Source organism: Acanthaster planci, linkage group LG13, assembly GCF_054643075.1.
Source record: "Acanthaster planci isolate LZ-2023a linkage group LG13, COTS_SCS, whole genome shotgun sequence".
Classification (NCBI taxonomy): Eukaryota; Metazoa; Echinodermata; class Asteroidea; order Valvatida; family Acanthasteridae; genus Acanthaster; species Acanthaster planci.
In genome coordinates this window covers 9,609,789-9,898,146 of record NC_141789.1, presented here as the reverse complement: position 1 = coordinate 9,898,146, position 288,358 = coordinate 9,609,789, and the positions used below count along the sequence as shown (strand labels likewise).

At 42.4% G+C, this 288,358-nt stretch overlaps 13 protein-coding genes and 1 long non-coding RNA gene across 23 annotated transcripts; 9 read left to right on the top strand and 5 right to left on the bottom strand.

Moving 5' to 3' along the window:
• Positions 1–47,736: 47,736 nt before the first annotated feature.
• On the top strand, positions 47,737–51,919 carry LOC147796985 (CD320 antigen-like). The gene is made up of 3 exons (XM_087145040.1): positions 47,737–48,094; positions 49,183–49,329; positions 50,772–51,919. Exons 1-3 carry the CDS (start codon positions 48,025–48,027, stop codon positions 50,951–50,953), a joined length of 399 nt encoding a protein of 132 aa, XP_087001166.1. The 5' UTR covers positions 47,737–48,024; the 3' UTR covers positions 50,954–51,919.
• A 1,621-nt stretch (positions 51,920–53,540) lies between these two features.
• LOC110985095 (CD320 antigen-like) lies at positions 53,541–59,300 on the top strand. The gene is made up of 4 exons (XM_022245850.2): positions 53,541–53,698; positions 55,811–55,901; positions 56,742–56,915; positions 57,566–59,300. The coding sequence occupies exons 2-4, from the start codon at positions 55,817–55,819 to the stop codon at positions 57,751–57,753; spliced, it is 447 nt and encodes a 148-aa protein (XP_022101542.1). The 5' UTR covers positions 53,541–53,698; positions 55,811–55,816; the 3' UTR covers positions 57,754–59,300.
• A 15,323-nt stretch (positions 59,301–74,623) lies between these two features.
• On the top strand, positions 74,624–77,614 carry LOC110985107 (trace amine-associated receptor 1-like). The gene has a single exon (XM_087144996.1). It carries the CDS (start codon positions 74,701–74,703, stop codon positions 75,718–75,720), a length of 1,020 nt encoding a protein of 339 aa, XP_087001122.1. The 5' UTR covers positions 74,624–74,700; the 3' UTR covers positions 75,721–77,614.
• A 2,302-nt stretch (positions 77,615–79,916) lies between these two features.
• LOC110985086 (uncharacterized) lies at positions 79,917–96,098 on the top strand. The gene is made up of 2 exons (XM_022245836.2): positions 79,917–82,126; positions 90,750–96,098. Exon 1 carries the CDS (start codon positions 80,327–80,329, stop codon positions 82,115–82,117), a length of 1,791 nt encoding a protein of 596 aa, XP_022101528.2. The 5' UTR covers positions 79,917–80,326; the 3' UTR covers positions 82,118–82,126; positions 90,750–96,098.
• A 1,927-nt stretch (positions 96,099–98,025) lies between these two features.
• Positions 98,026–133,987, bottom strand: LOC110985085 (uncharacterized). Of its 2 annotated transcripts, none has more exons than XM_087145090.1 (29): positions 133,733–133,987; positions 130,823–130,969; positions 129,950–130,108; positions 128,581–128,703; positions 127,645–127,824; positions 126,710–126,886; positions 125,943–126,089; positions 124,754–124,984; positions 123,243–123,372; positions 122,037–122,246; positions 119,766–119,963; positions 117,852–118,055; positions 116,294–116,467; positions 115,686–115,863; positions 114,598–114,841; positions 113,837–114,041; positions 111,474–111,699; positions 110,438–110,624; positions 109,330–109,429; positions 108,977–109,177; positions 108,189–108,308; positions 107,130–107,276; positions 105,315–105,396; positions 104,244–104,276; positions 103,194–103,317; positions 101,172–101,306; positions 100,012–100,112; positions 98,998–99,187; positions 98,026–98,271 (listed from the first exon to the last, which is right to left on the bottom strand). In XM_087145090.1, the coding sequence occupies exons 1-29, from the start codon at positions 133,817–133,819 to the stop codon at positions 98,080–98,082; spliced, it is 4,632 nt and encodes a 1,543-aa protein (XP_087001216.1). In that variant the 5' UTR covers positions 133,820–133,987; the 3' UTR covers positions 98,026–98,079. The 2 variants fall into 2 exon arrangements, with proteins under 2 accessions (XP_087001216.1, XP_087001215.1); XM_087145089.1 differs by having other exon boundaries at positions 105,315–105,549; positions 133,733–133,986.
• A 61-nt stretch (positions 133,988–134,048) lies between these two features.
• On the top strand, positions 134,049–148,882 carry LOC110987883 (cytosol aminopeptidase-like). 2 transcript variants are annotated; one of them, XM_022251017.2, is made up of 12 exons: positions 134,049–134,191; positions 135,573–135,694; positions 136,159–136,213; positions 137,751–137,925; positions 138,679–138,784; positions 140,318–140,479; positions 141,240–141,395; positions 142,558–142,771; positions 144,634–144,739; positions 144,948–145,140; positions 145,628–145,758; positions 146,635–148,882. In XM_022251017.2, exons 1-12 carry the CDS (start codon positions 134,102–134,104, stop codon positions 146,688–146,690), a joined length of 1,566 nt encoding a protein of 521 aa, XP_022106709.2. In that variant the 5' UTR covers positions 134,049–134,101; the 3' UTR covers positions 146,691–148,882. The 2 variants fall into 2 exon arrangements, with proteins under 2 accessions (XP_022106709.2, XP_087001218.1); XM_087145092.1 differs by having other exon boundaries at positions 134,069–134,191; positions 135,567–135,694.
• On the bottom strand, positions 147,935–155,604 carry LOC110987884 (mediator of RNA polymerase II transcription subunit 28-like). The gene is made up of 4 exons (XM_022251018.2): positions 155,449–155,604; positions 152,976–153,042; positions 151,686–151,798; positions 147,935–151,059 (listed from the first exon to the last, which is right to left on the bottom strand). The coding sequence occupies exons 1-4, from the start codon at positions 155,503–155,505 to the stop codon at positions 150,769–150,771; spliced, it is 528 nt and encodes a 175-aa protein (XP_022106710.1). The 5' UTR covers positions 155,506–155,604; the 3' UTR covers positions 147,935–150,768.
• Positions 155,605–155,702: 98 nt separating this feature from the next.
• Positions 155,703–165,487, top strand: LOC110987889 (succinate--CoA ligase [ADP/GDP-forming] subunit alpha, mitochondrial-like). Its single transcript, XM_022251033.2, has 8 exons — positions 155,703–155,807; positions 156,569–156,675; positions 157,882–157,998; positions 160,194–160,406; positions 161,276–161,417; positions 162,123–162,274; positions 162,420–162,608; positions 162,750–165,487. Exons 1-8 carry the CDS (start codon positions 155,771–155,773, stop codon positions 162,774–162,776), a joined length of 984 nt encoding a protein of 327 aa, XP_022106725.1. The 5' UTR covers positions 155,703–155,770; the 3' UTR covers positions 162,777–165,487.
• Positions 165,488–166,321: 834 nt separating this feature from the next.
• On the bottom strand, positions 166,322–174,416 carry LOC110987890 (uncharacterized). Its single transcript, XM_022251035.2, has 7 exons — positions 174,207–174,416; positions 172,927–173,096; positions 171,890–172,095; positions 170,355–170,472; positions 169,677–169,819; positions 168,828–168,950; positions 166,322–168,363 (listed from the first exon to the last, which is right to left on the bottom strand). The coding sequence occupies exons 1-7, from the start codon at positions 174,293–174,295 to the stop codon at positions 168,166–168,168; spliced, it is 1,047 nt and encodes a 348-aa protein (XP_022106727.2). The 5' UTR covers positions 174,296–174,416; the 3' UTR covers positions 166,322–168,165.
• A 1,343-nt stretch (positions 174,417–175,759) lies between these two features.
• On the top strand, positions 175,760–182,105 carry LOC110987898 (uncharacterized). Of its 6 annotated transcripts, none has more exons than XR_002599344.2 (3): positions 175,760–175,888; positions 178,443–178,576; positions 179,328–182,105. It is a non-coding gene; the product is annotated as an uncharacterized LOC110987898 (long non-coding RNA). The 6 variants fall into 6 exon arrangements; XR_015427536.1 differs by having other exon boundaries at positions 175,778–175,882; positions 178,448–178,576; XR_015427533.1 differs by having other exon boundaries at positions 175,778–175,882.
• Positions 182,106–183,240: 1,135 nt separating this feature from the next.
• Positions 183,241–248,709, top strand: rrp12 (ribosomal RNA processing 12 homolog). Its single transcript, XM_022251001.2, has 27 exons — positions 183,241–183,550; positions 185,521–185,714; positions 187,801–187,884; positions 188,238–188,314; positions 189,175–189,397; positions 190,485–190,623; positions 191,469–191,596; positions 193,218–193,408; positions 193,718–193,829; positions 194,166–194,336; positions 196,385–196,563; positions 196,920–197,041; positions 197,766–197,993; positions 198,727–198,875; positions 199,019–199,171; positions 200,431–200,589; positions 201,688–201,883; positions 206,453–206,560; positions 235,709–235,866; positions 236,929–237,020; positions 238,966–239,154; positions 239,421–239,620; positions 241,701–241,918; positions 242,756–242,828; positions 244,920–244,999; positions 246,941–247,023; positions 247,701–248,709. The coding sequence occupies exons 1-27, from the start codon at positions 183,361–183,363 to the stop codon at positions 247,789–247,791; spliced, it is 3,987 nt and encodes a 1,328-aa protein (XP_022106693.2). The 5' UTR covers positions 183,241–183,360; the 3' UTR covers positions 247,792–248,709.
• Positions 209,911–229,157, bottom strand: LOC110987877 (uncharacterized). Of its 3 annotated transcripts, none has more exons than XM_022251004.2 (2): positions 228,828–229,157; positions 209,911–215,340 (listed from the first exon to the last, which is right to left on the bottom strand). In XM_022251004.2, the coding sequence occupies exons 1-2, from the start codon at positions 228,932–228,934 to the stop codon at positions 213,684–213,686; spliced, it is 1,764 nt and encodes a 587-aa protein (XP_022106696.2). In that variant the 5' UTR covers positions 228,935–229,157; the 3' UTR covers positions 209,911–213,683. The 3 variants fall into 3 exon arrangements, with proteins under 3 accessions (XP_022106696.2, XP_022106697.2, XP_022106694.2); XM_022251005.2 differs by lacking the exon at positions 228,828–229,157 and adding an exon at positions 228,675–228,819; XM_022251002.2 differs by lacking the exon at positions 228,828–229,157 and adding an exon at positions 221,748–222,524.
• A 4,208-nt stretch (positions 248,710–252,917) lies between the features above and the next one.
• On the bottom strand, positions 252,918–266,977 carry LOC110987903 (metabotropic glutamate receptor 2-like). Its single transcript, XM_087145086.1, has 2 exons — positions 264,796–266,977; positions 252,918–256,732 (listed from the first exon to the last, which is right to left on the bottom strand). Exons 1-2 carry the CDS (start codon positions 266,818–266,820, stop codon positions 256,223–256,225), a joined length of 2,535 nt encoding a protein of 844 aa, XP_087001212.1. The 5' UTR covers positions 266,821–266,977; the 3' UTR covers positions 252,918–256,222.
• Positions 260,349–263,807, top strand: LOC147796984 (uncharacterized). The gene is made up of 2 exons (XM_087145087.1): positions 260,349–262,983; positions 263,495–263,807. The coding sequence occupies exon 1, from the start codon at positions 261,653–261,655 to the stop codon at positions 262,502–262,504; it is 852 nt and encodes a 283-aa protein (XP_087001213.1). The 5' UTR covers positions 260,349–261,652; the 3' UTR covers positions 262,505–262,983; positions 263,495–263,807.
• Positions 266,978–288,358: the final 21,381 nt, after the last annotated feature.

Here is a 288,358-nt window from a genome sequence, read left to right as displayed (position 1 = left end):
GTGTATGTCTCCATTTTGTGGGAGGATAAAAAGAATGAAACAATAAAGGTGAATTTAACCATGTGACTCGACCATCACATGTGATTCAGCATCTGATCAGATGATTAATTCCTTATTTGACTCGAAAAAACAGCAGTGGGCACACTAAATTTGACTTGTTTGGCTCAGTTGAACACGAGGGACCAAGACCTTAACATCTTCCCAGCAGCGTGTATGTAGGATTTGAATGACAGGGTATGAAATCGTAATCATAAACAGTGGACGATTCCGTTTTCGGTGTTGGCGAAATGTACCGTTTCCATTTAACAAACTGCTCATAAATCCTAGAGTTTTTTTTTACATTTACCAACACCGAGTGACATATATTGTGGCACTTATTTCCTCTGTAAACAGGAAGCTAGTGAAGCTACGCTCAGGTGTTTTGCCCAGATAACAACCAGCCCTGCCGCCAATGCGACGGCTGGGTCGTGACCATTCAATGATGCATCGGGGAGCGCTCGAACCAATTTGGTCCGAATGCCAAACACACATCAGGGGCAGAACTGCAAGCCGCCGTACTCGAGAGACCTTTGAGATTTGCCGCCATGTTATCAAAAGTTATTTCTGTCAACAATGTGGTTGAGACTGTCTCGCATTAATTTAAACCAAGGGGACGCGTTCTGACGTGTCAGACTGCGGCCCACCACTGCATGCATCGGTGTCGCCCCAAAAACAGTGAAATCAAATTAACCTCTTAAGATTAACTAAAAAAACATGCAACTGCCGGTCTTGCCGGCTTCCTTTAATACCAGAGCTATGTCGATGGAATTTAATTTCCAGGTCAGGCACACTGTGTATCCTCCATGTTTCGCCGTGTTGACGTAAGCTCTCCACTTGATACATACCTCAGGTAAAGAGCCAATCTTATTGTAAGTGAAAAATCCATCCCATTACTCAATCAAGCCAAGTTCTGAAGTCGGAGAGGGGCTACACTCGATAACATTTCGCCCGTCGCCCGCTGCTTTCGAAGGGGAAAAATCAATCCCTTATTATAAAGAGTGCTAATTGGAACGCCGTTAAAGAAGAATAAACATTTGCCACGGAGGCGTAAGGGGGGGCATGTTGGTATATTTCTCGGGTACACCCAAAGCAACATGCACCGCGGCCTATGTGTAACTGTAAGCTGTGTTCATTGCGTAGCCCCAGCCCAGATGTGGTTTGCATCTGGGCTGTCCCACATCGCTGCATGCACTGCCCCTCCCTGTGTGAACTGGACTAAATCAGGTATTGATTGTCATATCTGTTGCGGACACAATCATCCCTTGCACTCGCACTCGGTCAACGAAGGCAGAAAGGCGACTCCGGCACATTTCCGACTGAGTGTTGTGTGTCGTGTGGAGAGGTTTCGGGCCCCCTGACTACTAAGCACCTAATGGAAACATCGAAAATCTTTACACCCACGGTCTTATTTCAGTGCCCAACACATGCTGTAGACCAGGAACACAGACTTGTTTCAGACCGGTCACGTGCGATATCTGGGATAGGAAATCTGCACTTAACTTGTCGACGGAAAAACAGAAAATATGGAAAACTTAAAATAAAATTATCATAATAAAACTAGGAAGCCCCTCCCCCTGGTTAGCTCAATGAGACAATTTTCTCTGAAAAGGTACATGTATATCCCTGTGTAAGCAATGCTATGAGATGATTTAACGGGAGGAATGTATTTCCAGTCTTTCTGCCTACCCCCACTTCGATTCAAATCGAAGCCTGCCCACACAAGAACGGGTCCAGAACAATACTTTTTGGAGGAGGGGCGAAAGGTGTTTTTGGGGGGTGCAAAAACAATTCTATTTTGTTATGTGACCTTGTAAGGCCTTATTGAGGGGTGAGGCTGCAGTTCGGGGCTTTCTTAGATGCTTTTGGGTGTAGGGAAATGAAATAGACAAAAACTCGTCTTTCTCTCATCATACAGGCCATTGTTTTAGAGTTATTTTTTAGATTCACGTCACCGCCCCTAGCCGATTTTTTATTTATGATTCATATAAAGTTTTTTCTCCAACATTTGTAATTCCTAGACGAATTACTCTCCAAATCAGCTAGCACAGTCGCTTTGACTTTACACAAACAGCCAAAAGACCTTTATTAGCAGAACTTAAGTCTGGCCATACACTGACGCGTGATGCATGCTAGCGTCGCGTTCAAGCTGTCGTGCTTCCCGACTTACTGATCATGCTGATGCCATATGCCGTCGTATAGTCAGGAGCCATGACGGATTGATGTGGTAGCGATATAACAGTGCCCTATTCACCATATGCCCTATTCACCAGTATCATACAGTTAAGTGTGTCAAAAGTTTCATTTCTCCAAAATAAATTCAACGGTCGGTTCAGTACTCAGACTACTGAAGTGCTGAGTGCTATATACCAAAAATCGGCTTTATTTTGCGGTAAACAGCACTTATGACACACTTGGCTTTGGGAGGACGAAATGTTTGTTCATGTTTAATGCCCACTATAGGTCACTTGACTCAGCGGGCGCAATCGGTCGAACAGATGTGGCCCGTCTCAGCTGTTGTGCCCAAAACCGTCAGGTCCGTTTCCAGCTGGCGCAGCCAGGCGTTGCGTGGTCGGTCTCCCAATATCCCTCATGAGATATTTGCTGTACAAACCTATGCAATTGTCCAATGTCCAATACCGAACTGACTTTGCTGTCACATGAGTACATGTTTCTCATACTCTTATTTCCTAGAACGGCTAAGCACAGACATTCCATCACAACGCACTCAGCAAAAGCACCAAGCCAACCCTATAGACTGTACCTTACTTTTCTGAATGGTTTAAGCTTATGTTTGCTCAGCACGTTAGATTTAAAATTGGGCCCCCGAGTCTTAACGCTGAATTGAATGCTGTAAAAACGAGGATGTAATGCAGAGAGAAAAGAAATCTATAGGAGCGGCACTAGGGCCAGGGGCTCGAAACGTGACACAAAATCCAATACGAAATCAATGGATAACACGTGTTCGCAGCGCATGCCAGGTGTGATCGCCGCTGACTCCGCTGGCTCCGGACGATCGATGTTGCGGTCCTCATCAAACGGAGACTCCTCGCCGGCTGTCCGCAAACAAAAAAAATTCAATGCAGATCCGCATGTTCGTCGTTCCCTGTACCTTCCCCGCTCAAAACACGGTCAAGTTGCCTCACGGCCAGCTGTGGGCTACATTATATGTCAATGGCAATGAGCACCACTCTGTAAGTAAATGTATAACAAAAGGGAGTCTCTCTTCCCGTGCTCATCTTGTTTAATAGCAGATGAATTGAAAATGCGCAATACCAGAGCCCATGGTTTCACGGAGGCTTAGAGCATGGAGCTCAATGTTAACAGGGAAAATTCGTTAGATTTGTTTTGAGGACATAATTATCAAGACACGACCGAAAATGTGGATGTGTCATGTGATCTGAGAATTCCTCATACAAGAAAAATTAAAACTTAATTGCAAAGTAGATGGAGGAACGCGACGTTTAAAGTGAACTTCTAACAATCTGGCCACTATTAATATTTGACAAAGCAGCAATTTTTGTGACTCTAGTCGAGTCACTGTAATGTTGCGACTAGAATAGAGTAGGGCGAAAAGTCAAGTCGTGTCAAGTATTTAGCTCGAGTCCACTCGGGTCACAAATATTTGAACGCAACACGATCGGTAAAAGGAAGTAACTGTAAATTTTGCGCAACGACGTTTACTTTTATATTTGGGACTCGAGTCTAACGAACTCTCACTCCAGTCACGTCTTTTGATGAGGTATCTTGACTTGAGTCATTTACCCGTCGAGACTCGAATTTAATTGAGTCGCCAAAATTGTGACCCGAATCGGAGTCGAGTCATTGACTCGATTATTACAACTCTGATATTTGAATGTTTTCGGAGGTTCCATCACAATAAACGATTTCTCTGGATTTCAGCACGTATCACGTCATAACATACAACTCCAATCCACGTTTTCCATATTCCCGTAAATGGTGAACGCGTTTTGGTTTTGCGTTTAGAAATTTCTACCTGCCTGTCGGCTTTCACTCTCAGGTTCTCCACGAATTTACAATGTCTTAAAATTTCGTTGCCTTTGGTGTGTCAGAAATGGAAATTTGCTTGAATGTATCCAGAACGTAAATAAAATAGGCCTGCCTACCCTTGTTGGATAAGCCACTTCTTCGAAAATGCGAACCATTTTCTTATTTTCACATTCGGAGTGAATGTAAATGGACAAAACTGGAGCCTGCTGCCCCGCTTCGCACAATATTTACTTTGAACACATTGACATCTGCTCTCTGGAGCCTGACACCGTGCTGGAGGTGGGCTCAGGCTTGTCAAACCGTGACTATTTCAACGTACAACTAGTCAACTGTTATTTTAAGGTGCTGCATTCGATTATTATCCTCGTGCCTATATTCTCGCGTGCGTGGCTGCACTCCAATTTAATAGGTTCTATTTTCAGATCTCTTGTCCCACTGGCAAAACAAGTGTGCCTGACTTTTGTGAGCATTGGCCAAATCGTCTAAAATTATTCAAAACAAGATTTTGACAGCGCTTGGAATGTCTCAACATTCTGTGATTGCCAAGTAACAGCTCATACAAAAATCAGCAAGGATCGTACATATCTTTCTCAGCTGAAGCATAAAACTGACAGAAGTAGTTGTCCAATTAATATTATAAAAGTTCAAGATTTGCAACGACACAGAAATTTTAGAAATTGTCTCATGATTTCAAAACTCTTTTCCCGAACAAAATATGAGGCATTTTTGTATTTCAAGCGGAAGTTTAATCCATGCTTGACTTCTGGTGTTCACCACTTACAACTTTTTTTACCAGTTTTGCTTCTTTTTGTTGTTAATTCAATTTTAAGTGAATAAAAATTATAATATTTCTGGGCAGAGTTTGAGGTCCCCAAGGATATTGTTGACTCAGGCGGCTGGTTGACCATGAGTGAGAGCTTGTGCCTCCCGCAGCAAAAAATATTTGAGGATGTATGGCCTCATGGTAATTACAGCCGCTTGCTAATTAACGACATCTCAAAAACTGTCCTCCCCCGAGCCTCAGTCTGTTATTATTGGAGGTGCACCAGCTTTGACCCCGAGATGGCATGTCCGATAATGGCCGGCATAGGAGACACGCGGCTGCGGCTTGAGTTTAATTACTTTCGCCGGCCTCCATGCCGCCCGTTTCCCGCCTAGAAAATGGACGCACGATGGCCAAAAAGCCGCCCTCAAGGGTCGCCGGACTGGAAGTGGTCAACGGGCTGACGAGTGCACGCTTCAATTCAGATGGCCGCCATTGTATATACGAGCAGTAAGTCGTAGTGCCTCCCCTTGGCCGGATCCGCGTGCATGGAGGGGGTTCATTGGGTCAATTTTGGAATACTCTGATCCTACTCAAACTGACACAGGTTTATACTTACCTCGTCTGCCAGGCCGCACCTGTCTGCACAGAATCGCACAGAATGTGCATCCCACTGGTGGTCTTCCAGTCGACCCCCCGCCCCCATCAAAACAGGGACGGGGAAAAGAAGTTCAACCGGACCTGATGATGATGTTTGCATGCCGAGACTACGGGTGGCCTTGGAACTCGAATAGTGCAGAGACTGAGTGGTTTTTGATTCAATAATTGCCCTTGCATTCCCTCCTTCTTCCTGGATCGTGTTTACTGTACAGGAACTGACGATCACGGCAGAATCAGCGTGAATGCCAGCCAAACATAACATCAAGCTCTCACTCCATTTTCAACTTTCAATGAAAGCACTCAGATGATATTACTTCTCTGCAAAATGTTAGAAAGGGACTTTTCAAAATGCACCCTTCACTTCTCATAAAACTTAGAAGCTATAATTGTATGCAGCGCAGCGTGAAAATTCATTACCACTGTAAGAACTAACTTCACTGATAACGCAGAAAATCCCTGAATTCTGCCTTTACATGCACTCATACCCTCTTCATAAGGTAATGAAGCCATTTAAGGTCAGTTACTTCGCCACAACTGACCCGAGACAGAGCTATTTCATTCAGTTTCCATAACGCTCTTCCTTAAAATTGATCGAATCAAGTTACATGTTCAACCTTTAAAATGGATTTATTTTCCGAATTATTGAATTTCCACGGCTGGTGACACTTTTAGGTGTAATTTGGTAAAATTTGATTTCACAGTATGTTAGCAGTAACTATCAATTTAAAAAAATGACCTGGCGGCGAAACAAGTTACGGTTGTCAATCATATGGCGTGCTCTATATTGACAGTCCTACAAATCATTTCGTCATGATTCCGAAGACACGATGCAGCTGGATTGTGTTCTCTCAGGTTTATATAGAACTGTGCTTTTCTGGTTCATCTCGGGTTGATACAGAATTGTGCTTTTCGGCTTCAGGTTTAATGCAAAGTAATGTTTACAATCACCGGAGAGTTTAATGTCAGAGGCACCAATTACGTTCGCCGTTTGCAGCCTGCGTTTTGATCAGAGCAGACGTAATTACTGTCTCCACACTATGAACCCACAGAGTGCTGAGCCCCAGATGTTAATCATGCATACGACTTTTTCTGTTCACTCATAACGGTGCAGTCATATGTCATATTGTGTCTCATTACTCTCCCTTGATCCTAACACATGTGGATTGAAAAGGCGAGTTGTAATAGTGCACGTTGCTTTGGTAACATTTGGCATTAGCGAAGACTGTTCTAGCCGTTTGGAGCCCCCAGAAATGTCAAAATGGCTCGCTGCGTGCGCGCCCGTGAAACGATTTCTGCAGCCGGGCTTCGTGGGAAATGTGATCTATCACCCTGTTTACGCGACAGGGGAGTGGGGGTAAATTTGAAACGCAAGAATAAGAGATACCAGGGAAATGAAGGTACGTTAGGCTACGGGCACTGCCGAATGGATTTAAAGGAATTTTAAGAACTACTGGAGGAACGCGTTTGATATGAAGGGACATTTTTCATATTAAGCTGACGCACAGGGGGCTTTTGGTGGAATCTAATATCTGTATTTGAAGGCCTTTTGGGCCCCGCGAATTTATGGCTCGATGAAGGCTAATCTCCCGCCGAGAGAAACATAATTGTGCTTTCGAAGTTTTGGAGAGAACGGGGTATATATCGGGGTCAGAACGATAAAAGTGTCAATAAACTTCAAAAACGGGCAGCCAAAGCAAGTTCGGTATTATTTTATCAATGGATAATTGCACATGTGCTTTTCTGCAGGTTAATGCCAAGCCCCTGAGAAAACTACAAAACAGTGTCTTGTTTTTGTTGCGTCAAGATATGCACAGTCGTGGCTTAAACCATATATATGCATGACACAAATGTTTTTTTTCAATTCTGGTTCAGGCATAAATCACGTCTCCAATATAGAAGACAGTCGTGTCTAAATTTCATTTTCCCCTTACATGTAATAATTCCTCAGTGGATTCATCGCTTCGTGTTATTCCTTCTACCCGGGCCTTGCGACGGGATCCTGGGAAACGGCACGTTGCCCAATATTCCTCTCAGCTTGCAGTTTCGTGGCAATCGAGGTAATTCAATTTGCCCTAAGCGCGTGTGGCGTTACACCGAAGGCGTGTTTTACCCGAGTTGACTCCACTTTCATGTGTTGTAGCTATTTTCTAACATGTTCAGGAAAAGTTAAGGTTCTCGGGGGCTTATGTGGCTAAACCAAAATTACACACCAAAATAAGCCGAAAGGACGAAAATGCGACTTGTACAAAAGGACCAAAAATCATTTACGGTTAGTAACGAATCACAGCAATGTCAGAACCAGACGGAGCAGAATTGGCTGTTTGTGTCCTTTTGGCCTCAATACATTCAAGTCACACTTTGGAAATGCTTCAGGATACTGTCAACCGTTCCTGAACAGAGGCATCAGCTCTGCGCACACGGGGAAGAAACCGCGTGTATATGGACCTGGAGACCTAGTGTAATGTTAAGATTTATGCAGGGAACAAAATGAAATTCAGTCTCCCGTTCATCCACACAGAGACCCGTCTGTTTCAAGCATTTGGAATACAGATAAGCTTCGCCGAATCTGCGCTGTTATATAGCATCTACTCCCAAATTCAGCACTGCTCGCCAAATTAAGGCACCTCACGTCCGAGACTATATAGTTTTTAGCCGGAGTGGCTGATAAAATGACCAATCCTGTAAGGACTTAAGGCTATAGTTTTATAATGAACGCATGACATTTCCTTTCATTTCCTTACATTTCCTACGTTCCGAAGTATAGTGAGAAATTGTTTTCGAAATTGTCGTCATAATGTGGACGTAGAAAAGGAAGGAAATGTTTAATTTTTTTAATGGAATGTACATCCTTAAGGGTAAAGCCCAACACTCTCAATGAGGAGAACACCACCGTGTATTAGTGTATACTTTTGCATAGTTTTTTGTACAAAAACTACATTGTATGTGTATATAAATTTACAAAGGTGCTAGTGAAGGTGACCTTTGGTCTCCTGTGCTTTGCCAAATCTTTACAAAGAATTTGCCATGGAATGAGTATCAATTGGGCAACAAATCAGGCCAGAAAGCAAAGACAAGGAACGTTCAAGATGGCAGCAACGACAGATACTGAATCATTCAAAGAGAATTTCTTTATGAATATACTGTCCGTTTCAGCCGATTTATGATTTGTTTGTATGAACAATGACAACAATGTAAGACATGGGAACGAAGAATCACTGTTGATAAAAGGTGACTTAGTGAATTCTGTGTTTGGTTACCGCCAAAACCCGGGTTGGCTTTGGATTTTGTATGATTGGGAGTACCGTAGGAAGTGTAGGAATTAGTCAATTACGAGAGCTGCACGTGACGACTGCTGTCTTCGTGGGCGTAGGATCTTTTCGCAGCCAGTGAAATCTGGCCTGCTGGCCAGCTGTCCTGATTAACTCAGTTTCTCTCGTGCGAACTGCCAAATCTTTGTGACGGTCGGACAGTGTCCTTGCCACACCCCCCCCCGAATGAAGTCAATATCTAGAAGAGGCCCTCAACTTCTCGAAGTTCCGGAAAGGGGCAAATGAAACCAAATCTGAAGGGGATATGAAACAGAATACACGCACGACCACGTCTTAGACGAAGGCACAAAAACGGACCTTGGAAAAGCACCTGCCAGTCAGAGGCGAGAAAAAAGGGTCAAATAAATCGTTGAGAGCGATCATCAGCAAAAGGCGAAGAGCGCCCTAAAAGCTGGATCTAACCCACGGTTTCCAGTGACTTTTAAAAGCACAGATATGTTCCGCTGAATAACAACGGTATTTTCCTTCACTTTCAGAACTTCAGTTCCTTGGAAACCCAATACGTATGCTGCCTTTTTAGCTTTCCCCATATCCTTCTTTCTGTAATCGGATTTTCAGGAGCAACTGATTGTGACTTAAAGTGTTTCTGAGTGCATGGGCGATGAACGCAGGCAATCTTGTCCATACCCGTGGGTAAAGACATTGCCCGCCGATGCCTGTCACTGCGGTGCTGTGAGTGCGCCACGCGGTAATGACTGATGCATGATGAATTGGGCTGCCACGTTGGGCCCGTCTTACAATTTACTGCTGATGGAATTGGACAGTGCAATTCTTTTGAGTGTCCAAGTGCCAACTGCAGAGTCCAACGTCAAAGGCGTATATTCTAAACCCTGCACGCGAACAGGGTTCCCTGTGCATGATAACCAACACGCGAGCGTTGTTCGCGAGCGTAGTTCTCACTCACCACTTCCTGTGGATTGCAGTGCAAGAACAGACTTGGCGGACTTCGGTATATACCGTACTTTAACTTTGTTTTATTTCCTTAAAAACTGAGAGCAATAATTCAGTGTACCAGTGGAGGAGCAAAACCATTAGCCTGCATGGTCATGGAGAGAATTCATCCACGCCTTTCTGTATTTACGAATAGCTAGTTAGGGCTTTAAGCTTTATGGTAAGATAATTGATATCCCTTCTTTTTATTTGATGCCTTAATACGGCAAATGCCATGTTGAAGTCTTCTCCCAGTGGGCGTCCGTAATCACCGGAACAAACAAACTATACGCAAGTCATGCGAGTACTCAGTTTCGAATGCGTCCCAGGCTTGCTTGCTTGCTTGCTTCGTGGACGCTGTGCAATGAATGTCTGTTGTTTTCAGGATGACACTATCCTGAAAAATGCACTATATGCATAAAAGGAGTTAGACATTAGCAAATCAGCCCTCACCGTACTAGGTCCATGCCGCAAGACGTATCTAGACGGAAAGGCTTGCGGTAGCACCATGCCAAAGAATATATATATCTTATGAGTATGTACGGTTCTGAAAAGAACCGAGAGTATGCTCAACGTCTAGGACTCGTCAGGACTGAGCACGCAGTCCAAAACGTTGGGTATACTCCTGGTTCTTTTCAGAACCACACTTACTCATAAGAGACATATTTCTTCGCATGGTGCTACCGAAAGCGTTTACACCTATTGCTGTCTTTCACCATGAATAGCCTGAAATTCCATCCAAGATGTATCTATCGCATATAGTTAACCTGAGAGGATTGTTTGGTGATTTTGTTTTCATTAAAAAAACCTGTCGTAGCAATCCTACATATCAGTGGCATTTGTGCATGCCTTGTTTTTTCCTGAAATAAATATTCATCAATGAAAAAATATCTCAATAGTAGGCATACTCCATGTCAGACAGTAAGTTATGAATTGTAAGCAATGTCAATGTTACATCATTTATGTGGCTTAGTGTGATTGCAGTTTGATTAAAATCAGTTATCCTGGAGCTCCTCAGGGCACATACTCTGACCTATCATTTTCCTGCCGATGATCAATGATGTGTACTCATACCTACACGCATTAGGACAAATTGGTTTAAATTTTGAGGAGCCAACCAACCGTCCAATTTGAAACTCGCAAAAACGTGGTCTTACTGGGTGGTCTGACAGCACTAAAATAAGATTAATTGTTCAAATGGACTTTTCCATTATGCAAAAATCCTTTGATTCAATCCAACGGCGCTGTTGACAGCCAAACTCTTGACACTCTGACTGTTGCTAATAATTTCGGGCGTCTACATAAAGTCGAAAACCTTCGAAGTGGGATACATATGTAAATTTTGAACAATGGACTCATGTCTTCTGTTGTCCTTCAATGTTTTCATGTTACGGTAATTTTCCCAGCAATGCGGCCCTGTGCCGCTAGAGGTGGATTTTTTTTAATGAACAGTCATTGAAGTTGACAAAAAATCAAACCTTACTCCAAGTCTTGCCTATTGAGGAGTCTCTTCGTCTATAATCTTAATTATTTAGACGGATCCATCACTGTACCATGTTTACCTCCTGCTGGACACTGAAGACCTGTGTGACATTAATTCCACAGATTAAGCCACAGGGTGAACACCTGCTTTAATTTCACCATTGATAATTTTACTTGCTTTTTACCTCAAGGTTCTGCAAAAGATTGGCGCTTGACGTGCAAGTAGGCGACGTGATGTCGCGACATGTCCCGCCGGGACACCTCTTCCAAGGTGTCTCAATCCTTAATTGGCAACGATGGCGATGTTCTGGGTGCGTTTGGGTTCTCTATGGCCTATGGTCCAAATTCACGGGGGTTGCCTGGATATACTCAAATAGGAAAGCTTGACATTGTTTAATTGCTGAGAATAATGTTACAGGATTTGGAAGTATTTGGCGGCGAACATGGAGGCATTTTGGAGGCAGCAACAGACAAAAATTTAACCCTAAAAGAGCTAGGCTATTGTGGCCTATCTCACAGCTGGGGGACGGATCCCCCCAAGAACTTGGCTTTGCCCTATTTCAATTTTGTTAAACTTGGAATGCATGTCAAAATAGTCCCTATCATTACAAAGCTGAAGTTAAAACCCAAATAAATGTATGGTTTTGATGTTACGGTCTTTTGAAGTTCAAGCCTTCAAGGTTGCATGCGTGCCAGCCCGCTTGTATGGTCACCGTAGTAAAAAAAGTATACATTTTGGGCTGACCTGTCTCGGAAAAATGCGCACTGCGCTCGGACGGTATGTTTGATATTCACAAAATTATGGTGTCAAAATGATTGCAAAGAGTAACTCTCAAAATTCCTAAAGGCTCAACATCTGGAAAGATGCTCCACGGCGCTATTGGAAAAAAGTCAAGGGGGCGTGGCGGATTCCGCCGCCCCCGGCTCTTTTAGGGTTAAAGGCATGTTGATGTCCTTAAAAAATATATATTCATTACTGAAAGTACGAAGGGGCATGAGGGACACCAGCCCCTAAACCGGAGTCCCTGGCCATGTGCCGCTTACTCTGGGCTACCCCTCAGACAATAGTTTCGCTTTAGATCTCATATCAAATTATGATTTGTCTACAAGCACCATCTCTCGTCATACATGTAATGGCCTACTGATGCAATGAAGTCTGTGTAATTGTTCATCTTAAAAGCACAGACGATGGGGCCCGTATTTTTTTCCCCGCAGAATCACGCCGGCGGCGTCTGAGTGTACCATCGAACGCCGTTGAGCGTGCAATGCCCAACCACTGCAGGCTTCCAATCTGGCAAGGGGAAGTTGAGTTTCCTCAACCGGTGGAAAGTATCGCTTACGTGGATGGAGAGATTCTGTTGATTCTCCATTTTTCTCTGAGAGTTGGCGTCAATTAAACCCAACCGAGTCCAGAAACTGAACCACAAGTACATGTATCGTGTTTTAAAAGCTTTTAAGTAACGAGATTTAAGCAAACTCATGGGCATTCGGACATTTGTCTGACGCGTGGCGACACTTAGAGATTCAAGTCGGGAAATTCCGAGAACTTACGAAAGGTATTACCATAGGGGTTAAGAAGTTGTCTCTATTGGATTGAAAGGTTTCAAAATTTACATGTAAAATAGGATTGAAATATTGTCAGGTCGAGTTGAAAGAGCCGAAATTGCCGAGACTGGTGAATCAACGGCGGACATTTCCCACGTGAACCTAGTCTGCGGCATTTCAGATAAAAGGTCAAAGACACCTGTCAAGGGAAGTTTGATCGATACTTAACGACGAAGGAAAACATGCGTGTATGCAGTGCCCAAGGAACCATTCGATAAACGTGTTTCTTCTTCGGCTTTTTTCGCACACTAATAGCTTTGTCTTGTTTTAAAGCACGTGAGCATAATGGACCTTCGCAGTCTGCACGAAGACGAAGCCATCAGAAATTTCACGTGAAATCGATTTTCCCCGGAGCACGGACCGACGACGTAGTCTTTGTGTTTTAACTTCCGAAGCTGACAGGTCTACCCTGCCAAGCACCGCTGTACCCGCCCTTTCCATCCCAACTTGAGCGTCAGTGACTTACTCAGTACTCTTGCAACACCCGGAGCCAATATCTCTAATGACTTACGTCGCCTTCTCGTCACGCCCCTCGCCATCCCCCCCTCTACACCCAGGGTGAACGTGGTACAACTTTCTAGGACGAGGAAGAGGGATTCACATGTTCGGCCGTCCGTTGATAGCTCTGTAAATTGCTCTGTGCGATTTGATGAGGTTTTTGCAGTTCCAATATCCCATGCCTATTTTGTTACTCACGCACGACTTGGCGTAGAATTCGTGACGCGCCCTTGCCGAAGCTAAACGTCGTGATTCATTGCCGGCACACTCAATTAACGCACTTACTGGCAAATATCACCGGGGTCCCACGTTTTGGGATATGTGTTGGAACAGCTGTTTAGTAGCAACAGAATCTGAGGATGGATGCTTGATTGTGTGACATGAGTTGCCGTAAAAGATAGAAGTGTGAATGTTAAAAGGGCACATTGTGACTTGTTCGATATCGCCGGACTATGGGTCGTCCTGCATTTTGTCCCTGGATCTTTCAAAAATACGAATGTGATAAAGCAAGTTTGGTAGTTCTTCCTATTCCATGTTTGTGGCTATATTGAATTGTTCAAAATATGTGCTTGCACTGATATCAGATCCCGCTCTTAGAAATCTTTGTTACTGCATTTTCCCGATTTATTAGTGCCCTCATGTGCATTTTATGTGCATGTTGTGATTCAAACTGTCACAAAACGTTTACCTTGTGTGGAATAGAAAGGCAAACAGCCTTTGACAGACTCTATAGAGCGTGGTTAAATTTTCATTACAAGGCAGCGCGTGCGTGTTTTTCGACTGCCGCATTCATTTGCAAGCCTGCAGTCTTCACAGGCAGAGGGTGGAAAATTTTCTCCTGTAGTTTCGCACTGGAGTCATTTTCACACCATTTTTATCCACCTTTGTCATGAATGCATCGACCAACACGTGCACAGGATTGGCGCCTAAACAGAATTAATACACGTACTCATCATTATGGAATTCCATATCTGCCGTCGCCTGTCGTGCGTTGCCCGTCGTGCGTCGCCCGTCGTGCGTCACCCGTCGTCCGTGGGTTTTTTTGTCACAATTGCTCAGTGGTATTTTAACTTTGACCCTTGATCGTTTAACATACTTATTCGATCGATCTACCATGCCTGACTCTCATTTTAGCAGTAGAACTAGAAGATGTATTCGTTTTTGCAGTTGCTCCACTTGAAAGGAGAAATAATATCCTGACATCGGTAAAGTGATGTGTATATGAAATAATACCATTTTTGTTACATAAATAAATTAACAAAATAGACTTTTGTTTGGGTGGATTGTTTTTCTGTCTGTCCCTGCATGACATCCCACAGAACTGAATGTAAATAATGAATTATTTACAATGTTTGATTCCTTAATAGTTTTCATAAGAGACGAACTGATTCAACATTATTTTGAGGGCGGGTATACCTATGATTAATCTGCTGTATACTCCAAATTAGACATGACTTGAGTTGCAGGTAGGCTCACAGAAGTCTTTACGTTACTTGTTAGTAACGTTGCTTGTTAGCCCCATAAATAATGCTGATATGCTGGACAACCTGTTCTCATTGGTCTATCCACCATAGCATACACACCCACAAAAACCAACACTTCACATTTTCTGAAACTTAAACCAAGTGGTAATTGCCCCCCCCCCCAACAATACATTTAATAAACAGTTTGTTATACACAGCGCTGTTTAGTATTTCTGGAGTTCAAGGTGAAATTGAGAGGACAAAATGGAATATCTGTATCAGTTGGCAGATTTCTTTCTAGAATTTGATGAAAACAAGTCGGCACATTTTTACAGTATGCAAATTAGAATTAGACTGTGGATAAGTTGGCCTGAACATTTTTGCTGAAAATGTTTTTCCCCAAAAAACACTTGGTTGAATTCTCAGAAAGGCGACATTTTCTTGTCAAGGGGCAGGGGTAGTCTAGCATTATTGGAATTAATTATGTGACTAGTATATGCTTTGCAGGTGGGATTTGTACTTGCCTTATTGGGAAAAGATCCTTAGAAGTGAATGGAATCATCACATTGTCATTGGTTAAACCCCGGCTTTTGCAGGTCCTATGCAACCCATTTGATGGGCGACGCACGACGGGCGACGGAAAATGGCATGTTTGGAACTGGTAAAGGGCAGAATTGGGACACAACAAAAAGCAAAAGGCGACGGACGACGGGCGACGGCAGATATGGAATTCCATACATCAAGGATGTTCGTACGCACATTATACCAAGTCTTAATACGATTGGGTATTGGACAGATCTTGGGGGCGAACCCCACCCTACCTAATTTTGCAGCATCTAACTTGGCAGCACATTATGTGCCCTTTGATGTCAACTAAAGCATTCTCAACAGCACAGCCAGCACTGCCTGACAAAACTTTTCTCCAATATATCCCCCAAAGTGTTGATTTATTTTAATATATTCTAACCACAGAAAAAGAAGAATACTTGAATATTTAACATGTTGATCCTCAGCCCTGTTAAATAGCCGCAACGATGGTTGTATCCGTGGCTCATAGAACTCGGGTTCGCTTCACATACACCTAACACATCCCATCCTGATCTTGATGTCCTGCTCCCAAATTTCTCTCCTTTTCCCTAACACCTATGAAACTCGACAGATCACGACCGATGTCTCATATCGACACTGCATTTCATTTCAACCTGCGCGTCTGTCATTTTTATTAAGACCAGCAGCGGAATGAGATACGCTGCTTCGAGGCGCTTCCACAATGGCCCAGGGCCGGGCTCAGTCGCTTGAGGGCCGTATAAGTATGGCTCGAGTGCGTCGTTCTGGCGGTGTCGATTCCTCGGCCAAATATCGACGAAACGGGAAACCGGGTGGTTCTTCTCCTGAAATCATGTCGTAGGGAGGGGGGTCGTAAACACCTCAGAAGCATCCGATACGTGAGGAGCATCTGGCATTTTGAAAAGGGGGTCTTGCCCGCACCTCTTTCCCCTTCCTCTTTTCTCTCTTTTTCTCTCTCTCTTGTTGTGCATGCATTATAGTTTAGCTACGTGTAACTGAGACGAATCCAATATCGCTCTCACAAACACACTCGGGCCATCTTTCTATGTCACCGGATATGCTGACTGGAACGATAGACATGTTTGTATTTTCCCACCGAAATTATCTAACTTTAGTTGCTCGGGGCTGTTTTTAGTAGGAAGCCTTACTCACTCTTGAGGTGGTGCTGCTGTGTCAGGCTTCCTATACTGGTCAGTTGGTACAGAAAGTGCATGTTGAAATAGAATACCTCCCTGAATATCCGAGAAAACTTTTTTGAAGGGGAAAAGAGTTTTCGACAAAAAGACTGGGATCACGTTCAGCTGACGCGGTATGATCATTTTGCTATCATGGGTCTGCCAGAGGTACAGGTGTATTAAAGGGATCAGTTGCCTTTAATACGTTCCCATTGGAAATTGCTAAATACACATATGTTGTGAATTAAAATGCTTCCCTCCTCTTTCCGGACTGCAGCAATCTCCACGATGGGACATTCAAGCTGCAGGCTACCTTTGCACGAGGCCCTGTAAGTGAGGTGTTCCTTAATGTCGTTGGTCACCACAGTTTGAGGGGCCGTGTATTCGAAACCATTTGTAACCGCGCCTTAGAATGAGGTGCTGCACGATAAATTAACTGTATAATGAATGCTTCAGTGGTTAGAAAGAATTGCTTCTAAATTGACAAGCACGTCTTGAGCTACAATCCTCAACAAATAAAGTTAAGTAAGCTTACTTCGAGTGACGCTAAGAGGCTCCTCTGTTTGACACCGTACGCCGCTTGAAAAGCCAAACGCCGGCCGGGTCCCGCGGATGGCACGGCGAGCAGATAAATCACCGGCAATAAACATACTCAAGCGTTCAGAATTTTCTCTAACCGGTGTGGTAGGCCCTTGATTGCGCGGCTGCCAAGATACGCCGTTGCCCTTTCCCCTCAACTAGCTCGCCCAACCTCTCCCGGGCCCTGTCGAGCCAGCAACCCGACTAAAAGTTAATAACCTATCGACCCTTTGATGTCGCCGAAGATCTCTGCGAGGCTGTTGCTGGGATCTGGCATCGCCCGTCGGGACACTTGTTTTTCGGTTTGCCCCCATCCTCTGACCCTGGTACGGCGTACGCCGTCGGCAAGGGTGATAAGCGAGGCATAGAGCATAGGAGCTTAGCAACCCACCGATGTGACGCGGAGCAAATTGAAAGCGATGGTTATAAATTAAGTCATCGCGCCACCGCCGCTCAGGTAAAGTGGAAGGTACAGTAACCATGCGGTGGTGAAGATTTACAAGCTCGCCATCTCTGGGATGCACCAGAGGCGATAATGAAAGGAGAAAAAAAAAACGTCGAGATGTACGTGAAAAGCACCGCTATTACATGCTCAGATTTGCTTGAATGGCTTAGGCGTGAACATATTGACAGATTGCTTTGGCTAAGCTGTAATTGAAAAATTACAGAAAGGAGGGAGGTTTGCTCAAAGGCCTTCCTGGAGAGACAAACAACTTGAGGGCAGTTGAGAGCTGCCTATTCAATGACAAGCTTAAAGCGTGGGGGTGAGAAGTGATACATACTTTCTATCTTTTCAAGTTTCCTCTATTTTCTCTTATTAGGCCTATATTACATTGTATTTATGGCTCGTATTCATTTTACGTGTATCCTTGATTTGTATTTTAATGAATGTATGGAAATAAATATTGTTTTCGAATTTGAATTTGGAATATTTTTCAGTTCTTTTACAAACAAACCAACACATATCTACTTTGTTTCGGGGCTTCTAGATTCAATTTAATATTGAGGAGTTACTGTCCAGTAGTTCTTGTTTTTCACAAAATGGCATCGTTTTCTCCAAAGCTTCGGCTGAAAAAACGGCTACCTCTCCCACCTGACCAAAAAAAAAAAACAGTTTGAAATACAAACATGCATGCAGCTGTTGTGTGCAAATACCATGCTTACACAAATTTGCTTCCCGTACCATGCAAAATATTAGTAACCCAACACGCTGTCTCATGCAGCACCACATTAAAGCCTTCGCAGAAACAGCAAGACGAAATTTTGGTCTTTTGATGCTAAGATTACAATAAAAATACCGGTCATCATTAATAATTCCGCCGTCGAATGACACCATGGAATTAAATTGGGCGCGCTATTATGGAAATGTTGAGAGGAGTCGATATCGACCAGGTCTTGCGGGGGGAAAAAAGCTGTTAAAATGGTCAAAAGACGACATAGATTTGCATTATAGGAAGAGGCAACTGCTCATGAAAATTATGGAAGCATGTAGTCAAGCAAGCATCCATACAATTGTTTGGATAATAAAATCCAAGAACCGGTCGATATCTAATGATTGTGTGCACTCCACGGGAACAGGCACGTGTTGCGATTATCCATAATGTTTTTCTATACAGAATAGTAAGTGTGGAACTGAAATCGGATCCAAGAGTGGTTTTATGCAAAACGTAGTTGACCGTGATAAAAAGCCCTTGCATTAGGATTTCGAATTATAATTTTACAAGAACAGAAGCTTATTTTTTACGAAAAAACTCTGAAAAGTGCATACATCTGTGAATGTAAACATTACCGAATTAAACTTTCACCGATCCTTTGTTTTAATTTTAGCTTCGCTTAACCATCATCACTCTAGAAATTGACAGGTCATAAAATACAGTTATTAACAAAAACAATGAAGGTTTTGGAAATCTATTCAAAACTGTTTCAGAGGTAGACAGATTTAAATAAAAAAATAAATGAATTTCATTCAAAGTACAAAGAAAGATTTAAAATTTTAAAGTATTATGATAGAAACATGAAAACATGTTTGAGTGATCAATTGCCCATCTTCCAAAATCCAATTGACAAGTTGGCTGATTAATAAATTTTGATTTTCCAACTTCCAACCCCCACCCTTCCTTCTTTTAGAAAAGTTTCAAACACTGTTTTCAGTAAACATGCATACAGTCTGATGTTCTGTTGCTATAATCATGTTACAAGCTAAAATTTGTGATGGCACTTTTGCACGGATAAAAGTGACACTTTCACGTATCATCTGGCCACTTCTACTTCGACGACTGCTCCCCGCCATGGTGAGCCGTAGGGTCTGTGTTTCAACGGCAGAGGGCGTAGTCTTACCCTCATTGTGGTGTCGGGCCTGGTCAAGATCAAGGCTAATTCGCAATGTTACAGCATGCTGTTGAACATGTTAGGATATGTTATTTTTCATGTTGGAGCAGCACCAAATCACCAGTCCAGTCGAACACGTAGAGCTTGCATGGAAGAGTTCACCCATCAGTGTCATTTACAAGTATCTCATTTGTTCTATTCACTAGCGAAACAACAATGGACCATTTCTCTCTATTTAATAGGCAGTGACAAAAATACTCAAGACAGGGTTGTTTCCTGACACATTAAGCCAGACTTCTAGACCGACTGTTTTCTCATGCATGTACTATAATGTACATATTTGCACGAGTGCAAGCGTGTATGGAACTGCGGTGACGCAGACCGCTCTTGCAAACGATTACATTGTAGTACGTTTGGAAAACCACCCCGAGTCTATCAAGCAGGGGCGAAGGAGTGGATCTTCCTGAAGACGTACCTATCTAGGAATTGAACAGGGCCAACATATTACAAACGGCACTTCCACCTTCCCGTGTGTGATTCTTTACAGGGTGAAAATAAATGTGACACGTGTCCGAAAATAAAATCTCCAGTTTCCCTTCAAACCTGGATACGTTACCGTGTCTAGACGACTGCGGATTCCGCCATTACAGATTACGACGCAAGTCCAATTAAAATCAAGTCTACAACCCTGAGGGCCGAGTTGATGCATTTTTCTTTTAGACCCCATTGTAACCTTTGAGGGGCCTATCGAATTGCAAAACAATAACGCCAGAAGTATGGTTACTTCGAAGGTGTGCTTACAATTGCCTGAGGGATTTATTTTAATGAATAGACTTCGGCGAAAAAGATCCCCCGTCGATTGGGACATTGCTTTTTGGAAAAGTGTAATTTGACAAAAATGTGAGTTAATTTATCACCGTCACGACCAACGACCAAATGAGGCATTTTGGGGTCAACCATGCAAAAAATCTATCCACCGCATTCTCGAGCCATCTTTTGTCGGCTCTGACGCAACTCAGTGCTAAACAATGCATTTTAAATCACAACACTGTGGTCAAGAAGTTGCCTCTTTCGAAGGGAGAAAAGCGAGAGAGGGGGGAGAGAGAGAGGGGCGGGGGGGTAGTGCAAGTGGAATATTAAGACTGAGTGGGTCGGTGAGGTTGGATTCTCCTTCGTGCAACGGAGTGGAGGGGTGGAGCGACCGTGGCGAGACAGTGCACGGTGAACCTACAAATGTCTAATCACTGTTTCTCGGCCACTGGACTGCACGCTCTACTGCTAACAAACAAGAGGCAGTCCAGCGCGTCTGAGACTCGCTTGACCTAATCACTTCCCAGAAATTAATCGCCTCCCTCGTCGACAGACTTTAAAACTGCTAGACGTGTGTCGTCTATCACGCTGCCGTCCCTCTGCCTACTTAATGCATCGCCATGCCCCGCGTTTGCGTGTCAGAGGTTTCGCGCACAGGACAAAAAAGGGAAAAAAAAAACAAATCGTTCCGAATTTCCTCATTTGCCAAGCATCAGGCAATTTATTTGTGGGAAGCAGCAGTGATTCCAGCGTAGCAGAAATGCAGACAATTTATTTCGGGCAGCCAACTCCAGGGTCTGCGCGTAGTTTACGCCTGAAATGCAGTCGCCGCGTTTTCCACCTCAATCAACGTCTCCTACTCTCCGTCCGCGCTGCACCCTAGTCCGCGCTATAAATCAACACCTGATCTCATTATCACACTCAGTAAGAACCCAACAAAGAGAAAAGAACTCTGCATTTGCTTTTTTTTCTGAACAAGTCGGTGCGGAAGAGAGAAGATTTAACTGGTTTTGGCATCTGGCTTTCGCGACCTTAATTCTGAACAATCACGAAACGCGCCGCGGAATGACAACACGGGGGTCCAAATTGGTTTCACACCCCGGCCGTGAGTTCCTCGTGAAAAACACATGCCACGCTAGAATAGGGCCTCATTTCCATAGATTACGCGCTAACGATCGAAAATAGGAACTTGACCTGGGACAAGGAGCTCCTCGAAAACACCCACCGGCTTCCTCTGCTGCTCTAGAGATGGATGTCGCGGCCGCGACATGCCACAGGGAGTATGGCGGCCGGACGCTGCAGAGACGGATCGCTGTTGGTGGTTTAATTAAAGAGATTCCTTCTTTCAGGCTCTCCGGCGGCCAGATGGCTCGTCGGTGTCGAAGAATGCCGAGAACGGGCAAAATGTTGCAACGCGGCATTTTCGTTTGATGAGCATTACGCTTACAAAGATATCACAGGTACTCCGGATTATCAGCCTTTTGCCAAGGTGATGTTTCATAATTAGAAGGTCACAGTCGATTAGAATGTACAATGCTTACTTCAGGAATTAGCCAATTACTTTTTTACCCCTTGTCGTTTTGACACAGGCCATTCCAGTTGTTTCGTAAATGTCCACAACAGAAAACAACTCTAGGCTTACTTTGATAAACGATTCGTACCGATTCAGAGCCTGACTGGTACGCTGAAAAAGCAAAACAAAACGCAATCCTTCCCCTCGTTTATAGTGATTGAGGACTTTTTTCAACGCTTTCTTGCCGTCAGTTGTAAACTTTAAATACCACACACATTCAGAATATTGATGGATATGATTCAACGGTCAAACATTACCTTTTTGGAATTAGACACGTAATGTTTAGAGCAAAAACATGTATACACTCGAATAGTGCGATTGTTTTAATTAAACACGGTGTGAGAGTGTACCCTCTGGGATGATAAATCTACACTGTCTACCAGAGCATGGAGGTAGAATCAATGAATCCATGACCAGAGCCACCACTGTTAGCCTTTTTGTACTTTGTACTGACTTTCAGCTCCGAGATAGTGAGCAGTACTCGAAAACGTGAATATTCCCGCGTTCAGATCGTTGTAAGCCCGATATCATCCGCGAGAGGACGCTGTAGTACTTATTTGGACAGAACTATATGTCTAGATGCTCATTTCGCAACTTTTTCCGTAAACAGCTTTCCGTTTGGACAACGGTGGTATGCGAAGCCGTGCCCCAACGGTACGGAGCCCCTAAGGGGACAGGCACAATGAGATTTTTTTTCGTTACCTCGACTAATTGTTTCGTTATTATTTCTCTCGAAATATTGAGAGAGAACGAAATGATTTTGAGGGAACAAAATGATATTTCAAGGGCACGAAATGTTACTGCGAGGGATCAAAATGATATTCCGAGGGAACGAAATAATATTTCGAGGGAACGAAATAATATTTGGAGGGAACGAAGTAATACTTTGAGGGAACGAAATATAAAAAAAATTCCCATTGTGCCTGTCCCCTTAGGGGCTCCGTACAAAAAAAGATGAAAAGGCGGGAGGGGGCTTGGTCGACCAGAAATTATGTTTGGTATAGAAAAGGGTTCAAAATAAGAGCTCAGTCTGTGGTTTGAATCTCATATGATAAAATTGGAACCTGAATTACTTAACTGCTTCTGCATGATTAGCCTACGTGGGTGGGGGCAAGAAAGAAGGAAAAAGCAAAGTTCGTTCGAGCTGGCTTGGTTAGTGTGGTAGAGAACGATGAGGTTTATTATTGTAGGTATCCGCTGATGAATCACAGAGGGCACTGTTTTCTTAGTTTTGTTTTTCCCCAAGGCTATTTCCTGGAGGGAAAGATAAACTTTGAAAGGTTATTTTATGTACTGCCCAAATCTGTAAGCTTATTGACAGCTCTATTTGACGCGTAATCGACTCTCAAGCCTGACTTGTTAGCATGGGACCCATATCACAGAATTCCCTCGTTTGGAAACAGCGGTGGGCAGACAGATCGGGTTCAATTTCTCACTTTCTTATGTTTATCTCAGATTGTTTTCTGTTGGAAGAAAATCAGACGTTGCTTAATTTCTTTCTTTGTTTCGTTAAAAGGGAAAACACACTTCCTCCAACACGTACCATCGAAATTGATAAGCCCTGCTTATAAGCATGGCACAAATATCGCCACTTAAAAAAAAAGAAAAGTGTAAAAGTTTCATTTATTAGTTTTGGTAAGAAGCTGGGTCGGTTCTTGCAATTTTTCGACCAGATATGACAACAAAAATTATAATACCCTGCTGGCATAATGTTCGAATTTCACCTTTACTCCGCCCGCTTTTGTGAATGTTCGAGCTGCCGCCGTTGTTTCATCGTGTAAACGTGGTATTTCTTTTATCATTTTCCGATTCATGTCCTTACTCTTCGCGCACGATTCAAATCAACCAATGAAATTGGCAATTTAGCACTCGCAGACCCTTCACAAAGCACGTCCCTAAACGACTGAATCGCTAGTCTCTAAAACTTTTCGGTGGGTTGTTTTGGATACTTGGTCTGAGAATTCTGACGACAACTGAAACCACCTGCGGCTTGTCTGCTTTGGCCAAGGGGTTATTGTCTCTGCTGCCTTGATCCCCAAAGACCTTTTGTAAACAACTCTCATTGTAGCTATTATAACGCATCTGTATCTGCTGTTTCTTTTTAATTAACTTGGACTGGGCGGTTTCACCCTAATCCACCTCAATTTACTCTGCCCTATATTTCGGTACAGACACTTTCTTTCCCTGAAATGCTCCCCGTTTTGTATTTCGCTAGACGCCTCGCGTCTTGTCCGATTTCATTAGCAAGACGTTTACACGTGATGATTCGAAATTGTTTTTATCTAGGTCGCCAATTTTGAGCATACCCTCTGTGACCGCTCATCACATGCGAATCGCTTTTGTTTTTCTTGGGGGGGGGTCGATGTCTGTGATTTTACTTTTGTGTGTAGTTGCAAATAGTCAGCCATGCACGTGTTCAGTGGGCGTGCAGGATCGTGAAATAAATGACCACCATGTTGATATCGAAGTTTTCGAACGTTTATTTTGGAGGCAGAAATGCTGAGGGAAGCGCAGAACAAGGGTTTGATCACGGTTATAATTCTTCCTTCTTTCTGGAAGTATTATTATTATTGAGTCATTCTGGTTTTAATGAAAACAAAGATTCCTCACAAGTTCCCTAGGCACAGTAGCTCGCAAAGCCTGTAGAGAGAAGACAATGATAAGCAGTTACAGTTTTAGAGGTGGGAAGAAACCCCAGAAGAATATTCTGGGTGAAACACACGAAATCAGGTAGGGACTGAAACCCAATCCACATGTGGACTGAGCTGGGAATTGAACCCAGACCGCAGAGATGGAAGGCGAGGAAAGAAACAATAGGTCAACCTGACTCCCAATCAAACAACAAAGATAGAGTGTTCAAAAAAGAAGGCTGCGCAGGCAAAACAAAGTATTAAACAGGGAAGGCCAACATCAGATAGATTATTAGTATGGGACTTAAAATAGCAAAAAAAGGGGGGGTTGAAATTTAATCTTGTAAGCCTACAAAGTAATAGTACCCTGTAGCGTCTTTTGAGTGAACGGACGCGTGCCTTAATTTGGTACCCATCGAGGCGTAAAACGCATCATGACGCGTACAAAACCAGTTACTTTTTCCCGTGCACGCGGGCAGGGCATCGATCGTTATCTCTGTACAATTTTCGGTTCAACGAAGCTGTTTGTTCACATCGCCGATCAGCGACTACAAGATGAGAAGCTTCAGGGATCTCGTCAGTTTACAGATACCATCTTAGGAATTAGAAAAACACTCCAAACGTTCCGAGGAAGAAGGAAAGGCACCCAGCCACGCTTTTACTTATTTGTCGCTACTATCGGCACGTACATACATAAGCCACTGATGGACTGTTTTGATGATGGACGCTGATAGTAATTGTTCCTGTTAGACGTGAAGGTTTGAGTGCAACGGTGAAGCTTAGAACATCGTTTTCAACAACAAATTTTTTAAGCACGCTCTGGGCCTGTGCGAACCTCTTATAAGATATCGATAGTGAATGGTAGCGATGTCTTTCCATCTCTTCACTAAGAGTTTGAATAAATATGTAGATTTAAAACGTTGACTTTAGTTTTAACTGAAATCAGTAAATATCTAGCGCCCGACAAGACCTCAGGACCTCTTTGGTTTTTGTACTTTAAAGCGAAGAACCAACAGAGAATCTTCAGGATTCAGAGCTAGCACGATATGCGTGGTAGCAGGTCATTAAGCCTCAGATTGCCCACGCCGGCAAAACCACTGTTCGCTTCCTTACTAATTCTCTGATACATGTATTAGAGTGCTTTGCGACCCATAAATAATTATAGAGGGTTCCAAAAAAGAAAAACAAGAAGTGAAACTATTAGCAGGGCTATCTGCAGCTTGCACCCGTGAGAAATTAGGCTGAAATTTTGCCATAAAGATGCTCCATTTTGCTAGGGAGTGTATCAATTTTCAGAATGGCTACGGGCTTTCACGACTCTACTCTTAGAGGTAATAATCTTTTATGCAGGGAAACTTCCCCTAAAAGTCATCATTGATAAACCACTGAAAATTAAAGGGATAGTAAAATGGGCCGAATTTGCTGCGTGTCTCAGACACATGGGAAATTGTATCTTTCTCCATTTTCTGAGACCATATATCATTATTCTCTGAAGAGTATCGAGTGTAGTGCGCCTCCAAGGGTTTGTAACGCGTTGGCTAATCACACTGGGCGAAATCTGTCGATCCAGTAAGCATTTTGGAAAGGGTCGACAGATTTTGTGCGTTGTGATTGGCCAAAGCGTTGCAAACTCTTGGAGGCTTACTATTGTGAATCACCTGTATATTACGCATGACGTCTTCAATTTACCTCACCCCCTAATTGAGGGGTAGGGGTTACACTCTCTCCTTGTATGCCTACAGTAAAAAAAAATACACGGGCAACGACGTTTGGCAACCAGCAAAGTGCAAGTACTGCCCACATGTTAATTATATATAACAGGTTTTGCCCTCATGTGTTGGCACAGAACAAAGACGCAGTACACTGCCCTCTGTCGTTCGTGTATGGCGTCAACATTTACCGATTTGCGAATAAGTCAAAGAACGCCTTTAAGGTATAACTTTTAAGTAGAGTGTTGAGTGTTTCTTTAATATTTGTTTCAACAGACTAAAGAAAGAGTCGAAATACAATTTAAAAAGAAAAATCGTCCACACTAAAGAGGAGAAATGCGCGCAATCACTTCCACAGTTGTCCCAATTCGCTGATGTCACTGGACGTGTTGAATCGTTCACGGCGCAGATGAGGTAATTTGAAGGATTGAAGAGAAAAGGTCAGCACGTGGGAGAGACTACTTGGCCACTGTTATTGCCCCTGCGCATTGATGGAGGCACTGGCACTGGATGATAGAGGGCCGTGCGTCAGATCATTAGGCTGAGTCACCGGTGACGGTTGCTCGACAATGAGGACACGGCCCGGTAATCTTCTTTGGGGTGATGCTGCGAGTGAGTCGTGTTTGTACTTCATCGGCGGTGGCATATGGTAAAGTTCTGTTCAATCTGTCAGTCTCCCAATGTCGCTTCCGTTTTCAAAGCCGTCTGTCAGTCTTCCTGTAAGTGTGAAATTAGCGATAAATGGAAGTGACCACTTTCTGAGAGACAGTTGAAAGACCTGTTATCCCAACGTTTGATCTGTGTCCTTTGGTCAGCAAAGTTAAGAACGTAAGCGACAGGCCAAATTTGATTTTTTTAAATGTTTTTTTCCCTCTCGTTACTCAAACCGTAGTATGCAATAAGACTTACATCCTCGCAAATGTGACGGTCATTGTTACCGGGGCAGCATCGAGGCGCGGTTATTCCGCACGTCATCAAGTTTTTTTTTTTCAGTTTTTAGGGACGTTCAGTCTTACGAAAAGGGAAATTAGATTTTTTCTTCAATCTATTAAGTACAGATTACATTTGCTTAGAAACTATACATTTCCTAAGGTTAAGCCACGAGTGGTGTATCGAATACATGTTCACCTTATCGGTGCACCGCCCGGGGCGCGGTATTTTGACGAAGAAAACATCAAGTCATCAAGCGTACAGGCTGACAAACCTTCGGGCTTCAGACGTCTGTTATCACAGAATACGTTAAATTAGATTTTCAGTTTTTTAATCGAATTGATATTTTATAGGCACCTCCATGCACGAGTCCCACCATAAGCATTGCCGTTGGTCATTCTTATATGTCGCTGTTGCCTTCAAGAGTTTGGAAAATACTTCTTTTTACATATGGCTTAACTTATCTGTAGACTCAGCACAAGTCGGTACTGAGGTACTCTACTGTACGCCGTCTGATGTTCATGTCATTGTTTCCGAGTGGCTTCATTATGCCGTCATGATACGTTATCGCTATTCTTGTAACCGGCCAAATGCATACTTCTCCAAAGAGTGTGTATAGATCCCGCTTTAAGTTAGTGTTTCATTCCAGCTAAGAGAAGGGGACCACTTATTAATGAGTTGGCCGAAGAGTCACGGCAGACAAAAAAACCTGTATACCAACCGGCGACCACACCCTGAAGACCAACCACTCCGTGGGGAGTAGGTCCACTGCGTCGACAGGGCCAGCAAGCAACATGCCGCCCGCCGTATGCGTCCTAATGTGGAAGCCTAACTTATTTAAAAATAAAACAAAATCCCCTCCCAGGACCCACTGCCTACAGGCTCTCGTTATATCACCCCCCGTTGCGCTTTAATTATCACCGATCTCTTGCATCGCACGTAGGGGAAGAATCCTTTTGGTTCACCTTCAGGCTGATCATTGTTATTTTCTCAGCTCTTGCTGAATTTTTCATCCGTTCCGGACATGCCTCACGCCGTTGTCAGCACCCTGGAGATGCAAACTCAATTTTGGAGAGTGTCCGGTCAACGACAGTGATGTCCCAAAGGGTTCATAGACCTATTCAACGCTTAAAGGGATTTTTTCCTCAATTTGCTCTATTTTCTTCTTTTTGCAAGTTTTTCTAATGGTTTCGCTGAGAAGGTGGTGAAGGATTCGGTCACAGAGAGCCGATGGCGCCTCATCTTCAGGCCATGCTGCCTTGTGAAGGACTGAATAGGCCTGAAGAATTTTCAGTTGTCAAATATTTTGTCCCTGCATTACCAAATCTGTCCCACTGTCTGGTTCCCTGAGAGCCAGCAGATAAAATCAAGAATAAATGCCATCACCCTTGTAATATGATACGAAACCGTCAGCTTTTCCCCTAAGGAACGAAATGTACCAAAGGGGTTCTAACGGCATTAGATTTTATTCAACAATTAATTAAAAAGTATCGCACAGTTTTTAGTATGGGGGGTTATTATTTCGCAGGGAGACATTGGACCTGTTAAATGGAGACATGTCAATTCACCCGAAAGAGGCCCGTTTTTCAACTCTGTGGAGGTTTGATAGGGGTCATGCAAGAAGATTTGCCAAGTTAAGTTTGGTTAGGTTCTTAATTGTCTTTTTTTATCAAGGCTGTCCAAGTTTGTTAACTTTTATTAAAGGTAGTTATTATCAGCATTATGAGCCCCAATTTGGACCCATAGAGGGCACAATTTTCCTAGCAACGGCGGATCCTTCGGTCTGGGAACTGCACTTTACTGGTTCACAACTTAATGACTGTGAAATGCACGTGTTGCAGGCGCGTCGTTACCTGCCAACGGTACAATCCCAACTAACATGGCTCTTTTAAACCGATGAGGGGTGCTTCTGCTCAAGAGGGATCGCTACCTTGCACTCTCGTGGTAAAGCAACTCTTTTATTAAAACAATTGTAAACCCTCTGACGCTTACCTGCAAATGTTATAACCGTTGTGACTGACAGTTGACAACATTCTCTTTGTTTATAGTCTCTATATCAGTTGAAAGAAGTCTCTTAAACAATTTGGGCAATTTATATTGGACAAGCAACTCCTCAGGCTTGAGGGCTTCAAGCATTACCTTTGTGTTCATACCAGAGATCCCTAACAGGATATAGATTCCGGACTTTGAGAGGTCCGCTCAAGGAACCTGGTATTTCGTTGTCCTTTCACAAACTTTTGAGTCAACTCGGAAGAACCCAAGAATAAGATCACTGTCATGCTGGAAGGCACAGTGATACCCCGGACGCAGTCTCTCAGCGGATTCCGTCCTAGTGCCCTTCTCAAGTCCTGTAGGCCTACAGTGTACTTGCATCATAAGGATCCTGTAAACTCGTATGAACTGGTTTGGCATTCCCTCACCCTTCCCTCAGCACTCGCTCGAATGTCACTGCCTTGGCTAACCGCCACCTTCTTTCTCCCATCCAAACGGACCTCTTTGGCTTTTCCCGGGGCAAAAGTACGACTTCAGGGACGTCAATCTTTACCAGGCCATTTATACCCTTTACACTGTAAAAACAAAAACACGTTTATCGGGAGGTAGCATTTTCTGAAACACGTTTATTTCCAAAAAGGCGTTTAATTTTAAACGGTTACATGTTTTGATGAGCGTTGGTTTTTACAGTATTGGAATATCCAGAGAAATTTATGGGTGTTTTTTTTTCATTTCTGAGAAATTTCTTGTGAATTAGAGAATAGCCCAGGAATATTCCTTTAGTTTCACGAACATGAAAACGCAAGAAAACTTTATTCCAGTCTCAATGCTCTGAAGTTTACAAAGCATTTCAACGAGAAAACTGTTGTTGAGAAAGAACCACGGCGCTTAACATCAGTGCAGACCACGCCATGGCAAACTTGCTTTCCTGGCCACTTTCAGTTTCTTTTGGGTAGGTATTATGGGAAACATATTATTTCTGACCTCAACTCTATACGTCTACAGGGCGTAAAAAATTGTCCTTTTATCGGTCTGTCTTATCAAAAGTGCTCATGAGATTGTGTCCCCGTTATCAATCCATTCTAGATCCAGTTGGGCCCGCGGACAGTTTTCAGCGCAACACTCTTAGGAGTACTGTTTCGGGGTAGTCACCCGTAAGAAATGTAAAATGAAACACTTGCGTCACTGAAGGCATGAAAGAGGTTTAAGAATAGCAGAATAAGTATGAACAGTCTGTATGCCATGCTAGGCTGCAGTCGCCGTTTAATGAAAACACGAAGTGGTTCTATGATATACTTGCTTACACATTCTGGGAGTAAAGACTCGGAATTTATGGGCGGTTTACACAAGCTGACCGCGACTCGAATGCCCATACACCACCGTACTCAAAATAAGAGGTAAACTCTCCGGCGTGATGTGAAGGGCTCTCCGTAAACTCGAGCGGCCGAATCCAGCCAATCGGTGGGGTTGTTCAGGGGCTCTTGGGCGCCCACGAATCTCGCATCAAGTGCGTCGCCTTTATTAAATTTCTCGAGTGATGCCGCAAAAGCGGCCGGGAGGACGGAGTTTATTTTGGATAATTTCTTTAATTTCTTGGCTACTCCAAAGTGTCACTCTGAACTCAGCACCACTCAGTCACCAAAAAAAAACAAAAAAAAAAACGAAAAGACGGGGGGGGGGAACTAGGTGAACAACTTTTAAATCCATCAAGGAAGGGGTTAGAATTACTTCGGATTGTGTGCGTGCGCATGTACGAGAGGATATGACAGGGGTCTGTTCCTGTCGACTGCTGCATGGATATAAATTGGCTTTCATCTCGCAGGAGAGAGTCGCAAGACCTCTTTTCAGGTGTTTTCTTCGGGACGAAATACGATTAATCTTGGCTACAATTAATCATCGTCTCTTGCTCGTTTCATGGTTGACACAAATTCAAGGTTATGAAGAACAACGCCTGGCAACAGTGCTGCGATGGTGTATTTATCTGCCAAGGTGGAGAGAGATTTCTCGTTCGGTAATTGGAGTATTCCTCGTGTTTAACTGGAAAGTACGTTGCATTTGTCCAATGACCGAAGCGTAAATTGCTTGCGACTTGTGTATTTAGACTTGACAAAGTGGACGAGGATTGAGGAGCATCTGTTAATGTGGGCCAATTTTTTTCAGTGGGCAGTCTTTTTATGCAGACGTTTTTTCTTCAGAGGAGACATTGGTTAACATCAGGTTAAAGTGGAGCTGCAATGAATTTTTCTTGGACACAACTTTTCTGCATCTTGGTATTCTTTTTCATTGTATGAAAACTCTATCACATTCTTAATTGGTTAAATGAAATGCATTGAAAAGTGCACTTTTTTAACACTTAAATGATTATATATGCTTTCCTGGATAACGGAGGGCGCTGTTGCTTTGATGTCACCCAGAGAAGACATGGTTCGGTGGATAGGTTTTACAGTTCAAATTGTTAATCCAGAATTTACTTAATGAAATTATTTCTGAGAAAGGGATTGATGCTTGCTTACTACTATGTATGTTAACAACCATGTATCGGCAAAAAAAGAAAAAACACTATTTCAGTAAAATATACAAAAATGCAGGATATTTTTTTGTGCACTAACAATGTACATTGAGGCTGTCTCCCTGAGATAACTTCATATTTTTGCTCATTAATATGGAAATTGCCATTAGCATAAAAACCAAAAAGGTAGTAAACTAACCCTTGGAATACTGAAACAAAAGTTGGAAAAATAAGGTTAACTGAGACACAAAGACAGATAATGACAGTTTGCATTTAAGAAAATGATTGCAGCTACCCTTTAAGCGATACGCTGCAGATTGGTGAATTCAACACATCTACCAAGTTCACAACTGTGTAGATTATAAGAGTAATAAAGTAACACCAAATTAGAACCACAATTTGTGCAGATATCGGATTTGAAAATCGAAAAGATTAAAACAATATCTTAAGAGGAAACAGGTTTTGTGCATTTTGGTTTGTTAAATTCTTGTTAACGATTCATGTCTTTCAGCTAGTGCCGCACCCCGAATTCTTTATTACTTCATTAAAGGGGTTCCGTTGGCACAATACCCTGTGATGAATTCTTTCAGTGCAACATCCAGCGTCCGCTCGGGCTATACGTTTTGTCGGTGATATCATCAGGGCTAATATCCACGACACTGGCCTTCTATATGTTGAGACACTCGAGATTAGTTGACATAGGTACATGGACGCTCGAAATCTTTGCTTTCGGCAAATCTATCAATAAGCACGAAGAGAGGCCCCTGAGCCACCCAGGATGCACCACGACTACCTCAGTTCATTTGAATAACTGAATCAATCTAATGGTCGGAAATCTCTAAAAAAAAAAAAAAAAAAAAAAAAAAGCACTGTCGTCTTATTATAGTCTGGTTGCCAGCCGACATCGTCGATTTTTAGATATTGTCCTTAATGTTGAGATTTGTCTACAATGCATAAATTGGCTTTCTTTTCCGCTTTATGTGCCACACGGTTCTGATAATTGAAATGTGAAATCCGGGAACCAGGCTACTGTATTTAATTGCGTAAATATACGAGCTTATACAACCAAATATTATCGAGATACTTAGGGCCTAATCCTTATAGGTTACGTTTGATTCCTTTTTCTACTGTGGCATCCGTCATTTGGAATTGTAAAGTCAAATTTCTATGTAAAGAAAACATTCGTAAAAGCATGGTGTAAGTAAGGCGCTCAAGTTTACACAAGGACGCATCTTGAGGTAAACCTTAAAGCCCCAAGGCCAACAGGCTTTGCAGAAAATCGTAATAACGTCTTCAAAGCGTTTCCCCTTAATTGCTAGGATATCATGTTCCTTCATGACCCTCAGGGAAGACATGGAAGTAGATCGAACATGCGATACGTGTTGTTCGATGATTGAGGCGTATTTAGAATGCCTCTCATGCAGTAATTGCCGTGCGGGGTGCAATCGTGAGGGGCGGACGGCAATAGTGGACGGCCGGCAGATCCAGCCTAGCTGATCACCGAGTCAACGGGCTGCAACCAGCGGTTGACTGCATGCATGCACCGCAATTAAAGCACTTACGGCCCCATCCAGAAAACTCATTAGTTTCTAGTCTTGCTACGAGGCTCTGTGGTCACGGATAACGTCTTGGCTACCTTCGGACGTGCCTTGCTGACCAATTTACACACTGCTGAGGTATTTATTATATGCGAAAGTAAGACAGATTGCAAGCTTACGTTCTGGTAGTGATAAACTACCAATCCAAAATTAGCCGAGTGTTTATGGAAAAAATACCTCAAAAGAGACCCCAAAATAGCCGTGTGAGTCCTGAGATGCAATTTTCCTAGCAACGGAGGCGCCTTTGGTCGGAACTGCACTTCGCTGGTTCACAAACGACTATGAAATGCACGCATTACGTACAACCGCGTCGCTACCAGCAAAATGAACACTCCCGACTAACGTGGCTCTTTTCAACTGATGAGGGGGTGCTTCTGCTCAAAGCGGACTAGTAGCTATAGATTTTCTTTTGTCACGTCGAAATCTCTTCTTCCAGACATGGGGAGCTTAGACAGTCACAGTATTTAAGTTCAGTATTAAAGTGTGTGTCTTTCTATCGATGGCATTCTTTGCCTGAGGAAACTCTGGAACTGCTCTTCGACTTATCAGGATACTGTCTTATTTTGTATCTTAGGGTGACGAAATCTTACAAGCAACATGTCGACAACCTAAGGGGACTGATAATGGGATGATGACTTTGGGAAAGTGGATATGGACTGTGCGATGATTTCTCACACAATGGAGATACCTTGAAAGTAACTTCTAATTACCTCAGAAAGTCGACACACCAGTCTCATGAAACCGTCATCAAAATGTTGCCATCTTGAGATAACATATTAAGGTGAAGTCCAGAGCTCTGTATTTGGCAAACCTAGTATAATAAAACAATTTCAATTCAACCTCAATGCACACTGAGAAATGAAACTCTTGTCATCGGATGAAGTTTTAGCAGACAATTTGCAAACTTCATACTGAATGTGCGTTGTGTTGGGGCTGGCTTTTTTTTTTTTTAGGAAACTCACTGTTACCAGTGAAAGAACTAGATACACCAAAACAATCGTTGATACACGTCAGAGGCTGTATACCCGTTTCTTTGGCTTGGCGTCTTGAGCCGAGTCTAATCAGTTCCAGTCGTCTGAGTGCTTCCTCGTGTTCCGTATCGTCAGCATGCAATTCGCCGTAAAATCATCGCAGCGCGAAGTCGAGAATGTCGTTATTGCAAGCTGCGCAGCGGGGATTAAAAAACAGCAGCCTTGAGCGCGGAGACCGAATGTGTAAATGAAATCACGGGCTCGCCATCAAAATAAGAACCCCGTCGATCTTTACCCGAAGAGATAACATTCCCGTAATACCCTGTGATAGGAAATGAATCTGCTACCCAGCCGAGGAAACCAAATCCGTCTCGTTAATGACACTTTCCCTATACAAGAATTGTAATCACGAACTGGTTGAGATGGTTTTACGTTACTCTAAGAACAAATGCAAGGGGTGCAGGTGGCCAAATAGTTGAGGTTTGTGGCTCCTGATAGCAGGATCAGGGGGTTCGAATCAAGCTGCTGGCCATGAGTTGTGGCAAGCCATTAACCCCTGTTTGCCTTTTTCTAAAATGGTAGCGGCATATTATTCAGGGACCAACCCGGCATACTCCATTTAGGGAGGAATAGCCGAGGAAACCGGAGATAAGGAATGGCCTCATGAGCCTGATGGCATGGAGCAGACTTGCTTAATTCACTCTTCGGAGGGTTAATTGTAGAACACTCCCATCTAAAATCCATTAGCAGTGATGTGTGCTGTTTGGAGGGGGAAATGCACCTCCGTGACGCCGAAAGAAGACAACAGCAAAAACAATGGAAAAAAGGCCCAAAACTGCTTCCAAAGCCAGTTGCACACCGTTGATGTCGCTACCTCACGTCTGTGTAATCTTGGGGTTTAATTACTGTTAAATTAATTATTTCCCTGCAGTAACTCAAGCTGTCTGACATACATCTGAGGACGAAAAGTGGCCAGTGCTTTTCTGCCTTTCAAGGGCCATGAACGGGGTCGTGAACTTCAGGTTACCACCAATTCCTTTCTGGGGGATTGAAGACGTATAAACCAATAATTAGAGTCCACCCTATCTATTGTAATGAAAGATTCACGTGTTTTCTGTGGTCCAAGCAAGTGTGTGTGTATATTGAATAATAGCTGTAAAACTGTATTTCCTTTGAAATGCTGCTTTCTAAACCTCAAAGGGACACTGATACTGCCGTATGGGATTGGTCCGCAGAAAGCTTGGTTAAGTATTGGTTTCTGTGTCTTCACTCCCCAGAACGGAAATGGTCGTAGCCTACAGATTCATACCCCATTCACTGCCCATTGAGGCCGGAAAAGCAGCTGGCCAGTTTTCGGCCACCTGTGCAAAATCTGCTTCTCCGTTATCTCAAAAGCATAAAAGTTGAATTCACGTTCACGTTCAATTTATGTGCATTTTACTTTCCTGCTTTTTGACAGGTAAGAAGCAGATGGCCACTTTGTGGCCGCCAGCAAAACGAGGACAAGCAAAGCTGCCTTTGTAGTAGCGGAGGAGTAGAAAATACATTAAAATAAAATGTTCATTTTGCTTTTAAGGTATCAGAATAGTAGAAAAGTCGAATATTGCATATTCATACATATTCATAAAAACATAAAATCCAGCTTTTCTTCTATTCTGGTAAAAGCAGAAAAGCAGATGGCCACTTCCATAGACCTTGGCCTTGTAACCTTTGCGTGATGGCCCGGAAGGCATGAACATATAGGGCGCATGACTCCGTGCACAACTATAGGGACATGGGTGGTCGGGAGTCCATATATCAACCCCAAAAAACCGGATATCATGTTGCAGTTGTACACAATTGTGTAACACTGTGTGGCTTTACAGAGTAACTCATATCTAGGCAATACGCCATACTATTGCCGTGCCAAACTTAGTTCACTAGTGTGGCAATGAGAATGGAAGGCTCACACTTCTTAGCAATGGAGGCTCCTATGGCCGAAACTGAACTTTCGCTGGTTCACGAACGACTTTGAAATGAACGCGTCACGTTTGCCTCGCTACCAACATGCCTCTTTTCAACCGAAGAAGCGGTGCTTCTGCTCTAGGCGGATAGCATGACAGCAGTAGCGCGGTGGTTGCGCCAAACGCCAAACTTAATAGAGCAGAGTCGCTCCACTGACTTTCCGGAACACCGATAGCGCGGCACGACCTGTCGAGATAAAATTGGCTGCCCGTTCCACATGCAATTTTGACGAGCCGAATAGGCGACAAAAGCTGTGCTGTTGCCGTGCAGAAGCACCCCCTCATTGGTTGATTTAAGAACCACTAGTCGGGAGTGCTTATTTTGTTGGTAGCGATGCGACCGTAAGGCGTGCATTTCATAGTCGTTTGTGAACCGGCGGAGTCCGGTTCCGACCTGAGAAGCCTCCGTTACCTAGAAAATTGAGCCTTCTTTTGGTCCAGCTCGAGACACATAGCACAGCGTGTAGCCTTGGCCTCAACAAAATGGTACTATGCTACGCTGTGTCACGCTTAAAAGAGGCGTGCTTATACCCAAAGCAACGCATAATTGGACTCTCGCTGCTCGCTTAACTTCACTACCCGCCTTGAGCAGAAGCACCCCGGCCCTCATCGATTGAAAAGAGGCATGTTGGTGGGGAGTGTTCACTTTGTTGGTAGCGATGCGACCGTTTGTGAACCAGCGAAATGCAGTTTCCACCAAAGGAGCCACCGTTGCTAGGAGAATTGCGTCAGGCTGTTGGTCATGCTCGAGACTCACTGCAGTTGCGATGTCTTTCTGTCTCTCCTTTTTTTCAGAGAGAACTGGGTAAATTTTTGTGAAATAAGCCTATCTCACTTTGACATATCAGTGAAGTTCATTTTTACTTCATTCGTTAAAATTAAACTGTTGTTTTTTTTTTCACTTAACCTTGTGTTGCATCTCCAACGGCCACTGGATTGGCCGTTGCAAGGTGTAAATTAAAGAGGAATGGGAGACTGTAAAGATGAAAACAAATAGACACTAGTTGATGAGTTTGGTGTGGTGGTCAATGTTCAGTCATCAAAAGCTTGGATCAGAATCACCCATACAAAAATACCAATCAGTATTACAAATATAACAAGCTGGACTGAAAACCATTTCACTCCGGTTAACTGGATCAATTGATCAGATGAATGTGCCTAATCTCTGTTCACTAAAGCGTATACACATTTAACGCCCTAAAGTCCATCTTGCCTTAGGTTAAAGACTCCAACTACACAAGACTCGAAAATCGATTCTGGTATTGATAAAATTATCGATTATTACCTTATAGTGTATTACCTTATAGTTTCTAAATATAAATAACGGCATTCTTCATAAACTTGTGGAACAATATCCAAAAGTCAAACAGTACTGTCCAAACTAGTGTCCAGGAATCTAGCATAAACATATGCATATTGCCAGAAACAAAGTTGGTATCTAGAGAAAATCAGGACTGGCTCTGGGTGGGCAGTATGGCCGACAACGTATCGCACTACAAAATACTGATAGTCAGGGCAACTAAACGCAGTACCAGTCCAGTGAAAAAGTTCTTGTCCTGTGTCAAAGTAGTTAAGAATGTGGTAATAATTATTACATGTACTTATATTTACATGATGAATTAAGTAACATTTCCAACTGGCAAAGTTCAGTAAAATCTAGGGGAACAAAGGAACAAAGTCCTTATAATCTGACACGCTCGAGCCATGTGCTTCCCTTAAGACAGAGGATAAACTTACAAGACTTTAACATCACTTTTAAATATCTTTACATTCTAGTTAAAAGTAGCACATGTTCCCTGTCTCCAATTCCATGATCTTTCATTGAGATATCTTAATTGGTAAAAGCAAACACAAAATGGACACTAGTTGAGTTTGGTGTGGTGGTCAGTGTTTATTCCTCCGTGATTCAGTCATTAAAGACTTGGATCAGAATGACTTAGAGAACAAAGGCCACCACACAACCCTCAAGTGTCCCACGGGAAGTTGCATCATTTCCTACACATGTACCCAAGAGCTGTTTCATGTTCAGGTAGGATACCTTGCGTGAAACAGCAGTAGACGCTGTATGCCAGAATAAACATGTGCAAATGGCAGGAGGTACGTATACCTTAAAAAAATTAAAGGGGATCCCAATATTACAACACTTGTTTAAATGTTTGTTTTTGTATTTTGGAGCCTTCTTTGCTTTATGCTAATGCCATTTTCCATATTCATGAGGAAAACTGTGATGTCACTCTAGTCATAATACCTCAGTCTTGCAGTGGCTTGTAGACGATAATGCAGAAACATTTGATATTGCATTTTCCTACATTCCTGTTCCTTTTGTGATTTGTGTTGTAAGTACTTGGCAATTTTTTCATAAGTAATGTTACTAGAAAAAAATATAAAGTGAAAGGTTTCTGCCTAATTGACATTAAGGCAACGTTGCCCTCAGTTGCCCATAAAAATGAGGATGATTTTAATATTAATTTTAATTCTCTCCACAGAGGAAGTAACATTGTTTACACTTACTGAAAAAGAGTGTCGAAATGCATCTAAATTGTGTCTAAGAAAGATCGTAACAGGAACCCCCTTTAACCTGTGGATAGACCGATCCATTCACAAGAATCATACCCGATCCTTCAACAAACCAAAAGGATAACGACAAGAGTGTCATTTCCACCTTTGGTAGATGCTAACACACAAATATGCTCTTGATGTAATGCAAAGTCGGATGAAATTACCTTCCCCCAGCTCTTACCTAAGCAAGTCGATGCACATTCGCGATCCGATTTGCAACACGGCGCAATCTCGGAGCCTGTGAAGGGGTCCATTTTTTACGCGACAGCATGATCAATGCCTGTACCATAGAACCGGCTCCTATCCTGTAATAAAACATTTTTAGTGGTTCCAAAATAAAACAATTAACCTTTCCAGTGGATATGAACAAACTGTGCAACGGCTGGAATAGTCGAAAAAAGAGCCAGAAACGTAATAATAGGCCTACGGAAATCAATATTTAATGTCTACCACAATAGTCAAACTCTGCCCGGCTGTCATTTTCTTCCACACTTAGCTGGCCATGCATATTCCCAGGGACACTTTTGTTTTTTAATTGAGAAACCATGCGCAGATGACTTTTCATCTCGAAAACACTCCACTCTCTTAATTAAACCAAAGTCGAAAAATAGAGTATTTTCTCCGGCTCGTTGAAGTTGGAGGTCAACATCATCGCTGCACTAAAGGCTGAATTTGAACTTTGATGGATTTGGAGACGTGGCAGCCTGGGAAGGAAAAAAAAAACAGAATTTGAGTACACTGGCCACTTGCTCAGGCGGGAAATAAGTTATTGCTGCATTTGATACGACTAAAGAAAGGCATCAACATTTTTGAGGGGAGGGAGGCTCGAGCCTCTGCATCCTCCCTATAATCACCAGAGGGCGCTGTTATTGCTGACCGGCGTGGTCCAAGTAATATTTTCTTTACAAGACCAGCACCAATGTAAGTTAGTTCCACTGCTGTCATGATTCTGGAAATAAAAAAGTTTCAGTGGACTGTAAGGGACTTGAAGATCTCTCTCATCATGGAGAGTGAATACAAGGCACAAGCAAATAAAATGAGACACGTACGGAAATGGATTTGGTTGCACATCATCTTCACTTCGCGAACAGCCCCTGGGGGTGGGGTGGCGACAAGTCGGTAGACCGCCATCAGAATGCATTACCAGGCTCGATTCCCCTGAACGATCAAACTTTTTGAACTCTGGAATGCGTTAGTACTGGGTGATATTTCTCTGGACGGTCGGGTCCAATATTAATCGATTCTCAGCAAATTAAAGACGTTGGCATACGGTGAGCTCCCGTGGGAAACATTCTCTTCTCTTCAGCAGAGGCATATTCAACAAATATTCCACTGGGACGAGTGTTTTTATTGCACAACTGTCTGGATATACACCATTTACTTAATTTCCTATGGGAAATGTTTCTTGAGAGGAGAATAGTCTACCTGCCTCTTGGTAACTGCCCTGTTGAAATGTCGGTCTTTACTTCCCTTTGAAAAAAATCCTCCAAAGCCACGATTATAGCCTCTTTTCAAGTCGGTTTTCCCAAGCTTGTTTTGTAATAATAAAAGGCTCCACAAGGTAATTAGTCCAAGCCATCAAGTGTCTATATAAGACGATGACAGTCACAGGGTGAACAGTAATCACAAGTGAATCTGTCGTAGCGTTAATTTGAATACGTATTGATTTGACTTGCAACGGGAGGACCTGCTGTGGACTTATGGTGGATATACTACTTTGATAGAAGTCGACCATAACACTGCTTGCACGGTATCACAGCCAAACCCATTCCGCAAAGGCTGGACATGAGCGCTCTCCCTTCCCCCTGGACCTTAGGTATAGTTGTCTTCTTTATAAATAAGCCTTTGTGAGTTAAATTCACACTGAGTTATCTAATTGTACATAAATATCATTTGCATTCCACGGACTCTAAAAGACAATGGTGCTATACCTCGTGATTAGGGACAGGCTTTTGCATAGCGACCACCATCTCTGGAATGGACTTGTTCCTTTGTGCCCTTCTTATCCATTGAGAACAGAATATTGGTGCAAGGTGTCTCTTATGTAATTAAGAAAAGCTTGCCCCGAATCATGAGGTATAACAACAGTGTCTTTAGTATGGAGAGTTCAGATTGTCATGTCCACGTGAATTTAAAGAACTAAGTGTACCAGATTTTCTTCAAATTTAACTGAGAAAAGAATATTGAGGTAGTAGGTTGTGTAAATTTGAAATGCAAGAGAGGGGAGTGGAGCTAGACTTCAATTAGCGCCAGAAGTACCTTTCAGTGCGGACTTAATGTGAGCATAATTTACTCAGTCCACGCGATGCGTCTATTAGCGGCAGTTTTATGTTGTCATCTTTTAATCAACTTGACAAGATATCAGTTTCCGGAAAGAATTCCATATACGAAGTTCACTTTTTAGGAGAAATTTTTGCTCCAGGACAGATTTAAAAAGGGGCGACATTTATTTTTGGGGGATAGAGATGTGAAAGGGGGTTCAGTAACTTAGGGGGACAGGTTTAAAAAGAAGGGGCCCCACGCAATAAAACGGCAAAAAAGTGAGTCCTTTTGCCGTTTTTTTCCCCCTACTTTATCCTCTACCGTTTCCTTTTTCCTTCACTATCCCGTCCCTTTATTTCTCCACAGTTTTCCTGTCATTAGTACAAGGATTATTACAGTCAATATACACATTTAATACATTTAATCCAAATTGTCTCGTAAAGGGGAATCGAACCTGCAATGAAGAGAACTGTTAGGTATAGAAATACAGCAGTCTTACTGACCACGCTACACGAGCGCTTGTTGCCGGAGGAAGTCGATATGTTCCATATAAAGTTACGGTTGAATTAAGGAGAGGCCACGATGAGGTCAAGATGAATATTTAAAAAAATTGAATATTTATGAAACTGAATATGTAATTATATACGAATATTGTATAAATTAGAATATTTAAATATAAATAAATGTGGCTATTCGTTGTTGATATAAGTAGGTTGTGCCAAAGGAAATCAACTAGGTGAGGTACATGTCTGAGCACAATTGACTGTATGACGTGAGTTATCTCCGTCGTATTATGTAAACCAAGAGAGAAAGAACAAGTAGAAATGCAGCCGGCCGTACGAAAGAAGGAATTTCAGTCCAATGCTGTATAAGAACTCAGGCTAGGTGGAGTCTTGCTTCATCCATTAGCAATACATGCACTATGAGCGAGAATTGGAGTCTTACGCGCAATTGGTGAGAGAGGTGACTATCCACACCAGTGGAAGCGATCAATGTAAGGATACTTTTGCAGTAATTACGCAATATCACAGTGAACTTCGTATATGGAATTCTTCCCGAAGACGATTCCAATAGACATTGGAATGAAGAACATGGCGAATGCGCACGACGTGTGCGCATGAACTGGATCATATCCGGAAAGAACCATTATGTAACAGGGGTTGGGCTGCCACAAGCATTGAGGTAATTTTATGCATGAATCCGCAACACGAGGAGTGCAGAGGGCCGTCATCTGTCTGGATGGATCTACACAGTTCACGAAATGCTGCGCAATGTGCCCTACTGTACTTGTACATGTACAATTTTTACTTGGGGGAAAATAGTGCGTGTTTTGCGACAATTTTTAAGTTGGACAATTTGTTTAGAAGGAAAAAAAGGGGCCCAATTTCTTTTACAGACAGTTTGTAAGTTGGACAATTTGTTTAGAAGGAAAAAAAGGGGCAAATTTCTTTTAGAGAGTGCTTGTCAGTTGGAGGAGTTTTTTTCTATATTTATACAGAGGGAAGGGGAAAAGGGAGCTGAAACCTGTCTTTAGATTATTGTGTGGCTATCTGCGCTCTACATTGTGAGGGGAGGCTTGTACAGGAGAAGAACATCCTTAAGGATTTGATTGAAGTGGTCTACTCCTGCATGTCGGCAGCGCCACATGTATTCGGCCAGGTAGAACCCAAACTGGTCGCTTCCACTGGTGTGGATAGTCACCTCTCTCACCAGTTGCGCGTAAGACTCCAATTCTCGCTCATAGTGCATGTATTGCTAATGGATGAAGCAAGACTCCACCTAGCCTGAGTTCTTATACAGCATTGGACTGAAATTCCTTCTTTCGTACGGCCGACTGCATTTCTACTTGTTCTTTCTCTCTTGGTTTACATAATACGACGGAGATAACTCACGTCATACAGTCAATTGTGCTCAGACATGTACCTCACCTAGTTGATTTCCTTTGGCACAACCTACTTATATCAACAACGAATAGCCACATTTATTTATATTTAAATATTCTAATTTATACAAATATTCGTATATAATTACATATTCAGTTTCATAAATATTCAATTTTTTTAAATATTCATCTTGACCTCATCGTGGCCTCTCCTTAATTCAACCGTAACTTTATATGGAACATATCGACTTCCTCCGGCAACAAGCGCTCGTGTAGCGTGGTCAGTAAGACTGCTGTATTTCTATACCTAACAGTTCTCTTCATTGCAGGTTCGATTCCCCTTTACGAGACAATTTGGATTAAATGTATTAAATGTGTATATTGACTGTAATAATCCTTGTACTAATGACAGGAAAACTGTGGAGAAATAAAGGGACGGGATAGTGAAGGAAAAAGGAAACGGTAGAGGATAAAGTAGGGGGAAAAAAACGGCAAAAGGACTCACTTTTTTGCCGTTTTATTGCGTGGGGCCCCTTCTTTTTAAACCTGTCCCCCTAAGTTACTGAACCCCCTTTCACATCTCTATCCCCCCTAAAATAAATGTCGCCCCTTTTTAAATCTGTCCTGGAGCAAAAATTTCTCCTAAAAAGTGAACTTCGTATATGGAATTCTTCCCCAGTTTCCGAATGCAGTGATGCCAGACAGGTTTGATGTCAGTTTCTTAATTAATTGGCAACAAACGGCATTAGTCTGTGCTCCTTGAGTGAGCCGTCTGCTTCTGTCGTTAGTCCCTTCGGTGCCCCCATGCAATCTAAATCTCGCTCAAGTTATCTGCCAACTCTGATTATTTTTAATAAAGCAGTATTTCTATTCCGTTGCATCTTTGACACAAAGACCTCAAGAACTGTTCCTTCTTAAAGGAAGGGAGTACTTTTGAGACGATGATTCAAAAACTGTATGGCACGATATCATGTCATTAGCGTTAGGAAATCACAATATGCGGGACGCCTGTGGAGTACCAATTGTGTGATGGGCATTGTGCAAAGTAGGAAGATTACTAGATGGCGCCCTTCCTTTTTAATGGTCTTTCTAAGGCTAAGGTCGCAGTTGTGCAGGAAATACGTACAACGTCGCTCTTGACAGCAATGAGAAAAGCCCTCACTTTGAAATAAGGGGTTCACAACTCTTCAACGTGTTGAAGACTCTTATCAAATTCAGGCTTGATTACCACCTTGAGATTTCTTTCGAATCAGATGACGATGGTTGCCGACCCCTTTGTTATGTTGTGTTCAGTGATCGCAACCTAATAAATGGTTCAGGAACCATCGTCTAAGATATTCCACCACTTCTTCTACCCAACGCAGAGCGGGCTCATATTCCTCCAAAGATCTCAGAGTTTAAAGCTCCTTCGTAAAGTGTGGACCCGGTCTTTAGGCGCATAGATCTTTTCACTATAATTCATAATTATGTAGTGTAATTCCCGGTGACGAGCGAAAGTGAGGCGGTGAGGCCAAATTTTGGTTTTCCTGTGTCACTCTCAAATATTGGTTTATTGGAGATCTCCACTTGGCTCATGAAAAGACCTGCCAGTACAAAATCATTAATTTAAACAAACACGAATCTTTGGTTCTATAAATTAAATTAAATTAAATTAAATACCAATTTCCATGATCAATGAAGAGTATTGCTGGTGCTACATGTAACTTACGATGTAACATGTACATGCTGCGGATTTCCAAAGTCATTCATAATATATTGTACATGTACATGTACAATAACAAAGGTGGAGGTACACGTATGTGCACACCACATTGCAAATTTGACATTCAACTTGCATCTTGCTACATACAGCCACTTTTATGACCTTATATTAGCTATTATATAACTCGCTGTATACATGTAACTCACCAGTCGATGTAGCCAATCTGCCCCTAGCCTAGGGCCCCCAACCCTGCTGGTACAATTCAGCAAATCCACAGGACCATTCCAGGCCCTGAACCTGACGACTACAAAGTTGTCTGGTAGAAGTTTTGGAAAAGATCCAAGGTTGTGGCGGGGACGACCAATTTACACGTATATTCATGGACACCGGAGCTTAAATGATTGCAACTTAATCCCTCTATTAATCGGTCTGGACTATTCAATATCTACCCATTTGCATTTATCTGTAAATCACATAATCAAGCCATTAACATTTTATAAATGAATGCATTATTAAACCTGGCACTATCTCTCGTGTCCGCATAGCATGTCCAAAACACCAAGATTACTACAGGGCAACGTACCGAGCCATTCATGGACAACATGAATAGCGCCCTCATGTGATTCAGCACTGAACAATTAGCAAACACCACAATTTGCACGCATGCTCACAGATGGCCTTGGTGGCAAGAAGTGTGAGCCGGCCACTGAAAAGGTACAGGGGTGCGACTTTGTTGATAATTCACTCTAAGGTTTCTGGCTTTGTTCATTTTTTTCTTCAGAAAACCCAATTAAATCGTTTTTGTTATTAGTTTCTCGTCTAATCAAGATTTTTAGTGCTCTGTAAAATGACTTTATAATCGTGAGTTTTCCTGTTTGCATGAGATCGCCGTTTCTTAGTATGGCCCTCTTCCATTATGAGTGGTATAAACTACATCGTTAGTGTTCTTGGAACCATGCTGTGCATTTGTAAACATGTACTGGTGTTCAGAGCTATATATGCAATCACACATGTGAAGCCAAACCACGGTTCACAACCATGCACAATGCATGACATCTAGATGCTCAACCAACCATAAAAACCTCACGTGTGAAATTAGGCTCCAATAGCATTCGGGCTTTATTTTCCTTAAAAAACCCTCCCTGCCCACAATTCCGACCCATGATTCGAACCCACACCCCTTGCATCACAAATCATTATGCCGTAATCGCTTGACTACCGCAATTCACACAAATGGTGTTTTTACTGTTGATATAACGATGAACGGCTGCAACGTAAGTCTAATACACATTGGGCATGCGCAATACAAACACAACCATCGTTTTGGCTTCATACGTATGGTTGCATATACATGTATATCTCGGTGTTCAGTGTACATGTACTGTACCCACTGGACTCGCTGCTTCCTGCACCTGGGAAATCTGAACAACCAGATCCCTTTCTCTTTGGAATCTGCACTTTGTCTTGTTGTACAACCCTAAACTCAACTCAATACAATTTCTTTCCGTATTACTCCAAGCTATGACCAGGTTCAGTGGTAAGCTATGTACGTACAATTCATGTACACTGAACATCAGTACGTGTTTACAAATGCACAGATTGGCTCCAAGAACACTAACGATGTAATTTATACTACCTATGGTGGAAGGGGGACACACTAAGAAACAGCGATCTCGCGCGCACAGGAAAAACCATGATAATGAAGTCTTTTTAAAGAGCACTAAAAATCCTGCTTACATCAGAAACTATTACCAAAACGGATTTAATGGGGTTTTCTAAAAAAAAAAAAAACAAAGGCAGAAAACCTCAGAGAAAATGATCGACCATCGAAGTCGCACCCCTGTACCTTTTCATCGTTTTTCATGGCCCACTCACACTTCTTGTTGCCATGGCCATTTGTACGCATGCGTGCATAATTGTGAATTTATTAGTGAAAAGGTCTATTACCAGACGCGTGTACCCTCGAAAAGCCGTATAACACGCGAGCAGAAACCGGCCGGTACATGTATTTATTTTAACGATATTTAAGAACAATGACGTAGCAGCCAGACCAACGCGTCATACCCAACCTGAACGCCGATTGGCTAAAACGTACACGAAAACTGATGTTTGACAGTAGGCCCTATACAAAAAAGAAGAGATAAATGTTGATGCGGTCCCTGGGAAACAAATGCTTGTCAAGTAGGGATCCCAATTACCATTGCAGTGCATGTATATATTAAACTAATACAGTTCTATAACAATATTTGTTTGTTATCTCAGTATAGTGGTGTATGTGGCAAATTCTAATCCTCCAGCTGCAAGAGGGTTAAGTCGGCGTTTTACATTATGGGTGGCCGAAGCATCCTTCTCAAAATTCATGAAGCCTCGGAACTAAAGAATTGGGCATCGGCAAAAATTATACGGGGTGGATTCGGTTCTGGCCCTAGACTTTAGAGAGTCAGGTGTGATCATGATGGAATGGCCTCGTCATTATTGGGCTTGGCCTTATCTCCACTGTGGAGGCGTTCCTGACCAGAGACGTCCAGAACTAAAAGTCGATTACCGCAGACACAAAGACTTTTAGACACACGACCATTCCAGAAGAAGGCAAGGGTTGCTGGCGTAAAGGTTTGCCTAGACTTGAATCAAGTCGGACTTACGTTGCTCTTCCCCAGTCAACTATCATTCAGCCTGCACGCACTGAATGCACGGTCGTCGCGCTCAACCTAGCAGCTCGCATAACCCTTATAATAAGTCCTTATTTGATAATCTTTATTGTTCAACGTCATACATCATCAGTCAGTAAGTCTGACTTGACGGATAAGCCAATCGGACCCCGTCACGTCAGTATTATGTAGTTATGTACATTCATAATTGCATATGAACGACATGATCTTATATAAGGAATACGGAATTTCCTCCAATCAAACTTGTAGGCAAGTTCATTATAATGCAGGTATGAACGACGTAAAAACAAGTCTGGCAATGTAATTGGTTGCTACCACTTTTGGTCGATGAGCCATTTGCTGTGTACAAACGGTTGGCAGCTTCGTCAAGTCGGGATTTCTGAACTGCGAACTCATAAGTGGACACAAGAGGGAGCGAAACAAGTAACGGCGCGCGGTTTCGATATGTATCCAAAGTATGAACGAAGGCGTCACAGAGATCCCGACTTGAGTCAAGTCTAAGGTCTGCCAGAATCGCGCCAACAGTGAGATTAGAATGCTGTGGATTCCAATCCAATGAATGATAATAAAAAAAGACATTGTTCCAATTTACTTGCATTGGGAAGCGTTGTTACGTAATCACACCTCTAAGCCACATTCCATGGATCCATGGCCCTCCTGGATTTGACCGCCTGTTGTTTAATTTAGCTTGACAAGTGTGTGTTTTCCTCCCTGACATTGTAGCATTTGTCGCCGTGCCTTATAAGTTATATCACCTCTTCGTGTTTGTGACAAAAACTCCCACAGAAGTCCACGTAAAATGAAGCTGGAAGCCACATGCATTCTTGCCGTCGTTTGCTGCTCTCTCCTCAGTTCTTCCGCTATAAAGTGTAAGTATATGGATAACAGGCCATCTTAGTCTGCTGGTTGTGCCGTGTTCGTTAGGTTGAACCCTAAAACAGCTGTCTCACTTTGACGAATTTTTAAATTACAAGGACTAGACCCCAGATGACTGCAAAGACGGCCCTCCATACTCAAATTTGTAACTTGGAGATGAGCTGTGGAGCCAATGGCGTGCAATATGAATAGTACAAAAAATGCACCATGAACACTGAGACTGACTGAGTAGAAACAAGTAACAAAAGAGGTATTGAAAAACGAAATGAGACATTTTGGCCTACACTATTTTACTGGAAAGAATCCATGTATAGACGCCACTTATTGTCCCTGTGCCGTAGTAACTGCCAGCCATGTGCACGAAAGCAATAAGATGTCCTAAAAAAAAGTAAAAGTCACATTTAGCAGTGAAAATGTTGAGACATTCACTTAGTAGAGCACACTTTGATTTCTCCAGACCAATCTCGTGGGGTCGGGGTATCTAGAGGCTTCCGTATATGGAATTCTTTCCCATTTTCAGTGATTATTAATTAAGCACTTGTATTATGAACAGCGTCACCTTGTGTCAGGCCGTGTCCAGCCCACTCCAAAATTCCTAACGCGTGGAGAAAGTTCAGCCAAAGCAAAACTATGTGTGCATATGTCGTTGAATTGTCCACTTTGATCCTCTCGTAAATGGACCAGGAAACTAACTCTATTTTTTTGTAGGCAGGTCGGCTATTTTATGTAAAACAATACACACTCTACATGTACATGTAGCTGTTTCGTTGCGCCGTTATTGTTATCAGTGCAGAGTATTGCATTGCACGTACATTATTTGTGATATTTTCTGGCTCATGTCTCTTACCATTCAGTTTAGTAACAACTCCTAAACTAAGAATGGTATTGAGTGTCGAGGGGTAACTATTTTCTTAAGTTTTTCTGCACGTAACTTAACTTTTTGGGGGTCGAAAGAGGGGTTGGTGGAGCAGTGAGTTCGAGTGCAGCATTGACTATATAGTCCTTAAAATAGTAGAAACCTTCAGAATTGGAAATTTCGGAACTAGAGATTTGTTTGTTCGTCTTTCTCTACTCACCCCAGTTTCGTGTGAAGAGCATGAGCAGTGGAACATTTCCATGTATAGGTGTACAACTAGAAACGAGTGTGTGCTGAAGATGTTTGAGTGTGACTCTGTATTGGACTGTCGGGATTTCTCAGATGAAGACCACTGCCAAATCCAACACGCTGGTGAGCACTGATTCGGTTACTATCGCGCCCTCTAGTGCTGAATGGAAACTAGGCAAATCCGCCATGCTGATGAGAGGACTTTTAGGGTGCATTCCACCAAATCGTTGTATTTCTGCGGGCAAGCTCATTAATATTTTGTGATTCCACGAGGTTTTGACAATAAGACATGCCATAATCAGGAGGGATCACAGAAATCTTTCAATAAATTCCGAATTTGGGACTGATAATTTCCAGTTCAGGAAGTTTCTTTCACAAAGAGAAGAGGGCGGCTACATTCAGAGCTGAGCGTATAGTTTTGCTACTATTTTGAGGTATGTTCGGGGAAAGGCAAATAAAACATTTTGGTGGCTACCCCCCATAAAATTGAAACAAAAAGTGATCTTCTGACCATAATCTTGAATTTGCAGTGAAAAAACAGAGGCCAACCTCTTCTCGAGAGTCAACAGGCGGCGCTATTTGGATCCGTTTTGTACTGTTTCCTATGGGCGCGTATTTCGTGTAGTGCTACCTTAAGAAAACCCTACGATGTCTCAAAATGGCCCCTTCCTCTGCACAATCGCAGGAGTAGCCCAAAGCGGGTTTGTACCCGTATACTAGCACCAACGTGAGTAACAGTAAGCAAAGCCCTTGACCGCTCACCCCGATCTGGGTTCGATTCGTGCTCTGAGATGTCTCAAGGTGAATCCAGAACCGAATTTTCAAGCTCGGGTCAATCAATCTTATTGTCTTTGTGTAATCTTTAATTACTGGGTTTTTTTCAGGGATAAAGCAAAGTTAAGGGGTTTCTTAGACGTTTTGGAGAGGGAAGGAAATGAAACAGGATTATCTCTCAAAAACTCAGTTTTCTTGCTCCCCCTCCCCCCCCCAAATCTTTTAAGATGGGCGTGACCTTGTTACTCCCCTAGAAGAAACAGCTGTTTATAGGGAGAGTGACGCCAACTTCAGACTTTGGAACCAACATGGCTGCTCAGTAATGTGCAGCGCGACATGTAGCTATTTTGTGCTAACAGTCCATGTACACCGACGCATAATCCCCCATTTGGTTCCAACAATCGAGATACTCATGTCACACCTTTCTCAATAATTATAATATTATGGAGCCGAAAATGGTACATTCATTTTGATGTATTCTATGAAAGGCCTGTTTCATTTTGATCATTCTTCGCTGAAAAGGGTCCCCGAAGTAAAAAAAAAAAACTGTTAACAAAGTAACCATGATTTTTTTTTATTTATTTATTTGATTTTTTTTACATTTTTCCGTTTTCCTATGGCTATGCCTGTATGAATACATGTAATGGAAACCAACAAACAGGCTACCAGTGTAAATATACATTGCAGCATTCTCGTTCTTGCGATGAATGTTAGATCTGAAAGGTCCATCTTTCTTTCGGTTGAGGAAACACCCGCAATGTGAAGACTAACATGTCTGGCTCCATCCACAGAAAGCTGCCTCAAGGATTTCGAAGGGAAGACGACGGCAGACGGGGGCCCCCTAAAGCGATTCCAGTGTGGTGACGGCATGTGCATCCTGGCTTGCCAGCGTTGTGATGGCATCGTCAACTGCGCCGACCTGTCGGATGAGATCGGATGCATCGGTGACGAAGTCAAGCCGCCTTGTAATTAGTCACTTGGGGGGCAGTTTAAAAGTCAAGCTTTGGAAAGCGAACCGGATGATGACTAAAGTTATCATCTTCCCACAGGCTTAAGCAGGAACGAATCAGGTTAAGACTCGTTTCAGATGTCCATGCTTAGTTGCACCACCACGAGAAGTAGACAACAAGCATAAAACCATCTTGATCTCTAACGCCCTTAGTTGTCTCTGGCACCTCAGCCATTATATGGAGGGACATCCCCAATCATCAATATTGACACCAATATTCACGACCAAATTCACGACTCGCTCTCTGGTCGCGAATATTGCCATCAATATTTGCGACCAAAATTCACGACTCGTCGTATCTCCAGTCGCAAATACTGCCGCGATTTTTTTCCAGCAAGCCAGGTAGAGAGAGAAGTTGCTCGGCTTTAGTCACAGCAATTGCTTTTTTAAGATTTTGCCCCTTGTGTTGTGACAAAACTGCCCAGCCGAATAACGACATGAGATGAAGCCGAAAATGTAGGTCACTGCGCGTGCGCGCGAACACTTCATTTCCGCCTAGCTTGCTGATAAAAAAAACGCGGCAATTTTGCAACCAGAGATACAACGAGTGGTGAATTACGGTGGCAAATATTGACGGCAATATACGCGACCAGAGAACGAGTCGTGAATTAGGTCGCAAATATTGACGATTGGCGATGTCCCGCCAGGGCCATCATAATTATAGCATCGTCATTTCGAATTTTGGCGAGATGAAAAACACCTACTGTTAATATTCATTGGAGCTTGACAGGCTTGGGTCGTTTTTTAAATTTGATTATAATTATTAAAAATTGTTGGAGTAATATTATCCCGTGTGAATATGTGGTTTGTCCCGTTTACTGTTTAAAACAATTTTACTGGAAGAATAGAAAGTTTTTTCTCTGATTCTGAATCACGTAGAGTCATTTTGATATAAAAAATAAATGGGATATATATCTTTATAATTTTAAATTCCCTAGCGGTTTTTGAGTATCCTTCATCGATGCCATCAAGTCCCCGACCAGATTTCAAGGTCTGTGTACACTTGTGATTACTGTACAGAATTTCTGTGGAATATTTACCACAAAAAATTGCCAAAAAAAAAATCAAAAGAAAAAATGTCCCACTCCTATGACGAGTTATGACCTGAAAACTAACTCTCAATGCAATCGTCAACAGTTGTCTTTAAAAAGTTAGGTTGTGAACAAAGTTCGAGTGAAACGTCTATTTTGCCCATGCACCTTCACTTTATAATGATGAAATCAGGAACTGAATACATGGTTCTTTTCCACCCACGTCAAGGCAAGATCTAAACACTCATGCACAAAATGGTTGGCATTGAATTGAAGTGTTTTTGACCCCCCAAAATCGGGTCATATACACTTTGTGCCCACGCATGACAAGTACGTGTAGACACGAACTTCAATGACTAAACCCGAACTGGCTATGTTTTTATAACGATTGTCAGCCGTGCGTGGGAAACGAACTTGGAAAACCCCAAACGAGAACTCAAACAATTTTTTACGTACAACCTTACAGCTATACTTTTACGCTACCCTTTGAAAAATAATTTATACTCCAACTCCATCTATAGCCGTGCTTTGGGAAAAAAAATATTGACTACTTATCTTTTAACGTTTCTGTCTTTGTCAGGAAGAGACGAGGTAAAAAAGGTGGGCCGTGCAAAGTACAGTTCTAGATTCTCAAATAGTTTAAATACTACATCGCTTTTTGGTCTGCTGGCAATTTTGTTTTGAGTCGTTCTATTTAAGTAAACAGTCTAAGCGGAAGTGCTGGCCTGCCGAGAAAAAAATATGGTGAATATGGTGAATGATCGTCCATTTTTGTCTGGGTTTCTGCTGTATCTTTGACAGTACGGGGCTTAACATTTTTATTTCAATACTGCCGTATCTCTGCACTTCGTACTAGGTCAATCTGATGAACGTTTTCCAGTGATTTGGATCTTAGTATCTTGTCGTGGAATGACAGAAACTGATCTTGGAAGAATCAATCCCCTTCTTGTCCAGTTGAGGCCCTTTTGGGGTATCTCTGAGAGTCATTTTAAAAAATTGGTTTAGGCACTCTTGATCCAAACCGACAACTTTCTGTCTAACCAGCTCACTTTTGTCAATTCAATCCTGCCATGGACAAAGGGATCGGTGTATTTTGAAGAAAATATGGAGACCCAATGAGCCCAGAAAGAATTTCCTCCGATCAAGGACGCACTTGTTCGACACGCTGTCTTCAAAGGAAAAAACTGCTACATGTACGAAACCTGAAAATCGAACTAACTTTGAATTCATAACTGGCCGAACACACATGATTTCACACGAAACAGTCGTAGTTAAAATGAATTATCTCGCCAGCAATACTTTGGAAAGATACAAAGAGCAGCTTAAGTGCATTGGTTGGACCAACTTTACGTACATGAACATACACTGTCCGCCAAAGGCAGAGGTTTGGCCCTCGAGATGAATGCATCGCAGAAGCCCGTGGTCGCTTGCTAAAGAATGATCAACCTTGTGGAATGCAGAACACCAAATCACAAAAGCACATAATTTCAATGCCGCTTTTGTAAGCTGCCGCTGAGATTGTTATTCAAATCTTTCCGGGCGTGGGCATACCTTTCACTTGAGTGCAGCTTTTTAGGGGTCAGAGAGAACCTCACAGTGGCCATTCGGGTGTCTGACACTGTGGCATACGTGGCTCGTTTCCTAACAATAAAGGCCCCAACTTTCACTTTGACAATTGGTAAGTACATTTTTACACTTGTTTTTATGTATTGTATGTTCACTGTAACGGATGGTATCCAACGGTTTGGAGCTAAAACTGTTTTCAAGTTTCTCAAAGTTTTGTGTACAAAGCATTCGAAGTTATGAACAGAACTTTTGAAAACATTTTGTAACAATTTGGAGTGTACATCTGTTTGGCCTCGTGTAAGGAACTTGTTCCATTGGCTAAAGTCTGACGATGACCGACTAACCATTGTTCTTGTGAGGCAGAATAGTGTGTTAAGGGGGTGCCTTATTCCTAGCTAGTAAGCAAAGGAACCAAGTTGGATTACACTGGCAGGCTGCGGCAATTGGGTTTACTCATAACTTACATGAATCGGAAGGCGAGTAGCTGAAGTTTGCGTAGAACGAACAAATCAGCTCGGAATATGACATAATTTTGAAGATATTGGTATGTTAGTTGGGTATGATTTCCATACATTTCTATGACTAATGTTTCCCTGCAGTGCCACATCAGCCATCAGAAAGTCATAACATATTCTAAGATCTTGAAGCATTTACTTAGAATTTACCTGTCGAGTATGCCCCGTGGCGTTTGTGGAAGAAGCCTACCCAAATCCTTTTTTACCTTCCAAGGGGCTTCACTGCTCTCCAACTATGGTGTGGTGTTATACCTCCGAAAATTTTGTGAAGGAAATTAGAAAAAAACTGCTAATCAAGTGGAATAACCTGAAATGTGGAGTAACCTGAAATATGGATTTTTCATTCAGTAAAGGTGAAATTAGAGGTTCAGGTGGGCCTGGGAGAGAGATGTCAGGATCAATATTTCAGATTTGACCAAAAACGAATAGGGGAGTTTTGGGACGAAAGTATTGTAACCCTTCTATAGATTAATCCCTGGGGGGTAGTTCCAACTTGTGGGTACCAAAGACTTTCTGCTCCCGTTTGTTCATCAACTGAACTTTTATGTACATGTACACGTAACTGGCTACCTGCTTCACATGTAAATCACCGACGACTGAGTGCACATGGGAGCGGCTTACAAGACACGGCCTTTACACGAAGGCTTTAGCTAGCAGGGCTTATACAGGCTCTCATGTCGTTTATTCAGAATGCCTCACACGTTACAGACCATTACGTAATAACGCAGACCCTGCGCCCAGGCCACCGAGACGGCTTCGTTACCAAAAAGGTAGATGAAATGAAGCAATCTGTTGTCATCCATGCTGATTGAGCAGTCCCAAGTCAAACACTGTTGTTTTTCAGTGTCCAATGTTCAATTAAATGTTACTGTCCATCGCATGAGATTTGTAACCAGTATGCTGAGAGTATATCTATTTTGTAAAACGGCGCGAATCACTTTTAGACTGTTGCAGCGCACATGTATTAATTTTAAGTGAGCACTCTAATACTGTAAGACCAATTGCATAATGACGTCACTTCTTGTGCACATTAAACGCTTTCCTTTGGCAGTGAGGTGGGACGCGATTTTCCCGAGCTCCCATAAAAAAGTGCATTAAGTAAACGTAACGCAACGTTATCGTGATTTTTCTGTTGCCTTGGACAGAGGAAATTTAAAAGGGCAGATATAGCAAGAGGGTGAACCTTTGTGCTATTTTCATCGAAACACTGACTTCTGGTAAGATATGACCGTTTCGACAGGACAGAGTTAACTATTTTCTTCCACTTTATCGCACATTACGTGTACATTACTGGACAGCTGAATTGCTCTCGTAAATTGTACATGTACTATGTGAACCCCGAGCCGAACCAAGAGAGGGCGCCATTTTCCAAACAACAGAGGCTCCTTTGGTAGGAACTTCACTTCGCTCCCCATAAAACCCACCAATACGGCTCGTTTCAACCGATGAGGGGTGGTTCTATCTGCTCAAGGCGAATATCCTGCTCCCATCCCCTCTTCCATTTATGTACATGTATCACTTGCCTAGACGCCTAATGGCGTAGCCAGGCTCTTCGGAGGGGAGGGGCAGACCCTTTCCTTCACTTTCCCACTCTCTCTCTCTCTTCATTTGGTCCGTAACCACGTTGCTGACAACACACATATGTAAACGATGCTAGGTCAACGGATCGGCAGAAATGTCTGATGTTTTTTCGATTCCATTGTTGACAGATTAACATGGAAGTGTCAAGGCTTCTCGTTTTGTGCTTTTTGGTCGGTGTGGCCTGCGCTATCAACAAGAGCGAACGAATCAAGCCAGGAGGTAAAGTTTTTTCTGTCTCGCTGATTCAATTGTTTTTACTAACATTTCATCTGGGTTTTGCACAGTAAATGCATATTAAAATATATGTGGAACTCTTTTTCATCAACCGAAATTCAACAATAAAAAAACAAGCCTGTTTTCACCATTTTTGCCCATAAGGTTCGAAAAAGGAAGGTGATTTGTTATTATGAAATTGGGTGAGCCCCTCTGTAATAAGTGGAGCACAATGATGTGAATAGCATTTAATGCTTCGGATATTGCGGCGCTTAATACTAAGAACAAAGATGTAGAGTAATGCCCTGTTCATTTCCTGTTCTTCAGATTGGATTTTAATTTGTGCGAAGTGAGATGTGGCCTCCGTTTGGGCAAGCGAAGGTGCCGCTTCCCCAAACCAGTCATGTTCGTGGATTACAGCGAATTCGCATCCTCCACCCGTATCTTAATTATGCCGGCCCAATGGGGTGAAATGGAGAACAAGTCGGTGAAGAGCCGTCAGCCCATGTTGTATTAACCATGCAGCAACTATGATTAAAACAAATCACAAAGAAATGAGGCGACTGATCAGAATTTTCAAACTGTTGAGCAACTCAAGTTAGTGTCATGTGACCTAATAATCAAACACGCACTAGCTCCGAACGGCCGGAGGCCAGGCTCTCCTCAGAAGGCACAACCTTTCATTCCGTATGTGATTACATGAACATGCACACACTTATGCACCCACATAAACACGCATTTCATAAAAAACGTCTCAATACATGTGTCTGGTAGTACTGAGCAACTAGATCGCTCGGCTTGATGCCCCAAAACTTAACCGCCATTCTGTTCTGATCGCCTGCGCAGACCGCTGCAATAAATACAAGGAGATTCTGCACACCGACCAGTTGGATCCTTCGAAATACCAGAGTTGCGGGCAGGGAGCAGAGGGTGAGTGCTACACAATGAGGTCCAAATGCGACAGCATCGTCGATTGTACCAACAACGCTGACGAGAAGGGCTGTAAAGACGAGCACAAGGGTAAGCTCATTCGAACAACCACAATGCTCATCTCACGCGCACACTGTTGGATGCAGTTTCTGTAGTCAAAAACCAGAAGTAGATTAAACTAGAAAGAAAAGATTATTTCTTGTACCCACTCAAAATATTGGTTCTAGAACAAGACTTCATCACATGTTTGTGCAATCCAAACTCGATGCACTGATCTCTGTGAAAATACAGCAGACATTAGCCAGGCTTGAAATGTTGACACAATTCCCTGTAGTAATTCGTACCGTTTGTTTCAGGAATTCAATTCCTAAAAAAACATTGGCTACACGTCCCCGACTTGGGCACCGTGACCACCTCCCCAGATGTGCCCACAGAGTTTCATCGGATATTGCTCGACACTATGCTTGCTGTGCTTATAATCTTGACTTTTGTGTGTGAAATCTGCAGGCTTTAGGTTTCAGAAGACGGGAAACAGATCAGAAGTTGTGTATTTGAAAATGGATGCATTCCCTACTCATAGCACGAAAACGTTGACCTCGAGGTTTCAGATGAAAGCAGAAGTCAAGATCTCAGTGGAGGTCTTGCGCGACTGTACCCGTTTACGTTTCGGTGACTCAACATGCAGTGCTTACTTGAATATGCCACCAACAATACAATTTTTCTCTCCGTCTACACTGCAGAGCAGTGCGAGAAGGACTTCCTTGGTAAGCCCGGCGTGCCTTTCAAATGCCAAGCCATAGAAGGAGAGGACCCCGAGGACAGGATGTGCATCCTGGGCTCGTGGGAATGCAACGGGAAGGTGGACTGCCCGAACGGCGACGACGAACAGAACTGCAGTGGGTCGACGTCTACCCAACCCAACCTGTAGCTCAACCCCATACAATATTCTCTCGTATCTCTTCTAATTAAGTAATCTCCAAGCTCTGTACAGGCTAATTGAAGTTGGGTTTTCTTCAAAGGCAGTTATAAAGGCCGTGTCCGAAACGGGCTTCTGGAGCTGCGGTTGGGTCTGTTGTCTGCACGTTTCCGCGTATTTTTAACGCACTGAAGGCCTAGACCTAGCTCTACACAACAAATACACATGCAGCCTAATATCTTTTGTGACGGCATAATACTGCGGAGCACCGATAATCAGTAATCTAGGGGCAAAGTAAGAAAGCACTGTGCTCACTGGTTTGCCAAATCAGTGAGCGCTGTTTTTTTTTTTTACTTTGCCCCTACATAGGTTCCGTTCTTATGACGTCACAGTCGTGTTTTTCCTACACGTGGCAGCGAAAACTACGGCTGGTCGTCGGTACAAAACGAAAACAATATGCCTAATTCACAAAGTGTTTAAAATCCCAAGCAACTACCAGAACCACATAATACACGTACAACTAAATGCTAAGTGAAATTACAACCCTATTTGACATTAATGGGACAGATGTTCATTTTGAACGAATTTGAGATAAAATCGAAAACCAACCAAAGGTCATATTTCTGCAAACTTTGGCCGCTCATACAAGTTGTAGGCAAAAAAAGAGTGGCTACACGTGTACATTGTGCATGCATAATGCCTGCCCGTGTGACACAATGTACATGTACTATCGCAGAAGTTGTACTTACTGGCGTAGCAACCATGCCATTCGAAATAAAGCGACAGATATCCAAATTTTAGACAAAATTTGCAAATACATTTTTGATTGCATAGACACGTGTACTACGTTATGATTGAGCCCCACAAACACACTGTTCTACAAGATATTACTTTTGAAGTATGATTGCAACGTATTTTACGGAGATCCAGTTAAATCTGCATACAGCAACTATAGCTGCAGTGACACAAGACTGTTTACCAACTTGCTTACTTTTTTATACATTGTATAAAATGTTCTTCAAACCTTTAAGCTCTAAATCAGTTTCAGCATGCAGGCTTTCTTCTGGACGCTATTCTTCCAAAGGTTGAGAAGATTTCACAGTGCTAAGGGCCCTTTTGACCTCTAAAATTGAGACAAACCTTAGATTTACGTTTTTTTAATGTACCACGAACAAACTCATGTTAAATTGACTTCGATTATTTTTTGTGGGACCTTTCTGCGTGATGATGAGGCTATCACCAAATTTTCATCAAATACCTGAGTGAACACATAATCTCTCATATTTATGCTTGTAACTGTATCCTTGGTAACATTTCCATGTTAGAACAATACGTTTGTCTAAAACTAATTACAGCAATATCTTTTATTAGAACGATATTCTATTAAATGCTAAGAAGGCTTCACTGTGCTAAGAGTCATTTAGACCATAACGTAAAATAGATTGAGACAAATGTTAATTTTGTTGACCTCCTTTTTAGGCCTAGCTGTTTCTCCTTACTGTTAATCACTATTCGTGTACTAATGAGTAAAGCAAATAAATTTTTACCGTAACATTCAATGTGCAGTACGAAGGGTCTGATTTCTGTAGAGGAAAAGGTCGGCAAGTTTTAGTGCATAGTTGTTGTTTGCGTGTACATATGTATAATGCAGATCGCTATAAAAGGGACTTTAACCTCACTTCACCAGCTTCCTACAGAGCTATCCGCCTTGAGCAGAAGCACCCCCTCGGCGATTGAAAAGTGTCATATTGGTCGGCAGTGTTCATTTATGTTCATTCATAGTCGTTTGTCAACCAGCAAAGTTTTAGTTCCGACCAAAGGAACCTCCGTTGATTATAAAATTGCACCCCTTGATCCACTCGAAGCTCATGGAATGGATGGAACGCAAAATGTTGCATATAAACGTTTTCAAAGAACTCAAGTATGCAGGTGTGTCAAATTCAACTCAAAATAATAGGAGGAATTTTATCCGCTTATGTGCAAATGCATCAACCGAAGGCTTTAAAGTTGCACTTGTCTATCAGTTTACACACCGTGCTCATTTAGACTGAGAAACAAACTCGTGATGCTAATCGTTGTGTCAAACCATTTGACATTATGACGCCCTCTGCTGCCCATGGGTGTGGATTTTTTTCTGCAGTGAACCTGCTGACAAGCTTATTTGCGCTAGACGATCCCCAAATGATGTACATGAAGGAGGTAAAGGAAAACAGCCAAATCTACACTTCCACAGCACCTCATCTCCAACCCATGCTGATTTCGATTTCACAAATTAAAGGTCAGCTGTCCCGTTAGCCTCAAGACAATCTTAAATGTCAATCTAAAGGGTAATAAATTCCATTGACACACGCATATTGGCAATCCAATGAAGTCCTTTTAGTAAAAGAAAAAAACAGTTTTGACTGGAGGCCAGAAAACTAGCATTACAAGAAACGTATTACAGTGGAACACTGTTATAACAAGGTCCTTGGGACTTTAGAAAAATACCTTGTTATAGTCAGTTGACATCCGTCTGTCTCGGAAAACAGTGGAGTATCTGCGCCTTGGTCAGTCCGTTGTACTTGCAGTGCGTCTGCTGTGACCGTAGAGCTCTATGATCTGATATTTTAGGGGAAAAAAACTCACAAATTTGGCCCACTTGATCACTCTTATCTGTTAATTATAATGAGAAACATTACTGTACAGGGGATGGCCCAAAAAGCAAATCCAAAAGTACATTTATTTTCTCCCAAGACAATGTTTAGATATCAACTTATTAAGACTTAAGATGTCATTTGTGCAAAGATGGACACTTCATTTAAATCTGAGGACACATTGCGCGGCAACTGTGTGTTCCGGAACACAACTAGTTTTTGTCCTGCCCATACATGTGCATGTAGACACTGTCTTGTCAAAATTATCTGAGCAAGGCATCATAAATTTCAAAGAAATATTCAGTTTTGAATAGATAGCATCCTAAGCTTCAGTTTAATACCAAAGACAACAACAATTCTAAGTTGCTGGCATTTGGGGTGGGGGACACTCTGTTTATTTTCTGGTTTGGCCTTAGACTATTTGCGACATGGGAACATCGAATGCGTCACCTATACGTAATTGTCGGCAACCATTCCATAGATTGAATTTTGCGACAGTTCAATGGAAACTTTTCCTATGGGTTTAAACCTTCCACGCCATTAAGATAGTGTTTCCTATGGGTTTAAACCTTTCATGCCATTAAGATAGTGCGTGAAAGCAATTTGAGCTCAGTGGTCATTATGAGTGCTGCCGGCTTTATTCACAAAAGACCCTTATTTAGTTCGTGATCTTCCCCTTCCCCGTTTCCTCTTGTCAAAAACAGTCTTGATTACTCTGAAGGCATCTATTTGCACGCTGCATGAGTCGAAAATATTATGCTACATACTGCAACGGGTCCACCAACGCGATTGTGCATCGCTAAATTGCCTCTCGCGAGTCTGACATGATTGCACACGCTTTGAAATTTATGATTGCAGCACATGCTAACGCTACTACATGTACAGTACATGTACATTACGTACCGTCGACGCGTCGTTGCGTAACAGTACACAGTCGCTGAATAAAGTACTCCGTCCTACGACGTCACGATTCTGGGGAAGTTCTTTAGACAACTTTCGGTACCAACAGCTGTTGTTTAGTTTTTGCTTCCAGAGGGGGGTGAGCTAGGGTCGTAAAACTATAATTTTTACCTATTTCATCGTATTTTGAGATTATGCAGATGTTGTTTTCTTGTTACATATATGTTTGTTTGCTTGTTTTATGTGTTCATGCATTTTTTACAAGAAGTTTTCCCAGCACGGCCTATCCCCTTTAAGGCAAGAGGTTAGCCCTATATTCCGTTTTACAAAAATTATACCAGGCACCGTGAACATTTTAGTGAGGAAGGAAGGTCATGAAAGCGCGCCTTGAAAATTTAAGCCTGTGATATGATGAAAGTTTGGTACTTTGGTTGGTGTTTGAACTATAATTGAAAGTTGATTTGCTGCCTTAAATTAATAACGAGGTAAAATTAAGACCGTACCTTTTCAGTTTCATGTATGTGCGCTTTGAAATGAAATTGGCTTGTAGGTTTAATTACGTCTGCCTCTCTTTCCATCAGAGCAGCCTGTCAGTTTTAGTCCGCATTTTATCCATTCAAGACTCAGAAACTATTCATGATTGTCTCATTCGACTTCATTCTTAGTATGCAATTGTAATCTTTCGATCTACAACGTCTGTCCAACTCAAAACTGCACATAACAAACCTTCAACTTTGTCTTGCGTAATGAATGTAATATAAACACATGGATTTGAGTGCATAACTGAAGTAGATCAGGAAACGTCAGGATCCTGTCGTTAGAGAATCCGTCTATTGGTCATTCCGGAGACCATAGGATAAGCACCATCCTTGTGCCACTAAGTTTCGAGTCCATGGGCAGTTTGTAAAACTAGAAGGGCGGCACTTGCTATAGGCTGAGCGTAACGACACTGACACCATAGCTGAACGATCATAGTAAACACGACTAACGCAAACACAGACACTCGACCTAAAAAAGGGATCTGGACAACGGTGGAGTTCAATATAACCAGTTGTTTACGTCAAGTTGTTAATTAAGGTAGGCACGTACGTACAAGCACGCTCGCTGGCATGGTCAGCAAGCAATGTCCGTACAACAACGTCCATGGGATCGAGTGCCACGTATTTTGGTCCCTTTAAATTAGTCCTCAATTGTCCAAGAAATAGCTAATCATAAACGCATGCGCATGGGCATCAAAACCACTAAATGCCGACACCAAGGATACTGCCGCATGCAGCTTGACCCTCAGAAGTAAGCCTAAGCAGTCAAGATCAGTCTTCGTTTATTTTTGTTTCCCTACTAATTCGATATCAACAATAACTATAGACATCCCAGTCTTTTTTTCCAACCTGGAGGTAAAAAGGTAGCCACTTGCTGCCAAATTGTCCCCAGTTCGTGTCACATATACAAGTAAAAAGGGGCGCAAGAAAGCCTCAAATTTAATAGAGCAGAGCTGTAATGACGCGAGTCAAAGACTTGACTCAAGTCTGACTCAAGTCACAATTTCTGGCCAATCGATTCGACTCCAGACGGTTACATGACTCGTCTCGAATAACTACGAGTAAATGAATCGACTCAAGTCCTTGGTTATAGAGGACTGAACTCACGTTAAAACAGCTTATAAGACTAAAATCGAGATAAAGCAAACTGCTTAATTTGCGAGACATATTTACAACGACTGACGTTGCCGGTTATCGTGTTCGCGTCATGTCGTGAATACGGTATCCAACATGCGTACTCTAATCAGCGGCCGTCCACGTTTTACGGCTCCACTGTACAACAAACATACATGTAAATCATGTCATGTACTCTACCTTGTGATTCGGTGTAGCATGTAATGCTGACCCGTAACTGGACTTTGGATTTCTCAATTCGTGGTTTCATCATTGTCTTCTTGGTTTCTTGAGGCTCTTGTCAGAACGCCGGCTAAATGGTTTCGCCAAAACAACATGCTTTCATTTCAAACCACAAACAGACGAAGGTCTAAATTTACATTAAAATGATTTTTACTGTGCAATTACGTTTTGTAGTTGTCAAAGATTAAATGTTGCCTCCTTCGTTCATGGATGGCAATTACTGGCACTTTTATTTTATTTTCATGAAGAGTAAGATGTGATGTCACCAAATGCAGTAGCCCGGATGTGAGGGGAAATGGGTCAAGATGTATTTCATTGTGTTTATTTGTGGTATTGTGTTCAACTATTTCTAACTCGAATTGACTCAGTGATGACTCAATTCGACTACACACTCAACTCGACTCAACTTCTTTGCCTAATGACTCGACTCGAGTCACTACATGAAAACGAAACAAGAAACATTATGTAACAATGTATAACATCTTTAACACACTTCCAAAATAGTGCAGGTACAAAGCCTAGGTAATCCTTAAGTAAATACAGATTTCTTAGGCTCACAACCTTGGGCCTTTCTTCTCAAACAACAATGGTTGTCTGCTACCGTATTTCCGGTTTAGCTTTAATCAAATTTAGTGTCCAAGGAAATAAGAGTTAAAAATAAGAACGTCGACTACAGTTCATGTCCCAGAATTCCTAACATTTCCTGGTTCCTGGGAGCGCATAGCTACACCGCACGAAGATGTCTCAGTAGAATACTCGTTGACGAATCTCCTTGGAGATGCACACATTATCTACGAAGATCTTGCTTTCTGTGCGCTCCATGAAGGTGGCCAACTTGGGTAGTTTGGGGCTCTGTAGCTGGACTCACGGCTTCCCGGTTAGTCGTCCGTCTTTCTCCTTTGCGTCCGGTGCTGCAGGTTTGAGGGTAGCCGGAGCCTTAGCTTCCTCCGGGAAATTCTCGTCCGGCTCCAGAAGGGGGGTTGAAAAGAGGCTGATGGCATCCTCCTCCTGACACTGCTGCTTCTGGTCAGTGGGGACAGCGGGCTCCTTCACTTTGCCTGGAGAAGGGGTAGGGGGATAAGCAGGGGGGGCAGGTCTGCCAGCTTCGGAATTTCACTATGTGGGTGTTGCTCAACCTCCTGACAAGGCTCCTTCTGCACGGCTGGTAGATCCAAGATTGATTTTAGTGACGGCTTGGATACGGCTGGACCCACCACTCACCTCACATCTATCTGGTTTGGGGCTTGCCTATTGCTGGCTTCTGACTCGGGACTCTCCCGCCTCAGCTGCTCCATTCTTATGTTACGGAACTCTGTCTCCTTAGTTGGGTGTACCTCCTTGTAGTGTCTCCGCAGGTGATCCCTCCGCTTGGTGAAGTAGTGGCATTGCTGGCAATACAGGAAGATGGCAGGCCCATGGTTAAGGCGCTTATGCCTGATTAGGCCTCTCAACTTCTGGAATGTGCAACTGCATTCCTCGCACTTGAATTCTCGCTTCTCTTTTGGTGGCACTGTCTCAGATTTCTTTCTACAAGATAAAATAAAACGTAAGACCTATTACAACAGTCCTTCCACAGCAATTTTTTAACGGAATCTCAAAGGTAAACTGTGCTCCCTCTTTGGATACCTCCTGGTTACCAATGACTCTTTCTCATTGCTCTGTGCACGGCGGGGTGGACTTTTTTCTCCATCCATACCACCCAAGACTTTGGAAGAATTGCTTCCTCCATCCCTATCACCCCAAGGTTCAGCCTCCTCAGGATGTTCTTGCGCACTCTCGGCGCCTGTTCTGACATCGGCCTCACTAGAGGGAGCTCTACTAGGAGTACTCCATGGATCCATTGGACTACTATGGCAAGGTTTCAGCCTATCAGCATGTACGACTCGGGGCTTTGCGCCCTTTGACCTCTGAACGCGGAACACAACATCCGAGAGCTTCTTCAACACTGAATACGGCCCCTCCCACTTCAACTGGCGCTTGGGGCTAACCCCTTTCTTTTTCGCGGGGTTGAACGGCTAAACGAAGTCCTTCTCTTGGATACCAGGATCGCAAGCCCGGCGATCATAGTTTTACTTCTGGCGCTTCATTGCCTTTCCCAGGCATTCCTGCGCCCCCTCGTGATCACTCCTGATTTGGTCTCTCAAACTCTTCGTATAGTCACTTTTTGCCTCGTTATCACTTGGGGCTGGCTGCTCGATCGTTAGATCAATAGGGAGAGTGACTTTCCAGCCTAACATCATCATGTTTGGGGTTTCCCCGGCTCTCCTGTGTCGTACATATGTATGCGCTGGTTGCGAATGGGAGGTATTGGTCTCAAATTAATCATCATAGAAACCATGGTGACGAGAGTCTTATCGAGCCTTTCTATGAGCCCGTCTGACTTAGGATTGTATGCTGTTGTTCTTGACTTACTTATTCCCTGCAGCCGACACATTTCCTGGAATACCTCTGTTCGAATTTGGTCCCTTGATCCGAATGGACCTCCCTCGGCACCCCAAATCGACAAACCAATTCTCTGACGCATTTCGAGGCAACTGTTTCTGCCTTTGCATCCGGGAGAGCATATGCCTCCATCCATCTTGTGGTGTAGTCTTCAACCACCAGGATCCACTGGTTCCCATCTTCGGTCCTTTGGAGAGGACCGACTAAGTCTAATGCCACTCTATCAATATACTGTTGCAAGGGCGCCCTCCGTTTCTTTGGGGGCGGCTCCTTCCTTGCGCATTGATCACATTTCCGGATGTATGCTCTTACATCGACACTCATACCTGACCAGAAGTACCGCTGCTTCACACGGGCCAGGGTTTTCTTCAGGTCAAGCTGGCCTCCCAACTTTCCACCATGCATTTCTTCTACAAGCTTGTTTCTGAACATCTCAGGAACTGACAGCCTCCATTGAACTGATCTACCATCATTAGACTCCCACCGTTGGTATAACACACCGTCTCTTACTGACAACTGGTCCCAGTAAGACCAATAAGTCTTACCTGCCGGGGACCTGTGGGATACCTCATCCCAAGGAGGGCGCTCCTTCCCCTCACTTTTTTGGGCGTTTCTAAGTTCTTCGCTGCTTGCAGCAGGTTCCACCATAGCAACTCGGGCCTGTTTCATCATTTCCTTGGCTCGAGGTTGACTTTTGTTCATCTTCTTCCACAATAAGAGTAGCATCGATAACGACATTGTCACCCGTCAGAATCATCTTGTGCATTACAATGGTCGCACTGTTTACAAGGTCGTCTAGACAGACTATCAGCATTCTGCATGCTTGGGACCCGGACGGTGCTGGATTGTGACGACATACTCTGACATAAACTCTAACCGTCGTGCAAGTTGTCCTTCCGGGTTCTTTGAGCTCCTTAACCATACCAGAGAAGAATGGTCCGTCCGTAATTTGACCTTTTGACCGTAAAGTAACTGGCGGAAGTATTTCAAATACATAACCACAGCGAGCAGTTCTCTTTGAGTGACGCAGTAGTTTCTCTCAGCTTTGTTCAGCTTCCGGCTTGCAAAAGCCACAACTTTCTCGACACCGTCATGCACCTGAGACAGTACGGCCCCGATGCCCTCTGAACTCGCATCCGTATCCAAGATGTACTCGCTACTTGGTAACGGGTAGGCCAATACCGGGGCCCCTAGCAAATTCTATTTCAGCCACTGGAATGCTCGTCCCAAATTAATTCTTTTGACTTTGACGTCAAGGTATGCAGTGGGCTGGCGATGCTAGCGAAGTCCTTGATGAGCCCGCGGTAACACGAGGCAAGGCCCAAGAAACTCCTCACCTCCTTTACGTTTTTTGGAACCGGCCAATCAGTGACTCCGTTAACCTTAGCCGGATCCGTTGCTACACCCTCAGCCGACACAATGTGGCCATGGTAGGTTACTGACCTCTGAAATGGGTTACACTTGCTTGGCTTTAACTGAAGCCCAGCACCCCTCAACCGTTCAAAAACTGTTCGGAGTCGTCCCAACTCATCTTCTACTGTTCTGCCAAAGACAATGTCGTAATCAAGATACACCAATAAGATTTCCCACTGCAGCCCTGACAAAATTTTCTCCATCAGTCATTCGAACGTAGCCAGTGCATTGGCTATCCCGAACGGCATCACCTTCCAACGATAAAGCCGATTCCGTACCACCAAACTTGACTTCTGCTGTGCATCCTCGTCCAAGGCAACCTGCCAGTACCCTGAGGCGAGGTCGAGGGTTGGAAACCATCGAGCGCCCTCTAATGCTTCCACCGTCTCATCAATTCTTGGCACAGTATAGGCATCCTGATGTCGATGCACAACCGTTTCGTCCCATCTTTTTTCTAATACTAACACAACATCAGACGCCCACGGACTATCTGAGGGTTTAATCAAGCCACGCCTCTTCAATTCTTCCACTTGGCGACTGATCTCATGTTGGTTAACCACAGGATGCCTGCTAGGCTTCTGTGTCACTGGTCTAGCGCCACCAGTGTCGATGCTGAGCTTAACTATATCAGTTCTGCCTATATCGTCGTCACCCTTTGAAAACACATTCTGAAACTCCATCAGACACCTTCTCAATTTTGTATGATCATGTGGGGCCAAACTTCTCCGACTTCGGTCGTATAACTCGGTCAAATGGCTGGGTAGCGCCCCCTCGTGTCCCATAATTTTGTCTGCCCTGGGTGGAGTCTCCACCTCCACTAGTGTTACCGTTACAGCGACCGTTCCCGCACGCAGGACACGTTTCTCCTTATTTGGGTTCAGTACTCAAATGGGCACCACTTCAGCTGGTACATCGACCACATACTTGGCCATTACTAGGCCTTTTTCAGCAATTCAGCAACTGGTTCCTTGATCATGCTTCCAGTCAACTCCTCATACTGACAAACAACCGTTCCGGGCACAATGGTCTCATGCCCAGGCGGTATCTCCGTAGTCCTTGTCACTAATACTCTGCCGACAAATGATGCAATGGCAGCACTTGCACACTTAATTCGTTCACCATTGGCACATAACTCAAGTCTTCTGAAATCTAGACTGCCCCCTGTAGACAGCAACCAGTTCATTCCCAGCATAGATGGTGTTCCGATTTCTGCAAAGGCGGCTTTAACAGGGTGCACAGTCTTCCAGATTCGTAAATCTAACCATGCAGTCCCATACACTTTCACCGGACTACCATCCACCTGCAGGACCCTGGTATCACATTCTTGCAGAATTGGCCTCTGTTCCTTTGGTAGCTTGTGATATACAGTCATGTTAATCAACGTGTCAGTAGCGCCAATATCGATTAATTAATATTCGAAACTCGGTTGATCTAATCGACCCCTTAACAGATGAACCATGGTGTGGCCCAATTGCCGGAGTCATGACCGTACTGACTCCAGCCTCGCTCTCATTTTTCCTCTTCAAACTCTGTCGCCCTTCTTCTGTGGGTCCTCTGCATTCCTCAGCCTTCCCGCAAACCCTCTGGTCGGCTGGTTCTCGTTTCCCTGGTTACGGGGACGCTTTCGTTTCGTCTGTGTACACTCTCTAGCAAAGTGTCCCTTTACACCACAATTATGACAATTCAATTCAGCCTTCGGCCTCAGCAGAGGAGGTGGGCCCCCCGGCACCCGTTGGTCTGACGTAGCTGGTGACGTCACTGGTCGTGACAACATGTTCCCCATCATTTTCTCCAACTGCTTCGTCATGTCGGCTACATCCTTTGTGGCTGCATACTGCATCCTTTCTTCAATGTCCCTATTTATACCTCTGACAAACTTGTTTGGTTTCTCGTCGACTTTCCTTTGTGCCTCTACCTTATGAAAGTTCTCAGTCTCAAGCGCCTCCTGCAATGCCTCAGACAATTCTTTGGTCTCGCTCAGGAGATTCCCTCTCGGACGTACTGATCAGCTACAGCGTCCATGAAATGATTTTTCTCCAATCGCTCTCTCGCCTCTTCGGGAATTTCCGGATACGCCTTGACTGCTAAATCGTGTACCGCCTGACACAACTCTTGCAAAGACTCCTTCGGCTTCTGCCGACGGTGACGTAACTCGACTAGAAAATTCTCAGCTTGCTGGCCAGGTGCAAACCTCCTAGCTAACAACGTCAGTAACTCTTCATACTTCAACTTCTGGCCCCGGAGGACGCCCTCTCCAATAATGCTAATTGCGTCTCCTTGGAGGCTCGCGGCCAAATACTCGGCCGATTGCAAATCGTCCCATCGGTTACCAACCGACAACTCTCGAATTGCCTGTAGTACTCATTTCACGGCACTTCGCCACTGTAGCGGTCGGGAACAATACTTGGTCGGCGGGTAACCAGACTAAGCCTTCCCCGCAACCCATCTTCTCCAACAACCCTCTCCTCCCTTTTTATCGGACAAGGCCCCACCCCCATTCTTCTCATCAGCCCGCACGTTTTCAGTCTTAACACTTGGCGAACGCGTGGCAAAACTCATCAGCTCACTGTAGAGCTTCTTCTCTGCATCAGGTGTAGTTGGCATGTGAACACATGGACTCTCATTCACACCCCCTCCATGTACCGCAGAGACTATCGGACTGGACGCCGCCTCTTGCCTTGGAGGTGTCCAATCAATTAAACTGCGCCCACCATCGTCTTCCGTGCTATGGACTTCTGGCGTCTTCAACTCAGTCAGCGCTGGAGCTCTGAACGACCCATAACCTGACGTCTCCTCCCTGTTTCCAGCCATATCTTGGCCAGGGAGCCGGAATACAACGTCCGAATCAATTCTCACGTGCTCATATGACTTCTGCACATCACGTGGACCAGGTCCACTAATCGGGCTCGATCCTGCTTCCTTAGCATCTCGCAGTGCTGCTTCTAACTTTATGATTCTGTCCAATTGCTGAGCCTTTTCTCACGGCAACAACTGAACCTCCATTCGGGACCTGTGCCAGTCCCCCTCACTTGAGCTACCACTCATACTGGTGTTTCAACCTCGTACTCAGCCGGAGCAATCTTGCCCGGAGCAACAATTACAATTACTCATGTGCTTCTAGTGCCACTGGGACCTGAATAAGTCAATAGGGCTATCTCAGGGTCAATACGCCACTCACAACTCGCGATGCGAGATACCGATCCACCCTTTAATCGACCGTAAGCTCCCACTAGGAACTCTTACCACACCACCAGATAGCCCCTCAACCCGCCAGGCCCCTCAACGACACACGCACCACTCGGTACTGGGAACTTTCCACGTCAACGACCCAACGTACGAGGGTCTTACCTACATGCCCGCTCTGCTCAAACCACAGTTCAGGGTTTTTATAGCAGGATCGCACCAATTGTAAGGTTCGCTGTAACGCACTCCCGTTGTGCTTATATAGCCTAGCAAGCCAGCTGCTGCCGCGACTACGCCTGTGCGCGCTACATGGGACCAAGCAGTGACTTCCGTTAACCAACCGCCCTACGCGCAAGGCGGAGCCTATGCGCCGCGTTGGCTTAACACTCAGCTAAGCGCGCCCAACATCTACCTCTATTACTGGACAGAGCGCCATCTATAACTTCGCACCACGCCTATGCCTAGCGCCCTCTGTCACATGAGTAAAACTTAGGGGGCGCTAAAAATCCAGTGGATTTGCCGATGTGCGACACTGTACAAAATTATGAACAGCGCCGCCATGCGATGATGTTAATGGGGTTCTGCCTTTCTGATTTCCACGAATGGGTGAATCAAGGATTTGGTTTCCCCCATCCCACCCCAGCCGAATTCTTGGGCACAGTATTACACCGAAATGGTTCATGTAACTGAAACCATGCTACCTACAGACGGTAGTGTAATTGAACCCGTTTTTTTTAAAAATGGAAGTTGCCTAAGGGAGTACAAATCGGCTTATTTGGACTTTGTCCGTTTTTAATCACGAAGATGTTTCGAGGAAAATTGTGGCCAAAGCTGTAAATAGGTCGATAGCTCTCAGATTTCTTGTTAACTAATCGAAATTGCGACATCAAAAGAGGTTATGACTGTGAAAAGGGTCAGACAGTCAAATGTGGTCTCTTTGTCAGCTTCAAGGACTATTGACTCATCAATTCCATTGACATGTATAAAACTTGCAATTTTATGCCCCTGGAAGAAGATACAGTCATAGAGTTTGCTCAGTCCTTTACACCGAACGAAGAGCGATCAATTTTTTGCAAGTGGCTTTTATACGCTTCTGTAAAACAAAGCACTTGCCACGACATTTTCAGATGCTCACCCACGAAGCGACTGTGCGTGGACTTGGCGGGGTTACGGAATCGAGACTGGAGTCTTTGATGTGTCTTGAAAACCGTTTCTTTTTTCAGCTAAACAATTAAACCTTAATGAAGTTGCCCGACAAACTCACTATTGAGTGAAATAGGCGGCACTTAATTTAAGTCCTTATCCAAGGGGTGGGGATAAACGTCATTGGCAACTTCCTGCAGTGAGCCTACAACCGACCCGGCCAGGGAACTGCGTACGTCAGAGATAACCTTTGTTCCCAGTTAGATTTGAAATAGGATCACAGAAGAAAATGTTCATCTGACAATAAGCCCCCCACTGCCATATACTCAATGCCACTGCAGTCCATTTTGGTGTGAACGATTCGAAAAACCGTCAAGTGTTCCAGAAGAAAACCAGATTACATCAGCAGGGTGCGGGGTATGCAATTTTTATTATGTGATCGTGACAACGTGATGAGGTTTTTGGATGGAGTTGAGAGTCAGCGGGGTGCAAAATTCTGCCTTTCACTGTTCTTATGTTGAGGACTGAAAGGACTTTTAGCTCAGTGCTTTACGCGAGCTCTGGGCCTTACCCAAGTGACCACTAAAACGAGTTAAGATCGTAGTGCACGAGTTCATTTTAATTGATTTTGGATTTTTGCTCTGCCTGACGTGTATTATAACACCGTATACTCCAATCCATCCTTGGAAATAGGTTTTGGCGGTACCCGCTGCTACTTCTGACTCGAATCAATCAGAGTTTTTATAGCACGGGAGAAAGGAAACGTAATTGAAGCAAAGCTCAAAGCGATTATTCACCAGACGATTCCGCCCCTAGACAGGTGATGAAACTCAATGTGTTCCAGGTGTGCATGATAAGTCAAAGTTCTGTAGCAGTTCACGAGCTTCTACTTCATTTACAATGTACATGCAAAAAGCACCATTCATGAAACAAACCTCCCTGTACAAAACATTTGCATTGGTCTGTGATTGATTTTTCTCATGACAGATACGGTGGACCGTTCTATCAAAATCCATCTCCATTCTTATGTCTATTTGAGTTTTAAAAGAACAAAGTCTATCATTTGTAGCAATAGATTGGCGTCTAGGGCAGTGGCGTAAACGCTCCTTTCCCGGTATACACGCTCACTGTAGAAGAACGAAGCTAAAACACTGCCTCTCTTTTGGCACGTAAATGGCACTGAAAGACTTGGAGACAACCTGGATGAAGACTCTTTACCTTGTAAATTTACCTGCAAAACTCCTGAAAAATCATTCAACAGTGTTAATTTTACGGTGTACTTTACCTAAACACTCGACATTTCTTACCTGGTGAGGGGGCACTGACAGAATTTCTTCTTTCCCTTTATAACCTTTTTTTCAACAGGTGACAAGACCACATAAACATGAACAAATGGAACAGTTTTCCCATTCGTGATTGAAAAAAATGTAAAAACATACAAACACAGAAAAAATACAAAGGTCGTGTAAAATTTTATAAAACTGCAATGTGCCATATACGAACCCTCTGATAATTAGGTAATTTTTTTACAAAATAGTGTTGGGTAAGTTTTGTCTGAAAAGTTTGGGGAAATTTTACTTTATTTTACTCTATTTACTTTACTAAATATGGTCTTAGTAGTTTTGATAACAGATGTTACTTTGAAACTCTTATTTTCACTTTTAATTTCCCTTTTTCTTTTCTAGCCTAAAACAGACATTCAAGGAAGTTGCAGAATCTTCTAGAAACTGTGAAAATATGGTGGTCTCAGTCTGTTTAAAAGTTTATTTAAGACAGGATGCCACTGAAGACTCAGGATTAGCGCTTGTGTTTAGTGTTTTACACATCAAATGTGAATTTCCATGTCTAAAGATACTGAGGCAATCACTACAACTAGGCTAGGGGTTTACAAAACAAAACGTTTCTTGTATGACATGCTTTAAGACATTAGTTTTATTAAACCAATCTTTAATTGGACCTTTTGACCTTTAACACGGGGACTTACTTTTTCAAGGGCAAACGATTAAAAACTCCGATTCCATGGCTTTAAGACTTCCCGTCTCCATGTATCACGATTGCGACGACTAACGTAGGACAGAACTTGGGAAAGTCATGAAGTGCTAAAGTGATGAGTGTTGCATAGCCTCCTCACCAGAACTGAATCGTTTTACTTTGAAGACCGTTGAGGGATTTACCGACTGCTATGGTTCTAGCTCAGAACCGATTACTCCAGGTCTGTTTCTTTGACGAACTGTTCCAACAAAAAATAGAACCAAGTACACTCAGGTCAACTGAACACATGCGCATTAGACTTCAGCCAATGAAATAAATGTATTATGATAAGTGTTCAATTTCCGGCAGTGAAGGCTTTCTGTCCACAACAAATTGCCACGACAAGCGCCAGCACAACACAGTGTGTATCTGCTGCAGAGATGCATCGAAGCAACTGTGCATGTAACAGACCTCACGCAGTGTCAACAGCGAGAATGTCACTTTAAAAATTCTGCAAACTTACCTGAGATCAAATGTTCGTATAAGGTGGTCAAAACTGCATGCTAACACAACTTTCTTCATATTTTCCGTCTTGAAGTCAATTGGTTTTTACGTACACATGTCCGCCATGAATCGAAAAACGTGGTGATAAGTACCCATTGTGTCGGCAATATTAACACAATGATGACAACTTTTACGTCGTACTTTGTAAATTTCACAGAGTAAGTGTCAAAGTTTGACCGTAATAACACAACTTGTGTAAAATTACAGAATCGCATTGAAAACATGTCAGTTTGAAATTACAGAACAGATGTGCATTTCACTTTGGCCAAATTTTACTTAAGTTTTGTGTATTTTACCAATTTCATTTTACCAATATTTTTTTTACCATTCATTCTGTGAGTGTGGGCTCCAGCGAAACCCTTATATTCGTCGATTTCAAAAACGCTCATTATGTATAATTCATTGCATATAATAGGTAGCCAATTTATTTCCAACCCTAGAAGTTGAAATATTTTAAGCCTTTTGAGTACCTCTTTAACCAAACACGTCTGTGTATAAAGTCTATGTTCTTGTATTACGAAAAGACCTCGAAAATGGTATGAAAAGTATATGCGCTTTGGTACGGTAATACAAATCAGACGCCAGCTTCAGCCTTACACGCCCACTTTGCAACCACATGACATCTTAGCCAACCAGGGAAGGGCTAGTGACCGGGTGCGACTTCCTTTGGCCAAAGATAACGTGATCTCGATGTCCAGTATAAATGCCTTCTACAATTTTCCTGGCAGTACAATTGCACTCTGACGAGGTAAAGCCACAGTTTCAAGGCATCTGGGCTCTGAATGTGTAAACGGGCGTAGTTCTGAATCAAAAACATGACTCCTGCCAACGATCAAAAAAACTTTCTTCCGGGTGATTGGTTTTGGACGATGACCACCGCGTTCAACGTGATCACCGTCTGCCTGACTTTGCTTGGCAATGGCACAGTCATCATCGTCATGCTAGCTAGACGTCAAGAATTTAGTTCTTTCACCAATCGTCTCATCCTTCACCAGTCTACCATCGACGCAATTGCTGGCGTGGTCTTCTTTTTCCATCGATTAGTCAAGAGCTCAAATCTCAAAGTTTCAGAAGAAAATAATTTCCTCGACCATCTAGTCTGTCGTTGCTTTGACAAAGACACCCTGCTGTGGTGGGCGTACGTGGCGTCGACGTACAACCTCGTTTTCATCTCGCTGGAGCGATTCTTGGCGACCTGCCACCCGATCAAGCACCGCAACATGCTGAACGCGCGGAAGCTGAAGATTGCCATCGGTGCCTCCTGGGCCCTCGGTTTTGCTTTTGCGTTGCCTACACTATTCCAGATGAAACCGTCCGGAGGCCGCTGCCAGCCTGTTGCCCTTGGGCGAGCTGTGCGTACTCTCGTGGGCTCGTTTTCAGTTCTGAACCAATTCGTGGTGCCTGTAGGTGTCATGATTTTCGCGTACGGCCATATTTTCATCAAACTCAAGACGGGGCATGGTCATCACTCGCGGGCTAACGCTGAACAGGACCGTCGAAGTCGGGCCAAGAAGAACGTACTCATGACTGTATTGATGACCAGCGTCCTGTTCGTAGTCTGCTGGACACCATCCGCGTGTGGCTACATCATTATAACCATATCCGATAGTACCGGCAGGGCCGCATCCCAGTCAGTGTACCTAGCCGTCACTACGCTGACCGCTTGTAACATGTTCGTAAACCCCATAGTGTTGTTCCTCGTGTACAAACATTTCCGAGATCAGCTGAAAGATCTTGTGTTGAAACGACTTCGACGCAACCAAGTGCACAGCGAGCAGGATCCTCCTGGCACGGCCTTGTCTTCAAAACAAACGAATTCAATGGAAGCAGTGTAAACATGCTTTCAGTAAGCCAGTATAATTATTATAAATCATAATACTGTGATCAATGTTTAAACCAGGATGTTTCACCTTTTAGTTTTATTGTTACAAGCTATTAAAACCCAGACAACAACTTCTTCTTTCGTAAACCGCAGTTGAATCAATGACTTAACGTGCACTTGTAAATCTGTGATCACATACCGTCATTTGTAAAAGTTTAGGACCACCCAAACAAAATGCATTAACCTGAAGAAAAACCAAACTTAAACCAATCAATCATGGCAACTTCTGTTTATTTTCAATGTGTAATCTTAGTATCTTGGTTAGCTATTTGACTACATTTCCATGAATTGAAATGTTACCAGTCTAATATTTAGTGTGCCCTCCTTTAATTCTGATTACTTAGACTGGCTTTTTTTTTGCCCATGCTGCCTTACAGAAAAAAATATTATACAAGACCAGCCTTTGCAAAACATTTCATTTAAATGGGTATATAGCACTACACCACTGTAAAATTATATTAACACTTCTCAGCGGGCATTATAAAATGTTAATACACGGTCAAGCTGCAATTTGTTGTATAGGGAGACTGTCTGAGGTATTTATGAATACAGTCATTTGCAAACGTTTAAGACTACCTGGAATTGTATTGTATTTCTGTCATTAGGTCTGCATTACATTGTCTCATTGAATGATAAATTAATAGACCCTTCCACTAATAAATTCTACTTTGCGTGTGCGCATGCACATAAATGGCATGTGGAGGCAAAAAGCTGGAGCGGCTCATTGAAAATGTACAGGGGCACAAATTTTGTCATTTTCTCTCAGCTTCTGCATTTTTTCACTTTCGTCTTGGGAAAACCCTCTGACATTATTATAGCCATTACTTTCTGGTGTGAGAGAAATTTTTGGCGAGCAAAGTAAAAACGTGAAAAAATTCCGTTCCTTTGAAGCGCACGAGGGCGAAGCCAGTCTGAAGCTAGCCGCAATTCTCCCTGCGTTTAGCCCACGATTCAGCTTCGTACGAGTGATGCATGGTATCCTGAAGTACATAACTATTTAATTGCACATGGTTAAAAAGTTCCTTGTTTTTTCTTTTCACTTCCTGCGCTCAGGGAGAAAGCAAAGACTGATTTTATATTTAGTGCAGTGCCAAATCCCCTTAGACCAGGAAGTAATAGCTATAATAATTTTAGAGGGTCTTCTGAAGACGAAAGAAAGAAATGACGTTGAAACTTGCGCCCTGACATTTGCAATGGGCCGCTCAAGCTCTTAGCCTCCACATGCCATTTATGCGCTTGCGCTCATAAATTAAAATTTTGTTAGTGGAAGCTAGGGTCTCTGCCCGCTGCGTAAATCACGTGCTGGCACCTGGATACGAGACATTTAATCAATTCTGATTGGTCAGGAGTCTGTGTTCACGTGGCTCACCACGCACGCCAAGGAGATTCTGTTGGACAACTCATAACCGCACAAGTAAAAGAATTCCAGAGCAAAGTCGATCATTACGTTGACTTCTTTTGACTCTATGACTAAAAAAGTATTTATGAATTGGAATAAAAATGTGCCTATCTGATCTTAAACTAACGTTTAAGACTGGCCAGTTTGAGATCGGCCAATCACGTTATATATTCCCTTATTTGGGAACCAGCATATGAAACATGCATTATGCACTTAAGTACTTCTTAGAACTAAAAGTAGTTAAAGAGAAAAAAATGCTAAGAGAACGAAAAGTTGAGATTACTAGAGGTTCCGACACGGTGGCGATATTGTGACCATTTTCACAATCTTTTGCACTGAATGTGGAAAGTGGTGTGAAACTCTGTATTTCACTAAGCGAACTTCAATGTACAAATAAACCTTGAGAGGCATGATAAAAGATTGCCGTGTGTTCCAGGTCACCTTTCTTTCCAGCAATACAGACTTCATGTAATGAGAAGAGCATCACACACTTCCATGAGTCCAGTCAAATCGTAACATAGATGCACGATCGCGGTAACTCTAAGGAATGAGCCCCTTTTAATACACACAAGTTGGGAGCGAATTTTAAAATGCTAATACATGTACATGTATTTCAGACGGGCACGAAACCTGGGGAGGATCCTGTTACATAAATAACAAACATTCATTCCATTGCCTGGGACTTGGAACTACAATTAGGATGATTAACGTATAATTCCTCCCTCTGAATAAACCCAGTTTCCATTCTTTGACTTCTAATTAAGTTCTTTTAGTCTGATTCTGAGGTAATTTCAACCAGTGGCGTAACTAGGATTTCACGGGGGAAGGTATAGGGCCTGCAGCATCGGCATCTGAGGGGGAGACACAAGGTTTCTATGATGTGCTGAGCCATCGTTTCTCTATAAATGTTCTTTTGCAGTTTGCTTCATGATGTGACCGGAAGTGCTGCCGATACTAGCTAGCATTGTCTGCGCACTGCGCAGTCACCATGTCAGAACGAGGCACGTGTTGTTTTGACCCCCCCCCAAGGATTTTCTTCCTGAAAAATACCTCATGTTATGTAAGAAAGTAATCGGTATATTTATTTATCAAATCTCAGCACCAAAACCCAAAGAAAACAACACCATGAAATAAAAGCAAGGTTGTTGGCACCGTAAGGCTTTTGATTTCTTTCTCCCTCAACATTTTGTTGAATAAACCCGAAACAGCATTTGCTTGCAATTTGCCCCCCCCCCACCAAAAGCAGGATAGGTGGCTGCAACGGGAATTTGTGAGGAACCTTTAGACGTAGGCCCCTAAAAATGACTTTAGGGTGCAAGTGACCGCCCATCTCCTCTGAATTCACGCCTGTTGATACATCAGGGAAATGAAGACGTATATAAGCATTTCTTACCTTGAAATGTGAACCACCGTTTCTAATTGTTTGTAAGTGGAGAGTTCGAAGCAAGGTAATGAGAGAAAATTAACTTACTCGGTTTGCATTTTCGTTCTGAGTGTATTATATAATACCAAAAAAAATGCGGACAGACTCAACTTTTTCTTCCTTCCTTGCTGATATTCTCCCTTCTGCAATTAAATGCAATGTACTTCTCAATCCTGTTAAGGCTCCTGGCCAAATAAAAGATCCAGAAACTGCCCGCCACAACCTTAACATTAATTGTCCCAAAATGTAGGACATCACTTCATAAAGCACTCAATGATTTTTGTTCTCTTTCTAAACATTGAGACGTTATGCACCCTCGGTCGATTCACTGCCATTTTAATTCTTTAAAATAAACTGCCTACTTTTAGTTAAAATCCTTCAAGGTTATCAACGTTCTTACGTTTAATGCAGACTTAGTTTTTGACAAGTCAAACGGCATGCATGGACTGTGGTCAAGTTAAAACACAGCGAGGACATGACTTAAGGCCTTATACAAATTGTATATTAAAAAAACAACAGTTTGGTTGCAAGAGAGAAACTACAGTGGCAAGCGTCGGCCAATGGGGGTAGGGTTCTTAGGTTACAGCAAGAGAGGTTTGCGACTTGAGAGTCTATACTGTAGGAACCAAAATGGTGGATTATGCATCAATGAACATGGACAATTCGCACACAATATCTGCGTGCTGCTGTAAAAGACAAATAATGAACACCCATTTTCGGTTCAGCAGTCTGAAGTTAGCGCTGCTCTTTCTATTACAGCTCCGTTTGCAACCCGACAGAGTTGCGACATGAATTCCTCAATTGTCGGAACCAATTTCAACATGGCGGATTATGCATCAGTGCACATGAACGATTCGCAATATCTGCATGCTGCAATGGGCACATGATGAACAGCCATTTTCGTTCAGAAGTCTGAAGTTGGCGTTACTTTTTCTATATACAGCTTTGATCACCAAGACAGTTGTAACGACGCCAAATAGTTGGTTCCTGCAAGCTAACACTTTCTTCTTTTCTCAGTACGGTTATCCTAAGGCAACGCTCTCAACAATCTTAAGGGCGCCCTCTTTCATATCGGGTCATGCCTAAACTTGACTTGGCATTGCCCGTGCCTCTAAATTATGGACGTACGCCTAAACGTATACGTTACAGTTTTCTTGTTGATGTAAACTATCGATACAAATCACATGTATATGCCCAATTCTCAAATTAGTGCGTCTCGGATAACATCACTATAGAGAGTGAAACACCAAACAGCCGCCGAACAGCTTACGGTGAACCTGTCATGCGCCGCTGGTCAAATTCCGACCCGGCAGGTACGGCGTATAGTCTACACGTACGTTGTATAATGGATCCTCTGTGCGCATGACGATGCATTGTCGGGATTGTTGTCGTCAATAGACAGTAGGCCTACCTGCATGCAAATAGAATTTTAATTTCGATTGCCAAACAAGGACGCAATTGCAGTAAAAACCGACATTTTCTCTCGTTATTGTGGACAGCATGGATCGTTGAAAGGTGGACTGACACAACCGGCAGCATGAGGTGAGAGATCGGGACATAACGCCGCGATTTTGTCGTGGCGTTTCGCGGCATTTCTAGGCAAGGTATACCACTGACACCGCCAGGTGCAGGAAATGGTGGCTATTCGTGTTTGCTCGATCAACCACAAACGACGGAGACTTCACCAGGTGCGCGAATAATTAATGTTGATAGTGTTGTGGGAATTAGTTGGTAAAAATGACAGATCCAGGAATAATGGCAGCGAATGAAAGAACCACAGCCATCTCAACAGGTTTGTTGACAGACCTTTCGAGAACCACAACCGGCCGGGGGGTTACCGGTACGGACCTAACAACCGGGTGGGTTTTTTCCACCGGTGACACTTCAGCGACTGACGATGCCGTTGATGTGACGGGAACACCAGTAAATTTTTCATCGATGGCAACAGTGTTCGATGATGTGACCAGTACTGTGCCATCCGCATCCGAGATTACGGGAGGTGCAACGACCACACCGGCAGTAGACTCGACGGTGGCGGTGGTCGCGGCTTTCTTCATGTCGCTGTTCGCCCTCATGGCGCTGGCCGGCAACTTGTGTTGCCTGATCGCTCTCGCCCGCAAAAACCTGGAGAAGACCTCCGTGTTGTACACCTTCCTGAGCAACATCTGCGCTGTCCAGTTCTGCGACGGCGTGCTCACCATGCCCCTCGTGCTGGGGGCTGCCGCCAGTGGAGGTTGGCCCTACGGCGAATTCATGTGCCAGCTCAGTGCCTTTGTCCTGAGTTTGATTAACGTAGAGACCATGATGGCCTTGGCCTTGCTGAGTCTCGACCGGCTGCTGGCGGTGCGCTGGCCCAACGTTTCCAGCAAAATGAACCGGGTTAAAGCTAGTCTTATCACAGGGTACGCCTGGGTGCACGGGACAGCATTTACTCTGGTCATCGTGGCCGGGGTAATCCAAGCAGACTATCTGCCGGACTGTTACCTCTGCTCTGTGTCCTCGCGGACCGGATACGTGTACCTGGTGTTTTTCTCGTTGTTTTGCTACATTTTCCCGTTCATTATCATTGTCTCCATGTATATTGTCATCATCAAGGTGGCTGTGGATGAAAAGCCCACCGTGCAGAACTTCAACGCCGAGGTGAGCTACGCCAACAGGTTGGGCCGCCGGTCCAAGTTGTGGCGCGAACTCAGACAAGCGAAGACCGTAGGGACACTGGTAATTCTGTGGTGCCTCTTCGAAGGCCCCTATCTTGCCCTACAAACCGTTTACTTGTACAGCAACTCGGAGTACCCCAACTCCATGGACAATGTGTTCTCCACGCCGGTCCAGACTGTCTTTACGTGGATGCGGTTCTGTTACGCGTGGATCGTGCCTCTCGTGGTTTTGATAGGCTTTCCGGAAGTGAGAGAGGAGTTATCCAGTGTTTGTGCCTGTCACAAGAGCAATATGGTAGACTCGGGCCGGCAAGAGATATTGGCCCAGCCTGGAGTACGCACTTCCTGGGCGAGCGAGGCCTCCGGCAGCGGCCGATCGTCAACCCAAGGCCGCTCCTTCCACGTCCCAATCCTGTTCGCCACGTCCGGGGGGCTGCGCCTGCAGATCGGGAACAAGCAGCGGGAGAACGATGTGGACAAGGCGGAGGATTTCCCACAGGGCTTTCATGCGGATCCCCGGATCAAGTACGACCCCACCAAGTCCCGCTACCCGCCGCCCCTGACTCCCGTGCCGCAAAGCAGCGATGAGGACACGGGCGGGAGCTGGGACATCCGCGCGGCAGTTGATCACGGAGACAGCCCGGAGCCCCCACGAAAGTCCTCGGACCCTGACCGTGTGCGCTCGCCGAGTTCTTCGTCCAGTTTTCAACTCTCACTCACAAGCAGGGAGCTGAAAGTCAGCCGCAACAACGGTACCCCTCGTACCCCAAACGGTGTCCCTTCTCGTAGCCCAGTTGTTACCCCTCGCCCGCAGGAGCCGGAAACGCCCCCAGGATCGATTCCCCAATCTGAAACCAACACACCCCGCTAAACTTTACAGGTGAGTCTATTGAAATATGTCAATAATTTATTTATTGTTATTATTGTTATACTCTACTGCTAGGTATGGTGCTACGGTGCCATGTATAGCACCCTATTCCCAATGGGCTATAAGGAGCTTTACAACATCAATAATATTGCAATAATAGGTGGAAAGGCTTTCGGTAGCACCATGCGAAGGAATGTACCTCTTATTAGTAAGCGTGGTTCTGAAAAGAACGGGAGTATACTCAACGTATTGGACTGCGTGCTCAGTCCGTCGCCAGCAGACGATGTTGAGTATACTCCCGGTTCTTATCAGAACCACACTTACATATACATGTAAGAGATACGTTCCTTGCAGGGTGCTTCCGCAAGCCTTTCCACCTGTTGCTGTCTTTCACCATGATTAGCCTGAAATTCCAATATTGTAATATTTATCATTAAGATCGACACTCATATTAATACATTAACAGGACAGCTATAAAATAATATAATGCATAAAATGCGTTTACATTAAAAAAAAGTGTACGTTTAATATTTAAAAGCAAAAATCTGGGTTTTTTTACTGATACATTCAAATTCAAATGCAACAAAATGTATTTTACACTTATATAAGCAATCTGTAACTAAGAGTAACGTCAATAACAACGTTATTTATTGAAGGCACAGGGAAACTTTTTAACTACCAAGGGGCTTCTTAATCCTTTTCAGAATGGTTGCTTTTAATTCTGATATCCGTGAATAATTTAAACCTTAAGTCGCACTCCCGTTTAGCAAGGCAGTTTGAGCGACGACTACTGCTAACCATGGTTCGACTAACACCGCCAGAAAGATGGATGGTCTGGCCTATCTAGTCGACAATTTAGGACCAGGTTTAGGGCATGGTCGCACCGATGGTTATCAATAACCGATTTCACTTATCATTACGGAGGGAACCACTCACATGAAAATAATTGTACGAGGTTTCAATTAACACGTATACGCTGCGACAATCGCAGCCAACAGTGAAATGTAAGCAACGATGAGACTTTTCAAATAGGCCAACTGGGGTCGTTCGAGTGTAAGTGAATTGCGCATGCGTATTGTTAAAAAGCAATTGACTACTCGTTGAACTATAATTCGCGGCCGAACTTCGCAAACTGTAAAAATGACAACATTACCATGTCGATTAATGAGCAAGAATTTAATCCTCTGAGTAAAGTAGCAGTGGAGAGTTGCATTCTTAGGGTTTGTAACACAACCATTTCCATTTTTTTCCCCTGTGCATGTGTACTCTGGTATCAGTACGATACTGCATGCAATTACTAAGAATTACATGTGTGCGTGGATTTTTTGTTCCATGCACTGTCAATTGTTTTTATGGCATTTAATTCTTGAATGAATTTACACGAAATCAGACCTAAGTTGATAAATCTATGATCAAAGGAAAAGGTGACTTAGAATGATGAGAATTACATGCTATTGTTGCGCCAGTTTAGGTCTCAACAAGTATAACTGGGACGATCCCAAACTGCGGTTTGACGAGCCCAAAATATAGTGCTGCAGTTGGACCGTCTGTGGACCACTATTGAATCGTCTGAACCACAGTTGGGACCGTAGTCATAACTGGGTTGCAGTGGCATAAATCAGTACTGGAAATTGGGGGATGGAGAAATGGTGAGGGGATGATTTGCCTGGCCATGGAAATTTGAAAAAGCGAGGGGGGTGTGTGGCTACACCATATACACTATATAGAGGGCGATGTTCATGATAATGATGTACATCTGTAATGTGTATCAAATTTATGCAGAATCTTGCATCAGAATGGTATATTTATGGCTTTTAAAGATTTTGTCTCCTTTTAGTGATATTGCAAACCCTATAGTCTGTGGGAAATCCTAAAAGTTCTTCATAATCAGCTTAATTGTATGTGCTCATCACAAAAAAAGTGTGTGGGTGTATAGACCATCGCCCAACCTCAAAAAAGTGTGGGGGGTATATACCCCCCCCTGGATTTATGCCCATGCTGGGTTGTAACACAACCATTTCCATTTTTTTCCCTTGTGCATGTGTACTCTGGTATCAGTACGATACTGCATGCAATGCCGTTGACGTGCATTGTGTGCCACCGCGACTGTTCAAATACCGCGCAGTGCGAGTCGATGTTCACCTCTGATCAAACAAAAATGGCTGTGGTCTCCCTCGAAGTCGAAGGAATTTTGTTTATCCAGTTCCGACTTATTAAGAACTCAAACCTGCGCTGAAGGGCAAGGCTCATGAGTCTTATGCGTGAGGTGCTTTCTCCAGAGCGTAAGACTAAGCTCTGGGAAAACAAGTTATGACAAAATAACTTACGCGATGATGTATAAGAAAAAACTAGATGGTACGATTCGCGTCGAACAAAACAACAAATTTTACGTATTTCTGGTCTACGTTGTGAGGGGCATGAAAATACACACTGTGGGATGTCAAATTACAGTCAGTCCGCACGCAAAGTAATTTTTATTTAAAAAGGCTCGTAGTTCGTTGCCAGCTATTGTTTTAAACTTTTGCGTCAAGAATCGTTTTCAAATAAAAGACGTAATCTACGAGCCTTCACGAGCTTCACTTTAATACAAACTAACACGACAGCTAACAAGCAAAGAAAGAAACAAAAACGTATCAACTAAATGGCTAATGGTGACTTCCACTAATGTTGGCAAAATAACGACGGAACAGACAGGATTCCATTCTGTAGCCTAGCCCAAAAGATTGTCCAGTGCCGAAATGTGCAAACACACCCCACACTAAATTCGAAAACATTATGAATAGTGTTAATCCCAAAAGTCTTTCTGTTTGGTAGTTTGAACTTTGCTGTTAATCTCGGAGGTTTAATAATTTCATAACTATCAATACAACCCGTCGTCTTTGGTATATTTCATGGTGAATATAACAAAATTAACCCGTCGTCTTGGGTATATTTCATGGTGAATATAACGAAATTGCAGGTGTATCTGGAAGTGTTACTTTGCTTGCAGTTTCCAAGCAAATCGCTGTGTTTTTGCGTCTTTTTCGTAAAAACACAGAAGGACATAAAAAGCCCATTAGAAATGAAACATTCAAGTCTAAAATCCATTTGAACAACCGTGTGCATTGTTTGCATGGGCCGAGGAAACAACTATGCCAGTTCAAACTTCATGGGAGTCGTTATCTCTGGATTTAAGTCGACCTGAATAACAAGATAATGAGTCAAGCAATGTGTGAAAAATGGATTGACCAAATACAAGATTACTTGAACAAACTCGTTGTAATATTGCAGATTAAAATTTCAGTCGCGGCACTACCGAGTGGGCAACAGCCCAGAGTCATTGTCGATGTTTATACTTCATTTATTCAAGAACTCATACCTACCAACTAAATAATCAGTTTTGATAGATTTATCATGGAACATTTTCTCGTTTTATAGGCGTGGATTTGACCCGTTTATACATTGTGTACCAAAAAAAGGCAGCAAGATATCTGTTCAAGTTTGTGAAAATTGTGTTAGCTTTACACCAAAGTGAGTAGTAGCACCTTAAAGCCACCTATCTTCTCTTTCCAATGATATGTTATTTATTTATACACGGTCATGGAAGGCCGACTAATCAGTCTTTTTGGACAATGGGGCAAAAGGAGCTTGGGACCAAGTTTCAGTTAGTTACACCAGCATAAATCCTCACAATTCTCCATCTCTCTTATGAAATGTTCAGTCAGGCGAGTCATTACCTAATCTCTGGATCAAATGTGTGTTGCATTGATGTGCTTGTTACAGGTTCTATTCCTGCAGAAAGATACCCTGAAGAAGGCATTGTTGGGTTGTGATTATTTTTCATTTCATTATTCCATGTTGTCAAGTTAATTTCTAATAAGATGCCATCGTTATTGCAGTGTCTAGGACTTGGTGGGTGTTCTGAAAGACCACAACTTCACGAGAGTCGAGATCTTTAGCTAGCGACGCTCAGTATGATCTGAATAATGATATTTCATTGCATAAATTTATTTCAACAGGACACACATACAAAATGTTAAGCGCATGCACAACATAGTACGCCTCCAAGAGATCGCAACGCGTTGACCAATCACAGAGCGCAAAATCTGTCGACCCTTTCCAAACGCGCATTGGGTCGAAAGATTTCGCGCAAAGTGATTGGTCAACGCGTTGCAAACTCTTGGAGGTGCCCTTCTGTGAAACACCCGTATTGCTCGAGTTAATGTAAAATGTTCACTCCTGAAACTGTCGTTGCCACTCGTTTAGATTGCAGTAGACGTAGGAACAAAAAACAAGCCATTAATCCTCCAAATTGGTGCTTCTGCATTTCCTTGAGTTATTTCTTCACGTCCAGGTTACTCGGCAAGTTGTCGTTATCGGACTACAAAACAGGCCTCATGCCCATTCTGTTTGTCTCGAGGAGGATTTGTCGTTGGGCCCTGTAAAGTAAGAATCACCATGCATCTCCTTGGTAACTGAGATGCCAGATTTGGTTTTGTCAAACTTCTCATTGTTATCAACAAAATACAACCCTCGCAGGATGGCGCATTTTTCTCTGTGAATGGTGAAGTTGCATATACAACACATGCTGCTCCCCGAAAGTGCGATGCCTTGAGCACGATCACATGTTCGACTCGTGTGCGAGTGCACGGTCAGAGCCCACCCCTGCGTGCAGGATGAACCCCTGGAAAACTGTGTGAAGGAAAGAAAAGCTCCATGTCTGTGCAATCAAGCATCTTGAAGGGTATAGTCTTGGTGGTCGTAGATGGTCTTTGACAACCCTGAGCATTAAGTCTATTCTCAACAGGTGGACCTTTTAAGTATCCCTTGTCGAATGATGTGCATCATTATCCGGTTGACGTCATCAACATCAATGGTTCCCACAGTCACACACAATAGGTGGCATTTAAATGGGAGACGATGTGTCAACAACCCCAATCGACATAGGATCGAGGACGAGCAAGGGATGTTTTCTAGCCTTTCTCTGCACGTGCAGATATTGAGGTCTCATACTCGCAAGGACACTGATCATAATTCTTATTCATAGGTAGAAAATATCTCTGATGCTGGTTTAGTGGAAGGACAAAATACAAACTTATTGTTGCAAATCAATATTTTTTGTCAAAAGCCATTATCTTGACACGACGTGCTATGTGCCTTATGGGGGTGTGACCTTTCGGTTTCGGGACAAGTTTCTCTCCTTGGGGCATGAGGGATCTAGCCTAGCCGGCTGTAGCCAACACGCCTTTCTCTGACATTTGACAATTTATGGGCCCCAAATGCGAACAGTGTTGCATCATGTGTTTTATTCCTCCATGGTTGCATTAACTTGTCCAAGGCGTGTTGCACAGTGAAAGTCCTTGTACATAGGCCTATAGGGCCCACTTTGATGTGAAATATTACCTTGCTATGAAACTCTCCGGGAGGAAAAGCTTGTTCTGAGCAGATCTGGTTTACTCAGGGTCTCTTCTCCAAGCTTAGCTAGCTATTTCCTCTCGACATTTCTTCGAAACATTTACATGTAGGCCCTATCCTCACAATAACAATTAAGCCGAGGGTCACACTAGTCGCCTTGCAAGGCCTTGCGCCTATTGATGCGCTGAATCCTAGTCAGGAAAGTTGACGACTTCAAAATTTAGTAACAACGTCTTGTAGGAGGTGGCTTTGCAAGTGATAAATGTTTCTTTCACCTCGCCGATTCGATGCGTATATCTCAACGGTCAACTCGAAAGAAAACTCGATCCCCTTATGGCGGGGTGATAGCTTAGAAAGCCTGTTTCTAAATAAAGTGTAAATCGTCTGACTGGTCTAAGTCAGTTAAGTTGAGGTGATGACACGATTTTGCTTGTCAAACCGCAGTATGAGACTGCCGCAGATATGGCTGTGGTCTGCAGTTCCGTACTAGCTGGGCCCTAGTTCTCTACCCAGGTCCCTAAAATTCCCCAGAAGATGTGCTACCACTGTTTTGTAACGCTTTTTGTTCCAAGGTTTAACCAGCAGGCCTATAGAATGAAGCCTGTTGTTGCAGTAAGCGTACCATAAAAGCAGAATATGTGCACAATACACTGCCGAAGATTGCCGTAAGTCCTTTATAAAGACACTATCGATCCATCCCGTTATGTGTGTTCTCACCGCTCGTTTACCAAACAGTTCGATATGCCACCTAGACTTGTGATCAAGTCCTTTGCTCATCGACATAACAAGCAAATATGTTCTGATATCACTTGTACATGTATATAACAGAGCACAACGAGATCTCAAGTCTAAAATGGAACCTGCTTCAAAGTTGCTTGCCCGTATGCTGAGCCGTATATTTTTGCAAAAAAATATCTCCTACTTTGAAAAGAAGTTGTTTTCCTTAGTTGACCTCTAAACAGCTTTTGAATAGAACCACTTCACCGAAATCTGATTTGGTCGGATTTGGTCTTTAATCGTGTAGGTCTTTAAATAAGTTAGTTCATTAAGATAGGTTAGGTTGTTCACATCTTACGTTTTGAAATGTCTTTCGTTTTCTCGAATCGCACTGTAACGACGTTCTGAAAGGAACACGCATTTCCATAGTAATGAGGTACATGTACAGTGTACAATGTATATGTAGATTTGTTTGAACGTATAGATATATTTGACCCTAACTGAGCCTGAAAATTGACCCCTGATGGCGCGCTTCCGGAACCTTTGGATAGGAAAAATAACGTGCAAATATTTTAGAATTTCTACATTTTTCTTCGTTCAGTTTCTTCTTAAAATGTCTACTCGTAACAAGGCCTTTTGTGGAGTATTTGCTAGCATTTCAATTTATGGAAACTGAAAATTCACCTGACCTTAAAGAGAAATATCCTGCCAAAAACTGACTTTTCACTTCCAAAAATTTAAAATACATGAAGAAGAGTGCAATTCGGTGGTCTCGTACGTAGATGAGCAGTTACGGAATTATACTTCATGGTAAGTCTGTCGGTAAAGCCAAAATAAAAACAGACCAAAATATCTTAAGGATTTTTTAATTTATGACGAAATAAATTGAAAGCAATAACCTGCTTTCACGAAAGATTATAATGTATAACGTGACCTTTGCTGACAAGAACTGCGTCAGGTCGACTCGACTGAATCTAGAGTCCATCGACTATAGATAGGTAAATCTTTGCAACGTTGCACTATCTCGTTTCCACGTAAGCACGGGCAGTGAAAACAAACGTGCATGAACAAGGAGACCTAGGAACGATACTGCCGGAAGTGAAAGGTCGTCAATGAAATTCGTTTTTTACCCATCTCCAGGTGACTTTTCCTAAATGTTACTTGACGAAGACAAAGGGAAAATTCCGACATGAGTGTTTCTTGGGGTGGTTTCATTTAGGAATCATTCCTTTAAAAATTATCAAACGTGATAGGTGGACAGCGCGAGGGTTCCGGAAGCCCACTGAGTGACCTTTTACTTTCAGGCTCTACGGTATCTATCAGTGCATGGCATATTGCAGAAGTGTGTTTTTGACAAAAATGTAAAAAACGGACAGAATGTGAGACAATTCTTCATTCCGTTGCTGTTCATCTTGGAGCAGCAGTGGTAATCTCAGGTAAAGAAATATACATTATATCTGTAATGGATATTGGTATCTTCACCTGTGCGGTGTTGGCAGAAATTAAAGTCATAGAACGCATGGAATTGCTCCTAGGGCGCTCGAAATCCATAAATTTGAGTCCGTGCTGTGCAAAGTCAAAGTTCGAGCTGCAAGATCCGCACGCACTTATCTGCTTCGTATTCATAATTTGCGTGTACCGCAATCAATCATGGAATGGAATTCATACATTAGTTTGTTGTGAGTAGACTCGGCTCGTCTGCATCTACCCTTCCCTTAGGCAGCTCGTCGCTTTTTCCTGAAATTGCTGTTGTAGTACAAGGTTAAAGAACCCATGAAGTAAATTTTACTGGAGAACATTTTTTTGTTCAATTTTCTATACCTCGTAAATATCAGAAACCTTCTGACAACTGTTTGGCCACTCTAACTAAAAAAGGGCACTTTGGCCCGTTGCATTGGCTCAAACACCAAAACGCCCTTAAATGGCACAAAAACTTGAAAATGTAACTTGTGTTGATGAGACACAAAAGAGCAGTTACAAGAGCTACATTATCAAAACAAAACATAGCATTAACCCTTAAGGGTGATGGACATAATGTGTGTCACGGCCGATGCATGTACTGCTCGTTGGGGAAAAATCAACCCATAGTATGCTACAGATTCGGTGATATCGGGCAAGCAATGTTCAGCCACACGGTAACATATTCGTTCCCCCTTTCTCCAGGAAGCCTGCGTGAGATTAAATAACCGTCACTACATGCCCTACGAATGTTTCTTTCTTAGAATAAAAAAAATCATTTTAGAAATAGCCGGAAATGTCGTGCTTCACGTGACCTCTGCTCGTCTGACAAGGCACTCACCTTTTGCTTGCGTCGTAGTTATTGTCTGTCGCGCTATAGCAACCGTGAGCGCGCAGGCCATCCAAAGAGTATTGCCTCGCTTTTGTCTTTGTATTATAAACCGACGTTGTTTTATTTATTATTGGTTATAAATTGAATAAAATGTCCGCCTTCACAAGATAAACCACCGAAATTTGCAGTCGGGACCTTTGATATTTTATTCTCTTGTGTATTTTCTTTGTACAGGTCAGGAATTCCGCGCCACTGTTCGTGTTACCTGGAAACGAGGCGAATGATATCAGCAGAGCTTGGCAAGGTTCTTGTTTGGGGTGGCCGTGAACCAGCTGGTGTTGTGTGGACACAAGTGACATTGAACTGGCTGAATTAATCGGGGTGATAGGTGTGTCTCGTTCGGTGTACACGTATTTGCTTTTGGAGTCCCCGTTTTGTCGGGACCCCACTTGACACTCTTCCGAGCATCGTTAGCTTATTTTTTTTTCTTGTTTGTAAAGTTTGCTGGGTTTCCTAAGCCGAATAAGTTCTGTATGTTCCGGCGAATAAACTGCTCGAGCCGCGAGGATCACGTCCTGTGAGCGCCAATAGCTAAAAACAAAACAAAATATTTACTTTTTGTAAGCGGGTCATACCGAGCCTCATCGTGGCTACCTCTTATTTAAATTGCGTTGCTTGGCAGAAACGGTTAACGAACACCGACCTCTATATAGAGTCATAATATGAATCTCTACAAAGAGGTCGATGTTCGTAATATTGATGTACATGTACATCTGTAATATGTATCAAATTTTTGCAGAATGTTACATCAGAGCGGCATAATTTATGGGTTTTGAAGATTTAGTTCCCTTTTTGAGTGATACTGAATGCATTTTAGTCGTTGGAAAGTCCCAAAATTCTTCACAAGCCATCTCCACCCCACTTTTCAAATTTTTATGGCTAGCAAGTCACTCCCCCATCTGCACCCCCCATTTTCCTGCACAAATGTACGCGCCCACTGCTTCACTACTGTGAGCATCAAGCTCTACTTATCCCACCTTGCCGCTTGTTCCTTCTATGACACACAGCTGCTGTCGGTACCTTAAATCAAGAACAATTTCACAGAGCTTTGACAATGTCCCATGGTCCTTAACTATGGAAGCCTACATCCTTCCAAATTATTGGATCTCTGGAAGCTGTTTTCCTTTCAGAAAAAGCAGCTTAAAACCACTTGCCATTTAATAGTTACGACTACTCCTGGGCTTTGTATTAAACGGGATTGCGCTAGAGGAACCCCGTTGACTTACGCCTCACCTCCAACAGTAAATACGTGCACGTGTTTTGTTTTTAATGAGATTTGAAAATGGCCCTTGACTGTTGTTTTGTCACATTTAGATTAACACAGGCAGATGAAGTTCTTTTTTTCCCCATGTTTACGCCAGCGAGGAAAATTGAGTCGTACATAACCGTACAGCGGTGGTGTGTACCCAAGGGCCACTTTTTAACCTCAGTCTTGTCTGACACTGGGTTTTCTATGACGGACGTTTGATTAAGTGTTTGGCTATATAATAGGGATGTTTCTTTGTGAACAGTGTCTATTGTTGTAAAATGAAAGCAAATACCAAGGTTGACGGCTGTTTGAATACTCGCCTTTTCAAAGGGAGTGGTGATGGTGGCAGAGGTGGGGTGTACAGAGTTTAAGAAACCCGCCATATATGTCAAAGGCCTTCATGCGCCACTGTTCGTTGAACCTTTGCGTGTGGTGTAGAGTAAGTTCATTTCCTGAACAAGCTTTTCAAAAACGTTAAAGAAGCGTACGGTAACTCAATGGTGGAGTGCAATTGTTTGATTTAGTCGTGTCTCGGTACGCCGGAGTGTAATCCAGTTCACGAAATGGATTCCTGGCGAGACCTGTTCTCGTGATGGGCCGATCCAGACGGAGAACTGTAGTCAGCCTCAAAGAAAATCTTTAGAAATCCGTCCACACGATACGAAAGGGGATACCTCACATTCACGTCGTAGAATTTCTGGCAAGTTTGCTACGAGTATGTCGTGCTTTCAACCGTGAGCCAACTTTAACCAAAAGCAAATTTTTTTTGAAAACTACCTTAGCAATGTGACGAGGAGCGCAATTTTGGCACAGTTGTTTTCTCAGCATGTCTATGCATGAGTATATTATACGTACATTATTATTTTTGCCGGAACAACTTCATGCGGCAACTCTAAGCCCAAATTCCGTGGAACCTTTAAGTAGTAAATGGTGCTTAGGGGGTTGTGATGTTAGAATCAGGTAGTGCACGACCTCTAGAACGTGGTGGAAAGCCTGAAGATCATTTGCATTGACGTCACACATTTCCCATGATCCGAAGCCATCGTTAATGCCACAATGGGTCCATTTACGTGTACAAGACAAGTGCATTATGTTGTACAGCAATAGCACTCACAATGTCACGTGATTGAGTTTGATGTTTTGCGTGATTTCGGGTATAACATCACGAGGTTTTACTTTTCTTATCTGACGTGATGGGTGGTTTAGGTCACTGGGGCATTGTTAATTTGGCTCAAATCGCGTTCGTTCCATTTTGGCGTTTGTTTTTGTCACAAAAAAGAAGTTTCTTCTCTTCTGTGTCATTCTTGAATGTGATTATTAATTATTCTTGTCTGTGAAAGAAATTCCAATTTCTTTCCAATTCTTTATTCAAGACGATTTTAAAAAGAAACTTCAAGTTTTAAGAGGACGATTCCGTTCAGGAGCGCATAAAAAAATGTTTCCGACGTCATAACTGAAAAAAAAGCCAAATGCGACCACCAGCTGGAGCTGCTTGTGAAAATGGCCCGACTCAGCATAGCTAACGGCTACGTCCAAAGCGTATAGCTAAGGATGAACACACCACGAAAGCCATTGTTCAAATCGTTCATCTGACATTTCAGATGGCAGGCTGCGAAGGATAATGAGTGATGTGACGTCAGTGCATAGGATCAGTGTGCATTCAAAATCTTCAATTTGTCTGTCTTAGGCACACTTTTGGTACCAAGTGATTCCACTAATATACCTTTTGATCATATTAAAATGAACGAGTCTCTACTGGTTTTTGTTCAAGAACGCGGTTTTTAAAAATTCCACTCCGTACAAGAGTAAAAAGAAGTACATACAGTGAGTCTGTTAGACCGTTGACGAAAGGACTTGCCTAACTACTTTCAGCTCTGAGGCTTCCTCATTTCAGTTATCGCACGGACAAATTGCAATATCGTAGAAATATGGGGGCCCCAAAACCCAATAAAAAATAACAATAAAATGATTGCGACTTGTAACATAAAGTGTGATTTTAAATATTTAAATGTGAGCAAACTGTATGTACTTATAAATTATATCATCAAGTTTTATCTGTAAACAATTTTGTACTGATTTTCAGGTTTCCTTGTGCAAATGGTTCACGTTATTGATATTTCGGTATTTTGTGTAAATGATAAATGTAAAAAATAGCTTTCTGGGCTGAAATAGCTGTAGATTAGTTCTCATTATTATCCTGATGTGAATCTCCATCGGGTCTCTGAAATTATTTTGCAAGTCACATTGTCTGAAAGGGACCAATTTGGAGGGGTGAATGCCATATTTTGTTCTTGAAATTTGAGGTTTTCCAAAGGGAGGTTTCTTCCCCCGCTATGGAGACTCCGGACTATTAAAGTTATGTGTCTGAACCCTCAGGCTCACTACTCATGTGAAGCCGAGTGAAAAATTTTCATTTGATCCCTAACATTTAAAAAAAATGAAAGAAAAAAAAGGATGCTCATTCTTTTCTGCAGCCCATATACAAAGCCGCACGGAAACAAAGCCGAGGTTTGAAATGGCTCACATGTGAGTCAAGGTGTATGCTATTTTAGACGAATCCATCCAGCAACGTTGTCACCGGACATGCCCGATGGCGCCCTTCAATGGTGCATTGCTTTTGGGCGTTTGTGCGAGACGACTGTCACGGAACAGCGGCTCCGTTCTCAAGTTAGCACACTGCCTGCCGCCATTGGCGGAGGTGGGGAGGGGGCAAATGGCTGGTGATATCGTTACCATGGTTACTGGATTCGTCTGTGCAGCCGCCCCGGTCTGAAATGAAACCCGGTCAGATGTAGGCCCCTAGTCTTGGTTCAACTCAAAAGTTGATTATAACCACCACAACAAAATGGCGATTCTCATACCGATTTGATTGGGTAAAGGAATGAGAAGAGGCAGTCCAGCTTGTCAAGTCGGCAGGTGATAAAAAGGTCTTATTTTCAAATGCAAAAAGAAGCTTAACATCAGTGATGTTAATCCCACATTATCCGTCCATGTTGGGAAAAAGTGCAACGTATATTAATTTCATATTTATTGTTCTGATGTATATTTGTTGTTTGATGTACACAATCCTTACAATTTTCAGAGTTATAGTAAGTGACCTTGTAGTCTGCAAATGTTTTGAGAGATTAGAGGGATAGAGTGATTAGTTGAGATGAGAAGTGTGGGTTGGTTTGAAGAATTTATCTTTACTTGTGTGTGGGAATAGATGAGGCATGTGTCCTTCATTTTAGCCACCATTAGCCTCAAAATACAACTTTCTTTCATGGAAAACTTTGTGTTTGATTATTCATCGCATATGTGTGACACGACCTCTCAACAGAGACAGTTTTCTATTCAGTATGTTGTAAACTAGGAGACAACACTGATTCAGTTTAGTCTAGGAAAATTAGATAATTCAGCAAGTATTTAGGGGACATCAGACTCAAATTCTTTCGGGATAGTCATTTTAAGTAGTGCCATACCCAATAACAAATCTTGACTTATAGGTTCGGAACATCACAAACTGAAAAGCGATTTTAAAAGGCTTGAAATTTGGTTTCGATATTCCTTTTCGTGATGTGAGCTGCAGTTTCGTATCCTTCGACCTTTGTGTTACTGCCAACATTCCAGGCGCTCATGTGAATTACCGTTTAAATGAAGTAGGCTGTTACTGCCGTTTTTTGTCCAGTGCGACTCTTACGAATACGGCGTATCATAATTTGAAATGAATACGTCAGTATCATGGACAGCCATGAGTTTTATACTTACCCAGCCAGAGAAGTTTTCTTTAACACCAAAAAACCTACAACATCATTATGCATCAGTACGTAAGAAAAGGCTCGCAAAATTGACCCGACCTTGTACAGCGCTGGGAGTTCAAAAATCGTTAAGATATAATTAGTCGCAGCGTAACGTTGCCTTGACAACCGTTGTCACGCACGCATCCCTTCATGCGCTGCTACAGCCCAGTCGCTGGTTACGACTATAGAATGTTAGCCAGCTGCAATGCTCGGCAATACCCGATAATTGACCTCAACCACAGAGCTTGCACTGCATTATACACGCACAGCTGTGTGTCTCTGGCTCTTAAATCTACGCGTCTGAAATGCAAGATTTTTTTTTACGACTTTAACACCTTGTCTTTGACAAGCCGAAAGAAGTATTACATATTTTGTTTGGGCATAGGTAAAATGTTGTTGATAAATATTCTTTGAATCATCTTTGTGTGCCTTGAAGGTTGTGCCTGTAAATTTGCAATAGGTCAGCAGTAAAAAATAAAAAGTTACAGAAAAGTAGGCTAGTCTAGAATCCCTTCATTTTTGCGTTCACGTTCAAATGTATGTCCAATACATTCAAATGACTAATTATGACGGGCCAGTTTACGTGTACAACCATCACATTATACATACCCTTCCTTTAGGCCTTACATGGTCACCACTCCTTTTTAAATTTCTTTTCAACTAAGGATATCATCTCTCATTGTATGTATGCCCTCAGCATAGTGAAAACAGTACATTTCATTTCCATGAGTTTATTACCTAGATTCTGGAAACGAAATGTGGGAGTGCATTTATAGACAAAAATGTGTTGAGACAATATAAACATTTGCTCCCAAGAGATAAATACAGTTAGAAATATAAATTCTGATTCGAGATGTCAACTGTACAAAATGAAAGCACAACAAAAGGTTTGTACTTTTTTCTACTCAAAAATAGTGTACCCATTTAAAGTTCAGCACATATTCAGAACTCAAAGGGCTCTGTTCATGAATTATTCTTATAATGTGCTTTTTGTACAACCTCACACTGCCCCACAGTTTACTCCTCAATATGGAATCCCATTAGCATAAAACCCCCAAAGGCACCAAACCACCCTTGAAAACAGCAAACAACAGGTTACTTGAGACACAAAGGTGCATTTTCAACGGTTTTTAAAGATTTAAAGAACACCTGTCAGAAAGCTTGTTTTCTCTGATTTTATCTGTTCAAATAAGTATGGAAGCATCCAAATCGAATGCAGTGTCATTTGGATAAACCCCTGTGCTTGTCAAATAATGGCTACATGCATTGCTTGACATACACAAGGGTTGATAATATCCACTTTGAACACTGGGCGAGGGTTCCCCTCGTTTTCTTCTGTTTTCTCTGAATGACGTAATCTACATTCAGAATTCGCATTTTGGCATAAACAGAACAAACGCCCTTTTTAGCCTGTTATAAAGTTGAGCCCTGAAGACAAATGACACTACTTTCGACTTGGATGCTTCCATATTTATTTGAACAGATGAAATTAGAGAAAACCTGTTTTCCTTAGGCGTACTCTTTAAACCAAAGAATGCATCGCACAGACCTTTTAAAACGTTCCACAAAGTTAGTGCTTATTTGGATCCAAAACATGTATCCATAGACTGACTAACATTACTCCAGCTCGGCTTGGAATTTGCATCACCACATTGGGACAATTTTGTTTCCTCCATGTATGCCCCCTCCAAGCCTTCAAGCCTAATTAAGAATTTCCAGATTTGCGTACTTTGAGATCATGCACATTCCATGGCAGAGGCTGCATCTCCAGGTAACTACTGATGTAAAACACGGAGGCTCAGGTAGCCGTGCCGGAACCCATTCAAAAATTCACAGAGAAATCAAAACGAGGGAGGTTTCCCAGCCATTTGCAATGTATAATATAAGTACCCAGTCCCCTAATCTAGAACCAGTTCCTGACATCAAGCAATCTACCTCACTAGTATTCCTGAGGCCTGTCAACATTCCCATTAAACACAAAGTGCCGGGGTTTGCTTTGGAAATGGGAACTGAACTTGGGAGATTTTCTCCAGGATTGACTGTTGGGCGAGTGCACAACAACTGTGCACATTCACTGATTGTGTCAAACAGAACAATGGAGGCCATACAACCTGTGTCAAATACACAAATATTCAAATACATTCGAATATATGATCAATTATCAAATATTCTAATATCTTTTTTTCACTTAGAATCTTCGTAGGTGCAATAAAATGAAATACAAAGCAAAAAAAGTCAGTTTCTTCGTAACCAAATTCCTTCCTTAAAACTTAATCTAAATAGAAACTATTAGGGCTGCGTCCGATGGTTATAATGCATAATTTCATGAATCGTTTCTCTAGAGGCTTGGCTTAGCGAACATTTGCTGCCTAACAAACTGTTCCACTGAATTTCAGGTTGAAACTTGAGTGATCAAATACTCGATCTGACTCAGTCCTGCAGGCCATGTCCGGAATATGATCCGATTGGCTTTGCCTCAGCGCTGGGCAAGGATCTGGCTCAGGGCGGGTGCCGAGACGTTGCGGGCCAGCCTCCTGAGCCCAAGGGCATCCACCCCCTCTCCGGACGCCTCCATCTGCCTGTGGTGGTCAAGTCGCAACCTCCACTGTGTGGCCAGGGCTCTCGCCTCCTCTTCATCCTTACTGCCTTCCAGGACTGGTCTCAGGCCCTGCAGTGTTGGCCAACATTGAAAGCACTTTTTCAAAACCGTTCACAACAGCTAAACTTTGCAGCTGCTGTTTTTGCATGAGTTTGAAGTTTACAGCACCGGCAGACATAACATTTTCAGACATTTACGTAACATACGTTAAGGTACGTAAATTGTGTTACAATACCACTCAATATTTTATATATATTATTCTAAGGCCAAAAACCATGAGGGTAAAGAATTAGACCCATGCCGCGCTTGGCAACAAGATTCAACTGTGACCTCCATGTCAAAATCTGGCCACAAGTGCAGAAATCTAGCAATTTCTGACAACCAAAGCAATGGTTACAAGTCATCGTACATCGTATCTCTTTCATTTGGAATAAAACACCGTCACCACTAGAATCAAGAGAAAGCTAAACAACGATCACAGTTCCCCTGTTGGGACAGGAAGGAAGAGTTGCAAGATGACGTTGTGAAAACATAAACAGGGCATGTGAATGATCACCTTGTAGCAGAGCACTTTCCTGTAGGCTTGAGCCCTCTTAACAATAATTTAGTGGCACTGTGAACCTCCCTTTTTCAGCTCACTCCAAGAATCAAAGCATCCTGATGTTGGCCAAACACACCAAATGTGGGGCAAGCCATATCAGAATTGAACCTGATTTACATGTGCATCAAGTACGGTTTACATTGGACCAAACACTAAGCTCTCAACAGTTCAACAGAGACAGGTTGGCCACGTACTTTGACGCATGCTGCCTCTGCGGCCTTGAGAGAACTCAGCACGGCTTGCATCAGGTTGTCGGCGTTCTTCATCAGGACGATGTCCGCCGTGTCGTCGTCGGGCGTAGCCGTCTTGACGCTGGCGATGATGCTCAGCTGGGTGGAGAGGGAAGGAATGTTCCCAGCGCAGAGCAGCAGATCACCTCCAACCCTGAGTAAAAAACAATGTACCGGCAGTAAATGGCCTGATCGGCTCCCAATCAGTGCACCATCTGAGCACAGACGTAAAAGAACTTTGGGTGACAATTACGTCACACATTACATGTACTGTGAACACGTTGTGTGGTCACTCCAACTGGTTCAGCCAATAGGAAACTAAGGTTGCTTCTTATCGGTGCGCACATTTGGAGGGAGGGGCGCCATCTCCTTTGCTTTGCACACAGCATCAACCCCTGGTTTTCTAGAGTGGGTCTAGGAAGTGGACATTCTCACACCACTCCCCCTCGATCAGACTTGGATATTCATCTAATACAGGGAACTTGTGGTGTAGAGGTGAATGACCCCCGACCCCGGTTCGTTATGCTGTGCATCAAATCTCAGGTTACTCCCCTATGCAGTTCTTTATTTTTTATGATGCACTAGGTGGCTGATTGGGTGTAAAGCACCCCTGCGCATGAAGAAACTTGCTTACAGTACACAGAAACTATATAGTCCATATACAGTTGAGATATCCAAGCCAAAGCCAAATTAAAAGCTTAGTTTGTCTGGAAGTATGCTTAGCCAGAACAGAAAAAGTACATGTAGTGTTTTTGTCAAATTTAATTGAATGTGTTCCTTGCCAAATTTTGACTTCGTGGTTTATGTTGAGTCCCACTTACTGTTAACCCCAGCAGATAAAAAAACTTGCTGCTCGTTGGCTTTCTATAACAAAAGGAAACCTTTTGACTGACAATGAAAGCAACTCCACCTAAATGTCGCATAAGTCCTCTCAAAAAGATCAATACACAAAACATTTTGCCCGCCACACTGACTCACCTCTCGTCTAAGCAGTGTTCAGCCAGTATCTGGGCAAACCTGAAGATTACTTTCCCGTTGGCCGCGATCGCCTTGGCTGTGTTGATCATCTCCTCTTTGGCCTGAAACATTGCGACGATGTCAATATTGAAGAAGCGCTCACCAAAAAGCAAACAATGAACAGCATGTAAACATTGCCTGAGAAACCTCCCCACCGCTCCCCACACACACACAGGATGTACATTCAGAACATATCTGCTGCGAGGAAATCTTGTAAAACCCCAAGCCACTTTTTTTTTCAACGTGCCAGTTGAATCATATCAAATGTTTACCCTCATGCACGACTGTTTATTTTACTCTGGTAGCCAACTAGTGAAATAGGCCAGATGTAAACAGTGGCACACCCAGCATGCCAGTCGACCGTCCCCTGCCCCCCACCCTTGAACTTTAGACTTTCAATGAGCATGTGAAATCCAGTGTTATTTTCTTTGAGGGTTGACTATCAGTACCACGCCTAAAGCCGTGAGGTCCCTGCATTGATTTGAATCCATGGGACATGGTTTTCACAAGTTGGTCATCTCCTACTTTGGAAAGTACTGCCCCTATACAGTATTTGGTCATTTTTGCTACTACGGTTAAATCTCATGAACCACTTCAGACAGGATGATGTGTACATATATGAGTTCGGATTTTCTAATCATGACGATGACGTCATGTATGTGAATGGATTTCACCATAAATCCCCGATGCTGGAACATTTTCCCTCGTTTTTCTGATTTTTGGGGGGCTGTTTGCTGTTCCTTCCCCCCTCCCCTGTGAGAAGGTGTTCATTTTCATGATTTGACAATCTTACGATCACTTTTCCCCACAACCCTCTCTTTATCCTCAACTCAACAGGGGAGTCAGGTTAGCGTAGTGGTTCTTTCCTCGCCTTCCACCTTTGCGGTCTGGGTTCGAATCCCAGCCCAGTCCACATGTGGATTGGGTTTTCAATCCCTACCTGACTCTATGTGTTTTACCCAGAATATTCCTCTAGGGTTTTCCTCCCACCTCTAAAACTGTAACTTCTTCTCACTGACTCCTCTCAACAGGTTTCTTCAGGCTTGTGAGCTACAGTGCCCAGGCACTTTGGACCAATCCTTGGTGTCATTATAAAGGATAATAATAACTAGACCACTGACCGCTGGGTTGTTGATCTTGCGTGCGTATCTCGCCATGTCGTACATCTGGGCTGACATGGTCTTGGCTACCTTGACGACCGAGTTGGAGTCGTCCTCCCATTTGTCTGTCTCTTGCCGCAAGACCGAGGCGGCTGCCTGTACGTGAAACACAAGCAGAGTGGCAACATAGTGAGGAGCCCAGTGTCAATCCGACAAGTCACAGCCATAAACTGCTTACTCAAAAAGTAAAAAAAACACATAAAAATCCGACATGCATGAGTTCAAAGATTATGCTGGGTGGAAACGAAGAGCTCCGTGCCTTGTTACCTGTGTGCAAAGTGGTCCAAGGGCAGAACCTAATTTGCTGGGGGGGGGATTTACGTGTGGCATGTGGTCTTTCCTCTCTCCACCCAGGAGTATAAAAGGGGGTACCCGTGAGGGCAGTGCAGGTTATCTGCGGCTGATTAAACCCAGCAGTGCCTGAAATGCTTGCACGGATGATTGAACACTCCCCAGGGGGTTGAGATGGTTTAATAGGAATATTTCTGGGCCCAGTCAGCAGGGACAACACGGTAAAAGTGCATTGGGTGTCTGTTGGTACTGTCATATCACTGCTATTGTCGAATGTTCCTGGCCCAGGGGGGCCAAACAATTTGGAAATTTCTTTGTGTAACCTTCCATGATCTTTCTACGGGTCAGGCAAGAGTTGACAGCCTTTCACAGACTTTTGAAATGGAAGGAAAGGAAATGAAGCAGTCCCAGAGAATTGCCTCCCTCTCTTTATTTTTTATGGAAAAAAAAAATCTCGCTCCTTTTTCATAGGGAGGCCAAGGCCCTTAATGGTCCATTGGATCTGCCACCAAAGTAGGCAAGGCTTCATGGGCAGGTTGACAAGCTGTAAACAAGTCACAGGTCGACTTGCTACAATCAGCTGTGGCTACCAGTGTGGTGAATTCCAAAATGGACTTAACGCACACATAGGAAGTTTCAGGCTCTACAAGTTCATTTTTGGCATAACGTAAAGGCTTTTTCGTATTGATGTCACTTGGAGAATGTTTTTAAACAAAGCAACAAACAGCAGACAATATTTCTATTTCAGTTTTGTTATCAAAGAAGATGAAATCGGATTGCATCTGTTCATTAATCATTTAGTGACAAAACCAATTTCCTTTATTCATTTTACATGGATCAGTACTTCCTAGGCCCCACCTGGCCTAGGGCTTCGGCACCAATTCCATGGCTCTGGCATGCAGGGGAGTCTCACATTTCATGTTGATGCATTCAGTTGCAGAAAATAATTATACATAAAGCTCTCTAAAAATAACAAAATCAAAGAGGGACTCTTGAATCTTAAAACTCTTTTGTGTACATGATTATTGGCAAGGGTGTACAGGTACAGGTGAAAAGTTTTATGGCGTGCTGTGGTATATACAGTTTAAGGCCACCTTGAATTTTATTGGTATTTCTGTCACTGGGCCTGCATTACACTGTCTCACTGAATGATTACTTAGCATGATTTCACAGTGGTGCATAACATCAGTGTAGTGCTATATACCCATTTGAATGAAATTTTTTGTAAAGGAAGGTCTTGTATGACATTTTATCTGCAAGGCAGCATGGGTAAAAAAAGCCAGTCTAAGTAATCAGAAATAAGAGAGGGCACACTGAATATCAGACTGTTAGCATGTCAAATCATGGAAATGTAGTCGAAAATGTTCAACCTAGGTACCAAGGTTACACATTGGAAATAAACACTAGTTGCCATGAGTGGTTGGTTGAAGTTTGGTTTTCCTGCAGGTTAATGCATTTTCTATGTGTGGTCCTAAACTTTTGCAAATGACTGTACTTCTGTCGTCCTTCAAATCTTTCACTGGCTCTAGGCAATGTGTCTACTGTGCCTGACAATCCAGCCCCCTCCATGGGAACTCAACCGTATGGGGCACAAGCCCATGTACTTGGTTTCACTCCAATTCTATTTGGCCTAAGAATACACTCACATAAGACGACTGCTTAGGATGTAAACCTCCGAAGGTCGGAACTCACCCAGATGGACGTGCTGCACTTGCTGTAGCTGCTCAGGTTCAAGGCCTCTCTCCCTCCGGCAGTCCTGGGCGCTTGAAGTGTCGGGGTGCTGGTGGCAGACCGTAATCCTGGAGTCTTGACGTAGCTGCGTTGAGACGGTCAAGAGAAGTGTGGGGTAAATGAACGCTGCCCACCTGACTGAACATGGGAGATGTTTGTAACTCAGAAATACAAACGACTGCGTACATGACATGCTAACTTTGAGAAGGACGAGCAGAGGTTTGTTTAAAAATGGTATATTTAAGTTTTTTGTCACTTTTTCTCCTTTATTAGTACTGAATACATTGTGGCCGTTGGTGAGTTTGAAAAACACCGGAAAACTGCTGGGTTTTTTTCTCATCATGAAAAAGCCGTAGGAGGATGATCCAATAACCCATCCATCTGGTCAAATGGGGAAGGGGGGAACACATGTGATGTGATCTGTAAAACCCTTCAAATGGACGTGAGCTCTGCCATTTTTGATGCATATCAACTTCAAATTGATCTGGACACTGTCCTGTTTTCAAAACTGTTTAATTAGTGATTCTAGGCAACCTAGATTCATGTTGTAGACAATATAGAATCATAAATGGAATAGATCTGAAAACAAGAGCGTGTCCATATTAATTGGAAGTTTATATGACAAAGCTCACCATGTGCAGGGTTTTCACAGATCACATCACATTATACCCTCTACCTGCATTTAATATGAATCTGTGTACAATGTTACCCCAGTAGTTTGTTTAGATCAAATCAAAATAAATATTCTCCTCTGTCACATGATTGTGAGCAGTGTTGGAGTCGAGTCCATCACAAGACCTTTCTCAAGTCCTTCACAAGTCCATCACAAGTCACTTCATAAGACCTGTCTTATTAGTACTGTTCAAGGATGCACAATGACGAAAGAATATCTATGTCACAGTTCAGTTGAATAGCTTGAGGATTGGCTTAAGACTGAATGACTTGTGATGGACTTGTGGTGGACTTACAAGGACTTGATTGTAAAAGGTGTTATGAATGACGGCAACTTACTCATGCATTCCTAGTGCTCTGCTCCTGTAGGGACTGTATGCAAGAACCAAGAAGATCAGTTAAATGCTGTAGTGTATTTTTAATTACCCCCAACACCCTGCTTGAAACCCTGAAATGACACCGAACACTGAGAAGCCTGACCGGTGTATAAACCCAATCCAATAGGTCAACCATCCCGCTAGGCCAAACAGAAATTTCACCCTAGTTCCACAACAACTCTTAACCCAGGCCTAGTAGCCGCCAAACCTTCCATTTCTTCCTCTATTGCGTGGTTGATATTGAAGAACCAAGTACTTCTCAACAGAAACTTTCACAAAGATTTCACAAAAGTTTATGAAACATTGACACCTTCAAAAATCCAAATCAATATCTTTCCCTTTCGGGATATAAAATGGAATGTGATAAGAAGTCTTAAAAAAAAAATGATAATGCTTAGGAATAATGAGGAATGCGTTACACTTATAATGCAATTAAAATAGAGGCCTTGACAACATAAATCCCTTCACAAGGCCAGTCATAAGTCCCTTCACAAGGCCAGTCATGAGTCCCTTCACAAGGCCAGTCATGAGTCCCTTCACAAGGCCAGTCATGAGTCCCTTCACAAGGCCAGTCATGAGTCCCTTTACAAGGCCAGTCATAAGTAACAAGGTGAACAATGACAAAAGAATGCTGTTGCCACAGCCCATTTGAATACTTGTAAACTGGTTTGAGACTAAATGACTTGTAATGGGCTTACAGGGACTTGTGACGGACTTGAATACAGCACTACTTGACAAAATTTGAAGCCAGCAAGAGAGTTGAACAAGCATAATACACGGATGGCGCGAGGTTATTTGGACAATAAACACAAATACTGCTAACACGACCTCCATAACTAATAAGTTCAAGATGTACTCACAGGACATAGTTACACCCCTAGGGGTAAAGTATCCTTGCACCAAATACATCCTAATAGAACCATGGTATTCCTAAAGGTCTTTTCTGCACCAATATATATAATAAACTTCTGGGACTGTTTTTCTTGTGTATTTGTTCCTCTGATGAGGCATATCTTTTGCCAGACTTTCTCACCTTTTCGGATCTACCTCCTTCAAGGGAGAGTGGCCTTTCTCTGGCGATGTCTTCATCCCAGCATGGACATCATCCCGTCCCCCTGGGGAGGCGGAAGCACGACCCGAGGATGAGGCGCGCAGTGCGGCCTGCCACGGGGGCAGGTGAGTAGGGGTAGCGGGCGGGCGCTGAGGTAGATGGGCGGAATGATCAGATGGGGTGGAGTGGTTGCGGGGTGCGAATGCAGATGTGATGCCTGGGTGAAGCGAGTGGGAAAAAGTGGACGAAAGCTAAGCCAAAGAATGGATGGTTTGCCACTGTACCGTGGAAACTCATCTCTTTCATGACTTGGTGGTTCTGAGAGGAACCAGTTGTCAGAACCAAAGGACTCACAACCACACAACTCGCACATGAGGTTAGCTTCCATGATATAACCTCAAAACTTCCATACTTGGTTCATGTCCTCCCTGTAAGCCAACAAGTCTCATTACAAGCCAGTCCATTACCAAATCCAAACTGGGGTGTACCTTATATGCACCCCACCATTTCCAAATTTATTTTTCTCAAGGAAACGCCTGTTCTTTAGACCGGTTTCTCCTGCTCTCAAATGATTGCTTACGCTCTAACAACAGATATTTTCACCGATATGAGAAGAAAAAAAATGTTCCCCTTGTGTGTTCAGATTGCACCTCTACTTCAGACAGCTCCCCCCCCCATAAATGCTGGGTGCCCCGTTTTTCTGTCAGTGCTAGATCAGCCACAGCAAGCACAACCAACTGAACGCAGATATCGTTCTGGTAAATATATGATCGCCCACGAGAATGTCTGCATTTGAGAAAGGCATGGCACAAGATGGATGTTTGATACATGATCAGCATAACAAGTAAGCAAGAGTGGCATGGAAGCACCATATCCTATCTATGTAACTTCTATCACCCCTGATAATGATCTGATTTCTATATTTTCATCAAAGTAAACAACAAGTGGGAAACTAGAATCGCTAGATTTTTTCACACTGCATCTGACACTCGAATGTTTGGACAAGTTGGGAGAAGACCAACTTGGCATAACAGCTCATCATGGTATGCTACATCAGACATCGTGGACTGAATGGTGTTCTCGCTCATTTCCAGTGGGTTGGACATGGTCAGTATGCTAGTTATTGGGATTTTCTTGTTCATGAATTATGCCTTCTCACAAAGCTTCTCCATTTTTGTGTCTGAAGTAGTTCAACAAGTCAATTACAAGAAAAAAAAGAAAGTGCCAAACGGCAGGGTGATATACACACGCAACATGCCAGTGGCTGACAACTCGCCTCTTTGAGGTATTAACACCAATACTTGTGTACAACAGCCTTTGTGGGCGTGAAGGGCCACAAGTGTGCCTACTGCACACGAATGCAAATGAAGGTTATGAAGGCATGCAAATGAAGGGTATATGCAATAGGATACATTCAATGGTTACCATTGAATGTACTGAATACCTGACTACCAACCAATGAGAAGACGGAGATTTATTTGGGTATTGTACAATCAAATATGACTCAGTGCACTAATCCAGGAACTGCTCTTATTCTTTGATGCACCAAAAACAACATTAGATGAGGCTGTGTCAAAATTGCTTACCTGCGGCTTAAAATTATGCATGAGTCTATGGTTGTGGCTGCAACCATTTCATAGAGTTGTGCATCATTTCAAGCCATAGCCGAGTATTCAAGCATTGCTTAACCAGCAGCTGGGATCTACGGCCCTTGAATGCATCCGCAAATCACTGGGAGCGGATTTTGATGGATGCGGATACGAAAAAAAGTTTCCCGGCAATTCTCTGATTGCCTACCTTGCCTGGGTAGAGTGTGTAAGAGGCTCAGCTGGTGAAGCGACAGGCCAGACGTGTCCAGTGGTCTTGACTCATCGTGTGCCGCTCCAGAGAGGGGCACGCTGGACGCGGGGAGATTGCTGTTGCACTTCAGTGCACTGGTCACGTCTACGGGGGTGGGGAAACAACGGGAAAAGCATCCAAATGAACAGGACACACGAGGAAGCCCACGCAGTATAAAGATGGAGCAGACTTTTACACCATCCACAATGGTTATTTGGTGCATTTCTTCCTTTCGATACCTGGAACAATTCATTACTTTCAACAAAATAAACATGAACGAGAAGAAGTTGTGTTGGTATTCAAGGTTTTGAGGAAAAATGACATTGTCATCAAGCAAAGTCAAGAAACCATTTGGGGTATATAAATGAGTTATCACACATGAAAATTCACAAGTTTTACTTTTGATACACATTGAGACGTCGACTGCCGCGCATCGTTTCACAGGATGATCCCATTTGCCAAGTGCTGTACCCATGCGCACATTTTTAATAGGTACCTTTCACGCGTCTATTTAAACACGAGCATTTTACAGTATGTATGCTCTCACCACTGCCAGCAGCGCAATTGTTGTGTTCTTGGTGATCTCAGTATATTCAAATTACCGGGAAGGGGCAAGGCAATTTCTCATTTGCAAAGGGCAAAGGGCACTTGCCTTAAAAAATCAACTTGTCTACGGGGACATTTCAATTGGCACTGACGCAAAAACTGGGGGGTATCAAAGCAATTGCCTCTGATGCCTCCGTGAAGTTCCTGCCCTGCATTTCCTATGAGTGCACGCGTAGACGCAGAATCCGGTACACCTGTTACAACAAGTGTACTCGTAATTGGTACTCAATGTGTTGAAAGCCACATGCACATATGGCACAAGGAACGGGACGAATAATAATCGAAAGTAAATGTCTTGGTACAAAGTATGGACTCTTAAGTTGTCTGATTATCCGGGCAACTGATGTTGTAGTCTTTTCAGGTATGCGCAGCTGTGACGACTTCAAGCCGAGTTTGACCAGACTTACTTACCTTTGACAACAGACGACCTGACTTCGGGATTGTTCTGTAAGCTGTTTATGACAGCCTTGGCATAACAAGCCCACTCCCTCTTGATGTTTGCCCGGACCTCCCTCGACACCAGCTGACCATCTGCAAACCAGCAAAACTCAACATTCGTCACACTGCAGAACAAAACTTAACTCATTCTGGAAGTACACTGAACGTGTCAACTGTGCAGAAAACTAAATTGATTCCCTTCAGATGTCCAGAGGTCTACACAGGATGCTGAACAAGAAGCTTACGTCGTGTCTGTGTTATTTGTAGGCCAGCTAACTCAAAACTTGACTTTGCCACAACACACTCATATCATAAGGGATGGGTCACAAATAAACACCACAGCATCTTGGCCAACTTCCTGAAATGCAGTTAAATATATTACTCTAGTCCTGGGCATCTCCTGTTTGGGGGACATATGCATTCCTGATATTAGCAAGGAGAATATCTGTGGGTGGTTTTTTCAAACCCTTGGTGTAGAATGTGGGTGTTTTCTTCATACTCTGAAGTTCATGAACACAGTCCCAAGCTATGAAAAATCTGCTACCCCCCAAAAAACCAATTTGACTCATTGAGGCTGACTCTTTCCAAGAGCAAGTTGAGGTTTCAAAAAGGGATCTGAGAGCCTGAGATGAAGCCAAAGATAGGGACAAAGCTGAAATTTGAAAACTGGCAACTGACAAGATGTTTTCTTGACCTTCATATTTTTACCACAAACCTGAGTCAACAGAAAGAAGAAAAAAACTACCAAGAAAAAAAATCACCTGCTATGCTCCTGGCTTGCATAACGGCTGCCGGGGTCAGCCGACACAGGGCGTCCACAGCCGCAAACGCGCCGGACTTCAGCGGTCCAGCCTGGGTGGGCTTCAGGGCCTGGGCACAAGCTTGCCTGACCCCCGACACGGCCGAACTGAGGCCATCCGACTGAGACTGAAACTCCTCCAGCAGCTCCTGCCTTGACGGACCTGTGGCATCATAGACGAGAGGTTATCAGCCATAATTCCCCTTGTTTGTTTTTCAACATCCTTTAGCTATTGATGAAAAAAAATCTACGTTGAACACACTGTGTTATTTCGGTCTCTTACCAGTGAAACTTATGAAAAGCCGTTCAACAAACCTGAAGCTTGGCTGACTGCCAGTGCTGCCCCACTTAGTCTGTCCAGGGGTGTGGCCATGTCCCCCGCAAGGCGGTCAATGTGAGTTGAAAGCAGATGAGCCTGTGTGAAGAACAGCGTGCAAAAGGTAATGCAAACGAAATGGTAAATATGGATGCTAAAGTAGTCTTGTTTTAGAAGTAACAGTATGAAGATCGGTGACCAAAACGTACCCCTTTCTAGCTGCGGAATCATTGGCAATGTAAGATCTAGCTTCCCTATTCTGTATTCGTGCCTACAGATTTGCTTTTGTTTCAAGTCTTAACAATCTACCAGTTACAAGAATACTTGTATCTTTTTATTCCCTACCAGTTCCTCTTTATTTTCGTAGTCATCCGCAGCATTGGTTGCATTACAATATCCATAAAACTTAAAGTGACCTCAAAAAAGTAAACTTGGCCCCGAGCCCGGGCAGCCCAGGAAATGGCTGAGAATATTTCTATTCCTGCCAGGACAGGATTCTGGTCCATTGCTGGTTGCTCTTACGGGCTTCGCTAGACCATTTTCAATGGGGGGGGGGCTACATGAAATTTGCCAATTTGCCGATTTCCTAGCCCAACACCTACATGACTTTTTTTTATTTTGCCGACAAAGTAAGATTTTGCCGACAAAACTAACCAATGGGGGGTCTGGCACCCGCCTCTAGCGATGCCCGTAGTTGCTCCCTGGGCAAAGTTGAGTTCATAATTGATGAAAAAGCAAATATTTACATAATTCTGTGATGCCAGATCAAATAATCGTACTGACAAAGTTGCTTAGGGGGGATGCATTTCAGCTTGAGTGAATTTTGCTGCAAGTTATTCGTGATGTCAAATTAGTCCAGCACAAAGCTGGAGTATGAACCGGCCTTATTGCTAGTACCTATTTCTACTACTAAATTGGGAGGGGCAAATAGAGGTAAAGTGGCCTACCCAAGGACACAGCATATAGCCAACAAGTGCAGACAAACCCCTGACCCTTTGATCTAAGGTTACAAACCCTAACAACACTACGAGACACTCTCCACTTCAGAGGAGTAACTTGGAAATAGAAGAAATCTTGGCCCCATCATCCATCCTCTGAACCTTTTACCTTTGCGGCCCACTCTCTCTGTAGCAGTGCGACCCTCTGCCGATTCCCGTTCCGCTGCTCTGGCGAGACCCCCTCGGTGCCTGCTCGGGAGCAGCTGAAGGCAGCCTCAGTGAGGAGCTTGCTGAGTTTGTCCAGGGAATTCCTGGCTTCAAGTAGGCCGTCGGGTAAAGTCGAGTCGGCATAGCTCCTGAGAAAGTGACAGAGACATGGGGGGAGGGAATTGTTTGGTAATTTTGTTTCAATAATTAGTTTGCAATAAAAACTGCAAGAGATCTTTGTTTTGAAGTGTTGACTCGGTTTACTGTTCTGATGAAAATGGGCATCATGTAGGGGAAAATTTTTCACACTGATACTGTCGACAATCTTTTCAAGGCTTTTAACTCAAAATAGGCTCTGGCAACTTGCAAATCATTTCACTTAGGCTGTGTCATATTGATGGAAATCCAAGGAACTAAATGTGTGGTTCTTGGGTCTCCCATGTTTCTTGTGAGGGTTAAAGAAACATAGTAACAGACTATTTGTCAAAATACAGATTTGTAAGATTTGAAGCTTTGCATGGTGGAAGTACATAGGATGTAGGTTTGCGGGTACACCATGTAATATTCTCTTTTGGGAAGATGGGGAGGTGTGGTTCTGAGAAGAACCGGTGAGTGTTTAACTCGACGTTTCGGCCAGTATGCTGTGGCCGTCCTCAGGAGAAGGTGTTGCTGAATCGAGTGGATGCCGTGTAATAAAGGTTGTCTGGAGTCGGTGGAGGGTGATGTGGCTTCGTGGCTTGCTGAGGGTGCACAACACCCACCTCTTCCCAAAAACCACACCTCTTCCCAAAACCACACCTCTTCCCAAAAGAACCACACCTCTTCCCAAAAGAGATTATTACATGGTGTACCCGCAAACCTACATCCTAAAATACAGATTTGTCAAAATTTCACAGGTTGTACTGCACCTCAACTTGTTGAGCAGGCAGGCTTTCTGAAAAGTTGAATCAACAATTCTGTGAGACCACTTTCATATTGAAATCCTATCTTATGCTTACCTTAGTAAGCTATCAGTCATGTGAGCCATCTGCACTGTGTAGTCTTCCAGATTCTGCACCTGCTCGGTGACCTCACTGTGACTTCCCTCCACGGCAACCGTGGTTATAAAGCTGGCCACTCCACCGGGTTTCATATTGCAGCCATCAATGATGGATATGATTTCTAGCTGTTTGATGGACCAGTCCAGCCACCGGCGCTCAATCAGATCCTGGAGCAGGGGCTCATCTGGAGGACAAGGACAATCATTTCGGAAAAAAAACAGGATCAGCCTTTGGAATTTGTCAACTCGGCTTCACCTGACTCGGACCGGACAGCCGACCCCGGCAAGCTCGGTGGTCGAGTGGTTAAGATGTCTGCACTAGTAAGCAGGAGGTCGTGGGTTCGAGTCCCACCCGAGTAAGCTTGTGACTATTTTTGGCAAACTCTCGGACAAGCACTGAGCATACAGTGTTTATTAATATATACGTTGGGTAAGGGAAAAACCTTATATAAATTAACATCTCCCCAACGCAAAAAAAAAAAAAAAAAAAAAAGTCTTGAAAATCGGTGGACCATGACAGAAGTATGGCTGACATACCGGTACGGCCCACTTTGGGGGCTCTCATTCCACCCTAATGATCAACATTCTATACCTACCGCACTACCTCAAAAATTCCCCACTAACTGTGTACGCACAGAATTCTTAGTTCTACAGGAGTCACAAGTGCACAAAACTCAAAGTGTTTTGCTAATCCATAAAATAAGCCAACCGTAAGTGCAGAATTTTACACTTTAGTCTTATGGCGTTAACAGTAGGAAGAGCCAGGGGTTCCCCTGGGGTACTGATATGTTTGAGGTGGTCCAACAAATTTTGCCAAAATTCTGGCATCTAAACCAATAGTGAGTATTTTCAAAAAGGCCTAAAATAAATTCTATATACATGTAGTGTGAGAGAATGGTTACTCTAAATTTCCTCTTAGGATGAATCGATCTTGTATTCTGTGTCCCGTAACACCATTCTCAACAATTCAAAACTGATTTATTTCCAAATATCTAAATTATTTTGCCTTTTCCTTCCATCTGTCTATTTTGAGTGTGAGGTGGTAAAATTCATCAGAAAAGCCTGAGTCAAAGCCTGGTCACTGAAATCAGTGAGGTGGGCCACCTCACAATTGAATAGGCAGGGGAAACCCTGGGAAGAGCTACAAGATGTTGCCCAGGAAGGGCATTTGCTAAGCGCAGACAATATTTGCTCAGCAAGAACACGTTACCAGCCAGAGGTGTCACGGTACATGTATGTGCAGTGTTTTTGACTGGCATCCTCCTAATTTTGAAGCAGCGCATGCAAAGCTCTGTGCACTTGGGTCCAGAAGACAAATGCCACCTTTCTCCAAGCAACTGTGCATGGGCACGTCTGATCTGTACACAGTCGAGTGGAAACTGACTGCATGCCGGTGTCCTCTGTGCCGCATGCGCATAAACTGGTACCCAGAGTGCACAACACAAAACGGAGCAGGTTTTCCTATCCTCAGTGTCAGTCTATGGTTCACGTTGGTAAGTGCCTCTACTTAGACTATGAGAGGGTGTCATACGGGAACGACATTAAGAAACATAATGCCCTCTCCTTGATGGCACAGTAGAACATGACACTGTGTGCACACGGTGTGTCCCTTTCAAACACAAAGTGCTTTCTACTTTCTCCAGAGACAGAGAGAGTCAGTATTGGTCTTCTTAAAAGCTGTTTCATTCTGCTGTGGTCAAAGCACATGGAAAGCATCTGCGCCATTCCAGATTGCATGCAGGTTGGAGCCGCTTGCCAATTCTAGCTTTATTATGACACTCTGTCTTGGAAGATATGGATTGCGTTACACTGTAGCCATTATGAGTTATCACACGAGTGCGAGTGGAACACAGAATAACATAGCACGTCTGTGTCCCATATGCCACGAGAAGAAAGGCCGATGTGACGCACTACATTTCATAGTCTGTGTTCCATGAGCGCGAGCGTGACAATGAATTTATCTATAAAGTAACTTGATTTGCTATATAAGATGTTATAGGGGCCTATGCACACAAATACACCACCTTTGCCAGAGTATTGCATGGATTTACAATAGCACAGGATTTGACATGAATCGTGCAATAGTGTTATATGTCACAGTTTGTTGCCATGGATCGACCCTGATCGGAATGGAGAATTCAAGTTTGAGGAAGATAAGAGCAACTAATGCATTACAAATGCCTCTCTGGAATACTTCTTTTGCCAGAAACGGAACTTCCACAAAGCTGTTCAAGCCATGCTTAAGTTTAACAGGAGCATATAGTGTTCGATATGTCCAAGACATATCTGTTGAGCACAGGACCTTGTAAGTTTGTAGTTTACCTGGGTTGATGACTGCCTCATTGGCTGCACTGATCAGGCTGTGGGTCAGCCTCGACCAATGGGATGCTTGCTTCTGCAGAAGCTGGACCTGACTTGAAGAGTCGGCCATTTTGGAATCGTTGAGAGCAACAAGAGCTTGAGATGCTTCAACGATAGTCTGGACCAAGCAGTGAACACTTTGGAGGTGCAAATTCAAATTATCGATCTGCACCAAGGGAGAAAAAGTAGTACTAGTCGTTCCTGTTATTTAATCAAAAATGTAGGAAGCAAAACAGGTTGAGAAGCAGAACTTTGAACACCTTCAAAATGAGATATTACCCAAATATGCATACAGTACACCAGTTGGGTCCCAAGTTAAAAATGTATTCTATTATTCTAACCCTAATCTCTTCAAAACGACAACACTTTTATGTTTCCTAGAGCTCATCATGGCAGAAAGTTAGCATATATCCTTTACACGAAGTACACTTAATGGTAATAACATCAAATACAGTATGAAGAACATCAGCAGAGCTGATCAGAGTTTTCAGCTGGCACAGGTCATGACCAAATGAGTGAGAGGGAAGATGTGTTCTCTTAATAAGTTCCATTTGACGACTCGCTTCTAGGACATTTTCTGAGAGACAAGAATTCACAGATTGTAAGAAGGGGACAATTCTTGACTGGCCTTCTACTTTTCAGGAAGCACAAAGAAAGGAAATGAAAAGGTATATCTGTACAGCAAATATCTTTCTCAGAGGCAATATTTAAGAATGGCTGACCGCTCTGGGGACATTATCCGTTTCGCCTCGTAATGACTCTTCCATCAGCTCGTTGCCAGGCAAGCCCCAACAGCCAATAACTTCCACGAGGCCAGTGCGTAGGTCAGTGACTAGCGATGTCCAGGTTTCAGCCAGGAGATGAACCTCTGCCCTTGCCGAGTCCGTGCCCGTCGTGGAGGCTCTGGCCTGCCTGACCAGCTGCGAGGTGTGGGAGATGAGCTGAAGTGCCTGGGACTCCAATCGTCTGCAGATCGTGGGGCAAACAAGAGATGAGTACATGAAATAGACTGCACAAATAGCCTTCTCCAGATACAGAAAGTTCATTCTGTGCAGTTGACAAAATGGACGACAGCTCGGTGTTTAAAATGTTCAGGCTTGAACAAAAAAGGACCACAGATTATTAGGATTGAATGGAAGCAGCCTTGTCAAGACATTGGTGAATTTTAAAACACATGACACCCAAAAAATTCAACAAAGAAAACTTGTTGCAAATTATTTTTACGATTGAACGGGCCACATTTTTATTCGGTTAGCAGTCATCTCAAGATTCGTCCGGGACAAGTTCCGGACAGGTTGCAGACATTGTGCGGGGCTTAAGTTGCGGAATTAATAACCATCTTGTTCACAATATTCCAGCTACATGTGTGAAGCAATTAGTTGGCTTATACATAATGTCCCCCTTCTGGGGTTTTGAGCAAGGCTGAGCGCTCGAGGACACGCTGTGTGTCTACCGTACTGGCAGTAAACACTGATGCAGTACAATTTATATGGGGCCACCTGCTGTGTGCACTGAGGCCAAATACAAACAGCCACTCACTTGCCTAGGACAAATGCAGGGCTTCCTGTGGATGAAGTCATTGTTGCCATGCACAACTTGCGCGGACAAGTTTGAGATGGTTCGTTAGCGAGGTAAGGAGTGTTTTATTTGGCATGTTGGGTAAGCAAGGTCAAAGACATCTTACACCAGTAAATACAAGAGTTAAACCAGTTCATCATTTGAAGATGAAATGTAAGTCAATATGTGATAAATCGTGGTAACTCAATATGCAACCGCCGTATCTCCACAGCACACTTTCTCCCAGGCTTACCCTTTTGGCCGTGGGTCTTGCGTGCAATCTGTGGCCCTGGTGGCGAGACCAGCCAGAAAGGAGCTCTTGTTCTCGGCCTCCACGCACAGCTGGTCCACCCTCTTCCTGTCTGGGTCATGGGCAAAGAGAGCCCTCACTAGTCCGGCCATGGGGTAGGAGAGTCTTGCAGGCATCACCCCTGGAAGAGACAAGTTGACCATTTAAACTGAATGTGGGCCTGTTCTTCAGATAGGATATTCACCATTGGCTTTTGTTGAATTTCTATGATTTTGGGGTGAAGCAACTTGAAACTTTGAAATTCAATTGCCTTTTTTAAAATTACTTCAGAGATACTATACGTTGTGAGCTTAGAATGAGGCGCATCAACTAAGTTCTACTCAATAAATGCACATACTGTACGTCTGATTAGATAAGTTTGGAATTGGAAATTACAAAAGTGCCCAAAGTGATGCAAATTGATCTCCATGTACAAAACGAACAGGAGATTTACTGGAGTGTTTTTAGGGTTCAGAGACAAAGTTTTCCCACATTTTCTCCACTTTTCTCATTTAGTACCGCTATCACCTCAACATGTAGCCCTGTTTATGGGTACAATCGTACTTCATCACCTTTCTTCTGAGCACTCGAGGAACTCTTGGACAAATGAAGTCCTGTCAAGCCATCCACGATGTCGATTGCTGGATCAGAGACTGACGCTCCTGCCGATGCCGGCAGTGGTTTGCTTAGGTAATCCACAGTGGGTAGGCAGAGCCCTGGAGCAACGGCACCATAATCTCCATAGTCTGGCAAATCCGGAACAAATATCAAATGCAGGTGACAAATAGTTTGTATGTTGATTTGACTAAAATCCATTAACCCTATCCGCCTCCAGCAGAAGCACCCCCTCATGGGTTGAAAAGAGCTGCATCGGTCAGGAGTGCATTTCCTAATCGTAAGGAACCAGCAAAGTTCAGTTCTGACCAAAAGAGCCTCCGTTGTCCAGCTTGAGGACCATTTCCAAAGCCTTTTTGCCAGGACCAAACTTTAGTCCTGCAAAATCCTCCACTACCGTCGGGTAAAAAGTGGATACAGATGAAATCCTCCCAAATCTACATCATTTCTTGAATTTATGCCTTGGATGGGTCACCACCACCTTAATCCTGCAAAACCCTCTGCCAATGGGAAATTTTGAGACGCTTGTGGCAGCTGGCAACAGGTCTCTTTCGACAGTATTGCGCATGCTCACAACTTCACATACATGCTCAGAACAATGCAAACTAGATTGACTCCTGGGCGATACCTGCCCTAAGATTCCATCAAGAGTCAGGGACTCACTACATAAGTAGCTACAGGTACCAGTTCCTGCCATTGTTAGTCTGATACTCAAGTACCCCATTCCAATGCACAGCCCTACCGCATATCTCTTGATACTGACTGCACAGCACATGCCCATATCACTGTGCACAAAGAAATGACAACTCCCTGGCTCCATTTTCTTTTGGCCTATCAAAGATGGCTCCCACAACATTTAGTGATGCTTTTCACTTCTATTATTAATATTCCCAATTTTCAACCTGTACCAAGCTGTAACTACATAATTTGGGGGCTAAAGATGTAAAAATTGTTTATTTGAATATTTCTGGCATGAACAGAAATAACTGAGTGCACATACACGAGCGAGTGCGAGTCCGGACGTTTTGAGATTTTGAGTCTTCCAGTGAAACTTCCTTCAGCACATGAACACATGTGGACCTCCAATGATGGCACCGACAGTGACATCCAATCCTCTGTCTCCCAAGCACTATCCAGTCAGTTGGCCTCTTTGTTTCCCAAAGATCTGGATCCTGATCAGTGATCCCAAAGCTGGTTTGCTGTATCTGTTCGGTGGGTTCTGGTGTCAGTGAACTGATGTTGAATCACTGATTGCGATTCACATCCGCATGAAACAAACAGGCCCAATACAAAGAGCCTCCATAAACTGGGCCTGTTTGTTTCATGTAAAACCAGATCCAGATCCGTGATCTGACGATGGTTCACTGACACCAGAAACTGCCTAATGGATAGAGCAAATCAGCTGTGGGATCACTGACTGGCGCTTTATCGGTATACATGTACATGTATCTATCAGTGATTCTACATCCATCCCCTTTTTACCCGTACATACATGTACAGTATACGTCAACCCACCTTCGGCTCTCTGTTTCTGCCTGCCGGTCAAACTGACTCTCAACGGGTCCAATAGATCCGGGTGGTCCCTGCCCAGGATCGCCCGGCCCACTCGGCGCACGCACTCCATCAGGTGCTGGCCTCGCTCGGCCAGCTGCTGGTGCGCCCTCTTGTGTTGGAAGTGGAAGAGGGCCTTCTGAGCGCCGTTCTTCACCAGGGTTGTTGCTGTGACAAAATGTTTACCGCACACTGACAATTTGTCAAAGGATTGTAAGCGTCCTTACAGCACATATGGGAGAATGGCATTTTCAAATGTGAATCAGGCTCTATTGACGAGTCTATCTTCCCTGAGCAGAAGCACCCCCTCATCGGTTCGTCAGAAGTCTTCATGTTGTTGGTAGCAATGCGACTGCAACGCTTGCATTTCCTAGTCATTCGTGAACCAGTGATGCGCAGTTGCAACCAAAGGAGCCCCTCCGTTGCTAGGAAAATTATGCTCTCTATTGGTCCAGCTCGGAGGCCCATAGCAACCAGATACAGAAGCCTTTACAGAGGTAGCACCGCACTTGCAGGTTGGTCATAGGTAAGCATTAATTGACCTAAATACATGCACGCCCAAGGTTTAAGGATGTGCCCTCTGAGTGTAGGGAAACCTCAGTAATGACATCTCGTCAGGCTACACTTGGTCTGCACACCTTTTCCCAGTATACATGTACTTTTTCCAGGTGTATTTCTGGAGTGCCAGAAATTTAACATGTGGGTAATTCCAGAAATCAGGGGTCCAAAAGTGTGACATTTTTGTGTCCCTGTTACATCTGACACAGAAATATCACCGGAATTGATTTCAAACTACCACCGTTTGTTTGGCAGGTAATTTGCACTAATTCATCACTCTTTGGAGATTAGAAAATGTGTTCTGAACTTACAAAATCATATGTCAGCAGTGACAGGGACACACACAAAAAATTGGACCCCTAATTACAGGAATTACCCATATCACAAATAAATTTGCGCCAAATTTTACAAGGCTTTATGCATTTATTTTTAAAGGATCCAGGAAATGAATTTTTCTTAGAATCACTTTTTGTGTATCTCTGTGCTCTTCTTCCATGTATGAAGACTGTTTGACATCTTTTTTGAGTTATGTGAACTGAACGGTGCACTTTTTGAAATATTAAAATTTGACCAAGCATTTCTGGACAGGTGAGGGGGCTTTTGCTTTGATGTAAATCCAGGAAGACATGGTTCATGTTGCATGTTTTTGTGTGAAAAGGATTTTTGCTGGATTATTGCCCTATACTTACACAGCAATAAATTGCCAAAGAAAATGAAATCTGCCATAGCAGTGGTTAAAAAAATTTAGAAATTTTCTGTGCACAAATCAGTGCAACATTGAAATTCAGTGCCTTGGATGACATCATAGTTCTGCACATGAATATGCAAATATGCATCAGCATAAAAACTAAAAAACATCAAAATATGGATTAAAATTGCAAAACAAAAATTTAAAATCAGGTTAAATGAAACCCAAAGATGCAATTTCAAAAGTTTTTAGTAAAATTTATAAAATACTACTATTTCCTGCTTCCTTTAAGCATAAGTCTGCGAATTCTTACAGCTTTCATTGAGGTGTCGATTTTTGAAGTGTGGACCACACATCAATCAATTAAAGAGGCTCCACTACGGTGCAAATAAGCACCTGTGGCAGTTTCAAGGAACTGCAAATGAACGAAAAAAAAAACTGAAAGCAACACCTGCCCTTATAATGTACATGTACATGTTGAAAAAGCTGGCCAAAAAGCTACCAGTTCATGCCTGGTAGTGCGAGGTGTTCTGTACTGCAAACGCAGGATTGTCCTGTAAAGAAAGAGCTTTTTGCTACACGCCCAAACACATCGTGTACATGTATGCAAGCTGTCTCTTTTGAGGTCTTACCTTTCTCCAGTTGGTCGATGTGGACCCTCAGGCCGTTGCGGAATACTGGATCCTCGCTCCTCTCCACCTGATTGGATGCCACGTGGGTGACCCTCTTGGCCCGACCCAGCAGGTTATTGGCCGCTTCCGACAGGAGGTCGCGGTCAGCGATGACCTCTGCCTGCCGACACTCCTCCAAGTCCTCCTCCATGTACATTTCTGTCAACGCACATGGACGGGCAGATTAGGACAAGCTTGAGCAATGACTGTACACACATGTAGTTATTATATCAGGTAATACCGCCCGAACGATGGATGCTTTGGACTGTCTAATCAACCATTTGGGACAAGCTCAAAATAACCGATTTCATAAAACAGTGCAGAGGGAACCATTCACATGAAAATCATTGTATGAGATTTTAATGACCATGTACATGTACACTGCGCAGCCACGCAGCCAACGGTGAAACGGAAGTAACGATGAGATTAAGAATAGGCCGACTAGGGTCATTTGAGTGTAACTGAACTGTTAACCCCTTGACGATGGGAATTTCTTCCTGAAAGTCAACTCCAAGAATTCCAGCCTTGTTTGGCCACGAAGGCCACCTGCCAAACTGCAAATTCTCAGTTTGTGGCCCTGCGTGCTCTGCATACTTTGAATTACACATTGAAAAGGCTGATTGTTCGGTGGCATGCGGCTCTACTCACGCTTCCACATTCCCATTGCCTCTTTTCAAAGTGGAGACTATTGTGAAGCTGGTGATTATGATGCAAAATCGGTCTTTTCATTTCTGGGCTACACACAGAGCCAGGGTATGCCTTCTTTCACCGTGTTTGCTCGAGCGTGGGCCGAGAATAATAGCTGAAAAGTGGGCTGGGGATCTCAATTTTTACAGCGGCTCTACCCGCGTCCCGGCGCGAAGGGGTTAAAAAGCATCTGACTACTGGTTGAACTATAGTTTGAGCCCGAAATTTCCCATCAAGAAGTGATTTCTATGGACATGTTTTTTTATAAAACCACCATGCTTGAACAGAAGAATTACAAAAATTAAGTCCAATTAGAACGCATGGAACATATTGATATCCCTGTATTTTCCACTGCACTCGTGATAAGAGAAAAAAGTGGTCACAGAAATTTTCTGTGGAGCTGCAAGTAGCCTTACAGAGTTCAATTAATCCAATGGGAACGGCACCGCACTGTAAAACTCCCACAACAATACTCTAAAATGCTCTGTGTGGAGAATAGTTCCCTGACCTCTTTGTGTATAGGTACATGTTCGCGCACACGTCGCTGTTCTTTGTGGCATGGCGATGTGGACATTTCCATCAAAGCGGTCTGTCTTCTGCCTCATGAACATCATGGCAGATTTAATTGAAACGTAAGTGTTCTGTACGAGTAAACCCAGATTTGGGTAGTGGGGAGGAGGTTGCAGGGGAAGGAAACTGAGGAAATCTTGATCATAAACCATAAAAGCAGCGTGGTAGCTAACTATTGCCAGTTTGTGGGGATACACTTTAGACACTGGAATGCACCGGAGTTTCACATAAAGGAATTTCAACAGGGAATCAAGTTTCCGCAAGGACACAGACGAGAAAGTCCAATGGGAACACAGCTTGAGACCACGTCTGCATTATTTGGCCATGGCTTGAAAATAATCGTCTGAGGAAGTCCAAGTAGCCACTAGCTGGCGACTTCAGTGCGCGCACATGCGCTTTTTTCCTGTCATCGCCAAGCAAATCAGGCAGGGCTTAATGCTTACTTTACATTACTTTGGGGAGTGAGGTTGGCATAGTGGTTCTTTCCTTGCCTTCCACCTCTGCGGCCTGGGTTCGATTCCCAGCTACCGATAGGTCCACACGTGAACTGGGTTTTCAGTCCCTATCTGATTCCATGGGTTCTACCCAGAATATTCCTCTGGGGTTTTCCTCCCACCTCTAAAACTGTAACTGCTTCTCACTGACTCCTCTCTACAGGTTTCTTTGGGATTATGTGCTACAGTACTAGGGCACACAGTTGAAGAGTCCTTGGTGTCATTACCAGAAATTAAAATAATAATACATGAGACTCTACGTGAAGACGAAGGTAACCAACGTCTATAGCAAGGATCTAGAATATGTGCCAAAATTAGCGAAGCCAAAAGAAATTGTTTATTTGAACCCCGACGAACAGTGAAGAATAAGAGGGTAAAGATCTTTTTAGAGGGCTTAACAGTTTCTCGGTCAAAAACACTGAGGTGAGACAATGGTCAAATCTTTACAGCTTCATCTATGAACCTGCAAGGTCGTCCTCACCTGACACTTCCAGGAATCTGTTTGCATCGATGAGGTCGTCCATGGCCTCCACCAACCGCTGCACCTCGCTCAGCCACTGGCGGCGGATCAGCTTCAGGTGGCGGACCGCCCCTTTGTCCAGGATGTCCTGACGCACCGCTAGGCACGCCGGGAAAACTTCAGGGTCCAGCCTCTCCAGCGAACCCACCACCTGGAACAAGCTGGAAGCTCCTACGGAAGGAAATCTTTGGGCTTAAAATTTCTTGTTTGAAGCTCCAACCGTGCTCAAAGCACATGCATTTAGCCACTTCGCGCCGGGTCCATTTATCCATGTTGATTCTGCTGGGCCGGGTGATTTTTCATTTTTTTCTGTTTTCAAAATTCTTTAAAATTCATAACTTCATTTACTAGACAGTTACACCAACACAAACGACTGTCTGGTGGCTACTCTAATCTGACAGACAACATCTATTGATGCCCAAGTATTTCAGCTGGGCCTGCTGCCTTGTAAAAAAACCCAGATTGTGCAATGCATTGTTACGTAATTTTTGTTTGGTTCCCGAAACTGGCACAGTACACTGCTGACGTCTTTTCAAAATGGGCCAGCGGTATTGTATCACTCATCACGGGAGTGCTTTGACCCCGGTGGTAATGCCACAAGCAGTGTTATAATCTTTCAAATAATGACGGATTTCCTCCACTATTGACAACTTAAAAAATGTTGGAAATTCCCAGCAGCTCGGTCTTTTGTTCCAAGAACGGTCTTTTGTTACAAGGCCCAGCTCTTTTGTCCGGTTTTGCACAGCCCTGCATGTGGTAAATAGAGAACAAACCTGAAACCGGTCCCCCCGCAGCAAGTGGTTAACAATGTTTCCAGAGCCAGCCCTCTGCGCAACTCTTTGCTGTTCACCATAGAAATTTGCTCAGTGAAACAATTGAATGACACCAGGTCACAAAGCATGAGTCTTTGGGCCAGTTTTTCCTAAACTCACTGTTGGTTTCAGTTTGCTTTATGAGCACAGTATCAAGTACTCTGGGATGCATCAGTTTTGGACATTAATGTCGAAGGTTCTTGACTTACAGTGTGCCAGATTCTTTGAACATAACATAGGCCTTCAACTCAAAAGCAGGTCTGGTGAGCTGTGACTCATTTGTTGAGTTACATCACAGATATATTCTAGAATAGAACTCAATTAAAATATTGTAGGAGGTAGATCATAAGCTCACTCTGTATATCTGTACAACTTGCTGAAGCAAAGCTACCGAGTTGGCACATTCTGTCTGTGTGTTCGTGGAACGTGTCCTCCAGAGGCTGCAAAATTCGGATGCAGTCTTTTTCCCGCAGCGGTCCCTTGTCCTATAATCAAGATAACAGAACCAGCAAAAGTTACCATTGAGTGCAGAGCAACAAAAAGACACTACCGATTACAAGGCCATGTACGTTATGAATATAGCCTTGTTCCTGCTTTCAGTGCAACAAAGCGATTGCCGTGAAAAGACTATCCTTCTACCACATGCCCTCTTGATATGGAAAATTTGGAGGATTTCACAAGATTAAGGAAGGTGGAGCTCAGCTTCCTCAGTCACATTGGGTTTGTGAAAGCTGTAGTGCCAAGAATATGCCTCAGGATTCCTGCATGTAGGATTTCAGGGGATTACGGCAGGCTTCTGGCAAGAATATCACAAGAGTAAAGATAAAATGTTAACGACTGGGTGTTCACCTGTCACTGATGCCTATGTTTACAAATCCTGTGTACTCGGCACTGACCAAAAGTTGGAGAAAAAATGAATAAGCTTTAACTCAGACATGATTCACACCCACAAAAATGCTGACAATGTTTTGAATATCACTCAACAGCTGAGCTTGCCTGGGTCGGCTGGCTGCTTTGAGTTACATGTAGATGAGCATTAGGTACCATGGGAAAGTATTTCATACGGTAATTTTAGTAAATGTGGAAACGATCGATCACGTTTATGTTGGGTGTTTCTAAATAAAGAGTTAGGGTTATATAAATAAATGGGATCTAGAGTGTTCAGGAAGGCTCCTGGTGAGAATGCCTGGAGAATGTAGAGCCACGATCACGTCAGCTTTGTAGAGATGAGAAAAGCCTAAATTTCAAATAGGATATCTGATGTGTAATTGAAGAAGCACAAATATGAACATGCAGGTTGGAAGTCCATGCACAGTGAATGGGATACAGATTTTTATAACACCTCTGCCACAGATTCTGCATTTTGGTTGGCTGAGAGCTAGTCGCATGATGTTCGGTGTTTTTGCCAACTTCCTGTGCACAGCTAAAAAAACTCTACCCAAAGCAAGCAAACTACTTCGCCCGTAGCAATCAGTGAACTATACACATAATCACTGACACTGTGTACAAATCCATACCGCTGTGCGTGTTGTGCACAGTCCTTAGTGTTAGCGCAGCACAGCTGGGGTTCAGAGATGGTCAAAAGGTACTGGTACGATTTCAACAAATTTATTGTTCAAAGAGATATATCTTTAATATGTATTTAGATCAAATTTATCACTAATCACTTCAATTAAGGAAGAATCTGTGTGGGAGATGTTACAAAACAACAATTGATTATTTAATCTCCTGGTGTGGTAACACTAGCCCAGCTTCCCTTGGTGATCAATGGAGCATTCATCTCGGCAAAGTATAATGCGTCATGGATCACTTTGGGAGACCAGTTCTACTACGCCACTCAAAGCAGTCGAAACTTCACAACCCTACCTTGAGTGCAGTCGTAGAAGCCTTCACCATCCTGTCTAGGGGCTCTACCGTCTCCACGAAGGCGTCCACTGTCTGTCCGATGAGGGCAAACTTCACCAGCTTCTCCAGGACCAACAGCTCTTTGGCCAGGCTCTCGCAGCTGGAGCCAAAGTCGGAGCGCAGCTGGCAGAAGTTCGGGTTGTCGCGGATCCCTTGCGACTGGTCCTGGATCAGTCCCCGCTGCTTCAAGATCTGGAAGTCACGGCGACATCACGGCTTTAAAATGATTTTATTTCTAGCACTATTTCATCAACTTGTGCTTGGGTGGCCTGGGATGTCAGTGCGTAAAAGCGCTCGCATCTCACCCCGCGGTCCTGGGTTCGATTCATGGCCTGAGCCACATGCGAGTAGAATTCTCTGTTGTTTCTCTCCAGTGTCAGGAGGCTTTTTCTCTAGCTTTCCTCCGTGCACACAAATCAACACTTCTTATCTCTGGATGTGCTCGGTGGGCAGATATGGGTCATTCGGCAACTACCTGAGGCACCTTTACATGCCTTCGGCACGACCATGTTGTAGTTTTTATCGTGCAGTATATTCACATGGAACTTGCGCTTGATGAATGATTACATAACGCAGCCCCGAAAATGCAACCCACACTCAAGGTTTTTCACCGGCATTGGTACACTTTTTTCAGTGCAATTTCTGTACGCACTTAAACCTGTAGTACTGTACCTATTCTCATTTGGAAAGCAGTGCTTAAACAAATCCCCAACATCATCAAATGTTGAAATGAACTCAACAGCACATTTGAAATGTAGTTGAGACAAACCAAAGAAGAGAGCACACTGTAACAACTAGGACGTCATAAAACTAAATCCTTGGAATTATGGTTTGGATTTAAACATTCATTTCAAGTGTTTCACTTGCAAAAATTACGCTGCCTTGCTTACTACATAATATTTCCATTAAATGCTGAATGAAAAATGTTTCAGTTATTTAATTTTATTAAATATTATCAAATCAATCAGAGATATTCGTTTGGAGGTGAAATCAGGTATACACTCTAAACAGAATATAAATTGGATGGACTGAAAAGGCAAAAATCTAGAGTACATTAAACCTTAGTAAGCCTGTCTGGGTAAAGGATCTGCTTTGCTGCAAAGCACAATACTGCATGCTCTATATCAGTTTATTGAGGCGTGATACAAACCTGTTTGCAAGAGGAAGTGATCTGCTCCCGTAGCTTCTCCCGGGAGAGAGATCCCACGGACATGCTGTGCCGGACGACGTCCGCCACGTGGCTGTAGAAATCGGCGTCCAGGGACGCGCGGTAGTTGGGTGACAGCAGCTGTAAAAGCTGGGACATAGAGAAAAATATGGGTCTGATGTCAGCCTACCAGATGAAGATTGTTGACAGATCTGGTGGACATGTTTTAAAACAGAATTGGTGGGTGTGACCGAGTAATTCAAAAGGCAGGTGAACAATAAGGAAAAATGAATGTTTTGGTAAGAATAAAATCAGATTATTGCCAATTTTGATTTCAATGGGCTTATTATTTCGGATAAAATGAGTTTGACACTGTATTGCTCGGCAACTGTAGCACTGGGTGGGAAACATCCCCTGCTGCATGCAGATGTCATGACATACATGTAGGGGACTGTGGTTTTCATAAAACTGCATTTGCACAGAGTTTCACAGATTTTTGGACAGGAAAACAGCTATGTGTTACACCAAATGGTGCAAAATACCATCTTCTCCAAAACTGACTCTTCCATTCAGTTTAAAGGGCTATGTATCTCTGTATCTTTGAAGTTCGTTACTTGTGATCGGAGGGTGTTGCACCTTCCCTCCCCCTGTGGCAAGGTAGGGGAAATAACACCCAATCCGCATGCCCTGGGACGGTTTTTTAACCTGGAGGGCCAGGGACATACCACTGCCTCGACCCAACTGTTGAGGAACTATGAGAGTTCAAAAACCTTGTCGAGCTTGGCGGCAAAGTGGCCCGGCTCCTCCTGGTGTGTCTTCTCTGCCGTCTCCTCTTCGAGGTCGCTCCGGTCTCCGGTGGCGGGGGCATCTTGCAGCTGACTTCCCATCAGTCCAATGATGTCCGAGATGGCAGCAGACACCTGGCTGATGACAAAGTCACGGCTTGCCTGCCAAAGAGGATGCAAGAGGAGACATGATGGAAATGAATGGAGCTAGCTTTCATGGATTCCTTACATGAACAAAAGTGGGCACCATGGCTTTAACCACAAGGATGAATTGTTATTGGGTTCAAAGACATAAAGGAGAAATCGTTTTAATAGTTGGAATGTGATGACATAATATTTTAAACACATTCAAAGACAGTTATAGAAATGAATAAATAGGGGAAATGTTAAGAATTAATGATATAAACAACTCGTGCATTGGCCAATTTTTTTTTCTGTTTTTCAGTGTTTCTTTGTGAAGTGACTTGAACTTAGGCAGACTTTGGCAAATTTCATTTTGTCCCCACAAGATAAACTACTTCACACAGACCATTTTGCTCGAAAGATTTTAAGGAAAATAAAACTGGATATGATTTTACAGAGTCTTCTCTATTATATGAGCCAGGTTTAACCTAGTGATGAAGGCTGGCCATACAGGGGAAATATGTAGATTCTGCGTGAATTACGCATTTCAGATGCACCAATGACAAGCGAGGGTCACCAATTTCATGAAAGCATTTTGGATTTGCGGTGTTTGGCAGATTTTCGATGTCCCTTGTCACGGCACTTCATTGAAAGTGCAATAGAAACTCAACCAAAATTTGGAGTTCATTGTGGTATCTGACCTTCCGTGACTCCCTGACTGTTGACTTCATGAAAACACAGGGTAATACAATCAGACATTGCACTCTCACATATTCGGAATGGGGTTGATGACGAACCTTGGCCTGGGCGTTGCTGTGGTACTTTACATGGGTCTGCATGGCCGTACTGAGCGTGGGCACTGCCTTGCGCAGGGTATCCATGGCAACAAGGATTCTCTCTTTCGTCTCAGGCTGGGTAAGGTCTTGCTGTCGTTGGTCACAGAGGCTGCTCAGTGTCATCACAGACTCGGTAAAAGCCTGGGATGGTGGGATAAAATGTACATTCACCCACTTGAACGTTGCTCCAGACTACATGGGCTATAAGGAGGTATCTCGGGACTCAAGTAGACTTGGACCATTCTGCTTGGATGTAGCCCATCCTACATACATGTATAATGTCGAGCTCACAGATTATGCATTATTATTTTCTCAGACGACGGACACTTCTGAAGTCATCTTTGGTTGCCCGTTTCATGACCACAGGCCATAGACATTTCCCATATCATGGTTTTGTCTCATGCTGGGACTTCAACTTGGCTCAGGGTAATTTAATTTAAGGCTTGCTTACTGGTTGAACCACTTAAAAGTTTTGAACCATTTTGCTTCTTACGAACACACAATTTCAGGTTTCTGTACTTTAATAGAAAGAAGTGACTCAGACACAGTTGAACCTGTAACTGAATCCATGGTTTGGAACTCTCAATAATTAAAGAGACTCAGGTTAACGATGGGTCTTTTCCTTTCAGGTTGGCTTAAACATCTAAGGCCTGCAAATGGTTAGAGGGCTGACACCAAAGTCAAATTTAGGGTTGAAGGTGAGGTACATGTATGAGAAATAGAATCAATGATGACCAGCCACGAGCAGGGTACCAATATCATCTGTACATGTATAAGTGAATGGTGGTAGCATCATTTGCAATCCAGTATGCGTTTTCATTCCAGACCATATCCGGTGAAAATCAAGATACCGGTATGCACGAATGAAATTCATGGAATGACCCAGCGTTATCCTACCTTGAAGGCAACCACCAGGGCCTTCATGGACTCCACGGACTGAACCAGGTGGAGTCTGTCCTGCACAAAGTGGGCGGCTTGGATGATCCGACGCACCTCGGCTCCATCCGACACGAGCAGAACCTGTCCAATGCCAGGGCAAACTGCACAGTATAAAGGCTGCTTCTCCACAGTGAATTTGCAATTACTGAATGCAGTTCTGTCAACAGGTGATGCCTCTCCCCCCCGAATGAATTATATTCATACGTGTGGGCGCGCTGTCATTTAATGTACGAATTAATATAAATGCAAATGAGTTTTGAATGGATTTTTGATTCAGAAATGCTCTCCTATTACAGAGTTTGAGACAGCTGCAGGAGAGCGACTTCAAATTCAAATGCATTGGTAACTTGTTGGATCTCCAGTTGAATGCATACATGTACATTTTAAAAAGCAGAAAGCAAAACAGTGTGGTGCATTCTTTGCGTCAAACATTACCAGAGGAAACAAACGCAACAAAACATTACCTGGTACAAATACTGAAGGATACAAAAACAAATGTGGGTTTTAGAATTTCACTGATTTGTCTCTTTTTTTGAACACACAATGTTTAAGCTTAACTGCTACATGTATATTACATCATTTGACATGTTGGAACCAAGAGAGTTAAAAACCAGGGATTAGGAAACACTTGCAAACATAGAAGCATACATACGCGCATATATTTGCTGTAATTGGACAGATTAGGGGTTCAGTAAGTCGTGACAGCAGTGTTTCACAGATAGAAATTTGTTGGTTATTACCATGAGTGAGAAAAGAAAGAAAACTGAGGTTTGATGCCTGTGAAAAATCCTATGGACCATGAGCCGTCGCTGTGTGCATACATGTAAGCAACCGCATGCCTCCGCCTTGATGGGTTAACAATGGTTCAGTGTTTCAAATGGGTCAATCTCCAACAACATTCTGACTGGATGATTCTTGAAGAACGGAAGGAAATGACTGTTTTCTCTGAGACTGTGTTCGAGCGTGTTACATGTACTTGATTTAATGGTACGAGTGCATGACCATCAGGTGTACACATGTACATGTATGGCCCACTGGTAAGCGAGAGCATGCTCCATCAGCAAAGGTGACCTTTGACCATTCGCGAGATTTAATGAAAGAGTCATTTGCAGTCAGCCTTCTCGTGCACCCTTAAGCATCAAGGGAGAGTGGGAGGCATATACAAACACAGCTTGGAAAACAGCAGCATCGAAAGTGCAACAATTTCCGATGATGGCCGTTACAGTTATGCACATTTTGCTATCAAGTAAGCTACATGTTCTTCCTAATTATACATTGGCTTTTCTTTTTTTCAAATGGTATGTTAGATCTTGAAGAGCCCATGTACCTTGATGGTTGCCCGTAGTAGGCTCCTTGCAGCCGTCACCATGTTCTCCTTGGCGACATCAGAGTGAGGCTCAGCCTGCAGGCGCTGCACAGCCATGAGCACGTTACGTCCTGTAGACTTCATTCTCTCACAAGCTTTGGGCATTTCAGAACACAGCTCCTACGGGTAGGCAATTGAATTTCAAAACGAAATCGATGAATTATGGATTGTTGTAAGAGCACAGCAGTTCATGGAAAAAGGAGTTTTTCTGAACTTGCCACGGCAAGAGAATCTCTGCAACTTCTTCTGGTTAACCTCGCAAGAAACTTTCTTCACAGTAAACCACTTAAGCATTTATTGGCACTCACATGCTTGATATGTTTCACGTCATAAGTCATTCAGTCATTACGCAGCACAGCTGCACACCGACTCATATGCACTGAACATGTTCAAACTGGAATGACGCCAGCTGCCTTATTCTCAACTGACGTTACCTTTTGGAGAGACCAAACCTTGGCAAGCTCTGGTATTGAAAACAACATACAGGTTATGAGCCACTCAAAACTGTCAATGTTTCAATTTTTTCTCCCAAACTGTGGGTACCTCTAGGAAATCACTAAATCCCACCTTCTGGTTAAGAACCATACACTCGTTGGATTGTATTAAATAGCAAGTTGAAAAAAAAAGACAAGATAAAAAATTGGGTTGGCTGGGTGGGTGAACAAATTGGGATAAAAAAGTAAAGCTTAAAATTGATGAATCTGAGTCGCCATCATCACAAAACATCTGATCATGACAAACCCATTTGGGAGCATACATGTACATGTACATGTACAGTATGTACAACAACATGTACGTTCAAGTGAATGGAATACAACGTGCATCAGTTCATACCTCATCTGTGGTCTGCCCGACGAGATTCTGGCCAACTTGGACCAGGTCCTCAGTGGCTCGCAGCACCTGCTGGGCAAAGGGGACCAGGTTGGGCAGCTTTCCCCCTTCCCCCTCCGCCGACTCATTCAGGATGATCAACTGAGAGACCTGGGAATGGTAAACAACAGTTAGTGTCAAAGGTCAATTACAAGGTAGTACATGTACCATGGAACACAGAACTTATCAAAAGGAGCAAAGGATATTCCCCTGCCCTGCATGGTACATGTGCACATGTGAGTCCTTTGTGCTCAATTAAATAAGTGCCAATGCTTAGTCTGAGGGATAGTGTTACAGAAATAGAAAAACCACAAGTAACCCCCTCTTGGTGGACCACCCAGACATGTCAGAGTACCAGGGTGCTGAACAAAATTTGGAAGGGCAAACAAGATTTTGAACAGTAATACCAGGCAGGGGGGAAATACAGTAATTTTTTTTTTCTTGTTTAGTTTGTTTTGGTCTGTGTATGCACGTAACTTTTTAGTCAACTAAATGTAATACCTGGTTATGTAGTTACCAGTTATTGGCACAACTACATGTAGTTGGAGTCGTTTTAAAAGATTCATACCATAACCTTATTTGAAATACATTTATTTGGGTTCAATCATAGGGCACTGAAACGTTAATAGTCATCTGTACCTGGGGGCATAAGATGTATGTCAGCATAAAACAAAAAGGCACCAAACGACTTTTTAAAATACATGTAGCAATTTTAACAAATCAAAAATATTAACTATTTGAAAGACAAAGGTACATTTTCGATGATTTCAGTAAGAACAAAATTCTCAGACCCTTTATCGCGTAAACATTGTTTGAAATATACTTGAGTAATTCTTTCATTTGCATGTCTTTCCATGAAGTTGAGGAATGATTTCTAACAACCGGACATTTTGAAGAACGACATGTACATGTATACGTGTACATGTAAGGGTCAAAGTGTATTGCTTTTTACTGTAGGCCCAAGTCTGAGTAACAAGGACCTTATAAACTGCTTACATGTATTTTAATTTGTTTAACATTTGAACTATCAAACGACAATGTTCAAATGCTAAAAGATGTGACTAGGGGACACTGCGAATTTGGGGACCCTGTTCCTATAACAGAAGGGAGACCTACATGTACATGTACATTTTAACTTTTGGATTCCCCTCGGTAGATGACTGTTACATCATGCTTAATTGAGAGTTGATGATGTGAAAATAGGGCAGGGTTTTGAGTTTTGAAGGAAATTATGAGGGGAAACTGTTAACACATGACACATGGTGAAATCAAATTTGCATGGCTGATTTATCAGTATTAAGTCACTTTTTCTCACAATATGCAATTTGAAATTTCCCCAAAACAGGGTCAGGGTAGTTCAGACAGTGTTGCCTTTGGCTTTTGGGAGGAATGACCAGTTTAGCACATACATGTACACTGTACATGTATCAAAATGACAAAAACTTGGGGTCCCCAAGTTCACAGTATCCCAGGATTACATGTACTTTACGGATGACTCAATCCTATTCTAGCACGTTTCAAAGCATTTTGAAGATATTCAGAACATTCTAATGGAGAACGCTGGCAGTTAAGGAGGTTAATACATTTGTAAATTTTTCAAATATTTTTTTCTCTTTTGTGTTGAAGTGATCTCGGAGAAGATGTCAAAAGTATCATTTCGATATAAGTTTGCTTTCCATCGAACAAAGAAAAACTGATTTGAAGCAGGAATGTTTGGAGATATTTTAATCTTTTTTTGTACATTGTAATGCAGAGCAAACAGGGATTACTAAGTAGACAAAAATAAGTGTGGATTTTAACTGAAAAGCTCAGACTTCATATTTTTGTAACATCTTTGTTCTCGTTAGTATTACGTACAATTAAGTATTATCTGATTTCTTGTCATGAAAGTACGAGGAGTGTCTACTTTCAAATGTGTCAGTTTTGAACTGCAAGATTTTTATCTAGTCCCATAAACAGGTTTTAGAGACTTTACAATGCGCACCTTTAGTGTGCATGTGGCACACGCCCTGTGTTGGAAAAACAAGACATACTGTACAGATGTCGAAGATGTTGAACCCGGCAAACTACTGACCACCAAAGAATACTGCTAGCATTCGTCTTTCCAATGATTATTATTATTATTAAATTATGATTATTTTATTCAGAAATCAATCAACCAAACAACAAACGTACATTGAGAAAGCTGACGGTTGATTCATTCTGGGATAACCCAAGAAAGCCAATTACATAGGCTTATTTCCATCAGGATCCCGTAAGTACATGTAAAATTACACATATCCAGAACAAACAAAACATGAAAAAACAGTGAATTATCAGCCCATTTACCCATTATTAATTACAATCATTTTCAAAACTCCATATCATTTAAAAATCGGTACAATCAAATACAATAAAAACATTATACTGTCAAAGTCATTTAACCCTCCCCATTTAAAATCCGTCCTATTAATTATAAACACTACATTTCTCTATTAATCGACTTTTTGTGATACATGTAGATGTGACTTTACTTGTTTTTTAAATACAGGAAGACTGGAAATGCTTTTGATGTTAGACAGCAGTGCATTCTAGTCTTTAATAGAGTGTAACAAAAAAAGTATTTGTCCTGGAGTGAGTTGGAACAATGAAGTTAAAAGACTTTGCCTTGTATTATAAGACTGCCCAAAATTGTTATGTAGGCCTATGCAGCTGGATAATTTCCAGATATTTCTGGATGAAAACCTGTCCATGAATGAAAGTTTTTGATCGCGACGCCAGGGACCTTGGAAATTGGAATGTTTCTGTTTGCAGAACCAGACAACCAACTGCAGCTAGGCCTAATTGAAATTAGTATTTAAATTTAGTACATGTATTAACAGTACGTCTGAATACCTGTGCTGCAATTGGAGCTAACACTCTCTCAATTGAGCGTGTTTGAACCATCGACGACAACATATTCCCTGTCTCCATCATGTCCATTCTTCAGCTCGGGGGCTGCATTTTAAACACTGGCGTTTAATCTGACCAAATCCCTGTCAAAGACTGTCACCGCGTCCCTCGAATTCTGCTCGACTGTGATTCTTTTCCAGGTCATAGACCATGCCACTATGGTGTGTCATCGATGAAAAATCGAAGTTAGTCGGGACGACCACACAGACAACATTCAGCCAACCACAAAATTGCTATAGAAACAGGACGCCAAACCAAGCAATTTAAATTCCCAAACAATCGTTTCCCACAATGCATTAGGCCTAACCCAAGATGGCTGCGCCCAGGGCATTTTCCATTTTCCGCCGGATTCCCTGTAATTTTGGTGCTTTGAAAAGAGGATATTGCTCTGAGGTTACAAAGGTGACTCGTTAATATTTTATTGTCTATCTCCCATTTAGAGGTATAGGCCTAATAAGGCCTGAATTAGTTTGAAATGCTCTCGTTGTTGGGCCTTTTCGTTTCATCAATTTCGTGAAAATGTGCCGTAAGTCGTTGCCCCCAAATAATACGTTCACAATTTCGACAACAAAATTACTTTCCGGGTTGGCCAGACATGCCAGACAAATTTCTCTAACTCTCTTACTTAGACTGCCACTTAGCTTTCCAAGATGTGCCAAGTTTTTCCTTTTTTCAAAGTGGCTATTAGGAGCTTAGGTTTCAGAGTTTAGTTTTCAGGAAGACAGGTTTCTGTCTTTTTTCTTGCACATGTTGGATGCATTGGAAACAGGAACCAGACCAGTCTACAACCACTGGATCTCAGACTTTATTTAGGCCATGAGAATGAAGTTTTAGATTTGCATCTGGAACATTTTGGAAAAGCATGTGGCTTTTTTTCATTATTCATTAGGCCTTTTTATTTTTCATGCATACGCATAGTAGTGGCTGTGTGCGGTGCATGACCAGTGCGTTTGCATGTATTGGAGAACACCATAGTACATGTAGGTAGGGCCTAGGCTAGCCCCAGACACTAGACCGTGGGCCAGTCTACCGGACTCCCTCCATATCCTAGTCTGGGGCTTGGCCTAGGTGTGCGTAGGTACCTAGGTATGCACATTTTATACCCCTTAAGTGCTGCATTATGATTTGGGATTTGAAATCTTTTTTGAAAGCCTCTTTGTGAAACTTATGAAATCTTTTGTAAATAATCAATTTTTTTCGGCGGGCTGTTTGGAGCATGCTGGTAGTGGATGCAAATCTAAAACTAGCTCTAGGCCCTATGTATACATCTTCCATTTAATGCCAATTACAGGATGATAATGAGTGGAGAAGACAATGGAGAAATGTTCAGTTTTATTGTACCCTTTAAAAAATCCTCTAGGGGTATAAAACTATCAAAGAGGAAAAGAAAAACTTTTATATAGAGAAAATGTGTTATCTGCTTGAGAAAATAAAGAAAGTGAAGAAGAGAAAAAAGGGAAAAAATCCTAGCATGTGCGCATTTATTCAGCGGCATGTGTACCGCCTGTTCCACCACATTGCCACAATGGTGACAGGAAATTAAAACCTTAAACCAATGATAATTTTGCACTGTCCTAATTATAGAATTTTGAAGTTACGTTACGGTTACCGTAACAATAGCCACTTTGTTTTCTTTTTATTTGCAAACAGAAGAAAATTAACCTTTGACACTGAGAGCTAAAATAGGTCATTGGGCGTGGTGCACATGTTGTTACCTGACTTGTTTTTAGCAGTATGCATTGGTTTTAGTGAACCACATATTGGATATTTGTCCGAGGAACAGAAAGGAGTCATTCTTGGCGTGTACAGCAAAGAAGATGATAAGGAAGAAGGTTTTATCTTCACCAAGGCAGCAGAAGAAGTCAACAGCAGGGTGTCAGGTCGCCTGCAGGAGCTCTTAAACGTGTGAGAACTTTTTCCTTTTTGAAATCGGCTACATGTCTTTCTATGTCTCAATGCAACAAGGTGGAAGAGATGCATCATCCCAGACCTTTTGCATTGTTCAAAAAGTTCATGTACAGGCAATGGCTGCCAGTTCCACTTCACTGTCTGGTCCTGTGTTAGGTGTCAGCTGGGATTCTCAGACCAGCCTGGCATAGTTGACTGGTTAGATCTTTCAGTTTGACAACTGTTTCATACATGTGTTTATATTGAGTAGGCTCTCTTTAATAACTTTATAACAGTAACTTTTCTCTTTAAGGCATATTTACATATGGACATTTCCACAATTTGTCGACACTTTTACGAAGATACATGTACATGTACACATGAAGTACGTCAGTTTGTAAGCCATTTACAAGTAAGATTTATGTTTTCTTTCCAAGCAGTCAGTCGCTCATTTTTTTTTCTGTAACCTGTTTGTTTGACAGAGCTGGGCCAACTATAAAGCCAGGCCAAGCAAAGATCCTCTATGATGTGAATCAAGTGGGTATAATTGAGATATTTGTGACCTGCTCTGTGATAATGAGTCATAAGTCGCCAGAGCCACGCTTTGAGTTTTTATTTGTATTGAAAAGAGCGAATCGAGCTTCCTGTTTTGATGTATCACTCAGTTTGGTATCCCAATGAAAGTGGATAATCCATGGTGAAAACTGCTGTTGGTTCCTATTGATTTACACTGTGCAAAAATACTCGAAAGGACTTTTTACTCCATAGTGGCTCTGCCGACTTGTGACTCATTTTCACAGAGATGGTCACATTTACTTTTTTTAGGTTCCCTGTAAAACATTGCCACATGTAATCCCCAACCTCAGGTTTTTGTGTTAAGGTCAATTGGTACTTGAGATGGCCGTTAAAGTGGAGCAAATTTTACTTCATGAAAAGTACTTTGCTGTGAAGTTCACTTTTAGTTAAAATATGTTCAACCTGTACAGATTTGTAGAATGAATGTTTGATCTGGCATCACAATTTCACATTCGTGTTTGCTTTCAGTATGATTCTAGACTGATCAGCCAAGCCACTGTTTCTTTGCACTAGACTTGCAGGGGTAGATCCATGGAGGCCAGTAGGGGCCATGCCATCCCTCCCCCCTAAAAGAGTCCCCCTCCCATTTTTTTCTTTGGAAAAATAAAGAGACAAAGGCAGATATTTTGGTCTGTCTCATTTCCTTTCCTTCAAGAGGCGTTTAAAAAGCCAGAAAAGATTACTGGGAAAAAAAATTGACCCCCTCCCCCAAAAAATTTAGTTAGGTCTCCTGAAAATGTGGTTCTAGATCCGTCCAGATCTGGACTCATTGCCTTGATGTCATCGATTGTCTTTTGGAAAAATAGAGAGTGTGCCTCTGGGTATTTTAATGCACAGTGTTAGGTTTTTGTATTCATTGAAACAAGTGTCTGGAGTTGTTGTGAAGTAAACAATTAGGTGTGCCCAGATAGCGTACAGTGCTATTTGTACAGAGAAAGTCTCAGGTAGAGACAAAACATCCAAGGGGATTCTCTTCTGAATGATCCATTCGTGATGCAAAATTTGCTGTTATTTGTCTTTTTGGGGGGGAAGAATTTTGTAATAGAACTACTGTTATGTCCTGAGGGAAAAAGATCAAAGATTGCACTGTGAGGATTTTGACTAATATTTCTTGTGGGATACAGGAAAGAAGTTGCAAGTCTGTGACTTGCCGGCATGGCTAGATAATTTTAGGGAAAGAAATCCACATTCGACCGCTACACACCTTTCATTAATATGACATTAAAACTACATGTACCAAAAAGTATAAATCTGATGAAGAGACATTAATTTAAAAGTGACAAAAATAACAAGTTGTCTTTGAAAATACTAAGACTTTATCTTTCATAATCAGGGTTTAATTAAGGCAAATGATATAACAAACTGTTGAAGGGCTTCGCCTTGGATGCCATATGATCCATCCCTCCGAGTAAATAGTGCCATGGTGCCATTCACAGTCATTCACAGTCAGTCAATTAATTTGATGGCAGCGTCGTCTGTTTATTTTCCCTTTTGACAGGATTTCAGCTGCGTGGCAGTTGTGGGTCTGGGCAAGCAGTCGGCAGGGTACAGCCATGTGGAGCAGGTCAACGAGGCCAAGGAGAACATTCGAGCTGCGGTTGCCGCCGGCGCCACTCAGCTCAGGGAGTCGGCCGCCAAGTGCATCAGCGTGGACCCTTGCACTGATGCACAGGGTGAGTGGACGTATGCCTAATCAGCCCTCCCTCAAACTCACTGTCATCTAAGTGTTTGGTTTAGATATAATGTTTTACATAGGTATAGTGGGGTTGTTTTTGTTTTGCGGACCTTCAACAATGTACAATACAGTGAACTCTTGCTTAAAGAACACTGTTAAAACAAATACTGTTATAAACAGCATGTTCTGAGGATTCCATTTTCTTAAATGCCTGTGTTTCCTTCATTTTTCAACTCCTTTATACCAAAGTCCCGGTTATAACAAAGAAATAACGAGAGTTGGCCGCACTTTCAAACACTGTGCACTCAGTGTTGACAGCGCTTTTTGGACAAAAACAATTCACAGACTTATCAGAGGCATCTTACCATGCGACTGCCGAGCTTGCTAGAGTCAACTGCCCAGTTAAGCAGTGTGCACTGCAAGCCGTCATGTTTGTAATTTTTGGTGTCAGGGAGGACCCAATTTGTTACTGTATTTGTTGTCATTTAAATTACATAAAAAGGTTTGCCACTTAGTGGTGTTCCACTTTGTCTTGTCGTTTTGGCTGTAACTGTTGTCAAAGTCAGGATTTTCGGCTAAAAATAATACTGTGTCCCGCGCTGGTCCGTTGTTCAAAATACCAACTGCTGGTGGATTGCACAGAGCATATAAAAGAAACTAACATATTTCAAAGGGTTATTTAGTTTAGGAAGTAAATTTAGGAAGTTATACAGTGAGTAACAAGACTGCAGTGGTTTCTCTTCCTACACAGCTGCTGCAGAGGGAGCTAGCCTGGCTCTGTTCTCCTACGATGAGCTAAAGGACAAAAGCAAGAAGAAACCGCAAGTGGAGCTGGACATACTCGGCGACCCAGAACCGTAGGTTTGAGCCGCAAAGAGTTTGGACATGCAGTCCAGAGGATAAAGTCACCTTAGTCTAATCCACACGGAGGAGTGTTCAGTCTTTGGCATTCAGATGGACTGGGAGACTTGTGCAAAGTTGTCTTGTGTCTGTTCCTTAAAAAGGACTGTACATGCTTTCCCAAAAAGCAAAACTGTTCCAAGTCATTTGGTTCGTCATGCCAGGGTTTATCTCCGTTTTCCTTGGTGTAAAACAACTGAAAATATGTCTACTCCTCCCTGGATGGGATGCCAGGTCGCTTTCCAATTATATCGGTACCCTTTCATGCTCCTGGGTGGATCGAGGCAAGCAAGGGTTAAATGGCTTGCCCAAGGCCACAATTTGTGGCTAGCAGCTAGATTAAAACTCCTGCCTCTCTGGTCAGGAGTCACAAAGCTTTAACCCCGCTCCCAAAGGGGTGCACAAACTGATGAAGATCCCTTGAAAGTTTGCAGCCGGAAGAAAAGTGTAAAATTCATTTTGTGTTTCTCTGACAATATTTCATGAGCAAAACAGTAAGCGGAACGTTGCAAGAATATACATGGGATATGTCCCGGCCGAATAATCTTAGAAATTTTGGTACCATGGAAAGCTAGTGCACGGCATACCTGCTATTAGACCAGTGGCCTGGGTCTGATTCCATGCCCTGGTCATACGTGATTCAAGTTGGCAGTTACCTTTTTGTCCTGCGCCAGGTTTTCCCGGTCCTGTCATTTTCCTCCATCCGCAAGAAAAACACTTACGTGCCTAGTAGGTGCTTTGACATCCCCTCTGCTTGACTGCACTACACATTAACTTTTCTGCTCAGCCTCAGCCCAAGAAGAGTTGGGGGGGAGGGGCGTCAACAGTTTCTGTGAAATTGTCAGAATGCGTTTATTCTGTACCGAGCCAATAGGATTTTTTGTTTTCAGTAATGTCTTACAATGACTTTGGCACCGCTGTTATGAAAAATGGAGGCACCGTCATGAAATGTCAACACGTCCCAAACAGATGTCCCAGAAATGTTAACTTTTGCTCATTCACGTGCTCAATGCACGTGGGCTGACATGTACGCAGGCATAAACTGTAAATGACCATACCCCCCCCCCAAAAAAACATGTTAGACAGAGTTGAAAGTTCGTAGATGTTTTCAGAATGATAACTCTTCACATGCAGGGGTGAGATTTCTTGGCTTTTTAGCTGATCTCAGCTTTTTTTGTTTTGGATTTCAGCTGTTTTTTCCCACTGGCTGTGTACAAAAATACAGGAGATGTTCACAGTTCAGCTTCTTTATGTTTTTTTCAGCTGTTTTCAGCTATTTTTATCATTGGTCGATCTCACCCCTGCACATGCTTGTCATGTTTCAAAAAGATCAGGCTCAGATCAGCCAAGAAATCTGCCATGCCAGTGAGATGGCCCCCAAAATCCTGGCTCTCTGAGGGTAAAGGCTACAAGACGGAATAATTCCACCTTCCTCCCCCCCGACATCTGTATCTTTCAAAACACTGTCTCCATAACCTTGTGATCCTCAGGTCTGCCAAGGACCAGTGGGCCAGGGGCTTGACCTTGGCCGATAGCCAGAACTTTGCCCGGACACTGATGGAGATGCCAGCCAACCGGCTGACGCCCAGGCGCTTTGCCGAGATCACAGGCGAACAGCTGCGGATCACCAAAACCATCGTCACCAGAGCACAGTATGTGGGCGTTAACACAAAGCCAGAGTGATATCTTAATGATGTGTGCGCACGTCAAGATTTGACGGTTTCAACTTTTGCAGTAGACATTCACACGCATGCAAGTATAACAAAATATGAAGTACAAATTAAAATGCTGTTGACTTCTCCATGTTTTATAGTTATTATGCCCTAACTAATGCACAGTTTTAGCACTATCTCCTCATGGAATACCTAGATAAACATTATTTGCAGATTTATTCATCGTTTTCCCAGCAGCATTGCATGCGATTGCGGTACCACCTGTGTTTATTCAAGCGTTATTACTCGTCTTGATTAAGCATGCACACTTGGAATACTCATCCGGCTTACATGCTCAAATATCGATACAGCTATTGAAAGGTTTTTCGTAAGAATAGTTTGATCGTTTTGGTACCTGCTGCTACATCTGACTCGGACCAGCCAGCCGACCCTGGCAAGCTTGGTGGTTGAAGACGTCTGCACCAGTTAGTAGGAGGTCGTGGGTTCGAGTCCCACCCGAGTAAGCTTGTGAAAATTTTCATAAGCTCTTGGACAAGCACTGAGCATACAGTGTTGATGAATATATGTCAGTCTATGAGCAAAACCTGTAATTAAAAACAGTTTCATAGGTCATTTCATGGTATGGGTTGGAGAAGAACGTTGTATGCCAGGCATGCAATCAACTGACTTACCTCACAGACTGGCCGAATAAGAGATAAGTCTTACCAGTAATGGACACATGTATTTTTGTTCCACCCAGTACCCAGCAGTGGGCTCTGGAACAGGGCATGGGCGCCTTCCTTAGTGTTGCCAAGGGCTCGGATCAGCCTCCGATCTTCCTGGAGATGACCTACAATGGAGCAGACCCAGAGGTCAAGCCACTTCTCCTGATCGGCAAAGGGGTGACCTTTGATAGGTACGGTGTCTTTTTTTATATTGCCATGGTGGTTTGACTTGAACCCCTACTGCCACTGACCTCAAGCCGTAGGCTGTGGGTGAATCGCTCATTAAAATTCAGCTATGTTTGGAATTAGCACATCTGTGAGTCTGTAGTCATTTTTAGTATTGTTATTATTAATTAGTTTTGGTAATGACACCAAGGATTCCTCAAAAGTGATCTAGGCACTGTAGCTTGCAAGCCTGAAGAAACCTGTAGAGAGGAGAAAGTGAGAAGCAGTTACAGTTTTAGAGGTGGGAGGAAAACCCTAGAGGCATATTCTTGGTAAAACCCACGCAATCAGGCAGGGACTGAAAACCCAATCCTCATGTGGACTGAGCCATTAATCGAACCCGGACCGTAGACGTAGAAGGCAAGGACAGAAACACTACGCCAACCTGACTCATGGGTTAGAAAAAAAATTGGAGTGTGTTCAGCTAATCAGTTATTCATTTATTCAAGCATATCAACCATGCATTTGAGACTTTCTCTTTTTAAGAGGTCCAGTGGGAAACACACATGATAATACACTCTGAAGGGATTGCTGTGGAAAATGGAAGGCCTTGGAGTTAAGGTTTTCCTTATGAATTTATGGAACACGGTAGTTTTATATTTATTTTTTTCTTACTTCTTTTACAGACACACTGCATTGTCAGAAACCCATCATTTACAACAAAATGGGGAACAAAATATCTCAATTTAAAGTTTGCTGGGTTCTGAAACCTGTAATTTTTAAAGAATTGATTTTGCCGGATAAACAAACATACACCTAAGTATCGATTGTTCTCAGCTTATACAGTGAGTACATCTACTATGAACGCTTTCCTGTCAAAGCGCCCACAACTTCAAGTGTCACTCCCTAAATTCATGTCATTTGCAATAAACCAAAAATTCTCGTTTACTCACATGCCTGACATTTTGAGACAGCATCATACTTTGCAAATTCAGCAGGAAAGTTGGAATCAGCCAGGAATTAGGCAAGTTATTTAGTACTTCATGCTCAACTGTGCATTGTTACATGTGATATATGGGCCCCATGTTATGTTGCATCTCACTGGAATGAAACGCAACAGACCTTGTTCAAAACTTTCAAAGACGATTCAAGCGCTGAAGTGCATTTATTTCTCCCCCGTACAAACAGCGGCGGCATATCCATCAAGCCAGCCCAAAACATGGAGGCCATGCGAGCCGACATGGGCGGAGCGGCTGTGGTTGCCGGTGCACTGGACGCCATAGCAAAGTTGCGGCTGGCCATCAATGTGGTCGCCATAACACCACTGTGTGAGAACCTCTTGAACGGATCGGCCAACAAGCCGGGGGACGTCGTCAAGGCGATGAATGGCAAGACGATACAGGCAAGTATCCGCACACGTGATGTGTAAAATCAAGTTCATGATCTGGTAACTTAGGATTAGGAGGGAGAGAGAGAAGCCAGTCCCCACCCAATCACCCCTTCACCCCCCCCAAAAAAAAAGAGAACAAGAATAGCAGTGAAAAATGCTCTCAACAGCAAAAGCAAGAATGAAATTGATTTAAGCACCTTAAATTGCTTCCAAGTTATCCTACTTGTTACTCTTTAACCCTCCTATGCTGAAGTCACTCTTTGGGTCATTTGGTAAACACCTCAAAGAAGCACAGCTGTGTTGTGTTGTGCACTGCACCAACAGACCCTCACAGGAATATCAGATTACACTTTTGTGCTGCCCAAGAACTGTGCTTCACTGTTTCAAGTGCATAATTGTGCAGTAAACCAAATGCAGTGAAGAGGACTGCACAAAAGACCCTGGGTCATTTTGTGCTGACAGCCTACTGTGTACACACTGAACCTGTGCATGTTTGAGTTCCATATAGAAACTACATGCTCACCAGTGACTGTGGGCATTTGTGCACATTTGTGCTGTAAAACCATAGGAGGGTTAAAAGGCAGGTGTTTGTACATATTCAGATGAAAATTGGTGATGAGTCCCATGCACCATACATTATATGCATGCAAACCAGAGCATGCGTGCTTTGTGTCTCTGTGACCTACACACGTGCTAGTATGCTGAACGATATTGCCTGCTTTGCTTACAAGAAGTTGGTGATGGTTGCAGAAAGCCACAGTTAAGACGGGTGTGACTTCCCATCAGAAATCTGATTCTTTCTGCTCCACTCACAAGTTTCCCCTTTGAGATACATGTAGGTTGCGGAACTGTTGCATGAAGTGGCATCTTGCATGCGCGTGAGTCTGCACACCCACGTGCTGCCCAAGTCCCTCTGACCCGGGTCATCCTTACTGAGCAAAAAAAACCCTTGGTTTATACGCCAAGCCCATGTCTTTTTAACTTGCAAACCATGCTTTTATGACCACCCTTTGCCCCAAAACAGCAATTTCCAACAGTACTGGATGCATCATGTGCATCACAAACGGACAAATAGAAGTTAGTGTCCTCACAGTGCAATTTTTGACAGCAAAAACTGGCGGAAGGTTTTTCGACAGCTGGTTTGCTGTAACTCCTCAGCATTGTCTCTCATTGTGAGACATTTATCATTCACCACTGACACTGAAGGAGGAACACCCAGCGGTGCAGCCAAGGTTATGGCCCATCAGGAGATAACTGGGGGAGGAGCTGAATGATGCTGTGGGGGGTTGGGGCCAATGAAAGCAATAATCCAAGGTCACCTAAATGATATTAGGGTAATTCCAGAAATTTGGGGTCCATTTTTTCGTGGCCCTGTCACATCTGACATATGATTTTATAAGTTCAGAACACAATTTTCTTATTTCCAAGAGTGATGAGTTAATGCAAATTACCTGCTAAAGAAACGATAATAGTTTGAAATCAATTCTGGTGATATTTCCATGTCAAAAGGTCAGATGTAACAGGGACATGAAAATGTTACACTTTTGTACCCGTAAATTTCTGGAATTACCGGTACCTATTACTAATATGTGCTTCTTAATCTACTAGTTTCTCGTGTCAATGCTGATCCATGTCAGATTTAATACAAACAAATCAAAGCAATTTTAATAAAGCAATGAACTAACAAGTTAATATGCCAGCTACACAGGTACATTAATGTACATTGCCTGCATTGGGGCATTTGCTATTTTGTCTTCTGTTTGCCACATTTCCCGAGGGGGCGACTGAGGGGGCAACAGTGTTTGATGAAGGCACCCCCCTCCCCCGGCTACGCCGCTAGATACACCTGTGATGGATTTTTTTTTTCTTCACAGATCGATAACACTGATGCTGAGGGGCGTCTCCTTCTGGCTGATGCCCTGTGCTACGCCTGCAGGGAGTTTGAGCCCAGGGCTGTGATTGACATAGCAACACTCACAGGTGAGAAGTCAATTAGTAAGCTCAGCAAATCTGTTCTTTTTACTTCATCCTACCAGACTAGGTTGCAACCCCCCCACCAATGCTCGAAACAGGGAATTGCCAGAATAGTCAGGGACAGATGTAAGTTACTTGGATGCCCTTTGATTTATTCCCAAGCTTTTTGTGATCATCAGCTTGAGAAAAGATCTTCATTTGTCTTGCCTCTCAGGAGCGGTGGATGTAGCCTTGGGTTCAGCCGCTACGGGTACCTTTTCTACCTCAGAGACCCTGTGGTCAGACCTTCATCAGGCCGGTGTGGAGACCGGCGACAGGCTCTGGCGCATGCCCCTCTTCCAGCACTACTCCAGTCAGATGACTGAGAGCCACCTGGCAGATGTCAACAACATTGGCAAGCATGCAAGGTCAGTTCAGTCGACATGTTCAATACAAAATTTGAATAACAAAACTTTTGAGTTCAAGGCCTTTGAAAGACTCCTGCACAATCAGCAGGAATCTTCAACTTTTTTCTGTTTCCTCAGCCTGGCAAATAGAGCATTAAAATCAATCCAGAGAGATCCATTTCCTCTTTCTAAGGCAAACTAAAAACAAAACGACCTCGAAAATTGGCTTAGACTCACTGTGTTGGTGCTGAATATAACATTGCCGATACAGAGGCAGATTTGGACTCCCCATCACTGGCAGCAGAAGAGGGAGGGTTGATATCGATGGCGTTAAAAACCACCCAAACTCTCCACCAATAGGGAATGAGTATTAACTAGCATGGGCATACATGAATGTGCTGTAAGGAGTTGTTAAGTACAGTGCGAAGAGCAGCCTCCAGACAGATTGGACCCACACAGTCACGACACAATTACTACAAGGTTTGAAACAGCATCATGTCTCCCACAGGTCGGGGGGATCCTGTACCGCAGCCGCATTCCTGAAAGAGTTTGTTACGGTTCCGGAGTGGGCCCACCTGGACATTGCTGGAGTCATGGAAAACAAGGACGAGATTCCTTACCTCGGCAAAGGCATGACAGGTAGGAACTCCTGACCAGTGCGGTTGCAGGTTGAGAACGAGCAAAGAAAAATTGGCCGTTGCCTCAGAATGGAAAGGTTACAGTTTGGCCGCGCTGTGCCTCAAATTGGGGACTGAACTTGAACATCATTTGCTTGTTTTATCCTCAAAATGGTTCCGACCAGCACTCAATGAGTAATGACACACTGACTAATCGAAAAACTGTCAAAGCAGAGCTGGACAGCTCACTTGGTAGAACACCGATGCAACGCTCTGAAGGTCTGAGATTCAAACCCCTGTGCATTGAAGTTTTTTGTTCAACCCCATGTTTCTCCTAAATTTTTTCCAGAATACCTCTACAAGGGGTCTTTCGTACTTTAGGCTTTGCATGTTCATTTTGGAGAGTGAAACTGGCAGATATTTGATTTTGTGAACAGTGAGCCGGGTCGGTATTCCATTCATTTGGTAATATCAATACACGCGTGTGCACGGCATGCCTTCTAGATGTATAAATTCCAACATCTGTGTTACGGTCATACGCTGGCTTCCATGTGTGCTTCATTCTCGACTGACCTTGCCTTTTTGAACGCACTGAACTGGCTTATTTTCAGTGTACTTGTACAAGTAATAAGCCAATTGGGTATTTTAAAAAAACAAATGAAGGTCATTCAGAAACAAAATAACTGAAGTCATACCAGCTGGTTTTTGTTTTCCATCATACTGACAGATCCGACCTTATGCAGATATATTGTTTTCAAGTGATCGACGACGCACTGCATCTTATGCATGTGCCGTCGGAATAGCGAACTGGCTCATTCTTTTGCTCGTGGCTTTCCAACACCTGTTTTTGTTTTATTTAAATTGTTGTTTTTCCGTCCCCTTCAATTATGTCTTGCAGGCCGTCCCATGAGGACGTTGGTTGAGTTTGTGGCGAAGATGGCCGGCCAGTCTTAAACGTGCCAACGGAATGTCCAAGAAGAGAATGCTGAATCCGTGTGATCACAGAATGCACATAGTGCATAAAACCAACATAATTGCTTTGAATTGTGTAAATATGCCATGCAGAATTTTTTCTTTTCACTGAGGCAAAGCCAGAAGCTAAAGGAATGTAGAAAGTTCCATACACGTGGATCACCAAAGGCAGCCATGTTTTCCGTTCCACAAGTGAAAGCAAAAGCAATCAGTGTCATGGGCGTCACCAGAATTTTATCTGGAGAGGGGGGAGGTGTAGAACCCATTTTTTCCAGGGGAAAATTCAGTAGTAAATCAGCTATGAACTGCCAAACCATTTACAGTGGGCAGGGGTGGGGTGGGCATTGTTGAGGGTTCTGATTGGAAATTGCTGATTTCATCCTCTTTCAATTTTTTTTCTTTTTTTTTCTCTCCCCCCACCCTTTTGTTTTCGGGGGGACACACCCCCTTGCGATGTACATGTACATGGTCAGTGTTTGTGTTTTGAAAGCCTCATCCAGAACTCCTATGGTTAAAGAGACATCCGTTGCATGATTCTAAATCATATTTAAACGGTTTCCTCTTTTAATTTATAATTCACTGAAAAATCCATTCACACTTCTTGATGAAATGTCTGCACCGAACCTGGAACATCAAGTCATTGGCGAACAAAGTTTGCACAGTTGCACAATGTGCTTGCATGCATGCATAAGTTGGAACCAGTGGTCACTGTCAAGAAGATTATTTTGGTCACTGTCAAGAACATTATTTTGACCTTGAAGCAGCTTGCAGCAAATTGCAAACTCCATGTGACATTCAGCCAGTGAGGAAAACAAAATCCACATGTATGCATGAGGTATTTAAGGAAACATTTGTGCACGCACAGATTAAGCAACTCTATGAAGTATTCAGTCGATTTGCATTGATAGATACCGTAACATTGACCTGACATTTAGCACCGACAATTTGTCAAAATTTGTCTATACTCATCCCACCCATCACATTGCCACTTGAGTGGGCATATAACTGTGTTGTAGTCATGACCACCACAATACCATACACAAGACAAGTGGTAGGTCAATGGGGGAAAAATGACAAAGGAATGCTTTTGTTGCAGTTCATTTGGATAGCTTGTGGTGGTCAGTGGTGGTCTTGTGAAGGTCTTAAGTGGTCTAGACTACAACACTGGCATATACGAAACCTCAGTGTGAAGTCAGAAACTTTGTCGATTGATTTCATAAAGCTAGTTTAAATTATCACCACACCCAGTGGTGCAAATGTTAGTTTATTCCAATTTCTTTTTTCAGTACAATCATAATTGACAGGCAGACATTACGAACTGCTCCTTTTAGACTGTGTGCTTGAACATAGATTGTAGCAAGGTGCACCAATTTTATTCCCCGAACAATGCAGCTGTAATGTGGTCTAAACTAAAAAAAATAGGAAACTTCGGGTCAGTTTGCGTGATCAAACATTTTGTGTACACCATCAGGAACTAAGACACAGAGGTCAGTGAATAGCTCTTTGTTCTCTGGTATAGTAAGCTGTCCTACAATATGAAAGTTTAATATAATATGAAAAACAGAAAATACAATGCCTTATCCTATGAGAGATATGTATATGTGTAGTAAAAACATCACTGTTTGTGCAAGTGGTACTTCAAACATATTTACAAAAATTAGCCATCATTTTATGGGACAGTTGGCCATAACGATGATTAGGTAAAGCGCTTACCAAGTGGATAAAAAGATCTTATCAAGTTTTTCAGTATTCACTTAATTTTCATCTTATCTGTTAAAAGGTTGAAGATCAATGTTGTCTGTTGTGCCAACATTATATATCATGCCTAAAAATATATCTAGATATATACATTTAAATTTCACATCAAATTCCCTCATTTGTCTGTTCAAAAACAAACTGAAAGCAATCAAGCAATCAGAAATCACCAAGAGGGCCAAGTATCTGAGAAAATGATAAGATGTAATATGCACAGAAATGAGAAAAATAGATCTTGAATGTAGTCAGATAAAATGGTTACCGCATTTGGTAAGTTCCCCATTTTAGTTCGTCATTCCATGCGTTCTTTGGATTCTCATCTTACGTTCACTTTCATAGATTCCTTATTTTGTTTTTACCAATTGATAACGTGAAATAAACATGTACCGCTAATCATGATATTGAGAGAAAACTTTAAATTTCACTTCAGTTCTTATTTTGTCTACTGCCCTGTCCAAAGAAATGACAGTTACAATTCAATTTCACATTGGATGCCTGAGTTTTCCCAGTGTGCGAGTTTTCAGTTGTTTTATAAGCCCATAGCAGGAGAGGACGCTATTTTCTTGGCAACAGAGGCTCCCGTGGTCGGAACTGAACTTCGCTGGCTCACGAATGACTAAGAAATGCACGTCACGATCACATCACTACCAATAAACTGAACACCTCAACCAGCGTGGTTCTTTTCAACCGACGAGGGGGTGCTTTTGCTAGAGGCGGATACCATAATGCAGCTCGGACAAACCGCACGTCACGCCAGTTCTGCAAATGCTTATTCGCACAAAAATGAGCTTGTTCAAATTTTGCAACAGCACATGCCTAAAATGAAAGGCATCCAACGTCATTCAGGAACGGCAAGATGCTCACGCGTGAGAATGCCTTATCAGCACAGCCATGAGCCAACTTCAATATGGTACATGCGTTTTTCTCGAATGGCGTTGCTTTTTGAAAATACAGCACTGGCTCGTTAAAGAGACTTATGCAAGCCATTTCATAAATTTGAGACTTTGCTGGAGATGAATATACATTATTTTCTAGCCAATTAACTGTGGATCATTTGGAAATAAGACATTGGTAACTGATATACATGGAAGATGGTCAACAGGCAAAAAATCTGGTTCTACTAGGCAATGGGTTGAAGAGCTGACATATGTCACAAAACCAGTTACATTTTACTCAACTTTAGTTAAAATAAAAATAATTAATTATAAGTTGAACTGAAAAACCTGATTTTAAATGGTTTAATGTCAAACCGATGTACAAGTTTACATTGAGTGTTTAATGAATACCAATGAAAAGTGGCAACTGTAACTCTCATTGCAGACAAAATATCAGCTCACAAAATGAAGTTACATGTCACTTCAAATGGAAAATTTAACAAAACTAAACTGTGGCATGAAACGGCCACTACAATTGGGGGCTAGTTCATGTATTTTGTGCAAAGTGGCAAACCTGAACCCAGCCAAAAGAAAGTGCACTAGACCAGCGACTGACTCACCAGGACTGGACTTGTTCCAGTGGGCATCTGGAACCGTGGACAAGCTCAGTGGTCGATGTACAGACATGCACGTCACTAAAGTAGAAATCCACTAATCGTGATGCGATTCCCTATGGAGTGCCCAGGAGCAACTTCCGGTTGACATAGGGATTATTCCACAGCGAGCTGGCTCCTAAAACTGGGAGTCTGTCTATCATAAAGCTTTGTACAATAGCAAGATACCAAGGCAACTGTCTATTGCGAAGATGCACTATACACAGCATGAATGCTAACCCTTGCACTGGTGCAAGAACTGTATGCCACGTGCAACTTCAACGCTTTCAACGCTCTGAGGCTTACCACAGCGTAAAAGTTGCTACAGTGAAGGGCCGTGCGAAGCGGTTCAGTTTAAGTTCAGCATACAGTCACCTCGCCAGACATGTGAAATATGGGTTTGGTTCTGCCTTCAATGTGACGCTGAATGATAGAGCACAATAACATCCCACATTGGGTTGGGGTCCCTTATTGAAAAACCGAGTGCAAATCCTATGGGAACTCTGAAAAAAGTCAAGACATAGGAGGCCAACTGGACATCTGATGACGGAAGGTACCCACACTTGCATGCGCATGTACAAAGGGAATGGAAATTTTCATGGCTCAACCCGTCACCTGCTGCCATGGGCATACACTGCTGGAACGTGTTACCATGCTCTACATGAAATGGTCACAGAAACACAAACACTCTGGCATGAACAGGTTCTCGCTCCATTTCAAAGTTCAACTTGGCAGCGCAGGGGGGACGAAGGCATCACCGGCGATGGGGACGTCATATCACCTACGATCGAAGCTCCCTCCGATGCTGGACGCAGCTTGCTCCAGGTGGGCCAGGGGTCCGCTGAGCGGTACCGGCGGCTGGTGGGGAGGGAATGCCACGCCCCGGGGCCCCATCTGCCGGGGCGACTGCTGCACTGCCTGCTGCTGCTGTTGTTGCTGCTGCTGGGCCGAGGGCGGAACGCTGCCGTCCGACTGCTGCAGCATGGCCAGCCACTTCTGGATGTTGACCTGCTGCTGTTGGAGGAGTGCCTCCTTGCGTTGGAGCTCTTGCTTCAGCTCTTCGATCTCCTGGGGGAAGGGAATAACACACAAGGTGGTTACGCAAGCAATCTGCAACACCGAAAAGCCTTACTGTGACAAAACGTTGCCCCTTTCCCCCCCACCTTTTCCAATTCCTCTCCCTGAATGGGTACTTTGTCCTCCCTGTGGGATGTGTGGCCCAGTGGTTAGGGTTTGTACATGTGCGTCACAGGATCAGGATTATCAATCTGTGGTAACCTCGGGCAAATTGCCTTTCTCCATCCAGGGGCACTGACAGATACCTCTGAGGGCAGAGATGGGAGCTGTTTGTGCCTGAAGGAGCAGCATCGAGTTGTACAACCCCTGAGTGCTGAGGTGGCTTTCGGAACGTTTATGAGCACCCTGAGCAGGGGTAATAATTTGCCTTGAAGGGCCCTTTGAGCACCAGTGTAGGGCTGTGCCGAATATTCGATCGATTGTCTTTGTTTGTTCAACAATCTGCCGGTCGGTATGACCGAATATTCGGGTATTCGATCAAATTGAAGGTCGAATATTCAAATAGTGAATTATTGGAACTGACTCGGCCCTACACCAGTGCTGGTTGACACGAGCAAGTTCATAAAGACATACGATTAAAAACTACACTACTCTTCTACCAGCATCCCTGCACACACCTCTACGACAGGCAGTTCAGGCCTGGTGACAGACAGCATCTGCTGCCTCTGCAGGAAGTAGCTCTCCAGCTCCTTGGCTACGTCCAAGAATCGCTGGATTCCATGCTCTACGGCTGTTGAGGAAATTAGACAGAAAGTGCTGACACCTGCCTTGTGCTCAAAATCACGAGCATCTACATGTAATTAATAGGGCAATGTGACAGATAAAACAACCTTTTAAGTACAAACAAAAGATTGAAAGAGGGTGACTTTTATGGTGTCAGTAGTACGCTCTGAATAACACTTCATCTTCGTGTTCCGAAAAAACAGAAATCACTGAGACTAGTTGACCATTTTACTGAGTAAGCCATTTTGGATATTCTTCACATCCGTGTTCTGCATTTTTAACTGCTGAATGGGCCGCTATCAGTCTATTTTAGGAATTTGGTGGATTTTTTTTCATGAAACACTCCAGTATGTTTTTCCAGACATTTCTAATAGAAATTCATTTTATTCCTTCAATGATACCCTCAAGTTATAAAAAAGAAAACCAAAAATGACAGTTAACTTCACTTCAATTTCACTAAGGCTGACTGAAGAATAAGATTCATTCTACCCACAAGCATTGGTAAAGACAGGGCCTCCATTTTCAATGAAAGTCAGCAGTGTACATTTTAGTGGTTAAATATGGGGCATGATCGCTCGATCTCTTTGCGCTGCACGTCAGTCGATCCACTTCCCTGTTTTCTGAGAAACTTTCAACTGTGACTTGGAAAGGAAAGCTGGCTGGTGGAATTATCCATGGATTTGTGCAGCACGACGGACCATTACGTAGAGATCGAGAAACGCAACAGATCAACCGACCATACCCAAGAGCGGTACACTGAGAGTATAACAGGACAATTCCACGTGAAAGTGGAAACTTGGTCAAGCTGTTACTGCAATCAATATTAATCATAATTCAACAACGACAGGAAGTTTTACAAAACAAAGAACTAGACTTCAAGGTAATGGTACTACAATATGAGAACTCATCAATATTTTTGATAATGATAATAATAATAACAATAAGGGTATTTATAGAGCGCCTTTAATGTGGATCAAAGCGCTGTACATCAAAGGAAAAAAGACAAACAACAAAAAGGCAAAGGATTAATGAAAAGGCTGACTGACAAGGAAAGTCTTATTTCCCTTGTTTTTTATCAAAACCTCTTATTTATGAACTACCTACATGTTAATGTATTACAACGAGCTTGGCGACAGCGTGACCAAATTTCCACTTTGTATGGAAGTGCCAAAATGCCATCTTACTTGTTCTAGTTTCTTGGGAATCGACGACATTGAGGTGGTCTTGGGCAATCAAGGTCGAGAAGCATCCCTATTTCAGAAGTAATCAAAATAAATACAAGTACATGTAATACATGGAAAATTTTGAATCAGCATTGAGCTCCATTCCTCATGTTCCTGTATTAATTAAAGAAACCGAAAATGTTCTTTTCATTCTGTATTTGCATGTAAACTGTGTGATGTACATGTTATTATACTTGTATGTATGGGGTAGCAAGCAAAACTGTTGAAGGTGTATGCTGAAATTCTCTGAGATTAACTTCGGAGAAAGAGGGAACTTTGGGATAAATAATAACAGCAGCTTGAACACAATACCCAGTGGGATCACAAATGCTGTGAGATACTGCTTTGGTAGACCGTCACTGATTGGTTGATGACAAGTTTGATTTCAAGAGCCAATCCTGGAATTATCCAGAGTTTCATTTACTGTGGGAGTAAGCTTGGCATGTAACTATGTTGACAGCTTGACAGCGGTGCACGTTCCAGTCTTCAGTCTGTGTTGCTAAGAGAAAATATGGAAAGAATGTCGCACTGTTCTCCCAAACTGCTGTTCACAGTTCAAGGAAACTAGGCCAACATACTGGTATACGGTGCTGAATTACATGGAGGAGAACAGTTGTGTGAGGTGGCACATGTACATGTAATTTTGTCATGAGAAAATCTGGTTTTAAGAATAAAAAAGACTGGGATTCCCTCTTCTCACAAATACGCATGCACTTGTACAGTACCTGGAAAGAAGATCCATATTATACGGACGACACTTGACGCCCCATGCCAAAACAAACATGTATGAGCAAGTCGGGGACCAATCCACAATCTAGCGATGATGCCAAACTATGCACGTCGCTCGATTGTGCAATGATGATGTAAGTTTTTAACTTTTTTTTCACGGTTCACAGATGACATCGATTGATCAAATTTACAGGAAACATGATCCCCAGATGTACATGAGACTTTCCTTTTTCGGTCGAATCTTGCACTGGAGGTGTTGAATTCAGTGGGTAGGCGAGTCCAATTCTGCTGATGGAAATGTTTACGCGTAAAAAATAAAACATTGCCAAAGTTTACTTTATGCATGAAAATGTTGCCATTAAAGATCTCCATCGATTCATCATGGCAAAGTTTATGTTTACGGTGGCAATTTTCCAAAATAGCAATTGGAAATAATTCTGCCATACATGTAGACTCCAGCGGTAACAGCAACAGTGGCCATGTTGGCTGCCGGCATTTCAAATCTCGTTATTTTCCCAACTCTTGTGGGAAAATTACATCATTATCACGTGACCTGATAAGAGAGATGTCATTGCTGCTTGAAAAAGCAGAAACTACATGAACACACACGAACGTGCTAGATTGTGGTTTGGTGCCCGACCTAATGAGACTTGTCTGAAAAAAAGAGTGTTTTCTAAGAACTCTAAGGCTTCAGAATTTTCTAAGCTAAATTTCACTTTTCATGACATGTCATCACTTTTTGATGGCTGTGAAGCCTATAACTTATTTTATAACATTTTAACCCTCGGGGGCAGCCACGCCAAAAAACAAAGGGTATTGTCACCACATGGAGATTCTCATCACCGGTCAGTTTCCGGTCATGCATGAACCAGTACAACCTGCAGGACTGTTTTATGGTAGCTACCTACGTGTGTAATACATCCCCAAGGTCCCCTGACTACATTCCATTATGCTGCTGTGGAAGTACAAGTGATACCAGGTCACAACCCAAACAGCAGCGACCAGTCAGCACATGTCTGTAAGTTAAGAAATCCAGTTCCTGATAGCAACCATATGGGCTCCTCGGGGTGACTGAGCTTTCAAGAATTTTAACCAGGCAGTGGTTGGGGTCTAGCCAATGGGAGTTTACAGGCTTGTGGCGTATGCCTGGGGAGAGGATTACAAAAACTCTCTGCCAAGTTGACCTATTGAGAAAAAAAGTTACGGCCATATTTGGTGATATCTGTTGATTTCCATCACCGCGCTGTTGACCCCAGGGTATTGGTAATAACATGATTAACACTAACCCCCTAGAGTGTATGTAAAATCGTATTGAAATTGGAGGATTTGGGACAGTTAGGGTTAAGGGAAAATTTGTGTTGTGCGTACATGTATATGGACATGATGGAACTCTTTCCCAAATACACTGCAACTTATTCAGGATCATCCAACCATCTTTTTTCTTCACCTATCCTATGGCATGCCATGCACGCAGTGATTTTCCCCTAGTCTAGCCCATGCCTAGCCCGTCTAATCAGTTTTCATATTATTATGCACACAACAACATAACAACTTCACAACCAGAAAAAAATGTTTGTTTCTGAAACATCTGGCAATGGCACTGTCTGTGCATGTGTGGGTCTGGATCTGGCAAGTGGCATTGTCCGGCTGGGGCAGTCTGGCAGAAAATAGTCCATTTAAACACAGTTATTAGAAATCTAATTACCTGAAAGGCAGATTCCAATTCGTCTACCAAGTTCTTTTCATTACTTGACGTAGCCATTGCTGGGAAACTTCAGAAAATTGGGACTAGGCCTACCCCGAAATCAACGCACGATGTCCTTTTTACATGTTTAGCGCAATGATCAACTGTTGGTGGCGCTCTAATGCTCGCGAGCTGGGCTCGTGGATTTTATGTGTGGTACCCCTTTCCCTGTCCTTGTAATTTGGGCTCTTTTTCTCACGTACCCGACTGAACGTAGGCTAAAGGCACGTACGTACGTACGTACGTACGTGTAGACTTTGGTACAGACAACACAGTGAACGCCATGGCATCGGTGGGAAGAATATTAGCCAGAAATTTGGGTAAAATAAATTCAGTTAAATTTAAGTTCACTTCTTTTAGATTGTATGGATGTATCACTGAATCATTGCAGTTGATTTCAATATGTAATTGGTGCCTTGTAAGCATTCACTTCCCCTGAAGATTTCGGTGAAATTAGGCAGTAACTGAAACTGCAATGGGGTTCCCCCAGAAGTATAGTATGAGGTCCGTCGTCCGCTCCTGTCCGCCCCGCTCCCACGAATGGGAGCGGGCCGGAGTCGGACCCCACAGTTCAGGGGATAGCAACTGCGCATCATGCACCATGGGCAGTAGTACTTCAAGAACTCAAAGTCACTACTCCATCATACTCCATATGACTTTGAGCCAACAAGATTTAGGTGTCGTAACGCCATGGGGTTTTGGAATCTAATTTTTGTGTGTGGTCCACAGGTGTAAGAAAGCTATTAAATCCAATTTTCCCCTGTCAGCAAATCTGCGGTCATTGTCGGGCTCGACACATGCGCGCGCAGTCTGATAAACACAAACAGCATGAACAGACCAAAAAGCCCTCCAAACTGATCCATTGTCTCTCTAACATCTTGTCCTGTGGTTTTGCAGACCATGCGACTGACTACATGTACATCTTGAAATAGTCAGTAACATGCTAGCCTTATCTAGATAGTTATGTGTCGGGCCACCACCATTCGAGCAAGCACACACATCCACTGATTACGCCAAAGAAATGTATCCAAATTTTATGTGAATCACTAAATAAAACCTTATGATTTTTTATTTCTCACAGCTCGAAGCCACCAACTAGGAACCAGAAGCTGTTACACCCACTCTAGAGTCAATCTTCAGATTAACAATGAAACGAAGGTCATATGTCAAGGCATCACTGGCAAGCAGGTGAGTGGCCTGTGGAGGGCTTAACCAGACTAGTATCCCGGATGCAGGAAAAATATGCAAAATAACCTCAAAGCAGCTTCACTTTTGCACATCCTAAGTATTTCAGGACCAAAACAAGACAAAACTAGGGTCAAGGTTTTTTCCCCACAGGTGATTTCAGTTTGAAGCCTCAGATAAATACTGGGCCGTTTTTTAATACTCAACTTCGTCTCCGTCTCAGGCTTCGTTTAGGAAACCAATCCCCGAAGCGTTTAACTTAAATTGAAATACTGTAATGTTTGGCTTTTTTGCATCTTACTTGATATTTTGTGACACTGTCAGACTTACTGTTGCACTTATAACCTCAAAGTCAGGAAGTAAAAAGTACAGTTGAAGCCTGTGACGGAGCCCAAGTCGAGTATTGGAAAACAGCCCTGGTAGACAAGTCCCTCTTACAAAAAAGTTTCAGCTTGTATTAGTCTGATAGAGTGAATTTGGAGTAAATACATAGAAACAGAGATCAGGTACCAGATGCTTATATGACTCGATTGTTGCAGCACTGAGCAGAGAAGTGCAATTGTGAGGCTGATTGTTTCATGATCCAGCATCTTTTTTGCCTCACATAACTTTCACTGAAAGTTTAGGACACATACAGAAATATTTGAAAACAACTGCTGATTGATTCAGTGCTCACCTCATAAGCACAGTCTATTTATTTAGCGAAATTAATTCAAGTCCATTTGGAAGTATTCATATAATGTTGCCATAAATTCTTTTCTACAGTTCTAATGATGTAAAAGCTCACTTAAAGAGCACCTCTAAGGAAAACATGTTTTCTCTGATTTATAAGTTCAAATAAATATGGAAGCATCCAAATTGAACGAAGTTAAAAAGAGCTTTTTTCTGGTCATGCCAAAGATGCGAATTCTGAATGTAGATTGCATCATTCTGAGAAAACAGAGAAAATGAGGTACATGTAATTCCTTACCCTGTGTCCATAAGGGATAAACCCTTGTGCATGCCAAACAATGGCCACATGCATACTAAAAAGAACAAAGAAAGCTGGGCTTGGAAATTAAAAGGTTGATGAAAACAGTCATTAATGAGTAAAATGTCACTTGTTAATTTCAGTTTTGTCTCTGAATTTTTTTCCATTTGAGAAATTGTATTTCCTTGATTATGCAATGTGTCCTGTTTCGTGAATATCATTGTCTGTCAATCACCCAGGGGGCCTTTCACACTGCCCAAGCCTTGGAATATGGCACCAAAATGGTGGGCGGAGTCACGCCAGGGAAGGCGGGCCAAACGGCTAGTGGGGTGCCAGTCTTCAACAACTGTAAAGAGGTCAGAAACACGCAAATGCAATAGCCGTTACCCTCTCCATTCGAGGAGTCCCACTGTTTTAACCTTCTGCACTACAAAACCGTGATGTTTCAGTTTAACCCCTTGATGACGGGAATTTCTTCCCGAAAGCCGACTCCAAGAATTCCAGCCTCGCTTGGCCACAAAGGCCACCTTCCAAACCGCAAATTCTCGGTTTGTGGCCCTGTGTGTTCTGCACGCTTTGAATTACATGGTGAAAAGGCTGATTGTTCGGTGACATGCGGCTCTACTCACCCTTCCACATTCCCGTTGCCTCTTTCCAAAGTGGGGACTATTGTGAAGCTGGTGATTATGATGCAAAATTGGTCTTTTCATTTCTGGGCTACACACAAAGACCAATTACCATATATACAAGAGCCAGGGTCTGCTTTCTTTCACCATGTTCGCTCGAGGGTGGGCCAAGAATAATAGCTGAAAAGCGGGCTGAGGATCTCAATTTTTACGGCATGTCTAGCACTGTGTGTTCAACACAGTACAAACAGTGAAACGTGCCAGGATAACACCGTGTGAATCACGGCTTCAAAATGGAGTTTGTTTGAATGCAACCAGCCAGACTTTCATTTCCCACCCCTACCATAAAAGGCCAGGAGCAGAGAAAACCGTGAAACTTACCTTCCATCCGTGTTTACATTTATATAAATGCAGACTTATTTCATGAGGGTCGGCGTGTTAAGCCAAAGAAGTGTTTGCTTGATGTACCCTACGCTGTAGAGACCGTTACATGTGGTTTACCCACATACAAGACAGATTCTCACTTCTCACTAAATTTTCTTCACCAGTTGTAGGTGTACTTATCATTAACTATTTCTGGTAATGAAACCAAGGATTCCTCAAAAACACCAGAGGCACTGTAGCTCGTAAGCCTGAAGAAACCTGTAGGGTGGGGACAGTGAGAAGAAGTTACAGTTTTAGAGGTGGGAGGAAAACCCCAGAGGAATATTCTGGGTAAAACCCACAGAGTCAGGTAGGGACTGAAAACCCAATCCACATGTAGACCGAGCCGGGAGTAGAACCTGGGCCGCAGAGGTGGAAGGTGAAGGAAAGAACCACTATGCCAGTCTCCCATGACATCCACTTGTAATTTGTTAACCCTAACAGTCCTCAATCTTTCACCTGTTGGAGGATTGAGGACTGTTAGGGTTAATAAGAGTTTCACCATCTGCTTGATACGTCAAATACATGTAATCAGAGAGACAGTTATACATATCCTTCAATTTCCCTTTTCCCGTCCACTCCTGAAAGGGACGGAGGCAGTGCTTGTATGCTTACTGCCATGAATTGAACTGGTTAAGTGGGAACAAAGCTGGAGAACCTGGGCAATGGATGGTAAATGCACAAAAGCAACATAAATGAAACTTGAGACTCCACACCCTCACGGTTATGGAAACTGTGCAATTTGAAGGAGAAAAGTACTAAAGAAAGTACTCGGCCAAGAACTTTTTGAATATTTCTGCTCTAAAAACGAGAATTTCTACAAAAATTGTGATACATTTAGTCTGAAGTCATCCATTTAGTTTGTACTTACTGGACTGAGACTTTGCCTCTGGAACCAGTTTGACAACCTTGAACACCTCGTAGAGCTAAAATTGACAATTCACCCTCGTCTTGTTTATTTTTGCTTAAGGTTACCCTTCCAAGGCATTTAGAATCCAGCCCCCATATTCTCCGGCTTTGTTTACATTTAATAAGTTAAGACGTTGACTGCCCTGCATAATTTCAAAGAGGCGTTCCCATTTGCCAAGCATTGTAGGCATACCTTTCACGTTTCTGTTTGAACATGAGCATTTTACAGATGTTATGTCTTCCACGCTGCCAGCAGCGTATTTGTTGTGTTGATGCCAGTGTATTCAAGTTACATTCAGTAGCCCTTCATAGAGTGCCGAAGTGAATATGTCACGCGCACAGTTAGCGTGTAAAAGGCATTAGCGTGAGAACCAGCGCGTGAACCAACACGCGTGCGTACTCTATTCGTTTGCACTGCACTTTTTGGTTCACAGTGACGTCACACTTCGGTACTCTATATTTAAACTCGTAGTGGCAGAATCCAGTACACCTGTTACTACGAGTATACTTGTTAAGTAATTGGTAGTAAACGTAGTACTAAAGTATAACGCCACGAGAATGGTACAAATCTAGCTCCTTCATACTCTTGACAGGCCAAAGCAGCCACTGACTGCGACGCGTCCGTCATCTACGTCCCACCGGCCTTTGCGGGGGCGGCCATCTTGGAGGCCATGGAGGCGGAGATCGGGCTGGTGGTCTGCATCACGGAGGGCATCCCCCAACAGGACATGGTGAAGATTAAGCACCGGCTAGTCAGGCAGGACAAGACCAGGCTGGTCGGGCCCAATTGCCCCGGAATCATCAAGGTCAGCTTGGTTTCTCTCTCTTTGACATGTGGTCACTTTCAGCAACCTGTGTGTCTGTACATGTTAAAAACAATACAGAAAATTTGACGGTTGAGCCTGTTACTTGCCACTGTGAACATACACGTACATTGCCCATACTTCTGTGAACCTGTCACAGAACATACTAGTCCCTGTGGGTTATCACACCCTCTTGCATGAATGGTTTAAATAAACAGGCCCATGCGGGCAGTTCCACGTGACAGTGGGCATTTGGTTACACTGTTATTGACATTGTTATTAATGTTATTCACAAACAAGAGGAAGTTGTACAGAAAAGATGAAAGACAAATTAATGGTAATTGTGCGTATTATTAATTCCAATTTCAAAAAGAATTGTATAAGAAACTATCTGTGATGATGAAGAAGGTAACGCCTTGACCAAATTTCCACATTTGCACAGAATTGCCCGTCAAACACCTAACAGCAAAAGGGCCATCACTTCCTGTGAAAGCTGCACACGCATGGTGCACAAATTTTTTTCTCCTCAAAATTAATTTTCAACATAACAGTTGAAGAGGCATTAAATTATGAAGCTTGTGTGAATTTTGGATACAGTTTATGTAAATAATTAAAAGAAAGGTTCTCTTAAACGAGACTGTACTAGATGTGGCTGAGATATCCGAAGCCTTTGAAAACATTTTCAGGCTGAAACATATTCGTATATGGGAATAAAATTGTGATATTGGTTGAAAGCGGGGCCTATTCTCTTCAACGTGCCCTAGCAGAATTTCGATGTATTTAAGAACTCCTCTATTGCCCTTTTTCACCATATTAAAAGCAGCGTCATTTCATCATTGTCTCTTTGTTTTCCCACCGCCTCTGCCCTGCAGCCCGGTGCATGTAAAATCGGCATCATGCCGGGCCACATCCACCGACCGGGCAACATTGGCATTGTCTCCAGGTCTGGTACCCTGACCTACGAGGCTGTGGCTCAGACGACAAGCGTTGGCTTGGGACAGTCCCTCTGCGTGGGTGAGTGGGGGCTCACACCCTTGCCTCATAAGGGTGTTACCATGCATGCTTTTCCATTCACCTTTTTTGCATTATTTATTATTTTGCATCCTAATGGCTGTGTGAGCATTTTATCGCTGAAGTGACTTCTCTGATTTGTCTTTGAGCTGACAGCCAGCCAAAGTTTGTTGGCCACTTGTAGGCCGTGGTTTATCATTTTATGTTGTGAGGGGATATACATTACCACATTGTGATATCATGTGAGACACACATAGCTTGTCAGTGAATCGGTGACCAGACCAGGGTTATGCAATAACAGCTAATTTGCAGTGGTCCCTTCAAAGGCGGTACATGTTGTGATTGCCTCTGTTCGGAGCCACTGTTCTGTGACAGTCGTTTTGTAGAGGACCCATTGTAATGCTTTCTGCAGTTGCAAGGAGGCCACTGGAAATGTCCAGCGAAACATCATCTATTTGACACATCAAGGATAAGAGGAGCTGACTCAGTGGTCAGTCTGGGTAGGGGAGTGACCAATGAGGTCTTGACCCGGTGGACACTGGCTAAAGCACTGGAGTGTCCAGACAGTGGGGGTGGGGGACTTGATCGAGTTGACTATTGCAGAATTTGCCTTAGGGTTTGAGTCAGATCATGACTTGGCATTGCAGAGATTCAAGAAGTATTAGAAGCCCATCCCTAAATGTTAATTGATTGTTTTTTCCTGTCCAGGTATTGGTGGAGATCCCTTCAATGGGACCAACTTCATAGATTGTTTGGACGTGTTCCTGAAGGACCCAGAAACTGAAGGAATCGTCCTCATTGGAGAGATTGGAGGCGGAGCCGAGGAGAGGGCAGCTGAATTTCTCAAGGAAAACAATATGGTGAGTTTGGGGTAAGGTTGCAAACATTTAAAGTGCGGCATCTAAAGTTGCCGTGTGTAGTAGCTAGAATTTCGACTGAAGCAGGTGGACCCTGTCACAGTTTGTCGGTGATTAACATAGTTATTTCGTCTTTGTTCTCGGACAGGGAGATGACCGCAAGCCTGTGGTGTCCTTCATTGCCGGCCTAACAGCACCCCCGGGAAGGAGGATGGGTCACGCTGGTGCCATCATCTCCGGAGGGAAGGGCGGAGCAGAACACAAGATAGAGGTGTTGAAAGATGCCGGTGTCTCCGTCACGATGTCCCCGGCTCAGATGGGAACCACTATGTTGAAGGTGAGTTCTACATGTCACGATGACATCAATGTCAGTCGTCTGGTGTACTTTGCATCTGAGTACTTCCACTTGTTTGGACACTCATGAGTTTGCATTTGAACAGGATTGCCCTCATTTGTATTTTTGTCTCTATTTCTACAGGAAATGGAGAAGGCAGGTAAAGTTTGATGTCCGGACGGCTAGTATCTACAGCAACCACACCACAACCTTCAGCAAAACTAGTTTAAGTTTGTTACATATACATACAAGAGATGTATTGTTTTTAGAGGGGTGTTCTTGAAAATCATTAGCCACTTGCCGCCAGGGACTCCGGTTTCGGGCACCGTGTGTTTATATGCGTGGCGGAGGTCTCCAAAATCGGACAAAGGGAACTGGGCCTTGTAACAAAAGACCGTACTCAGAACAAAAGACCAGGCTGCTGGGCATTACCAACATTTTTTCACTCTCAATAGTGGAGGTAATCCAGCCTTGTTTTGAAACAGTATACCACGGTTTGAGGCATTTAGAGCGAGCAGACTACCACCGGGGACAAAAGCTCTCCACCACTGCAGTGATGAGCCGCACAGCACTGCTGCATGCTAATCTAGTCCCTATTGAAAAGAGGTCAGCAGCGCACTAAGCCAGGTTCGTGAACAAAAGAATGTTACATAACACCACACAATCTGGGCTCTTTTTACAAGGCTGCAGGCCTGGCTGAAATAGTCGGGCGTCAATAGATTTTGTCTGTCAGACTAGAGTGGCCACCAGACAGTAATTCATGAGGGTGTAAACGTCCATTAATTGAAATGATGAATTTTTGAAGAATTTTGAAAACTGAAAATCTTGAAAAAGTCCCGATTATGTGCACTGCATTTTTCAAACCACCCGGCAGCAAGTGGTTATTGGTCTTAATACAGAGTATTGCTTAAATTCATGAATTGTCTTTGAAAAAAAAAATTAACTTTAATTTCAGGCACAATTTGTTTGCTTGTGAATCATTAGCCTATTAAGGACGTTATTTTCATAGGTAACAATTCAAATTGGGGCATTTAGAGGGGTTTGGAAGATTTATTTACCCCTTTGAATTAAAACAAAAACAAAGACTAATTAGAAAATTTGATTCAGGAATATTTGAAGTTAACAGTTATTCACTTCCAAGTGATTTGAGGAGGCTCGTCAAGTTCAGATGAGTGTGAATGTTCTGGATTTTCTGATTGTCAACAACTATTGCCGGGTAACTCCCATTCCCCACTTGGCAGCTGTAATGATTACACAGAATATTGATGGAATAAGCATGGTTGGAATTCAAGATTATTCACACCTTAGTATGTGTTCGCAGGCAAATGTAGGTGTACCTACGCCGTCACCTCATCCAGGGGACAATTTCTTTGTTTAGGAAAGTGGAAACTGATTTGTGCAGACAGAAATTGTGGCCCCTAACATTTTTAACCCCTACAAACTCTGTGTTTCAATGTGTGTGTGGTTTTCACAGCTGTGGCGGAGTATGCCTGTGGTGGGAGGAATACTTGAACTTTCTGTTTTGTTTGGTTTTGTTTTTGAATTACCACTTCCATGGGCCCAGAGGCTCAGGTGTTGTAAGCAGAATTGAAATTTCTTTCCTGTGCATCAGCCAAGAATTGAGAATCTAGTGTGGGTTTTGAGACCTTGAAGAATTAAATGTTTAAATAGATCAGTCACTTGCATTTCAAACATTAAGTTCCTGTCGTCAAGGCACTTACTTTACCAAAGTGCGTATTAAGTGCGTAGTGACCCTGCTACCTGACAGAAAACTGACACATTTTTATCAAAGTGTGAATGAACAAAAACCTCTTCCTGCCAAAAAATTCTGGAGGATGTATTTCCAGATGTTCCTTGATAAATGGGGTCACAACTGATTCACATGTCTATGGGTGGCCACTTTGAGCAGAAGCACCCCTCATTGGTTGTAAAGAGCCATGCCGGTCAGGAGTGTTCGTTTTGTTGGTAGCAATGCGACCATAACGCGCACATTTCATAGCTGTTTGTGAACCAGCAAAGTGCAGTTCTGACCAAAAGAGCCTCAGTTGCTAAGAAACTCTTGGTCCAGTTCGAGGCTCATTATGTAAGTCTGCTTTGACCTACTGCTTCTTACCTCAACAAGTTTTAAATACATGTACACCTATGTATCCCATGTTGATTAGTTGCCTAAATAACAGCTTGCAAAAACCCATGCATTACAGGAGGGGTGCAGTGACAGTAGCAACATACAGGAATCATGCTGCGATGCTTTATCAGAACAAAAAAAAATTGGTACTTGGCTGTAATGAGCTGCGTCCAAACTGAGTGGCTGTGGCTAGGATTCTTATATTTGCTGGAATTAGCTGCTGCCACTAGCCATAGGCGTCCACAAGCACGCATGTTAATTTGAGCCGCAGCCAGAACTTTGGATGCAGTGTCAGACACACCGTTCAGGCTCTAGAATAGCATGTCTTCTATGAAAAAGGTTGCCATTTGTAATGTGTACCTCTAACCTTCAAGTTGCGACAGAAACCGTAATCAGCTGTATTGGTTTCAGAGATTTGCAGTCAGAAAAATATGCAGTGCATGAGTTGCGGACAAGGCTAGATACGGCCAATGCACGTTTGTCCAGCTGGCACAACCGTGTGATTAACTTGATATCTGTCATGTGATCTCGGTATCAGGGTGCGTAAATGCACTGCAAAAGGTAGCATTGTTTGAACCCCTATTTTCACTCATTACAATTTTGGTTTGAAATCGATCTTTGTCCCCCGTACTTGAAAAGAGAGCACTAAAGTCGGGTCATTATGGAGTAGACTGATGGTATTCCAATTGTGCAGTTGCACAGTGAGTTTAATTCACTTGGAGAAAATGAATAAATCAATTCAACTGTTAACGCTTGAGACATCAGGTGCACAATCTTTCTTTTTCACAGGTACATGAAGCTTTCCAGTAACGTATACTTTAAAACATCAGCCAGACACTGGACTAAAACGATTTTGTCAAACTTTCTTCCCAAACTGTTTCTGTTGTGGTTCAGGTAGAAAATTGCTTTTCAAAAGGCCTCCGACTTGCATTCAGGTATCAAGATATTAAAGGTGATAAGAATCCTTTGTGCAGCTATGTACATGTAGTGTCTACAGTAATGGCAACTGTTATGAAGACGATCAGATGGGGAGGTTTCCAGGGTGGAGGAAAAAATGCGGAGTCACTTGCTGCAGCATCATGTGGAAAATACCTCGTGTGAGATGCCAAGGTTCTGAAAAGAACCTGTGGGCTTGATGTTCTCTTCATAGTTTCACCAATTTACTTAGTAGATTCCCTATGAGGGTGCCACTGCAAGTTTCTGCGTACAACGATGTCATGATGAGCTTGCTTCATTGGTGCAAAAAGCATCAGGCAAGCCAAATTCTACCCAGGCAATCCGCATCAACCAGAAGCACCCCCTCATCGGTTTAAAGGAGCCATGTTGGTCAGGAGTGCTCATTTTGTTGGTGGCGGTGAGATCGTAACCCATGCATTTTATAGTCATTTGTGAACCAGCAAAGTGCAGGTTCCACCAAAGGAGCCTACGTTGCTAGGAAAATTGCATTCTCTCTTTATCCAGCTCAGGCTCACAAAGCAGGCAAGTCATGCCCCTTGCAATGCTTCAAAATCGACCACTTTCAGACAGAAAAGTCAGTCTTGTAGAGCCAAATACCTAAGTAAGCAGAGAACACAATGTAACACCTCAGAGGTTTGTTTCAAAATATTTAATGGTCTCGTAAAGATCTGAAAAAGTGAACTTCCCTGCATTACCTCCTTATATACAATAGTTTGGCTTACAAACAGGCTGTGCTGTTGGTGCTCAATGCTTTCTGCAAAGATTCACAGGAATTTTGCATTTTTCTCTGGAGTAAGGCACCAGCCTATTTGTGCAGATGTCTTTACCATCTGATGAGTGCCAGCTCAACCATATTCACAACCCTGTTCTCTAGTGACTCGGTGAATTCAAGTTGAACTCAAGTGGAGTACAGGTGGGCAAAAATTTCAATTTGGCACTTACCACTTTAAATGATCCAATGAAAACAAAGGATAACAATGATGTAATCATTTAACTCCCTAATTGCCCATGTGTATCAGAACTGGCAAAGACAAATTCTCTCTGGGGCCATGGCATCTCTTTTCAAATTTTAATTCTTACTGCTCCTGATAAATTGCAGTGCATGAAATGATTTTTTCCATGTTGTGACAAAATGCTTATTATTCATCTAGTTATAAAAGGTGTGTGCCTGAGTTTCCACCATCTTTGGTCTTGCCATTCTCTACTCCCAGTAAGTGGGAAAGAAAATCTCTTGCTTGTAACCAATGTTCAGGTGGTGTTTTTTCTTTATTTAGAACCCCCATTCCCAAGTTTATCCAAGACAAAAACGAGTTTCGAACACACCCTTTCAGTCCTGCCCAGGAGCGAAAATGTAAAAATCTCTTGAAGACCTAGATCCATGAGCACATTTGCACAGTGTGCATGAAGAAGCGACTAGAAAAGGTTTTTTACCTCTGAATGTGTACAAATATTTGCTCTACAGTTAAAGGTCTTCCTTGAAGAAAATAACTCCATATTATACAAAGCTGCAAGTTCACAAACCACGAGGAAGATAAGGTCCCTCAATTACCTTTGGCATAACAGCTGTAAAAAAGATAAGGCAATTCAATATATACAAACATACAAAATGCCGTCTCTACCCTTTTTTGAAGGACGCACAAGAAAACTAAACCACTAATATTGCGCCCACACTAATGGTACACCCAAAAACTCCACTTTCTGTAACACAGGCAGCCCCTTGGCATTCAAACTGCGCCACCTTACACTGTTTGGCATTTGGTTTTGTTCTTTATGCCACTGTGAAAGTGCACAGTGAAAACTAGCACCCGAAAACATATGCCAAAATGGCACCATTCTCTTCAAAGTTAATTTCATTGAATCTCTCCAGCGGATCATTTAATTTTTTCCATCTCAACTAATTTACACTGACTTACATTTTGTCTCAAAGGCAAATGTCAACAGTCAACACATAATTACATATCCCCCCCCAAAAAAATTAGCTTTCCTCATCAAGTTCTAGAAAACACATCAAATTTTAAACATGTAATAATATGGAAATAAAGTACAAATTAATGACAACTGTTAATCAATACGCCCAAGAACAGCTAAAAGTCATAACTGCTCCTTATCAGGGATAATGAATCCAGAAAAAAAGAGCCAATATTTTCCCTTGAAACTTTGCTTCTGACGGTACCGAAATATAACAAACTTGTACGAAAGGACAAAAAATTTTCTGACAATAATTTAGAGGCCTCATGCCCAAAACTGAGATCAAACTAATTTGTAATGATCTTTTCAATTTATAATGACAAACACCTCCTGAATAACTGGTAAAACAAAACCAGCTCATAAATGGTCATGTCTTCGACACCATCAATAAATAAGTTTTATTTCAGAAATTTAAACAAAATTTTCCTTGTACGAAATGGAAACTAAGAGCCAAACAGTCCTGTCTGAAACAAACAAAAGTCACAGTCAAACCATTCGAAGCATCTTCTTTCAGTAACTAAAGACATTGTCGTCATCTACACAGTCGGCACTGATGCGGCTGTAGGAAATCTTCAGCGGTCCGTTTGCGCGGCGTTTCTTTTTCCACCTTCGATAAAGTACTGTGGCAACGACGCCAACCAGTCCACCAATTAGGAAGCCGCAAGTGATCAAGAGCACCAGCATCCAGCCTGAGGAATGCTTGCTTGCCTGACGGAGGAGAGAACAATGGCAGGTGTGGAGAAAAAGATATTTTTAGAGCAGAGCTCTTGTTCTACAAAGCTCACCAGCAGAACAATCATTCTTGAATGCATCAGTACCATTATGGCATATTGCTATTACAACAAAATTCTGCAAGATACTACATGTAGGCTATCATTAACCTCAACTTCAGGGGACAGGCTTCAGCTATTTCAAGTGCCAAAAGTCTGAAATTCCTGACAACCCACGCAGAAACTGAATAAACCGATCACCATGAACTTCTCTTAGTGCCAAAATGCCTTCTGCAAACTGCTGACTTCCGTGAACTGAAATATACAGATCTAAACAAAAAAACGAGAAGTTGCAGGGTCTGACGTTTCAATAAGATAATCTAGCCTAGGGGGTACGATGCTCCGTTGAGAGGTTTTGCCCACTCGACCGAAGCTGGGTTTCACGATTGGCAGTGCACTCACAGTTACTAAGTAATGCGTCGTTGTGGGCGGAGCCACCGTGTGGATGGGGGTGACCACTGTGATGTTGGGAGAGAGGCCATTACAATTGTCACTGTCACAGCAGCATAAAGAGGACCTGCTCACCTGTCCAGAGACCACAAACATTGTTACTTGTCATCTTTCACTAACGGAACGAATATGACCTTGGCTGGTTAGAAGAATTGACACTGATAATATTCCAAGCCAGAGACGAGACTCATACTCAGAGCCTCCGTTCTCAAAGCCTCGGTGCAATTTTAATGCTGGCAAAGCACGTCTTTATACCTTTCAAGTCAAAGCAAATTTTTAGAAATTACAAACAATTTTGATCTACAGTTTTGCTTCTTAAAAAAAAAACACTAGCTATTTAGTGGTATGTTCCTCTCAGGATTTGCTGTAAACAATCTCTTCAAGTGGAGATTGGGCAGAGTGCAGGACAAATTACATGAGGTGGCCCAGAATGTAACAATCCAGTGGCAAGGGATATGAAATCAACATCCATTCTTCTGAGGTGGTCTCAACCAGTCAAGCTCATAATTGTTCCAATTGATAAATACATGTACCCTCCAAGTCAGAAAGTCAAAACAAGTTTTAAAAAGGTATAAATTTCCAGTGATCTTGTTCAAAAATTTTACTTTAATTTTTTCAAACATCCCTCTTGAACATGTTATGGTATGTGCCTCCATCTAGCCGGTGCTTTATTAAGCATTTTGGACTGGCCATTTGACAAGCTCTCGGCCAATAGGAATGACTGAACTGTCTTAGGCATTCATGAAGACTGAAAAGGGCTAACTAGGCAAGCAAAGAGGAGCTAGCATGCCTGCAACTTACATTTACACACCTACTGTTGCTGCCAACAGTATTTTTCCGACAACTGATCTGTAAAGTTCCTGTGCTGCATCCAAACAATGTCCCTCTGTCGGTAGTTTGGTTGTAGCAGTACTGACTTCCACTTCGGCACGGAAAAGCAGGAACTGGGTGCAGACAGGGAAAGAGTGCAAACCAAGCAGAGGGCAAAATAAATGAAACCACTGAAAACGGATATTTAGCTGTCGCCGGCAATTGCAACTTCAAATACTTCAGGCAGCAAATATCGACTTTCCCCAAAATCCCAAAACCGTGGCCCGGCGTGTTCCTACTTCAGGGGAACACGAATTATACATGAGAGCGATTTGATGTCACAAAACATCTGCGGAGTGACGTCTGCTCAAGCTTAGATTTGTGAACTCTTGCAAATTCACGGCAAACTATGTTTGATCTGATGTCAATAAGTTGCAAATGTGTACACCAAGCATGACCCAACCCTTGTACAGTTCCAGATTTGGAAAGGGTCAGGAAGATACTTGGCGAAAGTATTCTCAAGGCTGTAGTCTACTCAGTCTCTTGTGACTTGGCCTGAGATTGGATGACTTGTGACAGACATGAGGTGGACTTGCAGTAGGAGTTAGTATTAGTGTTACGGACTCAACTTCAACACTGTCAGAGAGCTCTAAACCAACTCGCACGCACCTGGGCCTGAGCCTGTAACATTGCCCTTGTGGCAAGAGCTGACGGTAGCAGTCTTGAGAGCAGGGTGGCCCTTTCTGAAGAACTCCAGGGTGTTACAGTTGGGCGTCTTGCAGCAAGTCTGCAGGGGCAGAAGGGTGGGGGGTAAAATTCATAGAAGAGTTGTTAGCACACCAAAAGGCAAATTGTGATCTCACGGGCACCGGGGTATGCAATGTAGGGCACAAATCTGGCACACTTCCCTCCTGAACTCGGAGCAAATTCAAATAACGACTGGTCAATTCTCCCAGGTGACCGAGGCACAAAATGTAGCTTGGATAGGAACAAATTGCTCAAATTTGCCCCAAGCTGCACATGCAAGTATGTGTCACAAGTACACCAAAAACTGCAAAACCAAAGACCCAAATCACCCACGTGTGTTGCTGGATAACCATGTACCACGTGGGCTAATGATTAGGGTTTCCAACTCCTGGTTACGGGGTCAGGGGTTCGAATCAAGCTCCTGGTTACATGTAGTGGCCTTTTCCTTTCCTTTAACCATTTGCACCTAACATGGCAGTACATATACTGTAAAGGAAACTGAGTGGCCTTAGGAATGTCTGTGGGCCTGACGAGCAGAGCTTATAGGGTGAAAAGTACACCGCGATTCAGTCAGTGCTGAAATGCGTTATGTAAATGCATGTTATTGTTATTATCAATATTACATGCACATGCCCAGCAGGTGATCTCAGGAAACCTATGCAGTGGCGTAACTTCACTCACACCAAATCCTACTGTGTAAGTTGCCCAACAAATTATCATATTACAAAAGTTACACGGTGTGCACGTCCACAACGTGTACACTAAATATTGACATAACTTTCACAATTATTTTGAGCAATTCAAGATGCAATGAACAAATTGAAAATGAACAACTGAACTAACCAATCAGGTTCAGCTATAAGCTCAAGTTAATGTTTTTGGGAGAAATGGACAACTCTGTTTGTGGAGGTAATGAGGGAACTTGTTGGGTGGGGACAGAACTTTGAGATGTTCTGCCCAGTTCAAACAAAGACAGGATGAGAACCTTTTCAGAATGATGGAGGGAGCCAATTTAACTACTGTTTATTAACTGCTTTTACACTGGAAAGGAACAACCACTGAAAATGCCCTTATCGTCCTCGTCCAATAAGTGCATGTTAAACTGTTGTGCAGCTAAGTGACCTTTCATGAAATTGACTGTGCAGCCCCGCCATAAATTGTGAGTTTGGTTCAGAACTTAATATGTTTCATGATATTAAGTTTTGTGAAACTTGCTACTGAAGTGATGTGCCTTCAGATACGCAATCGTGTTACCCGACACATGAGTAGGAGACTCTGTCCAAATGACTTGGCTGTGGCTTGCAATTACCCACTTCTTTATGGGAACCGCACTGCCACTGACTTGTGTGGAATTTCAAGCCGCAGCCAATGAAATCGGACATAGGCTCATCAGCAACAGGGTTCTGAAGCTACTGCAACGTCACTGGGGCAATCAACTACCCGTGGTCTCTTCTTACTCGACTCGGGCACGCGGCAGTGCCCAGCACGCAGCTGAAGTTGGCCGTCCAGGTGCCGTTGGTGCTGAGCTTGGACCCGCTGGGGAAGTAATCGACAACACAAAAGTTGGCCGCGGAGGCGTTATGTTGCTGGCTGGCGTTCGCTGGAGTTGTGGCGGCAGAGGGCTGAGCAGGATGTGATGAGTTGGGCATGAGATCGGTATCAGCTGGAAGCACATGCAGTTACAACAAAAATAAAGGGAATCATAAGCCTTAGTGATTTTGCACAATGGTAGAAAGACACTGTGGGAAGGATAAAGAAGCAAACATCCTTCCCACAATGCCTTTCTACCATTGTGCAAAATCACTCATGCGGTATCAGCAATAAGGCTCATATCAATGGCCACATCTATGTATGTGCACTGTATATTTAAGAAGAGGCTTATGTCTACCCGCTAAGCCTTAACCTTTGCTCGTTAATTAATTAACACTCCAATGCACTCCAATATTCCCCTGAGAAACAGTGGCTATGTTTATTACATGGCCCTCCACTAACGGCCACACCACTTCAATGAAGAAACTGTGTACGCTTCGAGGAACTGCAAAGAAAACTGGAGGTCAACTTGGTCCAGCTAGTGTATTACACTGACAAGCAAAGCCACATGCCACAATCCTCTTGAGTACACTGGAGTGTACTTGTATTGGGCTGTGCAGTAAAATCACTCCAATGGTTACGCACTGACTTGCAGTAAATTGTTCTCATTGAGCAAGGGTTAACCTTTGCTAGGCACCATTCTTAATCCTTCAAAATCTTCCAATTATCCATACAAAACACTGCATTCACCCTCAATCCTCCAAAATCCTCCAATGCAGCCACCCAGGATTTCAGCATCTTACTGCCTGAACTTTCTGAGTCAAGTTCTGTTCCTATCCTTACATGCCAGTCCATGCGGATTGGAAATGTCAAAATTACGGAAACTATCGAGAATTTAGTCAGTCTAATGGAGAGAGAGTGAAACTAATTTGGGTTGACTTTTTTTTTTTCACTTGGTATGTACCTGTCGTGGTTGGGTGGCCTGAGGTCGGTGTAATCGGCTGATCACAGGGTAAGCTGGCCAGGTTCATTTCACTGTGACGTTTGATCTGTCCTTTGGCGTTACTCTCTATGGAGCCTTGGTAGCATACGAATGGCACATCGCTTGCACCATATGATGTATCCAGACTAAACCTGCATCAAATGAATTGAACAAATTAGCAGGAAATGTTTCAAAGATATCCCTTCTCCTCATTGTACAACATCAAACAAACACAGCGATTGCAGGGTATTTAATTTTCAGTAATATTTAGAGATGTTACAGAAAGCAGCAGTCCTTACGATCATGACTTGTCAGGAAACTATACTAATATAACATGGTTTTAGGGTGGATGGTTGATTTTAAGATCCCGAGGTATATGTAAGAGTGGCAAAGGAACTATTTCACAAGTTGGGGGCATCGACAACTAAAGGAGGCACCAGCTTTCTATGGTGTGTTGAGTTATTGTTTTTATCCAATCGTTAATTTGCAGTTTGCTTCATTATGTGAATGGAAATACAGCCTGTAATAGCTAGCTTGGTCTTGTCTGTGTACCCTGTGGTGATCACGTCAGAATGAGGAGCCTTTTGTTTTGACTGGAACCGTGCCAGTGTATGCAGGCCAATGCCTCACAGAAGCACAATATTCTCGCAGTCGGCGTGACATCACTACGAGTACGAACATTTAATGCAGCAAAGTGGTTAATTAACCCTTCGTACTATTTAATAATCCACAGAAGTTCCCGGATGTCCAACCGCGACATTTGCAAATTTTAATGCAAGGTATGATTTTTAATTCTTTTGGGTTGGGGAAGGAAAAGGCATCATCAGGTTTTTAGTGGGAGGCACCACGCCGAGGGGGGGGGCACAAGGAACTTGTGTCAGTGGAAAATATCCCATTGACCTCCCACCCCAACCTCAACCCCCCCCCCAGCTCTGGCAATGCCAACCTCCATGGGTTATGCAAGGTACACTGAAAGTTGATCAACTAACTAGGCTTAACGTTAGTTGCTCAGGCGCAGCAAGGCCGAAGGGACTAGTTAGTTTGCCGACTTCCAATATCAATAACCGCCCCCCCACTGCCAAACCTACTGTACAGTAAGTATGTCAACTTAGGTGTGACACCAACATGATGAGACGATCATGACGATGACCATCTTGTGGGCTAAAAATGACATTTGCTTCCGAGTATGGAGCTAAAAAGCCTTGGTTTGGTTTGACAATATAACATCATGTCGTTGACAAAGTTCATGGCAGTAAACTTACTGAGAAATGATTACAACCATTAAAAGGCCGGAGGGGTGATGAAATCGGTTCGGTATCATAATGTTGCCACAGCAAGAAAGCCACTGCATTGTCTTGAAGTTGTACGATGTAGCGATGTGCACACGTACTACAATTACAAGTAACAAGCACAAGTAAAATGTACATGTACGTACGAGCGTACTGCACACTGTACTGCACGGGTGCACCGCGGCCGTGCAGCACTAGCAAGCTAGCAGAGCTAGAGATGCATCCCGCGCGCGCCGATTTCTATTGCGCCCTCTCGTGACTTCGCTTCACCAATCGATGGCTCGCGAGTTCGTTTTCCAATGATTCGGCTCTGTAAATCTAGCTGTAAGCTCAGTAATTAGTCTAACAGTGCCACAAAGCATCAAGTAATATGTAACAGAGATAAAATTACAGTAATTCAATGTAATTTAAGCGCTTCAGGCCTACAATCGGGGATTGGTTTTTGGGAAAGAAGCCTGAATTCCATGTGCCTTCATAGGCTTGGACTTTGATACGCAATATGGTTATAATAATTATAATGGTACCATGACCCAGGAACTATAGACCAAACCCTTGCCGCCGACCGCGGCGGACGCACAAGCAAACACCGTAGAAGCAGATAAGCCTGGGCGTGGCAATCCGTAGCAAAAAGCGCTGCACCATTAATTGACTTGTGCACAAACTCACTGCTACATTGTGCTACAAGCTGGGAAGGGAAAATTCAAGGGTGGAAATCTGTAGCAAAAAAAGTGCTACACTACTGACTTGTGCACAAACTCACTACTACACTGTGCTACAAAATGCGAAGGGAAAAGTCAGGGACGGAAATCTGTAGCAAAAAAAGTGCTACACCATTGACTTGTGCAAAACTCACTGCTACCATGGAGGAATAAAACCCATGCTGCTACACAGTGCTACAAACTGCGCGCGAAGGGAAAAGTCAAGGTGGCTATCTGAAATTCTAAAGTCATTAATACGCATGCGTGGAGTTTAGCAATGCAACAAACTGCTGCCAGCCCGGATCGATGGGTGTAGTGTCCCAATTCAAGGAAAATTCTCTGCCAGGCGGAGGCGCAGAGAAAGTACCCCCCAGAGATTGTTTCAAAAAGAGGGGTCTGTTTGGGCCAAGAAATGGTGGAATTGTGTCAATATGACCCAGGATTATCTCTGTAGATTCAAGGGCACCCATCCGGGGGCAAAGCAGTCAAAAATGGGATTGAAAATTAGTCAGAAGAGCCCCCAGAAGGTGAGGGATGTCATTTGAAAAATGGCCGCTGGGAGGGCTTGGCAACATTCACTTTTTGGGGGGTGAGTTTGTTTTGGGCGGATAATTAAAAAATTCATTGGTTAACCAACTAAAAATTGAAAATCAAATGAAATCTGAAGGACCAAACGACACATTGTTTTTTGTTTGAGAGGCCTCTGGGACTTCAGTTGCCTGCCATGGGGCTCCAAACTTGGTTGATTTTACACTATTTTCAATGGAGCTTGAATTGGTTCAGTGCACCCTGATTTCTTTCGTATAATTGGTGAAATGAAGTCACGAGAGGGCGCAAACGCGCGCAGGTCTACGTCTGTACTTTACTGTTAGCTGCCGACTTGGCCCAAGACTATTTTGGCCCAACAAGTTTCGACCACGTCGTTCGTCATCAGCGGACTTCACATTCACGGTACATGTAAGTTTGTTTATCCACCTTGCTTTATGGTTTATCACGATTTTATGGTTTATCATTGACCACAGTTTGCCCAAAAATGCACTCACATCATAATTAGGCTGGAAAGAGTTTCATACGGACGCCACTTGCCGCTCTACCCCCAGAACTGTGGGGTCCGTCGGAGCGGAGCATGGTCGGAGGAGCGGACGTCGGACCCCACACTGGGACCAACTTGTCATCCCGTGCATAAACCCAAGTAATAATACTTAATAGTATGAGATTGGTCTGAAAAACTCTGAGTGTTTTAAGTAAACAACTTTTTCGTGTTCGTATTTTCCCTCCTAAATTGAACTTTTCTGGGCATGTTTTTACTTTCTTATGGCCAATAAAAAAGTATTCACTGTAGCACTGCAGTGTAGGGAATAATTACGCTAGTACTGGGGTATGGGGCAGCGCGTACATCCGGGATTTTCACAAAAAAATACTGGTAGCAACCACACCGCGCCGGTGAAAACAACTGCAACGAGCGCACACGTACGTACGTACAGATCAAAGAAAAGATTTCATAATAACCCAATCCTCGAACTGGCTGGTGTGTGTGTGCTGTTTTCACCGGCGCAGTACCTGTCATTTTGCAAGAATCTTGGATGTCCGCGCTGCCCCATATGGAACCCTTCCCGTTTCTTTTCAGTGACCGACAACTGTAGCCCATGCCTTGAAACTGGAAAAGGTTGCCGGTCACTAAAAAGTAGTACTTTACATGTACACGTACTGTTGTCTGTACTGGACATATGATGTATATAGGAAACCTGGCGCGGCCCCTAAACGTTTTGCCAAGCCTACTTGTACATATATACATGTGTATCTCAGATTTCCAACAGGTGAATTTCATCAAGCTCTGAATATATCCCCTTTCACAAATCTTGAATTCATTCACCCTCTGCAAAAATGACAAAGTTCCAATGAAATTTTATTTTGGCTTGATTTTCTGATTTTTTTTTTCAAAGTATAAAATGAACTAAAATACGCCCAAAAATAAGAACAGATTTTCTTTAAAGTTTGGTATACAGGTATGTGTAGAGGTAATGAAATTCACCAAAATTTCTTGAATGTCAATGTGAGATATTTGGAGATATGTTCAAGTGTGCCACATCAGGGAACATTCAGCTGAATTTGTTCCAATTTCTAGGCATCACCGTTTCTGAAACTCAGACTAAATTCATGACACCGAAATTGTTCACCAAAGTTTTGACAGTATGTATTATGAAGGTAATTAAATAGCACCAGTGCTTAACCAATAATTTGAAGTTTTTAACTCAACAAAGAGGTTTGGCAGCATTGCATAAGCAAAATTGAAATTCACCTTGAATGAGACAACCTTAAGAAAAACAGCCTCATATAAAAGGGATTTCATAAACTCTGCAGACAGTGCTTGTGGAGTATGGATTGATGTACATGTAAACATCATTAACCTCCAGTATCCTTCCAAGACTTAAAGAGCCAGGGGCAGATCCAGGATATTCCCAAAGGGGGGTGGGCGCGAATGATCTCTTATTTTCGAAAAGGAAGGCATCAAAGAAAGCAGAAATGGTGAAATGCTCGTGAGTGCATATCACGAAGACCCTACAGCAGTAGCTTTGCTTAGTGGAATGTGGTATTCCTCTTTTTCGAATTTTGAACTGGGTGGGAATACTAATGCTCTACTCAGGAGAGCTAGTATGACATAGGGTCCAGGTCATTTCTGGATTCTAGGCCCTCTGGGGTGCAATTTCAGGCAGTGTGACCCCTCTTTTTTCTTTTCCCTCCCTTTTCTTTTTTTATTTATTTATTATTTTTTTGTGGAAAAAATCAAGGCATGCACCCCCAGCCCCCTGGATCCGCCCTTAAGAGAGCATTTACACAAATTTATGGATGGTGAAAGAAACATGTGCAACACTAATTCAAATTCTAAATAGAATTTCAAAAAAAAAATCTCATTTTCTTTTCTAAAAAGATTTGATATAAGAAAATGTTTAAATTTTAAATAGAATATGAGCCCAATTTCCAGACACCACCACTTCCTTAATTTCCAACAAAATTTCATGATGCTGAGAATTTTTCACAAAGGTTCAACAGCAAGTATTATAAAGATAATATTTAATACCAGTATTTAGCTGAATGAATTTGAAGTTTTTCAACTAAGAGATTTGGCAACAATATATGAGGATAGTTCAAGGGAAATGTTGAAGTGAGCCATGTCAGGGAACTCAAATTTGGTTACTGGGTGTTCTGAGGTTTTTATTCCAAGCTCTTACTCAGTGCAAACAGTTGAGGGAAATGGTGGCACACACAAATCACAGTTGTGCACATTAATACGGAAATTTACATTAGAGTAAAAAAAAAAAGAACAAGACACCAAAAGACAGGTACTCATTCAAATGCCACATTATCGAATTATGGATGGGACTCAGAGATCCATTTTCAAGGACTACAACTGTACAAGAAAAAAATTCTACATGGGCCCATGAAGTTGTGGCTCACTCACATGTTATGTGCTATGTTTTTGACTGATAATTTGATGAATTTACTTGATCAGTGCAGGACAGAATGGCTGGCATGGATGGAAACTAAGGCAGGAGATTGGCCATTTAACGTCAAGCAACAGGTGATGTAGGCAGTCAAATTGATTGATTTGCCCCTGTTCGTCACAAATGACGTGTTCTGACATGGGTAAGACTGGCAGCAAGCGGACTTTAACTTAGATGGCACAGCCTGACCCAGTAAATCATATTTTGTGTACATGTACATGTTGGCAGTTGACAGGCTCAATGTAACAGTTACAAGATCGTTTTCAGACAAAAGTATGCATTTTGTTCAGTGTCACTTAGTTATTTTGATTCAAGTTAAACTTTCATTTTGAATTTCATTTTACCTCATCAAATGATATCAGTATATGTGATGTGATCTGCAAAACCCTTCAAATGGACGTGAGTTCTGCCATTTTTGGTGTATTTCAACTTCAAATTGATCTGGACACTGTCCTGTTTTCAAAACTGTTTAATTTGTGATTCTAGGCAACCTAGATTAATGTTGTAGATAATATAGAATCATAAATGGAATGCATCTGAAAACAAGAGCGTGTCCATATTAATTGGAAGTTTATATGACAAAGCTCACCATGTGAAGGGTTTTCACATCACATTTGTTGTGAAAGCCGTCCACTGTGTAGTACATTTTATTTAAAATGAAGGTTTTTTGTTAGGAAGACTGTAGTGATTGCAATACATGTATGTACCAGGAAGCCATATTGTTTGTAAAGCCAGAACTCGTTGATGTTGTGCACATGATGTCTGATTCATTGGTACTTGATTGACGTACCATGAAGGCCATCTGACAAATGGGGGCCAGGGAAATGTTGATGTGCTGTATACATCAACCTGTTCGGCTTTGCCCACCTCTCTGCGTCTTGTTTCCATTGCAGGGGAGTTGGACAGCAAAACTCTCTACAGACTATCGGCGCAGCTTCATGCTCGCGAATGGAGGGGACTAGCCACAATGCTTGGCTTCAGCTGTGCGGAAGTCTCCCACTTTGAGGCAAGCCACCCCCATCAAGTGGTTAATCAAATCTACAGCATGCTGGATGCCTGGAAAAACAGACAGCGTGACGATGTGAACCAGACTGAAGCTCTCTGCCGGGCACTGACGGAGATCGGGAACGCCCGACTCGCTCATAAACTGCAGGGAGGATCCATGTAACGGTAGAAGTAAACAGCAGTTGTTGTTCGCTGCTTCAAGAAGTACCTATTTGAAGACGCTACTGTGCAGAGTATGTCTTTTTTACCAACAAGGATTTCCATCAGTAGCCACAGGTATCTTCTACGGACCATTACTGCAATAGCACTTACATGCTCGTGCACATTCATTTTGGCCAGTCATAATTACTGTCTTGGTACGAGAAGCCATGTGTGCAGTGAAGGGGTAGGGGTGGTTGCTGACATTGCGTACCCCTGGGCACTGGGAGTAGGGGTCCGAGGCAATACGTGAATACACCGAGGAATAGCATTGCTTTCCATAAATTGATATGGAATCAATGCACTGTCTCATATTTTTACCTGCAGGCCTACGTGTAGAGACCAGCTTTGTGAATTGAAAATTCATTAGAAAGCATTCCATTTCAGCCTACATGCCCGGAATTCATGTAAAAAGACATGGACTCCCTTAAGCAGCCTGCAAGGTCATCGAAGCCACCGGCAGCCATCTTACTGTGCCGAATACAAAAGGTCATACAGTAGCTTGCTCGCCACCGTTGATCAAATTTCTTCCTGGTTTCGATTGTCACAATAGCAAGCAAGCCAACCATTGCCTTTGTATTTGATCGGTGCATCGGCACAGTAAAATAGCCACTGGGGGCTTCATTCAGTTCAAAGGCGTCCATGCCTCCATGTGGATCTTACCATTACCAGCGCCGGCAGTCTGATACGTCAAAGGGCAGTGTGCTTGTGGGGGGTTGGGACCACCACATAAGCCATGCATACAAAGGGGGAGAAGATATCAAAAACATCAATGTTTTGTGAAGACATGTGTCTGAATGGACAGCCTTTGAATGATGTACGCACAAGCTGTGTGGGAGTGTGAAAATCCCTGCAGTATTGGCCTCAAAAGTCTGGTCCCCAGACTACCCTGCATTGTAGATATTTGTTCTAGATATTTTGTTCACTATCGTTTCTGGATGCATGTTTTCTTGATAACTGTCATGTATATTATGCAAGGCACTAGAATTGTTGAGAAATTTAAAGGAATTTATATAAGAGCTTATGATGAACTGCCTAAAGGCTGGCTCATACAACAGGCAAATGCAGTGGGTGAAGCGAATTTAATTTTACCTCACACAAAAATTGGCAGCGGAATTTTCAACTTTTGCAAATTTGCAATGCCAATATTTCAGGTGATGTTGAAAATTCACGTTCATGTTTGTTTTTGCACAAAGTGCGAACCAGTGGGTTCATGCTTGCGGCAAACTCAAAGGCTGTTTTTCTGGTGAGAAGGCTGTTTTGCTGGTGCGTAAGTATTTACTGTGTTGTTACATTAGCTGAAACTACTGGTCTTGTTTGTTTTATGTACTGGCACAGTCTAAATGGCCTAGGGAATATTTATCTTGGTCCAAAAAATTTTATACTATCAATGTGTGTGGTCACTGCCCGAGTAGTTGAAGAATAGTTGATACTGACATTTTTTGCTGCAGAATTTTTCCAGCACATGCACAAGTTACAAAATAAATTGTAGCTGACATGTCAGTCGGGAGACATTTCAAGTCTTTGGGGGGTTTCCAATCCCAAGCAAGTTTTCCTGATTGGTTTGATTTGACCGAAGACAAATCCTGATGGCCCCCTTGAGTGGTGATATGCATTGTGTTGGGTTTTGTATGGAGCGAGTGTCGCAGATCAATGGCAACGTACATGTACAATAGCTGCCACGGTGCCAGCCGCCATTAAAAGGGTCCCCTGTGATTGCGGTACCTTGGTCACCGGAATTGTCCTTAGGCCTCAGGTATTACGAATAGCATTTAATCTTGAGCTGTTCTATGACTGTCATTGAAGACAAAGTGCTAGCCAAAGACACAAGTGTGTCTGTATGTATTATTGAAAAGCTGCAATGTTTTAAAATTATTCAGGGTTATTCGTCATTTGAAAGTAACACCGACAGATGAAATAGTTCCGGGTAAAGAAGTTGACAGATTCCCATGGTTACATTTATGATTTACACGTACCTGTTTGTGATAACTTTCTGAAGGGATTCAGGCAATCGACGCAACAGATTTCAGATTTTGTTTAAACACACAGGATGTCCATTGTTTGTGTCATATTGTAGTTGTCAATAAATTATGAGGCTATTCAGTGCCAGAATGCCCATTAAAAAATGGTTCCGTTGGTGGCAAGCTCAGATGGCCTTGATGAGTATACAATTTAAATGTGATTTTCAGACTTAGTTTGGCACTGCACCCAGCCTTCTTGTGTTTTGTAAGTGCAATCCAGGTGCTACATGACATAAATTAAAACCAGAAGTTAAAGGTACCTGTCTTTTCTCCACCATGAGTCTTTTTATACCTGAATTCTTCATTTAACTTCATTTCGGTACATCGGATAATTATAAACAAGCTCTAAAGATTACTTTTAACTCACGGTTTGTGTGGAATAAATTGCAACTGATTGAAATAAATCACATACTATTTGCAGCAAACAAATACATGTAGTTTGAAAAAGCCTCCATATGTGTATTGGTTTTTCATTAGGTGTGTTGAGCCTAGCCCTCACCCCATCAATGAAATTAATTGGCCCGTTTCTGTCACTGGGATGCTTAAAGAGCAGCTCAAAGGAAAACATGTTTCCTCTGATTTTATCTGTTTAAATAAATATGGAAGCATCCGAATCGAATGCAGTATCATTTGTCTTCAGAGCTCAACTATAACAAGCTAAAAAGGGCTTTTTTTCTGTTCATGCCAAGATGCGAATTCAGAACATGCTGAATGTAGATTGCATCATTCTGAGAAAACAAGTGGCACCTCGCCTTGTGTTCGTAGTGGATAAACCAAACAGTGCATGTTGCCATTCTTTGTAGCCATTGTTTGGCATGCACAAGGATTTATCCACTCTGAACACAGGGAGAGGGTTCCCCACGTTTTCTCTGTTTTCTCAGAATGACTCAATCTACTCTTGCAGAGTTAGGGTAAAAAATAGATTGTGTATAATCATAATATTTTAAAAGAATTAAATTTTAATTTAGTCTGAAGTAAAAGCTTAACTATAGCCTCTGCCACACCTGACGGAAATTGGCATAGTGATTGCCTGTAATTCTGTAGGTTGCCTTTTTTTAATTGTGAAATAATCTTTTTCAATGATATTCAATGACACAGATACACTGCCTAGGCCGTTTTCCAATACTCGACTTGGGCTCCGTCTCGCCGGGCTTCAACTTTTTTTTTTTCTTCCTGACTTTAAAGTTGTAAGCGCAATTGTAAGTCTGATAGTGCTACAAAAGATCAAGTAAGATGCAGAAAAGCCAAACATTACATTATTTCAATTTAAGTTAAACGCTTCGGCCCACAATCGGTGGATTGGTTTACGGAGACGAAGTTGAGTATTGGAAAACGGCCCAAGACTTGATATGACTCGATTGGCCATCGTAGACTGGCGCGGCCGGCCGGGCCGCACGCACGTGGCCGTTCACACTGCAAATAGTGCCCAGTTGGTATACAAAAAACCCCGGCTCGTGAGGGCGCTAAATATTGTACTTGGTACATTGGTACCAGCTTATTTCCAGTAGACTTCTTACAACAAGTACAGTCTTGTTCCCCAATAGTAGATATGTTGCCTGCGTAACGACATGAACATGTACAATTGCTGGGTGTCACTGACCTGGTTGAATTGAGCAATACACCCGTACGTCCGTCCGTACATGTGCTCTGTCTGTTTTCCGTACTTACTTCTGGCCTCTCGCTCTGATTTCCCAAAAAAATAATGACGAAGGGTCCTGGACGTCTAAAGAGTGGCGCGACAAAAAAGACCAAGCGATGGAAGAAGGGCCAGAGTTGTGTCAGCAATCCAACGGTGACAACTCACCGACAAGCAGCCACCGCTAATCGGTTTTTGCCGAGCCACGCGAATGGACGTCCGCGTCCTGGCGCGCCGTCGGCCGGCAGACTAGAGGGTCAGTCGAAAGTTTAAATTGTTAGATATGAGAAAGAGTTCCCATCCAGTCATTGCCGGTCACCACGATTAGCAAAGGCATGAAAGGCAACAAGTGTAAAACATAAGACATGATGAATATAGAGAAAAAGATGATCGATGACTCGTGTTGTCGTGTTGCTGGTACTGTGGTAGCGACGTTTGGTAGCAACACGACATCTTGAGTCATCGATCATCTTTTTATCTATATTCGTCATCTACCGCGGTGATTATGTTTATCTCTTCTATTGATAAGATATGATTACATGTGTTAGTGGGCCTATGCATGTTCTTGTTGCTTGTCATGATTGTAGACGTGGAATTTTGTTTCGAAGTGGCTATCGTTATGACAGCCGTAACGCATCTCCCATTTTCTATTGTTACGACACTGAACTATACAAGTGAAATGACGTAGCCGATAATCACGACGGCTTATGTATTTTAAAATAACCTGGATCGCTGAACACTTGTGGCCGAGTGGTCAAGGTGGAAGGTTTGGAACCACTGGTGTGTGAGTTCGAATTTACGCTCGGACCAGTTAATTTTTTTTTGCCTAAATTTCATGTTTTATACCATAATTGTTTTTTTTATGTTAGTTTCTAATTGTATAGGCCTAAGCAGGAACTTTTTTCTTTTTCCATCGGAGGCTTGGGAGGAATTTTTTAAAAGGGAAATAAAGTCCGAAATCTGCACTTAAGTTGGTGCACTTGCGCAGTTGCAGTGCCTTAACGATAGAAAATGGGAGATGCATTACGGCTGCTGTAACAACAGCCATGGCGATTTTGTTTAGGCCTATGTACATGTACAGCACTTACATGACTTAGACATGTTGGAACTGGTAGTCGGTACTCTTCACCATGTCCATGTGACCATGGTCACCTGCAGCTGCTGTTGCCCAACTTTTATGGATTGGTAACGCTTTCTGTGGGTTTTGAACCAGTTATGTCCAACCAGCATGACCAGGGTACATTTCTGTGTTACAAAAACTTCCTCTTTCTCAATCAAATCTTCCATTTAAACCATGTGACTATTTCTTGAAGTAAATTGGAGCTTTTGGTCAACACCTTCTCATCAGCTCATGATTGAGAAAGTGAAAGTGGAACACAGAAATGGACCCCAAATTGACGTAACCAGCTGATAATACGGCCGTTTCAATTGACCCAATGCGCGTTTGGAAAGGGTCGACAACTTTCGCACGTTATGATTGGCCAACGTGTTACAAACTCTTGGTGGCACACTATTGTGAATCACCCATATTGGGCTGCATTAAAAACCCATAGCATTGTGAACCCATAAAAAGTCAGACAACTGTAATTCAAATGGAGTAGTGACTTGCATTTCTGTCAGTAGGCCCAGAATTTCTTAAAATATTTGATGGCCGGTAGCCAGACATGCCAAATGAAGAACTCTTGCATCGGAAGTTACTGACTAGACTCGGGTTCTTGATTTGTGTCCATGTCGGTGGTGGCTGTTACATGTATTAATTGCATCTTCTGAACTCAAAGGGGAATTGACAGTGTTGTAGTAGTCTTTGTAACCAGGACTCTATGAATTGCCTAGCATTTGGACATAGTCAGCGATAGTAGAGTCTCAGAACCTTCCATTGTGCTGAGTTTAACAAGTCCTTTCACAATGCCAGTCAAGAGTCCCTTCACAAGTTCAGTCACAAGTCCCTTCACAAGGCCAGCCGTAAGTCCCTTCACAAGTCCAGTCATAAGTCCTTTCACAAGTCCAGTCACAAGTCCCTTCACAAGGCCAGTCACAAGTCCCTTCACAAGTCTCTTCACAAAGCCAGTCATAGTGATTGGACTTGTGATGGACGTACAGGGACTTGTGATAGACTTACATGTACAGGGACATGTGATGGACTCAAATATAACACTGTTATTTAATGTCCAGTTCCATGATGCAACGAGAATGCCAGAAAGGATTCATATTGGCTGTTTTTTTCAGGTGGTGTTCCATTGACTGAAAAAGCTTTGGCGCATCACAATGAGGAATCCAGGGATTTTGGTATCAGCGACGACATCAAATCTGCAGGAGGAGAGACCTACAAGACATTCCTGAGTGGTGTCAGTGACTGCTCCAATCCTGCCTTTGACAAAGTCAAGCGATACTGGGAGTCAAATGCAGCCTCGCACAGAGAGGTAAGCCTTTTCTTTAGACATAGGCTCGGGGCTCTGACTATTTGTTTGGGCTGCATGTAGCTTACGTGTACATCATGCTTATTCATTTCCATAGACATGTTACGCAAGTAACTATAGCATAAGTCCCAACTATATTTGGGGCTGGCCCAACTAGAGTGCTACAGTTGGGCTGGCCCAACTACAGCAGAGAGGTCCTGTGTGCATGATGTGCCCAACATGTGTCATTGGTCATAGGGCTAGATGAACAGATGAAGTGCCACATTTTAGTGTGAGACACATTGATTTGGATAATGTTGAGACATTTGCCATAGACATTGGTCAACAATAGTTGGGCCAGCCCAACTGCAGCACTACAGTTGGGACTGTCCCAACTATAGTTGGGGCTGTCCCAACTATAGTTGGGACTTATGCTTTAGTTAGGGCGTAACAGGCGTAACTGTACTTATTGATACCTGTGTGTTGCCACCAGGCACTTCAGACTCAAAAACCATTCCATTTTGAGAAGGTCGTGGACCTGCCTTCGGATGAGGAAATTCATAAATGATTCAGGACATCCCCTCCCAGGGATTGGCACTTGTGCAGGGCCTGCCTGGTGAAGTGGGCATTGGTTTTGACTTGTGACCCTATGTAGGCTTCAAATCCACCTGTTGATCATGGTGTCACAGCTCAAATACATACAACCATGATAACTGAATCAAACCTTTGTGACAGCTTTTGAGACTTTAAATGTTTTTTTCCTTTTTACTTTGAAGTAGAGTGTATGTTTTACAATTAGTTCATGTACTGTGTTAACTTGGGATTCAACCTGTGTTAGTGTCATTATGTGTCATCATTATTATTATTAATCATTTCTGATAATGACTCCAAGGATTCCTCAAAAGCACCCCAGGTGCTGTTGCTCGTAAACGTAAAGAAATCTGTAGAAGGGAGACAGTGAGAAGCAGTTACAGTTTTAGAGGTGGGAGGAAACCCTAGAGGCATATTCTTGGTAAAACCCACGCAATTAAGTAGGGACTGAAAACCCAGTCCACATGTGGACCGAACTGGGATTCGAGCCGGGACCGCAGAGGCAAAAGGCGAGGAAAGAACCACCACGCCAACCTGACTCCCTAATACAGGCAAACACTCTTGAGGTTCTGAAACAGTATTGGTCACTTCACACTTCGCCAGTTCTTGCTTTTCTGTAGTTAGGTTGTCTTGTCTCTTTAGTACATGTATGTAGATGCATAAAAACAGTGCCTCCTTATGCATACATACATGTGTATAAGTTAACCCTGCATTTGAGGTCAAAAGGACATCATTTGGCAAATTTGAGTGAGATGGCTTCGATTTAACTTCAGTTCGACCGAAGTCACCGAATGTTGGATAATTTGGACTATCCAGTCAACCGCAGGGTACCGGGCCCTAGGGTATGGTCTCACCACTGGCTGTCAGCAGCCAAATCTATTTATCAGTACTGAGGGAACCATCCTTATTGAAATACTTGCACGAGATATCGTTTCCCGTGAATGCCGCAAGAGTTGCATACAACAACAACACGTGAATGAGAATGAGATCTCGAATGTGCCGAATAACCGAATTTTCGATCGATTATCAAATATTCGAAGATTATTTTTCGAATCTGAACATTTGAATGCAAAATTCATGAAAAGGAAGGGAACATGTTCTTTTCTTTTTAATTGAGAAAAATTGCATATGAAGGCTTGTTTCAAGCAGATTCAAATGAAAAGTGACAAATCTTACAATGATTCCAAAAGTAAATTATTCATTAAACAATGTAAAAGGAATAGAAAATTACAACAGGGTAAGAAGTATTGTTCATCTCTTAAATCTTGCTAAATCGTGGCCGGAGATACTCCTAGATGTGAGAAGCTATTACAGTGTATATTGATCATAATGTACAATTGTGTGCATTATTGCAACTTATTTTGTATACGAATTGTTCATCAACAATCTGCCGGTGGATACGACTGAATGATTGGACATTCAATCAAAGTTAAGGTCGAATTTTTTAATAGCGAATTATTCAAATTGACTCAGCCCTAAACCATTGAGCTAATTGTCTTCTTGTGGTGTTCTGTCCAAGGTTTGTGCTGTATTGGCTGCAGTGACCGAGGTTATCCGGGAGCAAGGAGGAAAAGAGACAGAGACAGAATACTTTGGAGCTCTGGTAAAGCATTCTTTTATCGTTAACTCCCTGTTTTGCCCCTCACAGTTCCGCAAAGCAACAAGAACAAGACTTGCAACACCCAAAATTTTCATTCTCCTACTATAGAGCAGTATACTGAAGTTCACTTGAGGTCTTTGAAAAAGGTTCAAACTATAGCTCCCATTATCTGCTTTTTCTTGGAGAGCATACAGGGTGTGGGTGAAATGCTAACGGTAATGTTCACTGAAAAAGTTGCCTCTGGTGTGTTATATTTTGAATGTCAAGTGTTGCCATGTCACCTCCCTTTTCTGGTTAAACTTTTGCTGTGTCAAAAACTGTTGCTGTTCATTTCTTTTGTCGCCTCTGTTCCTCAGATGACAGCTCTTGACAATGTGGAAAGTGAGGAGTCACTGTCAGCGATTCTCTTTCTGCTCAGCCTCGTCATCAAAAGGTAAAAAAAAAGTCCTTTCAGCTGGAATGGGTTTTCACCCACAAATGTGGGTGCTGCGTGCGGTGCATCCGTCAAGTCCCTTTTGGATTCCCAAGTTTGCTGAATTATAAGGCTACATAGGCTTAACCCTAACCCTGCATAGTACTACAAAGTACTAGTTGTAGTAAAATGTAGTATTCAGTCCTGTCGCTTGTAAGAGGATGTGACCTTATTGTTCTCTGAAGCCATAAGATAAAATAGAAAAGACAATGGACCATACAGTGCTGTGGCACAATGAATGCATGGCTTTATTGTTCTCTGTACAAGTAACAATGGAAGTAACCTAGCCAGAAGTAGTAATCTGTAGTGCTAGGTCCTTCAGGCTCAGATTACTACTTAGTATTTTGTAGTACTGTGTAGTGTAAGCCCAACAATATGCGTTGCGGTTAGAGTAAATGCAGTGACCTGCATTGGATGCCATTACTGCGCTGGCACCTGTTGGCTTTAAATACCCCGTAGACCAATCCAGTGCATAAGTGTGATATTTCTTCAGTTTAAACTACACCCACTGAACATAGAGTTACACAGAACCATGGAACCGGAAGTTAACGTGTCTACGTGTCTAATGCGTCTACGTGTACACTGGTGTATGACACGCTGAGCAAAAATGAGCAAAGTACCAGTCACAGGCAGTATTAAACCCAGTACCCACGGTGACCTTTTGGCTGGTAATCTGTTTGTACTTGTAAACCTCTTTTGTGCTCACCCAATTTACGAGCTTAGCAGCAGTGTGAAGTTGGCCCTGGTTTGCTGTCTTTGGTGTTCCACAATACAGCATGTGCTCTAAAAATGTGTTTCATTTTTGTCTTTTTTTCTCCCAGAATTCCAGCCTCTGTTTTGCGGCTGAAATTCTCGGCCATCAGCAAATCTTTCCTGGGCATTCTGGCCCATCATGCCAAGCAATCAGGTACAACCTCACTGCGGTCGTGCCTGGTGTGTCTGAGCACCACGCTGCGGCAGCAGGACTTTGGCACGTGGAGCGAACCGTCTACCATGCAGGTGTATCATGGGATACTTAGCTACACCATCCATCAAAAGCCGAAGGTAAAAGGCACGAATGTTGGGAGTTTCTCAAAAGTGGGAACGTCAAAGAATGTCCCAAGAACAATTGCTTGTTACGATTTTGAACATCTGCTTTTCCCTCCGAGAACTACATATTCCTGAACTGTAACAGTGGTTTGCCTGGGAAACCTAGTCTAAGTTGTAGTTCTGGACTGGTTCCCTGCCCTAACAACCCCTTGACATCTCTTATATTGGGGCAGGAAACCACCACTACCAAAAATAGCATGTGACCCAGTAACACGTGCATGTGTTTCTTTGTTTTTGTAGTATTTACTATAAGCATCATGCAGTTTTAAGCAGCACTAAGTCTTCAAAATACACTAAGAAAATTAGTGTGAAATTAGACCAGGGAAAAATGGACAATTTACATGTATACACAACAGATATTCAAAAGTGTATACAATAATAACAAGGTATTTGGAAAGAACAAAAAAGGGTTTGGAAATTTTTTGAAATAGGAGTAATTCCTCTTGTGCTGGTCATGTGACCTCATCAGCTACAGCACCTAAAGATTCTGTTGGTCTGAGAACCACACTATGCATGTTCCCAATAGGAATTTCTATTACAAGCACTCAGTGTTCCCTAAAGGAGCATTCCAAGGTAGACAGGAAAGCTCTGACCTTTTTAGATACGTGTAGCAACAAATAACCGGTTTCGAATATGAGAAAAGCAAAGCTATGTCGTACACCAATCAAAGCCTGCCAATCCACCAAGGTACCAGTACATTATGAAGGATCTTTTGTGTCCCAGTTTTAAAGAGTTAAGGCAATTTTTTAAAATTTGGAAAGCCAGACTTTTAAGTTTTCTGTTAATATTCATAACTTGTGGACTTCTTATAGCAGATTTATTTTCAACTTACCGATATGTAGTCATGTAATAATCATCCAGTACAATAGTCTTTCTGGTGCAGTCAAAATTTTAGCTAACCCTCATCTAGACATTTTGGTAAATGCAGCTTTTTTTGCCTAACGCTTCTGAGTATTAAATTTTTCAAGTTAGAAATTCACCAAGGTGGAGCCTCTACGAAGTCAGTCTGTTTTTAACTCTGCTTCCCGTGTCTTTCGTTAAGATTCGGAAGGCAGCCCAGCATGCAGTCTGTGCCATCCTGAAGGGCAGCAGCTTCATGATTGTCCAGGACTCCCCGCCATGCCACCCGGCCGCAAGCGCAACGGCCAAATTCTGCATACAGAAAATAGAGTCCAGCGGAGGTACGGAAGTAGTTTGTGAGATAAGGTCTCACTGCAGTATTTTGTTCTGCAGAAATCTTAACCATTCTTGCTCTGTCAATGTGGGCTTTATCAAGTAATCTAACCTTGTAATTTATGTTCAGCCAGTATTGTTTGTAAGGTTGTGAGCCAAGATGCCTCCAGCTTAATAGAGTTCTTTTACTTGATTGTGCAACTTTTTTCCTACAAGTGGCGTGCATCTTTAGTCAGCCATAGAGCTTGCTAAAGTTGGTCAGTCAACTGCGTGAATGACATTTGATAAATTTTTAATATGTAAGTTTTCTATTTAGAGCTGAGAAATTCCCTTTACCTGTTGCTTTCTGGTTGTGCATAATTATCTCAAATGTGAACATTTAAATTGATGGGACTACACTGTGTAAATAAAAGTGTGCTGGGTTGGTTTTAAACTAGTGTGTTTCAAACCAGCCAGGGGCCTGGCAACAGTAATGGATCTTGCCTTTGGTTTGGTCCACTATCATCTGCAGGCCCCTAAACTTACCAGTGTTAAAACCATCCCATCACACTGTTACTGCCTTAATAATCGCACAGCCTACCGTCTGTGGGTCATTTCGTGAGGTTGGGGCACAATTTGTGACGGTGTCATTGTTATGTCGGTAACTTTTACCACCTGTCATGACCTTTAGAATAGGTCATTTATTCTGTAAAAATAACACACACCTCAGTATTCACCTCTGTATAACAATGTCAATTTTGAATCCACATGCAGGGAAATAGCTGTTCATTTTTACAGAACCCATGTAACAATTGGCACTGTCACAAATCGTGCCCAACCCTCATGGAATGACCCCTGATGTTTTGGTCCATAGGAACTGGGGAGGTGGCCACAACGATGCATGTTTTGGGGCTTCTGAAGGATGTGCTGTCGTGCCTGCCGCAGAATAGCTTGAAATCAGCTTGTGAAACAATCCTCAGACTGATGACATTAAGCAATGTGGTGAGTCACAATTGATCCCCCTCTGTTAATTTAAACATGTTAGCTGGCCCCATTTTAAAGTTAACAAATGCACTGCTGTGTCATAATAACATTAGTATTGGTCCAGATATCTTCAGAGATAAATGGAGATGTCTGTGGAAGCTGTTCTGCCCAGAGAGTGACAGTACAATCACATTTTGCATCTTGTATTTTATCAGTTGCCTCTGGCTTTTGTACAATGACAGCTTGCCCTTACGTTGTTATTGAAGAAGTGGAGAATACCATGTGCCGGTAGCTTTGGGCTGATAATTGGTCAACAAAAAAAAAAACCAAACCAAAAAAGGAGATGTTATTCTTTTTAATGTTTCCAGTAACAAACATGTCAGGTCAGATACGAATGGCTACCTTAATTTCTTTTATTATTCTGCTGGTAGTATGTTTTCAACCAAAAACAACTCAGTTCCGCAGTTCTGGTAATATTCCAGTTTTGCCGCATTTTCATTTTGTCAGACCAGTTTGTGTGGTGCCTAGGCACTTCATGTAGCCTTTTTAGGTAACATATGTTGTGACCTGCAGATCAGAAAGGGCTCATTTTAACCCCTTCGCACCGGGAGGCGGCTGTAGCCGTCGTAAAAATTGAGATCGTCAGCCCGCTTTTCAGCTATTATTCTCAGCCCACGCTCGAGCCAACATGGTGAAAGAAGGCAGACCCTCGCTCTTGTGTATATGGTAATTGGTCTTCGTGTGTAGCCCAGAAATGAAAAGACCGATTTTGCATCATAATCACCAGCTTCACAATAGTCCCCACTTTGAAAAGAGGCAAGGGGAAGGTGGAAGCTTGAGTAGAGCCGCATGCCACCGAACAATTAGCCCTTTCACCGTGTAATTCAAAGCATGCAGAGCACGCTGGGCCACAAACCGAGAATTTGCGGTTTGGCAGGTAGCCTTCGTGGCCAAGTGAGGCTGGAATTCTTGGAGTCGGCTTTCGGGAAGAAATTCCCACTGAGAAGGGGTTAATTAGCAGTTATGACGGTTGTAACACCAAGGTTTGGCAATTGCTGTGAAATCGATAGACCTGTAATACATCCTCACCCACTGTTTACATGTGCACTGTCTATGATAGGGAGTTTGGGCACGATCCATTGAGCCTCACAGAAAAAGCACAGGAACCAGAGCTTGGCGTCATTTTGTTTTAAGTCTGTTTGCCCTGAGCAGAAGCACCCCAACATTGGAAAGAAACCATGTTGGTCAGGAGTATTCATTCTGTTGGCTGGACCTCTCTTGGTCCCGCCTGGGGCCCATTGTAACTGTGTGTGTACAGTGTAGCTACGAGGACTGTAGTCAAGTTCAGCAGAGGTCATTTTACGACCTCTATCTCAAGTCCAGTCACAAGTAACGGGGTAAACAATGACAAAGGAAAGCTTTAGTCACAGTTCAATTGAATAGTATGTGACTTGGCTAAAGACTGGATGGCTTATGATGGGCTTGTAGAGACTTGTGGTTGACTCATCTACAGCCCTAGTACCTGCCCAGCAGATGTCCATGTGTGGCGTATGTATTTGATCACTTTCATGGCTGCACTGGGATCCAAATATATACTCATTCTGTGAACCTTTTGTGCCCTTCTGTCTCCTTTCTTCAGCTGATGACGTCAGTCTGCATGCAGTCACTGCATGGAATGTTCGTAGCCAAGCCCAAGCCTTCCATTCTCCCCGCCGACCTCAACGCTCAGCTGATCAACGCACTGTATGACTACCAGCCGGGGGAGAATGACGTCCAGCCTACCCAGGCCTGGCTGGCTGTCATGGAGGCAGCTCACACCAACCTAGCCAGGTCAATAAGCATTTTCAATGTCCCCGAGCAAAGCAATTTATCACAATCAGGATCGCTTACGTGATGTCTGCTCTGTCTTATCTTCGTAACAGATCTTTTTAAAATCATGAGTTTGGCATTCATGCAAACATACCACAGATTTGTGAAATGTTTCCTGCTAAGACACTTCGAAAAAACTCAATTTTACGTTTACCTATTACAGACATTCCTTCGTTTTGTAAGTTGAAGAAAACTCAGAAGAAATACTATTTTGCATATTTTTTGGAAATGAGGCCAAGAAAGATAGCTGTTTTTTTTTTGCTCCTTCAGAGTGAACCAGAAGTTGTGCATCAGTCATTTGCCTCGTCTCTTCAGCACTGCCATGGCGTGCTTCGTTTCACAGAAGACTGAAATTATGGTGTCAGCATCCCAGGTCATGAAGGTGAGGGGCATTTTAAAGTGACCCCAGGGCCCAAGGCTGGCACCTTTGCCCATGTGTTGGTGTAATACCTGTCACTGATGGTTTTTATTAGGATTTGTTTAATTTAATTTGGTCATCAGTCATGGAATGTTCACAAATTAATGGCTCTGATGTACAATGTGCGCGTAGTGCCCAGTGAAAGGTGCATTGTGCAAGCTACGAATTGCTATGATAATTTACGCTAAAGTAACATTGCATATATACATCAATACCCTAGTCCGACCTCACAAGAATGAAAGTTTTGGGCAGCAATGACACCCCCAATCCAAGCTGTAATTGTTTCTGTTCCATAAACAGACCCTGTTGTACAATTGTGTGAAGCCTGCCAGTGACTGGTTGTCCATTGAGCTAGCCAGCAACACATCCACTCCAATCCACAAAATGTTCCACTCTGTAGAGGGTGGACTGTCCTACAAATATCACTCATCCTGGGGACTAGTGCTTCAGGTCATGCGCACCTTCTTTGAGGTAAGAGCAGCAAAAATTTTAGGCGTGAGTCCTGCTCACAAGTGCCTTTACTCCAGTAACGGAATGAGGGGCTTGGCCGATGTATGGTCACCAAGGCTGCAGTGTATATTGCGCCTAGGGGAAGATACATGTACATAATAAATACCACAGCATACGCTGTCAACTCCAGTTAGTCTGAATGGGGTTCACTTGGGGTTAGATTGAAGATTTAAATTAGTTAACTGGACCATGCATGCTGAATTATTTCTTTTATTCACTAAGATGGGGAAAAAATGCAAAATATTTCATTGGTGCTTTAACAGCTGTTTAAATATGGGTCTCTATTCTTATTCAAATCATAAAATGTCAGCATTTTTCACCTTTGGGGGTTGCAAAATGAGCTTTATTTGTGAGATGATAATTTTTCATCATGCTTCCTGAATCATCCTCCTTTTTAAAACTATGAAATAGGAACGAGCCTGGTGTAACCAAGCATACTAAAAATGAACCCAAAGAAGCTCAAGCCGAGATGACAAAAATAAAAACAAAAGAGCTGAGAGGATTGCGTGAAATGCAGAAATGTGAAAAATTTAATACAAACTATTCACACAATACAGTAAATGGTAACAAGTAGAGAAGAAGTCAGAAATTTCCCAGCAACGATTTTGTGGTCACACTTCAGCACAAGATATACTCAATACGGGCGATTCACAATAGTGCGCCACCAAGAGTTTGCAACACATTGGCCAAATCTAAATTTGTCGACCCTTTCCAAATGCGCATTGAGTCAACAGATTTTACGCACTGTGATTGGCAAACATGTTGCAAACTCTTGGAGGCGCACTATTGTGAAACAGCCGTACTACGAAAAACCAAATATCATTAAGGGAATATTATCTATAAGAATTTGCAGTTTGCAAGGCCACTGTAGAATAATGGGTCAGGTTAAACATACCTACAAGAAAGAAATCGAAAGATTGTCGTATCCATGTAAACCCATAGTCTTGCAACATACACAAATTGGTCCAAAAAACTCGCTACAAATTTACATTAAATTGCTAAATTCAATAATTTACAAAATGACTAAGTCATACCTTTATAAATCAAAGGTGTTTTAACTAGCCTCATACCGCAAGTCAATGATGTAAGTTTCTAGTAAGCACATTACAGCATTATTTGGTAGTGCTAGGCTATTAGACTTCAAAAGGTAGGCTGTGATTCCAGCAGACAGAACTCAACGCAACAAAATCTAGACTACAGAAAAGTCTGTCCTTAAGGCATGACTGTGGTTGCTGGAATGACCTGGCACCCACATATACATGTTCATATAGGAGCACCACGACCCTGTAATTGGTCAACCACACCCAAGGGAAGGCTGGTTTATACAGTGGCCTTTTTGTTGTAATTACAAATATAGCCTCGCTTTGAAAATATATTTCCTTACAACCGTAAGGATGACATAAAATTTTTGTCCATAATTTGGAGCACATGAATGATAATATTTACTTGCCTCTTTTACGTTATAGTTGGTCTCACAGATATTAAGGTTTTTAAAGAAAATTTGTATTTGGATAACTCTGCTTTCGATTCAAGACGATGGATGTGTTTATATTAACCCCTTTGCGCTGGGAGGCGGCTATAGCCGCCGTAAAAATTGAGATCCTCAGCCCGCTATTATTCGAGCGAACACGGTGAAAGAAGGCAGACCCTGGCTCTTGTATATATGGTAATTGGTCTTTGTGCGTAGCCCATAAATGAAAAGACTGGTTTTGCATCATAATCACTAGCTTCACAATAGTCCCCACTTTGAAAAGAAGCAGCGGGAATGTGGAAGCGTGTGTAGAGCCGCATGCCACCGAACAATCAGCCTTTTCACCATGTAATTCAAAGCGTGCAGAGCACGCAGGGCCACAAACCGAGAATTTGCGGTTTGGCAGGTAGCCTTCGTGGCCAAGCGAGGCTGGAATTCTTGGAGTCGGCTTTCAGGAAGAAATTCCTGTCGTCAAGGGGTTCAGGACAATTGCGAACTCACAGAACAAAAGTGTTCTGTTTCTGTCCTCCCATGCCAGGTTATTGGTAAAGAGGGCTGTCGCTTCATGAAGAAATGCCTGCAGTCCATGTGCGACCTGAGGAGCACCCACCACTTCCCCTACATCCAGGAACTGGACCGCACCGTTGGGATGGCTGTACGCACCATGGGGCCTAGGTTTGTGCTGGGGGCCGTTCCACTTCAGATTACGGGGGACGAGTAAGTGTCCTGCTTACCTTTTTTGCTTTTGTTGCATTGGTTTTGACTTCTATGTTGTGTGATGGTAGACTGTGTAAGTCACATGTTGCTGCATGATCAATTAAAGCCATTTAACCTGTTGTGATGTTGCATGAACATTTGTAGTGTACCAAGGTAAATATGTCACAGTCACAATTATGTGTGTGTAAAAGACATTAATTTGAGAACCAGGGCGTGAACAAACAGCTTGCACACTCCATTAGTTTGCACTGCATTTCCTGGTTCAAAATGATGCCACAATTAGGTACTTTATATGGCTTGTAAGACAACCTTGTTGAAGTAAATTTAAAATGTGGTCGTTCTTTGTCTGGTTGTAGGGATAACTATGACTTCCCTCGAAGCTGGCTCCTTCCAGTTATCCGAGACAACGTATGCAACACCAAGCTGCAATTCTTCACAAAGTATTTCCTGCCCTTGGCAGCCAAGCTCAAATCAAAAGGTTTGTCACATGAGTGACCTGGGGCCTCTCGTCTTCAGTAGTTCCATTTCAAAATCCTCGAGAAGGGATCTTCATGAATGTAGTTATATATGGTTCATAAATACCTGAGACAACTTGTCCAAGACAACTTATATTTTCATTGGATAATGGCCGCTGTGATTTGATAATGGCCGCTGTGATTTGATAATGCCCGCTGCGTAAAGCATGCACAGGCACCTGGATACGAGACAGTTTAATCCATTCTTATTGGTCAAGAGTCTGTGTGCATCGCCAGGCGTGGAACTTGCCACGGGCCCGCCAAGTCCATATAAGGAGATTCTTCTGGACCACTTGCACAAGGAACATACCAACAAATGGACACAGTCTCTGGAATGGGCTGGAAATTTTAAATACCACAAACAAAAGGCATTATTACTACATTGCATGAAGCCTCAGTGCTTGTTACATGTATGTAGTTGATAACAGCAATTTATTGGTGACTTCATCACGATGCAAACATTAATCGATTAAAAGTTCCCTGATTGGATTTGTACAAGTGGTCTAATTGATGAATAGTGCTGACAAGTGGAGGTTTGTTTTTTTCATTGCAATGTTGATATTTAGATGTGGCATATTGACGGTGAGAACCTAGATTTTGATCAGACTGGGGTTGAGGGATACATGTTGATTGATTGTACGGTACCATATTCCAAGCGTTGTCGACTATGCGTATCTGCCTTTGCAGCACTGGAGTACAGCCAGCAAGGGCGTAATGTAGAGGCCAAGACCTATGACATTCTGCAGTCCCAGATCTGGTCACTACTGCCGGGGTTCTGCAAAGACCCCATTGACATCTGCCCGGGGTTCAAGGGAATCGCCCGCATCCTGGGCTCAGCCCTCAGTGACAGGCCCGACCTGCGACACGACGTGTGCTTGGCTATCCGCCATCTCGTCACACGGAACATGGACAACGGTGAGTTAGCTGTGTGTAACGTGACCTGTTGTTGGCTACTGTGGCAGGGGGCCAAGCTGAGGGTGAAATTACAGTGTTTGTCCAACCAACAGGAGGTGCGGTCAAGTAAATGTCCAGAGGAAATACAGAGCTGAAAGTCCCCAAAGCAATACTGTGTTTCTGTGCCGATGACTTTTATCAAAACTGAGTGTGTTCTCATGTAAGCTTGGTATATGCCAGATTTAATTTGGCAGACAAAAAATGATGATGTTAGTACATGTACGTTTTGTTGGACCACTCTTTTTGTCTAATGTCGCGCTCTGGCACCCTTTTGTTACCCCTTCGAAATGCAAGGCACAAACAAAGTGAAGATAACTGTATCAAGCAATATTAATCCGAAACTTCTGTAACCTTTTTGTCATTTTGTACAAGTACATTAGATCACATATGTACATGTATATACATATACTTTTTGCTCAAATTTAGTGAAAAATTAATTTGACAACACCCTGTATAAAATATGGCATGGTTGAAAAGTGGTATGTCTACCTTTCATGCAAAATTGATCTCAACACTTGTGCAAGACAAAGCCATCAAGCCCATAGAGGTTTGCCCACAAAAAAAAAAAAATTGAGAACGGTACTATACATGTATGCCCAAAATATTTCTGGTACATTACATTGATGTTGCTTCAATAAAAAAGTAAAAAATCTGTTTTCTTAAGAAAGAGTGATTTTTTGGTTTTTCAACGTAGAGACGAATCGTGCCGAGTTGGCCCGCTTCGCCAAGAATTTCCTGCCCATCTTCTTCAACATCTACACCAGTGGGAATGCCCGTCAAAACACGTCACTTGCTTCCATTCTTGAGACTGCCAAAGTCTACCTGAAAATTGCAGATCCAAAGGTACTCGTTGGTTTTTGAGCTATTTACAAGCTCCATTGAGCAACCTTGTAATCTTTGTATTTGTGGTTCGTTGTCTTAAATCAGACATCAGCAGTCGGTGAGAATGTAATGTGTGATCATTTTGCTGTTTCATGATCTTTCAGCTTGTCACCGACCTCTTTAACAAGCTGGCAAGCAAGCTCATGGCCGAGGGGACTGACCGGCACCCCCTGATGGACCTGGCCATCGCTGTCACCCCTCACCTTGACAGGGATCACATGACCAAGCTCTTTGACATTGTCTCGCAGCTGCTGAAGGTAGAACACTTTGATATCAAAGTCAATTTGAGCTCAGACAAAAACAAAGGTAGTATTTCAGAGTATTGATTTACTTATATGCCACAGCCATGACATGAATATGCTATGGTGGTGTGGAATGGCTGCCATTGAATTGTGTAACTTCGTCATCTAAGATGTTTGAAATAATTAGAAACGCTTTGCAGTTAAGCAGCTCTTTGTGCCATCTCCCATAAGTACACTGTGCACACAAGCTATACCACAGAGTTGTGCCATAAGACGTTCCGCATGGTGACACGTTATGCCAAGTTTTGTGAAATTGGCTTCTGTCACAAGAAATATGGAATACATTATATTCTGGCTTGTCTGTGCTTGACAAATTTGTATGCCTAGCAAGTCTGTGAAATGGGCCTCTGGTTTTGGCAAGGAGTATACACAACCAGTTTTCATTTGAATGTGCACAAAGCTGCAGGACATCTGAGTGATCTGAGTGCTGGAATCTGCCTCTGTGCCTATTGGCTTAATGAGCTGATTTGTTGTTTCCAAAAGGCAAGACCACTCAAGCACAAAGCACCCAATGCCATGTCAGCTCCAACATGTTCAGTGCATGTGAGTCAGTGTATGGCCACATTGATAATGCTGACCTCAGTCATAATCACATTCTCAAATGACCTATGGCATACTTCATTTTGAGCATATACCGTTGAAATGCTGAACTGGCTCATTGCATATGTGACCTGTCACGACAAAATGAGAGTAAAGTCGCATCCCCCTCTTTCCTATTTGAAGGGTTCAAAGCCATATTGAAGTGGAGGTCAATTTTTGGGTGTTTTAATATTTGGAAAGAGTAACCCGTCTCCTATTTAATTCCAAATATTTTGCAGAATCACGTATTTTAAATAAAATGTCATTTTCTCAGAAATTTTGATAATAGCATTGTTTATGCCTGATCTGAAATGTTGAAACAATGTTGAGAACAAAGACGCAAAGCTGCCAGAATAATGTCACATTGTCACCTTATACTTTTACCCTAAGTGTTCCATGTACATGCCATTGGAAAGCTCTCTTTCTGCTGAATTAAAAAATTCCAATATCTCAGTTTTTGAAAATTCTGACTTTCAGCTCATTTAGTTGTGACAGGTCACATATAGTCTCACAGACTGTTCCAAGTTGCAGCAAATTTACTCCTGGTGCCAAGCTTTCAACTTTTTGTCTGGAAAGTGGAGTCCAGTTTTGGATGGAAATTCATTCCATCTTTTATGTTACTGTTTTAACGTTAGAGCACCGATCACACTGTGCAGAAGAAGGCCTATCGAATCTTGGAGAATCTGTGTGATGGTTCCACCGAGGCAGGGTGCCAGTTCATTTCATCTCACTTACGGCAGCTCCAGAAGACACTGGTCACATCTCTGTCCACTGCCTCTCCATCCTCCAAAGGGGTAGGAAAAAAATTCTTTTCAGCTCCTTTTTTTCACGTTTGACCTTTCTGTCCAAACCAGAAATGAAGGTGCATCTAAAGTGATTTCTTTATTTTCAAATTTCAGACTGAAATTTTTTATCCCAAAATATACTAGTTTTTGGCCATAAGTTTGTTCCTGTAGGCTTTATGTAGCTGTCTGAAATAGCCATGAAAATGACCTCCAATTTGTCAAAAAATTCAGATAGGTGTAACTTTGCTGAGAAAAATTTACAACAAAGTTTTACCATGCTTGTAAATTGAAGATATACATATACATGTATATGTTTTCACACAGTATTAGTTTAAAAAACTGCGGTATTTCAAGTGGACCAGATGCGCACAGGAATGTGTCTGAAACGGCACTCACCACACATAATACACATACAAACCTGTGTGACGTTTGTATAACACTATGACCAAATACATGTAGCATGAGATGTCCCAAAGTGAGAGTATCACAGAGGAGTAAAGTAGCTTTTCCCCCTGGCCGAAATTAAGCACATTTGTCAAAAATCCAGAAATTGCTTTCGAGTTTATATGAGTTTCAATAGATTAAACAATCAGTTTCAGGCATGCAATGTTTCCTCAGATCAGCTGATTTCCTTGTTTGTCCCTTTACACTCATGCCATTGAAAATTGAAAAACTCTGCATGAAGACTTGTAAGGATTGGGAATTTTTTGTCAAAGTCCAAGTTGCACGCCTGCAGATTTGTTTTGACGAGTGGGTCCTTGTTCGGTTCCAAAACACACTGCAGTGTTTCACATTTTCATTCATTACTTGAGTTGGTGCCTTCAGCCAGTTTGGTGCATTAATGATGAAGGTTGGCAAGGATAAAGGCTTACTGTATTGATCATGTTCAGTGAATCTGAGAAAGGCTACGCTGATGTAACTGTTAATGTGCATGCCTGTTGGTTATCCCAAGTGAACTGCATGCATATGTACGACATGCTAAAATTGATGCATGCTCTGTTAGAATATCAAATTGGCTTATTATTACGAAACATGCACCACAAAGGAAAAAAAGCAAAACACAAAGACTGTAGCAGGCAGAATCAATTCTCTTGTTGTCTGTGCCAGCCCCGCTTACGATGCATTATCCACATCATACGAGCCCTGCCTTCCAAAAATGTGGACTTCCTGGAGACCATTATCCCGGAGGTCATCCTCTGCACCAAGGAGGTCAATTCCAAAACGAGGCTGGTGGCCTTTGACCTGCTGGTCGACCTGGGTCATGCCCTGATCAGATGGTCCGAGGGGGAGGACACAAGAGAAGGTAGGTTTTTGAATTTTTAATGCAACTCTTTACAACGCTTGCTGGAAAGTCCAAAGTCATGGTAGTCCTGTCGCTTGAGAAAACCTAGAGAGAGAAGACGGAAATGTTCAGTTTTAGAAGTGGGAGGAAAACCCCAGAATGATGGAATCAGGACACCCATAGAATCACGGAGGGTCCTTCTGTCGGCCCGGATGGGATTTGAACCCAGGACACAGAGATGGAACGCAACGTAAACATGAGTGCAGCAACCAGTCCCCACTTCAATAATGCCCCTATTTAACTTGATCTAGTTAAAATAGAGGATGTAGGAGTTGCCAATTGTTTTGCCCTCAAGCAGTGAAAAGGTTGGAGTGTTAAAGTGTAGCTGCACTGAATTCTTGTCGGGCACAATTATTCCACCACTTTATACTCTTTTTCACAACAGGTGAAAATGATTTGACATCCCTTTAATGAAATGTAGATTGTGCTTTCCCAGACAACTGAGGGCGCTGTTGTTGTGGTGTCATCCAGGGAAGACATGGTTCGATGCCTGGGTTTTCCTGGTAAAAATTGTGAAGCTTGAATTTACTCACTGAAAAGATTTCTGAGAAAGGGTTGTTTGGTTGGTTATTGCTACATGCATGTACTTGCACAACAATGAATCTCCAACGAAGACAAATTTAGACCATGAAAACCGCCAAAATGCAGGACTATTTTGTGCACAAACCAATGCAACACTGAGACTTTTTTCTCGGGGTGACATCACAGTTTTGCTCATGAATATGAATATAGCATAATACCAAAAGTTATCAAAAAACCTTTGATCAGTGGAAAAATTGAAATTGAGGTTAACTGAGACACAAAGGTGCATTTTGGAGGTTGCTATTAAAAAAAAATCCATTCCATTTAACATCTTCCCATGGAATTGAGCAGCAAACTGGCAATATAAACTACATGTATTATGAAAAAACAAGAAACTTGAGGCAGAGGACTTCATATTTTAATACAAACATGTATTAGAGAACTTGAAAATTGAAATACCATTTACACAATACAAATCCATTGCTGTAGTGATAAGCAATTCAAACTTAGTTGCCACCTCAGGGTGTGCTATCAAGTAGGTTGTAACTGATGATCTGATCAGATATCTGATTGGGCTGATACTGGTCAATTTCAGCAAACATTTGATTGCCAAATTTGGCTGTCCTTGCTGATACCTGTATACTGTTTGGTTTGAAGAAAAGGAGCAGACTTTGCGCTCAGTTTTATCAAACACAAATGTCGTGGATTTATTTATTGAAGTGTGACTAAAAACAATAGTTTATTTTTTGTGTGTGAAAAATGAACCCTCATACAGAGCGATGCCTTATCATATCAACGAAAATGTATCTGAGCTCCACATCTGCATGTGATCGATACTGCAACAACTGAGCGCACAGGCCCAAAAGACAACGGAGCAGTCAGTGTATTAATGTACTTACATTTGTATACTGTTCCTGCTGAATATTATAAACGGAGCCATAGAACTACATTATCTGTGGAGCCACAGCACATTGTCGGCTGAGTTCAGCTGATCATGTGTCTCTTACATTTACAGCATGGGCAATATGTGTACAACGTACTGGTGTAATGTTGTCTACAGCCTAAGTACAAAAGTACCCCTGGAAAAAAGATCAAGTTTACGTACGATTCTCTGCATTTGTGCCAAGTTTGCTGGACGCTCTGCTTGAATTGAAATACACAAAGCTGCACAATTGGCCTTGGCCGTACCTTCTCCCCGATGAAAAAATTAAATCTTATAAGTATGTTGTGAAGGTTATTTTATACCAGCCAACCCTGGCAAGCTCAATGGTCGAGTGGTAAAGATGTCTGCACTAGTAAGCAGGAGGTCATGAATTGGAGTCCCTAATGGGTAAACTTGTGGATTTGTTCACACTCCCTCAGAAAACTCTGAGTGTACAGTGTTGTGAAATGTACATCATCGAAGGGCAAAACTCCACATACATGTATAAACATTATGGGATCAGGGTTGATCTGACATGCACATTTTCAATAAAATGATCATTTTATTTCGCAAATAAGACCGAAAATTTGAACAGTTCACAAAATCTATTTAAAGAGTAAAGTCAAAATTTGATAATTCATACGTTTCGTCTGCGCAGCTAAGATCAGAATGGTTAAATAACGATAAAAATGATTGCATCTGAAACTGACCACATTTCCTGAAATAAGTGTTGGGCGTAGTTTTTCATGTACTCTATGCATCAGGAAAGGAAGAGTGTACTCAGCTTAAAATTCAATTTGGTAGTACTGTTCATACCCAGTCTGACTTACAAATGTTGACATTACATACATATGTATGAACACATTCACTTTCCTATTGATTGCTATCTTACTAGATGGCCTCCAGTGCGCACAAGGGCCTCTGGGCCTTCAAACTCATTTTGTTGGGTTGTGAGCACCCTGCATTCAACCCTGCCATATAGTGTTTACATACGTACACGTGTGTGTTTGCACACCTGGTATGTTTCAGTTCATTTGGTCAATTCTGACCGCCTCAATTTAATTTCAGCTCTGTGCTGCAAACGGTACACTCACGTAGCGCATGGAAGGTCTAGAATGGCATAAAGGAACAGTTCTACCACACAGTTAACAAAAGATTGTCCTTCATTTTTAAAATAGAATCATATAAACAAGTGTTTACTGTACTGGCAGGTACAAGTATCGCATCTGCATAGAAAAATACTTGGATCATTATTTGTGATTTCAGGACCCAATTTCGTGGCTCTGCTTACCGCAGAATTCCGCGCTTATGATCTCCATTCTGCGCTAACCCGCGCAAGCGAAAAAATTCTGCGCTACCTTTTAAGCACAGAATCTTTAGCCATAGGATGTATGCATGCGCACAAGCCAAAATTCCTTGCTTATCGGTGAAATACGTTTGCCATAAGCACAGAATTTTCTGCTATGGTGAGTGCCGATTTTTCACTTGCGGTAAGCAGCGCCATGAAATTGGACCCAGGTTGTCACTCAGAAGACCAGTAGAGTGTAGTATAATTGGTGCAAGAAATATTGAATTTCCTATTCTAGACAAATTTTGCTTGTCTCAATTTATCAAAGTGATCTCTGTGCCATGTACAGTGTACATGTGCATTAGTGAGCTCAGTGTGATAGATAACACCACTGTAAAACAGATATACATGTACATGTAACTATAGCAACGGGACCTGTCAACAGATAAAATGTTATCAGTTTTCTAAATGGAACTCTTTCTCCAGTCAGTTGATCTCCTCATTTTTTACTTCACACTCATGCCTTTGAAAATCAAAAAATACTGTACAAAGTCTGTTAAATTTCCTTATTTTTTGGTCAAAATCCAAGTTGCATGCCTGTCATTTGATCCAGATCTTTTCTTCAACAGTGTGGAAAACAAGCACCGATTGCATGTAATTGTTGATTGTTAATGTCTGGTCAAATGGGGAGCATCTTGGAGATTTACCAATGTATATTGGCCACTTTTTCCTTAATTTTGAGTCCCAATTGGTGGAGGATAGGGGGAGGGTGGTTTATCCTGTCTTAGAGAAAGGATGTGGTCCTACAAACTATATAAATTTCTTACACTGTATAGGATTCGATGTCATCAGCTAAGAGGTCCACGATTGTTCTGGGGCCAATTTCATAGAGCTGCTTAAGGACAAATTTACTTAGGCATGAAAAAATCCTTACTTGATGAATCAGGTAACCAGCCTAAATTCCATGTGATGTATATTGTTTTGGGATTGTATTTAGCTGTTTTTTGGTTAGCATGACAATCAGATAGAGTTTGAGCAGGTAACCTTTGTTTATTAAGCAAAGTTTTTTCCCGCTTAAGCAAATTTTGTGCTTAAGCAGCTCTATGAAATTGGCCCCTGGTCATTACATACCCTTGTCTTTCCCTTTGTTGAGGATCTGGGTGTGATACGAACACCCATCTTTATCCTCAAATACCTAATATGAAGCCTAGCAGAAACACTGCTTTTTTACAGGTTTCAAGTTTTTGTTCATATACATGTAAATGCACTTTTTTGTGAAATTTTATACTGTTTTGAATGTGTATGTACATGTATAAGAATGATTTGACATCCTTTTTGCTTCAGCCTTCCCTCTTTAAATTGAAAAGCCAACATGTCCTCGTTGCAAATATTTTTGAGAAGGGGCTGCTGATTGGCTTATTGCCCTGTTATCAACAATGAGTCACCAGAGGAAGGGAGATTTACAATGGTAAAATTCATGACAAAATTCCATCTCAGTGCAACATTTCTCCCTGGAATCTCATCACAGTTTGGCTCACTAATGTGGAAATTTGCACTGGCGTGAAAATCCCATGGGTACGGGAATACCTTTTAAACTAACAAAACAAAAATTGGAAAAGATGAAGTTAAAACACAAAGGTACATTTTCAAGGGTTTTTACAAAAATGTGCAGTGGATTTGTATCCTTTAATCTGCTGAGGGGCAGGGAAAGTCCCCCAAATTTGAATTGTGACCTGTGTTTTGAGACAATTTCCCTTCAAACCATGAAGATAAAACACTGTTCAATCTGTCTGTGCAGTTTGTGTGCGTCAGTACATTGAGATGCTGACAGCTGGTCTGGCTGGTTCCCCGCACATGGTCAGCGCTACCGTGCAAGCCCTGACAAGAGTACTGTTTGAGTTCAGAGGTAAGTTTCATAATCTTACATAGTTGCATGGCCATCTAAATAGTGTTGTGAAATTGCATGGCATACTGGTCATTGGTAGTTAATATTTGGCAGTCTGTAAACGATTACCTGATAGCACACATTGCCATGGGGTATGCGTTTACTCTGTAGACACCATCAAGCTCCTGTGCACATAATGCGCAATCGCTGCGTGCGCATGAACCACCACCAGTGGGCGTGCTGGGGGGGGCATTGAAAAGGTAGTTATTTTGCACCACCCCCCCACTTAATAGGCCTACCAGCCATTGGAGGTATATTGCAACTTCATAATTGTATTCTTTTCAGTTTATTCGCCAATGCCTGTCCCCCCCTTTTAAAACCATTCTGTCGCTGTTGGCACGAACAGCGCAAGCTCACTTTGTCACTCTGGCCCCCCCCTGTGATAGAGTGCGTAAAGTTGTTTTGGCCATGCTACACGCTTTGTCTGCTACCGGTATTTCTCATGGATTTTCTCATAATTTTAATTATAATTGGATGTTTTGTTTCTAATTTTTTTGAGTAAACACTGTGTTAAATAAGTATTCTTGACACTGGAATAGAGTGGGACTTGCATTTCTGATTCCGTCGGGAACCGACATACAGTTTGTATTCCCCTGTGCACTAATAAAATGTTCAGCGTTGGACATAATATTTCTTCTGTCGTGGACTTAATTATTTGCAACAAAACCCACCACAATATTTAGGCTTATTCTTGCTCCTGTCTCTTCTCTAAGCCAAAATTTTTATCACAGATTTTCAGCCCCTGGTTTTTTCATAAGTAGTATAGCAGTTTCCACAACCAATAAACTCAGTTTTATGAGGATTTCATTTCTTTTCAACCAGGTTCAAAAGCAACTACAACAGATATAATGTGCTGTTTATGTTTTGTTGTTTTTGGTTCAGTTTTGTGTTCTGTTTGGTAGATATTTTGGCTCCTGTATCTTCCTCATTTCGTTGTCCCACAGTAAATTTTTCTCGGATTCTCATAGTAAATGTTTCTCAGATCAGCTCATTTCCTTGTTTTTCACACCACAACCATGCCATTGAAGATGGAAAAATACTCCACAAGGTCTTGTTAAGATCAGAATTTCCTTGTGTTTAATCAAGGTCCAAGTAGCATGCCTGTATCGTTCATTACTTTATTGAAGGGGTTTGTTATTAATATCCTGCTTCTGATTTGGCATTTTGTCATTGTTCTTGGAGCAGGTTGCTGGAATTAGGAACACGATCCGTTCCAAATAAAATACCTGCACTCTCCTTATAATCGACCAACCATGACAGTCAACAGCAGTTACACGCACATGTACCTGCCATTTCGATCAATTGGGAACTGGTGTCAGAAATTGAGGTCATGGAAAAGGCCATGCAGTGATGGTAGCATGTACATGTACATGTACGTACAGTGCAGTCTGATTGCTTCCTGAGGAAAAGGAAAGGATGTACATGTACATGTATCTGGGTTGAAAGTGTTGACTCAATGCTGGCCTGTACGCGGATGTTGTGCAGCAAAAATAAACAGGGACATCATAAATAAGGGGACATGCTAAATAAAAAAAAAATTACAACTTTTCAAACACTGCAAAACTTGGGACATGTTAAGTGGAGTCCAGTCAACTGAAGACAAGGTGCCATGTAACCACATGGTTTCCCCATGTTTGTCCACCTTTGGCAAATGATCAGTCAGCAATCATACCGGTACATGTACATTTTATATTACAGTGAGGCTTATTTTCAGGTGAAATATCCATCACTTCTTTATCAAATGACAAAGTGATCAACACATAACATTGTCATGTCGATCCAGCACTGGGTGCTGATTACGTGTTTTTTTTTCATGCTTTCAATTGTTAAAAGCTTTCAAGGTTTTCCTAATATGTAAAGACTATGCATTGCATCACAATCTTTTACTTTATACAGCAGTTGAAAATATACATGTACATCGGGGTCACGCAGGTGGGCGAGAGCATGCTGTGATAGTGTGACTACTTTGAACATATGCCAACAATAATTGAACATATGCCAACAATAACATACCCATGGCATGTACTGCTACACTGAATGCTCCCATGATGTGATGAGCCCTCTCTCACCTTTTATTGTTTACCTCAGACGGTGACGGAATGCATTGGGGAGACCCCCCCCCCAATGTTCTGTTGACTTGCACAATCATCTGGTGGCAGGGAACATTATGTGTCAATTGAATGGTTCCCTGGGGCATATGTTTTTCCAGTGCAGTAAAGAGAACCACATTTGGATTCAGTTTGATGCATTCAGCTTGGCTTCCACTCCAGCTAGAGTGTTAGCTGGATTTCAGTGGGTATTGAACAGCCTTGACACCAACAAACAAGTGGGTGGAGTTAGGGTGTGGAGACTGCCATGCTGTTTCTCAGTTTCGACGAATTTGGAAATCCATCCACTTTGGCAAAACAACCCTGGAGTGAATCACTAAAGTGTAGGACCAAAATCACATGTCAGGATGTTTAAGGGACTGCACTTTTTTTAAGGCCATGGCCGCAAGATTTTAAATGCAGGTACTTTGTCAGTTTTTGGACTTCGACCCCACAGTTCCCCACAGGGTGCTTGACAAATTCCCCTGGAGGTCAGCAGAGAATTTTGCAGGATGAAGAAAAGTGAGAGTTCATTTTATTTTGCTTTATGCACCTTGAAAATTGAAGTAGCAAAAATATTGTGCCCTTGTTTTCCTTCTCACGTATTGCTTGATTTTGTCAGAGTCCATCTGGCTGCTTTCCCTAATGTTACCTGTACTGTTACATTTGATGGCTGATACTATAGTTCCCTTAAGGACTCTTCTGTATTGATCAATCAAATCTATCCAAACAAGCAAATAGTGGACTGTGGAAGTGTCAATATTTCCAATTTCAGTTGGTTTCTTTTCCTTCCCTTCAAATTGCAGCCTAGCCGTTTATTTTTTACTTTCTTATTTGGTACAATGTATTGATCCACTTGCCTTTTTGTAAATTGTTTTAATTGTAAATCAGCCATACGTGTATCTTATGGCTACGAATGCTGATTACTCTATAAACCATTAACCATTATAATCAATTCTACATTTGTGCGAGCACACTAAACAAACATTTCAGTTCACACTGAGCATGTGTTGAGCACAGAGTTTGCGGTTATTGATTTGGTTGCAAATGAAAGCGGTCGCATGGCCAACTGTCCTACTAATGACAGCTCAGCAAGAGCGTAAACCAGTACAGCCGTCATGACCATTTTAGCACTAAACACATGCAGAAATTCATCTTCCTGCAATTAAAGATGTAAAAACTTACAGATCAAAATGAATGCTCACATCATCCAGCACACACTGATTTACATTTAAAATACTTTTTTAATTGAAAATATGCATTATATGCCAAATTTTCTTCATTCTGTGATCAAATACATAGACATGTATTTCCACACTCACATAATCACCAATTTCAATTTATCACCTTACAATACTCAAATATAAAATGTTGAAATCAACAAGAATCAAACAGCACTGAAATTTGAACACTGCCACCATGGCCACTGCAAAATTACATTGTAGGGCCTACATGTAACACCACTGTAGGGTCTGCCAGGACTGAGTTACCGGTATATACCTCCAATTAACCCCACCCTACATGTACCGTACCGGTAGGTAGCAATCAGGCACTTAATATTGTCCAGTTTCTGGAAGCAGACTCATTAGTCAGAAGACTTACATTTAAATGTATACAATTATGAATTCCTCTCTGGAGAAAGGTATCGACAGTTGGGAGTTACATGTACATGTACCACCAGCATAGGGCTGGACAGTCACCCGTACAGTACATGGTGAAGCATCTGCTTAGTTATCCACAGGTGGAGGGTTAAAATCCTCACTGCAGTCAGTTTCTTCAGCTATCTTTACAACTGAAGTGAAGGACAGACCCCCATAAAACATGCAAAACAGTGCACTGAAGAACACTTGAAAGACCCATGGTCTCACCGAATGGGAAACTTTTTTTACACCCTTTCACTTCAGTCAAGTACTGTAATTAAAGAAAAAGTTTACGCATCTACATTCAGCACAGACTGTCATTTCTCCAAGAGTGTACTGTACACTAGACACAGATGTGTTAAGCCAAAATTGCATGCTCATAGAACTTTCAGAAATCCACTCAACTCTTCATGTCTGTGCTAACTGGCCTTGGAGTGAGCATTTCAGATCAAATCTAACAGGTGCTACAGTGATCGAGACCTTGAGCAAAAGATTCCATTGTGTTTGGGGGGAGTGCAGTATGGTCCATGTATTTGCTTGCCCAAGGCCATTTGCAATTTGTAGTTTATTCAACTTGGCAGCTCTTGATAACTGGTCTTCAAGGTGACTTCAGTTAATGCATTGAGAGTCATATACATAGACATTTACATGTATGTTCCTGTGCTGATATTGTATATATGTACTGTATTTTGAAAGTACTGTTGTATTGCCTAGGGTTGCTCAAGGAATTAAGTCAGTCCATGAGCAGATAGCAAGATATGCTCAATCATCAAGTCTCATTATGTTCAATAAACTCAGTATCTACAGGTACATGTGCATTGTGCCACCTTAGATAATTGGAAATTCCGTCACTACATTTGGATTTGATTGGCTTTGCCAGAAGGTACTGCCATTTACTGCAGAGTGTGAGACTGAGGTTGGTATGCAATGTACATCTGTGCAACCCAACCATGGGAAATGATTTCAAAGTCACCACAGCTGTTAAATGGAGTTCCCTACCTCACGCCTTGCACAATGGAAATCGAAAACAAACGTCAGCTTCACAACATTCGTCAGAATCTCACTGACAGCAGCTCTCAGTGTGCTGTATGTAATCCATGTGGGAAATGAACAGGTGAACAAAAAAGTCCACTTGCATTCATGAGCAGTAAGCGGATATAAAAATAAGGTCAACTTTTTTCTATTAGTTGGATTACAAACCTACTAACCAATACAATTTCAGGAAAAAAATGGAAGAATTTATATTATTCCATTCCCAGTGGTATTTGGAAAAAAAGAAAGTAAATTCAATTTTTTTCTTTCTCCTGACCGGAGATATGTTAATTGGGGTTTTGATTTTATTATTCCCTTCCCGTCCTCTGACCCTGCAAACTTTCAGTCAGTTTTCAGAACCCGGTAAATAAAAAAATGCTGGCCTAATACCAGTAGGAAAATTAAAGGAGGATAAATATGCTTACTACTACATGTAGGCACTGCAATGGATTAATTATGGGTTATAAGTATTATTGTTATTGTCAATTATCACTTTAATTTTTTTTGCATTAAGGCACAAAGGCATTTGGTACACTTGTTGCTTGATGTGTTTTTTTAAGGCAGCTCATCTTGACTACCTGAACACACATTTGTCTGCTAGGCAGTGGAGCAATTTGTTTACCCCATGAAAACAAAAATTGGAAGAGCAAGAAGAGAAATTTATTTTAGAGGAAGCTTTTATGCAAAAAAAGTAAGTATTAAACTCAAAGACAAAGTATGTGAAGACAAGTGATTCTTACAAGCTTTAAAATGAAAATTTCCTGGCCTTACTGTAATTTGACCAGGAAGGTTTGTTTTTTTCTAATACAAAATTGACTCTTATGCACTCTAGTATGGTGCTATTCATTGGAGTGTGCTACAGCATGCTGATAATAATACACATATGTTCTTTTGCCAAAGGTGCATGCAGTTTCGCTGTATTAAAGCTTACAACAAGGGAACCTTCTCAGATTTTAATTGGAATTTCTGAGTTTCACATTCAAACCAAGACAGTTTTGGGGGTTAATTCCTTAAAAGTTGGGGTTTGCGACAACAGACTCATTAGCCACTTCAACTTAGAACTTTCCTCTGACAATGGTATGGTAAGTAAGTCAAAAAAAATGGTGAGCGCTTTGTTAATCGACTGGAGTCCAGTTTCATGGAGAGGCTACACAGTTGCTTAGGAAACAGAATAGCCTTTAGCCAATTTTATGGAGGAATTTGGTTACAGGCAGTTTACTTTAAATGAAATTTTGCCTGGTACCTCATGTTTGGCAGCTCTGTAATGACCAACAACACAAAATTGCCATGACTGGGTTGCAGAACTCTCAGACTTGAACATCAAGATTAGAGAGGAAGGAAACAAATGGCAAATGGCCAGTGAAATAAATTTCTCATTCTTTACTCTTTCTAGTCTGTTTGGCTTAATTTTCCTGCTCAGAAGACTGTAATACTCTCAATGAATTCAAATAATTTACTTTATGAATGAAACATCACTCTCCATCATAAACTTCACTACTGAAAGATTTTTTCTGCAGTCCAAAAGAGTACCATATTTAAAACCAATGCAAAAGTACTGTTTTATGAAGAAAGGAAACAATATAAATTTAACATTTTACAAACAAATGCGTTCAACCTTCACCAAAATAAATTCATACATCTCTCACATCTACTGTACATGTATGCTCCATGCAACAAATCTTGTCAATAACCCCTAAACCCAACGAACTCGAATCTATCAATGTCAGGATAATTTTCCAGCCGCTCCTACATGTATGAGTAGGTGTTTATGTTTAAAATGCACCTGACAGTTAAAGTTAATTTAGGGGCGGATCCAGATTTCAGGAAGGGGGGGGTATCTGTGTGAAATTGTAGCACTGGTATGTATAGGGTTTGGGGGAAATTAGGTCATTCCCTCTCCCAGTAAAACTGCAAATTTATCTACCTGTATTGCATGTATGATGCTCAGTCCTGCATTGTAGGGCAATGGCTTAGCATTCATTCATCATATTTGGCAATGCTTAGCCAAGTATTTTAAAAGTGTCAGCCGCTCAACAGCACTGACCCAATCTGCAACACCGTACATGTAGTCTTCATTGATAAATCATTGATGGAATAGTGGTGACTTCCACCCCAACTTATTTTTGAAAAAATAAATAGATATATATTTATACAATGGGTTTGTCTCTATAAGCAAAATTGGACAGCTGTGTAAACTAAATCTGAATCTGACATACATGAACATGTAAGTTACATCTGGAACATAAGAAACAAATCTGTTTCATCGAAAGTTGCCAAATAAATGAGATAAATCAATGGACATTCGTCATAATCTCTCATTTGTCATCAGAGTGTTGCTTTTTCTTTGTACTTTGAACAAATGCTCATTGACAACGCCTCCAGTTTGCTGTTGACGGCCACAGGGGACACTTTGGTGGATTTCTCGGCCGTGTTCTCACTGGCGGGATCGCTGTTCTGCCAGCTCTGGTAGTAGAGGCTGCTGCGTTTAGCCAAGTATTCCATGTGCCAATTGCCTTGTAGCCCCCTCGGCCACATCTCGAGGATTCCTGCCCCTTCCTGCATGAATACAGAGAAACCAAAGGCCGCCCCGTGCATCCCCACCATGATGTCTGCATTCCCGATCAGCTGTAGCTGTCGTCTCATCGGCAGCTTGTCAAGCTGTTCTCCCTGGACAGTGTAGTTTGGGAAGTGTTTCCTGGTGCTTTGCAGCAGCTCACCCTCGTTGGAGATTTTCCGGGACACGATTCCTTTGGGATTCCTGGGGTGCCCAACATAATTGTGTCTCCAAATGAACAGGACGTCCAGCCGCTTTTCCCAGCAGCGTCGCTCCCGGTCCTTGTTGGATTTCACCGGCACGCCCAAAGCGGACAGCACGTCATGCCGGAATTTGCCGGCAAGTGTCAACGGTCGGAGGACTTTCAACAGAATGGGGGTCCTGCCTCGACTGAAGCATGGCAGCAAGTTCCTGAACCGGGTCTTTCCCTGGATCTCTGTCAGCCGGAAGACTCGCCTGAATGTACCTGTGAAGAGTCCCTCTAAGGATGTGTCGGGATGGGCATCAAATATCCAGAGATCTGTGTTGTGAAATGTCCGATTGTACAGCTGCATCATCAGGAAAGCATTGTACAAGTCAATGACGGTCCAGTAAACATTGGCATACTCAAATCGGGTAAGTAGAATCACAAAATCGCTGTCATATTCAAGTATTGTCTCCCCCTGGTTCTTGTAAGGGTCCTTTGATATCTTCACCGCATTACTCAGTTGGTCAATCTCAGGGGACATGTGACCAAATCGAAAGATGTGAGGGGCTGGAATGTTAGAGCAGTTTTCAATGTGAAGCAATCCTTTTTCGTGGTGGTAGAACTCGGCACTTTCGTGTTGAAGGAGGACATCCTTTACTTTCTCTCCCCCTTTAGCTTTTGTGTGCGCCTTGGCCGGGTCCACAATCACGTTCCTCATGAGTGCAGTCATGTTCTGGTAAAACTCCACGTCTCCGTCGCAGTAGGTGACCACTGAAGAAATCATGCGGAGCAGAAATTTGCTCTGGTGGGCTTGGATTCTCCTGACCGAATGCTTGTCTGGTTTGGCTGGGGCTGCCATAGGCTGTCCCCTAGTCGATCTTCCTGAGGATGTCTTCTGTCCGTGGAGTGCCTCTCCCCGGCTGTCCTTTCTATTCTCTTCCGATTTTGATGACGATTTGTCAGTGTTTCGTGGTGAGTGTCTTGTGTTTGGTGCCTCCGGTTCCGGATTAATCGAATTGGGCTTGTCATTTTGTTGTCTGTTCTGGTCACTTTCGTTGCGGTCTAAATCGCTCCCACTGCCATTTCCATTGAAGGCCAGCCACACACAGGTGAGGGAAACCTGCATGACAATGATGACCATTAGTGCTGATATGTTCCGCCTGCTGGTGAGTAGTTTTAGACGCATGGTGAATTCATGTGAGTCTCCAGTCACTGAGAGTGAAAGGTAGTGAGCTTCCTCACTGAAAATACAACAGAAAATGAAAATTACACGAGAGAAATTCACAACAGTCTGTCCTCCCACTAATGTGAATGGATGACACTGGTTTACTTGTGTAGGTAGGTGTATACTGTGTACACGTACATGTACATGAATACCAGGGCAGACTTTCTCAGTAAATCAGTGTTTCCATACAGTGTATATCTCTGCTTGACAGGTTGTTAGAATAAAAATTCAGGAAATTCCTAATGCTAATAAGAAGGAAAAATATTGTGTATCATGTCTCCCAAGTTTTTTGTTTGTTGGACAAAAATTATGAGTAAAGAATGTTTGCTATTTTGACAAGTCATACACTGTAAAGAAAAACAAGTCAAAACGAAATGTGAAAATATGATTTTAGAGCACAAAGAAGGGATATTTACACATATACAGACAGTTAAAAGGAAATAGCAAAAACTATCACCATTCACACAATCAACAATTATGTACATTCATGTGTACACCTGTATTGACCTCTAGTTATATACATGTAGTACTGTACCTTTAATAGGAAGGCATTCCCACAGAGTCCTTTGCATGTACAACTTTGATGCCTTTGAACTAGGTCATTCCATGAGGTTGGGGGTACAATTTGTGACAGTGTCCTTGTAACATGGATAACTTTTTTCACTCTACTGTGTAAGTCATTGACTCTGTAAAAATAGCACACCTCTCTGTATTCAACCTGCAAGATGTATAACAATGTCAATTAGGAATCCACATGCAGGGAAATCACTGTTCATTTTTACAGAACCAATGTAACAATTGACACCGGTCACAAATTGTGCCCCAACTCCATGGAATGACCCAACTCTGAAATACATTGTAACAGAGCCTACAGGTAACATCTTGTATTACCATAAACTGTGTAGTCTACCAAAAACCAAAACTTTAAGGACAGATTGATAGATTTCCCTCATGCTCATTTTCTCCCAACATGCCCAAAGTTTTGGTAATCAGGAGAAAAAAAGTTGTTTCCCTCAGGGAATAAATATAGCTAAAAATAAAGTTATAAAATGTTATAAATTACAAACATCTGCTTTAATTGAAAGCCCACATAAATCCTAAACTTGTAGAGCCTGTGCATAATTTCTTTGAAAACGTCCACGAGTATCACAAGCGACCATTTGAAATGGCACAGATTCAGGATATGTACATGTACATGTAGCTTAGGAAAATTGGTTGGTTGTATCCCTGAGTTGATTAGTTATTCCCAAAACCTGTGTTTGTGTACATGCAAACATATTGAGGCAAAATGGACCTTACCAACGATTTGTGACACAAAACAACCATTCAAAGCTGTGATTTAACCACCCAGGGTTTCTGAGCTGTACACACACATACTGTACCTATCCTTTACAGGTCCCTACATCACAATGCATACATGTACATGTACACCATGTGCATTGGAGTTCAGTACATTAGTAGTTAATGTAAGATGTCTAATTTGAAACAAGAAATGTAGACTCCTAATTCACCCCAAATTGAAAGAATTCATTGTTTATGTTCCCATGTACATGTACCCCGGTAGGTTTTGGTTGGACAGTCCCGGCGTAACACTCCCATGAAAAAAACATGTATTTATCACATAGTTCACCTCACAGTCCGGTCCACTTGTTCCCATGAATTTATCTGATAAATTATTCACTGTGAATCAGTAGATGACTGGCATACATGAATGTTCATCATCAGTGAGAGATCTTTTATCTCATTAATGTACACGTACAAATATGACGAAGAAGCCAAGCCCAGAGGTACCGAGCTGCTCAGTAAAGTGCCACATACATGTAATTTGCGAGACAGATGAGTCATCATAAGCGACATCCCAGTCACTCATTCTCTCCAAGACACTTGGCATGGATATCCCTGACATTTGACATGTTTTTGTGAACCAAAATGCCAGTGAAGATGTCTCCCTGTACATTTGTACAACATGTACACTGGTACTTCATTTCCATCAGCCAATGAAGACTCGGAGATCCAAACAATGAAATTTCCTTAGATGCACATTTTGCATAACATTCTACTGTACTTTAAGTGAATTGAAAAATGGTCGCACGCGTATTTAAATTATCAGTACATTTCCTTATAACTGATCGGATTTAAGTGCCTTTTTTCCAGGAAGTTTTTTTTTCAGTAATGTCATTAGAAACATTGTGATACCAATTTTATGAAAATGTTACTTTTTTTCACAAAATGCCAATTATTTCCAGACAGTAAGCCTTAAATGCTTAACTTTTCTCAATGTCATAACGCTGTCATGAACACTGTTTTTTTTTTTTTCACTGGCCTTAAATGATCATGTGACAGGGCAACATAACCATACAGTATATATCACACTCAACGTTGGACATCAGCCAGCCTTCTCGTTCTGCGATATCATGTGCACAAATGCACTCGCCCCTGCACTGTACAGGGTTATAATGGAGGGAGGGCTAAATTGCAAATGTTGACACATTCCTTTGGTGCCCTTAATTTCCCTCCAAAAAAAAAAAAACCAACAGATGTAAAACATCAAGGAAGCAGGAGGGTGCTATTCATCCCTGAGGGTATTTAAAATGTCATATCCCACACCACAGCAGTAAACCATTGTTTAAATGCATTCAGAGCAACACATGAGAGGCAATAATATGAAATCTGAGGGTTTTTTGTTGGGGGGAGGTAAGAATTGGAGGATTCAGGACTGTTGGGGGGAATGTCACTGGACCGCGCTGAAAATATATCCTCTGTTCTCTTATTTCTGTGAACACATCTGTGGTTCTTTGACATTTTGCCAGCTGATTTTCATGTTAAAACCAAATTTGTCACATTCTAATCCTCGAACTGTGGATAGATTACGTGTTTATTGCTCCAGAAGCACATTGATTTTCAGGCTGTGTAAGAAACATCTGATAAAGATTTATGGACCATGACCATGCCTATGTGGGGATAATATGTAAATACATGTACGGATTAAATCTGAAGCAGGTATTTACATGTACATGTACATGTACATTCAGGGAAGTACTTACATGTACTTGTCTGTTTAGGGCTGGTACAGCTAGAATTCAAAAGGACCATGTGTTACAATTATTCTAAGACAACCTTTGAAATTGCAACCTTTGTGTTTCAATCAGCCTTGTGTTCCATTTTTCTGTTGCCACATGTAGTTTGGCACCGTTTGGTTTTTATGCCACTCTGCATGAGCGAAACTGGGATGTCATCTGCATGTAAGGCACCGAATCTCAACCTTGCATTGATTTGTGCACCAAAACAAAATGCTGGATGTTTACATTTTGCAATCGTAAGTTTCCATTTCTTGGGCAATATACTGTTGTTGAGTTACACAGCAATAGGCCAGTGAGCAACCTTTTCTAAGAAACGTTTTCAAAAAAACACATATGGGGTCCAGACTTTAAACTTGGAAGCGTGTGAAATGAAGCGAGTGTTCCCCGACTTACATCACAGCAACAGCGCCCTCACTCCTCGGGAAAAGATGGGACACTTTTTACTGTTTTAAAGTGCACTTCCAATGCACTTAAGTCCTAATGGATTTTGCATAATTTGTATACATTGAGTAAAAAGATGCATAAAAGTGAGTCTAGGAAACATTTATTGCCAGTTTCCTTTAATGGCTAAGCTATACATGTACATCATACATGTACGTGTACTTATACAATGTAATGTACTGTACCTCTGGCAAGGATAACAGTCCACCTTTGTTTGGGGTCATACCCTGAGTTTTGACAAAGAAAACATTTAACGTTTGACCCAGTTTTATATAGCTTTTAATACCAGTACATGTTGCTTAAGAACTTGACTCATCAAAAAAAAAAAAAAAAACAGAGTAATACCAGCAATCCTAAATTAAGAATAGCAGTCTACGAGTTTGGAACACTGCTGTTTGGGCTGTTGAAATTCTGTGGAAGTCAGTTCTGTCTCCAGAAGAAATTAGCTGCCAGAACATGAGCTGTTGAAGCTCAAAAATCATCCATTTTGGAAAGGATACGCACTTATGCAGTGTCAAAGAGTAAGTTAAACTCTTGGGAAAGGAAATACATGAAGCTTTCTTATCAGTCTACTGATATGGACATGTAGGCCTATACATTATGAAGTCTCAAATTCAGAAAAGAAAAGAAATATAAATACCAAGTGAAACTGAAAGTAAAACACCTTGAATCTACATGCACTGTAGTAAAACTAGACAAAATTTACAAGAATATTCAGATGACTGTTAAAGGAATATCAATCCTTTTGAATTTTTTTGCAAATTCCTTGTCCCTTGTGAAACACCAAGCAAATCAGAAACCTTTAAGTTGTCAAAGAGAATTGTGTCATTAAATGTGCCAACCTATTCGTTTGCCACCATTGGCACACATACATATACATGTATGTGTACAGCTGGGCACTGTAAACATCCTGTACATGTACATGTACTCTGCGTGTGCATGGACAGCCACTGCCAACCAGTTCTCAAACCCTTGACCTATCAAGGTATCAAGTATAACCATCTGGACCACTTTTGATTGCAATAGTTAGACAATTCCAAAGGGTCACTCAACCTCCATGCTTTAACTGACCTTACTCCTTATTAGTATTCAGTGAGGTACAATGGAGTGTATGCATGCTAATCACAGAATCCTATGCAGGAAATATGTGCAAACCCTCACCTTGACAGAAAAAAAGGTACATGTTACACTCGGATTCCCTCCCCCTGTATTTATGGAGGGACATGTACATGTTGAGGAAGAAATTCCTTCTTCCTTTGTCACGCACAACCACCTCCAAGGCACAGCACCTGGTGTCTGTAAATCATAAGTAGAAAGTTATGAAGTTCTTCTGGTTTTGCAATACCCCCTGCCTGTGATGCAAAAACCGCATCACAGACATACATGTACGGTATTGTTAAAAGCCTGACTGCAAAGAAGCAATGGCAAACATCCGAAGAAGTACATGTACGTGTAGTTATTGCTAGGAAAGCTCATGCAATTTTATACCTCTCCCATTAGTCTATAAGCAAGTTAGTCTATAAAGTGTTACCTCCTGTTTGCCGTTGTACTGTACATGGACTAACATGGCTACCCACAGTCTTTTTTTTTTCTTGGCCAAGAAACAGAGCTACGAGTAAATTTCCCAATTTCAGTAGAATCTTTACTGCAGTAATGATGTAGTTTTATGTTATTTAAAAGCATTTTGGAGCTTTTTCCTATAAAGAGAAAACAGTTTTTTCACTTAAATATTTTCAAGTAGCAAATTTTGGGTTCACAATTGGAACAGACCCCCCCCCCGACATGTGCCTTCCTGTATTCACAATATCAGTGCCCTCACTTGGTAGGAAAAGCATCAAGCATTTAAATTTTCTTTTTTTAAGTGCACTTTTCATTGAGATTAATCAAGCAGATTAGTCTGATACAAAGTACATCATATCATGTGCCAAGTGGAATTTGGAAAGTTTTCACTTGTCCCAAAACCTGTCTGGTGCTTTCTATTTTTATTTGCTCCCGGAGATCCTTCATATCATCACACAAGTACTACATGTACAGTACATGTACATGTAGTTTTGTTATGGCTGGTTTTTGCAAAAGCAATGCTGGCCGTGTATATGCACGTGGCAGATACCAACTAAGAAACCATGTCTTTAACACCTGTTGAAAGAAATTTGACTTTCAGACAGGGTCAGTAAAGCCTTGCCAAGCACATGTAGGCCTGTTTCCAATTGTTCTGACAACGAATTTCTTCTCATGGAACCATTTAAAGTTACATATATTTATGTATTTACTCATTCTTTTCAAAGATGCATTCCTGACCTAAGTTGTCCTATCAGTCAAAATCAGTCACATGACCCCTATGTGTCTGTGTACTGCGGCAAATCGTGGGAAGGAATTTTTGACTGTCTGTGACTGTGAGTGTTACAGCACTAAACAGTTGATAAACCTACAATGTAACAAAGACTGATGTGCAAAACTCATCCCCTTGATTATTGCCTGGTGATAACTGGGGAAAATGAATAGTGTCACGTTATCAACAGTTTGACTTATTGAGAGAACTTATTAGTCAGTGTACAATGTATGACCCAACATTTGTAACATATGCATGAATTACAAGCACTCCAAATTGACTCATGATCTTTTGACAAAAACGGTCAGAAATGTAATACTCCTCATATACATGTAAAGGCTGTGTACAGTGGAAACTCGACGGGAATCGCTGTCACAGTGAGAGCAGCCCGGTAGGTCATAAAGAAGGAGCCACACATTCCCCGCAAGATTGTATTTTTAATATCAAGAGTCAGCAACAGGCTCAGCCAGGCCTGGAGGCTATCCAGACAGCCCTGTGCCTGTCGTGTACTGTACCTTGGCCAAAAATTACACAAAAAAAGATGTACGTTCGAGCACCACTGTTCTCACTTACATGCACATGTACACACGCCTGACTTGGTCCGAGGCATGTACACAACGGAGCATCTGGTCCAGTGTAGAAGGTGGGGAGTTCGGCAGGGGACCGGCAGGGGAAGCTGGGGCTGGCATCTTCCCCTGGGTCTGATACCCAAAGGCTTGCCCTCATGGGGTCACCTCATCTCATCTAGAGGCTGGCAGATACTCTCACTAGCACCCACAAAGAGCCAAGAAACAGATGTACATGTCCATGTACCACCACCATCCACAAGATCCAGCTGAACACAACAGCACACTCTCAAACAGCTCAGTACTGTACATACACAGCCAGATTAACGGTGCACACCAGGCAGTTCTCTACCAATCACTGTATAATGTGGTGCTGTGCGGGTGCGTGTGCATGGCCATCAAGAAGTGTGCATGCCTTGCCCATGCTACACATTCAGAAAGCTGTTTACATTGTTATTCATGCACTAGCTACCAGCAGAACACGAGGCCGGTTTTAGACTACCAATTTTATGCAGCGATGGCTTGCACACAAGAAAGCCACTGTGGGTCCCTTCATGACCAAACTCTAGTCACTGTGGTGACCTTTACATCTCCCAGAGGTGTGCACAAGACTATCAAAACTGCAAAGCAGTCTGTCTCTTGAGGACATCCAGTGGGACAGAGTGGAGAATTGATGTGACTCTACACCCATCTGTGGAGTAATTTGGTATCATGTGGCTCGAAAAGGAAGTCCATTTCCAAACAGCCAATCACTGCAGTGATTATTCATCACGTTCATGTCGTTCCAATTGCCTCGCAGAAATAGGTATTGCAACAGTAATCTGATTGGGTGGGCTTGCCTTACCTGAATTTACAAGTTTGTGTGTCTCTTTTCTTTCTTTGTTTTTGAGGGGAAGGGTGTGTTTTGTATTGTTCTGTTTTTAATTAATTTTGGTATTGATTCTGTTTTCTGTACCATGTGGGATAGTTTCTATTAACACTTTAAACTTGTTTAATAACAAACAATACTTAAAGAAAAAAAAATTGTTGGGGGGGACCTTCCCTTCCCTTTGTGTTTATCCATTCAGCTCTGCTTGTTCATATATACATTGCAGGTCCAGTGCTGTAACCCATTCATTTGTCTTTCAGCCTCTGAAGAAGAACTGGTGTTGGAAACATCAGCACCCACTATTATCGGTTTTTAGTGTAGGTGTGCCGGTACAATGTACATGTAAATGTTATGGTTTGAATTTCAAAGATCTACAACTTAATTTTGCCTTGTCACAGCATGACAGAGCATATGTACTCTCCCGAATGTCATAAACTTTTTGCACTTTCAAGATTCTAACCAATTCTTCCTTGTAGAAGGGAGATAAATTTTCCTCAGACAATACATGCTATGATTTGCGAACCTGATTTTGGTGGGAAATGCAGTTGATTCACCACATGATCTAGACAATGACAAATGCGAGATACCGAACGTACACATGTACTCACTGCCTGGGGAAATTGCATGCTATTAATTGGATGCATTTAAGGCAGTGCAGTTCCCTATTTACACAGGACAATGGGCGTTCATCATAATGGAGCTGTGGTCTACAGGTTTCTATCCTATTCCGATTTCCTCGCTCTCTTCCCCACAACTGATTTACCATCACCTAATCAGCCTTCCTGGTCATTCAGAGGTTAAAACATGCTAAAAGCTGTTTGAGGATTACATGACATTTGTAGGTTTAATAATTAAATCATGTAGACAAGGGCCCATCATTAAAAAAAAAAAGGTTCAAATTGAATTCATGTACATTGTACAAATAGAGTAAAAAATTGGACTCACACACACACACACACATATACATGTATGTTCAGGATCACTCTAAAGAGGCAACCCAAAAGTAACATTCCTATAACGCAGAAACCTCTTTTACTTTCCACTATTAAAAACAACAAACAGGATTCTGAAATGATCAATGTGGTTAATATTACACAAGTAAAATAAAGGCCAGCACTTGTAACAAAATTGACTGCAGTAAACTGCAGAGGTTCAAATGACGTTGCTTTCTCGTTGCATTGAACTCTGAAACTGCCAACCGTTGCCTTCTGAATTAAACATCAGTTTCGTTAGGTTTTGAGCTGGAAAGAGGTTTGACAAAAGTAAGAACCAAAAATTAGGATATAAATTCAGGGATTTAGAAACTAAGGCAGTGATTTTCAATGAAAATGGAATTTCTTCTTGTTAGAATGAGACAACGTTGGTCCGCCTTTGCTGAAGTTTATTCCTGATTATTTGGTTGTGCATACCAAAGCTTTCACAACAGCCATCGCCCTTTAATAATCTGTGCAGGCATTTAACATTGGCAAAGATTTATTGCTTCACTTTGACCTGGGGCCTTCAGACAGTATGTCACTCTGCCTCTGCACTACTGACAGGAAGCTGTTCCTATTGAGAACATGGAGGAAGGATACCTCCCTTCATGTTACGAGGTGTAAAACTGACAAAATACACCCAGTGGTTTAGATGGGGGAGGGGGCAACCTCTCCCCAAGGAACTCTTCTCCCAGCCAACCTGGGGGAGGGGAGTTTAGCCCTACTAGCCAAGGTGAGGGGAATTTTAAGGCCTCCCCCCTCAAAGAGCCAGGCTATGCAACTGATAACAGTTAAATCTAAATTGTAGGTTTACATATAAGTTGCAAGGTCAAAGGTGTGTCAACATTTTTGTGTTCATTATTTTTTTTATGGCACGTAGTAACGGCTTGGAGTATTACCATATTTGGATGGTCTATTAAGTGACAAATCTTGCGCAATCTGACCAATCACAAGGCTTGTTCTGGCAGCCTGTAACAGATTGTATGGGTTGCAGGTTGCTTTTCAAAAACATGGCAGCATATGGAACAAAAACACTAAGTTAAAGAAAAATTCCAATTGCAAAATTTGATTGGCTGTGCAAAAAAACCTGACCACCGACATAAACTAAAAGTCCTTAAACATGTTTGTTCCGGTGGGATTTAAAATTTGTTGTTGCCAACTTGACATACTTAAAGTTGAATTTGAAAAAAATTGCTGTATCAGTAGGGAAAGGTCACTATGCCCATATGTGGTCATACTCTAGACTGCATATGTAGAGTCACTTTTTTCTGTTAACTTTCCACTGTGATTTCAGCTTGTGACCTGCAATACCGTAGTACTATACCCCAAAACCGTGTACGCACTCCCATTGGCTGGAAGTGTGCAGTTAGACCAGCAGATGAGTGTCAGACATCAAATGGTGTGGGAATGTTGGCAGGTGTTGCAGCTTTGTATGTATGATGTCACTCTGTTGTTTTCCCTCAGCACCCAAAGTTGTTTAATGTTTGGTTGGATTGGTAGGGTGATCAGGTTGCATGCAGACAGGTTGATCATCTCTTGTGTATCTCAGCTATTGGAGGCCTAATCTTTCCCCATGTTCACTGCCTGGCCAGGTAGACAGTAATTCATGAAAGGATAATCACATCAGGTCAGGGCCAAACAGTTCAAGGAGACAGGTGGTCTTATTCCCTCCCCTTCTTCCCCCCTTCCCAAGAAATAAACACAGAAATTGAGCGAAATTACATGTATTTTCAAATAACTCGAAATATTCTGTCAGGAAACAAGCCCACTGAGGAAGTATGATTTGAAATTCTGTTAGTTTCAACAGACCTCTCTCTAGAAATTCTACATCACAATGCCAAACAGTGGCTGGTAAATTTTGGAGGAGTGTGGCTGGCAAAAGCATAAGTTAAAATAGCAAGCATCAGTAAAATGCAAAAAAAAAAGGTACATGTACATGTATGATATGGCCTTCTTGAAAGGTACCTGGGCAAATATACATTTGAAGCAAAATCTGACACCAGCAGAGGGAGATATACATGTATTTCTTCAAACTTTGGCCTCCCGTGCAAATAGTAGACATGGACAATATGGCGGTTTATTCCTGTCAATCAAAGGATGACAATGTCAGGCCAGCACTGAGATGGGGTCAAAGATAAGGAAATACCTGCCAGAAACAGCTTACAGCATGGGTCCCTAGCATCTAGTGAGGTAGTTTTTGCCCAGAAGCAATCTCCAATAAGAACACCATGTGTGCTTGTTCATGTATGTAATTACCATCTGGCATTAGAGTAAACACCTGTTCTTTAATTTAGCAGTTCTGTGTATCAGGTATATAGGACTTTCAGATCAGTGCTGCTGGATGAGGCTTTGAATGGGTGCACATGTACAGTACATGTAACGTCCATGCATAGTGCTTGAGCCTGTTTCTGACAGGGCTGATTGATTTGCACATACATGTACTGTGCATGTATATGGATGTCAAACACATATGGTGTTGCCACCTTGCAGCAGAACTACAAATCAAGTTAAGTTGTTTTATACCAGAAGTGAACTGACAGAGAAAGATATTTCAATGCTCAGTGAAGACAGGTATATAGATAGAAAGCTTGAGAAAATCACTTGTTTTCATTAGTTTGTCTCAGCTGTTAAACTGATATATTAAATATGTATAAGAGCAGCAGTGCTTGAGTACCATCCCAGCCTCTCTTGTCTTCTTGGTCAAAGAACAGATAGTTTTCACAAAATGCACGGCGCATCAGAAGCCTGAGCCAATGTGGCCTTTTTTGTTAACCTCTGAGAAAGCAATCCATCAGAAGAAAATTTAAGTTGTAAGTGATTGGTGTTAAATATTGAGCCACAGAAACCCCATGTTTCTCCCACACTAATTTAGCAATTGATTTGATCAAGTACCGCTTTTTTTTTCCCATGTGAGTCCATTCTTGACAGAATCCTCACTTCTTGCCCAAATAGGAATGGTTTTGGAAAGCCTAAAGTTAGAGTAGCCAAAGGTTAATGGATGAGGTGTGATACCGTGGAGGTCAACCAGTGAAGTGCTTTATGGGTATTTGCTAGCACCCCTCCCCCTTTGTAGAGCACAATGATAACAGACTGCAAGCGGATTTGTCATCAACCAGCTATTGTCGGCCCACTGTGCTCGCATTCTCATGAATCCGACTTGCAAGTCCACAGTGTGAATGAACATGAAATTGACCTATACATTTCTTTTCTTTGCCCCAAGGCTGGCTTTTTTTTGATGAAGAAAAATCGAAAGCAGTTCTCTAGCCTTACACAAGCCTGCAGATGTGTTGTCAATTTTTAATGGGAATTTCTGCTTGATTTAATACATGCTGTTCGAGCTACCCAAAATTTAATTTAAAGAACCTGCTTAGTACCAGTAGTTTGAGGTTCTAACTCTTGTAAAATGATGAGTTTCTTGCCAGCTTTCCAAAAGACTTGGGGAATATATGCGCTTTTTTATATTTCCCGTCATTATCTAAAGGTCATCCCTTAAAAAGTTACAAAACCTTCTGCTCCTTTGTTCATGTCCTTGTTTACGTTTCTTTAGACTATGGAGATTTATACAGTTAACTGTAATGCACACTGTGCACTTGGTCAGTATTTACATATGTAACTTACTGTGAATGGTTCACAAGTGCATTTGTTAACAGGCTGTTTTCCTTCCAATCATGGGGAAGGATTTCAGTGGAGACAGACGTATGCATCTCCTTTCAAACTCCAAGGACTCTAAACAGTAGGCTTACAGGTATACATGTATGCACATTGCAGAAACATTTCAACGTTCATAAAAATTAACAGGTGGTTTTTCCCTTTGTAATGAAAATGGCGAGTACAAAACTAGTAAATTCTCTGTGTTTGGACAACTCTCCCCCCCCCCTAAAAAAATAAAAATGTAGAGAAAGTACAGTTTGAATGCTACTGTGAGTTACTGTGAGTTACAGTGAGTCAGAAAGATGTATTAATAAACATTATGCATCCTCCTAACTCACAGAACCATTCAAACTGTACTTACTTTCTGCAAACAATTAATTCACTGATATCTCCTCGGTAAGTACTAAATTTTTATTTCATTTACACATACTTTCATCTCCCTGCCTCAGTAACGTTTACAATGTAGGTTCACTCTGTCTTGCTTGGATGAGTTGCAAATTTAAAACGTTAGTGGTAAAATCAGCAGCATATACGTACATGTACATGTACTTGTATTTAGGGGCCTACTGTACTGCGTCTTCCCCCACCTCCACTGGCAATCCCATCCCAATCCCATCCCAGGAAATGTTTGGTTAGGAATGCCAGGATATGCCTACAGGAGTAACACATCCAAACAGCAGAATTTGTTTCATATTTTAATATTCATGAAATATGAAAAGTAATATGAAAATTTTGAGTCATTGGCCTCATAAAATTGGAAGGATGGTTTGCAGGGACGAGAGAGTTTATATTGATACCCCCCACACAGTAAAGTGCTCAAGAAAGGTTATGCACCTACAATGTGCATGGCCACTGGTACATGTACATGTATGTTCAACTATAAATCACTGTCTAAAAATGGATGACAAACATGTGGTTAATGAATTCTGTTTTTGATGTGCCAGTGTTTGTATTAATTTCTAGCCCACACCCAGCATACCACAACTTTTTGCCTCACACACAGAAACTGTCCTCTTGTAACTTTTGTAAGCAGGCGGTGAAGGCATGGAAAGGGTTGCTTCTGGCATTTGTGCGCTTATTTATTCGCGAGAGAATAGAAACTTGTTTGCTCAGATTTGTCAGTTCCCACTATTTGGACAAACCGTCTTATCCCCGTTGGTCACAAACATGACAAACTGTGAGCAGGGCCCAGCCGGCCCAACACAGGCACTTAACCTGCGCAAAGTTCTTTTAGCACAGGGCTTCACATAATACATGTATGCTGTTCCGAGTTTGAGATTTGTTAAGAATGAGAATTGCTCAATCGGTCTTTGTTACTCATTTAAGCAATTGACCTCTGCTAGATGTAAATTATGTACATACAGTTTGTACATGTATACCGGTACATGGGCCAAAAAGTTGCAAAAGTGTCCGACATACGAAGAAAAAAACAAGAACTCACCCCCAAAATATGCCGAAGGCCACACCAACCACTCAGTTCAGCAGCAATTGTGTCCAGTGCCATGAAGCCAAGTCTGCTGCATGCACACTATGCCCTAATGTAATTGTTATGTTAATTAAACCTGGTCAGTGATTTCCCTCTCGCTATTCTTACCATTTGAGGTCTTTAATTGTCAGCAGCACAAAACCACTGATCACACAATATACCGCTGGCTCCTTGGGCTGGCAGTAGGCTCTTGTGGCTGACGGTAGTTCTGCCATTCAGGCAGTAACCACCTTTGAAAAACAGCAGTGCCTTACATATTGGGATCAACAGACTTCAGGTTTGCATTAGTCCATGTACATTTATATCTGCCATATTCAGTCTCTTGAAGTTGGAGGCTGCAGGGGTGGTGGTTTTGTTCTCAAATTCTTAGCGTGATGGTGAGCAGCTTATCATGTGCCTGGTGAAGTGTCCTCCTAGAAAGTTAAAATACTACCTGTCTTTTTATCTTTAGCAAGGGCCTGCATGGACACAAACTCCCTCTCTCCTTATCAACGGAGAAGATAGGACTTCAGACCCTTCAGAGTTATTCATTAACTAACCTGCCAGCAACTGGCCCTGGGCTTTGTGTACCGGTGTAATTACGGTTTTTATTTCTGCACCAAGGTTTTCTGTTGGACTAAGGGAAATCACAGGATGAACTGGGGAAATTACCTTCCAAGTGGACAGTAAATTATCAGTTGGTTGAAATAAAACTCATCTGAAAATGGCAATGGTGAACTTGTGCCTGTATATTCGCCCCATTGTGCTGAGAGATGACATGACAATCGAAGCAAATTCATTTGCAGTCATTTTTCCAGCATTTTGTATATTTAGACATGTAGAATTTTAATTACAAATTGTGCCAAAACATAAGCTGCATAAGTTGCATGGTTCCAGCAAGCCAGTTTGAAAATTGAACAGCCGAGGCTCAATAAATGCACACTTCTGCATACATTTTATTTGTACAGTGTATGCAAATTTAAGCTGAATGAAATTTTCCCCATTTACTCAGGATTATAGCTGAATAATTTTTTAATAGTTGCCATTTGCCCTGAAATTGCAACTGATGGAATTGTGATTGATTTTTTTTTTTTTGGTATGAATACCTTTGAACTAGGAACTTTGAAAATTCACATGTCCTTCCCACATGAAATTGCTTTACAAGTGTTTGTTTCCCTCCTGAGAGCATCCCAATTATGTGTATTTTCTCCCAACTCTCCTAACAAATTAAGGGAATAAAATGTATTGTAATTGCTAAGTTCAATTTTTATCCCACCGTTATGTAATCAAGCAGTGTAACTTTTAGTGCATGAAAGAAAAAAAATGAAATTCATTTGACAACTGGAATTTATTCAGTCAGTTGAAATTACTTTCGATCTTATTGTTTAGACCACTTAAGCCAAGAAGCCAAGAAATGGACGAGAGTTTAGATTGATGGCATTGTATCTTTTCAATTTCTTTTTTTTTTCTTTTTTCTTGCAAAGCCCCAAATAAGGAAATGTGTCCCCACCCCAAAAGAAGGGGGGTTTCCCAAAGAAAATGAAATCTGCCATAGCAGTGGTTAAAAAATTCTAGAAATTTTCTGTGCACAAATCAGTGCAACATGTAGATTCAGTGCCTTAGATGACATCATAGTTCTGCAAAAATGCATTAGCATAAAAACCAAAAAAGCATGAAAATATGGGTTGAAATTGCAACAACAACAAATTAAAATCAGGTTAATTGAAACCCAAAGATGCAATTTCAAGGGTTTTAGTAAATTTATAAAAATATTTCTATTTCCTGGTTCCTTTAAATTGCCAAAAAAATGCCCTGGAAACATTTTTCTGGATCATGTAGCAAAAATGGCATCAAGTGGATTTAGATTCCTTGGAGTTCCAAGAATATTGCCTTCGGTTTTCAAAGAATGTACCTATCATTCATATAAGGAGGGGACGTCTTTTTACTGCTAGCCAAGCAACTGCACATTAGCCACAACAAATCTGCATTGTGTAGCTAAAACATCAGATAATATTTGTGACATTTTGCTTTTGCTTCCACATTTTCTAAAATGGTATTATTCCTCCTTGGATTTATCTTACGAACTTTTTGAAATTGACATGCTGCCTACAATTAAAAAAAGTTAGCAAAAATAGATGTGCTAACTTCTCATACCCAAAAGGGCCCTGTTCATAAAGTGTCAAGTTGATACATCAAGTCTTGTAATAGTTATGTACTGGTATGTACGTTTAAAAGTCTTCATGTCCCCTCTGGGTCTTTGTAACCTATCAAAGTTACTGCCTCAATTCTGAATGGCTGAATTGCTGTGGTTTACATTATTAATCACCTGCATTATTGATTACCCACATAATTGATCTCCCGCATTATTGATCAGTTATTATTTTTTAAATATTAGCCATCGGTATAGAAAATATTCCCAGATATTGCAAGAAACTTCAACTCAAAATGTGTCCCTCCTTTTTTTTTTTTAAAGAAGTTACGTTTTCCTTCTCTCTCTGCTCTTAGTTTTCTCAAATACATGTATAACAAAACTATGAATTGAGAGTTGAGTCCAGCAAAACCAGAGATAACAGTAATTATAATATCACCCAGTGGACAAAATGGAGGTACCACACATGGTTAATCACTACCTGTTGAATTGATTATTTCTTTCTACTAGCACTTCAAACACGTCAGATATTTAGTCCTTGACATCTATCTCCTGTTCTTTTCACGGTTTCAGAAATCTCTCATTGCCAAACACTGCATGCCCACATGTAGGCCTTGAATTGACTTTTGTAATCAGAAATCATGATGCAAGACTCTGTACATGTCAAAATTTGATTACATGGTTGTGACTTTAAATGTAAACAACTTAGCCAAACTGTTTTGTGATCAAACACTTCTTTCGTAGCAGGACATGTTGCAGTAATAGTACATGTACAACAAAAGCCCACAATTTTTTTTTTATATGTGTCCAAGGCTGAAAAGTTGCAGTGATGCAAATACTGTAGTTCTGTGTACGTCATGTACATGCACACATCAAACTCAACAAGCATGCAGGCCAGATTTGCATTTAGGTTTTTTCCTTACAAGGTGCAGGTCACCACAAAAAAAGCCAAGTTCAAAACCAACTGAAGATGAATAACCGTGCTTCAAAGCTTATCAGTTGTGCAAATTTACTTGAATAAGTTGCCAAAAATCTATACAAAGTTAGTGGAGCCTGAAGGGTGAAGGTTTAAGCCCAATCAGAATCTCCTGCTAGTGAATTGTACAGAATTCTGCTGGCAGGCCTCTAACTTCTTTGATTTCCCTATTTCCGGTCACTGTAGTCAGCAAACAGTTTTGTAGCAGTTTTTAATAGATAATTGCATTACTGAGTGGCTTGCAATTTTAGAATAAATATGCATTTTTCCCTCAAATTATAAAAGTAATCTACTTTATTTCACTGGCATTTTTACAATTATTTCAAAAGAGCAAGAACTGATTTTGTGTAAATGCAGTAGTTATCATAAATTTTGGAAGCAGGATTTGTTAAAATTCACAAAATAGTCTTAAAAAGGACAGAATTTGCCTTTTCTGCTTTTTATTCCACTCAATGCATCATGAACTTTCTGTGCATGGACTAGTTAACATTTCTACTCTCAGAATCAGGCCAACACATTCATTGATCAGCAGCATACAGGTTCTAGATAAGATTTTTGCCATTCTAGAGCACATCATCAGTACAAGCACTGGTACATTGTGCTCGGCAGGATCAGCTCTGCAAGTCTATGGGTTGTTCAATTACCTGTTATTTCCTGTATACAGGATCAACTCCACGGTCTTCCCTTAATCCTTTTCAACTGTCAGCTTTTTTCCTGGGGTTTCACAAAGCCACATGTACAGGTAGAAAAGGCAGCTCATTTCCGTGTTTTTCAACTACCAGTATTGCTGGCAAGCCAGTATCTTCTTGGTATGGTACACACCTTTTCTCATCAAATACCTCATGCTGTTGAAAACCAAAGGGGCAAAGAAAGCAATATACAGTCTTCAATTTTGCTTTCAATTTTATATAATGAAGACCTACAAATTTTTCACAGTGCCATCTCCAAATAAATCGATCCCCAAGTAGCCTACTTTTCAGTTCCATGCAGATGGCTATTTTCTTGGAAGAAGCTCCTGTGAATAACCCCAAACACAAATTAATTTTGCCGCCATACCAAGTATTCATTCTAATGAGTGCTTTTGAATGCCACATTTTGAGCAACACTTGCAACCTTCCGTCGAACAGTCGATGCTCACAGCGCTAAAGTTGATAATGATGAATGACAATTTGTAGGATTCTATTTCTGGAACAGGCATTTTCTTATTTTGATAATCGTGGCACAATTCCTGGTGTGGTAATTTATGTCAAATGTTTCAACGGGGGGGGGTGTTCCCACTCCCACTTTTTCCATAGGTTTTTCTTCTTCCATTCTCAATTTACTTTATTTGATTTATATTCAGTTAACTTATATTAACTTATTCAATTTAATTTGTGTAATTTCCATTCTCAATGTAAAGTTAGAACGTACTTGTACATACACTTATTTGTCTACAAGTACATGTATGAGGTGTACTAACATGGTCGCGTGTGAAACAATGTTTTCCAAGTGCTCCCATTTCAACATGAATTACTCTCCTGGGCTGAAGTTTTGACCGAATGTCCCTTATATGAAACACTTCAATTTGTGACGATTCTTACACATTAAAAATTTCTCCTTTTTGAGCGATTTCCAAATATCAGATATCATGAAATCCTTGTGAAGACCTACATGTATACACCTTTAGAAATTCCTTGTGGAGACCTATTCAACCCATTCTCCTGGGTCTCCACAAGGCAGCATATTCCGAAACACGTGGAGAACAAAGCCCTGTCTCCACAAGGATACAAATTTTGGAATGTGTGTCAAGGTATGTTAGAACAACTTAAGTAAGAATAAAAACATATCCCAGGGCTGTCAGTAATTTTGAGGGAATTATATGTGTTCGAAGAGATCTGCTTCCTTGATATAAGAGTTAAGCCTGGTTTCCATATGGTCGTTTGTAACGCAGACGGTCCGCAAGACGTAAGGATGTAGACATTCGCAGAAGAGATGCTGTGCGACCTCATTCCACCCAAAAAAAATTAACAAAATGGCATCCCAAACTCAGAAAATTTTTGCCCCAAAATGCCTCTTTTAGGTGGCAATGTTGCCTCTTGAAGCGTAACTGATACATGTTCGGTACTTCAGTTTGATATAATTTGTTAATGGTGAGCTATTTTGTTGATGATTGGGGCTGTATATGCTAGTAATAAGGAGAAAATGAACAAAATGGTGGTACTAAGTGAGAGAAACATCGTTGTACACCCGTCATGTCAGTGTGCATGTTTGTATAGGCCTACTCAGCGACTTGACGCAGACATTTGGTAAAGTTGAACCGGGCTCAACTTTGCCAATCCGTCTGGGGCTGGTTTGCGTGTGTGGTGACACTTTGGTTCGTGTGACATGTTTCCATTTGTCTTTGTTACAGTTTGCGTCATGATTGAGTTGGTCTCTGCCTCACATCGATATGGAAACCAGGCTTTAATGATTGTTTTTAAAAAAGGCTGGAGAGCTATTGTCCAACTTTGCACCTTTTGGAAAAAAAAGACCCACATTTCCACATACAGGCAACCATCTGTTCAACACATCAATAACTAAGAAAGATAAACCCTGTGTCTTTTTTTTTATGCCCTAGCTGATGTGAAATGGCCAGTAGTCTGTTGGATCGGTCATTACTGGCTCCACAATACCATTATTGACCATGTCCTGCCACCGGCAGGCCTTTATTGATGTATTTGATACCTGCTAGAATAAACTGCCCCGGAAAAAAACTTGCAGAATGCCAATGAAAAACTCCTTGAACAGGACATTTGCCCAGAATTGCAGTGTTCATCGGAGCCACCAATGGGAAATGAATGGTAACACACCAGTAAAAAACTCAACTTCATTCAGAAGAATGAAGATGGTTTTCTGCTGAAGCAGTCATGCAGGGGAAATGCTCTTGGTACAGTCTTTTTTGAATGATGTGCAATTTTGCAGTTGTTTAAAATTTCAATAAACTAGTTTCCCCCTGCATACTTTTTAAAGGGGAGGGGGAATATCATGTTTGTCCCCCCCCCCCCGCTTTCACTTTTCTTCCTGACCCTAAATGAAAATGTAGGGAAGTAGGCCTACAGTTGATTCATATTTCAGAGTATATGCCAAATCTTTCCTCTTAGGGGGGAAAGTGGCAATGACGAACAAAATGATTCCGAACTTACGCACAAATCATTTTCAATGATAAGAATTATTTTGAACCAGGTAGGTTTGTGGTAGCACCATGGATATATCTCTTTTGTGAGTATGTAGGGGTTCTGAAAAGAGCCAGTGGTACTCAGCATTTCAGACAGTGTGCTCTGTCCGTCGTCAGGAGACTGCACAGGGTCCGGAGATGAGGCAGCTTATATGGTGTGTAGAGAGCAGTGAGGTGTGAAGAGAAACAAAAAGAAATCTTGCAGAAGAGTTGGCTACAAAAATTGCTAAAGAGGTCAGAAATTGCCTCAGATTGCACTGCAGAAACCTCCTGGTTCCAAATGGGGTATCGCTCTCACATTAGTTAGTGATCCAGTGGATGTCCTCCGACTTTTGAAAGGTGCTTGGTGCCAGTGCCCATAACCTCCCCCCCCCATACAGTTTGGGAGAGTCGCAAGTCAAACAGTGACAAAGAAAATTCAAGTCTGATCAAAAGCAACTTCCCAATCAAAACCTGAACCAACAGTGACAATTAAAAGAATGCCCTTGTCAGTGTGAATTTTAATAGCTTTAGATTTGACTGTCTTACAGGACTGGATGAGATGCGATGGACTGGTATGTAAGCTACATGTAGACTTGTGAGGTCTTGACTACAGCATGTCAGCTCGGCTGAGAATGTGACACACATCACTTTTCCAAAATCTTGCTAGTCCTTCACATGTACCAACTTTTCTGTTTTTTTTTCTTCTGCAGATGTCGTCCAAGGATCATTCTTGGGCCAACTGGTGGAGGGAGTCTGTACCCTTCTACAGTCCAAGGCCAGGGAGATTCTCAGCCCCACCCTGGGCTTGGTCAAGGTTCTGGTTACAATTTTGGAAGATGTCACGCTGGCTCAGTATGTGGAACAGCTGGTGAGTGAGATGACAACTAAGATATTTCCTCATTATACGATTTTCACACAGAGGGCCCGCTTAGATGATCTTTGTCAGTATTATTGCCACAGGCATCACATGATGTTTTCTAATCTTCATTAATGTCTCTATGTCCTCTCTGTTCAGTTCATCATCAATCACCAGCAACAGTTGTTGACGTGGCTTTCTCAATCAATACCATTGTCGTCATTGCACTGCCAAGATTCTCGCCGTGAACATCCTTATTACAGTGTTCTTTCCCTCTGTTCTTCACTTTCCATTGCTTCATAATCATTATCATTAATATATTATCCCACAGGATTCCTAATGTGTCCTTGTTACTTTGTTGGATGACCAGAGATTACTTCTCTCCGTCTACAAATACTCTGTGCTAAGTGAAATATAAATCTATCCATAGCCATGATTGGAAACTTCAGGAATATCAAGTCGAATTGCCATGCGTGGTGTCTGGCACTGCGGAGCACACCAGGATGTGAATTGGCATTTGGAATGGACAGGATCATTTGCAGGGTGTGAACTCAAACACGTTCCAAATGCAATCTTGGTGGATATGGCCTTCATAATTCAGATCTCACACCAATTCAAAACCCACATCCTTTTACTACATGTACCCAGTATCGTCCTGTGCGTGGCAGACTTCCATTTTGACAAGTGAATTCTACATCCCATTTGGAAGATGACACAAACAGGGATGGAAGTCCCCGCTGGCAGCAGCCCAATTTCTAGGCTTCCTTCAACTAATTATACGTAACATATTAAAGCCATGCACGTGTAAGTTTTTGCCTGAATACCACTAACACTGGTACACGTGAGAGCCCACACAGTGTGTAACTTACTGCTGGACAGAAACAGCTTCCCTGTAACACTTCCCCTTGTGTTGCCCAGTGCACTTTGATGTAAATTTCAAGATTGTGAAAGTCAATATTTGTTGTGCTTCATTCACCAGTTTGCTTATTCCAGTTCAAGTTGATGTCAAATGACACCACAGAGTTCAGTTCTTTTCTTTTTTTAAAAAGTTTTTATTTGTTTTTCCTGTAACAGATCTTACATATTGCAAGAATGGGCAACACAAACCGTCGAAACTTGAGGGTACCAATCCGCTCGATATACACCAGATTTATCAGGAAGTTTGGGTGAGTCATCAGAAAAACTCCCAGAAATACTGAAAGGACCAGTAAAATTGGAACGATTTTTTTTAATGATTAGTGAAGGATAAATGAAGACACCATGCTATCGTGAAGAGGTATCACACTGAACACATGCAAGGATGCGAGCTTAACTCTTTTTTTCTCGCATCGAGACGGCTACGGCACTGGCATTCTTCTTGTCACAGAATGTTTTCTTGACTAAAACTATTTGGTTTGCACGTTGCTCTTGATCATAGTCCAGTTTTCCATACTCTCTTTTCCCCCTTCTTGATGCTGCTCAGCTGTCTCTTCAGGGTAAAATATGTTGAGTGAGATAAGCTTGTAATTGGAAAGGGAATGATTTGGGTAAACATGTACAAGTACTTTTGAGCTCAAAGAAAGATGAACGCACAGATTATCACACACACACACACTTACCTTACCTGCCTAGTGTGGACATTCCATTTTTTTCGTGCAGTTAAGAAAACTCAGTGAAAATACTTGTTTTTCTTGAAGTAGGAACACCATTTTCAGTTGGCCTTTTGTACAAGGTTTCCTTGACTATTCCTCTTCCTTTTACGATTGATGACCCAACCCCAAAATGCCGCTAAACTTCTTTTTCAGAGAAGGGGAAACGTCCTGTAGACATATGTAAGTCCACAGAATGTCTTCCTCTCCTGCTTCGTGTGGACATGTTTTGTTCACACATGTCACAAGTCCACACTAGGTATGTAAGGTTAGCGCGAAATTTGTATCCTTGGAGGGATAATGCTTTGTTCTCGTGCAGTAAAATACTTGATTGTGAAACACTTTCTTCAAAATGCTCCCATTGAAACCAAAGGTACTTTCCTCGGTTGAAATTTCAGCCAACTCTGATCTCCCTTATTTAACGTACTTCCATTTGCTACAAATAATGACACATTAAAAATTCCTTCTTTTTGAGTAATTTCCAAATATCTATGTCAGAAATCCTTGTGGAGATCTAATCATCTTCAGGACTGTCTTTTGGAGATCTTTTCAGCCTCTTCTCCTAGGTCTCCATAAGACATTAGATTTCAATTCCAGTGTTCCTGTACGTGGGGACACCTTGGGCAACAGCGGTGGACCAGTTTTAAAAGTGGGGGGGGGGGGCAAGTCCCAGCCACTGGACTGAAAAGAATACAGTCATGAAGTTGCCATGTACCTCCAATAGCTGGCAGGCCTATAAAGGGGGGAGGGGGCAAGCCCCGGCCATTGGACTGAAAAGAATACAGTCATGAAGTTGCAGTGTACCTCCAATAGCTGGCAGGCCTATAAAGTGGGGGGGGGCAAGCCCCAGCCACTGGACTGAAAAGAATACAGTCATGAAGTTGCCATGTACCTCCAATAGCTGGCAGGCCTATAAAGTGGGGGGGGGCAAGCCCCAGCCACTGGACTGAAAAGAATACAGTCATGAAGTTGCAGTGTACCTCCAATAGCTGGCAGGCCTATAAAGGGGGGGGGCAAGCACCGGCCACTGGACTGAAAAGAATACAGTCATGAAGTTGCCGTGTACCTCCAATAGCTGGCAGGCCTATAAAGGGGGGGGCAAGCCCCAGCCACTGGACTGAAAAGAATACAGTCATGAAGTTGCAGTGTACCTCCAATAGCTGGCAGGCCTATAAAGGGGGGGGCAAGCACCGGCCACTGGACTGAAAAGAATACAGTCATGAAGTTGCCGTGTACCTCCAATAGCTGGCAGGCCTATAAAGTGGGAGGGGGCAAGCCCCAGCCACTGGACTGAAAAGAATACAGTCATGAAGTTGCCATGTACCTCCAATAGCTGGCAGGCCTATAAAGTGTCAGGGGACGGGGGGAATAACTATATGTACCTTTTTAAAGGTGGGTTTGAGTGCCCTGAGGAAATGGAACAAAAGGCAGATGAATGGGGGCAAATTGACAACAATCGGGATGTACTGTCAACCTCAAACAGATATGAGATGATTTACAAGCTGGTTCTGGAAGACCACAAAAAGATGGTACAAAACATCAAGAAGAAACAGGAGAGAACCAAGCGACACAGGGCCATGAAGGAGAGGCAATCCGGAGGTGGAGACGACGACGAAGAGGAGGAGGGCGATGAAGCCCCAGCCCTGATGCCTAGCAAGCCCAAGCCAGAGACGTGAGTACCTCGCTTGATGCTTAGGGGCAGTGGGAGCATACTTGTGGGTGCCTTGCTAGCTTCAGCTCTCCCAGATCGGTCCCTATCTATCTTGGCACAACACTCCCCTATAAAAAAAGTGTGTATCGCACATGTAAATTTTTGTCTTCTGCTCAGAAGGACATAGGAAAGCAAAAGCTGCATTGTCACATGGAGGTGCAAAGTTGGGTTGTAGCGAATCGCTTTGCCAAAGTGGGGATGATTTTAGAAATTTTGTTTTTGCACAGTATTGATGAGCTACTGCAGGACTCTGAGTCTGAAACAGATGAGGAGGAAGAGAAAGCCAAGGGTAAAGGTCAGAAGGTCAAAGGACGTAAGAGCAAGAAGCAACAGGCCAGTAAGCAGGGGGCAGCCTGGCTGAAGGAAGGACAGCAGGAGGACACACCCCTTGACTTCCTGGATCCCAGTGTCTCCAAGAGAGTACTTGGTATTGGACTTTTTCGGTTAAGTTACTGTACTAGAGTGACAAAATTGAATCCAGTGGGGATAGCGGTTAACTGATGTTCCTGTCAATTTACCATGACCTAGATGTTAAACTACCAGACCAAAAGTGGTTGCATAATCTTTCCACGGTAAGGTAAAAGGGTCTCTAAAAAGTCCAGTGGGAACAGCTCTATGATGCAGATTTATCACAAATATGCTGTAAACCTCAAAACAGGACAGCTCACCACTACACAGAGATCGACAGCAGGTGCGCGAAAATGGTTGTATGGTTCCCAGTTTCCTTGCGTACCGCACACCAGCATATGGTGCTCACATACAGTGAAGCATAACCAGATAAAAGCATAGACACATGCAGGTGTACGTCATGCTTAGTTCAATCAGTTGACACTTAAAACGTGGCAGAATTGGCTGAATTTATCAGATTTTGCCAATTTTGTCACATCCCGCTCAGGTTAAAGGTGTTTACACAGTGCTTGCAACATGTGACATTTAGCTCTTCTCGCACAGTGAATAAACGTTCCGTAAATCCGTTATGGTTAAAACATGTTCAAGTGGGAATGCGCAGAAGGGTTAAATAAAGGAATGTTGCAGTAAAGTTTCCATGTGGCCGTGGAAGGAAAAGCGCAGTGGAAACATGGCTTAACTTGAAGATCTTTGAAGTTTACTGTTTTGTCTTAGTAACGACTGAAGTCAAAGTGAGTACGGTTGGGTAAAATGATTAAGTTCCTCAAATGAATAGTTCTTGAATGTATGAATGAAGGGTCGTTTTATGTCTCTAAACTGGAAACAAAATCATTTTTTTTAAATTGAAACAGCCGCTGTTTACAAAGCATTGAAGTCTGTTAACCACTACCAGCCGGGGACTCCGGGATCGGAGCCGTATGGTTTATATGTGTGGCCGGGGTCTCCGAACTCGGACAAAGGAAACAGGGCCCTGTAACAAAAGATCGTACTCCAAACAAAAGACCAGGCTGCTGGGCATGACCGGCATTTTTCGCTCTCAAAAGTGGTGATAATCCAGCGTTATTTAGAAACCGTATACCAGGGTTTGGGGTATTTAGAGCAAGCGGATTACCACCGGGGACAAAAGCTCTCCACCACCACAGCGATGAGCCACGCAGCACCGCTGCATGCTAATCTGGCCCCTATTGAAAAGAGGTCAGCAGTGCACTGAGCCAGGTTCGTGAACAAAAGACAGCTGTATAACACCGCACAATCTGGGCTCTGTTTACAAGGCTGCAGGCCTGGCTGAAATATTCGGGCGTCAATAAAGGTCAGCTGTCAACTTAGAGTAGTGCCTGAAGATTACTCCGTGCGGCTATAAACGACTGTTAAATGGAGTGATGAATTGTTGAAGGATTTTGAAAACGGAAAAAATGATAGTCATGCCGGCCCAGCATCCTCAACGTTGAAAAATGCCCCGGTCCGAAGTGGTTAACCTGTCGATGAATGCAGGGTTCTTCTGGTTTGTGTGGATCGAGTATGCACATGTGAAGGGGAATGATAATATATAAAAGTGTCAAATATGTCCTGCATACAAATAGCACCCTTGAATATTTTGGTGTGTTGCAAATACTCAGTCCATGGAACATTTATAGAATTCCTACATTGGTCATTCTACGGTTTATACTTTGGGGCCATTTGTTTCTTGTGCTTTAGTCACATCTGATGTGTTTTTGAGAAAAAATCCATTATTTTTCAAGGGTGATTTCAATTGTAGAGTTACATACAAGTTCTGCAAATTACCTGTCAAACAAATGAATATTGTTTGAAGTCAGTTTCAGTGATAGTTCCATGTCAGGTTCCACAGGTCAGGTGTAACGGCGACACCAAAAAATGTCACAGTTTTGGACCACACGTTAATAGACCACACTTGCATGTACCTGTGAAAAAAGTGCCTTTATTAGTCTACTTTAGAAATTCTTTTTTTATGCACAGGCATGCAACTGAGTATTTGTATTCAGCTCTGTCAATCTGTTTAATAACCAGCCATCTTATCCATTATGCAGTCATTTATTCTAGTATCTGTAATTATTTAATTTTTTTTTTATTCCGCCAAAAAGCCACCAAGCCCGATGAGAAGTCAAACAAGCCCTCCACAGGGGTCAGGCACAACTTTAAGACTATGCCGGATGGCCGTCTCATCATCGCTGAGCCAGAGGAAAAGGAGGAGGGACGAGAAGGAGCCAAGATAGGAAAGAAGCGTGCCGGCCAGAAGCAAGACTTGGAGGTGATGGATGACCTGGAGGAACTGATGGAGGAAGAGCTGGCAACAAGAAAGGTTTGGGAGGGCCTGAAAATGGCAACATTTTGGCTTCGACTGTACAGAGAATTCACCAAGTCACACTAGATATCATTGCTATCTGCTATGTGTAAAAACTACCCTCCCCCACCGACAAAGGCGAGAGAGGCTGTTGGAAACCGTTTATAACTCGGTACCTGGCACACATGCTAAGGCTGTAACTTCAGGTATTGCTGGAGCGTTGTGTCCCCACCAAACATGGTACTACCGCCGTAGCCATTCCATTTGTCAGATTAGTGTACTGCCAGTGACTAGTCTCAATTCAAGCCGCAGTCTGTTCAAATGAATTTTGAGAAAGTATACTGGCTACCGGTATATATTGGGTTTTTTGCCCTCTACTGATGGTTACTTATGAGTACTGTATACTCAGTGTTGTCTGGGGGCTTGTGAAAAAGATCATTCCAGCACAATTAGTACAGCGGTGGTGCCTTCATTTATCCCTGATAATCTGATTCATAGACCATTGATCATGTGTCGCAAATCATTCATCCCGATGCTTTGCATGGCTACACTGCAAAAATGGGACATTCCATATCGCAGGCAAAGTTAATGAATATTCCATCCGTCCATATGCGCAGTCATTTGACTTCGCTTGTGGATTGAAACTTTCTGTCTGTCACCTCATAAACTCATATCATTACATGTGCATTGTGGGTTCAACATTCATTCTTTTTGTAGCGCATCCAGCCTGTTGACTGTTGCACTGACCAAAGATCTGCCTCCAGTTCTCCCCCCCCCACACATAATCACATGCCATGTATCACCACATTTGATGATGCCAATATCACCAGACTCGCTAATCCTTTCCTCCCGCAGGCCGGCCGGAAGAGAAAAGTTGAGGACCTCAGCGTGAGTGATGATGAGAACGAAACGCCCAGAAAATACCAAGGTACGTGTATAATGTACACGCAAAGCTCAAAATGATCGTTGGATCAATAATGAAATGACACGTTCGTCGGCGTGATTTGTGAAGCGTTCTGGCAAAATGAGACATAACTGGATGCAGGCAATTTCAGAGTAATTTTTTAGGGGGGTTGTCATTTTTTATATTTGTACCCACAATGCATCGGCTACACATATATTAAAGGAAACAGTATAAACTGAGTAGAGCAGACCAAAGATTCACGTAGTCTATTTTCATCATAAGTGGCAAACAGGATCTGTGTTTCCCCACCCCCAAGTCTTGGTGTCATCTGGTGTTTCCACAAATTTTCTGTTGACAACGTTGGAGACGAGCCAAAATCGTTTGAATTTTGAGAACCAATCGCAGTGTCTGATAGATCATATGATAAAGTGATTAGAGTGATCACTGCAGCAGTGAAACAATGTTTTAATAATACATGGGAACATGCAAACTCCATCTAACCCTGCTTACTAGCCAGTATGAGTTGACTTTAGAAACTTTGATGTCACATGAAGCAGAAATCTTCCACAGGCTGTTGATTGGTTGATAGATGTCAGTTGACGTAGTACCATGTCAGCTGACCATGTTGAGGAAACCGCCACAGAAAGCATGTGGAAGAATGTTTCAGACAAACATGTCCCTGTTACGTCTGGCATTTGATTTGTAATGTTTAAAACTCATTGCTTAATTTCCTGAATTAGTACTGCAAATTATTTGTGAGTCAAATAACAATAGTTTGATATCAGTTTCAGTGATACATCCCTTGTCAAACTTGTCAGATGGTATACATGTCAGAGGTAACAGGGACGGAAAAATGTCACACTTTGCACCCCAAATTTATAGAATAACCCACGTACAAATGCTAACGGACTTCAGCCCAACATTACACAAAAAGGCCACACTGCTGGGGGTCTGTGAAATCTGTGGCCATGAGCCTGTGGTCAAGTACATGTATGTATCTGAAGCCTGTGGTCAAGCCTGTATCTAAGCCTGTGGTCAAGCCTGTATCTAATATCTAAGCCTGTAGTCATGCCTGTGGTCAAGCTCGTCGTCAAGCCTCTATCTAAGCCTGTGGTCAAGCTTGTATTTAAGCCTGTGATCAAGCCTTTATCTAAGCCTGTGGTCATGCCTGTTGTCAAGCCCGTAGTCAAGTCTGTGGTCAAGCCTATATCTAAGCCTGTGTCTAAGCCTGTGGTCAATCCTGTGTCTAAGCCTGTGATCAAGCTTTTATTTAAGCCTGTGATCAAGCCTTTATCTAAGCCTGTGGTCATGCCTGTTGTCAAGCCCGTAGTCAAGTCTGTGGTCAAGCCTATATCTAAGCCTTTGGTCAAGCCCATAGTCAAGTCTGTGGTCAAGCCTATATCTAAGCCTGTGGTCAAGCCTGTAGTCAAGCCTGTGGTCAAGCCTATATCTAAGCCTGTGGTCAAGCCTGTAGTCAACATGTGGTCAAGCCTATATCTAAGCCTGTGGTCAAGCCTGTGGTCAAGCCTGTGGTGGAACAAGAGGAATGAACACATGATATGTTACGCGTTGTAACATATCTGGCAAAGACATTTCAGGAAGCGTACCATGTCTGTGGAGGCATGTGTACAATTGAATCTGTGTATTTCTATTGGCAGTTTCCTGTACACCAGAATGTTATCTACATCCAGATAATTAAACGCTGACCATAAAAATCATGTGACCGGAAATCCTCAATATGGCATGACTGCCTCCAGTCTGTAAGGTTTGATGGACCTTACAGATCTATAGGCATGGACAATGCACCCTGCATAGGAAAGTTTTGGCTCTTTTAAAAGTAAGGCCTTGCTCTGCTGTCACAAATACTCACCCTACAAGATCTCATACGTCGATCCTTTCTTCGGTTTGATTAGATTTCAACAGAGAGGTTCTTTTTCCTTATTACACGCAATTAAACTAGCAAAATTTCAACCATTAGGTCGGACATTCTCGGAACACCATTTAAGCAATATTTTCCATCATAACATCATTTATGCGATTAAAATGTAGTTTGTTTAACATTGAATCTCAATTCACACATTAAAGCAATTCTCTTTTTTCTGTTTTCCCACATAGCTGGTGGCATTGGTATCCACAGACCTGTGGCTGTTGCTAAGCGCACATTGAAAGAACCGGGACGGGAATACAAAGCAAAGGTTTGCAGACTTTTTTTGTTTAGTATGCTGTTGTAGGATTTGCTGTCATTGGACAAACCAAACAACAGGATTTATGAATGAATTGACTTGTTTTGACCCCTGGAAAAGAGGAGCCACTCACTCATTGTGTCCTCCAATAAAACTTTCTGTTTGAAAGGCAGAGATGGAGAATTTGCAAATTACTTGTTGGAAAACTGTTGCTGACCAGCTGTGAAAAGTCTATAAAAAGAGGACTCGCCTAACTTGTAAAAAATACTGTGCTTGCTTGCAGCACTGAATAAGCATTTTGCACTGCGTGCAAGTACTTTGCTCTTGAAGTCAGAAAAGGTAAATGTGTCTTTTGGGCAAAATATGGTTTATATTATGGGGGTCCACCGAAGTTGCACATGGTTAGTCACACAAAGGTCTAGAATTGTCCATTGAAATTATATATGTTACATGTTATTCATTTCTGAATTGTTTTCGCAAATCTCTTTTCCAAAGAACTGTTCGTTCCAGAAACTGCCGAAAACTTTGTGCCGTTCTACCTGAAATTCTCTCCAAACTTGTACAAAGAGCAAGTGTCCAAACATTCTGATCTAAAACATGTCAACCTGGATGAAAGGCGAGCCAAATGGAGGCCCCTTGAGTGGTTTGTTTTTTTCCATCAAGCCGTCAGGCTTTGATTTCAGCTGACCTGGCCTGGCTAACCTGGGAGGTAGCATCTCACAGTCATTAAAAGCCCAGTTTTTATTTATTCAGCAGAACACTTGGGGCCATAGTTGGTGTGAAAATTACAACAATTCAGTCGTTCTCACAAGAAATGCCTGTTTTGTAGAGCTGCACCTGCAGCCCATACTGAAGAAATAAATCTTGAAATCAGTTTATTGATACTGTTCAATGTGCATTAAATTACTTTGCGTTAAATATATATTATAAAAATATAACTTTAAATCAATTATGATGTAATATATAAAAATCTGTGTCATTGTGGCGGAGGCCAATTACTGATTTATTACCATAATTAGTAGCATAAGACCTTACTTGTTCAAACTCTACTTGAACGTTCCAAAGTGGATCTTAAATTTGTAAAACAAGAGGAATAGGTCTTTCAGGTTGGCAAATTTCTTTCAGATGGCATCAGTCTCATCAGAAATTTTCAAAAAACTTCAAAATGAATGATGACTATGGGATTTTTCCACTCTTTGTTCATTCGTAGTACATGTAGCTGTGCCCTGTTCCAGCTGGTTTTGATATGCCGTGCCTTGTCTGCAACATTGCCTTATCTGCAACATGGCCTTGTCTGCAACATGGCCTTGTCTGCAACATTGCCTTATCTGCAACATGGCCTTGTCTGCAACATGGCCTTGTTTGCAACATGGCCTTATCTGCAACATGGCCTTGTCTGCAACACAAGGAATAGGTCTGCAACATGGCCTTGTTTGCAACATGGCCTTATCTGCAACATGATCAACATGATTATTTTCTGCAAAAATATAATAATATATAGACAGAGTGGAAGACACTTGTGAAGCAGGGCACTAATCATGTTTTATGCTACATTGATGGCTAACATGCTTTTGCCTGACTCCTTCAAGTCTGTAGAGTGCTTTAGTTTTTAGCAACTGAAATTGAAGTTATGATCACAAAGCTGTGAATTATTTTTAGTTGAAGAACCGAGCCGACTAAACGACCCTGCTTCATGGTACAAAAATTATGAGAACCATTGAATTTAATTAAAAAGGTAGGCCCTTACTCCAAAGCATACAAACTGTGGTGTTCTTTGCCGTCATTGGACATATAGTTTAAAAATACACACAAAAAACACATCTTCCTTGGCAGTATGAATTTTCTTGATGTACAATGTGAAGATTTTGACAGAAATCTTCCCATCTGTATCCAACAGAAATCACTGCATTGAATTCATTTTACCCTTGTTTTGTGTTTGATTTTGCCTGGCAGAAAGCCAAAGGTGACGTCAAGAAGAAGGATAAGCATGATCCGTACGCCTACGTGCCGCTGAACAGACAACAGCTTAATCGAAGGTCAGTCACATTATTGCCACTTAAAGTCGCAACGGAATTGTTTGTTGGTGTGCGGTTGTGTGTGAGTTTGTTTCTGCACATTCAATTGGGGACCCTGAACAATAGCGGACAATAAGGTCCCCGATTGACAGAGGGTCCCCGATTGACAACTGTGTACAAAACATATGGGTGGTCTTCTAAAAAAGTTAAAGTACAAACAAAAGAGGAACAATAGGGGGTCCCCAGTTGCAGGCAAATACACACTTGTGTGTGTTTGTGACTGGTTGGTTTTCAGAGTGGATTAACAATGTGTCTCTTCTGTCTCATGCTCATGTGTTCCAGTTGAACCAAGAACAATAGGCAGACACAGAGCGGGAACATGTCACCACTGGCAAAGTAATGTGGTGTAGTTGCATCCCTGTTTTTCATTCTTGTCCAATTTTGATTTTTTTCTTTCCATGAGGTACTCCTTAGGAATCCATGCAGTGTGAAAATGTCTGTGGGTGGTCTGTAGAACTAAATCCAAAGCTCACGTATGGTTTCCATGGTTTCGGTCACCTCCTGTCTGCCTCTTTTTTTTTTTCTTTTTTTTTTTCAAGTGTTGACTTTGCTGGGGGCGTCTTGAGGTACACAGAACTCACGTTTTTGGAAAACTCACCCCATCCCCTTGCTGCTTCTTGTCTTTCCTTGTCTTGCAGAATGAAAGCCAAATCGGCCGGGCCATGGAAGAAGCTGGCCCCCAAAGGCAAGAGAGGTGCCAAGCAGTCTGGTAGAGGTCACAAGAAATGATTGGCAAAACTTTGCCCAGGACACTTGCTCAAGAAATCCTGTCCCTTAACCCTAACCCCCCCAAGGGTTGCTGGCCCTAACCTTCCCCATTCACACAAAGTTAAACACCCATATTGCTGTGTGGTTGGGGAAGGTTAGGGTTAAAGGTTTTGACACCAGTCACTAGTGCTTTTGGAAGCAATAAGACATGCATGTATCTCTCACCTGACCAAAATTAACAGGGCCACAACTCTGTTTTTTTGGGGGGGGGCTGGAGTTATTACCTATATTTTGAAAGAAAAAACTGAAAGTAGAACTTTGCACTAATATGTTGCTGATAAAAATGAGGTAAAAGCATGCAGCCTCAGATTTAAAGAGAACCTTTGAAATATCTTGGTTCACTGGGCGTACAGTAGCATGGAACAGTTAGTTGGGAAGTCATATTTCTTTTATGTTTAGGTGTGTGAGCTTAAATCTCTCTCTCTAAAAAAGACTGAATGTAATTGCCTTTTTTTGTTAATCTAATTTTTTGAACTGGCATGGCACTCGTTTCCTTATGTAACTTTACAAAGCAAATACTTTGCCGTCACAAAGTTGTGTTCCCTAGAAATCTCACATGAGCTGAATATGGTGTAAATGAAAATTAATGAGTTGAAATGACATACCCTCTTTTTGATGAATGTTTTGTTTCACTTCATTCACACTTCTACAACAAACAATATTTTTTGCGGGTATGTAAATGTCCAAAATTATTTATTGAAATTGTTGTTATATTCATGCATGACAGCATATGACATAAGTTAATAAATGTCACATATTAAACTTAGTTAAGGCTGATACAGTGAATGAATGGCGATACTCGTTGACCAGAATAGCATTTTCACATCACTGGTTAATGGTTGCCTTGTAATAAAAGTACCTTTTACAACCTGTTCCAAAGCAGCAGTACAAGCAAAGCGTAGCTGTATTCATTCCCGTTTTGTTCCTTACTCTAGCCTGGCATTGCCAAATTTTTCACATGATGCAAGATAAATGGCAAAGGGGGACCCCATCTATAGTGCCTTCTTTTGTGTTGATGAAATATTTGGAATTCCTTTTAGATTTCCGAGGGGGTGCAGTAGGCACAATAGCCTTGGGGTATAGAGCTTGTGTATCACATTAGGGGGGGGTCCCCCTTTCCCACATATCATGCCAGGTATCAACTGTTAACAGTTGGAGGGGGTCAATATTGAATATTTTTCCAAGCAAATGGTCTTTTTTATCCCCTCTAATTTTTGGTTCATATCATTTGCCCCTTCCTTTTTTTTCGGTGATGGTGGGGAGTGCCCCATGCTCATCCCCTCCTTATGATGCTCATGCCCTGGCCATGACAAAAAAATTCCTAGAAAAGTGCCCAATTTCTACCCTTTCTCTTCATTAAAATTTTGCTAATTCGTTTTTTAAAAGAGGTCTCAAAATATGCAAAGATCAGTCAAACCATGCTTTTTATATGTATGAGGTCAATTACCAGAACAATTGCATCTTCCTCAACTGTTCTTGGACTGGTTTTATCATGTAAAACACGTAGATTGCGCTGCGCAGAAGTGTCTAAAATAACTATGAAAGTTAAACAAAAAACTGCTAAAAAGATGAAAAAAGAAATTGACTGGAGCGGGATTTGAACCTGCGGCCTCCTGCACAACCGTACCGGTGCTCTATCAACTGAGCTATCCAGGCCTATGTTGGCTTTTCCCATTTGTCAATACCTTCTTTCGGGGGGCGCTAACCATATGCTCACAGCCTAGGATGCAGGCCAGTACATAGGCCGAAAACTGCTTGCGCGGGCCAAATCACAATTTTTATGCACTCAAAGTCTCTACGAAATAGAGTATTTTGTGGCCCATGAACTTGAAGATTTGTACAAAAGACACGTTTACGAGGGCAAAGAGAATACCAGCTCGCGTCTGAACGAGATTTTGAAGAACTCGATGCCTGAAAACGGTCTGTTTTTCGAGAAGTATAAGGCATCTATATGGAGTGACCTTCCGTAGAAATAAATATCTTCAGAAGTCATCGTTTAATGCATGGAAATTTGAAAAGAAAATGAAAAAACATAAACTGGGCTTTAATTTGACGTGCGTCTCAAACGCCGGAGAAACTCGTATTTTTCCTGATTTTTGTAGTGCGGGTATTTATCCCTGTTTGGCTGTGGTTGCAGGCCAGTAAATAGGTCCAAAATTGCCCTGCGTGGACCGAATCACGATTTGTAGCTGTGAATTATCTGCTATTAGAGCGTTTCGTGGCACGTGGACTGGGTGGTTTGTTAAAAAAAAAAAGGTGGATGAAATGCAGGGGCAGGACTGTCAGCTTGTATTTCTGAGAGTATCGGACCAAAAGGGGCCCTCCAAATTGCTCTAGTTTGCCATGGAGAGTAGGCATCAATTTCAAAAATGGCGATGGGCCTTCAGACTGTTTTGAGGAGCGATTTTCTCCGGAGACAAATATCTTCTAAAGTCATCGGTTAAGCCACTGAAAATTGAAAGGAAAATGAAAGACGAGGAAGACTTACTGAGCTTTAATTTGATTTCCTGATTTTTTGAAGTGGGGATATTTCAAATCACTGCTGTCTATGGCAACTGATTTACTGGTACGGACCCTTACTGAGACTACGTTCTTGCGCCCTCTGTTGTCAGTCTATAGATATTTTTGATACAGTCTGTGTGGGAACATTGCGCGCGACGCCTCTAAGGTCGAGTTCGGGCGGCCTGTTCTTGACACAGGTTTCTTGTTCTCGCGCTCGAACGGCGGGAACACGACTCAAGAACACTGTTCCCAGAACAGGATCACGCACCACCTCCTCGTTAAGATTTTACAGGAACACACGGGAAAAGTCATGAGATTTTGATTTTTGAACAGCCGCCAAAAATAGCGAGATGGCTCACAAAGCCGGAGACAATGGAAAATTTTATAAAATTAACAATAACCATTTTCCATAGCAAAGAAATGAATGTTCCTTTTTGAATAGAAAAGAATTCGGCCAAGCTTTCCAAAGTTCACTCTGAAAGAACGTACATGGATGCCGCCATGATGCATGCAACAACCAGCAAGAAGTATGTTCCCAGTGTTCGAGCGGCCTACTAACTGACAAAAAATCGAGCGGTTCGTGAACAAACGAGAACAAGCTGCACGAACTCAGCCTAAGATACGTCTGTAAGGGCGCGTCTTTTTTTCCACAAGTCTCAGGCGACGGCAGGACAAGGGACTCAACGCTGCAATGGCACGACGCGACAGCTCGCCTGCATGACGCAAACTTGCGTTGCGAAGGCACAACGCAACAGCACCATGTGCAAACAAGACGGCATAACGGAAGGCTCGATCGGAGACGACAGTGCGACACGACGGCAGGATAATACGATGCAACGGCACGAAACGACAGCATATATACTGCATGACAGCAACTTTGCATCGGGACAAGCGACGATTTTATATCACTGTAATGAAATAATAAATAGGCTGGCACCGACAACAATTGCCAATCCGACGATACTTAAGTCATGATATGATGTGACATGTTTTATAGACCCAGTAGTAACTTTACACTGCAGGGTATTGACCTTCAAGGTTAAGCCTTGGACGTAAGGTTTATGGGTCAAAGTCTTGGCCGTGAGAATCAAAACCCACTGGCTTGTACTCAAATTGACGCATATAAAATAGATGACGTGATCGTGTGATTTATAAAATTTGAACATTCAGTGACAAACTATCTCGCATCAAGTTAAATTTTGACAAGCTGAATTTGCAACTTCTTATTTAAAAGATAGCTACGATCAATTTCTTTTAAAGTAAATCTTCAAAGAGCACCTTTCTGTCTCAGATAACCCTACTTTCAACTTTGTTTCACGAGTTTCAAAGGGTATTTTATTTCCTTTCTTGTGTTCATACTACGAGTATTCCATATTCATGGGCACAACTGTGATGCTTCCTTGGGAGTAAGCCTCAATGCAAGATAGTAAGATAGGAAGAAGCGCACTGATGAATTCACATTAACATTTCACACATTTGAAAATACGACAACTTAAGGTGCACGTGTTAAAAATGAATAACGTGACAGGAAAAATGCTCACTTTTCAACTACATATTTATAGAGAATGGATTTACTGTTACGAGGCACCATTCACAGGGCAGGGCAATGTGTTCTTCAAGAAATACACCACAGATCAGATCCACCACATCACATAACATGTTATTTAGCAGAACTATTGGGGTCCTGATTCAACCCTCAGCTGTCATTTTGTGCAAGTAAAGAACGCAAAAGGAAACGCTCCCCCCCCCCCCAACAAAACTTTATAAAAGAGTTAAAGCGTGTAGACGGGTGTTCGGACTTGGTCCGGGGACTTGCCCCATATTAATGTGCGCATTCAAAAATACTAAGGAGAAGCTGTCAGGGAGAACATTGTTTCTGTGTATGTGTATTTTTTGCTACGTGATGCGCTATTGTAGCGCTTTAGTCACTCATTCTTTACACAGAAACATTCTGTGCAGTAAGGTTAATGGTTTGGTTATCTCCTTAATATGAACAGCGAAAAGCAACTTCTTTGAAAAGGCCACATGGTTAAGGTTGCGGTTTTCAGATCGTTAGTCGGTGGGTTCGAATCCCGGTGGTAGCTTTTTATTTTCCCGACGCTTGCAGTCAGTCATTAGCTATAAGAGACTCCAATTCACCCTCGTCAAATACCAGCAGTACCTTAGCCTACTGGATAAGCTCTGCGGCTGGCACTGTCCGCAAAGTCCAGGTGAGCGCCTTAGTACAGGTTCGAGACATATGGCCGACTCGGCGGCCAGGGCTTAGGGGCTTGTCTCGTTTCCTCCCTTGCATGGTCGCTCGAACCCCTATGGGGGTTAAATGGATGGGCAGGGAGGAAGTGTGGTGGGCCGGGAACCCCGAGACCCCAGAAGAGTCCTATATGGAAGCCGGTAACTGCGATTCCTCGCGAATTTCAGGAGTCCGTGCGCCTGAATGCTTGGTCAACACCGCATAACTTTTGGATTTTTCCCCTCACAACATTTTTTTTCAGAACCCACAAGGCAATTTTCTCGGTTTGAATACAGTGAGCTAAAGGACTGATGCTGATTTACTTCATTTATAATCTCAATTTCCTACATCTTCTAAGTGATCTTAATATGAAATCAGTAGCGTATCTAGTGATTTATCCAAGGGTGGCACAGTCGGGTGAAATAAAGTAATCACGTGCATATAACGTACAGCTTTGTTTTTGATAGTACTGGCATTCACCCAAGTTCACTGTAAAAAGATTGGTCAATTTTGGGTTGATATTTTGCCCAATGTTGGTGTAAATATCCACTTCCCAACCTTGGGCAAATTCTTCCCAATCGTTGGTCAATGTTTAAAACAATGTGGTAACTTTAACCAAGGTTAGGCAAATAAGAAATGCCCAACACTGTTTGACCAACTTTTTAACAGTGAATAAAATTGAGAAAGCGCTAAGAAGTAACTTTTCTCATGCATGTGTAATGGTTTTAATGAGGAATCTGTTATTTTATTCCAAAAAAACACATAATTATAGATGAAATTCCCCTTTTTTCAAGTTAGCGCCATGTAGTCACTTGAGCAAATTTCATGTCCTTGTTCAAGCCCGATGGAGGGGGAACAAACTTTCGCTTGCCTCAAAGCTTTGGCCAATTCAGATATTTTGACTGGTGAATGTAATGTGGTATTACATGATAGGAGAAGGGTGGGCTGCTTGCCCAAATTTTGAAACTCCAATTTCTGATTGGTCCAGCATAGAGTCTGAGTTTCAAAACATGAGTATACTGTATGTACTGCGTCCCCCGGTCAAGGACAGACCCTATGTGCGAATTTCGAACCTATGCCAAACCTATCTCTAATCAACAGAAATTAACCCTAGTTTGCAGTCACAAGCTTTCTAGCAGTTGAAAAGGTTGGAAATTCACAGCCTAATGGCCAAACTACATAGTTACCCACTATCAGCCCTACTCAGGGTCACAGGACTACAACCTGGATGCGAGACAACCTTTTCCAATCTTTCACCTCAAACTGATTTTGAAACCTCTTTTCCCTCTGTTTTACACGTTTTCGGGGAAATTGTAAAAACCGGGGTTTACTAAAGGATGCATTCAAATTCTCTACAAAATAGAGTATTTATTTTTTTGGCCCATAAACTTGAAGATTAGTAGAAAAGACACGTTTAGGAGGGCAAATACCAGCTTGCGTCTGAGTGAGACCTGGAAGAAATCGATGCCTGAAAATGGTTTGTTTTTCGAGAAGTGGGTCTACTGTAGGCATCGATATCTCAAAATGGCGAGGGGCTTCAAGACTGCATTTTAGGCGTGACCTTTTTCCTTTCCAAGAACAACGCCAGAAAGTGCACGCAAAACAACATTCCGGTATAATATGCACATATATCAGCTATGAGCCAATCCAGACATGCAGCTTTACACAATCACTAAAGTCGTGTAATATGCACAGCAACACTTCTAAAACACTATCACCGTGTATTCGATTCAAAGGGAGTTTGGGAACCGAAAAACACTTTCTCCAAAATTGGCAAATGATCTGAAGTATGCTTATCCAAATGGGTACTATAAGAGGAAATATAAAAGTTCTTAAATAATTTTGCCCCGAGTTAGTGTAAACCTTATAGTTATAGGGCCCAATCACATAGGCAGTCCGATATCTATTTTCGCAGACCGTTAAATTTCTACTTACTTTTGCGAGTCAGTGCAATCAACTTAAGATTCAGCGGAGCGCAAAGGATTCTAACTCTTTGTGGTGTAATGGATGATCACGTTTGTCGAACTTTAAAACGGGTGATTCACAATAGCGTGCCTCCAGGAGTTTGCAATGCGTTGGCTAATCTCAACGCACGAAATCTGTCGACCCTTTCCAAACACGCATTGGGTCGACAGATTTCGCGCATTGTGATTGGTCAACGCATTGGTGGCGCGCTGTTGTGAAACGCCTGTATTTAGATATGATACGGCATGTTGGAGTAGGCGTTCTGCGCCTTGTTTCACCGAAAAGAAGTCCAACCTGGAGACCAAATGATATACATGTACATACCCCACAATCAGCCTTGCTTAGAAAGATTGCTTCTAATCATGGTGCTGTGTAAGGTCTAATAATCTGAATTCCATTGAAAGCTATCTATTCGTTGAAATCAAAGAAAATAATTATGCAAACGAAGTTTAATCTTGTTTCCTTGTGCATTTTTTTCATAAGTCTTTCTGACTTCTTTCCTATAAAATTCACTTCGAAAAATATACTCTAAAACGAATCCAGAAGCATATGCCAAAGGTAACCATCAGCTTACCGCTTAAACATAGACAGGATTTTTTCTGTCTCCTTGTGCACTTCTTCATCCGTCTTTTCTGATCGAATAATAAAGCACTTATGAGTCTGCCTGAAAGCATGCCACGCGATGCGGCAAATTTGAATGGAAGCATGGTGAAATTGCCGGTGGATTAAATTCATTCCTTGATCAACCTTTCTTCCAGAGGCTTGCCGCGAATTTAAATGAACGGAGAGAGCTCTGGAATCCGTGATCAACTCATGTAATGAATGACTGCTCGAAAAACGACATCGAAATGGTATACTATTGGATGTTCAGATCCGGATATAAAGGGGTATTCAGTTTACATTGAGTTTTAATTGGCCTCGCATGAAACGACTTTTGTTCTAATGAAAATGGCCAGGAAAGTGTAGAATATCACGCTGCACATTCGCCATAATTCTCCAATAAAACCAAAAGAAGAGATAAGATAGGGCAGTTGGCGCCAAGAACGGCTTACACAAGGCAGCCATCCATTGGCCCCTCCATCAACAAACGGTATCACAAAGGTGAAAAGAGATTTCCCTGTCAGTCCAATCCTGTAAAAGGCGCCACAAAAATCAAGCGGTAGCCCTTCCACTCCGGTGGGGCGGGGCTTTGGCATCAGCAGGGTGGCATACGAACTCCTGGTTAAGGACGGACTGATTGACCTGTAGTCAGCTTGCAAATTTCCTTTATTGCTACCCTCTGATGACCAAGGCATCAAGATAATCGATTAAACACTCTACGAATCAATACTGCCCAAACCTTACAACCACATTCTATCACCATGCGTGTATGTGTACACAGTACCATTGTGCAATATATGCATCTACACTGTGCTCTGCATGTGTACATAAAAGCCTAAAAGCGTATAGTTATGTGACTGTGGAATTCATGCAACATTTTTGAACAAGATTATCAATTGTAAATTAAGTTTAGTGTAGCATAGACTTCAATTAACCGGTTCTTGAAATTAAAAGTGAAGGTCCCTTTTGGAGACGGGGCCTCAGGTGACTGGGACGGGGATGATTGTGGAACTTGTGATGAATTATTAACACCAATCTCAACCAAATTTGGCCTGTATTCGCAAGGTTTTGCTTTTCCGGCCCCAAACTGAATGATTATTCCACGGATGGCAGCCCGTGGCTCTGCTCGCCCAGCGAACTGTGCAGGTGTAACGGGTGGACTCTGGTGGGGGCGTCCCCAGTGGACGAGTTGCTGCAACGGAGCAGGACCACATCCTTGACGAAGCGGGCGGCGTAGAGCTTGGGCAGGTAAACGCAGACCAGCGTCAGGTAAGCGTTGAGCAGCACGGCCATGCAGAGAGTGGCCACCTTCTGCAGGACGATGGTGGCCGTGGTGTAGACGGGCACGGCGGCCAGGCACAGCACCAGCGTGGAGTAGACGCTGACCGCAATGAACTTGGACTCGTTGTAGTTGCTTGGCACCTTGCGGGTCTTGAAGGCGTAGTAACAGCAGGCCAGGATCAGCAGCAGGTTGTAGACACAGGAGGCAATAAAGCCACTCTGGAACAGACAGAAGATTTCCATGTAGTTGTGGAATTTGTCAGGCATAAGGAGTTCTGGTCGGCTGAGACTGCCCGTGATACCTGATACGCCAATGATCACCACCTGCATGAAGGACAGAAACACGACAAACGACATGAGAGAGGCTGCTTAACAAGAAAGGATCAGACAAGTGTTAGCTTTTATCCGAAACTTATTTCAAGCGCTGTGTTTCTTCATGTACTTGCAAAACATAGACTTTCGGTTTACTCAATGGCGTTAGTTTGATCACTGCATAAACCAACGTCCATCATATACTCGTCTTTATGCGTTAATTGAAAACATGTAACCGTTTGAAATTAAACACCTCTTTGGAAATAAACGTGTTTCGGTGTTCAGAATGTGTTCCCCCCCCCCCGATAAACGTGTTTTTGTGTCTTGTTATTAGCACCCAGACGTGTCGTGTCCAATTAACACATCAACGCGTATTTAAAAAATAACAAAATAAAAAACAAAAAAACACCACAGAGTTTTTAGCTGTGGAATGAAAACACCACAACACGTTTATTATGTTAGAAGGAAGGTGTATCAAAACGGGTGAAACATTAACAATTGTTTTAACGATGATGATGAAGTTTTACTTCAGGTGTTTGGTAATTTCTGAAAAAAACATTTAATAAAATGTGAAAGAGAAGTGGTGCTCGCTCCAAGATAAGAACTGATCAAAGCACTGTAAACTGTAATATTTAGAATCACTGGCCAGTGGGACAATTCGACTGACACCCACAACTGCCTATTCCTAAACTGGGCATATCTAAGTTTTCAAATAATAAATTTACAATATATTTTTCCACGTCGGTGCCCGGAATACATTTCCAAATTCTGGGAAAGAACGACATTGTTCTTTCTTCTTCTGAACTTGATTTTTGAAGTTTCATTTCGCTAAGTCAGAAGCGATTATCAATGTCTTGAAATTTCTTGAAACTTTTGTTTCCTGTTGCTTTGATTTCACTTGCTATGATCTTAGTTTCACCTCTGGAAATATCCAACATTATGACAAGTCGCGTACAACCCAAAGTGAGTCTGAGCATAAACCCCATTTTGTTTCTTCGAGCAGCTTAGTCAGCGGTCACAAAACGCCCATATTGCTTAGAATGCTGCAATATCCAGCAATCTCTAAAATGCTGTGAAACGAGACAATTGAAGCTCAGTTGATGTCGTCAAAACGTCTGGGTACCGTGCCAACAGAGAAAGTTGCCGAACGTTTCGTGACATTACCATGGTTCCTAATTGCATGGTGGCTTACAGGGAGATAGCCCACAACAAATGGCATTGTAACAAAGATGGCGATTGACACATTTTTTGATGTACTTGGAATAAACCAACTTTCCATGTTCCTCACACGTTTTCTCTGCTTACCTAACCTGACGCATTTAGAACATTTTCTGAATCAAAGGCGTCCTTAGATTTAAATGACATCAACATTTATGCACCTCAAATGCCAGACTAGAAATTTGGTGAAAATACACGTCTCAAGGAGAATTACAGAAAGGAGGGTGACATAACTGTCATTTCTTGTTTGGTAACAAAATGCTCACGAGGATACATTTATACAGCCCATCCCCCATGATAAAAAAAATTGAGGGATAAGTCAACATCCCATCCCCGGGATCGACGTCTTATTGCTTATTGCAGCATTAAAGTGTCTGTTAACACAAACCTTTAAAATGCACATTCATGTCTCATTTACACTCATTTTCAACTTTGTTTTACTATTTCAAAGGGTATTTGCCCTTTTTTATGCCAATACGTATTTCCATATTCATGAGCAAAATGTGATGCCATTCCAGGAAGACAGCATTAGTATTATATTAGTTTGTACACATAAAAGTCCTGCATTTTTGTAGATTTGATGGATTCAATTTTCTCCTTTTTGTTTATTCATTATTGTTAATGTGCATAAATATCAAACCTTTTCTCAGCAAGGCTTTCGTTAAGTTAATTCTGGGTTCATAATTTTGACCAAAAAATCCATGCCCTGAACTATGTCTTCCCTGGATGACATCACAGCAACGGCGCCTCTAGTTGCCCTAGAAAGCATTGATAATTTGGGGCGTTTTAAAAGTGCACTTTTCACCAAATGGTAATTAGAGTTTTCGCACATTGAAGAAAAGTACAAAACTGCAGATAAATTGTGTCTAAGGAAAATTCATTGCAGCTACACTTAGAAGATGTAGAGTTGCACTCGGAGATGAAGTGCAATGTTCGGCGGGAGTGAATGCAAAGTCTCTGCGAGTCTTGAAACATCTCAATGGAAGCTGCAGTTGCTTATAAATGTCACAGCAAAACAACTCTCCAAACTCAAGAGCGCCGTCTGTGTGTTGTCAGAAAGTCAAGCTTTTTTTCCCAAAGGGATGCACTGTCAGTTGAGATATCGCATCAAGGCTTACGAGGCATTATGTTTTCCATTCTCTTGAAATCTTTGAAGCGCTTTCTACTCAGCAAGACTTCTGTACTAAAACAAGAACCAAGACAATGAGGGCTATTTAAAAATTATTAACTACCATTTAGGCTAGGCGAGGGGAGTTTAGAGTGAAATTTTACCTTTGAAACAAAGTTGAAACACTAAGACTTTTGCGTTGGGGTAACTGTTTAGACAAGTATTTGGCACAAGATCGGTATGTCCCCTCATACAACTCTACTTTTGGTGTTCTTAGATTGGAAACTATGATATTCAAATTCGAATCATTTCAAATAATTGTGTGACTTTCTTAATTATTATCAGCATAATAAGTGTTAGCCCACAAATACATATACATGTAACAGTGTTATGAGTAATAGTGTTTAGTCAACAGTTCGCCCTATTCATTTTCTGTCACTCACAAAGAACACTAAAACAGAATTTAAATGAAGCAGTTGTCCACGTCAAAAAGCCGTTCTCGGAAGCTTTCTCGTCACTGCTTAGTGGCAATTCCTCACGCGATTACACTTGAGTTGTTGCAATTTTCGTCACTTCCAGAGATTTACCATACTCCCATCGATGCTTCAGCTAGTCAATCAAATTACAGCCTGGGCGTGTTCCCAAGAGAAAGGTCATGCCCAGTGCGAAAGCCCAAATATTTCCCGGAAGCATCGTCTAACATGTACACACCACAAGGGTGGTTTCGTCCTAAGCGTCCTCGTGAGGGGTCATGAAAGCTTAGTTACTCCCCTAAACCAAATAAATAATGATGATAAGTTTATGCATAAAGAGTAAATAAATAAATGGAAAAACAAACATCATATAGTGACCAAGTATTTTTCTTAAAATTTTTCCGGTTTTGGTCATAATTTTTGGCACGTGTGATATTTTGCATTAGAATAAGCCACCGGGCCTCCTTTTTTTCTTGACATCAACACTCATAATTCTCTTGTCCCTTTGGACTTCTTAGACGCAAAGTATAATCATGAGTTGCTATACCCCAAAGACAGGCCACTGTGATTCCCTCTGTTGCTATCACTCACACAATTCGAGGACTGGTTTCGAGCTACAGATAGATAACCGAGGACACGGAAAATACTTTGCTGCCGATTGTATACCTATTAGAGCTCGTATCGAACCTTTGCTCACTGGGGTATTGGTCATTCGGTCTGATGGCTAACTCTTGGGATAAAGTAGAGTGCGGTCCATACCCAAGTACCAAGTCTCTAAACGATTCACTCCCTGAACAGTGAAATGGTTCTCACCATTCTTTTCTATTGCGTGTGTGGCAGAGCCAGAAATGTTTATGTTATTAAGTACACGTTTGTACATAGAAGTAGTTCCCCTTTAAAATGTTTAACTTTAGTTTAGAGTTCTTGATTTTCTTCTAGTAGTGTGCCCCCCTGTTTATTTGTTTAAGCCCTGGCTTCCCCCATATAGAGTTACCACATGGTCTGGTCACACTCAGTGTAGCAGATCAGCAGAGACCAGTCACCTTCACATGTACCTATGTATTGTTCCTTCTAACTGGAGTGTGGTTCTCTGCTTGAGTCCTATTCTGCTAGGAGTCAGTGGTGAGTTTCTAAACTTTTCTTTTTCATGTATAAAGTTAATTTTCCCCTCTGTCCCCAATATTATTTAGTTTCTAAACCTTTTTTGCCAAGGTGTTCTTTCTGCTTATTAGTTTTCTGAATCACTAGAGTTTTCCTAAGTTTGTCTAACTTTTATGCCTAGAAACACACTATAAGATTAAATATCATCTTTTAGATCTATACTTATTTGATTTTCTCATATTTTGTTATCTTTCTTACTCTTTTTAGTTTAGGAATGTTAGTGATGTATAAGTATTTCCACCCATTTGCCTCAGAACATGCTTTTCTTTGTCTTCTCTTCCTTAGTTGATTGTTTATTTGGACTTGCCAGGGGATTTGAATACTTAATGAGCCCCATAGACCTGTGCACATTTTCAGTTTTATGATGTGTTAATCCCTGCTCTCCTTCCTGTTCTTTGTAGTTAATGCACTAGAAATTTTGTTGTTTCTTATACATGTATGTATGTTTTCTACTTCTCTTGTTTTCCTACAGATTGAAGTCCGAGTGTAAATTCATAAGGTCCATTTTTACGTACTGTGTTGGGTTTTGGTTTTGAGTCTTTTAAAGTCTTAGTCTTTGGGTGGTTTTTAGTCCTTGAGTCCTTTTTGTTTTTTTCATTTTTCCTGTACTTTTTCATTAATAAATTATTTTTTTTGGGTCCCATTTTTTGAAGTCAAATATTGGGGTCTGAGTCCTTATTAATTCAGTTTCCTGCGACTTTTCCTTCAAAGATCCTTGGTTTAGTTAGAGTTTTTGTTGTTTTGCTAATTCCTCATAGTGTGTCATTTTTCCCTGTTACATTTTTTTAAATTTGTGGTGGAGAATCCAGGTTGGGAGTATGTTTTTTTTGTAAAACTTAGCTTGAAACTGTTTTAGTAGGGACTAGGTCATTTTTCTTTTTTTAAGGGTTTTTATGCTCTTTCATGTTAATTGGTCAGAGGTTAGGTCCAAACCAACACAGTGTTGTTTTAGTGGATCTGTGAGTGGACACGATGACGGAAGCACTGACTACCCTTCAGTTTTGTGGATTTGATCCACTTCCCAATGGTTTCACCCGAAGTTGCCAAGAGGAACCAGTGACTGTTGACCAACGGTCCAGCATCTTACAGTTACTGCAGCATCAAGCCTGTATGCAGAGAGTCATACTGCAACAGTTTCACCAAATCCACACACTGAAGGCAATGATCACCCAGATTATTGGCGAGCAGCAACGACAGAATAGCTACATTCACAACCTGGAATCCATGCTGCACCGTGACAAGACAAAGTCTCCCAAAAATGTCCCAGTAACTCCAGTCACCATCAATGAGTCTACACCCAAGAGTCCTGAAGCCCCCAGAGTCCCCTTTAGACACCCAAAAGCAGTCCCTGCCAGTGCTCGATTCAATGACGAGCCAAACCATGAGAGTGGAGGCACAAGTGGCCACGGTCTGCGGGAAGCCCAGCAGCGAGATCCAGCCATACGGAGGGTCGTGGATGTGAAGCTGGATGGTCCCAAGAGGATGAGTCGTAGCAAGATGGCCCATGAGCCCAAGGTGGTGCAGCAGTTGCTACAGGTGTGGGATAACCTGGAAGTGAAGGGTGGCCTACTGTTTTACAGGACTGGTGGAGCCAAGGTCAAATACGTGACGGTACTACCCCATGGGATGAGGTATGACATCTTCAGGAGCCTTCATCACAGTATGGAGACACTAAGCTATGGACAGGTGCTAAAACTCATGCAGCAGAAGTTCTTTTGGCCCAAGCTTCACAATGAGACCATGGCGTACATGAGGCAACACCGGAAGCAGTCGAAGCAGATGTCCACTCCTGCCATTCCTCCACCAGAGGAGTTCCGAGACTAATGTACATGATGAGTCGCTAAATACTAGTTGTTTTCCTAAATGCCTGAATGTATCTGGTTGGTGCTTTGAATTTAATAATAGAATGATACCTGTCGTTAAGTTATGCTGTATAATATGTGTATTAATGTTTGTATTAAATTCCGTTTTATTTGCATTGCTGAGGACAGCAATGATTTAAGATGGGGCGAGTGTGGCAGAGCCAGAAATGTTTATGTTATTAAGTACACGTTTGTACATAGAAGTAGTTCCCCTTTAAAATGTTTAACTTTAGTTTAGAGTTCTTGATTTTCTTCTAGTAGTGTGCCCCCCTGTTTATTTGTTTAAGCCCTGGCTTCCCCCATATAGAGTTACCACATGGTCTGGTCACACTCAGTGTAGCAGATCAGCAGAGACCAGTCACCTTCACATGTACCTATGTATTGTTCCTTCTAACTGGAGTGTGGTTCTCTGCTTGAGTCCTATTCTGCTAGGAGTCAGTGGTGAGTTTCTAAACTTTTCTTTTTCATGTATAAAGTTAATTTTCCCCTCTGTCCCCAATATTATTTAGTTTCTAAACCTTTTTTGCCAAGGTGTTCTTTCTGCTTATTAGTTTTCTGAATCACTAGAGTTTTCCTAAGTTTGTCTAACTTTTATGCCTAGAAACACACTATAAGATTAAATATCATCTTTTAGATCTATACTTATTTGATTTTCTCATATTTTGTTATCTTTCTTACTCTTTTTAGTTTAGGAATGTTAGTGATGTATAAGTATTTCCACCCATTTGCCTCAGAACATGCTTTTCTTTGTCTTCTCTTCCTTAGTTGATTGTTTATTTGGACTTGCCAGGGGATTTGAATACTTAATGAGCCCCATAGACCTGTGCACATTTTCAGTTTTATGATGTGTTAATCCCTGCTCTCCTTCCTGTTCTTTGTAGTTAATGCACTAGAAATTTTGTTGTTTCTTATACATGTATGTATGTTTTCTACTTCTCTTGTTTTCCTACAGATTGAAGTCCGAGTGTAAATTCATAAGGTCCATTTTTACGTACTGTGTTGGGTTTTGGTTTTGAGTCTTTTAAAGTCTTAGTCTTTGGGTGGTTTTTAGTCCTTGAGTCCTTTTTGTTTTTTTTCATTTTTCCTGTACTTTTTCATTAATAAATTATTTTTTTGGGTCCTTTTTTTTGAAGTCAAATATTGGGGTCTGAGTCCTTATTAATTCAGTTTCCTGCGACTTTTCCTTCAAAGATCCTTGGTTTAGTTAGAGTTTTTGTTGTTTTGCTAATTCCTCATAGTGTGTCATTTTTCCCTGTTACACGTGCAATGTTGAAATTTAATCCCAAACTAAAGATATCCCTATTATAGTGATATCTCTGTTTGAAATGGAGATAACTCTATAAGAATTAATTATATAGGGGGCCTAGATATCTCTATTTTGGAAAACATATCAATTTCACACGCCATACTTTTCAGTGCAAAATTATTACATATGATACATAACTTCTGGCAGGAATTCGAGAGACGCTGTATGATACGGCCAACATCTTAAATTGGTCCTTGAGTTTCTGTTCATCCGTCAATGAATAAAAACTACCATTACGGACACTGGAATAGCTCACAGGATATCCATCAAGGATCAGCAGTTAGCTCTTGAACTGCATCGTTGGCACTGTTTCGCGACAGAATTCTTGTCAGTTTCGGATGAACTTCAGCATTTCTCCTCTGCTTTTTTCGTATAATTTTTGCACACATTTTGAATGTTATCCTTGCATTACGCCTATTAAATGGCAGCGGATTCCCTCTTTGCATGGGCTGTTTCTTATTTGTCCCCCATTGTCGTGATGTGGTGGTCTCTGAAATCGTCAGTCTACTTTCTTTCCGTTATGCAAGGGTTTGTTGACCTCTGATGCGAGTTAGTATGTGTGCGGTTATGATAGTATCTGGTAAGACTAATGACATGGTCCAGTGTGCCCGACAAAATAGGAAGATGTGAATTTGTCCCCTGTTTGTTGGTATGTAGGGGCGTGTGCCCCGATAATATTGGTGTCCTCGAATGGCAGGCTTTGTTTTGTCTCATTCATATCTTGAACCTTATTGAACATTGGTATGCTGTTATAGTGGCAGAGGATTTCTTCCCTGTTACTTGTTTTGGGGAGCTCAGCTCACAGGGTGATATAATAATGTGCCCCAGTTACTTCGAGTGTTGAAATTATATGTAGTTCTAGTTCATGTCGCAAATCAAAGCAAACCCTGTTTTACCGGCCATGTATGTGGCATTGCTTGATATAATTGCTTTATTTTTCCGATTACCTGGGCTGTAGTCAGCAGCACGACCAGAAGTACTTGCTCTTTCGGCCGGACCAGACGAGGGGGTCGTGTGGACTTTTTCCCGGCCTGGAAGATGCGGCAAATTCGGTTGACTTTGAGCAGGGTGGGTGCGTAGGTCAGCGTGAAGCACAGGGACACCATGGCCTCGCAAATGCCACACGACGCCTCGGTTGGATAACTTAAGAACGGAAAGACGGTCACGTAGGCCAGAAGGGTCCCGAGAAGGGTGACCAGACTGACCTCGCGTCCCGTGGCCTTGATTAGAGGGTGGTTGCGGTAGATGAACATGCCAGTCAGGCTAGTTAGGACGAAGAAGATCCCTACGCCACACAAGGCCAGCAGGACCAGTATGGTTGGACTTTGGAGATTGATGGTAGTTGGAACAATGTCCTGGCACGTCGTGAAGTCCTCGCTTGGCCAATAGTAGCTGGGACAGGCCACGCACTCGTTTTCGAGCACTTTCTCATTGGGAGCGCATTGACGACAACCCCAGCAACACTTCCTCTTCTCCGGGACCTCGATAAAGCCTGACCGACATCGGTCTCGACACACCGAGGTCGGGGGCCCGGATGGGAATCCCAACAACATGATCGCCGTGTCGTCCATCGACAGGGCGTGCGGCTTGAGATGAGAGTCCCATTCTCCGATCTGGTTCCATTGTATCTTACCTTGCGAGTCGACACTCACTGAGCTGAGGAGATACGCGCCAGCCGGGTCCCCGTTCGGATCGAACTGGAACGTCCCATCCGGTGCTTGCAAGACAACGCCGCGCAGATATGGTACCATGTCCACGCCAGTGACATTACGGACGGCCAGAGCAGTACATTCAATTGTCATTTCGGGACATAAGTCATGCAGCATGTTGTCCAAGGCGTGGGCAAAAGCATACACCGATTTGTAAATGGGCATCCACGTTCCCGTGAATAAAATTGGACAGGCAGAGATGTCTGAGCAGTTTTCAGCCGCCATCCAGTTATCTCTTAAGGCAGTGAACCATGGACCAAGCCCGCTCTGCTGCGACACCTCACGGAAGTACTCCTGGATTCCGGGAATTTTCTGGAAATCGAGTTGCACTTTAATACTGCTTTGGATCATACTCACGAAAGTGTACTGATGTAAATCTTGGCCAAAGGCGTCACTGCAGAGTAGTGTCCGTCTCTCGTAGGGGTATTCGTCATGAAATTTCTGCAAAGCTTCGTACATACCCTTAAACTCACCGAACATCACCAGAACCCTCGCGCGGTCGTGGGAAGCGATTTTCTCGGCAATTTCCTCGATTTCGGATGGGGCGGCGTGCTTTCTCACCGCAATAGAAAACGCGACGCAGACGCCTTCTCTGTCCGCCAGTGTCAGTACCTCTTGTGTCCCCAGGATTCCGTAGGTATCCAGTGAATAGATCAAGCCGACGTAGATCCATTTGTAGTGGACTAGGATATCCATAATTGCCTGGGCTTGAAACCTGTCTGGGGGCACGCTACGCAGAAAGTAGGGAAAACGGTTTTTGTCGCTGAGCTCATCACTGGTGGCAGAGTAGGAGATCATCGGCACGTCGTACAGGTTGGTGGCTTTGGCTGCTGCGAGGCTCGTAGCACTGTTCGCTGTGCCGATGATACCCACCAAGTTACCAGCAGGCGATGGCCGACCTTGCCCAGTCACCTCAAAGACAGGGTCGTCGTGGGAGTAGCCGCTCAGAAGAGAAAGAACGGACAGCAACGTCATGTCCTCGTCGTAGCAAGTCTCCCTGATGTCAAACCCCAACGTGACGTTCGGCAGTAGGTCCGATCGCTCGTTCACTTGGCGTATAGCAAAGATAATTGTCTCGGCAACTTCCACCGAAGTCCGTCCTAGCGAACCCCTGCAGGCTGGACCAAAGTGGAACGGGACCATCCCGCCGAGGGCAACGTCACCTTCCACGGTGAAGTTGACTAGAAGCGGTGGTGGAACATAGCTGAGAGCCCCAAGCACAAAACTCAAAAACACAAACACAGCGCGATACATTTTGAACATTACCGCACCGTGGTACCGATCTCTGCGGTAGCGCAATACGGACTGTATTTCACTCGAAAACGAAAGAAAGAAAGAAGTCTAGATATTTGACTAGGCAGTGGGGACGTCATTGAAGCTGAAAGTGTCATTACTTAACGAAGCCTTAACAACATGATGTTGAAAGGAAGCGTAGTCAAACCCTTCTTAATCATAGTTGACAAGCGCTGTGCACCAAGCACGTCCTACTTGAAATGTACCGTGAAAAACGAACTCCTTGTCGCGCAGCTCTTGGATTTGCGCATGCGTGGCATTGTAAAGCAATTCCTTCGTGTAACGAGGGTATGGTTAATGGCTCGTTTCCTATATTATATTTGTTGACTTATTAGCGAAAAGTAGAATTGCACCGTGTGTGAACATTAATTTCAAAGAGATATTTTGTTTACGTGTTTTAAGATTAAGTCATAATAAGTTTGCTCTTCCTTCAATTCACGAACAGTTGCTCTTTCCTGTCTATTTGCCCAGCCCAGATTCAGCCCAGATACAGCAGATAGGTTTAGTGGGTGTGTTTATTGCATCGAGAGATGCGAAACAGTTTATTTATGCACCTATCCGTCTCCAAGAGACGGATGGGGGCATTAGGTGCATTAGTCTGTTGCTCTATAGATGCTTTGCATGGTAGCCATCTTGCAGTGCAGTTCCTTTCTTCCATGGTGAAACCTCCTTTGTGCATACCCTGTGGAACAAAAGTACTGGCCTGCAAGATGGCAGCCGTGTAAACCCTCTATAGACACCACATTTAAAAACCAAAACATCGGCAATATAGTGCAGTACAGGCGTCTGACCACTCCAAACAATATCTAAGATTTGGGACATGCGGTACCATTTCGAGAGAGAAGCTATTGTCGTGCAGTGGCGTAGCTGGAGCTAAATGTCCGGCGGGGCGGGGCGGAGGCACCCCGGGGTGGACACATTTTGTCAATGGGGTCACCACCAGGAAATAAGTTTTGACTGTAATTCAACGGAGATTATTCACAGATTTCAAGCGGGGGGGGGGGCACCTGCAGCACGGGCATCTGCCCCACTGTAGTTACGAGACATTACAAGATGATGATACACCCTCGAACTACGGCGCAAATACATGCCCTTGAGGATAAAAGTCCTTAAATCTGACAGTTTTGAGTTCCCCAAAGGGGATTGGAAGTACGCCAAAGTTTACGCAAGAAGTCGACCTTGCGGCAACAACACTCACAGGTTGAACGGTAACAATAATGGATAAATACGGCTTTGTAAAATGATACAGAAAATACTGCCAAAATGAAATGCACAACCAGGCCTAATCTGTAATTCTATACTGACTTGTTTAAAATAAAATTTAGAATTTTTACATGACTTGTGTAATTGAAGAGAATCTGTTACGCTGGTCAAGCGTAAAACCTGTGCGCTAATTATCACCGTATATATACCGACAAAATGGGTGCTTGCCACCATATGACACGTACTTCGATTTATTGCACACGTGTACATCAACCAACGGGCTTCAAAAAGGAAAGAATGAAGAAACCGGAGTGTGGTTTGATTAGTTATACCAGTATTCGAAGGTAAATAACACCGTAGGAAAACTTGATCAAGTTGTGTAACTGGAAATTTCTGCATAGCTGTTAAAATGGCTTTCTCACTGTTGACACACAGCGTGCAGAAAAAGCAGCCCCCGCCGCCAAGACGCCTATACTCGTTTTAATACAAACACCCGGGGAACATAAATCTGATAGTTTTTTAATTATTTTGAACTGTAGTGTTACAAGTTCCATTTTTAATGAAATAATCCCCAAAAGCTGTAGCTGAAAAGCTATCGGAAATGTATATTGGAGATCGCATATTAGATATCCCCATTTCGCTGTTTGAGGATCAGTATCTTTCCATTGTTCAAGTGTTTGGCAGTGGGGACGTCATTGAAGCTGAAAATGTCATTACTTAACGAAGCCTTAACAATATGATGTTGAAAGGAAGCGTAGTCAAACCCTTTTTAATCATAGTTGACAAGCGCTGTGCCCCAAGCACGTCCTACTTGAAATGTACCGTGAAAAACGAACTCCTTGTCGCGCAGCTCTTGGATTTGCGCATGCGTAGCATTGTAAATCAATTCTTTCGTGTAACCAGGGTCTGTTAATGGCTCGTTTCCTATATTATATTTGTTGACTTATTAGCGAGAAGTAGAATTGCACCGTGTGTGAACATTAATTTCAAAGAGATATTTTGTTTACGTGTTTTACGGTTAAGTCATAATAAGTTTGCTCTTCCTCCAGTTCACGAACAGTTGCTCTTTCCTGTCTATTTGCCCAGCCCAGATTCAGCCCAGATACAGCAGATAGGTTTAGTGGGTGTGTTTATTGCATCGAGAGATGCGAAACAGTTTCTTTATGCACCTATCCGTCTCCAAGAGACGGATAGGTGCATTAGGTGCATTAGTCTGTTGTTCTATAGAGGCTTTGCATGGTACCCATCTTGCAGTGCAGTTCCTTTCTTCCATAGAGAAACCTCCTTTGTGCACACCCTGTGGAACAAACGTACTGGCCTGCAAGATGGCAGCCGTCCAAACCCTCTATAGACACCACCACACTAGTGCAGTACAGGCGTCCGACCACTCCAAACAATATCTAAGATTTGGGACATGCGGTACCATTTCGAGAGAGAAGCTATAGTCGTGCAGTGGCGTAGCTGGAGCTAAATGTCCGGCGGGGCGGGGCGGAGGCACCCTGGGGTGGACACATTTTGTCAATGGGGTCACCACCAGGAAATAAGTTTTGACTGTAATTCAACCGAGATTATTCACAGATTTCAAACGGGGGGGGGGGCACCTGGAGCACGGGCATCTGCCCCCCCCCTTAGTTACGACACGGGTCATGCTGCTCAGCTATACCATGGTAACGTGATTAACTTTATTCAACTTCTTTTGTCAGCCACAAAGAAATTAAATAGTCGCTGCCATTCCGTCTTACTCCAGCCAGTCGCTATTGAGAGACTTCTATATAACTGGCATTGAACATGCCCGCCAGGGAAACGCAAATTTGATTTTAGGGCAACTAATTGTATAAATGACTGAACAATTCTGGAATGGAACTGGGACCTGTATGACGCTTCCTTGGCTCATAAGTGAAACATGCATAACTCTAACACTATTTGTCGAATTCATTTATCTGAGGGTTCTTCATGGCTTCCAACTTATTCATATTTGTTTATAAATCTATTACAAACATGATGATACACCCTCCAACTGGGGGCGCAAATGCATGCACACTTTAACATAGATGCTCTGCTGTTTGCAGATCACTTAAAAGATAAGACGGCGAAGAAAAAAAATATCCTCAGAAGATGCAATCTGTGGGTCTGCAAGATGAAAGCCGGCATAATTTCAAACCATCTTCGGAGGCTTTTAAACTAGAGCGGATGACCTAAATGTCTTTGAATTCTTTATTTACGACAAAGCCCGAACACGTCCCTGGTTCAGGACCTATTTCAGGAAAAAATGAACAAGTTTTCCCGGTTTTGTATAATCTGCTGATATGGAATGGTGTCTGGGTGTTCCATCCAAAAGGGATGAAGAAATACAGATGTGGTTGTCGTCCCATCGGGCGAGACACACAAAGCCGTTTTGTTGGCTGTTAATGAATTTGGTAAAATCCTACTTCTAATTGGCAACTCAGTGTTTCCTAGATTCTGGGAGAAACGTGATCCGTCTCGGTAAAATAATCACACTTATTCAATCACACTCCTGACTTATTGAATGAAGGTGCCGAGCCCCAGATGTATGTAGTCCTCGGCCAACCCAGTTTTTAAAGGTATCGTCTCGATCGTATTTCCTCTCTCACACGATGCGTGCAGCTGACAATGAACACAATAGTATCGCGGCCGCACATTGTTATACATCAGCGGTAAGAACAACTCCATTAAAAGATGGACTTTACATCGGGGAGAAGTTACTTTTCAATGACGGGTTTTGCCCTTACATCCATCGCCCTTGATCAGTGTGTAGTCGTGAATAAAATGATTTCCTACATTGTGCTTATAAACTACAAATACAACCGCCGAAAATAAAGTGCTCTTGGGATGATAACAAGAATATATTAGCTACCGGTGTGGTTATAGGAACAGTATTCACTAAGTAGACACACACGTTCTGCGGGAAAAAAATGAATTCCCAACTGGTATATGATAATTAAACATTACTGATCCCTTTTTTCCGTATAAGAACAGGTGACAGTCACATTTTTGTTGAGCGAACTGGAGCAGGGGTATACTAATAGCGTAGGGTTACCCAGTAGGCAATCATGGAAACTCTCGGCATACACCAAGCGAAACTACGCTGCGTTAAGGCCTTATACAAAGAGTCGTTTTCATGTGAAACAACACAAATAAACATAGATCTGTTGGCGACCGTGCATGATCACCTTCTACAACGGGGCATGTCTGTGATTTCTGCAATTACAGGGTTGCTGAGAAGAATCGGACGGGACTCGAGTTGCTCTTACGGGAAAATCCATTTGAATTCATCCCAGCCACATGTCCTATGGGCCCAAGCGGGACCAAGAGAGGTTGCGTTCATTTCTGTCATTTGAGTTTGCAGAGCTGATTATGTCAGTCAATAACTCTGAAGTTGTCGATAAGAAGGCCAGAGAACCCAACCAATCCGACCATCCACTGCCGTTAATAAACGAGGCTTTTACATCAAAATGCCTAGATTCGAAACGTGGAAGTAATATATTATCGTATTATGTCATTCGTTGCCCTCGGCCCCAGTGTTGTGAAAGGTATGTGACGAGGTTATTATGAAACGCGGGGTGTGCTAGCCCAGCGTGCAGTCAGAGTGTCGGTGAAAGGGACATCGTCTTGGTACAAAATGTTTTTCAGTTGCCAGACAGTGAGAATTAAGTACTGATATCTCCATTGCTGATGTTTGGACGTTGCAACATGCATCTTAAGTAAACTTACAGTATTTATCAGGCCATAATTTCTAACGAGAGGTGATGAGCTATATACAAAGAGCATCATGCCCTTGAGGATAAAAGTCCTTAAATCTGACAGTTTTGAGTTCCCCAAAGGGGATTAGAAGTAAGCCAAAGTTTACGCAAGAAGTCGACCTTGCGGCAACAACACTCAGAAGTTGAATGGTAACAATAATTGATAAATACGGCTTTGTAAAATGATACAGAAAATACTGCCAAAATGAAATGCACAACTAGGCCTAATCTGTAATTCTAACACCCCCCCAGATGTCTGTAAAGAATTCATGAGATTCCGATCAAACAATGACCAACACAAAGGTGTGTGTGTGAGTGTGTAAACGCCTTCAATCGTGGACTTACAACAATAGAGGACAATAGGGTCCACGGTTGCCGAAGAGTCCTCGGTTAGAAAACGTGTACAAAACATATGGGAGGTCTTCCGAAAAAGTTAAAAGTATGAACAAAAGAGGAACAATTGGGAGTCAAGGATTGAAGGCGTTTCCACACTTGGGGGTGTGTGTGGGGGGGTCTTTCCGTCCCATATCTTGCTTCATAAGTATGTTGTATCTATTATCTCGTACCATGGCAGGTTTGCAATGACAGAGAATCTTCAGCAAGTCGCTAACAGACCGATCTATTAAGGAGGTGCACTAAAGTTTCACTCACATCAATAAAAATGTTGTTTCGTTTGCCGACTACTAACAAAGGACGTATTAAAAGCGCAGACTAACGTTGGACGATTTAACAAAACTGGTGGCCTGCATTCTATCCGTTTTCTGCAGGTCGACTTCTGACGGCAGACAAAATTACCAGTTGACGTGAGACTTTGGGAGCGTTGTACGTGTGTGCTCGACCTGGGATGTATAAATTGGCATTTTGTAACCTCATTTTATGGGGGACTTACTGTGAATGATCTGGCTCCGCGGAGCAAATTTCAATAATATTTGGTTACGACTCATCTTTCTTGTCAAAATGGACATCGTTATCTGAACTGTCAGATAAATCGCTGATGTGGTACAATTTTCTCCTCGACACTGTTTCTTCAAAGAATACTCAATGTCGGCTAAAAGTATTATTAATACAAATGCGACGACGGGTTTACTGGAGTCTCAACACCCTACGTCGTCCAAAATCCAAACGTTTAACATTCTTGGTGCAGAAATAACGAAATAAAGCATTGACAAAACTGGGGTAGAAAACTACTTTTCTGACATGTCTGTTTTAAAAAGTTAAATAGATATTTTGATGTGCTTTATTAATACCTAACACAATGTATAGCAAGAACCCTTTCTTTTTAATCTACATTCTGTGTTCCTCTTCAGGCCTTTGCAAATATAGCAACAGCATGCGCACCCCTGGCACGGTGCTACAATACGCACCGGACACGCACGTCATATGTAACTGTCGCAATGTTATTGGACGTTTAGTTGCGCGATCACGGCTGTGATTGGTCAAATCATTACGGAGCTTATGGATCTATTTGGGCTGCCGATGGAGGAATCGTGTGGCCGGCCCAATCGAGGATCTGTTATGTTAGAATTAGTTTAATCGATTTGCATTGAGTTCGGCTCATACTAGACTGACGTCCGAAAATAAGTCGTTCCAGAGTCGTTCCAAAAGACTCCATGGGCCGATCTTTCGTCTGTTGATGCGCCAGGTCCTTCCTGTTTTGCACGTCGAACTGCATTCAAATCTCGCGTTTAATTTGGCTTGGCGCGACTATGGAACGATGAATCAGGGGTTACTTAATTAATGGGCCATGCCTACCACAATGCTTTAATTTCTTTTTTTTTCTGCCACGAGCTCTTCTCAAAATGCCTTCGCAATTTTGTTTCCGAATCTATGGCACTTTTTCTCTTCCCGTGATCGGATTAATCGTTTCAGGGCCATCCCTCAAATTGATTAATAAAATACGAAGACAATTTTCTAAATAGTGCGCCCCCTTGTGTCCATCAGCCAACAGTGAACTGACCGTTTTCATATCAACCATTACGCATGAGCGCAAAAAAGAGTGGAATTGCAGACGATTGATAGGACAAGTGACAAATGTTTATATTTTTTCTTCAAAAATGCATCCTTTTCAGAAGCATTTTAACTTATTTGAGAAAACAACTTTCCGCTACGTTGAAAAGTTGAATCATTACGTTTGAAAGTTGAAGTACGACGTTCAAAAGCTGTACCACGCAGTTTGCATGTCCATTTTAGAGCTCCATATTTTTTATTGACATGTCAAGATCGGTGCAAGATTTTTTGGTGCGGCAGATTCCCACTTATTTCAACGCAGATCTGCCGCACTGGCAAGATCCTCGAAGTTTGTCTTTCAACACTTGTTTTAGATTTGATTTCAGGTGGGTTGTTTACAATGCAATACAAATGCTGGGTGGTGACGCAAAAATTGTATCTGGACTAGCTCCCCCTTTGTCAAAATTGCCAAGCCACATAATTTTGTGGTTTTTAATGTTTAATTCCTCGGTAAAAGCCCATCGTGAACGGCTTTCCCCGCTGCATGCATTAGTCATGAACACTGGAATAATTATGTGTCTTTTTCGGCCGTAGTGACGCCGATATTTAAGAAGGGAAATTGACAACACCTACGGAAACGTATAAGGGCCACTTGCAAATTTTTTTTCGACTCACTATCTCGCGAGTTGGCGAGATAAACTCGAAAACATTTTTTGCAAGTGGTCCTTATTATACGCTGCCGTAAACACGTGCATGCAGGCAGAACGACAATCGGCTCTTTCTTTCTTTCCAGGAAAACGAAAAAAAATCAAAACGGACCGTTGAGATTTGAAGTTTTTTCATGGTGAAGGTGGCAAGCAAAGGTAGCACCATGTGAAATACATGTATCTCTTTTGTGAGTTACATGTATTGTTCTGATAAAAGCCGAAGCTTCGAACATTAACAGCAAGCTAGTCTGTCGTCAGGAGAGGACAGAGCGCACTGTTCGGAACGTTGAGTACCATCAGGTTCTAATCAGGACCGCACGTCCCCACAACATGATGCTACCGCAAACCCATCACGTTTGCAAGACCATGTGGCTATGACGCGCTGTGTTAAGTCGAACAATTACAAATGCTGTAGACAACGCTGGTTGAAGTCATCAACCGAAAAAAATTCATAGAACGATTGTAAGAAACTCTTGTACGTGGACACAATAAATCGTGCACGTTATTGATATTTAATCGGCCAGCAGCATCGTCCTTCAGCGTTTTTTGTTTTGTTTTTTTTACTTTTGGGTGATGGAAGCAGCAGTAATAATTGGAATTGAATACGGTAGATTCTTAAGCTCCTTTGCTCATCTCCTCATGACCATTAAAATAGCTTACGGAATTAATTCTGTTGCGCATTGTTAACTGAAGTGCAGATGACATCAACATGCTTTGATTCCAATACACGAGGGAAAGCCGTGTTTCCGGAGAGCGCCTCGCGTCCAACGAAATCCCGACAACGGGGCATTGGCAGTGCATCCATGCCACCCGTCGCTTTTTGTGAGCGGGAAACGAATGAGCTTGCAGACGACTGATAGGACAAGTGAGGGACGAGGATTTACAGAGAAATTGGAAATGGACAAGGTGAAAAGCGAGAAATACAATTCACCGAAAGTGGGGAAGCTGTCGTTTGGAGAAAATATGACTAGCCTACACTCATGTTCAGTTTTAAACGGCAAACGTCGGACACAAATGAACACTTGCCAAAGCTGCTTCGCGTTGCCAGGTTCTGATTTTGTTTTCCGTGTTCTGATTCTTTACCAAAGTTGGTTCGATTAAAATGCCCAAGATTTTTGAAATGCAAAACAAGCAATAACACGACGAGGGAACAGATATATTGTAGTGATACTAAGTGGTAACTTAAAGTAGTATACCGCTATGGGGTGTGGTTTTTCCAAAGGGACCTATTGAGGTTTAAAAAGGGGGCGTATATTAGTGGCCAGGGGCAGTAGCATAGGCTATCCGGAAGTGGGGGGCAGGAAAAAAGTTTCCCCCTTGAGACATGTTGGCAGTTTAAATTATTCTGCTTTTAAGATATTGAAAGTACCAGCATGTCAGAACATCACAGATACACAGATGGTGAGAAATCTTACGGATAAAAATATTAAATAGCCGGTTTTACCTCGGCTCTCGTGTTATACCTAGATATTCGTGTTTTCCCTTATAGGTTACCCGTCCCCGTATTATTGACCGTTATTTAGCAACTGGCTGAGCAGGAATGGATACATAGAGCAAAAGTAACGTACCTGCCCAAGAACGATGATGAACGCAATGATAACCTGCTCTTTAGGTCAGGCCAGCCGCGGGCATTTGGTCGATTTTTTCCGGCTTTAAACACACGATATATGTGATTGACCTTAAGCAACGTAGGCGCGTAGGTCATGGTGAAGCCTCAGGGAGATCAGGGCCTCGGCCGCGGCGCAGGTGTGCCCAGATGGTGGAAGGGGTAACGGTAGGGGCACCAGGCAGGCTGAGACGGACCCCGTGATGATCACAGTGCACAGCTGTCGGCTGCAGGCCTTGATGAGGGCGTGGTCGCGGTAATAGCACAGGCCGGCAAGACTCAGCAGCGCCAGGCCAATGCCGGTACTGGACAGAACCAGAATAGCGATACTGAGGACAGCTAGCACATCCACGCTCACCGGCGCAATGGGTTTGCAGGTGGATCAGTTGGCGCTCGGCTAGTACTCGCTTTCACAGCACGTGCAGGCATTGTTCACCACAATGGCATTTTTGTTGCAATCCGGGCAGCCCCAGTAGCATCTTTGATCCAGGGGGACCCCAATCTGGCCGGGGAGGCACTCCTGTCTGCAATAGGACTGTGGTGTCCCCCTGGCCAAAGAGTGTCCGTTTCTCCAGCAGCAGGTGCTAAGGCCAGAGCGATTTCCCATCGACCAACATCTTGCCAAGTAGCCTAATCTTGTCATTCTCCTCTACAAGACCTTTGATTGCGTACGCTGCTTCAGCCTTTTATCCCTCTTAGCGTCGAACTCAAAATGCCTATCTACGCCATCAAATTGCACTTTGTACAGATATGGAAAAATGTCTCCTCCGTTGATATTATGTAAGCGTTTAGAGTACCCACCGGTCCCACTGATGCAGTGCTGACGCGTTAAATCGTCCAAGGCGTGGGCAAAGGCATACACTGCGTGGTAAAGGTAGTTTTCAGACGTTATGCGTCTTTTAATACCGTCACTGCAGATCAACGTAACCTTGCGACCGGGTTTAAAACTTTCCGGCTCCTCAAGAATTCGAGACATTTCATCACCTCCGAAGATGATGATCACATTTACCATTTTGAATTTGTCGATTGCGGACATAACCTCAACTTGATATCTGTCTGTGTTGGCGTGCTCCGGTACAGATTTCGAAAAGGCAACACAGGCACCCTTTTTCTCGGCGAGTGCAAACAATTCCTGCCATCCGTGTATGCCGCACGCGTCTAATGTGTACAGGACGCCGATGCCAGACCAATCGAATTTTTCCAAAATATCCACCATGGCTTTGGCCTGCAGCTTGCCCGGGAGAATCGTCCGGAGGAAGTTCGGAAATCTGGCTTTGTTGCTCAGCTCGTTGCAAAGTGCGAGATCATACAGGTCGAAAAGATGGGCCACCTTTGCATTAAAGACGCTGGTGGTGCTTCGAGAGGTTCCGACCACGCCCAGCAACTGTCTGCGATTCTTCTGGCCTGGGGCCGGGAGAAAGAGGCTTTCTTGTGACACGAAGTACTCGTTGAGGGGGACAAGAGGGACCAGAGCACCGCATCTTCGTCGTAGCAGCTCTCCCTAATATCGAATCCAAGGGTGAGGTTCGGCAACAGGTCAGAGCGATTATTGATCTGCTCAACGGCGTACACAAGCGTTTCAGCGATTTCAACTTGACGGAAGTGTAGGCCAAACCGGCAGGTCGGCTCAAAATGGAAGGCCAGCACGGCGCCGATGATGATGTCCCCTGGACGGGTGTAGTTGACCAGGACGGCGGGCGGTATCGCACCCACTCCCCGGGCAAGCACGACAGCAAGAACGAGGGAGGGTACCATTGATGAAAACATGCTGGGGCCTTGCTGTCCAGACAGCATGTGGTAATCCCAAGGCACTGCTGACTTCACAAAGCATTCAAGGTACCAATGCCTCTTGACTTTGGTCATAATGAAGCCTCACACCTACTTCAGTAAAACTGCTCTGCGGGAATCTGGTATAAAATTAACCTAGAACCTTGAAGGGATGGTGTCGGGGCTTTTAATACCGATTTGCACAGTCCTTTGTACGTGAATACGAGCATCATTTTCTACTGATCTCACACGATGTGTGTTGTGTATTTATAAAAAGACATTTATAACGTAGCCATTATAACAAGATGTTTACTGTCCGATAAGGTGTAATGCGGAACAGAGTCATGACGACTCATGCCAAACGGTTTAGTGTAATTACAAGTGGTAAAATGTGTAAAACATTGTCATTTCCGTTTTGTCGTGTCCAAGAGCCTAGGTTTCTGAAAATTCATGTACATGCCTTGGTCACTGACTGACTGAATTATCCTTTTTCCCCGGTTGAAAGACAAGAAAACAGATTAGTGCACCAATATTAAGTCCGGTATATGCAATGACGTGACTTACGAATCGTTCAGGAACAACCCGACAATTCCTGACATCTTCGTCGACCTCAAAACGTGAACACTTAAGAATTCGGCTCGGTTCTGGATTAATGTCCCAATTCGCATTTTGTCTTTTTTGTTAGGACACCTTGTGCCAGCTAAAAGCGTGGTGCAAAATGTAGAGGGGCTTGTACAAAGCCATAAACCTGAGGAATTGTGACGACAGGTGAAAAGAAAAAAAAAGCAATTGCAGGAATTGATAACAATTGTGGACCCGGATCGGGTTTTCTGAAATAAATTGCACAACCCTTGTGAAGACTCCCAATTCCAAGAATTATGAAACAAAAGATGGAAACAACATATCTATGTCCCAGAGGGTACTGTACAGGGGAAGTCCGAGCGCCGACTTCAGTTTACTATACATGTACAGTTCGACTAACACCGCCAGGACGATAGATGGTTGGGACTATATCTAACCGACTAGACCTTGGGGCATGGTCGCACCGCTGGTTATCAATAGCAGATTTCATTTATTATTACGAAGAGAGCGGTTCACATGAAAATGACTGTACGAGATTTTAGTGACTCGTGTAGGGGTTCTCTTATTACATTCAGATTGAGGACATAACGCAAAACCGAAGAAATAGGCCTATTGTCCTTCCGGGAAAGTGGTTTTGTTGGAAAAGGTTATCAAGACGAATGGCTAATTGGTACTCGGTCAATGGAGAGTGGCGTAATGAGGAATCACAGAGAGCACTATGCCTTAATCCTGCCACGCAACGGTAATGCCTAATATTGTGAGTCTGCTTGCCTGCTTGTGATCCTCGTGCAATTTGCATGTTGACAGCAAAGTACACACTGCTGAACAGGTATTTTAAAGGGCCTTCAGCAAGGTCGCTTGGGAAGTTCTCAACCCTGCAACGGTAATAGTGATATAACATCATCACAAAAGTGGCCTTTATATTATTAGCAAACAGAACTGAGAGCATCGTAATATTTTTTTATAATTAATGAATCATAAAAGCCTCTTAGAATTTGCGAAACTCTCTTACCACCCGCAATTCAGTTAAAAGGTAACGACACGCAAATTCGAACTTTTTTAAACAGAAGATAAACCCCCTATTAATATATATAATTATAATATAATTATGAATTAATATTCATAAACATTTTACGAGCAAAAGGTGGAGTGGAGAAGCGGGTTCCTAGACGACCCAGTGTATAATAATGGTCGCGATCAATAGAGACAGTGGAATGCGAACAATGGAAGCCAGAACGCCATTTGTCACAATTTGCTCGATAGTGCTGTCGTTTGCTAGAATACAACGGGGCCTGATCAGCTCAGCGTTCAAGCAAATTTAATAAAATGGACGCACATGTACACGTATGGTGTTATACTTGATGAACGAGAGAGCAGGATGTCAAGGGTGAAGGGGGGGATTATGCAATGTACATGACGGACTATGGATACTATTTAAAAAGATCCGACCGCCAACTGGAAGTCTTTATTTCACCTTGAAGTCTGGAATAGATGTCTTGAATATACAAACAAATTCTCGGGTTCTATTGCGCTTCATTGTGTGATGAATAAGATTGTTCGACAGACCTAAATGCATCGGTCAGATCAAAGAACGTTGCATGAAGGGTCCTTTTTGCTTCTGGCATCTGAGCTTGGAAATTCTTTCATAACGAAGATATACTTCGTGCAGCCGTTAATTCCCTTAGAAAAGTTTTTTGCGTTTCTGATGGATCAATCAATTATTTTTTTCTGAAGTATGAATTTGGCAATAACGGTCAGAGAAACATGGTGGAAGAGTTCCCCAACACATGATGCAAGCGAAATCTTGCCAAACAGTTTCACGGTTTATCGCCCAATTTATGGTTATGAATTACCTTGCTCTGTGACCAACTGCTAGGAGAGTCTCTTTGAAGCAAAAGCCTGTTAAATAACGTCGCAAGGAGGTGGTGTGTCGTTGGTCACTTATGGAGAACATGCACAGTTAGTTCAATTTACTGGGACCCGGAGCAGAGTAGTTGGCTCCGGGTTCCGATGAATGTCTTTAACAGCAACTGGAAGAACTGGATGTAAATTGAATATAACGCCAGAATCTGGAGCAGAAGCACCACTTCGTCGGTTGAACAGAGCCATATTAGTCGGGGAGTTTTCATTTTGGTGGTAGCGATGCGACCGTAGCGCATGCATTTCATATCGTTCGTGAACCGACGAAGTTCAGTTCCGACTGAAGGAGCCGCCGTTGCTGAGAAAATCGCGCCCTCTCTTGGTCCAGCTTGAGGATCAAAGCGAAAGTCCCTGTATTCAAGGTAAAGCTGCCATACTGGGTCGACATACGGCTGAAACCAACTGGTGGGTGACTCTAGGATTTCCCACACAGCCAGAAGATGACCAAAAAGGTCTTAAAGATTGTTGCGGCGTAAAGTCGTTATACCGCCCTCTTTTGGTGAATTGCACGATCGGCACACATTCCAGATACTTCTTTTCACATAATTTTGCAAACGAACGATCCATGATAAAAGCAACCTTTTCTTTCAACCTTTAAAACTCTAGTAATGCAACAGCTGGTAAGAGCAGATAATTCGCCCATCTCATAAATCACCGAAGATTATTAGATTAAGGGTTAAAGATAGTGGACACCACTGGTAAAAGCCAGAAAATCGGACTACCGTATAATCCTGAAATATCTTACTTGAAAGAAAGTACATGAAAGTCTCAATCAGTCTGTAAAATATTTCCACCCAGACTGCTGTAGTTTACTGGAAAATAAAATTTTGTTTTCTTTTTTTCGAAGGTTGGCCGACCATCGTAAAAAGAGTTAATTTCACTTCGCACATCACATCCTTTAACAGGCGCCAAATTTCTTATGTGTAGTTTTGCAGATGTTATGGGAGTCTCCATCCATTAATGGATGGATAAACCTAAAAGCAGCTAAAATATACCGACATAAATTCCCCCAAAGCACTGTGACCTGAAATTATAGAAACCTGATTGTTAGGCGTAAAGTATAAAATAAGTTGGATCAGTGTGAAGTTAAATTTTATTTAAGGAAAGGCTTTTTAAACGGAAAAACTTTCCGAACTCAGAATCATCCCTGGAGCATATGATCCAATTAAATATGGCGATTGTTTCCGAGCATGATGATTTTCGTCAACAAAAAGTACAATTTACACACGTTAAACCTCCCTTGTTTTAAGACATAATTTTTTTTACTTACAATTATCAATGATTCAACTGAGAATGGAATTTTAGACTTTCATCGACGTGTAAAACTGACAAGAAAGTGCGATAAGCACGACCACGCGCGCACGTGGATGAATTTTTTTCATGAATCCGCAAAGCTACATTGTCGAGGAGGCGCATTACTCCAAGGTAAATTCAGTGACTACTCTTAGCCATCGAAAACTGCTCCTTTTTTAAGGGAATGAGACGCTGTCATGCCTGTTTCCCATCCTGACCCCGTGGACGTTGTTCGCTTGCACTACGAACGCCCTATATCCACAGATTTAAGCAAGATAAACTACAACGCCTTCAATTTAAGCGTTGGAAATGCCACAGAGCAGTTGACTCAAATATGAAACAAGTGAGTAGAATGTAAGTTGCAGTGAATATTATACACCGTAATCAGCCAATCTTATGAAATTGCGACAAAAAAGGGTGTCCTCTACCTTTAAAGGTCAGTATGGGAAAAGAGGAACACGCTGCAACGTTTGTGAATTATTGATCATTATTGCTGGTGGTATTCCATGTATATCGTTCTATGGAGTTGCCTGTACTTATAAAAATGGTCGTTCAAGGTTCGTTTCACATTAGACTGACGAACAACGAAGCTCAAGTGAATGCATTCTACTCGAAATACAGCTGGCCATTTCCTTTATTTAACCACATAAATGGACACTTGGTAGGGTTAATACATCACGATCGAAGTTTACATGCATCTGTTGTCAATTATTAATTGCAGAGAAATCACTGATTCTGATCTTGTGTCGAGGGCTGCCATTAAGGGTAGAAAGTAAACAGTTTCTTCGGGCTTCAATTAAGACTAGCTGTTTCCATGGAGTTCTTTGTCAACTGGTTCACTCTCGCTTTTTGGTTGCAAAGATAATAACTCCAAATGAGGATACGAATGGAACACAGACAAACGATGTGTCATTCAGTTTTTAAGCAAAAGTTCCAGCGGGGTGAGGAACGGGAACAGCCGACCTTCAGCTCACTTGACCCAAATGAGTAAAATAACAAATACACGTAGAAAGTAAAAAATAACGAATAGAAGGTAGGCTAACTGAATTTAGTGCGAGTTGTCATCATGCAGGCCTAGGCATAAACAGCAGGCATAAAAAGATGTTGCTTGACTGTCACCCGTGTAAATGACTCAGATATTCTTTTTTCAAAACAAGGCTTATGATGCAGCTTCGTCGCGTAGCCTTCTATCAGGAAATATTAAACACCTCAGAACACCAGCAGCGATATCACATTTTGAGTGTGTCTTATGCTGAGACTGGAGACGCTCTGACATCACAAATACGGTTTCAAAACCTTTTGTTTGGATTTGGGCCCTAACAATGTCGATGTTATTTGATGTCTCACAATTTCTAATTGCTCACTGCGTGTGTTCGTGCGTATCATTGTAGATTCATGTGTAACAATCAGTCTCTATCTGTCTTCATTTTAAGAGGTTTTGGCATTGCTCTGGCTAATGGAAGTATAGTATCAACAAAACGCACTTAAGTTGACCCATGCCCCATGAAATTGTATTATTTTTCCAGGTAAAATACGCCTTCTCTGCGACCTGCGTCGCGATGCGAGCGAATTGTTCCTAATGTAAGCGAGACGGAGGGAGCCCGTTTGCAGCCCAACGGAGCTTTGTGTCTAGGCTAAGGCCGTTGTCCAATACTCAACTTCGGCTCCGTCTCAGGCTTCGTTTAGGAAACCAATCCTCGACTGTGGGCCTGAAGCGTTTAACTGAAATTGAAGTACTGTAATGTGTATCTCTTTTGCATCTTACTTGATATTTTGCGGCTAGAAGACTAAGTCGATACATAGATTCATGGGATCCCAGATGCAAAAAAATAAAATGATCGGTGGAACATTTTGGAACGGACTATAACATTATCCTCAAGGTATCACTGTTTCCCCTTTGCGTTTACCCGGTAAGAATTTCTGCCTGCCCCGGCGCGCCATGGAATAAACATTATTGTCCCGCAGGGGGGCGGGCTGGGGGGGGCAATATCTCCTGGGGACATGTTGTCATTTTCATCCGTTAAAATAGAAATAATCAACCCTTTAGAATTGGTTGGACCTCATTTCCCAAGGACTCCTGTATGGACGAAAAACATTTGGAAATTGGTTTTTTCTTTGTTTTGGGGTTTTTTTTGGGTTTTTTTGTTTGTTTTGTTTTTTGCTTTTTGTGTGTGTGTGTGAACAAATCTCTATTCACGCCTCTCCTGGCCCCAAACCTGGGTATAGAAGCAAGAGAGCGTCAGTTTGGGGGCATCCCAACCTTTTGACCAGGAATGGGTCAATAGAATCCTCTTACCTGAGGTTTTGCGCTAAGCTCATGCCTTATCAAATTTCCAGCTTCTGGAAAAAGAAATTTCCAGTCATTGTTTCCCGGTCAATGACACGTCGATGACCACGTAATTCTATGCCCTCGCTTTGATTGTATAGTTGATTTCACGATTTCAATAAAATATTGACGCGGCGCCCACCGCAGCAAGTAGTTTCATAACAAGTCTTTGCTTGCTGAGAATATTTCATCAAATTAGTTCGTACAAGGAACTAAAAGAGTCAGAGCAGGGGGTCATTTCACCTCTTCTCCCAGCTCCGCTGTCCCAAGGGCGATCTTTTGGAAAGTTGGCATGCGCGTAAAAGGCACTCTTCGTGAGCACAGTGTATTAAGCTGTGTTGAAGATCATGTCTCACGTACGCTGGCCAGCGTGCACTAAGCACGTCCGCCACTAGGAAAATTATACAATTTTGGTCGACCTGTCACGACACAATGGCGTTGCGCGAGAACGGTATGCCCAAATTTCATAGAATTAGTGTCAAAATGACCGTAATTAAGAAGTCATTGGAATAACTCCCGAAAGCTAGTTGCAATAAAGAGAAATTAATTGCCATGACAGTGGAAAAAATTCGCAGGCGGTTAGAATGAAGTATTTTGAGATTTGAACTTTTATTTTACACTTTCAGGGTACACGTATAATTTAAAATACTGTGTGAATTTATGAAATAAGCAACTGCCCCAATTTTGAATCGTAGAAATGTGTAAATTTCCATAATGGCAAAGTGATAAAGGTTTACAAGAAGAAGAAATGCTATGGGAAACATTACAGGGAAACAAGAAACAGATTAGACCTAAAACGTTCTTCGTCGCTGTTTATGGTCGTCGTCATAGCAGTTGCTAAAGTTTGTCGTTGGTTGAGAGTTCCAAATCTATTTTTAAGTGATATCATTACTCATCACCAAGTCACGTTGGTTTGAGGCGTTTCATTTTCAACCTCACTTACGCAGACCTTACAGCGAAGCAGTGTAAGCCCGTGCAGGTTACCAATACAGAGATAACCGGTAATATCTTAATTAATTCCCCCGCCATTTTCTCCAAATCTGTAGTTGTACTACAATATGAGTCAGGTCGCCAGCACTTGACGGGCCTAACAAAGACCGACACCGGAGTTCATTTGAATAGCTTAACTGGCCATGGATTACAGGTGTTTCACAATAGTGCGTCCCCAAGAGTTTGCAACGCGTTGACCAATAACAAGGCGCGAAATATGTCGACCCAACGCGCGTGTGGAAACGGTGGACAGATTTCGCGTAGGCCTATTGCGAATGGTCAACGCGTTGCAAATTCTTGGAGGCGCGCCCTTGGCTTGAAACTGGCTTTTGATGACTGCAATAATTTACTTCAGAGCAACTCTTCTTTTTCCACATAAATCAAGAGCACATACTGGCAATTACATATTTCAGAGCACTGATTCTTTCCGTACAAATACACTCTCAACTCCCCAAGAGCCGTGCTCTGTCCTTCACAAAAAGTCGCTTTTTTTCTCTGTTAAAAAAATTCCATTAAACACCATTTCAATCAAGGTTGTCACAATGGACGTCGGTCACTCGTTTGTATGTTGAGAAAATACGAGAACGCTTTTAGGTATAGCCTTGAATGTTAAAAAAAAGATCAGTGGCCCATAAATGCAGGCCGCAGCTAGCATCCATGTCATGCGATTACAGATATCTGTCCCATCTGTTCCATCGGCATGAATGATTCATCAGCGTCGATGTGATGAACTTACTGTGAATGAATTACTGTGAGATTGACCCTACAAAGATAATCTGTTATTTGCTAGGAAATGCTCAGCTAATGTAAGAGGAGACAGTGTACCATTTGAAGCAAGATATGGGACGGAGAGAACCCCCCCTGCCTTTGTGTTGGTCATGGTTTGATCGGAATCTCAGGAATTCTTTACAGACTTCTCGGGGGGGGGGTGTTAGGTAACAATAGTCTAGAGTGTGTATAGGGATTGGATAGGTAAGGGGGCTACCCCTCCGTCCCATATCTTGCCTGGTATAAAGAGTGTACAAGAAATTTACAGGACGTCAAATCCAAAAGGCTGGCTTTAATATAACAATGGAAATTCCTTTTTTACGGAGCTCTGAAAGTGCCATCCAACTTGTTGAGATCCTGACGTAATTAATCGTGGTATGGCGACATATTACAGACAGGATGTCGACATCGCAACTTGATTTGCTATGGCATGACGGCATGATGACAGTATCCTGCCCATTAAGCATCTGATTAGAGCAGGAGAATTTACCCCGTGCACAGTGCGGAGACAACGGGAGTACATCCGAATTGCTTTAGACGAAATCACACAATCGCCGTAATTCGTTTGTTTTCCCCACTCTCCTTTTCCCTCAGATTTTGTTTTCATTTTGTTTGCAATGTGGAAACTTGCGCAAAATCAAGCAACTGAGAGACCTAGGACCAATTTTGCCCACCAAGCTGCAAAATTCAGGACCATTCCTGTTTGGAGTGCTCTGGTCTGCTTGGCTTGAAGAATTGCTTTAGAAACGGTACTAATACTTTCTTGGGGCGGAAATAGGACAGTCGTTTCTGGATATAAAAATTCATTTCTTCCCTGGGCTCAAGACCCGCAAATGCCACTGTTTAGAATGGTTTTAGTGTGAAGGGCAATCATTCTAGGTGACATTCATTAAATTGAATGGTCGCGTCCAAGTTGTCCCTTAATGGGAGACATGGCATTCTTTGGACATAATTTTTTTTCTTGAAATTTTGCTTTGCCTTACCAGAGCATTCGAATTTATTTCTGATGTGCTATGCGTTATCTTCACACACAAAACTGCTGCCATCACTGCGTGTTTCAACGTGAACTTCTCTCCGTTTTGAGATCACATTAATTTATGATCATCAACCGACATACAAAGTACCGGGGTGTCCTTGGACTTCCGATCGGCAGAACGTGGCCAATACAGCGACATTCTAAATAAGGTCAACCGCATAAATTTACATATCATTTACACGGAGTGCGGCCTTGGTATTGGGTATCACTAAGATAGGGCACACCAGTCTTGGCTCGTGTGGGTGCATACCATGGGACCATGGGCTCATTCCCAAATCAAAACTATTTTTCACAGAAACATCCCCCAGTAACGAATTAAAATAGATGCATGAAAATACATGCATTTTTATATTCAAGCCCCTGGCGTATATGTACTATTACCTTCAGAAGTAATTTGACTTTTCAAAACTATTTCATAATTTTTTTTGTGTTTCGGTAACAAGGCTAATTATGTAGAACATAGGCCTATTGCTCGTTTTTAATTGCAAATAAATGTTTTGACAGAGTTCCCAAACTCCACTGAATTTTTTCCACTGACTTTTCCACTGCAACTTTGATCTAAAAATTATAATTCATTGATAACGATACTAAAAAAGGCTAACTATTTAATTTTCAGTAATGACTTCTATTCTTGCTTTTAGCAATAGCGTAACTATAACTGCTCAATTGATCTCGGAATCCGAAACAGAACATGTTAATAAGTTATCAAGGTTGAATAAACAAGGTTCTTTGTTGTTTTTGTTCCTCTTTAACTGATTCCGAAATTGTAAACCTTACAAACGTATGTTTGAAATTAGTCCCTGCATCGATTTAACATAAAGGACTCTTTTAATTTCTATTTATGTACCAGTTCATTTGTTGGCAGTAAAAGATGCAAAAATCTACAGTTGAAGTTGCCCAGTTTAGTTTTTTTTATGTCAGCTATTTTCTTTTTCCACGCGGAGGTCCAATTCATTTCTTCACCTGAACATTTTCTCATCAGGATTAAATTTGAGATTTTTGTTTACTTCTTTCGTCAATGAATACATTGTAGATTTTTCCCTTATAGGTATTTTGTTGTAAGTTATGTAAGGTCAACCTGGGTTGACCATAACTTCAAATTGAACATCATGCTACGTTAAAGCCCATTTGGACATAAAAACTTAACACAAACCAGTGCACCAGTGCACAAACCACCGGCAACCAGTGCTGTTTGGTCACTAACTTTGTTTTAAAATATTCCAAAGCAAAATCTCCATCTTCATGTTACGGATCTTTCATGTAAACAATATATCATTTTATCCAGTTAAGAAAATAGAGAACCTTTCCATTGCACACAACATGGTTTCCCCAAAATGGTCGAGAATTTATTTCAGTGGTCTTAGAGTATATTGAAGGTGAATGTACATGTAGTGCTTACCAGCACAAAATCAACTCTTTATAATATTGTTGTAGCGACTATACTGCATGTAACCCTTGTTTTGATTTTCCAAAGTTCATGTCCAGAGGTGTTACGTTGGGAATCAAGATTCCAAAAAATGTTCGCAAAGGATTTTGAATTCTATTTTCTATTTGTATATAGCAGTATATGTTGCAGGTTTCCATAGAGATGAGTTTAAGCCA

Bases quoted from the DNA above. Each gene is read 5' to 3' on its own strand.
- LOC147796985 (XM_087145040.1), top strand. From the start codon at position 48,025: ATGAAGCTGGAAGCCACATGCATTCTTGCCGTCGTTTGCTGCTCTCTC. The intron at 48,095-49,182 runs GTAAGTATATGG...TACTCACCCCAG, and splicing joins CAGTTCTTCCGCTATAAAGT to TTTCGTGTGAAGAGCATGAG. The intron at 49,330-50,771 runs GTGAGCACTGAT...CTCCATCCACAG, and splicing joins CTGCCAAATCCAACACGCTG to AAAGCTGCCTCAAGGATTTC.
- LOC110985095 (XM_022245850.2), top strand. From the start codon at position 55,817: ATGGAAGTGTCAAGGCTTCTCGTTTTGTGCTTTTTGGTCGGTGTGGCC. The intron at 55,902-56,741 runs GTAAAGTTTTTT...TCGCCTGCGCAG, and splicing joins CGAACGAATCAAGCCAGGAG to ACCGCTGCAATAAATACAAG. The intron at 56,916-57,565 runs GTAAGCTCATTC...TCTACACTGCAG, and splicing joins CTGTAAAGACGAGCACAAGG to AGCAGTGCGAGAAGGACTTC.
- LOC110985107 (XM_087144996.1), top strand. From the start codon at position 74,701: ATGACTCCTGCCAACGATCAAAAAAACTTTCTTCCGGGTGATTGGTTT.
- LOC110985086 (XM_022245836.2), top strand. From the start codon at position 80,327: ATGACAGATCCAGGAATAATGGCAGCGAATGAAAGAACCACAGCCATC.
- LOC110985085 (XM_087145089.1), bottom strand. From the start codon at position 133,819: ATGGACATGATGGAGACAGGGAATATGTTGTCGTCGATGGTTCAAACA. The intron at 130,109-130,822 runs GTATGAACTGAT...GCCTACCCGTAG, and splicing joins TCGGGCAGACCACAGATGAG to GAGCTGTGTTCTGAAATGCC. The intron at 114,042-114,597 runs GTCAGCCATTCT...CCCTTGGTGCAG, and splicing joins CGGATAATGTCCCCAGAGCG to ATCGATAATTTGAATTTGCA.
- LOC110987883 (XM_087145092.1), top strand. From the start codon at position 134,102: ATGGCTGCGCCCAGGGCATTTTCCATTTTCCGCCGGATTCCCTGTAAT. The intron at 142,772-144,633 runs GCAAGTATCCGC...TTTTCTTCACAG, and splicing joins TGAATGGCAAGACGATACAG to ATCGATAACACTGATGCTGA. The intron at 144,740-144,947 runs GTGAGAAGTCAA...CTTGCCTCTCAG, and splicing joins TGACATAGCAACACTCACAG to GAGCGGTGGATGTAGCCTTG.
- LOC110987884 (XM_022251018.2), bottom strand. From the start codon at position 155,505: ATGGCTACGTCAAGTAATGAAAAGAACTTGGTAGACGAATTGGAATCT. The intron at 153,043-155,448 runs GTAATTAGATTT...CTTCTGAAATAG, and splicing joins AATTGGAATCTGCCTTTCAG to GGATGCTTCTCGACCTTGAT. The intron at 151,060-151,685 runs GTGTGTGCAGGG...CCCTTCCCCCAG, and splicing joins CTGAACTGCCTGTCGTAGAG to GAGATCGAAGAGCTGAAGCA.
- LOC110987889 (XM_022251033.2), top strand. From the start codon at position 155,771: ATGGCATCGGTGGGAAGAATATTAGCCAGAAATTTGG. The intron at 160,407-161,275 runs GTCAGCTTGGTT...TCTGCCCTGCAG, and splicing joins ATTGCCCCGGAATCATCAAG to CCCGGTGCATGTAAAATCGG. The intron at 162,609-162,749 runs GTGAGTTCTACA...CTATTTCTACAG, and splicing joins TGGGAACCACTATGTTGAAG to GAAATGGAGAAGGCAGGTAA.
- LOC110987890 (XM_022251035.2), bottom strand. From the start codon at position 174,295: ATGCAGTGGCTTTCTTGCTGTGGCAACATTATGATACCGAACCGATTT. The intron at 169,820-170,354 runs GTGCGTGCGAGT...GTCTGCACCCAG, and splicing joins TGTTACAGGCTCAGGCCCAG to TTCCTGCTTTTCCGTGCCGA. The intron at 168,364-168,827 runs GTGAGTGCACTG...CTCCTCCGTCAG, and splicing joins CGACGCATTACTTAGTAACT to GCAAGCAAGCATTCCTCAGG.
- rrp12 (XM_022251001.2), top strand. From the start codon at position 183,361: ATGACGAAGGGTCCTGGACGTCTAAAGAGTGGCGCGACAAAAAAGACC. The intron at 235,867-236,928 runs GTGAGTGAGATG...TTCCTGTAACAG, and splicing joins CTCAGTATGTGGAACAGCTG to ATCTTACATATTGCAAGAAT. The intron at 245,000-246,940 runs GTTTGCAGACTT...TTTGCCTGGCAG, and splicing joins GACGGGAATACAAAGCAAAG to AAAGCCAAAGGTGACGTCAA.
- LOC110987877 (XM_022251002.2), bottom strand. From the start codon at position 221,863: ATGCCAGCCCCAGCTTCCCCTGCCGGTCCCCTGCCGAACTCCCCACCT. The intron at 215,341-221,747 runs GTAAGTGAGAAC...TTGTATTTTCAG, and splicing joins AGGCGTGTGTACATGTGCAT to TGAGGAAGCTCACTACCTTT.
- LOC147796984 (XM_087145087.1), top strand. From the start codon at position 261,653: ATGACGGAAGCACTGACTACCCTTCAGTTTTGTGGATTTGATCCACTT.
- LOC110987903 (XM_087145086.1), bottom strand. From the start codon at position 266,820: ATGTTCAAAATGTATCGCGCTGTGTTTGTGTTTTTGAGTTTTGTGCTT. The intron at 256,733-264,795 runs GTAATCGGAAAA...TCCTTCATGCAG, and splicing joins TGCTGCTGACTACAGCCCAG to GTGGTGATCATTGGCGTATC.